The sequence below is a fragment of the Pelodiscus sinensis genome, chromosome 2 (genome assembly GCF_049634645.1).
Source record: "Pelodiscus sinensis isolate JC-2024 chromosome 2, ASM4963464v1, whole genome shotgun sequence".
Lineage (NCBI taxonomy): Eukaryota > Metazoa > Chordata > Testudines > Trionychidae > Pelodiscus > Pelodiscus sinensis.
The window spans coordinates 109,574,025-109,841,082 of NC_134712.1; the positions used below are offsets into that span (position 1 = coordinate 109,574,025).

Here is a 267,058-nt window from a genome sequence, read left to right on the forward strand (position 1 = left end):
GAAGCTGTATTTAAGGCAAAATTAGTCTTCTACTGCTGAAATACTGATTTCCTGACATGAAATACTTTTTAGAAGCTAAGGAAGTGTCCTGACAATGAGTACTGCAAAACCCTCATCACTGCAGCAGCATATCTTTTGTCACTTGCTCTAGTGATTTTACAAGCAAGAGGAGACAAACTATTTCTTTGTTGCTTACCTAGACTTTAGTTCCATTTAAAAAGTGCCTTTAATAGTTCAAAGTTACAAAAAACAATATTATCCTCAAACCTCATCATTTTCGGCAAGTGAAAACAGGCTCTTTGACATTCAGACTTTGCTAATAAATAGTATGAAAAAAATCGGAAGCAAATACACTCCCCTCCAGGAATTTTAAAAAGGAAAGCTTCTCTTCCAGAGAGCATGTAACACCTCTTCATTCACTCTTTAAGGACGAAACCATGGCTTTGGGCAATTTCAAAAGAGAAAACAAGTTATGGAGGCGGTAATAAAATAAGGGATTTAGGCATTTTACCACTGATTAGAATCAAGACGGCACAACATAAGCAATGGTAAAGTCAGTAAACAAAATTTTACTGTAATATTTCATAACACAGATACTGTATTCTGTTTTTAAGTGTAAAGCTACTGTCTTACACAAGAAAGATGGACAGACCCTTGTTCCAAGACTAATATGGATACAATAAATATGGAGTTTTACATACTAGATCTGTACACAGAAACTGCCCCACAGCCATAAAAATTTACATTTAACAGTGCAACATATAATTTAATCATTTTAGTTTTTCTGACATAGGATGTTTTTACTTACTAAACACAAGCAACTATCTGTTTCAATATACATATTTTTATATATATATATATATATATATATTCAACAATCTGTACAGGTTTCTAAACATAAAACTCCAAAAAGGCACAATTGTCTATACAACATGTACAAAAATGGCTGGAGCTGACGAGAAACAACAACAATTATTGGTCAAGAGTTCATGATTGCACAAAGATTAGTAATGAGTTTGTGTCAGAAAAATGTGCTTTAAAGAAAGGGAGGTTTGCAAACAAACCTGTAAGTGTTACAATAAAAAAAAAACCTAGGTTGCTATTACAAGTCTGTCCTCATCATCACTGCTGCCATCACTAAACTGCACAGTATTTTGCCTTCGTGACAATCCTGCTGGCCTCGGTACTTGTCTATTTGGAGAGACAGTTTGATGGATGAGGGACTTGGTGACAACTTCAGAATTCACCTTTAAGAGGGGTTCTGATGGGGAAGCCCTTTTGACCTGAATGGAAGTGACATCACACTTTGGTTTGCCATGATTTGCTGCATGAGCCTTTTCAGTACCTGTTTTTCCAGGACCATCCAGCCTTTCATATTCCTTTGAAAGAAAAGGCTCTGCAATGTTTTTTACATTGTACCACTGGACCGTAGGTGCCACTTGAGGAGATACAGCACTAGGGATCTGATTGACGTCTGCTGCAGGACAACTCATAGGAGTCCGCTCTGGATGAATTTCACTGGCTTTATTACTGGAAGCTGGTATTTCTGGAACTCCTTGCCCATCTGTAGTTACAGGGCTGACTGACGGGATCAACGCAGGCAGTGCTATATTCAATATTTGCAGTCCTGGAATGTGCGTCTGAGGGCTGGGGTTGCTCTGAGGAGAAGGGTTTGCAGTCAAAACTTGCAGTCCCACAGCATTTAGTGTGAGTCCTGAAGGATGTATTTGTGGGGCTATGTTTGTATTGGCCAGGCCTAATATGTTCACTGTCTCCATGCCTAATGGTGGAAGAGGTTGTAAGCTTGGTGCACTCAGACTCTGGATGCCTGGCACATTAATCTGACCTAAGGGAAAACATGGCACAACACTGTTTACTTCAGCAACTCCTCTTGGATTTGCAGAGCCCGCACATGCAGGGTCACCAAGTGCACTTGTAGTTCTGTGAATCACGCTGACTGCAGGAATGGTGAGCTGCATGGGCCCAGCCTGAATTGGTACAAACGTGGAGTATGTGGCTAGGCCAGCTGGAACCACCTGAATTCCCCCCACTGGAATCATACCATAAGGTGTCTTGGCTTGCTGCTGGGAGTGCAAAGGAAGGTGGCTAAATAAATGAGTCAGAGGAGCTGGCAGTTCTGCAATATGCTGCTGGCGTTCTTGCCGCTTCTCGTCCTGGATGTCAGGATAGGGCGAGGCTGCTGAAGGAACCACCGCTGTTGTCTGTGTGCTTTGGTCCACTGGTGGTGAGGGAAGCCCTATAGACGGTGTGCTCTAAAGAAAAACAACAGCAAAACATTTCAGTATATTAAGATTGCCAGTGCAGCTAAATTAAATCAAATAGTCTAGAGAAGGTCGTTTGAAATATAGCCTTCTTCCCTATAGGAATTTGTAAAAAACCAGTTCAAGACTTGAACAATTCATAACTTTCCTTTCTACATCTCCCCTTCCTCTTTAATTAGGAATTTTCCTAAGTCTAGTACATCAGCTTTCTCTCCGGTGTTATTCCTTACCAGCGTTTTGGCATTTCCCTTATAGTAAATTAATTGTGAAAATCAGATCTCTGCTGAGGATGAACGACAGTGGTATCTCATCACTGAACAGCCAGATCTACAAGTGTCTTTCTCTCTTGGAGGCATTTATTTAGCCACGCATCAACAGCATTAGTGTCTCTGGACTGAAAGGCTAATGCCACAATGCATTGCTGATAGAAGACTACTCTGGAAGATTAGAATTAATTAAGAGGGATGATGATAAAGGGTTCTCAAACTGACATGGTCACATGGAGAAGGCACTGAACTGGGACAGCTGGGTTCTGTTCACAGTTCTGCCACTGACCTCTCACAAGGTTATGGACAAGTAATTTCATCTCTCTCTGTCTGTTTCTTCGCACACCTCTGGTCTATCTTGTCTAGTTTGAAAACAAGCCACTCTCCTTCACTGTGTCTATACATTGCCTGCCACAATAAGGCTCCCATTGCAACTGGAACTTTTAGCTGCAACTGTGATACTGCTACTTATAACAACAGGGCTTACTCTCCTTTTACCCTATCTTACCCATCAGATAACTACAGAGATCGAGGTAGGTGCCTTATGCCATCACCATATGGCTGAGTTATAATATGCTGAGAAGCCGCCAACTGCCGTGCCCAGCCACTGGCTGGCCCCAAGTCAGTGCCGTGCTGCGCGGCCACCAATGGGCCCAGCCCCTGGCCAGCTGCATCTAAGCGCTGAGACCCCAATGGGAAGATCCACGAATTGCGCACCACTGGCTTAGGTGAAGGTGCACTGGGCTGGAAACTGAATACAAGTCTTAATTCTTTTCAGCCTGAGATTACCGTAAAATCTCGAGTATAATGTGCACCCATGTATAATGCACACCTTTCCAATGTCAGAGTCCTGGGAAAAAAGTGAACTCCTATATATAATGCACACCCCCATTATACTCACAATTTTACGGTATATATAGGAAGGAAGGGGCTGCTCACACCTGCAGGCTCGCCCGGGAAACGTGCTCGTAGCACCAGGGAGCCGGTGGCGGAGTCTGAAACCTGCTCCCTGCCCCCCTGCCCACGCACGGCGCTGAGCTCGCGCCTGCCGTGGGGAACCCAGCTGTCTGCGTGGAGACAGGGCAGACAGCGAGCCAGGGTGCTTCTCGCCTTGTCCGGGAACCTAGCTGAGCTGGTGCCAGCTGCGGGGGACCCACTGGCCAGCTGAGCTCATGCCTGCCGCGGGGGCCCCCTGTCCAGCTGCCCGTGCGCTGTGCCGAGACTGGGCAGGCAGCGAGCCAGGGCGCTGCAGTTTGGCTGCACCGCTGGCTCCTCGCCTTGTCTGGGAGCCTGGCGGGGCGCCGCACTGCAGCTGGAAAGTTTCTGTGCAGTGAGGTGGGTGAGTTAAAAACTTTACCAGAAAATCTCTTATGTATAATGCTCGCCCTGGCTTTGACCCTAAAAAAACGGGAAAAAAAGTGCACATTATACTCAAGATTTTACAGTAGTAATTCTGTGCTCTTCCCACTCCTTGGTACTGAGCAAGGGCATCTATTGTGCAGGTTTTCTGGATCATGGAACATAGACTTAGTGCTAGAGTAGTATGCTATTTGGTATATACCACTGTTTAGTCTTAATAGTACTGTCAATTTATTCCAAATTTTAGCAAAAAGCTAAAGAACCAGACTACAGGCAGTCCCCGACTTACGCAGACCCGACTTATGTCAGATCCGCACTTACGAACAGGGCTTTTCTTGCCCCGGAGTTCACGGGAGTCGGGTCGCCACCCGTGTACTCCGGGGCGAGAAAAGCTTCTCCCGGTCTCCCTGGTCTGCTGGGGGGGGGTCCAGCAAAGCCGCTGGACCCCCCCAGCAGACCAGGGACACCCGAGCAAAGCCGCCCAGGCGGCAGGAGTCCCGCTGCCTGGGCGGCTTTGCTCTTGTCCTCCTGGTCTGCTGGGGGGGGGGGGGGGGGTGCAGCTAGTGCCCCCCCCCAGCAGACCAGGCTTTTCTTGCCTACCCCGGGGTAGAGCAGCTGGGGGCTGCCGGGTTGGTCCCGCAGCGCTGCTCCGGACCAACCCGGCAGCACCCCAGCTGCTCTGCCCCAGGCGTCCTGATTCAGCCGCTGCTGGTCAGTTTCAGCAGCGGCTGAATCAGGACGCCTGGGGCAGAGCAGCTGGGGTGCTGCTGGGTTGCTCCCCAGGCTCTCCAGCCGCGCCCCAGGCTTCCTGGAATCAGCCGCTGATCAGTTTCAGCAGCAGCTGACTTGGGGACGCCTGGGTTTCTTAAGTTGAATCTGTATGTAAGTCAGAACTGGCATCCACATTCAGCCGCAGTTGAAACTGATCAGTTTCAGCAGCAGCTGACGCCAGTTCCGACTTAGGGACTGTAGGTTTGTTCTTAAGTTGAATCTGTATGTAAGTCAGAACTGGCGTCCAGATTCAGCCACAGTTGAAACTGATCAGTTTCAGCAGCAGCTGACGCCAGTTCCGACTTACATACAGATTCAACTTAAGAACAAACCTACAGTCCCTATCTTGTACGTAACCCGGGGACTGCCTGTATAACTAATTATTTTAGGCCTGGAGATAACAAAAAAAGTGGGTAGATTATATTGTAAAACCTTTTTGTTTCTACATTATTATTAGTATGCTCCTACAATCTGATTTTTTTTATATCTGTATCATTTTGCAAGAACAGTATGAAGAATATAAAAGGAGGAAGCAATTTGGGTTTTAGAAAAATCACCAAAATAAGCATCAATAATGTTTAGTTCCCCAGCTCTTGAAGGGTTTGAAATACAAGTCTCTCTTCTCCCCCTACATTTAATATTCTAACCTTTGTAACAATAGCTGGTGTGGCAGAACTTTCCAATGCTTCTGCTGCATCTGGATAATCTACAGACATCTGATGACATGGAGATCTAGGAGACAGGCCAGGGGAAATGGTAGGCTCTATACTTGTTTCCCCGTCTTGTATTTTCTCCTCCTCTGCTTCTTGATGTGCAACTGCTATTGGCCACCTGGCATTCCTGCAATCTGACTGTACTGTACTGAGTACAGTCATCTTTGTAAGTAGTGCTTTAGGCAGACCATCCATAGAGTCTGTGTGGATCCCAGCAAAGCAGTCTGTAATTCTGATATCTTCATCAGCGCTTGTGGCTTCCTGTAGGATGTTTCTAGATGGATGATGCTGAGGACTGGCTGTAACTGAGGGGGTTGTAGATAAGACAGATTCAGCTTGACTGTCTTCATCATCATCTTCATTGTCATTGTCATCGTCATCTGGACCATCAGAATCCTCCACATCATAGCCTGACCGATCACCGAGTCTTTGCTTCTCCCCTGTAAAACAGAACCAAAGCAGAAATTAGACAAGTAGTTTATTCCTCTCAAGGCCTAGAAACACTTTGCTAACAGCATGATCAGCTATGTGGAAATACTTGAAGGCAACTTGATAGTATCTGAATTGCAATGTTAATACAAAAACAGTCACAAAAATATAGCACCCAACACAAGTGCATCAGCTACTTTTCATAACTATGTAGTAAAACAACAACAAAAGGGTCCATACTTCCATTTTCTGAAGTATATCTTTAAGCAAACTTGCACCAATCCTGTATTTTTTATTTATGCATTGTTCTCATGCCTGTGAAACTGCAATTTTCCCCTTAAATCTTCTTTCTTTATAGAGAAATACTTATTTTGCAGAGAGAGGAGGGAACTGATTTTCTGGTTCATTAAGTTTCTAATGACAGATCAGTATGCCAAGCTTACCAGTGTGATATTTCTCAAGTTTGTTACTGACTCAGTTTTGCATCCTTGGACTTAGTATGAATCACTATTATACTGTCTTTTGAAAAAGACAAACAGAAATAATGGAAAGTGCTAGTCAGAAATTTGTCTAGTAAATGGGCAGAAAAGACTAAAATTAGATTTTACCAACATTCTTCACTTGAAGAAAAAAGTGGCCAAAGTATTAATAGCAACCAAATATACTAGGAGTTAACTGATAACAAGTGCACAAAACAACTCTGATTCTACAAACACTTAAGTAGGCAGGTAACTTTACTCAAGAGAAATCTCATTGATTTTTAAATCTAAAAGTTGAACTGACACCATTGTCTCTGCCCATCACCCAGGCACCAAATTTTAATCAGTTTTATTGGTAAACAAAACTAGAGATATTCACCTTCCTTTGCATCATATCTTCAGTAAAAAGAGAGATATTCCATCTGTCATATCTGATTCCAAGCCAAACTATCTGGACCATATTTGACAAAAGACAAAATGTTTGGACACACTAGTATTTTATTTTATGTTGGATTAAATGTCAGTCTGTTGAAGTCTCCAAAGAAAATATCAGCAAAAACCAGCATTTGGCTCAGAAAAAAACCAATTCAGTTATGCTTGGTTTGTTTCAGTGTTAAAATTTAAAAGAGAGCCTCTGCTTAAGGGAATTTACACAGACAACTTGTCAGGATGAATGATTTATGAAAAAAAAAATCAAGCCTTAAGAATTAAGAGCTATCACCACTGCTCTATCTAGCCATGAAACCACAAAAACAATGTGCGCACACACAAAACCACACAGAGTTTTAGATAATATAATTGTATAATTAAGAGCTCTCTCTCTCAGCATTTCAAGCCTTACTGCTTTAAATTAGAAGTAGGATTACGATATGGAAGAGGTTCAGCCCTTGAATTCTGTTTCATGATCTGTGCATTAACTAAGAGTATCAGAGGGGTAGCCGTGTTAGTCTGAATCTGCAAAAGCGAAGTAGGGATACTAAGTAGGGATACTAGGGATTTTCTTTCTACGCTTGTAGCAACAATTAACTGAAATATAATATGTTAAAGCCACTTTAAATCTATCATGTTATTAAAATCATGCTAGTGGAAAAAGTTTGGTTATGCTTTAGCCAGGCTTCATTTACAATGTTTACCTCAAGTCAAAACTTATCAAGAGGAAAAAATATCTTTTTTGGAAAAATTAATTTTAACAAGCTCATTCCTTAAATATGCACAGTAGCAGAATAGTTATATAAATTATTCGTCAGTCATCGCACATTTTATGTTTTTTTTTAATTTTCATCTCTACTTCCTGAAAAGATAACAGAAAACTTAGCATAATTAAGTAAAGGCACAAAATACACACACACACACACACACACACACACACACACACACACACACACACACACACACACACACACACACTCAAACCAACCCCCCATATATTTAGGTTAATTGGATTATTCAGCTTTAATGTCACTAAATATATGAGACTTCTCTGCACATAGATTTCTTCACAGTGACCTATGAATGTCTTCATTTTGTACTTTAATCCTAATGCGCCAGTCAGTGATTTTCAAAGTTTTGGGCCTTAGGACTCAGTCTGGATTCTCTTTTAAGTAGTGTTCCCTAGTGAGAGAGAGAAAAAAATCACCCCCATCCAGGTATGTAGCTACTATGATATAGCCATAGCTGTCATGCAAAACTGTGTGCTGTGAGTGTTTACTGATGGTTGAGACCTGAATGTAGCACCAGGCTTGACACACTGCATGGCTGTCACTGAATAGTAACATCAATCATTGTCATTCAGATTTTCAGCAATTTACAAAATTGCAAATTTTCTCTGTAGTCAATGTCAGCATCTCTGCATTTGGATTGTCTTAGCTCCCATCGTAAGCATTATTTAAAAATCTGGATTCCGACTAACCCTTTTACTTTTCTCAACATTAGTATACATGCAGTGTGCTAATATTCATGCTTCATTTCTTTTCTTTTCTATTGTTCCCATAATTAAATTTCCAATACAAAGAATATTTTAAATTAAAGTATGTTCAATGGTACAAATAGCAAAGCAAAGAAGGGTATTCAAAACATTGGCTGTGCTTCCCAAATGGAGAACACCTGCATTATTAGATTAAAATTCATCTAGTCTGGGCTTTTTAGGTCCAGGTCCACAATTAAGATAAAGGAGTTAAGATTTAGCTGAGAGGTATCCAGCACGCAGTTAAACTGGATGCACTAACCACATATTTTAAAGAATCAGATTTTTTTTAAGATCAACTTGCAGCTTAGCTTTAAGAATAGATGCATGTTTTGTTCTTTAAGTACATTTTTATTAGCTACATTATATATTGCAGAGGCATTGATGTGCACAGAATAAATCATTATATAAGGACTAAAAGAGATGCGAAGTGATTAAGCCAAAATGCCCTACTTCATAGTGAGAAATAACCTTCTCTAAACACACATTTACTATTATGGATCTTGCAGGGAAATACTGTTAATGTAGGACCTAAGTCAATATATTTTGAATTTATGTGTATGCCTCAATCACTATGATTAAAAAGTGGAAAAAAGGGGGTAACCATGTATGGAGACTTGTTCCTTAAATGCAAGGCTTAATGTGGGGTTATCGTTTCCCTACTTTCCTCCATCACCTGAGTTTGCTAGCTTCTACATAAGTGTAGTTACCGAGAGCCAGACGCTTGCATTATAAGCAACCTGACAGGAATGACTATGGTTCCATTACTTCTATATTGCTACCAAAACATCTAATCAAGTTCTTTTGCCAATGCAAAAAGAAATACTCTGCTTTGTATTCATGAGTGCGTGATCACTGCACTGATAGGTGCACACATTTTTGCAATTAATGAATGCTAAGAGTATTATCTGACACTAGCAACTTTACATACAATAATGTCTGGATATGTCTAGACTGCATTGTTTTTCCGGGATACTGGAGGTATCCTGGAAAAGCAATGGTGTGTCCAAGAAATACATCCGCTTTTCCAATTTGTTTTTCAAAAATGCGGATGGGCTCATTTGCCATCCCTGAAAACCTCGTTCTATGAGGCATAAGGGTTGTATTGAAAGAGCACTTTTCCGAAATTTGGAGCCATGTAGACACGTCAAATTTCAGAAAAGCCTCTTTCGAAAGTAAATCGGAAAAAGATACGCAATTTGCGTATCTTTTTCTGATTTAACACTGCAGTCTAGACGTAGCCTGAGTCTGACTCTACAACTTCTGCTTTCTTTTTAAGTGGAGGGGAAGAACCATGAAGGTTACAGGTTTTTAGTAAGATGGTGCTTTCTTTGGAAGGTTAGTCAAACAGGGGCAGTGACCACTTATTGTAACTGAAAGAGCCTATAGCACTTTTTCCCCCCCCAATCTTGTTAACCAAGAAATCTTGATCCAACTCCAATGTTGGTAATTGCTTTCTGCCTACTTAAGGCCTCCTTACAATTTTAGCAGGAAAAAATGTACTCATTGCTCGCTGAGCTAACTTGTGTATGCTTTTGTTATTAAATAGTTGACATCACAAGAGCTGTGTGCTTTCTGCTGTGGACAATCTGAAAAGCAGTACTGGGAATTTTTAATATCATTAGCACTGCTAAAATGATTGGGTTTAAATATTTAATTTGCTTAGAAAGTTTTGACACTCTCTCTTGATCACAAAATAACCAATACAAGAATCCAGCGTAGGAAAAATACTGTCATCTTCAGCAAAAAGAAAGGAAAAAAGTGTATTTGGAAATCGTTAAGGATGTTTGTATAAAGCATTCAGGATAAGTGAAAATTAAGGTTTCTGGCACACTTCATAATTCTACCCTCTTATATGTATGATGTTTGATTCTCTGCAATTATGCGATTTAATACTTTCTAAAAGAAAAAAAAATCACACATCCCTCTAACATCTTAGATACACAGGGATAACATTCCATTATTTTGTAGTGTTGTATATGTATGGGTCCAAGCAACATTTGTAAGGGAGACAGGTACTGAACGAAGCATGGGCTCTTATGGAAGCACAATTGAATTGCTTAACTTAACTGTTTAACATCACTTAACTGCACAAATCTCATGTTAAGATTTTTTTTTTAAGGCTGAAGTTCCCATATATTTTAAAGAAAAAGGCTCTATCCGGAATTAATAATGTAACTCTTTATTCAGTGGGTTCCTGATCCAAAGCCCAGTGAAAAAAATACTCATGCATTCTTCAGGCTGGCAAAGGAGCCCTATGTTTTTTCCAATGTGTACCTGAGCAGATACAGTAATTCCTCATTTAACACATTTCAGAAAATGATCGTGTTAAGTGAAAACGTGTTATGCGGGGTCAATTTTCCCATTGAAAATAATGGAAAAGGTGGGGGTTGCGTTTTAAGCGGTGGTGTCTGTTGGGACCGGGACATAAGATTGGGGGAGTAAAGGGACTGGCTTACAGCAGAGAGGGGAGGTGTTTGGCTCTGGGGAAGGGAAGGGGAGGAGGACTGGGTTAGGAATATGTCCCTGTGATGGGTCGGCCGGGACCCGCACTGTGTCCGGTGGGGGGGGGGGGTCGCCGAGGAACAGTGCGGTGAGTGGCAAACCCTTCGCTGCTTTGCAGGGAGGTGGGGGGAAGCCCCGCGCAGCCACCGGCGATGGGCTGGCTGGGGAAACCCAGCCGTCGGCCTGCAAGTGGGGACGGAGGAGAGGGGGCAAGGCGTCCGGCAAGGAGGAGTCAGTGGGGAACGATACGGAGAGCGGCAAACCCTCTGCTGTTTGGCAGGGAGGCAGGGGAAGCCCCGCGCAGCTGCCAGCAACGGGCCGGCTGGGGAAATCGTGTTATTCCAGGGACAGTCATGTAATTTAAAAAACATTCCCTAAAAAAAAAAAATATCGTGCTATTGCGAAAACATGTTAAGTAGGCACGTGTTAAATGAGGAATTACTGTATATATGTTCACTAAGCATCTGAATTAGCCTCTCCAGATTTGCTTCCTTTCCTTACAAAATTGGTGAATATGCCTAAAAACTAGTATCCAAAGTTCTACAAATGCTTATCCTGAGATTTTCAAGCACTAGTAACTTTCCAAGAACAAAACTAATTTATAGTCTAAATTTTTCAAGGCTCCTCTGTTCTAGAAAAGTTATTTCCCAGTCAAAATTCTAACCCCACCATTTTGGCACAAAAACTGTTTAAATAAAATCAACCTCAATATTTTAACTACAAAACCATTTGGAGTAGGAGGTAGGTGGGTGAGGGTGTTTTATTCTCCCTCTAAAATGTCTGAGCCACTATTTTTCTGCTCAAACTTTTCCAGAGAATAATCTCCTTAGGCCACAACTGAGACCTGAGCCTTTCACAAAGATAAATGAAATTTTCAGGAAGTTAACTGCAAACAGTGATTTAATAGAAACACTGACATAACTTTTCACCATAGATTTTGCTAGCACGTCAGCTATAATCATATTTAGTAAAATTGAGGTTTTAATCCTACCCACTGAAGTAATTATACTAGCTTTTGGGGTAAACCCTCTTGACTCATTTTATCTTTATCACCTTGGGCTGTCTATCAGATCATGGTGTTGATTAGTTAGTAGCTGTAATGACATTTTACTTCCAAGATGGAAAGAAAAAATGTTCTTCAGCACAGAAACATTAGTTGGAATTATTAGCATCTTAATATGTCCATTACTGAGTGCCTAAGGCTTATTTTTTCCAGCACTGCTCTTATCAGTTGAGGATGCTACAAACTAGAGGAAAGAAGCAGATAATACTAAGCATCTCTTAATATACTTTTGGAAACTCTTTATTCATTTAAAACATTTTTTTCTGCATGAATCCTTATTGTATATGGTTTTGTTAAATGCTGGTCTGTTAGTAATAATATTTACATGAAGCATCCCAGCAAATTTTTCATAGTCTAAATTTTGAATTTTTCAGTATTAATTCTGATAGTGTCAGAAATAAGTGTCGTGTCTATAGGACTTTTTCAGAGCCTAATCCTTCAGCCACTCAGGCCTGCAAGTAATGTCACATTGATATCAACTAGCATAGTTAAAGGACTTATAACTTGACCAAATCTGGGTAAATTTTCAAGGGAAAAGGTGGTCCAAGGACTACTCCCCTGCTCCTTTACTTTGTAGCAAATTCCAAGCTTTGGCTACAAAATAGGAGAACACTAGAATTCTTCAAAAAACAAAACAAAACAAAACAAAACAAAACAAAAAACGGTTGGGAGAGAGTTTAGCACTAGCATAACTACTATTTTTGCTTAGTTTCATTTTTTTAAAGAGTGGAATTGGTATTGCTGAAAGTTTCCAAAATAATTCCGTGTGTGGCAGAGGGGAAGCATGGAAAATTTCAGCCAAAATGGGCTAAGTTTGGCAAAGTTTATAAGCTACTGAAAACATGGAATGATAATGGAACACATTAGACAATCTTAACCACGGATGTTACTAACAGCTCTGCTAATGAGAGACTGAGGTACCCCTTGCTCACTGAATATCATCTTGGGCTACATCTATTGACTTATGGCTGTATCTGCCTCTGAGTTTATTTTGTCCATAACATGTTTACACTTCAAACTGGGAATATCAAAGTTGACAACTAATTAAGACATTTATTCAATACTATCAAGTTATAGACTTTACCCAAGTTTAAGATATAGTATACTATGACAACAAAGGTGGAGATGTTTTCAAATATGACACTGTATCGTCATTGATATATAGCAGTGTCTCCTTTGTAAACCATTAACAACTAATCTGCTTTTCTAATACAGGTTGAACATCTCCCTACTCCAGCACTCTTGGGACCAGACCGGTGCCAAACCAGATAATTTGCCAAATCACTGGAGGTCAATATTGTCTAGGAGCATTACCAACACTGCCACTGCTTACTGGGGTCTTAGAAGACATTTAGGGTTAAATCAGAGCTGAGTAACAGCACAGAACACTGACACACAAGCCTGGTGGCTGTAAACAAACTTTATGGGATTGTGGGAACCTTGGCGACACCCACGATAAGTGGACAGCTGGCTGATTAATATCATGCTGGATCACAAATGTTGCCAGACCACGAAGTGCCAGACTAAAGATGTTCAACCTTTAGAATTGTAGATATACACTAGGGTTGTGTATACCCTTTTTTGTGGTCTTTTTTCGAAAAAACCTCCTTGCGTCTAGACTGTTGCCCCGTTCTTTCGAAAGTAAATTGAAAAAATGCGGCAGTTTTTTCGACTGCTGAAAACCTCGTTTTATGAAGAAGAACGTCTTTTTTTGAAAGTGCTCTTTCGAAAAAAGGTGCTATGTAATGCAAACTGTGCTTTTTCGAAAGAGAGCATCCAGACTGCCTGGGTGCACTCTTTCAAAAAAGTAGCTTGCTTTTTCAAAAGTACTGGTTGTAGTCTAGACGCTTTTTTTCCCCCGAAAGAGGCTTTTTTGAAAGAGACTTGCAGTCTAGACGTAGCCTAGATGTTAAGAGTCTTGCAATGGACATCTCCAATGCCACACACAGACCATTCAAAAGTACATGGTAGAGACTTTTTACAGACTTATAGGTAAGTGTTAACAAGAAAGTTTCAGAGGGATAGCTAAGGTTGCCAGATGGTTTCAACAAAAATACCGGACACACTTGACATTACATCACAATCTACATCACATCTTATTTAGAAAATACTGGACATTTATATTTTCTCATTTATATTTTCTCAATTTGTCTCCTGAACAGAAAGCGAATACCTGGCAACCTTAGGGATAGCTGTGTTAGCCTGCATTTGTAACAACAGCGAGGAGTCCTGTGACACCTTAAAGACTAACAGATTTATTTGGGCATAAGCTTTCATAGGTTAAAACCACTGTGTCAGATGGCATCTTCAGACATAGTTTAAGGTGCCACAAGACTCCTCATGATTTTTTAAAATTCAACTCACAAGTTTACTTTAAAGATTAATTTAAATCCTGATTCAGCTATTGGTCTTTGCTCATTACTGTCAGACTCATAGTGACATCTGCTGGAAGCAATGTAAGATCCTCACGGATGAGCAGCTGTAAATATTTGAACCTGAAACTACATTTAAAAAAAAGTGTTTATGGCTTCTCACATTCTCTGCTTCAAACAAGGAGTATTACTCACATATAATCTCACTTGTAAATCTCATTATAAATTATCAGTAGTCACAAGCATTCTATTCCTGGGTCAGAGGAGTGTAGAGTTACAATGCATGTTACATATATTTAAGCTTAGCAAATGATTGTTACTTATTATTTTAAAAAAATCTTTCAGAGAAAAGATAAAGTAAATTTTAGATTCTTCTAGATTCTTAGAAGTAGATTTTTACTGGGAGATTTTCATTTATTTTAATCTTTGCTATGCAGGTATGATAAGAACACAGAATGAAAGAGCATTATACTAATTGAGAGTCTTGAAAATCAGCTTATGAACTATTGTGATAACATTCTGCTTATTAACTTAGAAAAAATCTGATTTTTAGAAAGGCTCATATAATTTTGTTTCAAAACTACAATTCGGTGTATATCATCACATATAAAATAGCAAACAATTACAGCGTGGAAAGCAAGAAATATTTTTTAGGATGAAAACTTTCTGCACAGAGATTGCCCACAAATTCTCATTACTGGAGTTTGTTAAATAACTGCTATAATGTAGCTAGTGATTGACTTAAATCTGCAAACTGTTACACTTGTGAGTAGTTTGATTAGGGCAAGCAGCCTTACTCATATGCACTTGGCAGGATCAGGCCTAGAAAGTTTATAGTGGAAAAGATATACACATTCATCTTATTAAAATGACTGAAAAGTAAAAACAAACATGATCAAAAGGAATATCCCCAGTTGGATTTTGTCTCACTAAATGGTTCACTTCTGCTGACAGCTGAATTCAGATATTAACATTCCTTACATTGTAACCCTTGGGGACAAGAACATTCCATGGATCAGAAGATGAAAGGTAAAATGACATCGGGATGGTTTAGAACACAAAAGGCGAAACCAGAAAGTATTTACTAATACCCCAATGATGACAAATCCAAATACAAAGAACTCTGTTAAAAGCTCTGATCCCACAGATTCTTACTTAGGAAGGGGGAAATCTTACTCTTGCTCTCTTTTAATAAACACTAAACCTGTAAATTCTTAAATGGAATGACTGCAGTGTCACTAGTTTGAAAAATGGATAGCTTTAAGTTAGTGCACACGCTACGGAGATTTCTAAACAGCTTTCCATTCCTTTTTCTATATGCTGTTATTAAAATACTGCCTGGTAAGAGTCAAGCTCTTTCTGACATCAGAACAGGGCTACTTATATTGCTAAGATAACACAAGTAGTTCACTTGAACCTCTTTAATCCAGCAACCTTGGGATATGGCCTATGATGGATTATGGAATTTTCCGGACCATGGGTGTTCGCCATTATGAAGGTGAAACAAAGAGTACTGTCCATGTACAGTATACATGTCATAAGATAAATCTTAAATGCACTGTATTTAAATTGTTATTGGAGATGAGGGTGAGTGAGGGAGATGGGGATGTGGGATCTGGGCAAGAGAAGAAGGGGGGATGCTTACTTGGTGCCTTGCACCTGCAGACACACGTGGCCAATGGAAATGGCGGGGGAAAAGCCTCCAGGTAAGTGCTTCTCCGTGCTACCTTTCCCCCAGCGGGGGAAGGGGAAAAGTGCAGCAGCAGCAGGTAACTGGCAGACTCGTAAAAAAACTACTAACTTTTTGCCTGAATGCAAACATTGATTTCAACTGATTAATCTGAGGAAACACCTACAGAGTTTTATTGGAGACAATGGTTTAGTTAAGTAGGCATCACCAAAAACGGAGAAATGTATATAGCCAATAAGAATACATATTATTACATATGTTAGGATAACAAATAACAACACAAGACCTACTGACAACCTGATGCTTCAAGACATAAGTAAACAATTAATTGTCTGAGGGAAAGATTAATTTTCCTCAGTGATAAAGGCATTTCTAAGAGGCTTGTCCTCCTAGATTTCTTGCACCTTCCTCTAAAACAGCTGCCATTGGCTGCTATCTGAGGAAGACTATTGGGCTAGCTGGACCATTGGTTCCTATGATATAAACACGCCATTTCTAACAAGCAGTCAGCTCTATGATTAAAGAATACAAGCATGCAAAGCTGCTATTTATTAAGAGTAGAAAAAGCATAATTTGACACAAATAAAACATTAACCACCGAAAAACAAAGGTTGTGGAAGGCGTAAGAATCAAATACCACTGATGTTATTTTGTGAAGTCAGATCATTTACACATCTCCAAAGACGATAAACGTGATTGTCACTATAAAAGTGCAAATCTAATGCCATACTTTAGTTGCATTGAAGTAATGTATTTTACTGTGCAGCATAATAATTTAGTTCTATTAAAAATAATCCCGATTTTAAATTGTACATGCAAGGTGAGGTCATCTTTCCAATTTATAACAAAAGAACAGTCATACTGGATCAGACCTAAGGTCCATCTAGCCTGTCTTCCAACAGTGGCCAATGCCAGTTGCCCCAGAGGGAATGAACAGAACTGGTAATCATCAAGTGGTCCATCCCACTGTTCATTCCCAGTTTCTGAAAGACAGAGGCTAGGGCTACCATTCTTGCCCGTCCTGGCTAATAGCCATTGATACCTGTCATCTGTGAATTTATCTAGTTCTTTTTTGAACCTTGTTATAGTCTTAGCCTTTACAACATCCTCTAGCAAAGAGTTCCTCAGGTTGACTGTGCGTTGTGTGAAGAAATATTGCTTTTAGAAAACAGTACAGTTAGTAAATTCTAGCTTATCAAGCCAACAATGCTAAATTATTTAGGGTATCATTTTCACAAGTGTCTCAGAGACTTTGGAGACTAAGTCCCATTGACTTACACAGTGAGTTACTTGTGTTAATTCAGAGGTTAAATGTTGCTATTTTGTAACAGAGATGAAGCTTAATAATGTGGTTCTTCTAAAAATGTGTCTAATTTCTCCAACAGAACAAACACCTTAAATAAAACAGAGCAAATGGATTTTTAACAGGACACAGGCTCCTCAGTGGCTCAGACACTTTAGAAAATGTTACCTTTAGTAATATTTCCCAATTTTCCATCTCTATTGGAGATTTTCATGTTAATTTTAAAATGTTTCTTGCACATGTAATTTTGCTCTGGAACAACAAGAACACAATAAATGGCTGAAGAAAGCAGCTTTTGGAAAAGGAACAAACGAGGGGAGTGGCACATACCAACCATTTACTACTCTGACATGCCCCAAAGGGAGAGTTCCTATGTATTCTTCATGAAACCAGGTTGGGGTGACATGGGGGTAGGCGGTACATGCCTCCCAATGCCGTAGTCAGGACAGAAAAGGGGCCAACAAGCTGGCTCAAGCAATTGGGGGGTGGGGAAGGTGGGGTTCTGGCAACAGGGTTCTCTCACCCTACACTCACCAGTGGGAAGCGGAATGATGCGGCCAGAAGCTTGGAAGCTCTACATCTCCCTGGTGCTGCTGGTGAGTGCAGGGAGGGGCCCCAATTTCTGCCTGCCAGCGCCAGACCAGAACCTGGGTCCCACTAGTCTTGCAAGTTTCATTAGGATGGGGAAGGGGGAGGGAGGAAGGCGGCAAAGAAGAGGTGGGAAGGGGCCTGGGCTGGAGTAGGGTTGTCCCAGCCCTCTCATGGACAAGGAGTGGCACAGGGAAGACTCATGTGGAAGGGTAGTCAAGTGGCCAACGTAGCCAATGCCTCCCCTCCTATGTCCCTCATCAGCCATCACCCCATATCCAGGTGGAATGGTTAATTCTCTCTTTGTTTGGAAAAAAGAGACTAGAGAATATTAATGAGAAAACTTTATACAACTTTTAAAACATAACACTAATACAGGTTGGACCTCTCTGGTCTGGTGTCCTCAGGTCCTGAGTGGTTCCGGATGAAAGAATTTGCCAGGCTAGGGAAGGTTTCCTGCTACCGACCCCTCCCCACTGCTAGCTCCTTCGGCCATGCTGCCAGACAGACGATACGGCTGTCATAGCCTCGCTACCAGACCAGCTGTCCCAACCCCCGCACCAGCACGGTTGCTGTGGCCGCTTGCCCCACTGGTAGCTGAGTGGCACAAGCCCCATTGCTGGATGGCATGTGGCTCTGGCTGAGCTGCCAGAGCCCCAGCCAGGTTGTTGCAGAACCAGCACCCTCTGCTAGGGTGGCATGCAGCCCCGATCTGGCTTCTGGGTTGCCCCGGCTCCAGTTGGCTTGCTGCAACCCTGGTTCAACTGCTGCGGCCCTGTCCAGGATTCCACTCCTGGGCTGCTGTGGCCCCAGTCCCACTGTCACTGTCACTGTCACGATAAGGTTGCTCTGCCGAGCTACCACCAGGCTCGCAATGCAAACTCTCAGCTGATGGCCTGCCTCTCCTGGGGCTCTCTTATCCAGCCACATCTCAGTAAATTTACTAAAGTAGTAAATTACTACATAGTCTAAAAATTATAATTAAAATAGTAATTTAAAAAAAATCAATTGTCCAGAGCACTAATGATGATGACTTTAAAACCAAAAATATAACACTAACTTTATTACTATAAAAGGCTATTTAACAATGCAATCATTAACCTTTCATTCACATTTTTCCAAACTCTAGTGAATAGAATTCTCTCCTGATCACATATGTTACAAAAGGCCAAATAAGACTGATAGCTGCAGAAGAGTATTTTGAGAAAACAGTTTAGGGTTTTTTTTTTTAAATTTTGTGTGGAAACTGAATAACTGAAATATACTTTTTTCCTGCCAAGCATGCAGTGCAACATCACAAAATGTCACATTTTTCACTGAAAATAATTTTGCTTGAAACCATCAAATTTTGTATTAAAGATGCACAAAAATTGAACCAAATATCATATCTGCAATAGGGATGTTAGCGTGTAATCATGTACACAATTAACTGATAAGCTTGGGATTATCAGTTAATTCTATCTACATGCACCTCCCCACTTGCTACTTCTGTTTCAGAGGCAGTAAGTTGGGGGGGGGGGGGGGAGAGGAGGTGGGAGCTGGTGCCTGTGGGGAGCCAGCTTTTAAGTTCCCCATCCTTGCTGCTCCCCACAAGTGCCAGCTCCCATGGAGCCACCTCCTTCCTCCCCTTGTGCTGCTGCCTCTGAGCAGCACAGAGCATGAGGAGGGCAGGTGGGAGCTGGTACATGCAAGAAGCTGGCTTTCAGGCTCCTGCCTCCCATCCCTGTGTGTAACCATGTAACCACTGAAAAATTCAGCTGTTACACATTTACAAAAAAACATGTTTCATAACATCCCTAATCTGCAATAAAATGCTTAATTAATGAACATTTTGCTGTAAATATTTTGTGCAGCTCATCCGAGAAAGCAAACAAGCAGTCATTGTGCTATATGCAGAAGACTCTGCTCTTGCAGCAGTGGTTGAGTGTATATCACTAGGTGGGGATCAGTAAACAATTCTGCAGCTTTCCCACCTTCACTCTTATTTTCTCCATTAACAACGTGAACGTCAGTAAAATGCAAATATTACAATTGATACAAAAAAATAAAACTAAATGCTGTTGAATTCTAAGCTGCCCATAGAAGAAGGGAGAAGGTTGAGGATGTTCTAGAAATGCAGAATTAGGGACAATACAAGTTTTCATTAGTGGAATAAGATGGATCGCTAGCACTAGTCAACTCAGAGAAGTAAAACAGGATATAATTTTAGAATTTGGTTTTGGATCTAGAAATTCTTCAGTGTAACGGTGGAATTCATCCGCCTCAGCCACCCATCCAACTGTTCCACAGTAGAATGAGGCCTTTTTAACATTGGTACATTTTTCTTCTTTATGTTCAATAGTTTATTAGACTGTGGAGGAAGCTTTAAAGAGAGAAGTGGTTAAGAGTTTATTGAAAGAAGAAAGGGTAATAGATTAGTGCACTTGCTCCACTTGACAACCAATAGCAGACTAAGTGAATCAGTCTGAATTTAATTGTTAATAATGTTGAGAATGTGACTCAATGTTCTTCTGTTGGTATGACTCAGTAATGTTCTAAGTACAAAGGAAGCTGCATTTGCCCTTAGCACAAATTGATTTATTCCTTCTGAAGAGAAAGAAAACACAAAAGTAATCGTTCTTATTTGACAACAAAATTCACAAATTAGTCCTCTTACTAATTGATGTACAGGCCAAGTATCTCAGAAAATATGCAGCAATTACATATTCACATCTATTTCTCACTTAGAAGTTTGTGTTTCTGAGATATGAAGTCTTGTAAAACTGGTGGCATTAAACTGGGTAGTATTTTGTAAACACTCCCAAGCAATGGACTTTTAGCAAATGTCATCCCTCTTTTGGCTGATGTGTCTTTCTAATATCTTTTACTTTCTGTCATATTTCTAAGGTGTCTGTCTATCTTACCAGCATTTCCTTCTTACAGAAATAAAAGCCTTTGGGGTGAGAAAGGCTTAGGACATGAAATGAGAGAAAAATAAATCAACAAAAGAGCAGAGTAAAGAAATGAAGATTTCAAATCCCTACCATATTCTTCTCCATCCTGGTCATCTATTAAGCCTATTGAAACACCTAAATCCATACATTTCTTGCTGTGTGCCTTGGACTTCATGTGTTTTGTCAAGTTTCCTTAAGAGAAAAACAAAACCAGATTACTCTTTCAATATGTACCCAAGATTGTCACATTCTGCACATAGCTCTTCACTGATGCAAATACAGCTATAGGTGTACTTTTGTTTTTGTACACGATATATAACTTGCTTACTCTTTCCCGCACACTTGGATAAGCTGTGCATAGTTATCAAACATCATACACCCTGAACAGAGTGTCACAACACCCAAGTTTTAGGGACAAGTTTGTGTCCTAAGCCCCACCCCTCTCAGGGAGGCACTTACCTCAGCTTGCCTACCACAGCCAGGAACCCCTCTCCTAGAGTCACACTGCTTAGGTGGCGAAGGCGTTCTTTTCAAGAATGAGATAGGGACTTGCCACCACCACAGTGGAAGTGCTTGCTGCATAAATTGTGATGAAACAGATGGGCCTAAAGAGTTAAAGGAGTTTACATAACCCTGTCACTGTCCACCATTAAACAGTTTGGTTTCCAGAGACATTACCCTGATTGGTGCCATGGTAAATGTACCATTAAAAGCCTTTTAATTCTTTTATTAAAGTTACAGAAATGAAGGAAAAACAAAACATTTGAAGTGCGACGTATTAAGAAATAATTCAATTTTAACAACATTCCTTTGTTCTCTGTGCTTGAAGAGAATTTTTAGAAGGAACTGACACCTGCCTGACAGTCTCTTAGACAGTATAAAAGCCAGTAATAACTGTCCTCTTTAGGGAAAAGAGAAGTTAGAAGAGAGTGGATGGAACTGTTGAAGTTTGAAACAGTTTCCTAGAAGACAAAACATGACAAACACAAGCAAATGGGGAACGAATAGAACAATGATTGAAAAATGCTGCATCTCTCTCTAGGGTTGACTCTCAGCAGCCATCTCCATGCTGGAGAATCATGTGGGGTTTTCAGCCACTTTGAGACCTGGCTGAAGAGTTGGGCTGTGTAAGGCATTGCATTTAGCTGTCCCAAACTTACAGCAGTGTTGCAAAATATGCAGCCTTGGCAAGCTAAGGACAGAAAGGAAAGGGAAGAAATACAGCAGGGAAGGAAAGAACTCGCTGAGGGTGGGGAGGGATTCAACAAAGTCTCACATCCCATAGATTGCGATTTTGCCACTATGATATCTGGATCCTTCTTTCAGGCCTTGCTTGACCAGGACAACTCTTAGGATTAGATTGACAGCGTCACAGAGGATTCTGGATTCCAGAAGGCAGTGAGGGTGGCAGCCATGATGGTGATGCTCACTCCCCCCCCCCCCCTTTTTTTGGTCAGCAAGTGCTGCTCATGCTCCATTTTCATTCCCAAGATCTTTCCTTTGAAGAGCACCAAAAGGGAGCGATGGGTGGAATAGTTCATCCCCTCATTATGTTGTTCAGCAACTAGCTCTAATTTCCAATCCCACACTTCTCTAGTTTACCAGGCATGATCTTAACATAGTCCTAGAGTTATGAGAGTAGTTCTTTCTGGTTAAACTAATTCAGTCTTTTGGTTTCCATTCTGTAAGTTATCCTATGTGAGATTTTATGAACTTTTATGGACTTTCCCCCAGAGAGGCTCAAAAGTGGGGTAAATTAGTAGGCCCAATTATTACTACATGCTCCTCCCTTTAATTTTTAGCTCTGAGATGTGGAAAAACTGAGTTCAATCCCCCCCTCTGCCTGATGGTGAGAAAGGGTTTGAACAGGGGGTAAGAAACGGTGCATCTACACTGCACCATAGGTGGAAATAGGATATGCAATTTGACCTACGCAAATTGTGTATCTTATTTCAATCTTATTTTGAAATAGCTTATTTTGAAATTTGGCACTGTTTACACAGCACTTATTTCAAAATAAATTGCTATTCTGAAACGTCCCTCATGGAATGAGGTTTACAGGGATACCGGAAGTATCCCGAAATAGCACTGCAGTGTAGACGGAGCCAAAGTGGCCTAAAACAACTGGGCTATGAAATCTCTCTGATTGGCATCTCTCATGTTGAAGCTTTTCTACTCTGGAAATATACTTTCATCTCCTTGCACTGGGTGATGGGGAGGGCAGGGCGAGGCACCGTGATACTTATAGTGAGGCAGTATCATGCCTTCGCAGAAGCAGAAACTGAGGTTCCTAGGAAACTTCTACTCTAAAAATGTAAGCACTTAAGAAGAGATGAATTTCACCCAATATGAACACATTAAAAAAATCATCCTGAAGCTCATGAAGGCAAATGCTTAGTTAGTACAATGCATCGCAAAATCGTTAAAAAGTCATGTGCAACACTATAATCACCAATCCTCTCCCATTTACCTCATGGAAAAAAGTAAGCCTTTCTTGCAGAAATATATAAATTAGCTCTTCCTTGTATAGGATCATCAATGTAGATTTACAAGTACTAGCAGAAGCACTAGCATCCATACCTCTAAAATATACCACATTACAAATAACTGCTCCTTTTACTCTGAAATTTATCTTTGTCCCACACAAATTTATCTTATTTTTTCTGTCTTTGAACTGAGCTACCAAAGTCAATGGGAGATTAGCTACTGAGTTAAACGGTGCTGGATTTGCCCCAATATCTTGCAGGAGAGGGATTTACTTTGTACTGTAACTGGAGTTCTTTGAGAAGTGTGTACTCATGTACATGTTAGGGATGTTAAATTTAGATTAAATCGAATAGTTGATGGGATTTCCATTGACTATTTGATTAGTCTATAAGGGCGCCTCCAACTTTGAAGGGCTCTTGCTACAGTTCAAAAGCGGAATCTCCTAAGGGAGTGTCGGGCTTCCTTTTGAAATGTACTAGAGCCCCCATAAGGATTCTTGTACATTTCAAAGGCTGAGGTTCGGCAGGGAGCACAGTGCAGGTGGGGGAGTCCCCGCTGGTCTCCTGCTCCCTGTGGTACCTCAGCCTTTGAAATATACAAGAGCCAGAGTGGGAATCTTTACATTTCAAAAGGAAGCCACCCTCTGGCCCCGCACTCCCTGTGGCATCTCAGCCTTTGAAATGCTCAACAGCCTCAGTGGGGCTTCTTGTACATCCTTCTTTGGAGGATAGGGACATAATTCAAAATGACCTTAGCAAGTTAGAGAAATGGTCAGAGGTAAACAGGATGAAGTTTAATAAAGAGAAATGCAAAGTGCTCCACTTAGGAAGGAACAATCAGTTCCATACATACAAGATGGGAAGCGACTGTCTAGGAAGGAGCATGGTGGAAAGGGATCTAGGAGTCATAGTGGACCACAAGTTGAATATGAGTCAACAGTGTGATGCTGTTGCAAAAAAAGCAAATATGATTCTAGATTGTATCAACAGGTGTGTTGTAAGCAAAACTCGTGAAGTCATTCTGCCGCTCTACTCTGCACTAGTTAGGCCTCAGCTGGAGTACTGTGTCCAGTTCTGGGCGCCACATTTCAAGAAAGATGTGGAGAAATTAGAAAGGGTACAGAGAAGAGCGACAAGAATGATTAATGGTCTAAGAGAACATGACTTATGAAGCCAGGCTTCATGAACTGGCTTGTTTAGTTTGGAAAAAAGAAGATTAAGGGGGGACATGATAGCGGTTTTCAAATATCTAAAAGGGTGTCACAAGGAGAAAATTTGTTCCTCTTGGTTTCTGAGGACAGGACAAGGAGTAATGGGCTTAAAGTGCAGCAGGGGAGGTTTAGATTGGACATTAGGAAAAAATTCCTAACTGTCAGGGTGGTCAAATATTGGAATAAATTGCCAAGGGAGGTGGTGGAATCTCCCTCTCTGGAGATATTTAAGAACAGGTTAGATAGACATCTGTCAGGGATGGTGTGGACGGAGCTTGGTCCTGCCTTGAGGGCGGGGGGCTGGACTCGATGACCTCTCGAGGGCCCTTCCAGTCCTATAATTCTATGATTCTATGAAAGCAGCAGTGAGTGCAGCACTCCCCTGCTGGCCCTACGCTCCTTGCAGTGCCTCAGCCTTTGAAATGTATAAGAGCCAGAGAGGGGATCTTGTACATTTCGAAAGGAAGCCCCGCAGGGAGTGTGGGGCCCAGCTGGCCATGCCCTCTCTGCAGGGCTTCTGCTTTTGAAATAAGCCGCTGGGGCTCTTGTACTCTTCAAAAGCAGAATCGCAGCAGAAGCGGTGCAAGCAGAGACTGCTTCAATCCCTGCTCACTCTGTTTCCATTGAGCCAGCTCCCCCCAGCACCGGCTCCTGCTCCCCCTCCTCCCTTCCCTCCCTTCCCCACCACCTCTCTCAGAGGCAGCAAGTGGTGGAGGAGTGACTAGTCATATCACTAGTTGACTAGTCTCTTACATTCGTAGCACACGTCTGTGTGCTTTTGACTGGAGATTTTTGTCAGCTTGCCCGACGGTTTATGACTGTGCCCAAACACCCGTGGAAGCCTGATACAGTGGTCTATAGGGAGGGGTGGATCCACTGCCACTTCAGCTCCTTCTCAACCACATAAGCCCAATAAGGGACTCCAACACTGTTCTGATTTAACACAGAGGAGAACAAAGGTGGACAGTGGAAATCCCAGAGAGATACACGACTTGAAGAACTCCAGTTACTGTATCACGCAAGTAGCGGCTCCTCTTTGGAGCAGTGTCCCTAGAGAGGACTCCTGAGCAGTACATCCATGGAAGAAGGTAATGAGAAGATGGATTTCGTACAGATCTTATAACAAGTCATGTCAGCTCTGAACACAGTCACAGGAGTATAATGCTGGAAAATATTTTTACACTGAAGACCAGGTAGCTGTCTTGGCAATGTCTTAAGACACCTCAGCAGCAGGGCAACTGAGGTACATTCAACACTGGTGGAATGAGCTATGACTCTTGGAGAGGGGCTGTGTGAATTCCAGAGGCTTCATAACCAGTTAAGATGCATCCTGCAACCCATATGGATAATCTCTGGGTTGAAAATGCTTGTCCTTTCATGCATTCTGCAATTGACATGTAAAGCCTGGGTGAATCCTTCTAGGGCCTAGCTCTGTCTAGGTACAAAGCAAGAAGGAAGGAAATGAGAGTGCAGATGTAGAGTCATTGTATTGTCTCAGACCAAGTCTTTTGAAAAGGAACTGAAAAAGATTTGTCTGCAGAGTTTTACATGCCCTCAAAAAGAAGCATGAAAATGTGTATGACTCGTGTGACCTGAACAGGATCTACCACCATAAATCTTCAATCATAGGCACATGAGATGGAAGCATACCCAAAGTGAAGCATCCACAGGGATACTACTTGAGGAACACAATATTTTATAGTTGTTACTGTACACCATTTGTAATCCATTTAAATCACCTCTATACTTTATAGCTATTCTTGCTGTTTAGAATGCTCAAAGAAGCAGTTTCAAATAGGTGGAAAGGAGAAAAGGAACAAATATATCTAGCTGTGGCAAGTGCCTCTACCTTTAGTTTTGAAGGAGAAGTTGCAGTAATTGCAGTGGTAAGGACGGACATCTGTATGTGTACGAATATGCTTCTTCAACATACTTGGTTTCTTACAGCGTATCCCACATTCTTCACAGATATACTTTCCCCTTCCTCTTCCCCGAATATACACATATTCTTCATTTGATTTGTACCTAACAATGATATGGTTCAGTCAGGAAGTTAGTTATGAAGAGTGTTATTTTCTAGCTCAAGTCCGATGTCAGCTAAAAATCAGAAAAATCAGAATTGCACTAGAACAAACAGAATTCCAGACACAATGCAATAGGTGAACGACAAATGACATCCAAATCAAAGCCTGTCTCTGATCGACCTAGGGCAGTTTAGCCTTCACCTATTTTACTAGGTAGCCAACCAAAGGTTTAGAGATGAATCCTAGTGTCTTTAAGAATGGGCTTCTTTCATCCGACTAACATCCAGATTCCAAACTTAAATCCATTTAACCCATGCACACACCTCTAAAAACTGTCAATATTTTTTGTGGAGAGGAGGATGATGCTAAAGGAAGACCATGTTGGAGACTGAGGTATATGTAATAGGAATAGCATGGGTTATGGCATTGAAAACTTCCTCACACCTCCCTGCCAATGTACTTTAATCTTAACCTAATGGGATTGCCTCCAGATATAAGTGTACTTCAGATTCCACTGTCCTTTACTACTTGGCTCCTCATCTTAGAGCGCCATCCAGGATGCCATGTCAGATGATGATTTTTTGTGAAGTATATTTTACCCATTAGGAAATGGGCAGAGAAAAGCAACATCACTTTGCCTTGGCAAATGGTAACAAATGTATGCTTACCCCTGCCCTGGACTGGATTCATATCAGCAAACTAGAAATAAATGGCTCTGGGATCTCCTGACAGATTACCTAAGTTTATGTAGTCTCTCTTCTCTTTGTCCCCCCCCCCCCATTCCCCAAACCTTTAAAAATGTCAGTGTGACTTTACTAATACAAAGTTCTGTTGTAATAAATTTCAGTGCCACACGAAAATGACTGTTAGTTTGATGAGCCATTTGCTATCAGATGCAAAATGTTACAATACTTGATTATTTTCAGTAAAATTTTCATGGTGCTTTTCCAACTAGAGCTTTCTAACCTTTTCACAGTATACGCTGCATGTAAACAGAGACTGTACTGTGGATCACTGTTCGGACCAGTCCTGATCGCTTAGACCAGCTCCTCTCTCATCCACAATCATGTAACATAACTGTGCAAGCAACAGAAATTATTTACATGGACTGGAAATATTAGGAAAATATCTATACCTATGGCCATATCTAGCTATAAAATAAGCCATTTTTAATATGATGAGTTTTGTGTTCTTTGGAAAAAATGAATCCCATTCTCTACTGTTTCTTCATATAATCTTTCTCCTATCTGTTCACCACAATGGAACATACGATTTGCCATTTCTTTAGGGAAAACCAGCAAGTATTCCACAGACTATCACTGGTCCATACACCACAGTTGGGAGCTGTTAATTGAAATACAATGAAACAGAAAAGAATAGCATACTTTCAACAAAGTCCAGAGCCAAGAAATAATTATCCCCAATAGTGTTCGGTTAAAAACATATATACTTGCCCTCCATCAAATATTTTAACTCTTCTTGGTTCGGTTTTGGTAAAGGAATTTTCTTTATCATGTTCAGTGCTTGTTTCAGAGTTTTCTTTATTGCTGAATTCACTTGGAGCCAATTTTTTTTTAAATAATGCCCGCTGAAAAAAAATAGGAAATTTATAAATTTCTGACTAGATTGGTGCTAGAAATCTTCTTTATGTTATTCAAATCAATACATTAAGAATAACAAAGTAAAAATGCCAATTATATTGACAAATAATTTTTTTAGGAGCCATACCTGTAACACTGATTTTTGTCAAAGATCTTCTTCCTGAACTTACTTTTTATTTTTTTTTTCTGCACATTAAGAGTTTACAGATCCATTGACCCTTACGGAAGTTACTCAATCATGGCAAATGGGAATGCTGTGAGTTTACATTCAAAATTGCCTCCTCATTCTGTTGTCCAGGGCTGAGTTTCAATGGGGTTACGGAACAAGCAAGAAGTTTGGGGTATACACCTAGCTAGTCCTCAGAAATCTGAAGATGCCCTCCTATGCTTCTCCAGGTCTCTGCCACTGCAACCTTGAGACCCTCTCAGGTGACTGCAACCTTGAGACCCTCTTCAGCTGTACCATGATGCTGTTGTCCTTCATAGTTTGACTAGAAGTAAGACACTTTAACCATACAAACCATTTTTTCCCCATTTTCTCCTCTGAAACAAGTGATAATGTATCAGGACTACATTTCCTGAGCATTGTATATTCTAACCACTTCTCATTAGGCATGTCACGGGATTGTGGGGGACAGCTGCAATGCTCAGATTCTAACAGGGGCACATGAACCACTAGTAATCTCATTGTCTCTACTGGTGGCTGATAGCTGGCAAAAGAGATGAAGAGGAGAGAAAGACTGAAATATACAAAGAGATTGATGAGTAATATTATTTAAAAATAAGTTTATGTTTTCACCGTAAGAATTGTTCACTTACAGTTTAGAAACTTTTGAGGCAAAGATTCCAAAACCGCTTGAGAACAGCATTCCATATTTGTTTCTTAATGTCAGAGAAAATTTAGAGAGTGTACCAGCCTTCTGACAGTGCAAAATATTTTTTAAATTTTCCTTTGAAGAAGGAAATTACGTTCTATCTTTTTTTCTAGGGAGGCTGAATTCTACTAACATTTACCAGTTGAAATCTAATCCTTCCAAGTTTAGTGTATTTATAAAATGAGGGAATGATCTAATTAGCTGACCGTTATTACAGCCATATTTATAAATGGTTCTACCCACGTAGCTGGTACACATAATACAGTTTCTAATACTAATAAGCCAATAAAATGGTAAGAGAAAAATATTAGAATCATTATTTTAAATGCTTTTTACTGGATATAAAATTGAATGCTCAAAGATTTAGGATTCACATGAAAGGCAATGTCTCAGTTATTTATTTACACTGATTGCATAATAAAACACTGAACACTAAATTTCTTTAAGGATGACAGTCATCCTGGTATGGAGAGATTGCACAAGTTCCTCTGTGCTACCTGTGACATGCTTTTGCTTATTGCATGTGTCAGAGCATGGTACAGAGAGGTGCAGTACTGGGGATAGGTCAAAGGAGAAACTGGTAGATTCATAATCTGGCAGATTCTGATACTAAAAGTCTGCACAAGTGTAGGAGACTGCAGCTGCTACTCCAGCATATAAAAGTGATACAACTCAGTGCCCTGTCTGGTACTGGTCTTTCATTCCCCATAGTCTATATACTTCTTCTACATCAAGCTCGATAATTATGTCCCACTGCATAGAGCCACAAATGTCACCTTCATGCAAAATATTATTAATGCAACACAAAGGATAAGATATGTAATACACTGGAGAGGAGATACTAGAAATTCAAGTGACTGTGCAAACTCAACTCAACCACAATGAACTACTATATTTCATATCATGTTATAACTTGCATTATGAAAAGGAATAGGCTAACATTTATGTTTAACAAGGTAAAGGGGAATAGAAAATGCAATTTATGTGCAATGTGGCCGACAGTGTGTGACCATTTTCAGCACTTAGAATTTGCTGACTTTTAAGTGCTTGATCTTTCAATCTTAATGAATTATTTTCTGTACATTTTTTAACTGTATAAAAAAAGGAAAAGAGGAAGAGAATCCAGATGAAATAGGTCTATGTAGCTTGCGATCTTGGGCCATCTGCACCAAGGTGAATTTCACCTTTAATGAATATATAAAGTATACATAATGATGATGAGATGGGATATTCTAATCCATTTGTTCAAAACTACCATCCTGCTTCCTACAGTAACATATTTTAACTGATTTTATGCTAATTTAGCACTGGCTTTAGTGTTCATAACATACAAGGTAACCCCAGTTTCTTCTACTGTTAAAGAAATGTTGTTTGAATTTCTCTCATAGAGAATTGCAAGAATCACTAGGGCTATGTCTAGACTGCTGAGTTTTTCTGGGATACCAGACGTATCCCGGAAAAGTTCTGCCATGTCCATGGAACACGTCTGCTTTTTTGGAAGTTTCAGAAAAAGCGGGCGCGTTCTTTCGACATCCCTCTATTCCTCTTGGTAGAGGAATAAGGGATGTTCCGAAAGAGGAGGTTTTTTCAAAATTTGGCCCCGTGTAGACAGACCAAATTTCGGAAAAGCCTCTTCCAAAAAACAAACAAACAAAAAAAAAAAGGCGGAAAAAGATACACAAATTGCACTTCGCAATTTGCATATCATTTTCCAATAAAACTCTGCAGTCTAGACGTAGCTTAGGTAATCAGGAAAATATGCATTTTTTAAAACAGTGTTTATGAAAAATACCAAAATGACACTCATGAAGACTCAGGACCTCGCTTTATCTGTACAAGAGGTACAGTGCAGGTAGAGGCAGTACAATCCACTCATGTGCCTCACTCCTACCCAAAAGGAGGACAGCTAGTGGTCAATGGATAATAAAAATTATACTGGGCAGTAAGAATTTCCTTGCTTCAATTAACAATGCCTGACAATCCTCTCAGTGGATTTCCCCCTTCTTTTAGGGCTGGAGACAAAAGGCCTAATTCATCTCTGTATGATTCCAGTTTTGTGCCATACTAAATCCTCCAACTTCAGTTAGTGGTATAAAACTGGAGTGAGAGTGATGAATGTACCACAGAGACCAGCATTTAACAGCTACTGCTGCATGCACACTATCCCATGGGAAAAACATCAAACTCAGAACCAAAGTCTTCCAGAGCTGTAACTTTCATGTTCTAATACTTAATCATTTCCTCTCCCCACCCCAGCATAGAACCATTTAAGGATTTTTTAAAAAAATATCTTGAGAGATATTTTATTAGTTTAATATAACACTGTTCTGATTTAACTTCTTTTGGATGGTAAACTGGATTACTGTCCCACATAATCCAAGAAAGGAAATGACCTGATTGCACATATTTTCCATTCTTCAGCCTACTGATGGCAAAAAATAATTACAGTAGAGCGTACAAGCAACACCTCAGGGAGGGAATCAAATGTTAAAAAGTGGTGCACAAAATCAGTTAATATCTAGGTGTAAGAGAGAATTACTGAGACACCACAGATAATATCAGGTGATTGAGCTTGTAATGTCTAGGGAAAAAAAATGGAGATTGGACAGAAGAGTTGCCTACTTGGTCCAAGATACTGTATTAGCTCACTGGGCCTTTAATTTATTTGAACATACTGTATTCATGTATTTTAGGAACAACAGCCCCTCATCCATTACACACATACTTGGTACATACTTTGAATCAATGGCCTATGCCCATGCTATTTCCTCTGGTCCAGTCAATGGTAAAGAACAGACAAGGGCCCTGGATTACCATATTGCCTGCATTTACTTCAATATATCTTCGTTTTCTCCTGACATCTAATGTCAAAAGAAATGCCTTTTTTAGGATTATGATATGCACAGAAAATTGGCGATATAGTAATAGCATTTTAAATATCCAGAAAAACAGCTTGAACTGGACTAGATGAAACAGCTGAGAATATACTGTAGAAAAAATCCTCTATTGGTAAGGTACATGCTAGATACATTAGGTTTCTTCAATCCTTAATTTCTATTTTCTCATCCCAAACTTTGTACAATCTGTATACATTCATCTTCACTTGATGATTTCTTGCAGCACTTCCTCCTTTTATAATTCCTGTAAATACAAGTGCTAGTCACTCAATCTGATGCCAGTCTGTAGCTGGAGAAATGGAGATTAATTTCTTTCCAGCTTCACCATAATAATAAAATCAGCATGGAGACTTGAAGAAAAGTCAGCCAGTGTTTAAATTAAGAACACAAAATATTATTCAGAATCTTGTTACTCCTTTTTTTATATTTTAATTTGAAATTATTTTCAGACAGACTTTTCTTTTCTTCTTCACACATGCAGATGGGGTTGTTTTTGTACAGGCTGCTCACAAATGTTAAACTGTTCTTTATAAAAACAAACAAACAAACTGAAATATAGTGAAAAGCCCAGGCACTACTTGGCTTTCCAAAGAAAATAGAACTGTTAAAAAAAAGAAGCAGCAAATGTAATGCCTACCTGTCATGACAGAATCCCTTTTTTGTTGTTGTTTTAATTTAGAAACATTTAAATACATCTCTACTATATGAAGGAGACATTTTGAAACAGATAAGAGTGGCAATATGAATACAAACCCAGCAGTCTGTATTGATATTCACATTTTTTGTTGTTAGCACGAAAGGTTAAATCTTCACCTTGAAATTGATGGTAAAACTTCCAGTTACTTTCTTGCCTGTAGGAGCTTAATAGAATCCTTACACAACAGCCCTTCTTGCAATTCTGAAGGTTCCCCCCCCCCCTTAGCCTAATAGTATCTCCCTCCTCTCCTCTGAATATTCTGTGCTGAAGAGAAGGTTCAGTTACAAAAGCACTAGACAGATCCCTTTGGAACTGTTCAACTACAGTGTCTGTCACTGAACCGCAATACTTCTTCCCCTCAAATGGCGGTATGCTTCCTCCACAGAAATTTCAGGCCCTGTTGACCCAGATTCAAACCCTCACATAGCCACAGCACAATGTTGTGCTGCCAAGTACACTGAAGACTGATCCAAAATAATCATTTTTAATTACTCAAATAATAATTTTGCATATTCTAGATATTCTTTACATAATTCTAGACAAACTGATCTCTTGGGCTAATTCTGAAGCCTTATAGTTACACCCAAAAAGGAAAAAAAACCTGCACACAATACACACCAGGTAAAATGGTACGGAAAACTGTACTGTACAATGCATAGTTTTCTTTATAAGAGGACAACTTAATGTGCACATTTCTACTTTTTTTTTTTTTTTTTTAAGTAATTAACCTGGGCAGGCTAGATAAACAATGACCCTAGTTGCTAATTTATAATATACAGTACTATTGATGTACCATCAATATGGAAAAATTCTTAGGATACAGAGTCTTGTTAATCTATTCTCAGATACATCAGTTACCAAAGAACACTAAATTCAGTGCAAATCAGCACACAGACATGTTGTTAGTTCTACAAACATTGAAATACATGGCCATTGCACATCTTTATAGTATATGAAAGCATTAAAAATGTTATCACCTTGCACCTTAAAGAATAGTTAATTTTTAATGATTACACCTGCTAACTTTTGAGGAAAGAAGGTAGACGAAGGGCGTGGAAATATTCTTAAAGCAAAAACCAACTGAAATTCTTTTGACACACAAAAGTGTAACTTAAATCCCCCCTGACCTCCTTCCTCCCCCACAGAAAAGATAAATTTCTATTTGTTTTCATTTGAAAAAAGTAAAAAAAAAAAGTAATTTTATATTCTGATAATGAGTATTTATCAGTAGCTTGCTGTTCTTGTATCTGAGGCAAGCAGGCAACTATATAGCTGCTTGTAATGCTGATATCCATCGTAGTTGGCCCCCAGCCTTCCAGCCCACTGCCCTGAGCCCTCTGGCCTGACTCCTCCTGCACCACTACCCCCTGGTCCTGAGTCCTCCCACTCCCAATCCCATGCCCTGAAGAACCCTTTCCAGAATTGTATATAACTCTCAGACCTCAATGCTTTTACAGTTTTGTGGTGATCACATAAATAAACACTATAAACATTAGCGCTAAGTAGATAGATAGTATACAAGATTCCTCAAGAGTTCTGACTTTTCAACCTTAAACTTCTTATTTCAGTCAGGGGCTGTTCTTCAGTTGGAAGCTATCAAATGTGCTGAATAGTTTTAGGGTTTTCTATTGAGGACCTATAAGCTACTTAAGGAGGCTAAGGTTCTTTTCCAGCTGATTCCATATCAATGGTATTATTCATAGTTTTGTGGGTCACGTATATTATTTTGAACATGTTCTTACCTCTACAGATTTAATGGGATCTTTGGAAAAACATCAATCAATAGAAAGAGTAGTAAAAATTCTTAAGAAAGCAGTAACAACATTTTAAATGACATCTTTGCAATTATTTCATCTATTCTAAACAATCAAATTGGTGGTGGTTGGGAAATAGTACATCCTCCCTCTCTCCCTCTTTCCCAGCAACCTTGTTTCAGCTAGCAATGATGTCAAAAGAGTTAGTAGCACACTCATAGCTAACGGCTTAATCTGAAAGAACTAGTTTACATCAGACAATAACGTTCACTTTATATGGTCAAATACTACCTGCAAAATTTTCCTTTACAAACAACACTGCTTTTATATGGAAGGTGTTAAAGTATTTAAATGGAAGCGATTTTTGCAATATAAAGCTAGCCAAATGGAGTTCTATCCAGAAGTCTATGTGCCAATTTTAACCTAGGAAGAAATGTTTTATGAAAAGTGAAACACCCCTAGAAAAGGGGGGTTTAAAAACTGAAATAGCATATCTTTATAGTAGTGCATCCTCGCACAACTATGACACAAACATGTCATGCATATAAATAATATTGGAAAAAAATCCACACACAATACATTATTAAAAACATAACTGCAGTATACTTTTTAAAGCAAGTACTCTATAAACAAATTCTATGCTTAGAATCAATATACATTAACTATACTTTAATTACCTTGGTTAAGCTGTTCCTCCATTTGCTTGAGTAGACCAAAACATCGGATCTGGAATTAGTTGATATTGCTTGAGTATATAGTGGTTTTTCATCTTTTTGTTTTGAATTTAGGAGGGAAAGAGCAACCTTTGTTGACAAACCAAGTGGATTGGGATTGTTGAGACTAATAGTCCAAGTAGAATATGCTGAAGTTTTTTGGTCATTCTGTAGCAAATGTAATGGCTTACTTTTTAATAGATAACACCATGAAAAATTTGTTAAAGTCTTTAGGCTTGGAAATGACAACAGTTGTGTATCCCCTGCATTTGTCACAGACAGAGTAGTTGCAGGGTTTGCTTGGCCCTGGTTATTAATTTGCGTTCCTTCCTTATTAACCCCTGGGGACTGTCTTTCCTGACTGTTACCTAAAGCCTTCCGAAGAGAATTCTCATTATTCACTGCAGAAGATTCAGCTAGCTTTCTAACCACAAAACTTGGAGGTGAAGATGCAAGATTTTCAAATTCTGAGGACTCCTTAATGGTTTCAGAAACTCCAATTTTAATACTTTCAGATGAATGGTGGTCAGTCAATAGCACATCTGGTGAACTGCTAATTTCACTGCTTTTTTCATGTTGTGGAATAAGATCAGGCTCTAGTAAGAGACCTTCAAGAGGCTCTGTCGTGCAAATCTGTCGCACCAAAACAGGTTTCTTTTGCCTATTTTGGTCAGTGGCTCGAATGTTCAATGGATACATTGATGTAGTATCTGTTATGCAAGCTGCTCCATTTTCATCTTTAACACGCTTTTGGTGTTTTTCCATGGCAATATCTAAACTATTGGCTGGTGACAGCATGCGTTTACTTGAAGCTGCTGCTTCTTGTTGGGGAAAGAGTCCAGTAACTGGAAATTTCTGAATAATATTCAAGGAACTTGACAAAGGTGAATTACTGCTTCTGATCTCAGAAAATGAATGATCAACTACAGATGCTGATTGTGGATTTGGCAAAACCCTCTGATGATCTCTGTTTAATTTTGGCAGCGGAGTTTTGCCTTCTATCGTTGGCACTGTCACATTTGTTTTACAGACAGACTGATTTACCTGATCCTGGGTCACTAAAATTTGGGGAAGAGGTGTAACAGTAGCAAACCCATAAGATGGAACATTACTATGAATACGAACAGGAACCACAAAAGGTGAAATGTGATGTATTTGACCACTCGAGTTTTCAGATATCTTATGTTTTAAGGGAGGCACTGAATACAGATTAGATATACTGTCAGCTAATTTAGTAGGTATAGCTAATGAAGTTCCACTCTGGTCCACATCAATTTGACTTTGAAGAGTGTGTGTTGGGAAAGCAGTTGTTACTGGTTTTGAAGAGTATGACTTACTTACATTCAGTGCTTTAACTGGAAGCTGATATTTGGGAGCAAAGTAATGCTCCTTTTCAATAGACTGACAAGAAAAGACATTTGTGTCTACTTGTTCGCCTGGTGTCAGTATTTTAAGAGAAGTCTGTGAATGCTGTGTTGAGGGCTGCTGTATCTGATTATGCAAAACAGGACCTAATGGTTGCTGGACAGAAGGCAGGCTAAGAGGGTTACAATTCTGAGTTACTGATTGAAACTCATGCAAAGGCTTAGAGAAAACCTGTGAGTGCTGCGAACTTGAAGGACACTCCACTAAATTTCTACTAGAGGTCTGCCGCCTATGAACTGGCACTGTGGACATGTCCGTTGTATGAGATATTTGAAATGAAGATGAAGATTTAACCTGAGGCAGAAGGTTTTCTGGAGCAATATTTAGAGATATTTGTCTAACAAGTGGCCCCCTCCTCCTTTCTAGTAGAGGCACATGTCCAGTAATTCCACAACCAGAAGACAATTTTGGAGAGGATCTCTCTCCAAGTGAGTTAGGTTTTGATGGAGACATATTTCCACAGTCAAAAGATTTACTTCTGTAATCTACAACCTCCATGGATGGTTGTGTGCAGTTAATTTGTTCTGATGCAGCACGTCTCATTTCTCTGCAAGAAGAAGCAGGCACACCGAGCATATTTGAGCCAGCAGGAATTGTAAGGAATTCTGTTGATTTATTAAGGTCTATTTTGGAAGGATTCTCAGTTTTCGAAATGTCTTCTTTATCAAATGAAGTTGAGAAACTAGAGGCGCGAGATAAACTACTCTCCCGACTTAAACTTCTAGAAAGCGTGGAGTCAAAGCTGGATTCAGCCGAAGAATGCTCAATATCAGCTAATCGGATTCTTTTCTTCTTTGGTGGAAGTTTTTCTGTTGGCAATTTTGACAGAGTTTCACTACGCTGAGGCCAATTAAACTTCTCTGTTTTTTCATGATCACTGATTTGGTTTTCCTGGTCCCTGTCTGGTTCTTCTGTAACCAGTATTTCTGGAACCTGGATGTTATGTTGACGAACTAGCTTTAATGGTTGCATTACTGTATTTCTTTCACTAGAGACTATTTGACTTTCTTGAAGTTCCACTCTGGGCACTTCTGCAGACACTGGTGGACGATGCTGGGAAGTATTCAGATGAGAATGCCTTTCCTCTTGAATTACAACTGTGTTCAAAGAATGGTGCTTCCCAGCCTTATTAACATCTTGAAAAGCAACTGGAGACACTCTTTCAAAAGATTCGGATTTCTCAAACGAACTGGGTCTGCTCAGTGAATTAGTGTGCTGTATTACTGAAATTCCAGTTCCTTGTCTTTTCAACTCTAGCTTTTCTTGTGTAATTGAACTTGCCTGCTTTTCTGTAGGTGGAGAGATCTTTTGCTCAGTGGTTTGTTCTGTGCCTCGAGCCACAAGCTGAATTTGAGATCTGTGAAGTGGAATGCTGCCATGCTGTTGTGAAACTACTATTGTTGCATTAGGTTTAGTAGATACGCTAGGAAAATCTCCTGACTTATTTTGACCCTCTGTACTCTTTGATGGTATGCCAGTATCATTTTGCTGTGGCTCATCATCATCTCCAACACTTTTCATCTTCCTTCTTTTTCTTATCTGCGGTGTCTGCTCCCAGACACCAGTTGAACTGGCAACTCTGTAGTGCAGAATTTGAGGTTGAGTAGTGCCGGGGACTATCTTATGTTCAGGCTCTCGGATAACTGCCTTGGTTTTTGGTCCATGCAACTCTGAACAATAAAATTTTTTGTGGTTTTCAAAATTTTCCAGTTTTCTATATCTATTTCTGCAAGTTTCACACTCAAACATTGTCCCTCGCCCTGCATGAGATTTCTTTACTTTTTCCAAATTTGATACTTGTGCAAGGGACTTGCTCCTTGGCAATGAGAGTTCATTAGATAAATTACATCCATGATAACTTTCTTCTACAGATCGGGCTGACACAAGAGCGCGGCTTTCGCTAGTTGAAGAGTCTTCTATTGCAGTCTGTCTAACAAGGGTGCGAGTATGTCCACCTTGGTGCAGTGGGGCAACAGGTCCTGATATAAAGACATCATCATACAAAGAGCCAATTTTATCATCAAATGACTGACTTCCTCGAATTGGATGAGGAGGTGGTATTACATTTGCAGGTACAGCTGAATAGCTGGTCGTAGGCATAGAATTACTTCTGGTGATAGGTAAACAATCAAGGGATGGTACAGACAGGAGAAAAACTTGCTTTGATTTCTCAGTTGGTGTGAAAGGAGACTTTGGTATGTCAGAGCTTGAACTAGTTCTTCTTCCTATTGGTTTTAAATCAAACTGGAAGGAGTCTTTAAATATGTACGATTTTGGTGAGTCTATACTGCCTCTTCTTGAAAGAGATGTTCTTCTAGGTTTCACGCTATCTAGCTGTTTGTCATCCACTACAGCTTCATTATCTGATATTAACTTTGAGATGCGTTCCTCAAGTGTTTTGGTTGCCATTGGTGGCCGCATTTGACCAGAGAGAAGTAAATGTTTTTCAGCACAAGCTGTTTGTACAACAGATGCCACTGTGGCACTTACTCGTGGCATGGAGGGCAAATTTTTATTTGGGTCTTTTTCAGAGATGGGCAATCCCCTGACAAATGGAGTTGGAGGACTCATTATTTGATCTGCACTCTCAGAACGTGAAAAGTAACCCGAATCGGTGCTACCTAAACTCCTAGGGCTCAAAAGACATTTTCCTTGTTCCTGGGAACAGTCAGTTGCTTGTTGTCTTTGTAGCTGTGCATGCACTGTTCCTACAGCAGACCCAGGCTGTTCTTCTAACGGACCCATTTCTATTTTCTGGTGGTGCTTAACATCTGTCTCCTTCAAAGAGGCCATGGGTGTAACATTTGATTTCGTATTTGTAATTTTAAAATCTCCTTGTCTCTGTGCTGCAGCAAGCTCAACTGTGGAGTCTGTTACTTTGGGACTATCAGCCCTTAAAGGAGACACATTCACAGGATGAACTACTACTTTAGGTAAAGCTGCCTTAATTCGTGGCTCTGTATCCTGCAATGAAGAGTCATCTATTATACAGTTTGGATTGCTTAGTGGAATGGGGCTACCTTTCCGTAACATTTCAGAATTTGAAATGATTTTCACTATTTGTGCAGGCTCCAGTTCTAAGGATCCATGATCATCTTGTCTTTCATCAGCAGTGCCTTCATCTTCACTCTCACAACTTTCCTCCACATCTGAATGAATACTAAGAGCTTTGTCTGATTCATGGGATAGGAACAGACTGCCAGAGTCCGGCTGTAGGACAAGTCCAAGTTTGATTGCATGTGCATGAGATTTTTTGTGCTTGTACAGATTACTTTTGGTTTTAAATGAAAATCCACACGTCACACACGGATACGGTCGCTCTCCTGTATGGGATCGGATATGCTTTTGGAGAACACTAGGCTTGGCACAAGCCCTATTACAATACTCACAAACATATTTTCCTAGCTTTTTAGGTTTCTGGTCTTTCAGAAGACTACATATTTGTTCTACACCATGGTTGACAACTGATGCTATTTGGGCTGAATTATACAAGGGAGCTACAGGTAAGTGTGTTGAATGAGATGGATTAATTGACAAAGATGAAGATGAACTAGTTACTAGCTGGTTTTGAGGAAAAACCTGAGTAACAGTTGAAGAAGGGGAGTGTACTACAGAAGAGGTTACTGCTATACTGTATATCTGAGGGACTTTGGGGTTACCTTGACCTTGCTGATGTACCAGTGATCTAGTAAAACCTGAACACACAACAAACTGTTGATTTTGCTGTCCAGTATTAGCTATAAATTGTTCTTGTGAATGAGAAATTGCCTTGGTCTGTGCTTGTTCACTCTTCCCTGATGTTACTGCATGCACATTATGTGACGTACAAGGGTAGTAGTGTGATCCAGCTACAAACTCTTGCTGTGACAAAGCAAAATGATTTTGGACACTCATTGTATTGGATGTGAGACTTGAAGAGGTGCTTGTAGTTTTACTTGGTCTCACTTTTTCTATTTGCATCCCACAAGGAGCGCACTCTTGTGCTAAGGTGTTCAGTTCAGGTTCCATAGCTTTTAATAAGACGTCAAATGCCGTACTTCTACATGAGGATGAAGTACTACCATCAACAAAAGTAATACATTCATTGTTGTCAGTCTTTGATTTACTTGACAAGGAGTTAGAGAGAGGCTTCCTCTCTGGCAAGTTTAATTGGCTTGTATCACAGTCTTCTGCTGTCCATTTATTCAAATCCAAAGACTTATGTAACAATGAAAGCTTTGTCTGCATCGATGTCTCTGATTTGAATGTTTCATTAGTTACCTTGCTACTAAGCATTTCTCCATTTTGTTTCAAACATTGTTTTCCATTTTGTATAGGTAACTGATTCTTTGCCTGTAGATGTTCTGAAGCATCAGGAAGAATTTTAGATGATAAAGATTCCTCTACATTTTGATGATGCTTGGCCTGAGGGGGGTTTCTCAAAGGCGATTTTGGTATCTTTTTCAGATGGTTTTCAGTTACAATCTTCTTCCGTTTCACGCCTTTAACTGTATCTAAGGTTCCTCTGCTGCCAGCTTCTGTGATATCTGTTAAAACAGAAAAAGAAATGGTAAATTCATCACTATATGAATTATTACAACGCAAATACATAACAATGTAATAACCTACTATCATTTTAACAAATCTAGTAAAACATTTCAATATATTCTAGCATTTTGCTGCAAACTGAAATACTATTGAGTAATTTGTAGTGGAATGAAAAACTAACAAGTCTGTTTTTGAGAGTCACCTCCAATACAGTTCTCATCCTGAACCTAAAATGGACTATCTAGCAGAGTAGGGCTGGAGCGGATTCCCTCCAGAATCTCTCATTTTTAGGGACCTGAACATGCTAAAACCTATGCCTGTTGTCCTGAGAAGCAAGAACTGGATTTTGAATCTCTGACTTGTGTTACTAACATGTCTAAAACCAGCCCCATGTTTCTCACTGTTAACCTTTTGTCTTCTTAGCTGCAAGACCTCTCTCAGCTTCTAATGAGAAGCGTAACTGGACACTGCTGTTTTTGCCACCACATCACTCAACTTTGCTCATTGGAAATTTATGGTTGTGTGTTTAAGACACAGTTATAGGGACTCATAAAATCCAGGTTCAGTTTCTGGTTCTGCCAGACTTCTTGTGTGGCCTCGAGCAAGTCACTATGAGTATATCTACAGTACGTCAGGGACTGAGCCTCCTAGTCCAAGTCCACTTGTGCCAACAGGGCTTATGCTAGTGTGCTGAAAAGTCAAAGAGATGTTGCAGCTCAGACTGGAGCTTGCAGGAGGGGGCTCTAAAGAGTTATTTTTAGCTGCTGAGATCAAGTCCTGCTAGCACAAGTCTGCAAACATGAGCTGAGAGGCTTGCTTGCAGATGAAGAGCAGACATACCCTTCACAAGAAATCTTGGCCCCATCTAAGTCAATGGTAAAATTCCTGTTCAGCTAAATGGAGGTGGATTTCACACCTAATCTGTGCCTTGGTTCCCAGTTGTAAAACGGGTATTTTCCAAATATTTCCTGCTTCATTAGGGATGTTTTAAAGATAAATTAATGTGAAAGATATGCTTAGATTCTACTGTGATATGGCATAGGAGTAGATCTAAATGGCAAGAAGGTGAAAACACTGTTTGATATATAGGGAAATTTCCTGAAATAGCCTGTACTATGTGTATTATGTTTATGTCTTATTTTGGGCCAGGATTGTATGTAATCTCTGTGGGGGAAACGTGACAGATGTAAGAGCTGGGAATTCTAAACAGGGATGTACTAGTGTAGTCCGCTAAACAATTTTGCTACCAACTACATGCATTCCCCCTTCCCCACGGCTCTGCCAATAAATTGTTTAGAGGGCTGCCCAGCAGCCTGGCTCAGTCCCCGCTCACCCTGGGTTCTGGGAGCCACCTCTGCTGTGACTCTCTAGTAAAAATATTTTAGGAGCCAGCAGGCAGGCAACCCAGCTCAGTCCCGGCTTGCACCGGGTCCCAGGGACTACCTCCTTCTGCAGCTCTGCAATAATACTTCCCTGCGCAAGCTGGGACTGAGCTGGGCTGCCTGCTCCCTGGCTTCTAAAATACTTTTATTGCAGAGCTGCAGTGGGGTTAACTCCCAGAACCAGGCACGAGCCGGAACTGAGTGGTTACAGTGCTTGTCCTTATCAATTAGTAGTATAGTCGACAAAATGAGTCGACTATATGATTAACAAATTACATGCTTAATATCCCTAGTTCTAAAGACTACAGATTGAACCTCTCTAGTCTGGCACCTTTGGGACCTGACTAGTGACAAACCAAAGAATTTGCCAAACCACAGAAGGTCAACATTGTCTAGTAGTATTAACAATACTTCCACTGATTACTGGGCTCTTGGAAAACATGTAGGGGTAAATTAGAGCTAAATAACAGCTGAACACTGAAAGCCAGGATTAGTGGCTGCAAACAAACTTTATGGGACCACAGGAAATTTGGTTACACCCATGATAAGTGGACACCGGGCTAACTAAAATCATGCCAGACCATGGATGTTGTCAGTCCAGAGAATGCTGGATGAGAGAGGTTCAACCTATACATTGAAAATGTTCCAGACAAGTATGGACTTTTGGGTAAGTGTTAAGTTGATATTTTGGGGAATTTTTAGGGACTGGAGAACATAAAAGTCCCCAACTCTGGCTATGCAAACCCCCCACCTTCTTTTAAAGCTATACCCTGAGGAGAGAGTTCCTTGTCCGTTGATTACTTGTTACAGAAGGCAAGATAAAAGGCCCAGCCTAGATCTGTCCAGACTTTTTTCTAGAGAGAAAACAACTGTGAACTTGTAACCACAGGGGAAAACCTAATTGTGGGTTTTGAATGACTAAAACCTACCACAGCCCTTAGTTGGCATTGAAAGTGAACTCTGGTAAGATTTTTAGCATGTGTATCGCAACTGTTATTGGTATGTGTTTTCTCTGCAATGGATTTATCTCAAGGATAAAAGTGCTTACTTAGAAGCATTGTGTGATAATTTACAACTATGGGCAATACACTGGTCATGGCCCTTTGGGGAGAAAGCAAAGCACAGATGCTGGCCTTTTTTTGATAGTTTGCATGCTGAGGCTATATCTGAGTGAGTAAGGCAGGGAGTTGTGCAGCCTTAAAATCCCATTGGTAGGGAGTCAGAAGTGAGTCTCTGCACAAGAGAACATAAGAACAGCCATACTGGGTCAGACCTGGTGTGACTGCCCAGTGGTGCTGCGGGCCCAGCCCTGGTGGGGCAAGGGTGTGGGAGAGGGGTGCAGGAGCGCGGGAGCAGCAAAGTCCATCCCGCAGCGGCCACTCTGCCAAGCTACTTGGGCCCCCCACTGGGGAGGAGATGCAGGCAGCAGCAGCTGGGGGCGGGGGCAGAGGCAGGGGAAGGGCCAGAGCCCCTTGTCTATCTCCAGAAATACCAGCTAGGGAGCCAAGACAGCACGAACCCACTCAGCAAGCTTTGGGAATGAGGAGGGGCGGAGCCTTGGTAGCCTTTGGAAATGAGGGAGAGTGGGGCCGCATGCAGGTCAGAGGATATTTGGAACCTGGCTGCACAGAGAAGGTGAAAGTGCGGGGTAGGGTTGTTACAACCCCAGCACAGGCATGCATGCCCCTGCTGTGTTTGGTGGTCTCTGCACCCTGACCCCACTCACTCAAGCCGTGGGGAAGCAGCAAATCTATGCCTGCCTTAGGTGCCCTAGGGGAGTTTTAAACATGTCTTCAGCAGAGCAGGCACAGGGTATGAGAAACAAGCACCCCCAATTTGTGCCCATTTATTCATTGGTATGTGTAGCATTGGCATGTGCAGGGGGATGTCCGCTGGCAGCACGATGCAGTCCCAATCTGTTCAGTCTCTCTCCACACATAACCTTACTGGGTCTCTAATCATTTTCACTGCCTAACTTGCAAATCTCTCTGGGTATGTCTACACTACCCCGCTAGTTTGAACTAGCGGGATAATGTAGGCATACCGCACTTGCAAATGAAGCCCGGGATTTGAATTTCCCGGGCTTCATTTGCATAAGCCGGGTGCCACCATTTTTAAATCCCGGCTGGTTCGAACCCCGTGCCGCGTGTAGCCGCGTGGCATGGGGTTCGAACCAGCCGGGATTTAAAAATGGTGGCGCCCAGCTTATGCAAATGAAGCCGGGAAATTCAAATCCCGGGCTTCATTTGCAAGTGTGGTATGCCTACATTATCCCGCTAGTTCGAACTAGCGGGGTAGTGTAGACATACCCTCTGTGTCTGTTACAACTTTTTGGTGGTAGGCTGACCAAAGTGAACACAGCCAACACTGCAGGTGAGGGCAAACTCCACCATAGTTAACTCAAGTGATTAATGCAAAACAAATCAGCTAGATTTGAAAACGCAGCGGTAGGTGGTGCCTGAGCTATGGTGCAGGGAGCCACGTGAAAACTAGTAAGTGGCCCCTACCGCTCTAAGCCAAGACCCCGCACCTCCAGCCAACTCACCCAGTGCCCTGCCGAGATCCCACACCCCAACCTACTCACAAACCTCCCTGCTGAGACCCCACGCCCCCAGCCTTCTGTCTCATACCCCCCCCCCCCCCAAGCTGAGACCCCACATCACCACCTCAAGCAGCACCATTGCTAGTTATCACAGCAAAAACTAAGAATTGTACACGGATGCTTCCTCGCCCTTGCAAACATTTACAAATAATCTAGTAGGTCACTGACAGAAGATTTTCAAACTGCCTGCTAATGCTCAAAGAGGGAGGCAGATGCCCCCCAAAAGGCCAATAAATGGTAGGTGGACGGGTAATACTGCGGACTTGTGTACACATGGAGTTATTCAGGAACAGCTATTCTTGAACATCATCATCCACAGGCACTTTTCTGAAATAAGTGTCCATCCATACCTTTTCTTTATCTAAACAGGATCATACCACTCTTAGTATTCCTGGGGAATTCTGTGCCAAAAATTTTAACATTCTGCACTAAAAATTTCCGCGCACAACATTTTAAAAGGAGCACTTTATTGTCTTTAAGTCATTGCAGAGAAACTAAATGAATTATTTGCTTCAGTCTTCACAGCTGAGGATGTTAGGGAGATTCCCAAACCTGACCCATCCTTCGTAGGTGACAAATCTGAGGACTTGTCACAGATTAAAGTGTCATTAGAGGAGGTTTTGGAATTAATTGATAAACTTAACAGTAACAAATCACTGAGACCAGATGGCATTCACCCAAGAGTTCTGAAAGAACTCAAATGTGAAATTGCGGAACTATTAACAATGGGTTTCTAACCTATCCTTTAAATCGGCTTCTGTATCCAATGACTGGAAGATAGCTAATGTAACACCAATATTTAAAAAGGGCTCTAGAGGCGAGCCCAGCAATTACAGACTGGTAAGTCTAATGTCAGTACCAGGCAAATTAGTTGAAACAATAGTAAAGAATAAAATGGTCAGAAGCATAGATGAACATAATTTGTTGGGCAAAAGTCAACATGGTTTCTGTAAAGGGAAATCATATCTTACTAATCTATTAGAGTTCTTTGAAGTGGTCAACAAACATTTGGACAAGGGGGATCCAGTACAAGAAAATCTTTGACAAGGTCCCTCACCAAAGGCTCTTACGTAAATTAAGTTGTCATGGGATAAGAGAGAACTGGTTAAAAGACAGGAAACAAAGGGTAGGAATAAATGGTAAATTTTCAGAATGGAGAGGGGTAACTAGTGGTATTCCCCAAGGGTCAGTCCTAGGACCAATCCTATTCAACTTATTCATAATGATCTGGAGAAAGGGGTAAACAGTGAGGTGGCAAAGTTTGCAGACGATACTAAACTGCTCAAGGTAGTTAAGACCAAAGCAGACTGTGAAGAACTTAAAAAAGATCTCGGCAAACTAAGTGACTGGGCAACAAAATGGCAAATGAAATTTAATGTGGATAAATGTAAAGTAATGCACATTGGGAAAAATAACCCTAACTATCCATATAATATGATGGGAACTAATTTAGCTATAACTAATCAGGAAAGAGCTCTTGGAGTCATCGTGGATAGCTCTCTGAAGACGTCTACACAGTGTGCAGCGGCAGTCAAAAAAGCAAACAGGATGTTAGGAATCATTAAAAAAGGGATAGAGAATAAGACGAAGAATATCCTATTGACCTTATATAAATCCATAGTATGCCCACATCTGGAATACTGCGTACAGATGTGGTCTCCTCATCTCAAAAAAATATACTGGCATTAGAAAAGGTTCAGAGAAGGGCAACTAAAATGATTAGGGGTTTGGAATGGGTCCCAAATGATGAGAGATTAAAGAGACTGGGACTTTTCACCTTGGAAAAGAAGAGACTAAGGGGGGAAATGATAGAGGTATATAAAATCATGAGTGGTGTGGAGAAAGCGAATAAGGAAAAGTATTTACCATATCTTCCGGCATATAAGACGACTTTTTATGCTAAAAAACATCCCCCAAAAATCGGGGGTCGTCTTATACGCCGGGTATACAGGCAGTCCCCGACTTACAGGTACGAACAGGGCTTTTCTCGCCCCGGAGGACACAGACTGCGGGACCTCGCGGTCCCGCCGCCCGTGTACTCCGGGGCGAGAAAAGCTGCTCCGCGTCTCCCTGGTCTGCAGACCAGGAAGCCGCGGAGCAAAGCCGCGGAGGGGCTCTGGCAGCGGGGCAGCCCAGGAGCGCCTGGGATGCCCCGCTGCTGGCTTCCCCCGAGGCTTTGCAAAGCCGCGGAGGGGCTCGGGCAGCGGGGCAGCCCAGACGTGCCGCGGCTGTCCCGCTGCCGGCGTCCTCAGAGGCTTTGCTCCCGGTGTCCCTGGTCTGCTGGAGACAGGACACTGGGCTAGATGGACCTTTGGTCTGACCCAGTATAGCCATTCTTATGTTAAAATTCTGTAAACTTCTTCATATCTAGACAATCTTTCTATTAAGCCGTCACCATTCTTGTCTGTCTGTCATGGGATTTTCAACTTGCCCCTCCTGTGGAATCGCCAATGCGGACGCCCCTGTCAGCTCCTGTAGGCATGCTCTGTGAGTGGTCTGCCGCCTGCTTCCCACTGTGGCTGATGCAGCAGGCCGCCCCCGCCAGCTCTGGCTCTCTGCTCCCCCCCGGCAGGCCACCCCTGCTAGCTCCTGCAGGCAGCCCACCCAAGACCAAGGGGGGGCATTAGCCCCAGAACCTGGAGTTTGGGGGAGGGCAGCATCCCCACTGTGTGTGCGAGGGAGGGGAGCCAGCAATCCCAGACTGTGTGTAGAGGGGAGACAGTAGTTCCAGAGCTGGGGAGCAGCAGCCACAGAATGGGGGAGCAGCAGCCCCGGGGGGAGGGTGAGACAGAGCTGCCCCAGAGCTGGGGGGGAGAGGGAGAGGAAGGGATCTGCAGCCTGAAAGCTGGGAGAACAGCACCTCTGGAGCCAGAGGGAAAATAGTCCCTGAACAGGTTGGGCAGCTCCAGAACCATTGTGAGAGCAGCTCCAGAACCGGGGGACACCCCAGAATTGGGAGACAGCAGCTCCAGAGCTCAAGTGGCAGTAGCTCCAGAGCTTGGCAGACAGCAGCCCAGAATCAGGGTAACAGCAACCCAAGAGCCAGAGAGGGGGGAACAGCTGCCCCAGGACTGCCCTGTGAAGACAAGCGCTGTTTTTGGCCAATTTTTTAAAATTCTGTGTCAGATCAAACCCAGCCACTGTTTTTCTCTGATTTTTTTTTTAGTGGAAACACAATACATTTAAGACCAAAAAGACAGACAGACAGACAGACAGACAGACACACACACACACACTTTTTAAAAAAGACAATCTTTCTAAAAGTGTACCAAAAGAGTAAAAATAAAGTTTTCAGCAACCAATTTAGGAGAAAGATTGGATGGCTAACAGTTTGCAACTACCTTGAACTGTATTTAGCCATCCAATCTTTCTCCTAAATTGGTAGCTGAAAACTTTATTTTTACTCTTTTGGTGCGCTTTTAGAAATACTGTCTTTAAAAAATATATATATTATTGCTTAATATAATCATACAGTTTCAGTTATTTTGGTAGTTTTATTAAAGCCTCTCTGCCTAATAATAACACAGCTAATATTGACCCTCTACTTTCAGTTATAAGTCAACAAACATATGCAGCCATATGCTCAATGTTACTCCATTGGCAACTCAAGAGCAAATGAGGGCTGGGGACTCTAACGACAATTCATATTGACTATTGAACATCTCCAGAAAGGTCAGTAGCAAATAGTTAATGGACCACATTTGGACAGGACATATTTTCAGTCCGAAAATTTAGACCAGTTCTAATCACTCAGGGTGCATTTAAACAGCAAGGCATAACTTGAAATAAGCTACACAAACTGAGTTATGTCGATTGTATAGCTTATTTCGAAATTGGGAGTGTCTACACGGCACATATTTCGAAATAGAGCACTCTTCCTCCAACTTCCCTTACTCCTCGTACAATGACGTTTACAGGAGTCGGAGTAAGAAGTCCTCCAGCTTGACAGTATTTCAATATTATTTCAAAATAACCGCCTGCTGTGTAGATGTAGACCAAATTATTTTGAAATAACACTCGTTATTTTGAAATAATGTTGCTGAGTAGACGTACCCTAAATAACCGTATGCATTTCTATAAGGCCACACTGTCCTTTACAATAAGGCTCCTTTGCACCCCTCCGGCAATGTAAAGAAACCTTAAAATGTGTATACTTGTTTTATACTCCTGGGAGAATTCACTAAGGACAATGGGAACAAGTCGCTAAACAGGCAGATGTCTACATTCTGAGGTACACAAATGCCTTTCATGCCATTTGTCTTTTCTTGCTAGATTCTTCACAATTTCAAGACCTTACCAGCTCACAAGGACTACATAAACAGGGACATCGGCAAGGCAGCACAACATGCACAAGCATATCTGCCATCACAGCAAACCAAATATCCTCAGCCTGGGGTTGGTGGGACACAAAATACTGTTGCAGGTTTAACTCTGCAGCACAGCTTTAGTTTTGAAGGAGTTATTTCTTGTTTATGATCAGAAAGTTTTTTTTATTCTGGACATCTGGGGCATGGAAAAAATATAATAGGAGCATCCTAAAATCTCTTTTGTTGAACTGTTACTCAAAAACAGCAAAAAGTCAAAATACTGTTATTCTAACATCATATGAATGTGATAAAGTTTTCGTAAAAGTTTCAGAGGATGAAATGTTAATTTTACAACTGTAAATCTGTTTCTCTCTCAAATTGTCATAATACCAGCCCTTGCTTCGTCTAGCACCAGCAATGAATTTGTTTACACAGTGCATTTACTAAATAAACAATAAAATAAAATAGATTTTCCTCCAAAATAGAAGCAGCAGATATAGACACAGCCTTATGGTCAAAGCAGATTTGGGAGCTAGCAACTCTTGAGTTTGAATCCCAATGTGGCAAACAAATTCACCAGCTGCTGCGCAACATTTTGGCTAGGTACAAAGTTACACATTTTTTTCACCTCTGGTCCTGCTGGTTGCCCCATTGCCTTGTGACGTGGCCCTCCAGCGGGGTCACCTTTACTCTCAGCCTGTTTGGGATAAACCAGAGTTTTCATCCAATAGTCCCTGCATTTTACACCAAATCAACAGCCCTAGCCCAGCCCCAGGCCTAGTCAGTCCATCTCTTATATTGGGGAGCTTCCCTCCTTCTATTCTAGGTCCCCGCCCATGGACTCTTGTAGCAACTAGCTAAAGTCTGTATGGTCAGATCTCTTGCATATTCCCCAGGATCAGACTCCTAATCCCAGTTTTCATGGCATCAAAGAGAAGGATACTAAATTAATAGAAATAAAGAGCAGCACCAGCTTCTCTGTTCTCTCTTGATCCACCAGCCACCTGTCCTATCACTTGGCTTACCACAGTATCTTGGCTCTCTGCTCTGCTCCTTTCTGGAAGCGGAAGATGAGAGGCCTATCCACTTCCCCAGGCTATGGCTTTCTGCACTGAGTGTCTCCCTTTAACGTGCCTGCTCCAATAGCGGCATACCTTGGAAATGCTGCAGGGTGGGGTGGGGCTGCCTGATCCCAATGATGCTGTTTAACCTGTTTTTATCTGGAATAGGGCTTGTACCTCCTCACACCCAGCTCTAGTAATGCTTCTTATCTGTGTCCTTGGGAAATTCACCACCTTCTTGTTTCTCCCCTGCCCCATTTGTAAAATGGGAATATTGAGCAAGGAGCAAGGCCTAATCCTACTCTCACTGAAGTCAATAGTGATTTTCTCCTTTATTTCAATGGGAGCAGGAATAAGCTTATAAAGAGCTTTGAAAATGAAAAGGATGCCCGTAAGTCTCACTAATTAGCAGCAGCAGCTGGTCATCTAACAAGTCTGCTGCTCACTCCATTTTCAATTACGCAGAATCATAGGCCTTGTCTACACTTGCAGCCACACATAGGGTACATGTAGCTACTTGGCAGGATGAAAGGCAGGCTGTATCTAAGCTCACTATGGTGCAAAGGTGAGCAGGGAAGAGGTAGTGGGTAAAAACTCCAGCAATGGGTTATTACCAATGTGCCCTCTAATCTTTTCCATTCATGTGCTTAATACATTTGCATGTGCATCGAGGCACGTGTGAATGTGCACTACCAGGAGAAACAAACCTAATCAGCCGGATGGCATTTGAATCTCTTCTGGACGGCCACATATTCGCACAGCTTACAGAGAACACTGGTGTCATGATCATGAGGGATGGCCAGCAGCCTGGGGACTAAGGGGTTAACTATATCCTTATACCTGACCAGGTAACAGGCAGCCAGTAGAAATGTACGTAGGAATTTCAAACTGGGACAAAGGAATTTTTGGTTTTTCCCTCCTTTGTCTCTGGGCAGTTTCTCTCTAGATACTGAGGGGGAGAGACATCATGTGTCTCTCCAAGAAAACTTTTCACTATCTGTAAGTAGGGCAAAGTTTAGATAAATCCATTAGGTTTTAATGTTTTATGGTTTGGGAATGGGAATCTGATGTCTGTGCATTTAGAAATGGGTTTTTCTCTCCTTTGTAACTAAGCTTTTGGCCCATGAGAGTCCCCCATGAGTATACTAATTGGTGACTTTTCCATCTAGTCATTATGCTTGTAACAGGAGTATTGTGGTGATAATAAAAGTTCTCTCTCTCTCTCTTTTTTATTATTAACCTGGTATTGGTTAATTGTTTTGTGTCCTGGTTTTACTTTAGGGCTGAGATTTCCCAAGTGATCTCTTCCCTGGTTTTCTTACCATTACTTGGGTGGTGGCAGTAGATTTTTATCCCCAAAACCTAGGTGTTTAAGATTTTGGGGTGAAGCTTTATACCAAAGCCTGGAAAGATAAGATTTGGAGATACTTTTGCAAGCCCCCACTTCTGCATTCAGCGTGCCAGAGTCAGGATTTAGCCTAGACATGGTGGCAGAGCGGTGGGATGATTTTGAGAACCCAGCATTTTAAAATCTTTTGAGTTGCAAGCTTTGCAGGTTTTTTCCCCTCTTGTTTTCTGTGCTGCCTTGGGGAGCGGCAGACAGAAGGTTACCCTTAAGCCACACACAGACTATCCTACCCAAACAATTAATTTTGTTCTAGCTTTTGGGACGAATGGATAGCTAGGGTAGTTTGAGACATGATGTCTGTCCCCTTCAGTATCTGGAGAGAAACTGCCCAGAAACAAAGGCAGAGAAACAAAAAATTGCTTTGTCCCAGTTTGAAATTCCTGCCTACATTTCTATTGTGTGTCTGCTACCTGGTTAGGTATAGGGACATAGTTAACCCCTTAGTCCCCAACCTGCTGGCCATCCCTCATGATCATGTCAACTGGTCACTACACTGCTAAATACAGCACTGTATATAGGAGCCATGGCTTGGGTGTACACAAAGTCAGAAGAGGCATATATACCTGATGATGCTCTAATCAATGCTGCACCATCAATGCTGCTATTTACGCTCATGCTAGATGGGCATACAATATCTGTACTTGACCTGCTGCTGTAAGCGTAGACCTACCCAAACATTTTCATGCCAGAAGAGACCGTTATAATCTTATAGTCTGGCAGCAACCTACATAATACGATAATGCCTGCATCAAGCCTATGACTCCTATTTGTGGTACAGCTTATATCTTAGAAAAATATACCATACAGATGTAGTCTGATGTACCAAGAATCCCTTAACAGCCACTTGTGACTATTAATTACACACAAGAACAAAGCCTTTATGAAATCACACAAAGAAAACATATTACACAATTACACAAATCATTAGGTTGCCTGTTAAAAGCATTTCGAAATTTAAAAGAAGGCAGTTCTGTTGTAAGCATACAAAATAAACAGGTTAATTTAAGGCTTAAAAAAAATCCCCATTGCCAAATGAGAGCTTTTCATGGTGAAAGTGGGAAATAAAACTTCAATTAAGCTTTCATTTACAATAAATAAGTTTTTACTCTTTATAGTTTTGAAGCTCCTTACAAATAGGAAATGAACGCAATGAAGGCATAGATCCAGTGAGTAGGCCATCTTCCAGAGGCAATGGCATAGTCTCCAGCAAGTATAAGATAGAAAGAAGGCACTTTTGTTTAAAACTACCATCAAACTATCCAAAACAACTGAGGAGTCCAAAAAAACTACAAAAACTCAGGGCAAACAGCCTCTGTGTAGAGTCAGGTCATATAATGGTAGATCATGAAAATGATTTCAACTGCCTATCATCATCATATTCATTTTCCCAAATTTTTATCTTAAGCCTTCTTTGTGTCATCCTAGGTCTCTGTTTTTCCTCAGGCACTGGGCATATACAGGCCTGCTGACGAGGGTGGGGAGAAGATGACAGTTGCTCTGGGGCCCAGCAATTCAAAAGAGCTACCGCAGAGGCAAGGTGGCGGGAGCCCTGGGCCCTTTAAAATCACCACCAAAGCTCTGCACAGAACGCTCTGGGCAGCTTTCAGGGCTGGCTGGGGAGGCCCCACGCCATGCTCCGTGCAGCGCTCTGATGTCGATTCAAAGAACTCTGGACATTGCTTCTCCTGCAGCAGTGACTGGAAGCCCCAGGCCCTTTTGAATTGCTGAGCCCTGGGGCTATTGCCCTCTTTGCTCCCTTGGTAGCCTCTCAGCCCTACCCTTTCACCCATGGTCCTGCCCCTTCTAGGGCCATGGAGTTGCCTCTCCCCCACTATACCCAGGGGCCTGAGATGTCTGTCAGCCCCTCCCCCCCCCCCCCCCCCGGCATATCACACTATGAATGAGGAGGAAACAATGCTATTAATGGCACTCTGAGCACCTTTCTGTAATTTCACCAGTGATCTTACACATGAACTGTACAAGAGAGTTGATGAGATTGGGGACTGTAGGATTTACCAGATTAAAGTCCTTATTGAACACCATACTAGCTATTTAAATATGGCAAGTTCTTCTTCTCATGTCCCCATTATGACAGGATTTGTTTTTCTTTTAAACATGCTTTCTCTGGGGAAAGCAAAATCAAACTACACACATTTCAAAGGATACTTGGCCAGAATGAGGCAAACTCTATAGTATACTGTACATTAATTTCTCAAGTTTTGTTAGACCTGACTGAACACTCTATGCAAATATTCCTAATGCAGACATTTCTAATGTACCTTAATTCACAATTTTGCTGTTAGAGCCAATTCATCTCTTAATGCATACAGGGAAATGAAATAAAATTGGAGCATTAAGAATTTTAGCCACTAACTTTTCAGGGCCTATTTCTCAATGTTCAAAATTCATTCACTGCAGAGCTAGCTAAGCTTAATACGTATGGGTGGATATGCTGACAGTATCTGTATTTATTATATGCTTTCTTGCTAGTGATTAGCAACAATACTTTGTACTATTTTAGCACTTTTGTTTTAAGGATTTGAAAGCACTTACTGAAGTTAATGAATTAAGGCTCTCAGTATCCTGTGAGACAGGTATTACTATTTCTATTGTACAGGTGGAGATAAAGCAGTAAAGTGACTTGTCCTAAGAGAGACAGCCTGACTGTGATGAACCTGTATTATTAGACCCTGACAAAGTCCTAGTTACAACAGCAAGCTTCCTTTCCTAAGTTAAACTGAAGTTCAATGTATTGCATAAATGAATATTTATTTCATTTGAATTAGAAATGGTCTAATGGTCTTTCTTCTGTCACATGTATTCAATGTAATCAAGTCCAAGATATTTTTAAATGTGAAAGTCTTGGTTTTCTAGTTGGAGATTTGTTCTAAATATTATTAAAATTATCTTAATATTTAGGAGATCAGGACCCCACTGCACTAGACACAGTACAAACAGAACAAAAACATAGCCTCTGATCTGAAGAGCTTACAATCTAAGTATATAACACAAGAGACAAGTTCATGCAGATAGGCCACAGTGGAGTAAAAGGAAAAAATGAGACAATATTGGTCAGCTTGATAGGCAGTGGTCTCAGCACAACAGCAGCCTAATTATTGACATGGATTTTGTACAATTCAATAGCAAAGGAAGATTTAAAGAAGAGATTTGAAGGAAGATAATGAGTTAGCTTTGCTGATTCTATGGAGAGCCACACATGGAAAGTCACATGGGAGGAAACAAATGTTCTTGTATGAAATTCAACAAGATGGCAACGGGAACCTGTATTATTGGTCAAACAGAGACAGAGTCTGAGCTTTCTATAGTGAATTAGAGATGCTAGGAAGAGTGGGGACATGCTGTAAACATGGAATGTCCACAGGTAGAGAAATCTGCCTATAAATATTGCTATTCTGCATCTTTATTTTTCTCACAGTGTGTAATCAAAAGATCTATTACAATTCTCTTTTTTGAACTACGTTACATAGTGAAAACAAAGCATATATAATACAAACTCTTTTTGTGGATTGTTACACACACACGCACACACACACACACACACACACTTATAAATCTGATCAATGGCAAATTACTGTCAGCTGAAAAAACAGCATGAATAACAACCTCATAAAACATTTTTCTCTACAAGCAGGGTACATAAATTATATTACTACTAAACTGTAACTCATTCGTAAATATGTGGAGTTTATTACCCTATTTTAAATAAGAAAGACACTTATCTAAAGAATCTCTATACTGAAAAGACTATTTAGTAAATTGGAAAGGAAAGGAAAGGAAACTTTAGGTGAATTTGTGTATATTTTACTTCATTTCTTCATCATTATATGGAGGCATCCATATTTTTTTTTGTCTTGTTTTAGACAAATATTCTTAAGAATTTGATTGCTTCATCAAATGAAATCCAGTAGAATCTAGCTCATACTAGTCACTGTAAGACATATAAACAAAAACGAAATAAATAAATGTTTTACAAGAGGAAGAGTTCATCTCTACTTAGGAAAGATATTTTGTTTAAAAGTGTCTCAATTATTTCCTTATCAAATTATCCAACTGCCAGTCCAGGCTAACAGCTGGAAGTCAAGTCAGTAGTAGTAGTAGTAGTAGTAGTAGTAGTAATAGTACAGTAAACTTTCGATAATCCGGCACCTTTAGGACCCAGGGGGTGCTGGATTATCAGATATGCCTGACTATCGGAACAGGGGGCTATGAGGGGTCTGGGGTGGGGTGGGGGATGCACCCCAGGCCCCTCATAGCCCCCCCTTCCGATAGTCTGGCTCTGCCCCAGGCGTCCCCGATTCAGCCGCTGCTGGTCAGTTTCAGCAGCGGCTGAATCAGGGACGCCTGTAACAGAGCAGCTGGGGTGCTGCCGGGTTGGTCCGGTAGCGCTGCCCCTCAGTGCTGCGAGACCAACCCGGTAGCAACCCAGCTGTTCTTGGGGATGCCTGGGACAGAGCAGCTGGGGTGCTGCCAGGTTGGTCCTGAAGCACCCAGGGGCAGCGCTACGGGACCAACCTGGCAGCACCCCAGCTGCTCTGCCCCAGGCGTCCCTGATTCAGCAGCTGCTGAAACTGACCAGCAGCTGATTCCAAGAAGCTTGGGACAGAGCAGCTGGGGTGCTGCCGGGTTGGTCAGCCGCTGGTCAGTTTCAGCAGCGGCTGAATCAGGGACGCCTGGGGCAGAGCAGCTGGGGTGCTGCCGGGTTGGTCCCATAGCGCCACCCATTGGCGCTGCGGGACCAACCCAGCAGCACTTCAGCTGCTCTGCCCCAGGCATCCCCAAGAGCAGCTGGGGTGCTGCCGCCGGGTTGGTCCTTCATCCCCAAGGGGCAATGCTACAGGACCAACCCAGAAGCACTCCAGCTGCTCTGCCCTTGGCTTCCCCGATTCAGCTGCTGGTCAGTTTCAGCAGCGGCTGAATCAGGGAAGCCGGGCACAGAGCAGCGCCAATTGTCCGGCTGCCCGGAGCACTTCCGGGTTCCCGATGATGCCAGACCATCAGGAGTGCCGGAGCATTGGATGCCGGACCAATGGAGTTTTACTGTAGTAGTAAGTAGAGATCCTGAAGGCCAACTGTTGTCATCATATGACCTCCGTAACCATGTTGTCTTCACATTGTATCCTTAGTTATACCTTGGCAACTCTACTGCCTTCAGTGGGGCTGCACAGGTTTAACCAGGCACGTACTTTCAACTATGCCAGCTCCATGGATGGCTCTGAATATAAAACATAGTTAACAAGTCTGATCTGTGGAAATGGAAATCTCTAAATTTGCAAAGGATACTCAAATATAGTACTATAACATTAAGCTCCTGATTTCATCATTTAATCTTTTATTTTTGTTTACTTCACCCTTTACAAACATTTGGTGAAATGTCAATGCTCTAATACAGAGGTGGGGAACCTAAAGCTTGCCTGGATCCAGCCCCCGGGGTTCAGGGCTTCTTCTGCCCCCAGCATAGGTGAGCCTATGGAGGCACTCCAACCCTCACTGTCCCTTGCCCAACTGATTTTTCTGTGGGTCAGCAGCCCCTGACCGCAAAAAGATTCCCCATCCCCTGCTCTAATACATAAAAACAAAAGTTTGCATCCAACTTCCTCCCCAAAAGTCCCTCAAGTTGTTTTTCTTCATACCAAAAGTTTTCACTGCTTCCATTGATTGACCCTGTACTTTGCAAACAGTAATTAGGGCACACACCACCTCTGTGACGTAGACAAATGCAATCTCTATTTTGTAGAAGGGCTATTGGTAAAGTCTGAAACTGTGACCTGTAAAAAATTATGACATGTATAAAATTAAGCAACTCTATTACCAGGCAACAACATCAAAGATTCACCAAACTGTTCACCAATTGCAACAGGTCAGATAAGACTTCAACACACTATCAATGAGTAAACAAATGCCATTAACATTTATGATAGAGAGCATCAATCTCCTATGCTATTGCTGTCAGTCAACCTTATATGACCATTACCACCAGCCACCACTAGTCTCTGCCAAGAAGTTTTCATCTGTATATTAAAATAACTGGTAAGTGTCTTCTCATAATCCATACTAACCAAGCACAAGTTTATCACCATGGACGAAATACAGTTATTAATCAATTAACCCCTATTATGAGCTGAAACATCAGTACAGGCTTAGCTTTATTTACTTCTGCAAAATCAATGGAATGACTCAAGTGGGTAAATTTAAGCAAGTGTTTGTTAGCAAAACTGGGGTGTTGACAGCATTTAATCTACAGTCATGCATTCTATTGGCTTGACCCTAAACCCAGCTAAATCAACGGTAGACTTTCCACAGATTTCAAAAGGCTTTGATCAGCTTTCCAAAAATTGCTTTTGCTGTTTACCTTTCTGTTGGTCTTCTGTCTCATTAAGTTCTTTTTGTGCTTCTTCAATTTTGTCTGTTTAAGAAAAAAATACATCATGTAAAGTCACTTCTTTAAAGTGTCTGCTTAGATTATCTCATTTATATTTATGAGCAATATATCACTCACAAGTAAATAAATATTATGTAAGTCATACACTATATTTCAGTAGTACTTCCAAGAAAAAAATCTTATTGTGTTGTACTAGCACCTAAATTTTCTAAATTGCTACTGATATGATAACACCAAGAACAAGAACTAAAGGAATAAAAGCATTGCTATGGGATATGCAACTGATAAATAAACCACATGCTCATGCCACCTTGCAATAACTCATGAAGCCTCATGGACTATACAAGATAAATATTATTGTGAATTACTGACATAAAAGCATTTTAAACACATCTTAAAAAACATCAAGTGTATATCAAAATGTCACATTGTTATTACAGCATTAAGCATTAGGGCAACATAAATCACAAACAAGATTTGTTTTTCCATAAATATGGAATCTGGGGTGAACAGAAACAAAAAGCTCAACTGTCCTTCCCCATAGTAAAGTCCAAAGACAAGGTAAATAGATAGAAATTGTTTCCTCAGTTGGGTGTGGTTCATCCAATTGTGGAACTGTCCTACATAACTCATACACTTTGACATTTCTATGCAAATATTTTTAAAGAAAAGGTGACTGAAGATATGAACTGACGCAGGTTTTACTCATCTATCAAGACATGAGTTTGGATTAAATTTAGATACAAGGTTCATTTTTCAAATCACCTTACTGTCCTTGCTAATATCTGAAAGACAAAGCAGTAACACATTTTAAAGGTTTGTTAGGGCTTGTCACTATTTGAAAATAGTAACTGCAGAAGTGCTAAACAAGTTATTCCAGCTATTACTTTTAACCGTCAAAATTAACAGGATAGAGGATTTATACACACAGAGGCTCAATCCTACAAATATTTACACTTGTGAGTAACATCAGTTCTGTAAGCAGTTCCATACAATGCAGTGGGACAGCTCGTGCATATTTAAAGGACTGACTCCCAAATTTACATTGAATTACAAACAGCAAAAAAAAGTCTACAACTGTAATTTTGAGGGCAAATGCCAATGCCCATTTAGGTCAACTGCTTTTTGTCACTGACTTCAGTGGGGAGCAGGATATGAGCCACGGCCTCCCTGTTCAACAGAAAGTTTTATTTATAATTTGTTATTGGTTTATTTGTGATTTGTTGCTTGCCATAAACATTAGCCAACCAAAAAACTGCAACTGGGAAGCTTAGATCACACACTATACACTTGCAGATGCGCAAAAATTAAATACTTTCAGGGGGCCTGACAGACTAGTTGAGCCAGTAGGCAGGTTGGGGGGAGCCTGCTCTGTGCTCCCGGAAGGGCAGGTCCTTGGGAGGAAGGGGCATGGGTGGAGCAGCCAGCCACTAGCGCTGCCCAGATAGCCCTCAGCACTGCCTGGACATGCTTTTGAAAGCATTACATCACGGAGATTCACAGGCAAACTGTAAATGAGCACTGTCAACATCAAGAGTGGGCAAGAGAGCCTCTGCAGGCTGAATCCGGCCCACGGATACCTTGTCGCTCCCCTTCCTCCAGGCTAATCAACACCTGGGGACAGGGGAGCCTGTAAAGTCTCTTCCTCCCTGCCAGGGGTGCACGGCATCTAGAGTGAATTGCCAGCTGTTCAGAACAGGTTCACCCTAGGCGCCGCACACCCCTTGCATGGTGGGGGCAGGAGACGAGAGACTTTGTGTGCTCCCACGCTGCCAGGCCCTGATTGGCCTGGGAGCAGGGGGAGTGCGCAAATTCTCCTCCCACCGCCAGGGGCATGCGGTGCCTACAGGGAACCACCGGCTGTTCAGAACAGCTGGTGGTTCTCTCTAAGTGCTGGGGGGCTCCCCCTGCCCTGATGCCAATCAGGGTCTGTGAGCAGGGGATCATAGAAGTGTCCTGGCCCCACCCCTTCTCTGAGGCCCTGCCCCTTCTGGAGTGGCCTAGGGCCACTTCAAAAATTTGTGACTTGCCCCCCTCTGTAAAAATTATTGCTTAGTTCTGGTCTAGATTATACCACACCTGACTAGTATTTGTGAACCAGATACTCTTTAAGAGTGCTAAGATGCTATTTAACAATGCAAAACTGTAAGTGGAACATCCATCTCATTTCCCCATACGTTTTGAAACGTACACAGCCTATAAAACATCATGTTTGCCTTTCTTCAGGTAATTCAACAGGTTTGCCATCTAACTGTGCATTGGAATACACTAACAAAGACAATTTTATCTCAAAGAATTTACAGCATCAGAATATTACACTTACAAGTCACAGTAAATTCTTACATTTAATTTAGATTCATCATCTGTAGATCTAGAAAATCCATTATAAAAAAGTTATGGATGCTGGGACGATGCGTAGGGGACCCCCGACCCTGCACCTCCGTCCGCAGCAAGATGCGACTCCGCCAAGTCAGTAGAATAGAGAAGGTTTATTGCTTCTCAGCACAGCCCAGGTTCGATGTGGGCATCGGAGTAAGGGGCAGGCAGGGTAGGGGTACACAGGCCTCTGGTCCCCCAATACTTGATTTAGTCCCTTCTCTTCATGTTTGCCAAGCCAACACTGCCTCTTCTCAATATCACAGATCACTGCCCCTAGCCCCCTCGGCTATTCACACCCCTTCCTTTGTTTAAACCTCTTCCCCTGGCCAGGTGAGAAGCCGCTGGCCATTGCCTACCTGCTTGTTGTCAGGGGAGACCCCCTCTGGGCAGTGCTTACAGACAAAGGCCAGTAGGGGTCACCCACAGCACACTCAGCAACCAGTGAATGCACAACCAGAGTGGACCCAGGGCCACAAGAGTAGACAGAACACCCCAGAGTGTACCGCACCCCCCACTACGTCACAGAGGCATTAAAGTTAGAAAGCATCTTGCGCTCCTTAAGTGCATTGTTTTCCTTATTTCAAATAAACTGTAACAAGTTCCCATCAAAAATTCCTCGTCTTTTATAGTATAGTCTGTTACCCTAAGCACTGAGAAGCGGATAATGGAAATAACCAAGCAACTACACATTCTTTTATGCCACCAGGAAATCTCTTTCACTTCCTTCAAATCCAACTATGTTCTTCAATAAATTACTACAGGCTGAACCTCCCAAATCTGGGACTCTCTGGACCGGCAAGGCCACGGATGTTGTTGGACCAAAGCGCCCCAGAGGCAGAGAGCAGGAGCCATCCAGGAGAATGCAGGTGTGGGGAGCCCAGTGGCTGGGCATGGTGGCGGCTGGGGAAACCTTGGCATCAGCGGGGTCAGGTGGGGCTGAGGAGCCTGGTCCTGGCCAGAGGACCAGGTGGCGAATGGGAAGCCCCTGCCCCAGCTGTGGAATCCCCTGCAGCCGCGGGGCCAGGAGACGGACAAGCAGTTCTGGGCCGGGGAACACCGGCAGGAGAAGGACTGGCCCCAGCAGTGGGATTGGTGACGGCAAGATGGTCCCAACAGAGTAACCTCAGGAAACCCCAGCAACAGTGGCCCAGGCAGCCCCAGACGGGGAACTCCCTGGCATTATCAGGGCCAAGTGGGGCTGGTAGACTCCTAGTGTCAACAGGGCCAGGCAGCCGTGGAATCCCCATAGCAGTGGGGGTGAGGTGGCCATGTGGCCCCAGCCATGGAGCTCCCAGTGGCAGTGGGACCTGGAGGCAGCAGGAGAACCTTGACCAGGGAGCCCCAGAGAATCCCTAAAGGCAGCGGGACCTGCAGCATTCAAGCAGGTCTGGTGGTGGCTGGGTGGCCCTGGCCGGGGAATCCCCAGCAGCATCCAGGTGGGTCCTGGCTGGAACTCCAGAGAGTTCTGGCAGCGGCGAGTTGGAGCCCCAGCCTTGGCAGCTCAGGAGTGGGGCAGCCAGTAGGGGAGCACTGATCTCCCTTGATCCAGCAAACTCCCTGATTTGGGACCGCTTAGGTCCCGAGGGTGCCAGATCAGGGAGGTCCAACCTGCATAACTATTGCATGCACGTGTTTCTTTGCAACATATGCATCAACAAATAGTTTCAAGCATTCTGAACTTAGAAAATGTCAATATTGCACTAATGACAGAGAGCTATTCTGAATTACTGAGCACCCTGGGCAACCAAGCAAGAATAAGACATCATCAAATTTCATCACATATTTGACAAGTGCCGTTTAATTTTTAATTATAATTACAATTTTAATTATTTAAGATTTCCTTTTAATACTTCATAGGACTTCATTACAGTACTCTTACTAATCTTTGCTGACAAGTAAGAACAAGCTTCCAAATTTGTTTGTACCTGAAGAGTATGAATTAGCATGAGTCTAATTTACTAAAAATGTCATTGAATTTGTGTTGTAGTGATTCCTATCAGACAGTTTTCTTTACTCGTTACATACAGAACACCACAAATGTTCATAGCACTGTATAAAACTTAGCAAGATATGTACCCCACCTCGAGGATTTTACACTGTAAGGCGGGGTGAGCAATAATTTTTAAAGGGGGGGGTGGCACTTCACAAATTTTTGAAGTGGCCTCAGGCTGCCCCAGAAGGAGCGGGGCCTCAGGCAGAAAGGGTAGCGCCAGGACACTTCTGCGTTCCCCGGCCCACAGACCTTGATTGGCTTGGGGGCAGGGAAAGCCTTGGAAGTCTTTGCCCCCCAAGCCTAAGAAAAACCACCAGCTGTTCAGAACAACTGGCAATTCCTTCTAGGTGCCACACACCCCTGGCAGCAGTAGGAAAGTTTGCGTTCCCCCTGCTCCCAGGCCAATCATTGCCTGGGGGTGTGGGAACACGTGAAGTCTCTCGCCTCCTGCCCCCACCCACAAGGGGCATGGGACACTTGGAATGAACTGCCAGCTATTTGGAATGAACTGCAGCTATTCTGGCTCCCTGCCCCCCCCCCCCCCCTGCAAGGGTTGCATGGCACTTAGTGTTGCCAGATGGTTAGGGTTGCCAGATGGTTTAACAAAAAATATCAACCCCCCCCCCCACCCCGGCCAAAAAAAAAAAAAAAAAAAAAAAGCAAGCAGCAGCAGCACCAGGAAAAAATTCTGTCAAGGAAAAAAAGGGGGAGAGGAGCCAAAGTTGTTAAGCAAAAGTTGCACCACTCCCCCCAGTTTGGGACTAAACACTAACCACCAATGCACCCACCCCTCCCCCTCAGCCAGGCTCCCCCAGTCTCCCCATCCGAATGCATTCACTCCTGCCTCAAACCCAGGTCCCCCTAGCGTCCCCCCATCCCTCCCCCTGAGGCAGACATCCCCAGCGTCGGGAGCCCCCACACCAATCAAATCTCCCGCCTCCCCCCCGCAGAGCCAGGCATGAAGGAAAAATCTGACTTTTAAAGCGGCTGCTCCTGCTGCCTGGCCCAGTTGCCTCAGCTCACATTGGAGAGAGAGAGGGAGGCATCACAGGGCCAGCTCCCGGTCTCTGCTGGTCACACAGGCCAGAGAAGCATGCACTCCACTTCCAGCCCAGCCCAGCACCCCCCTAGCGCGGCGCCTGGCAACTGCCCTCTCTTGCCCCCCCCTTTGCTAAATGCTGCCGCACTCCTCACTCCCTGCCAGATGCTGCGGAGGAAAACTGACCCTGCTGGGCTTCCCTCCCAGGGAACCAGGAAATACCAGACATTGCACATGTCCGGTATTTCCTGGGTTTTTTACCGGACGGAGCCCGGAAATACCCGACTGTCCAGGTGAAAACCGGACACCTGGCAACTGGACACTTAGACTGAACCGCCAGCTGCTGTTCAAAATAGGGTTACCAGGTGGCTTCAAAAAAAATACCAGACACACTTGATCTCAGATGGCGGGAGGAGGAGGACACTGGCCAGGAGGGGAGTGGGGCTGGCCGGGAGGATGTGTGTGTGGGGGGGAAACTGGCTGGCAGGAAGCAGGGCTGGCGGGGGAAGAGGAGGGGTTGGGGGCAGTGGTGCTGGCCAGGGGCGATCGGGGGGGGAGAGCTGGGGGCAGCGGGGCTGGCTGAGAGAGATGGAGGGTGGGGACTGGCTGGTGGGAAGCAGGTCTGGCCGGGAGGGGTCGGGGGGAGTGGAGCTGGCTGGGGGAGTTTGGGAAGAGGAGGGGCAGCAGGGCTGGCTGGGGGAGATCGGGTGTGTGTGGGGGGAAACGGCCGACAGGTAGCGGGGCTGGCCAGGAGGCGGTCAGGGGGATGGGTGGGGGGAGCGGGAAGAGAGAATCGGTTGGCAGGGAGTGGGACTGACCTGGGTGCACATAGATCCTGGGTTGCTGCCTGTCCCGCGCACAGTCCCGGCGAAGCACGAGCAAGTCCGGCCCCAAGGATTCCTTCCCCCTGGCCCCGCCTTCCCTCGCATAGTTGCATACTGCCTGGCTGGTAGACACGCTCACTCAGTGTGAGTGCATCTACCAGCCAGACAGCACACAACTACATACTGATACTCCTAATAATAATAAAACTTACTTAATTAGAAAATACCAGACATTTTATGTGTCCGGTACTTTCTTAATTTTTTTTCCCCAGACAGAACCCTCAAATACTGGACAGTCCGGTTCAAAACCGGACACCTGGCAACCCTAGTTCAGAACAGCTCGTGGTTCACTCTTGTTACTGTGCACCCCTGGTGGGGGAAGAGACTTCACAGGCTCCCCCATCCCCAGGTCTTGATTGGCTTGGGGGGTGGGTGGGGCAGCAGGGCATCTGTGGGCCCGATCAACCCACTTGGTGGGCCAGATCTAGCCTGCTGAAGCTCTTTTGCCCACCCCTGGTCTAAGGCCTTGTCAACACATAAAACCTGTCTGCTTAGACACATTGCTCAAGGTTGTACAAAATTCCATCTCCAGAGTACCATGCTTAGGTGGACCCTCCCGTGTAGATGCAGCTAAGTCACTGTAGGATTCTTCTGTTAAGATAGCTACTGCCTCTCAAAGCAGCAGATTACATTCACTTATGGAAAATCCTCTTACATCAATGTAGGAAGAGTTTACACTACAGCAGCACAATTACATCATTATAACTGTGCTGCAGCACCAGCAGCAGCGTAAAAATGGCCTAAGGCAGCAATTCTAAAATAGATCTGAAAGTGTGAGAGAAATCACGTCCCTTTACAGAATTGTGCACCATATGGTATCCTTTACACACTTACAACACTTAGCTTTTATCTATACTGAGAAACTGTAACATGTTTAATACATTTTAACTAGCATGATGTTGGGACTCCCACTGTTAACCACTAATGGGTAACGTGTTGCTTCTATCAATCCCACAAATTCAGATGTATTTAACATCATATTAATTAAAATATGCTAGCTATACATTTTCCAACTGCAGACATGGCCTTAGAGGTTACATCTGACAAAAAAATATCTTCTGCCTTTTCAATTACAGGAATAATTGATTTACTGTGAAAGTTTCTGGAGTGAAATTATATATATGGAATTTTTTCAAAAAAATGTTTAGTGAAATACTTCCCCATTTTTCTTTAGAAAAGCAACAGGTATGCTAAAAATAACTTTGTAAATAATATTGTCATTTTCATAGATTCTAGTATGACCTGCTGTAACACACCTCCAAAGCAACCTCTCCAAAGCAATTCCTAGCACACATCTCTGGTGGGGAAGGGGCAGAACCAATCTTGAACTAAATCCAGTATGAATCTTGGTAAATTGATTCTAATGGTTAATTAATTTTACTGTTAAACATATTCCTTACTTTCAGTATGAATTTTTCTAGTTTCAACTTAGTCATTGGATCACCTTACACCTTTCTCTACTAGACTGAAGAACCAATTATCAAATATTTGCTCCCTGTTTACATACTTCATAAATTGTGATCTAGTCACACCTCAACTTTCTTTCAGTTAAGATAAATGGATTGAACTCCTACCCACTTAATCACTCTTGTGGCTCCTCTACAAACTCTTTCTAGTTTATCAATATTCCTGAATTGTGGACACCAGAATTGTACATGGTAGTCCACCAGTGGCCCTATCAGTGCCAACCATAGAGGTAAAATAATCTCTTTACTTCTACTTGAGACTTCCTTGTTTCAGCATCCAAGGATTGCAATAACCCTTTGTTCAGCAGATTATCCAAAATGACCCATAAATTAATTTGAGAGTCACAGCTTTCCAGGATAGTTTCTCCCCTCATCTAAGGATGGCATAAATTGTGTGTTCCTACAAATATACATTTAATGTGGCATGACTAAGTATAAACAAATAGGGTAAATCGACATTGAACCTCCCCGTCCCCATCCCCCAATAATGGAGAGAGGCAGGAGTAAACTGGGGGGAAAAAAAGGCAGAGAGAAAAAAAATATCCAGAGTAAAATAGGACAATGCAGTCTGATAACACACAAGTATTCTAAAGTTATCGAGGACAGAGAGACCCCACATAAGTCTCCAAGCTGGCACCAGATTTGTTATTAAAGTAATCTGGTTTTCTAGTATCCTACAACTAAGTCATTTTAATTTGACAAGCATCCAACGTGAGGATATTTCTGTGCCAGATTCTTCCTTCAGCAGCACAAGCTACAGCTAAAACTTCACACCACCTTATCACATAGAGAACTATCATTTTTATAATGTATTGTATTTTCCTTGAAACTCACTTGTATTCTATTCTATGTATGGACATTTTGCTATGTCAGAGAAGGCAAGATTTAAAGAAGCACTTGAATGTGGTGAGGTGTGTGATGGAGCAAATTAATCTAGGAGTGAGTTGGTGTAGTACTTAGAGCTGTAAATCACTTATAGTGAAAACCATTTAGATAGTCCAAACCTCCCACTACTACCTTCCTGTCATGGAATTCAACCCTGTGAAATAAACAATAAAAAGTCCCAAAACTATATTACCAAATATCTTTCAGTTTTCATTACACTGAATGATAGCAACTATCTCAATTGCTCTACAGAGCAAGGCATTACTATTTTTACCTAAGACATTTTGTTCTGCAATGAACTTGCTCCATCACAAATCTTATCACAACCAAAAGCAAGACACACTTCTTCAACCTTGTCTTCTCTAACATAGCAATATGCCAATTAAAAAGAAATATACATTGCCCAAAACACAGACCCCCCCCCACCAAACAAACAAAGCCCAATCAAGACACTTCTGCAAAACTTCTTCGAGCCCTGTGGAGAACATAAGAGAACAATTAGCACATGCCAGATGTTAGATGAATGTGTGACTGGAAGGTGCTCGTGCTAGATAGATCACTACGGTATAAGAACATATATTAAATCATTTAAAGCTATAGTTCTGTCTGAAAATGCTTTATCTACTAGTGCTACAACTAACATACATGATTATTATAAAAAAACAAAAGTAGTCCTGTAGCACCTTAGAGACTAACAAGTATATATATATTATCGTGAGCTTTTGTGGGCAAAGCCTGCTTCCTCAAATGAACAGCGTGGAGAAAAAAAATGAGGAATCTCCCTTCTTTTTCTGTTCTATGTTGTGAGGTTCCCCGTTATATATTTGTTAGTTTCTAGAGTGCTACAGGATTACTCTTTTTTTTTAAAGTTACAGGCAAACACAGCTATCCCTCTGAGACTTTTAGACATGATTATTGTAATTAATTGACAACATGGTGGGGGAGGGGAATGCCGCCCCTATTTTTCCAGTTTGTATAGTTGACATCACTTTGCATATTGCCAGTTTCACCATTTGTCCTGCATAATCATTTGTCTCTCACTGTGCAGATCTTTTACACAGTGAGGAATAAAAAAAAAAATTCTTTTAAAAATTAGACAACATATTTTGGTCTTAAAATTGGCAGGCAAATTCAGAGAAGATTTAATTGCTGCAACTACCTATTATAAAATGTTTTAAGTATTAACATTTTGAGTTTAAAATGTTACTTTAGTATAAAGTATTGTACCAGCCATTATCTACTTGACCAATGACTGATCAGACGAAATGTCTCAGAATCTCAAAGGGGTAGCTGTGTTAGGGTACATCTAGACTACATGCCTCTAGCGACAGAGGCATGTAGATTAGGCTACCGGACATAGTAAAATGAAGCGACGATTTAAATAATCGCCGCTTCATTTAAATTTACATTGCTGCCGCGCTGAGCCGACAAACAGCTGATCAGCTGTTTGTCGGCTCAACGCGATAGTCTGGACACTCCCCTGCCGACATCAAAGGTATTTGTCGACCACCCAGGTAAACCTCATCCCAGGAGGCATACCTGGGTGGTTGACAAATACCTTTGATGTCGGCAGGGGAGCGTCCAGACTATTGCGCTGAGCCGACAAACAGCTGATCAGCTGTTTGTCGGCTCAGCGCGGCAGCCATGTAAATTTAAATGAAGCGGCGATTATTTAAATCGTCGCTTCATTTTACTATGTCCGGTAGCCTAATCTACATGCCTCTGTCGCCAGAGGCATGTAGTCTAGACGTACCCTTAGTCTGTAACTTAAAAAAACAACAAACAGTCCTGGAGCACCTAGCCCTGGTCTACACTAGGGAGTTTTTTTTAAATAATCACACCTTATTTTGAAATAAGCGGAGCGTCTACACTACTAAACCCGTTATTTCAAAATAACAGGCTGGTTATTTCAAAATCTGTACTCTTGCTCTCCTCAAGGAATAAGCTTATTTCAAAATACTTATTTTGGGAGTTATTATTTCTAATTTAGTTATTTCAAAATAATTTCCTAGGGTAGATATGTCCTTACAGACAAATAAAAAATATTTAATATCATGCGCTTTTGTGGGCACAACCACTTCTTCAGATGAGGATTTCACCTTTTTACTTTTTATTGACTTTGAACATCCTGAACATACTTCGTGTCCTAAATTGTCATTTAAAAATTAAAATTAAAAAAGATTCAACATAAAAACACAAGAAAGGTAGAAAATGAAATAATATTCTCATTTTTATTTTGAGAAATGATTTGCATTTTAAAAAGATGTTTATGTTAAATAACATGCTTCATAATTTTTGGACTAATGTACATAAGCAGTGAACATAATGTACCACAAACAGTGAAAAATTCAGTGTCATCACTGTATAGATAGATAGATAGATTGATATATAGATAGATATAGATAAATTAAATGTACTACACAAAAATACCAATTTTACCCATTACTTGAAGCATAAGACACAAAGTGAGAGAGATATTCTCATATCGGACCAACAGGCAGTTCAATAGGACTTGCATATAAATTGTAGGTGTTCAAAAAAATCAGGTCCAGATGCAATCCACACCACTTTGAATTTATACCTCCAGAATGCTGCCATATAATGATACCATTTGAATTTTTATGGCCTGATTATTAAATTTTGCTCAAGAACAGGCATAAAGAAAGATAGATCTTTGTATAATGACTATGTATATCCTTAGGTTAGAAAAATAATAAAAAAAACAACCCTTAAAGAATTAAGTATCCTTTAATCTGTGGGAAAAGACAAAAAACCCACAATTACTATTCAAGCAAACCACTCAGAAGTAAAGAAGGTGAAAAATCACCAGCTGCATCATTGGACAAAGGCAACCTTTTACATTGTACAAGTAAGTGCATTATATAATAGCTTAGTGTTCATTACACTGAAGTATAGCAACAATCCCAGTTGCTTCACAAAGCATGGCATTACTATGTTTACCTCAGATATTAGCATGACACAAGTCACAATTATTTTTTATTTATAGCTTTTTCAATTATATAACTAAACACAAATAAAGAAAGTGGCAGTGTCTGCACTTGCAGGGTTTCTAATGAACCAACTACTGAAACAATTATTATATTGCTATGCTGATATTCCATGCAAGTGAGGGGCAATCTATGCTAGAAAGTGGGCTGCATGAGCAGCTCTCCTTCATATCAGTGAGCCACAAGATTTTTGCAACCACGATGATCTCCAGGATAGGGCAGTTTTGTTAATTATGCTTGTGTACCTAGAATTTGCGGGGTGTGCTGATTGAACCGTAGCAGCACTTTGATTGGATGCAGAGGGAGCCCATGGCTCTCTCAGTGTCATGTGCAATCAGCATGCATGTCATTTTACATGCCTTTTCTTTAAGTGCATGTCACTTTGGTAATACCAGTAGGAACAAAAACTATGCAGATGGGAACCAGTAGAATCTGGCAACCTTGCGCATGGGCAATAGTAAACAAAATGTCTCATGGGCCACAATAGAACCCCAATGGACTGCATACAATCCTGGGGCTGCAAATTTCCCACCACTGCTCTACACAGAAAGCCAAATACTAACTATATATATATAGCTGAGTAATCATTATAGCTAAAATATTTTATGTATGTTGGTAGTAGAGCCACTATTCAACATTTAATTCATGTTTTATATGCACTCTCTATATAACTCTGCAGTTATTCAGGAGGGCAGTCGGGATTTACTGCCAACTATAAATTCAATAAAAGATTTTTTTAAGGAATAATTCAGAAACAGGATGAAAGAGATAAATAAAAAATAAACACAACTCTAAGGGGCAAGTTGTTCAAGATAACATTTAACATCTTTACTTTGAAGAAATCAAAGAGAAAAACAGAGCCATCCATTCCAGATTCTGACAGGGAACTAACGAAGCAAGCAAAGGCTGGTGATTTCTTAGCTCATTCATGGAACGACAAGGTATCTTTAGCACAGGACTATAGGAAATGGGACATACCTCCATATCTTGTCTGCAGTATCAGTATTTTTAAAATGATTATATGTAACTCAGTTTATTAGATTAATATTATTCTAATTAGATGGATTTGATTTAAAATGGGGCTCTTAGAAATAAGTAATTGTTTAGTTTCCTTTTAAAGATAAAATATGGAGGGAAGAAATATTTCAAGGGTCATTTAAAGGCCAATTGGCTTCTAGATGGGGATGCACCTAACTGCCTGGCTGTAGGCAGGTTAACAAGGTTACATTTCCCAAGGCTGGGACCAGAGATCAAAGGACACTAAACCGTTAAAAAATCCAGCCCAGAGAGGAAAGGAGGAGTGAATGAGCAGTTGATGAGGGGGAAACACTGTAGGAGAGACATAGCCTATACTACAAAGCTTTTGCCAGGGAAATCCATTAGTGGAGATACAGAGCTATTTTGTATAAACAACTGCAAATGAACCACATTAGCAATATTTGCAAAGGGACTTTTTTTTTTGCTAGTATAAGCTTTGTCTACAAGTTGCCAGCATGTTTATGTCCATACTGCTTTTTTTAAAAAACACTTTTGACACTCCTAAACCCATCAAAACTTTGTATGGTAGAATGTGCCCCAAAGACAAACTGTGGCAAAGAAGCCAGTCTCTCCCCAGTCCTTACTTCAAGACTAAATGGAATTTACCAAAACTTGCAAAGAAAATATGAGGTTTAGGTAAGACCAACTGCATCGCTCTTTCATTATTTCAACCCATTCCTTCTCCCTTTCATGTACCTTCACTAAACCATCCACTGGTTTGGCAAGAGCTGTTTGAATCACTTTTATCAGCCACTGGTCACTTCTCTTGAATGCAAGTCTCTTTCTGGGATCAAGTCCAACCGGACCTGCAAGAGGAGCCTTAACTGGTGAAACAGAAGAGCTGTAATCCAGAGATCCAGCATCATAGTAGTTGAACTGTGGTGGTTCTTACTCTTCAAGGAGGTGAAGGAAGCAAACATTTGCTTCCGGGGTACACTCTAGAGCTGTTGTCTCCAACCAGTTCTCAACTAGCCACCCTCACCCATCCAAATAGCCATAAATGGCTAATGGCTAGTTAGTGTGTTAGACACCACAACTCTAGAGGGAGTGCAATGTTGTCTAAAGCCTAGCTAATGTACAACTTGTCCTGTAATACTGAGACAAATTAATCCTAAAGACCAACATGTGGTGAAGCAGAGGACAATTCTATTTCAGGCAGGAGGCATGAAGGCCTACAGTAGCAAACACTGCTCTAAATACATTTTTGTACTGCTTTAAATGTACTGGTTTAGAAACCAATATGGTTAAATCAGTGCGCCCCTATAGCCTGGATGCAGTTACACCAGTATAAAAGCTCTTATGTGGGAACAGCTTATTGAACTAAAGCTATACTGGGACTCAGTTATTCAGATACAAGTGCCTTTATATGCAGAATGCTTCTGTCCACATTAGGAAGCTGCACCAATTTAATTATAACAATTGCTAAAGAAGCGCACATCAACAGTGTTCAGACTTCATCCTTTGCCCCTGCTCACAGACACACCACCTTGTTCTTCTCTTCACTCTCTTCCTGTTCTCTAGCTCTATTCCTTCACTAGACATACACACTCTGGGTTTCCTCCATCTCCTACAACTGTCGCTCCACTCCAACTACTACTCAATCTCTCTCGTCATCTTCACCACTAAACCCACTGAATTTGCCCTAAAGTCCATCTTCTGCAGCCCTACTGGGGATATTCTTCAACCTGGCTTCCTCTGATTTTTGTATTCCAACTGCATGAATCCAGTATTCTAATAAACCTTTTTGGCCAATTCTGAGGACTTCTATTCTTCCTTTTACCTTCTAGACCTCCGTACATTGCTTTTGACATTGATATGCCATTATCTGGTTCTTCAATATACATCTCTAATACTTCCTCCATTCCAGCCTGTATGTCTTTTTTGAACCAGTCCATAAAGCCATTGCTTTCTGTAAATTTAAATCCCTCATGAAAACCCACCTCTACTGTGATATATACAAATTAAGTGCAATATCATAGCTGTGAGGTAATTTGAAATTGTCCTACAGTAAGAAAGGCTCTTTTCTTACTGAACTCAGTGAGGAGAGCCCAGCACCTTTGCCAAATCCCACTAATTCACTGGGACTCAACTCAGGCCTCCAGGTTCCTGCCTGATTGAGACCTTTATCATTAAAGCTCTCTATTATTAAGAGTTGCCTTCTTGGTGTTGAAATAGCACCTTGTGGGCAGTAGCAGAAACAAACAACATGCTACTGTATACTTATATGATTCAAGAGTGCATTAAAATGTTGCCTTTCCAAGTTGATTTTTTCCATATAAATCCTTTATTTTGTCCTACATTCATTTCATATTGTATGAAATATAAGTATCCCTTGTGACAAAGATCAATTTCTACTTTCTTGTAATTTACAAAATTGAGAAGAGTGTGAAAAGCTGACAGCCACCCATCTATGACCAAAAACCTAACCTAATTAAAAATGAACATTTATGGGAATGGTGAAAGCGATGCGAGTTGACCAGTAGAACCAGATTTAGGAAACTGCACAAAATAAAAGCACAAGAATACATTACGGCTCTGTTACAATTCCAGATGCAAACATGGGATTAGCGTTTCAAACAGATTTAGCCAACAACATTATCACAACAAGGTTTTGCTCTATTCCTAGAGCTGCAACATGAGTAGCATAGACATGGGCAAAGTAGGCTCAAAGCCTGATTTTACATCTCATTTAATTTTATAAAAAAAAGTTTTTAAACTACCAAAAATCTGGTGTAAAATTGTCCTGCAACTTGCTGAGTACCCTCAGCCCCTGTTCAGCTCAAGTCAAAGAGCCCTGAAAAGCGATCACTTCTCTCCCAGGCATTGCTCAGCTGCTCACAGAATCAGGGTCACAGGGAAAACACCTGACATATCCGAGCCTATTAAACCTGAAATTAGATTTGAGATGTCAATTTTTAAGATAAAATTTCAATGCTCAGTAAAAGAATGCTGTGTGAGAAGGGTAGGAACTCAGGCAATAAAGAGATCTTAATAAGGGTCTGTCAGATGTTTACTGAAGATGGAAAGGGCAACAGCACAGGCTTAATTACTCTCAAGTATTCTTTGGCAACACAGCTTGAGTAGCATTCCAGCTCCAAATGGAAAACGATGCTCATAAGTGAAAGAGGAGGAGAATTAAGTCAGGGAAAATGGAAATCAGCAGGAAAGTTGTGGGTTGATTACCCTAAATCATCTGACTAAGCCCTGTCTTAGCCAGACACTTCCCAAATTATTGCCTCAGGAATGGAAGGGAAACACTTTGGCATGCTTAGATGAGATTAGAGGCATAAGGGAGGAGTCCTGTACTACTGCTGGCTCAAAAAAAATGTATTAAGAAAATTCATTACTATATTCAAAGCACTTCAGCAGTCTTGTAAACAGCAAACAACCAAAAAGTAATTAACATTTTCCAAAGAAATACTAGAAACTGAACTCTACTAGATATTACCGTGTTAACCATCAATTCAGGTAGATATTAAAGCTGAACTTGCAAGGTACTCAGCACCTAGTGGGACCAGGTCTCAAACAAGTACTGATTTCCTCCAAGAAACAAAGATTTTAAAGATTCATATGGAGGGGGAGGGGAAGAAGCAGTCACATCCACTGTTTAAAACAGATTACTTTCCTACCCTGCCCTTGCAAACATTTAAGCACATTCTTAATTTTAAGCCAATTAGTAGTATTTCTCATATTATTTTCTCCCTGAAATTGTTCCCGTTACTTAACAGTCAGGTTCGAGAATGTAATTGCACTCTCTTTATTTGCATGGGATAGGTCATCCTGTAGGAACCTTAAAAGGAACGTTACTTGTAATAAACAGTGTACGTAAACCAAATGTAAGAGTTTGATAATAAATGCCTTCCAACCTGGAATATTTGGAGAAAAACCTAAAGGAAGACTCTCCCCTAAAAGACTTTCAACCTTAGGAACAGTTTTTGACATAACCCATTATAAATATTTTATAGTCAATTGTACTTTTATTCTACATAACAAGTTGTCTATGCATTTGCTTTACATTTTGATGTTTTAAAATATATTAGAAAGAACAGAACCCATTAATACCCTACCCGCTACCCTGGTGCTGCAACATAAGTAATATTTTATTATTTGTAGTGTGCCAAATTGTGTCTATGTAAACAGCAGAAAAGACAATTTACATAATGATTTACAAATGTGAAATCCTCTGATGGTTGTGAGACATGGTACCTCAAAATAACACACTGTACACCAGTGTTCCTTCTAATTTTTTCCACGTACAGAATAAATTCTCTTAGATATACTGAGGCATGGATGGATGCGCACCACCAATCGAAAGACGTGTTGCTTGCTTTAGGAGCTCTGTTTATCAGCTGAGTGGCATTTGAATCTCTCCTGGGTGTCTACCCAAGTGTTCAGCTTACAGGGATCACTGCTGTAATCCCATATTCACCACCATGATTATGATTTTAGACCAAGTGCACTTTGGGCAAGGCACCAGCAGACTTGTCAGGACCTTGGGCAAGGTATGAGGAGCCCCGGCTCCATGTTCTCTAAAGGGGTGGGGCCTCAGGGGAAGAGGCAGGGCTGAGGGCAACTAGCCTTTAGTGCCACCAGGAGCATAGCATGCCAGTCCCTCCCACCAGCCTGTGAGGTGCCCACAGCTTGCCGCATGATTTAAAGAGTCCAGGGCTCTGCTCCTGCAGAACCACTGGGCCCTGGGGCCATTACCCTCTTTGAAGAGCCATGATTAGCTGAAAATCACTGCCCTATTTGAATGTGTGTATCACCATATATCAAGTGATGACAATTTGCCATATGTCTTGTTACTGAAATATATTGAGAGTCTGGGAAATGCCCCCGAGAAAACCAACAATAGAACACCACTTATCACCTACAGCTCCCAACTTAAACCTGTCCAACACATTATCAATAAACTACAGCCTATACTGGAACAGGACACTAAACTCCAAGAGGCTCTGGGAGACAGACCCATAGTCTCCTATAGACAACCACCTAACCTCAAGATGATTCTTACCAACAACCACAGGACATACCACACTAATACCAACCCTGGTACTTTCCCTTGCAACAAACCCCGTTGCCAGCTTTGTCCACATATTCACTCTGCTGACACCATTATTGGGCCTAACCAAGTGAGTTATAAGATCAAGAATACATATTCCTGCGCATCCAGAAATATAATTTATGCTATCATGTGCCGAAAGTGTCTGTCTGCTATGTACATTGGACAAACGTCTCAGACACTTCGCCAAAGAATCAATGCCCACAAAACAGACATTAGACAGGATCACAAAGAAAAAACAGTTTCTTGCCATTTCAACCAGAAAGGACACTGACTCAATGACCTAATCACATGCATCCTACTCCAGAAGACTTTCAAATCTGCACTTGAAAGGGAATCCTCTGAACTGGCATTCATGCTAAAATTCGACACTCTCTGCGGGGGGCTGACCAAAGACCCCAACTACCTTACCCATTACAAAGATAGCTTCCCCAATAATCACCTCTAATACCATTAGCTCACAGACATCTACCTTTCCCCACCTCTAATATCATTAACTCACAGACATTTACCTTCCTTTCTCCTCCCCCTCCCCCGCATCCCTCTTCTGTTCTGAAATGTGATTTGTCCTTTTCATATGTATTCATTTTTTTTAATTGTATCCTTTGGTATATATGGTTGTGACTATTTTCTTCCACTATTTGCTCTGAGGAAGTGGGTCTGGCCCACGAAAGCTCATCCTCTAATAAACCATCTTGTTAGTCTTTAAAGTGCTACATAGTCCTGTATTTTGTTTCAGCTACACCAGACTAACACGGCTACATTTCTATCACTATTCTACATATTTCATAGCACTCCAGCAGGGCAGAGACTTATACCTGAAAGCAAGAAAAAGGAAATAAACAGAGGACAATGACATCACCACTTCAACTATTTTTCCTCCTCTATCTTTAGGCAAGGAATAGCAGAAGACCAAGGAACTCCATCGAAGCTATAAAAAGGGGCTTGTCCCAACTAGAAGGCATTGTAGTGCATAGTGATGTGAGAGGTAAACTGGTTAACCAGGAAGCATCACTCTTTACGGTGATGCTTACCAGTCCTGGTTAGCTGTTAACTGCTGCAGGAAGGGGACTTCTCTAGCCTCGAAGGGGGGTCCAGCCCATTCTTGGCGTCCCCTATAATTGGTTAACTGGTTAAACATCAAGTTTAACTATTTAACCAATTAAATGGTATTTTACATCACTAGTTAGCTGGTGAAGTTCTGGGACAGAAAAATCCTTTTGCTCTTAGAGTTATTAGCACGGTAAAGTTTAGAAATTAGCATGCAATTTTATATTTTATTTCCTTTTCTTAACCAGTTCTGATCTTGTACGCCAACTGCATTTACTCAAAAATCTGTCTTTCCTTGGCTAATAAATCTGTTATGTTCAATCTAAACCAGTGTAGTTTTAGCTGAAATATCTGGGGAATCTACTTAGGTGAAAAAAGGGCGATGCTTAAAACAATTTCTTTGTCAAACTGACAGACCTTATGAGCTTGTACTGTTCAGTAAGTAATTGACATCTGCAAGACAGTACACTTTTGGGTACAAGCTGGATATGTGGGTGTTACTCTATGATTAATTGAAGAATGGCTGAGCATAGCACTCTGGTCTATGTTTGGGGTAGCTTGCATGCTAAAGGATGTGTGAGTGGCAGGAAGTCAACACACAAAGTTAAAGCAGGCTATAGTGCACACAAAGCGGGATGTCACAATATAAATGAATTGGGTCTTTGTAACATTTTGTTAACGATTCCACTGTTTACAAACACATTCCCTGTCTAATAAGTAATTGCTCTATGTGACTTTGCTACTTATAATAATGAATAAATTCACAGGTTACACTTTCTCTCTCCCTAATCCTATCCTATACAATAGAGCTAAGATATATTAAGTGCTAGTAAATGTTAATCTTTATAATTAAGAGTGGATAATAACAATCTCGTGTATTAAATTGTAAACACAATTCATAAACTGACTAAACCCATAAATCAAGCAGTGCAAATGACAACTGTTAAAGGTAGGGTAAAAATTTAGTGTGTTTAAATACAGTCATTTATTGGTTGGAAAACTGATGAATTTGCTGTGATTGAAGCAAGTATTTTAAAGCAGCTACACGAAACAGAAAAAAAAGGGTTTAATAGATATTTTAGAAAGTATCTTAAAGAAAACCCTTGGCAGTAACTGGTTACCTTCCAGGCTATGTAGATGAATATCGTTTATGACCAACACATTTTCAAATCCATATTCTTACAAGCCAAGGAGATGAAGAATTCAGCTCTTTGACTATTAAAAATAGTATAGCCTCAAAGTGATGGAAGCCATGAATGTTGGGTAACAGGAATAAGGGAAAGCAAACAGAATGTAATATTTTATGTCACCAAAACATATGGGGCAGAAATTCATGGAGAAGACAGGTAAAGAAATAAAACAAGAACAGTTTATAACACACTCCAAACAGATTTTGAGCCTGATTTCCAAGTCAGACAATATTTTAAATGTTATTTTTCAGCAAAAAACTGTTTCTATATTCTGGATTTTAATCAGTTGTAAGTATACAGCAGGGGCATATCCAGAATACTCTTCAGACCATGATGTTTGTTATAAAGAGAAATACTTAGATGCCTTGTTGGCAATCTCTTTCCGTTACTTTTAAGCTACAATAAAACAAGCTTTTATAAAAGAGGCTTTGGAAAGATAGAATAGAGACACTGAAATGTCTGTTAATGGTAACTGTAGTGTTTCTCATGTAAACTTAGACCCAGATTTTTAAAAATACTTAGGCATTGCTGTACTCAGCTTTGCTACATCTACTTGACTCAGGGAGAATCAATCCCATTAATCTACAGTGAGATTTAGGCCATGGGATCCCAAACTAGGGGGCGTGCCCCCCTGGGGTGTGTGTGAAGAAATTCCGGGGGGGGGGGGGGGCGCAAGGTGACCCATCCCTTCCATCAATCCCCCTCCCCCTAAGTTTTGCTCAACAAGTTTTGCTGCTATTGGGGGTGCGGTGAGGCGCGGGATTGCTCAAAAATCAAAAAGGGGCATGATGCCGAAAAGTTTGGGAACCACTGATTTAGGCACTCACATACCTATTTCACTTCTGAAAATGAGACTCAGGGTTATGTTAACACTGTAATTAAAAACCCACAGCTTGTCCAAATTAGCTGAGTCCAGCTCACCAGTGTTGGGCTAAGGGGCAGTTTAAACACAGGTTATACCATAATTAAACTGATGCTTAGCCTGAGTCAGCTGCCAGAGGTTAGCTATAGGTTTTTATTTGGAGTGTAGACATACCCTCTTAGCCCCTAAATCAGTGAGCTATTGCAATGCTTATATACATTTAAGAATCTGGGCTCAAGTCGAAAAGCAAATATGAAAATGATTATTAGAAAAACAAACAAATATTTAGTAGACTTTTCATCAAATCAAACACGACAAATAAACAAAAAGATTACATATCTGTTTTACCAATTTTAAACTTTACTTTATACATAACTTTGTAAAACATACAGAATCCACCCTGTGGAAACCATTTATAATTTTGTTTCTTAAAAAACACTACCTTTTGAAAAAACATTTATTACAAATGTACTTTATTAACTTACAAGTTAGGAGGATAATTATCAACTTACACACCTAAAAAATACTGACACCCTGCAACCCAAACTTCAAAACATTGCTTTTCCTTTTTTAACTTTTAAATTCATGGTCAGTTTCATACAGTCTTATTGAAGATAATGGGTTGGCAAGAACTGCATGGGAGAAAGCCACAGTAAGCTGCCATATAAACATAAATACTATTACATACTGCGTTTGTAAATGTACAATTAACTCTGGAGAGAGCTCACTTGAATAGTTATATGTCCCGAAGATGTCAAGGGAGACATATTTCTGTCCATTAAGAGATTTACATAATTCAACCAGTGAACCGAACAGCAGAAAGACTTGCATCCAACGTATTAAACTCATTCGCTGTTAGATACTTAATTTTTGGAATCGAGACTCTAGAAAATATGGTAAGTGGGGAAAAAAAAGTAATATGCTACTACACTAAACCAACTAGAAACATGATGATGTAGTGCCCTGGAGCTAGCATTTTAAAATATGATTGTTTGGTTTATACTAAGGCTAGGCTTCATGTTTTAGTAAACATTCCTCTAGAGCTTCTAAAAATATTTAAATTAAAAATTGTGCATCTGAACACATGTACCCTACTGCTTACTAGCTTGGATGGTAAATTTAGTTTCCCTGATCACCAACAGAAGCATTTTCTCTCTTTCATAAAATAATGGGTCTGTTCAAATATATAGTTTTGCTTAAAGTTTCCAGAATAAAAACTGGACTTGAAATGTTATGGCTGATTACAAAAATATGAACAATGAAAACAAGGGGAAAAAATAAACAGCTTCTTACTAGTCAAATTCTGCTCTAAAAGAAGGGGCACATCTGTCACCCAGCTATCAGTAGGTTGAGATTCCTTGACTGACACAGCTAAAGCTCTGAATAACAGTGAGATAACTCATTCGTCTACTTTCTCCAGATGCTTATGACAGCATTAACAAACTTCAAGAATATCTCAGCTAATCCTAGTACATAACAGACATAACCCATGTATGTAACAGAGATATAACCATAAACTGTTATGAAAAGGGAGAAGATAAATAGAACTCTGCATATCCACAGATATCTGCAGATCACTTTGGGGATATGGATGTGAATATGCATACAAATTTTGTATATCATTTTTGCTGATGTGGATACCAATTTTGTATCCATGCAGGGCTCTAGAAATAAATTTGAGAACAGCAACATTTTTCTTTCAGGGGTTCATGTCTACTGAGTCTCTGCTTGCATAAATTATTTAGAAGTAACGAGTAATGAAAGGAAGGAAAATAGAAGATGCATATGCAAGTTACATATTTTTTTTTAAGATAGATACCAACCAAACTAAGACACTTTTGCCAACATCTGCATCAGCAAACACCCAGTGGTTGGACTTACAGCTTTTGTTAAAAAACAAAATAAAGGGAAATACTGGTCCAGGTAGATGCCTTGTATATCCTGCCTATCAGGTTTTCCTGCCAGCTATATGGACACATCTCAAGTTCTTTCAGACAGAACAAGTCTTTCACATTGCATGCTTTTTTGACACAATAATAGCTACATTCACAGATTATATCCTTTTGGACCCTGCACTTCACAGGCCAATTGACAAGCAAAGCCTTGGATTTTTCTAAATTGCTCAGTTCTGCTGAGGTAAATCTTCAGCTTTCTTACACTGAACATGTGCCAATTTGTCTTTCAGATGCTTTGGATTTGGGCAGAACCAAAACATAGATATGTTTTGGGACCTAATGAAACAGATGGTCTCTTGGGTATGAAATTCTGAAAATGTTATTATATGAATACAAAATGAAGTTGTTATAGCTTCTAAGAAGATGACCTGGAGGATTAAGAAGTAGATAGCTACAGATCTCAAAAAAGTTTCCTACAGTGACAGAGAGAAGCCTATAAAATCAGACTGATAGAATATGAATTATTGATCTATTTTTTGTGCACTATTTCCAAAGTTTATTCACAACATACTTGACTGATTGGAAGAAAGATAACTTCTGAGAGTTCATAAGGGTATTAATGACATTACTGACCTAACAGGCTTTTCTTCATTTGGTTTTGTTCAGCAGACACGTTAACAGGCTCAAGTTTCTGAAGATCCATGTGTCACTGGGCAATAGATTAAAACATATTTTTCAAGGGGAACACAATGTAGTTCACATACGGTGAGGAAGAAAACTAAAAAAAAAAAACCCAAAACAAAACCCAGACCCATTCTTGAATTGGAAATGCTATCAGCATTACTCTTGGCCAAGTCCCTCCTGATTGTCTGTATCACTTTGGCCAACAACACAATGAAGGTAAGTCAACCTGTCTTGAAAGAGATTGCCCACAGCTATCAGAGGGCCATTTCCCTTACAAAATATATTCTCATCTTGCGAGTAAGAGCCAGGTATCATTTTACTGTGATTCACTGGCTGGCCTAGCACTGGTGATTCATGACAGTGCTGAGGGAAGGCAGTGGAGCAGCAGCTTCTCTCCGTTTGGACACTTTGCTCTTACTTTCAGGATGTCCTTAACTGAACTCACCAGATGAATCATAGATAATGTTCTTGCCAATGAAAAAGTGTCACTTCCATATGGAGTCTACTTTCCATGAGTTTTTCTGCTTTCCTTTTACATACCAGTGTGGTACAAATATTGGATTTCACCAGACCATTCTCCAGTTGTAGTTAAAAGTTGCATTAAGATTGGTTTGACTGCTTTTAATTCAAAGAAAGATGAAGTTTGAGTTCTCCTCTCTTAAAACCTTTTGCCAAAAGTTCTATTGTATGGCCCTCCTCCCCCCATTCCTTCTATTCCTTTAAGAGGTCATCTCTCTGAGTCATCATGGGGGTATGTCCACTGCTATTGGGAAACTCTTTTGCTGTCCAACATTATAAATAATTTAAATATTTTGGAAATCTGGATCTGTGTATAGTCATGCAGGAATGTGTCTTGGGCCACTGAGAGAGTAGAAAATACTGTAGATCGCTCTTTTTCCATCATGGGCAACGCTTTAGTGTGGCAAACAGATGGGAGCCTTAATTTTCTATGGCAGAATCCTGTGAATGGTGGAGCGCAGTTACTGCAATCTGCTGGGGGCCATTTATTATATTCCTCCTATGTTACAGTTTACTTAAATATCAGACTGTTCTTTTGACAGATGACAATGAAGTCTTAAGGAGCACTGTGGCAGCCTTGCTCTCTATTAAATGACATCTTCTGTTTGGAAGATGGCAATTGCCTCAACTAGAATTTGGTAAAGATCCTAGGCACTACTACAGAGCTAAAGGAGATTGTTGCACTGATAATATAAATAATATATTAGTCTAAGTTACTTCCAGGACATTTGTGTGCAATTTGAATATGTAGGTATGCTTCATGGAGGTCTACTGTCTTTAGCAAAAACCTCTGGTTGGACACTTACTAACCTAGTTTTTCATCCTGATTTTCTCATATCTCATCAAGGGCCTTGAGAGCCAAGGACAATTCTGACTCATTCCAACTTCTTCAAAACAGAAAAGAAAACGGAGCACAAAATCTCTACCAAGCGGGAATTACTTTGATCATCCCTGTAGATGTAGCATTTGCTACTATCTTAAAAACCACAATTTGTGTCTTTGGACAGAGTAAGACCAGAACTGGACAGTCAGGTAAGAAGCTTCCTTCTTGATCTTGCGTTCTTGCATGCATCTCAGATACAAACAGGGACTTTCTTTTCAGCATTGAGATATGGGAGGAAGAGCAAAAGTAACTAAAAAAGAAAATCGCAGGCCTAGAGAAACAGGTGAGAAAGTAATGAAAAAGATGGTCCCAGAGTAGAATCACATTTTTTTAACAATGATGGGCTGAAATTCACTTTCAGTTTAAAACTCATTCACAAACATACACACACAGACCAGTTTATAATTTGAGAATATTACAGTTCAGAAAATCATAGGAAGTAAAAAAACAACAAAAACATATATCCTATGTATTTACAGATACAAAAATAAAGTGTCTTTAGAATGTTGGACAAAAAACGTTGTTCATGGTTGTAGTCCTGCATGCAGCTGATTCGCACTGCTGGAAATCTTTTGGTCTATTTTTTCCTTTTTCTGTTATTGTATTACATAACAGCAAACCTTTATGTTTCTAAAGATTATCACATTTCTTAAGGGGTCAGAACAACCTGGCATTTAGCTTCATGCTTCAGAGCGCATCTCTTTTCCATCAAATACTCCTATGTCCAACTGTTATGATTATTTCACTCACTAATAGACTTGGTGCCTGTTCAGCTCGTCGTAATTTCAAATGTGTTGATTGCGTGCTTGTTTAAACATTACATTTCCCATGTGTTTTATCCTGTTTAGTTATCACTTTATCTAGGTCAATTAAAATAAACATGTTAATAATGTCTGAGGAGTATCTACCATATTTACTCACAATTAATACTCCATGAGTATTCTCATTAAACTCAGAGTTACATATTATTCAATAAGAGTAATGATAGTAGAACTTGGCTTTCCTAACAACAAACTGCATAAACTCGAGTCATTAAAAACTAAAATCTCCTAGGTCATTTTTAAAGTGTTTAATAATTGTAGTTTAATTGCTTTATATGTTAATGATGAACAAAGGATCAGAAATTAGTATTGTTATATACAAAATTTACAGACTTGGTGTCAATTGTCAGAAACAGACAAAAAAGGAAAAAAGACAGACACCACTCTGAGTTACCACTAGGAGTCAGCTCTGTACAGAACTGGACTCCAATACTTGGATTTATTTAGAATACTGTATATAAAAAACTAATAGGAATTTTTAGTAATCTCTTATTTTCATGCAGACAGGACAGTCAGCATAATGCAGTCTAATACATTATGAACCTAAATGATTTTCATGAAAAATGCTTCTTCTCAGATAGTTAAGTTATTGCCTGATCTGATAAGGGAGCAGTCATCATCAAAACATTATAAAATACAAAGTTAAACAGAAAGCAAATCACGGTGCTTATTTGAACAACTCATACTCATGAATGTATTGTAGATTAACTGTGACCACTCAAGAACAGACCTAGATGTCACTGCACACAACTCACTATACTGTATAGCCAAGAACTATATAATGCACAACAGCAGTCAAAATGTCAGGCAGTATGAAGAAAAAAGACAATACTACTTCAAATATTATAGTGCCTTGAGTACTATGGTCAGTGTAGGGTGCAGCAACAGAACACAGCAAAAATATGCAAAGCCGAAAGAAGGGCAAGAAATATTGGTAAAAGTAGGGAAAGGCTTCAATATGAGGGGGAGACTAAAAATTTCTCTAGTCTTAATTTATTGTGAAAATTTAAAAGAATTGATATACTATAGGCATGGAAAATAATAGAAGACATAGAAGTTCAAAGCAAGCACTCTTATTTATCCTCTCTTACGAGAGCAACGACAATCCAGTAAAGCTAATAAATATGGTCTCTAAGGGTGTGTCTAGACTACAGGGTTTTTTCAAAAAAAGTGGCCTTTTTTCGAAAAAACTTCATCTGTGTCTAGACTGATGCTGCATTCAAAATTAAATCGAAAGAACGCGGCATTTTTTTCAACCACAGAAAACCTCATTTTACGAGGAAGAATTACTTTTTTTGAAAACACTCTTTTGAAAAAAGACGTTATTGAATGCAAACAGGGCTTTTTCAAAAGAGAGCATCCAGACTGTCTGGGTGCTCTCTTTTGAAAAAGTGGCTCGTTTTTTTGAAAGAAGTGGTTGCAGTCTAGACGCTCTCTTTCGAAAAAGCCTCTTTCGAAAGAGGCTTGTAGTCTAGACATACCCTAAATGTTTAAGATCATGAATTTCATCTTAGTACCTGAGCATCTTGTAGGCTTTATTTGACAAGTGTATCTTAAGTTTCTCTTCCTTCTTGCTTCTACTTTCAAAAATATGTAATCGTTGGACTAGTTTTCACACCGCGGTATCTTATTTAGAATGGAGTAAAAATAAAACCTTTTATTTTATAATACAATACTTGTGTAATTCACTACCACATGACATTATTGAGGCAGAGAACGTATCAGGATACAAAAAGGAACTGGACATACACAAAAGCTTCAGAGGAGTAACTGAGTTAATCTGTACTGACGAAAGCTCATACCACCATCCACATGTTTTGTTAGTCTTTAAGGTGCTGCTAGACTGGACAGACACAGTTACCCTAGCTAGAAAATAAATGTTCAAGGGACAGACTGCTGAATGCCTGTAGTTAGGAAGAAATATTCCAGCCTAGAGAATTTTACTACAGAATTGTCCAATATGGATGTCTTATAGCCTTCCACTAAAGCATTTGATACTAGCTACTGTTGGAGAAAAGATTTTAGATTAAATGAACCACCAGATTTTGTTTTTAAAGAAAAGAAGGACAGAGTATAAATAGTTTTTGGTTGCTTCAGAAACTGAAACCCTTGCTTTTGCTTTATATGAGGTATCACTAGATACAGAGGGGCATGGGAGGGTGTGAAAAACTATTGCCATTACATGGCATCCCTCCTTGAGTAGCATTAACCAAAATGAAAGCAAACAACCTCCCTCCCCAAACCCTATGCAATACAGTCTCGTGTTTTAAATGACAATCAGACTGAGTGAGTGGCCCTCTAATGGGATCTCTTTCAGGGCAAGCACAAGTAACCTTAGACCTGGGACCAGTTTCTCAAGATATAGCTTTTTAATACCGAGCAGATATCAGCAGAGAGAACAGCCATCTCCTCCTTCACCTAGTTACAAACAATGAAATATATATTGTCTTGCTTCAGGATACATGCAGCTTCCAGTTCGTCATCATAAGCAGTATGGCCCTGAGCAGAGACAGAATTTATAGTTGAGGATGCTGATATCTATGGATATAAAAAGAACATCTGCGAAGCTGCAGGACTCCAACAGGAACTGCAGCGACAAAAGCAGCAGCGTGTCAGGCTGCCGCTCACAGGAGCCAGCGTCCAAGCCCAGGCAGTTCCTCTGGTGTGGCTGTTCCAGCCCAGCCCTGCCCACTGCAGCAGGCACTAGGTTAACCTGTCCCTCATTATACTAGTGTGTGTAAACACACTGAATGCTCTTGAGCAGGAGTCTCTTCCATGCAGTGGTTTGCGTCACCCACAGAGCTCTAGACATCTGATCCAAATTACTTTGCAGAATGGTAGGCAACGAAAGTGAAGAAACCTATGCTGGTTAACATCGACAACCCTCACTCAGTTAACTGGCCATTCGTGGCTCTGCCCACCTTTCTAGGACCTTCCATCTACAGTGGTGACTTCAATTCCCATCATATCAATCATACAAACAATGCCAATGGACAGAGATTAATGGAGTGGACTTCATTCGCTGACCTCCAACTCCTTTACAAATGCCAAGTTTTAACAGTAGCAGATGGGTAACAGGCTCATCATCCAACAGTGCCTTTTCATCTTCCAGGCAATGGTTCTAGTGGTCAAATGTGGAAGGTGCTAGAAGCTTTCCCAAAAGTCTCAGCATGGGCTCTCTTTGATCATCAAGGGCCTGTGGATATCCACAAGACATCTTAGGGCTCAACTAGACTACGAGGAACGGTTGAAAGAAGATATGCAAATTCCTATGGAATTTGCATATCTTCTTCCGATCGCACTTTTGAATGTAGAGCTTTTGAAAGTTAAAGTAATTAAGACGCAGCTTTTTTTCCTTCGTCGAAAAGCTGCTCTGCCTCAAAAAAGGAGGTTTATGCTGCTTTTCGACAAGGGGGGACGGATTAGCCGAAAAAGCTGCGTCTTAATTACTTTCACTTTCGAAAGCTCCGTTTTTGAAAGTGCGATCAAAAGTGCTGAATTTGCATATCTTCTTTTGACCATTTCCTGTAGTCTAGATGAGCCCTTATAGAAGTTCCAGCGGGAGAGCTTTCAAGTGGAACTAGAGATGTCTGACAGTGAACTGGCCAAGCTGCACTTCACATGTCCAAGAGATATTAAACAACTCCTACCAAATTTTCTGCAGATTAGTTCAGGCAGCTGCAAAGAAACGAATACCTAGAGCCCTGGTTTTAAGTTGACGACTTGAGATTTTTTTTCTAGTTTCTTCAAAATACTGTTGATACAATAAGAATTCCTCTCACTTGTTGAGTGTCCTGCTTCCAGCTATGAGACTAGAAGAATAAGAAAGAGAGAGACAAGGCGTGAGGAGCATGGCATCTCCCTATGTATGAAGAGCGTGGTGGAGGAAGGGAGCAGGCTCTTTCTAGCCTGCTGGTCTCTTAGGGTACGTCTAGACTACATGTCTCTGGCGACAGAGGCATGTAGATTAGACTACCCGGCATAGGAAAATGAAGCGGCGATTTAAATAATCGCCGCTTCATTTAAATTTACATGGCTGCCATGCTGAGCCGATCAGCTGTTTGTCGGCTCAGCGCGGTAGTCTGGACGCACGGGGGTCGACATCAAAGGCATTTGTCGACCTCCCAGGTATGCCTCATCCCAGGAGGCATACCTGGGAGGTCGACAAATACCTTTGATGTCAAACGTGGAACGTCCAGACTACCACGCTGAGCTGACAAACAGCTGATCGGCTCAGCGCGGCAGCCATGTAAGTTTAAATGAAGTGGCGATTATTTAAATCGCCGCTTCATTTTCCTATGCCGGGTAGTCTAGACGTACCCTTATAGGCTGAGGCACAGGCTCAAGAGTATGGATGTCAAGGATCACACCAGGACCAGAGGAGCCTGCAGCTTGTGAGTGATTCTGAGGTTAGAATCATAGGCTTAGAAGAGACCTCAGGAGGTCATCGAGTCCAGCCCCCTGCCCAAAGCAAGACCATCCCCAAGTAAATCATCCGAGCCAGGGCTTTGTCAGGGTTCTTAGATTGCATTCTGATGGAGCTACTGACTTGTAGAATGTCCTTGGCAAGGTCTCCTCACAAGGCAGGGAGCACTCAGACATCCTGGCCAGGACCCTACAAATCCATGGACATACTGTCTTTTAGGAAAAAAAGGCTGGGGGGGAGGGGGAGCGGGAGGGAGAAAACAGCATATGGGATACAACTCTCTCAAAAGGCATTGGGAGCGGGGGGAGGGGGGGAGGACTTTGAGAACCTCTGCTCTGGAAGCTAATCGTTGCTCCTGTGCAGTCAAAATCAATTAAGCTCTACCAGAAATTCAAATCTGCTGTTAAGAGCAAGGAACTCATGCAGGCTCAAACTAGGCATGATTGATGGAGAGAGATAGTCACAAAGACAGACTTTACTCATTCTACACACACAAAAAAAAGTTGCAGACCATCAAAAGACTTTCTGGGAATTCCAGCCTCAGCAAAACAAGAGTTTCCAGTCACCATGAACATTACACCCAACTAGTGCCTAATAGTCATATGCAGAACTTGGGTAAAGTCTTTCAGCTGTGTGAACAAAACTGAGATTAGAGAGAAGTGGGTGGTTCCAAATGTGGATTCAAAATCAATGGTTCCTTTTTCAAACAAAGATCTGAACTAGGCCATAAACCTTATGAAAACAGGAAAGGCTCCAGGCTTAGGTTATAAATAATTCCTGGCCTCTGAGGATAGAACAGGAAGCAATGGGCTTAAACTGCAACAAGGGAGGTTTAGGTTGGACATTAGGAAAAAAATCCTGTCAGGGTGATTAAACACTGGAATAAATTGCCTATGGTGGTTGTGGAATCTCCATCCTCTGGAGATATTTAAGAGAAGGTTAGATAAATGTTTATCAGGGATGGTCTAGACAGTACTGGGTCCTGCCATGAGGGTAGGGGACTGGACTTCACCTTTCGAGGTCCCTTCCAATCCTAGCATTCTATGATAAGGCGTTTCTACTTCACGTAGGACCAGAAAGTTGGTTGCTTTGGTTCTTCAACCAATGTCTCCAAGATAACCACATCCCATAAATTAGATGCAGGACAAAGTTCATAGACATTCTGAAACAAATAAAATCACTAGAAGATCACAAGAGCTACTGACCCACCTATCTCCTTTGCATCACACACAAGCTCTGGAGAGGCTGATTCTGATGCATATCAATAAGGCTAATGAATCACAACTGCCCTTGGTTCAGGCTATTTCAACCAAGATCAAGTCATTTGCCTAACACAAGACATTGAAGATGCAGTCAACAAGGTCAAGAACGTTGGCACCATTCTGGTTGATAAGTCACCCCCTTAGGATACTGTTGACACACAAGTTGAAGACTATTTCTTGCAGTCTCATGGTGTCATTTCCTTAATGAACTACAACATCAAAATGGTGTGTCACACCCTTCTGTCTGAACAGCCATCTGACCATCCAACACATTCAGGCTGTGTTGAGAATGTTCACTCCCTTTCCAGCCAGATGACACTTACTCAGGAGCAAAACAATAACATATTGGTCCTATTTAGAATACTTCCACACTTCCCTGATCCTGAAGCTAGCTGGAACATCCTGGGGCAAGTGTTTTACTAACCTCAATGCTAGTACTGGTATTTGCTCCAATGGAGTATTGTGGAACAGTAGTTGGCATATGTGTCTTGATCTGGAATTGAATATAGCCACCCATGTCTTCGCCACATATTTTTTTTAAATATCGAATTTATGCAGGCTGACGCATACTTCCTCAGACTTTTGATGAGATACTGTTACCTTCAAAGCTGCATGACGGGCTATAACAAAATAGCTTGCTGTACACAAGGCTAACAATGGGGTAAATAAAATACACACTTCCTAAAAGATTTGCCTGCCTACAAAAGGAAACAGCTACATTTGCACTTCCCACTGACTTGCCATGACTGAATTTGAAACATCCTGCGACAGACATTCATATCCAGTGCTACAGGCCTAGTACAGATCATGGATGAACAACAGAACATCAGGGCCAACAGCTATGCCTTTGCAGAGTGGCAGCAACTTTGGGATAGAGAGACAAGTATGCTGATGAATTTGAGAATGCCTAACTCACATCACCTGTTTGCAATCTGGAAAGCAGATCCTGGACCAGACTGTTGATGGGAACGGCAGGAGTGACAGCCCCAACACAGAAGTCTGGGTTGGCCCCATTTTGCCCAACATGACTGTGGAACAGTGCTGCAGACAGCCAAACAATTAGAAGTATACAGTCAGAAGACTGCAACATGTTCTGACCCTGGATGATCAGCAGCTAAATGGCTGAACATTCTAGATATCAACTTGTGCCACATGAAAAGAGGTTATATGCATACTGCTACAGTGCACCTATGCCACTGTTTAGGAACAATTTTAACCCTTTTGTGAGAAAACATAATAAAAAACTTATGAGAAGGTACAGAAATTGGACTTTCACTAAAAGTTTTTTTTCTTAACAGAACTTGCATAATTTACAATATTGCTACCACAAATATTAAGTGAAATAGTTTAATTATATCTAGTGGTGGGTTGGAGAAGTGTGACTGGAACCCCAAATAACCTACTGTCTAATGCTTCATTCAAAAAAGCTTATTCAACAAAAGAAATGTTTTCTGAATCAAAAGCAACATGGAACCCACCCATAATATTTTCAAATCAGAGTACTCATTTGCTTCCAAATATAAGATTATACATTCTGTCCTACGGATTTCTGACTTTGTTTCCCATCTATATTTCTGAGTGCATTTGTGCTGCCAATGATGATCCAGGTTTTCATTAAAAAAAGATTTATATATTGTTAGCTTAAGGTTGTGTTATATGTAAAACATGGACAGCTATTACACTCCATCCAAATGATATCTTCATTATATGAGTGCAAACAACAGAAGGACTGATTACAATTTACAATATTTATTTTGGGTTACATGTGTTCCTGTGATGACAGCCAGTTTTAATGCTACGCCATCCCTTGCATTCTACCTATTATTCCCTTGGTTCTGAGTAGCAGATTACTGAAATATAGAAAAAAGTGTGGTTTGAGTGCTTAGGAGAGCACAAGTCTCCTAGTTCAATACCTGTTCCTGCTCACAAAAGATGGGCAAATATGCAAAATTGAGGAATGGCTGGTTAATCATCAAGCAATCTTTAAAAATTTTTTAAAAAAGCAATACACTATAATGCCTAGGCACCAGGGTTCTATTTCAGTGACTCAACTCCAAGTGATAGAAATGTAGCCGTGTTAGTCTGGGGTAGCTGAAGCAAAATGCAGGACAATGTAGCACTTTAAAGACTAACAAGATGGTTTATTAGATGATGAGCTTTCGTGGGCCCATGAAAGCTCATCATCTAATAAACCATCTTGTTAGTCTTTAAAGTGCTACATTGTCCTGCATTTTGCTTCAACTCCAAGTGTTCTTAATTTTACTGTTTTGTCTTATTCTGACCCAGCACTAAAACTTACTTACTTTCATGTCATCAATCAGCCTCCCATATTATATACATATAGCAGGTGGGGTGTGGGAGTGAGGGGTATTTACAAAACCAGTTTTTCAAGAATGTACTGTTAACTATAATCATGAGACTACCACAGTTCATGATGCTTACACATAAAAAATTAAACCAAGGTACAATTTATCACCTTTTACAATCCACTTGCAGGATTTTATAAATAGAATTCCATGACTGTAGTGATTTGGGAACAAGTTTTGCATTTTTATTATCTATAATTATTATCTATAATACTTACTTCATTTTTATTACTATTGTTTAAAATGAGAATAAAAATATAATTGAGGTTTTAAGACTTCTCAAATTAGGAACAATCAAAAGATTGTTTTGACCTTACAACCATAATGATATTTTAATTTCACATTTAATACAAATGACATTTAGTGAGAGATTTTACTGTAGATGTCAGTATATTGGATGTATTTTGACTTATTTTTACATATAGTTTTCCTTTTAATTATATGTTTTCAAATCAGTTAAAGAAAAGCATGTAAAATTAATTCCTGAGTTAAACAGACAAAAGGTAGTATCTTTTATTGGACCAACTTCCACTAGTCAGAGAGAAGCACAAGACTTGAGATACTCAATATTTAAAACTAAAAACTAAAGCCACATATAGTTTTATAATAGAAAAATTCTGCATGACAGTGGATCCATAAGTCAAATTATTCATCTCCTTTTGACAAGCTTAGCATTTTTCTCTGGGATGCCATTTTGCTAAATTAAGCAATATATTAATCTTCTTTATTGTTCTGCAACATTTTTCACATTTGATACACTGAACAATAAGTTACTCACTTTGTGCAGTAACGACGGCTTAAGAAGTGCATCTTTGTGGGTGCTCTTCTGTTGGTGTAGGGCTTGTCCCCGCGTCAGACATTGGAGGCTTTTTCAAGCAGTATCTAGGTCGGGCTGTGCATGCGCAGCAGGGGCACTTGCCGTTCACGCCTTTGGAGTTCGCGCTCGCAGCCCCACTCCCCTCAGTTTCTTCGTGCATGCCCTCTTGCATTGAATAGATCTGAAGGAGAGGGGAGGAAGAGTGGATCGTGGAGCACCCATGGCAACACGCATCTCGGAGAAATACCGTTACTGCACAAGGTAACTTCCCTTTCTTCTTCGAGTGATGTCCCCATGGGTGCTCTACTGTTGGTGACTATGCAGCAGTACCCAAAGACTGGAAGGTGGGCTTCGGATTAAGTGTTATGCACAGATGAAAGAACTGCATGAGCTACTGTGGAGCTTGAGTCTACTTGTAAGGGAATCATATAATGCTTCATGAAGGTGTAGTTGGATTACCATGTGGCTGCCACACATATGTCCTTGAGAGAGAGAGCCTTCAAAAAGGCTATTGAGTGGCTACTGCCTGTATAGAGTGCGCCCTGGGGAACGAAGAAAGCATTCTGCGTTGGAGCGAGTAACATTGGATGATACATAATGTTATTTGTTTGGATATATGCTGTGATGATAGTGGCATTTCCCAGAAATGTTCTGCAAGTGATAAAAACTGAGTCTGTGACTTGCGGAAAGGCCATGTAAAGTCAATATAAAACAATAGCTCTCTCCGGACTTCCAAGGTGTGTAACACCGCCTCCTCTTGGGAAGCGTGGGGCTTTGAGTAGAACATAGGTAGAACGATGGGCTCATTAATGTGAAATTCTGAGAAGACTTTAGGCAGAAAACTGGGGTGAGGCCGGAGGAACACTTTGTCCTTATGGAGTATTGTGTGAGAAGGAGCTGCTGTGAGGGCTGCGATCTCACTAACTCATCTCGCAGACATGACTGCCACTAAAAAACACTGTCCTCACTGTTAATAGTGAGAATGAGCCTCTGGCCACATGCTCTAATGGTGGTCTAATTAATGAATTGAGCACCAACTCTAGGTTCTAAGAGGGAGTCACGGGTTTACATGGAGTTATTAGGTTGTGTAGCCCTTAAATACATCACTTAGAAATAGGATGTGTGAATAACGAAAAGCCATCAATTGAAGGGTGAAAGGCTGTCAGTGAGGCAAGATGTACTCTAAGGGAGGCGAGTGATTGATCCTGTTGTTTGAGGTGGATTATGTAATCAAGATCTGTATGTAGTGAGGTGGTAGTTGGTTGACTTCCCATGTTGTGGGCCCTGATCTTTCTGATGACCCTCGGAATGAAAGGTATTGGAGGAAATGCATAGGAGAGGGGAGCTTCCCATGTAACTAATAAAACATCTCCTAGTGAGCCCAGACCTGCTCCCATTCTAGAGCAGTACTGGGAGCACTATGTATTCCAGTAAGTTGTGAAGAGATCTACTGTCAGGAACCCCCAGCGATGGAATATGGTTTGTATGACACTTTTGTGGATTTCCCACTTGTGGTCTGTTCTGAAATGGTGGCTTAGAGCATCCGTAGTTGTACCATAGTTTCCCAGAAGATACAATGCAACTAGGTTGATGATGTTGTTGATACACCAGCTCCATAGGCATATAGCCTCTGCATAGAGGGAAGGAAAGCAGACACCACCCTAATGATTGATATAGGACTCGATATTGAAAGCGATCAGAAGCCATGGTAAAATGGAGAAATCATATGTTCGCTGGGTGAATGGTGATCTGGAAAAAATCATCTTGCAGGTCAAGGACTACAAATCAGTCTCTTTCCTCTAGCGAAAGGATAATGGACACGAGCGTGATCATTCTGAATAGTTGTTTGTGGAGGTACTTGTTTAGATGTCAAAAAATCGAGGATAGGTCTCCAACAACCTGTTCTTTTTTCTGTGAGAAAATAATTTGAGTAGAATCCCCTGCCCTGATGTTGATCTGGCACCCTTTCTATGGCTCCTTTGTGGAGAAGATGTTTTACCTCCTGTCGTAGGAGTGTTTCTTGAGAAGGGACCCTGAAGAGGGACAGCGTGCATGGGGAGATTGGGGGAATTGAAGTAAGGGTGATACAGTATCCACATTTGATTATCTCTAGGACTCAATGATCTGTGGTGATTCCTGCCCATTGATTGTGAAAGGGGTACAGGCAGTGGTGAAAAGTCACGTGATTTTGAGGCACTAATGGAATGGAGAGGTCCTGCAGGCCCTCCACCAGAACTTCAAACCTGTTGTCTAGAGGCTTGCTGATTGGAGGTGCAGTTATTGGTGCTCCATTGATGTTGGGTTCTTGCCCTTGATTGGATTTGTTCAAAGGCTCTTTGCTGATGCTTGGTGTAGGAGAAACCACAGTGCCTCTTACGATACAACAGTGTGTACATTCCGAGAGTGCGTAATGTAATGCAGGAATCTTTACTAGAATGGAGGACTTCAGTGTTTGCCATGAAAAGTTTCTCCTTGTCAAACGACAATTCTTCGATCTTGGTTTGTAGCTCCTTTGGCATCCCTGCTCCTTGTAGCCAAGAAGTACATCTCATGGACTATGGAGGCAGCTTTTGCCCTTGCAGCCATATCATCAGCATCTAGTGCCATCTGGAGTGCTGTACATGAAGTGGTGTAACTCTCCTGCACTACAGATTTTAACATACGTCATTTGTCAGGTAAATGTTGCATTAGCTCAGTCAATTTAGTGTAATTGTCAAAATCATGGTTTGCAAGCAGCACAGTAGAATTGCTATCTGGAGCTGTGGAGTGGAGGAAGAGTACAACTTCCCGCCAAAAAGATCTAGTTTCTTGTGTTCATTATTGTGGATGGAAGACCTGTATTGAGGATTTTTGGATCACTGGTTTGCTGCATCTCCTACCAAAGAATTTGGTTGTGGATGCAAGAATAGAAAACCATGCCCTTCGAGGGTATGAAATACTTTCTATCAGCCTGCTTGTTGGTAAGCAGGGTTGAGGCCGGTGTCTGCCACACCTCATCTGCTGCCTCCATCCATAAAAGTTTTGTCAAATGGAAGTGCAATCTTTGATTTTGGCTGATGATTATAGGTTCTTGAGGAGCCTATGTTATTTCTCTTAACCGCAGACAGGGTAACCTCCTGACTGACAGCGACCCTTTTAAAAAGCTCTTGAAATTATTTGAGGTCATCAGTAGGAGAGGTATCATCTGGAATGACCGCCTCATCGGGAGAGGATGAGGACTTGTCTGTTGGTGAGACACCCCGAGGGTCCTGGTCAGGCTTCTCACTAATCTGTCCCTCCTCAGTGTCTAGGTCTTCTGTGAGTGGAGAAGGACTATGAAAACGGGATAGGCATGCTGATCTGTGAGCATAAGTTGACGGTGCCATGGATCAGATGAAGCACAATGACGGCATAGGGACCACCTTGATGGCTGGTGAGGGTGATAAGACCATTCAGAGTACTATGGAGGATGATGCTGGTATCACGGTTGGTGTCTATCATAGGGTGTATTTGTTCTGATTGGAGAGGGGTGTCAAGAGGAGAACATGCTCCTGCAGTCATCATCATAATCAGAGTAGTGTGAGAGCACCAATGATCTCGGGAAGTGTGGGCAATCAGTCTCTAGCTGGTGATGGTGACTCCAACCATTGTGTATGGGTTTCATCCCTTGGTGACCTAGAATGTGGTGCCACAGTCAGCACCGTTTCTTCGGCATGGCGCCTGTGTGTCAAGCAGCATGAGGAAATCGGCAGGCTTTTTCGGTGCCAATGAGCAGGGTGCCGACGGAGGAGGCATCAGTGACATTGGTGACAGTTCTGGGCTTGGTGATCGAGGCAAGAGTCTGGTGGATTTCGCCCTTTCTTTTGTCAGTGCTGGGGTCTTGCTCGGTTCCCGCGGTGCTGGTGGTGCTGGAGTCTTAACTGGTTTATGGGCCTCCAGTGGCTTCGGTGCCATCAGTGCCAGAGTTTGTGAGGTTCATGGTTTCGGTTCCGTGACCATGTGATGTACTTGCCAGGATTATCTCCTGTGCTAGCTCTAGGAGGTAGGGAACGGGCTGGAGAGATCTTCCTTTTTGCATACAGTTTAGGCAAAGGGGAGCCTACCCATTTCCTTTGCTTGCTAGGGGCCTTTTGCTGAGTATTTCCTTCTTTGGGTGCTTAAGGCTTAAGAGCCTTATCGAAAAGGAGCATTCTCAATCTCAGCTCCCAATCCTTTCACGCCCTGGCTGAGAGGCTGCTGCAGTGCATGCATTTCCGAGGGCGGTGTGCCTCACCAAGCACTTAATGCAAGACCCGTGGCCATCCAAAGCAGGCATTGGGTTGTGAAACTTGTCGCATTTCTTTGACCAGGCTTTTTTTTTTTTTAAGCTTTTTTTTTGGTCTTGGAGTTACCTTGCTGGTATGAGGTCTCTCTTTGTCATACAGTTTTAGGAAATTTGTACTTAATTTGAAGTCTTCTTTTTTTTCTGTGCGGGATCGTTGTTAGGCCCCGTTAGACATGAAGTGCATCAGCGGTTTGAGGGAAAAACTATTTACATGATGAAATTAGTCCTTTCTCTCTCTCTTTTTTTTAAACCAACTAAGCGTATGAACAACTATAACAGGAATTATTACTGCCTAACTAAATAAACTCTCTTGTCATTCACAGGAATGCAAAGTGGAGGAGAGGTGTCAATCTCCATCTGCGACCGAGGGTGGTACAAAGGAACTGAGGGGAATCAGGCTGTGCATGCAAACTCCAAAGATGCATATGGCATGCGTATGCATGCACCAGATAGTGCTTGAAAAAGTATCCGATCTGTGGCACTGGGTTGAGCCTAACACCAGCAATGGAGTGCTCATGGGGACATCACTCGAGGAAGAATAAATGTTACTTTCAAATACGATACTGGGTATGATGCTTAAAATAAAATTTCATGGAAATTTCCTTAGTTATAGTAGAAGTGATTGGTATTCTTCACATACACAGCTATAGCATAAGCAAACGGTAATGTCTATGCTAGTTGTGCACATTGTGCCATAAAATACATTATTTCAAAAAGTTACAAATGACAATCTCTCTCTTTTCTATAAATTTCATAACTCAGGACAATGTATACAATATAACCAGATGTTTGCCTTTATGAGAATCATGATGATTTTTAAATGCCTTAGGGATGTATACAGAGAAGATGCAAGTGAAACATGACCACCATTTCCATTGTCTAAGTACTACACAACTATTTTGTATGTGCTCACTGCACTGCTGTTTTGAAAATGAAGTTTGATGTACCATATTGCTCTACTTATTGCTGCTTTTACAGCTCTACACTTCTCCTTCCTTCTTCCTGAGATTGCACTTTGAGCGCAGCCTCCCAAGTGATGACCAATGCTTTAATGTTCAGCTCCAACCAGCTTTGAGATGGAGCTTACCTAGAAGCTCTTTTCCTTCCTGCAGGAAAGCAGCCATTTGAAAAAAAATGTGAAAACAAGAATAGGGACTATCCTGGCCAGCCTACCTCTCTTTCCCCTTCAGAAATAAAGGAAAGAAATTCTGAACTCCAAAGCTACGAAAGAAGAAAGGAGTTTCATATGGTAAAAATGAAGAGAGTCTGATGCAAGGGATTGGATAGACTAAAGCCTCTCTCTCTTGAATATGAGAAAGTATAAAAGATTAACGCCTCCCCTCTTAGGCCAGTTGTTACTATCTTATTAGCATTCTTTTTGAGGATATGGTGAATTTTCTGTATTGTCTCCTCCTGATATGAAGAATGCTATGGAATTCAGAAGGGACAAACTGAGAGTAAGAGAAATTTCTGCATCTATGCAACTTCACTGGCTACTACAGAGTACCCAGATGCCCAAGACAACCAGGTTCATTCACAGATTTCAAAGCCAAGAGTGGGGGTAGAGGAAGCCTCCCTTGCAGGAAGGGTTTGCTGGAAAGGAAGAAGAATGCTTTTAGTCGATTATGGTAGGAACCTTAGAATCCCACTGAAAGAACAAGTTGGCTTCCTGGCCATAGCATTTCACTTCACCTATATACACACACAGAGAAGATAAGCTGCGTTATAGAAATGCAAAGAAACAAAGGATGACCTTGGCTTTCATGAGAACCTTCTCCATTTCCACCCAAAGAAAATCTCTTAATCCCATGGTAAACCCTCAGGCTTCTGCTGAACATCCTAATGGAGGCCTGAAAAATGTGGCCATACCTTCTAGCAAGCTTCAGTGCCAGAGACTGCCCTTGCTGCAATATCACTGATAAAAGGTAACAGCACCTCTAACAGATGGTTGACTCTACTCCCTCACATGCCAGCTTCTTGAACAGTTTATATTTCCATTTGGAGAGAGCACACACTTTTTACTACAGCTCAAAATGGTATCTGGCCACGAAGAACAGATATAAATGTTAAGATGAAGTCTGCATCCATACTCTCATTTTAGAATTTTAGATCAGAGATTAAACTGAATTTTGTATTTAGAACAATCAGAGCACCAGGGTGATATTTTCACCATGACAGTGCAATTAAGCAAATGGAGTGCTGCATTTTGTACTAGTTAGTTGTTTCAAGGTATGTGAATTCATCCCTAGACACAAGGCCTGATGCAAAGCCCATTTAAAAACACTGGGACTCTCTCTACTTATTTCAGTGGGCTTTGGTTATAGATCTATTAGTGAGTTATTTGTACACGCAGCTGAGGGGGAAAGGGTATCCCAAACATATGGGATTACCATAGACATATCTACGTCTGATAGAATGCAGCGGTATTCTGCCCAGCTCTAAGTGAGCCTTTTTCAGTTTATATGTGAGTATCCAAACGTATCAAGGAGTCCAAAAGGGGCTAAAGACTTCAAACTGATGCTACAATCAGCAGGTCTTGTAGCTATGTAGGCAAATTATCGTCTATACTAGAGTAACATCTAAAAGTCACGAAGCAAGGATGAGGGTCCCCTTATGATAAGTACTCGCCCACATATAATAAAAAGATGGCCCCTGACACAACAACATTACAATTTAAGCATGCCAATGGAACTTCCACTCCACCAGAAGCCACTAATGAATTCTTACTTAGGCCATGTCTAAACTTACCAGAAGATGGATGCTTCAGAGGCCAATCTTCTAGAGTACGATTTAGCGGGTCTAGTATAGACTTGTAAATCAAACACTGAAGACAGCTCTCACTGGCATCTAGTACTCCTCCTTTTGCAAGCTGTAAGGGAAGCCAATAGGAGCGTTTACTCCTGTTGGCCTCCCACAGTATGGACACCACCAAGTCTCAGCTGAAGGTAAGATAACTCCCGTTATGTAAAATGCACAGCTGGAGTCGCAACCTTCCTGGGCTAGTGTAGACCAGGCCTTAGTGACTTACAGTAGAGGAGAGCTCCCAGGAACTATCTACTCTCACAAAGATCTGGGAGTTGCAATCAAAATGCTCTACTTCTTCTTTCATATTGCTGGTGTAGAGCATCTACAATTTCACCTAACTCTGATCAAGTCATTGCAGCAGTCATACTTTGCAAGTTCAACTTCCATTACATTTCTCTTGTCCTATCTATGTAACCAAAAATATATATACAAAAGCATTCTAAGCTTCTGTTAAGTGACTGGTGAACATGATCAAGCTAAGTGAAAGAGAGAATAAGTAGTATACCGAGTAACTGTCAAAATGTTGCTGTATGCAGAAGATCAGAAGTAATGTTGCCATATCAAACAATTCACTGTGACATAGTGAATGTTATTTATAAATAACATTTGGACTTGCTTTGCAGATTTCTAGTTTTGTTTAGCCAAGTTTGGCTACAATACAACATTTACAGGCTTTTGCTTTAATACTCTGTCAATATTTTAAATTGTATTTTTAAAATAAATAAAAGAGGATCTTGCAAAATCTGATGATACCGCAATAAAGGTTGGTTGTAGGGGTTAGTATGCTGATTGGTGTTGGTGGCTCAGATATACAGCAGGTCAGATCGATCTTAGGATTCCTTTTGAACTTGAACTCCAGGATTCCTTTAAATTCTTCTAAATTCGTGTATCAGAAAAGAGACTCCGCTACAGTAAATCTTATTGTTCAATGTATTTTGTTAATGCTCTCCAACAGACAGTTAAATTATACTGTTAATACATATTGGATGTGATGCAACAAGATATAGTGCTCCTTAAAATTCACAGAAAAGAACTAGGATAAGACAGAGTCAACAATGAGAATAAGCACACCCAGGAAATTCAGGTAAGGTTAAATTTAAAAGAAATCCCACACAGATATGCAAATATACAGTCAAAGTACCTAAAGAACCTTAATTCAGCTCTGTAGTGACACCATGCAACAAATGTCTGATTATGATTAAGGCACTTTAGTGGTTTTGATTCCGATGGAATGTACCCTTATATACATGCCCTATCACTACTGTAATAATTTTTGTATAGGGCATGCCTTGTGTCCAAAGTATTTGAAAAAAAATCAAATCACTTGATCAGTAATGTCATGGTAAAATGCACGTAGCGACATCTGTGTGTAAAGATAGGACCATAAACTGAAGCCGTGACTGAAGTGTGGTTCCCAAATAAGTCTAGGCAGTAGGTAAGCCAGTTTCTTAAACTCAAAAGCTGATACCACACCAATGAATCAACATAGATATCGCCAATGAAGTGACCATTCTTTGGTAAGGAAGAAGGGCAGGGACAAAGACTTCTAGAAACAGCATGTGGTCTTTTTCCTCTGGACCCTCTGCATCTTGGTTCGCAGCTAGAAATGCTTTTCAAAGAAGGGTTGTAACTATAAAAAGGAGGGGCAAACACCTCCCAATGCACACCTCTTTTTCTCCACCCTTCTCAGTCTCTTCACTTGAGACTATAAAGGTAACAGCTTATGGATTCTGGAGGAGGATCCCAACTCACAAATTTGTTCAGTAGAGCGATTGTAAGCATGTGGCGAGAAACTTTGCTTTGACTCTAATACAGTTTAAGATAGGCACTAGAAACAAATTTTAATATTTATTTTCTTATAACTATTTCCAACATTTACGCCTCAATGCTTGTATTGATTTAAAAAAAAAATCTCTTTATATAGTTACTAACGATTTTATTGTTTGGTCTAATAAAATGTTTTCAACTTAAAGAGTCTGCATAACTCCATATAATTCAGTAATCTGGTATAAATTATTTCCTTAAAGGAATAATGGATTTAATATATTTGAACTGTCCATTAGAGGGCTGGGCAATACAGACATACATTTCTGAGGGAAGTCCAGTATTCGGAGTGTGTTGGGGGTCACTCTGCTGTATTATCCAGACTGGTAAGAACCAGAATGTAAACCAAGCATGGCTGGCAGGCTGTAATAGCGCACAGACACTCAGTGTATAAACTGAATACTGGAAGGCTGTGAGTGGCCCAGGTGGAAGCTAGTACCAGCCAGGTATTGTAAGGCACCTAAGGTTGCAGGGTAGGGGTGATACAGTCCCTCATTATAATCCCAGATTAAATTAAACTGATTTTTAAAGACACAGACTTTTCTCACTCCTGGTAGGACTACAGGGGAAAACTATGGTTCTGAGAGTCCCTAGCCATGCATTTCCATACCTTGATAAGTTCCAAATGATACTGAACCCAAGCTGCACTCAGGGAAGAGAGGAGCCTCCTGCATTGTGAGGAAGTGGAGTGTAGAGCTAGTTGGGAATTTTATGACCAAACAATTTTTACTGAAGAATGTTGATTACTCTACATTGAAACTGTTCAGAGAAAAGGGTTGGTTTTGATAGTTTCAAAAAATGTTGAACTGTCCTGTTTCAACATTTTCTAAACAAGAAGTTTAGAAGGTTTTTTTTATTTGAAATTACTTATCTTCTGAAACTTCAGTTAATTTATATATATACTAATAAAAATTACCTTTTAAAGTTGAAATTGAAATGAAATGTTTCAAAAATTATCAAATATATTTTGACCAACATGAACAATTTTTTTTTCATCGTCAGTTAACAAAAATCATGATTTCAATGTTTTGTCTTGTTTTGGGAAGGAGAGAAGTGAAATTTGTTTTCTTCACAAAACAAAACCTTTATGGGACAGGCAAGCCACTTCCTGCATAGCTCTAGGGGAGAACACTCTGCGCAGCAGGTGAAGGAGGCAGATACCGTTATTGAAAAGGACAGACTGTGGCTTAAGTTTCATTGTGAATAATGGGAGGTGGCAGCCATTTTGAACGGAAAGTAATACTTTTTGGAATTCTTTGGAAATTAATGAGGACTGCTAAAAGAGAAACTGTCAGTTAGGAAGAAAAATGGCATAAGAAAAGAATGACATTCATACAAAATCAAAAACTCTTCAAATGTAACCCATGCAGGAGATTTTAATGAGTTAACAATAAGGGAAACACAAAAAGATGTTACTGTGTTACCAAGATAATAAGGCATATGCACACACAACACACATATTTGACATCTAGTCCTAAATTTTTAAAGACCAATTTTGAAATTAATTTTAACTTCAACTCATGAACAGATTTACTTGAAAGGTTTCAGAAAAATGATTCCACCAAGAGTTAGGTGTTACAATTTTGGGAAAGCAATTTTATTTTTACACACATAATGAAGATGATGACTAATATGCAAAGTTCAAATAAATGTAAGTGTAGAGCTGCAAAACAATATTCACCCTGTTTCTCTCTCAGCCAACTATACAGACACCCCTCTCTCTCTCTAGGCACATTTGTATATAATTAAATATCCAATATGCATATTTATGATGTATGTTTTCTATTTTTCAGGAATAAACACTCTCTCATACTACCTTCTATTGACTAGAAAAAGTTAGATCAAATAGAAATGCCTTTTTGGCCCCATACTGCAAACCCGCCACTCCTACAAAATAAAAAACACTATACAGTAGACTTCTGATAATCTGGCACTTTTGGGACCTAGGTGGTGCCGGATTATCGGATATGCCAGAGTATCAGGAAGTACTGCATACTCCCAACCCAATCCCCCTGCCTGCTCCCCCCAACCTTATGCTCGGGTCCCGGAGCCGCTGGTACAGCCATGTGTCTCCCCTCTAGGCACTGGGGCATCTGTGCTAAGCAGCTGACTTTTTAATGAGCTGTCTGGGTTACGCACAGAGTCCCGATCTCCCTCCCCTCCTCTTCCCCAGAGCCAAACACCTTCTCTCCTCCCCCCCCCCCCTCAACCCACATGAGAGCGGCTGACCTGAGCAGTTCCGGGTTCCATCCCGGTTCCGGCAGGAGCGCTTGCCATTTTGATGCCGGACTATCGGGAGTGCCGGACTATTGGACTTTTACTATATAAAGAGAATAGCTGATGAAGAGTTCATTCGCTGGGACCTTAAAATCTCCAGAACATAATGACTGGAGGGGTGGAAGGAGTAGAAATTTGTAATCCAGAAAAGCTATCTGTGCCCTGGGTGAAAACCTGACCTCACTGAGGTCAAAAGCAAAGTTCCTGCGGACTCATGGAGCCATGACAAAACCTCCTGACATTCCACAAAGTCTGCCCGTACCACAAACATCCACTTATCTATGGAAACTCTTGTTGTTACTTTCACTCCCCAATGGCAAATGAGTCTGTAGACCAGCCAAATTCCACACAAAGGTATTATTCCAGATTTTTTCTGGGATGACACAGAAAAAAGCAGGAATGGACTCCATTGGAAAATAATCACCTTATTGTAGTAATGCATACAGGTGACAGAATGCACACCAGGAGCACAAAGCTCTCTCTAAACACAGAGCATGGTGAGGAAGTGACTGCAGCCCAATTGGTGAAATGGGAGGAAAAGACACAGAAGGAAAAGAAAGACTCTAGGAAACCAAATTAGAGGAGGAAGAATGGTTTTATGGCTAAGGCATTGGACTAGATCTTAAGATACCCAGCTTCAGTATCTGTGTCTGCCACAAATTCCCAATATTACCACAGGCAAGTGGCACTCTTTCTGTGCCTTAGCTGCCCATCTGTAAACCAGAGATAATATTTCCAAACCTCATAGGACTGTTGTAAGGATAAAGTCATTAATGTTTCCGAGGAGTTCAGTTAATATACTGATATTGCCACATAAATTCACACACACACCAGCAATTTACTGCCATCATTCTACAGGGAAAACACTTTTGAATTAACTCAATTGCTCTTCTTAATATTTGTATAGTGCACACCTCAGAATGTATCTTTGTTTTCTGTAATAACAACGTATAAACAATTTTAGTAAACAATTTATAATTAGGCTGCTTGGAAATTAACCCTCTGCTAACTGTGCAGACTGTTATTCCACAATTAAGTATCTTAAAAAATACAAGCCAGGATTTTCAAATGCTCTCAGCTTTTGCCTAACTCTGCACCCAGTAAAACCAATGGTAAAACTCCCATTAACTTGTAATGGGTTTGGAATCAGACCAATACTAAATTCTTTTTTAAAATCCCACTTAAATTCTTGATGAATTTTCTACGAAAGCCTTTTAAAAAAACGTTTTAAGATAAAAAACCTTAATATTTGGTAGAAAGCTCTCATGCATGTTCTTTGTGATGACATTTATTATTGTTACATGCTTATTTTTATAACAACGCCCAGAAGAGACAATCAGGATTAAGGCCCACTGTTATGTGCACCATATAGACATATAAAATTATGTGGTCCCTCTGTCCTGAAGACCTCAGAATGTAAAAAAATCTGCTGGGATATATTTTAATTAAAAATTATTTGACATCAATATTATTTCTTTATGCAGAAAGGCAATCCTTATATGATAATGTGTCTCCACTTCTCTTTCTAGATCAGAAACACTACATAGTGCCTGATTTAGTAGGCCCCAAAAAGAGCCCCAAGATTACCTTAAGTTTGGCATGATTTCCCACCTGGCTATTGGTGGTTTTTTTTTCTTGGCTAGTAGAACAGTTCATTAGAAGAGCAGATTACCCTACAGCCACCAGCTTCCCTCGGTTTCTCATTTATTAAAAGCTCTCCAGAAAAGCAGGAATTTAAGCAAATTTGACCAAGTATATAAAAACGGTGGGATCCTTTTGGATAAAAAATGCCATAAGAATATATGCTATGATGATGATTATTAAGGGGGAGATTTTAAACTGCATAATTAGGCACCCAATGGCCTTTTGAAAAATCTGCTAAACAAACTGTCCCTGTCCTTGCATATCCTCCTCAGCCACTATTTAGGGGACAAGCCAGGAATGAATGAACCAACACAGATACTTCTTTTCCATTGTTCTAAAGAATACTAGGTTTAGTGAGGCCAAATTCCATCATGCAGCTTCTCCAAGGCCATCAAGCAGCATTGGGATTTATATTCAAGTCACAGTATGTAGATTACGAATGAGCCAACAATCCCCATTTGATTAAGGGTGTCATTTACTCTGGTATAATTACAGAGATGGTTGCAAAGGTCTCCTATTTTTAAACTATTTCACAAACATTTAATTCACTTCTCATGATGACAAGTGTACAGTACACATGCCAACATAATGATACAGAAAGAAGTAAATACTGTTTATATTTAAAGAATGTAAACATCTAAAAAAAACAAATCTACAAAGAAACATAGAAACGTAGGGCTGGAAGGGTCCTCATGAGGTCATTTAGTCCAGCCCTCTGAACTAATGCAGGACCAAGTATACCTAAAAAAAACACAATTAGTTTAGTAGCACTTTAAAGACTAACAAAACATATTCAAGTGCTACTAAACTATTTGTTGTTGTTTAAGTTTTTCCTGTTATAGTCTAACTTGGCTACCTCTCTGAAACAAGTACACCTAGGCAGAGGTTTGGCAAATCTGCCCAATGTTGGGGATTCCACAATCTCTTTTGGAAGCCTATTCCAGTGCTAACTGTGTCTTGAATTAGGAACTTTCCCACTAATATCTATCCTAAATCTGCCTTGCTGCAGATGAAGCTGATGACCTCTTGTTCTACCTTCAGCAGAAATGGAGAACAAGTCTTCTTTATAACAACCTTTAAAATACTTGATGACTTTGAAGGTCTATCCTCAGGCTTCTTCTTTTTTTTTTTTTTTTTAAAGAATGCTCAGGAGATTTTTTAAAACCTTTTCTCACATGGCAAGTTTTTGAATCCTTGTATCATTATTGCTTTCCTAAACATCCTCTTCAATTTGTCCACATCTTTATTGAAGCATGTCCAGAACTCGACAGAATATTCCAGCAGAAGCCTCACCAGTGCTGAGTCAACAGAAAAATGTCCACCATGTCATATATGTCACTCCTCTTAATACACCCAGAATTATCTTAGTTTTTTTCTCAATTGTGTCACATGATCAGCTCACTTGTAAGCCACTATATCCTCCACATCCCTCTCCCTCCTAGCAGTTATTCCCCATTTTGTAACTGTGCATAATCCTTTGCAACTACCTTTACTAAATTCCATCTGGTAGATTTCAGACCAATTCTCCAATTTATCAAAGTAGTTTTTAATTCTTTCCTTTACAGTGCTTGTAACCAATCATACACAGATGTTTGCCAAATTTCATAAACACCCTCTCCACGTCATTTTCCAAGTCATTAATGAAAATACTGAATTGTACCTGATGCAGAATGGACTTCTCCAGGACCCTACCAAACATGTTCTCCCTGTTTGACAGTGAGCCATTGATATCTACTTTTTGAGTATGGTCTTTCAACCACTTATGAACTCAAGTCATAATAATTTCACCTTAACCACATTTCCTCCCCTTTCCCCCGTGTATATTCTATACCAATGTGGCAGTCACGAGCTTAATCTCACTAATTTTCAGTGATGCTAATAAGGATGTTTTCCAACTTGTTGATCCTATGACCTTATTGTACTTTTCCATTTCTTCCCCATCATCCAACCCTCTGTTAAGGTTACTTTTTTATGCCTATCTGTGGATTTTTGTCACTAGCCTCTTTGAACCTAATTAAAAGCCCTCTTACTACTTTGATGAGTCAGTACACAAAGCTGCTTTTCTGCTTCTTGGTTAGGAGGACCCAGCGAGCCTCACTTCTGGAACAGAAACCAAAATCGATGAAGCCAGAGCCTTTCTGTCAATACCGTCATCTGCAGGATGAGAGCCCCTGGCTCCTTACCTTAAAGGGGAAAGGTGGATAAGAATACTAACTGTGCCCCCAAGTTCTTCACTTTCACTGCCAAGGTCCTGTAATCACTGCTGCTGTGGGTCATACTGACAGGATCTTAGAGCCCATGCGTACGAGCTGCATGGGATAGTGCTTAAAAGGATGGACGAGCCTTGGCAACCTGTGATATCATGGATGTGAGCTGCAGTCAGGCAGCATACCTTCTGGGTGCGCCAGATCAGGCTAGATGCATGCCTCCATCATGCTCAGAAGGAAGACCCTGCCCACCTCCTCCTCCCCTTTTTCTCCTCCTCTAAGTGTGGCAGCTGGGACCCTCCAAGCCTTGAAGGCTGTATAGTGTATCAGTCCTTGACTAATGGATGAGGGGCCTGTGAGAAGGGAGGGAACACATGCTGTAATGTCTAAGGAGGTGGCAATTGGCCTGACCGCAGAATGGCTAGTTTTCCTTCCTCCCCTGGCGTTGCTGTAGTCTTTTCTAGTTAGCTGGTATCCTTCATCCCAGACATCTCTATGTGCATCATGTTGATGAAGTCCTCATGTTATTGGACATTATGCAGATAAACCACTCTCTTTTACTGGCTTCCTGAGAGACGTCACCAAGACTCAACTCAGAGTGGGCAGTTCTGTCTGGTTGGCTTTCTTTGGCAGATACATGCAGACCACATGCCCAGCAGGTCAAGACCAGGATCTGGGTAGAAATCTCCAGAGTCAGAATGCCTGTCTGCCAGGGCCCCCACATGCATAGGCAGTGAAAGAGCAAGCAGTGATGTTGGTGACATGCTATTTTCTTCTCATTTTCTTTCTTCCTTGTACAGTAAAACTCCAATAGTCCGGCATCCAATAGTCCAGCACTCCTGATAGTCCGGCATCAAAATGGCAAGAGCCTAGTGAGTGAGCTTTGGCAAAAAATGAGTCACAAGGTAACAGCGGCAGCAGCTGAACTGAGCAAAAAGGGTAAAAAAGCTTAAAAAAACTAAAACATTACAATATACTGTATACAGTAAGTACAATAAAAAGGGTTAAGAACACTTTATATACAGTATATAATGTATACAGTATATATATAACCATCTTATAGTACCTCCTGATAGTAGTCCGGCATATCTGATAATCCGGCACCACCTAGGTCCCATAGGTTCCGGATTATCGGAAGTCTACTGTACCTACAAGTTAAGGGGGAGGGAGGAGAAATAAAAACAACAAGCCAACCTTCCTGCTTTGCTCTACTGGGGAACCTAGCTCCAAGTTCCCTTCATCTCCAAAGCCATATAATAATCACATTGTACTGATCTAAACCAAACACCAACCCAATAAGCTTTAGAAAGACTTCAGACTCAAATCAGAAGATGGGGTACGTATCACTTTCTTCACAGAGGAAGTATTTACTGAAATATTACACTGTCAAAGATTGCTGCCAACAGAACAGCAGTTAATTCTCCACTTTCAACTGCATATGCCCAGTCTAGCCAAAAATAATTTTAAGGTCAAGGATCATCCATCTTCATCTGTTTTATAGTTTGCTAAGATAACTTATCTCTCAGGATGAAATATTTAAAAAGAAGCTTTCGAAGAAAAGAACATATGTCATTGTGCATCATAAATAGACAAATGTTATTGTTGCTGAATAACACAGCATCTTAAAAACACAGTCTACAAATCTAATATCAAGAGAATCAAAAACTTAAAATATCTCCATCTTGTTAAAAGACTATTGCCTATTTTCACAACAACCACAAAAATCAGACACATATGTACAGAAATAGCCACTTACCAAAAAAAAAATAATTATATTTTGTATGGGAACTACATCAATGTTTGGAGCAACATTTTCTAGTTAGTTTTGCAAATTAATATTCATTCAACAGAGAAGGTACACAAGCTACCAAAGTGATAATCTTTAAATGGCATTAAATTCCTTAAGTAAACATGTCCTTTTATTTTCATAAAGATAAAATCATATAAAGCAAATGCCAGTTCAGAAAGTATCTTCAACAAAAAGCATGTCTGATATACCAAATAAACATTTGAACAACTTAACAATATAATTTCATCAGACACGATTGCAAGCTTTTAAAATAAAATGTATTAAAAGTAAGCATACTTTCAGTTACTAATATTATCGTTGTCTATAAATAAACCCCATTACCTTACCATGGCATTCCATCATTATAAAAACTGTTTCATCTCTTTACTGCACTGCCCAGATGATGAACTATTGCATAACATTGCTGCAATAAATCTGATATTATGTTCCACTGTGCTGCTCGTATGCCTATAGTTTGGTCAGGCTATACTTCATTTTTCAAATGCTACTCATTCAAACCTCACTAGCACTTTTAGACAATACACACACACAGTAGAAATGTGAACATAGTTTAAGCAAAATGAGAGAGAGATTTTTGTAAAATAAATAGCCAGCTTGCACAAAAATGATCTAATAGGTAGCTCCAGTGTAACTTGGAAATAAAGATTTTACTTTGACCTTAAAACTGAATGTTAAAATCCATGCAACTTTTTAAAAGTTAGGGTTTCCCTATTTATACTACATTTAATTAGTCTACATTTATTTTCTTCACCCTATATGTTTTATAAAGACACTTTTTTCATGTATGCGGAACATACACTTTTTTATAAGTAATTGCTTGTCAACTTACAACAATTTTAAGAGCAAATCTAATATAATGAAATGCTATTATTGGCTGTTTATATAACAGTGAATTAACCCCCACTGGTATATGTCAAGAATTCATACCCATGGTATATAAAATGTGACTCACAAGAGTTTGCTATTATAATAAGAGAAAAAGCTATCTAGATTCAAGAGACTGCCTCTCAAACCAAATATGCTTAGTCTGCAATTTCTGTCATGGAAGAAATTACTCAATTAACTGCAGACAACAAAAACAACAGGGATATAACTAATGTACAGTAAATGCTCTGTGGGTGTAATGCAAGCTCATTTCCCAGTAATGTACTTCTTTATATTCTAACCCATTTCTCGCCTAACTTTTGCAAAACAACTAAGTATGTTACATTTACTTAGATTTTTTTTCTCTGAACATATAATTGTCAAAAAAATAAGTTGAAAAATATTAGTAACCCATTTAAGGCACACTGTCTCTCTGAAGTATACTCCCAAAGAAAACACCCTCAGAATGAAATATTTCTCCCACCTACTTCTAGATAGTAAATCACCTTTTTTTCAAAGTCCCATTATTTATGAAGTTTCTGCCCACAGTGATGTTTTTCCTTGGCAGTCGCAAAAGGAAGAGACTACAGTGACAGTAATCAATCAATTAACACCGATTTCTAGGAATTAAAAGCATGAAATATAAAGACTCGAAAGCTTTAGAAGACCTGATTAATAACAATCTCTCTCACCCTCATGCCCAGTGAGTACAGAAGTATAATGTTAATTATTACAAATAACTAAAAGAAAACTTACCTAAGCAGACATATATACACCTCTTCCTGTCATTCTTTCCAATAATATTAAAATATCCATCAATTTCTTGTTTTTTCCCTCTAGACTGCTAGATAATTTGCCTCTAGCACTGAGCTTATGTTTGCTAACATCAGCCAATTACAGATTTATTGAGGGTTACATGTTATTATTCTACAGCACATTTTTAGGATATATATTTGTCAGCACCACAACACACCTTTTGTTGTATGATTAAATAAGAAAATAAAGAAAATTAACCCACTATAGTAATCAAATCTGCAGATTAAAGTTAGAACAAATCCAATTCTGCTATATAACAGCCAAACCCTTAACAGATGTTATCACCATGTATAAATCCCTTTTTATTAAAGCCTGCCAAATAGTGCAAACCAACCTTGCACAAAATGTTGTAACATCTTAAAATACAGCCAGCATTCAAAGAAACCTAATCCTCTTTACTCTCAAAGCTAACTCACATGCATTGCTTTATTTTTATTTTAAAATTATGCCTATAAGAAGGAAGGAGTATTTTAATAGTCATATTACCAGACAGCTGACAGGTCATCCCCCATGATCTGTGCCACAGCACACCTGAATTACCCTGCTACATCACGTTACATTCAGAAAGCAAGTCTAAAACATAATCTCTCTCAGGCTTAGGGATCCTAGGAATCCTCCCCCGCTATCTCTCCATGGCAACAGTAGCTACAGTAAAGACAGTCCACCTCTTACGCAAGCTAAAAGAGTATGAAATACTGCCAAAAGGCCACAAATGTCAGCAGTCAAAACATCACTCTTCCTCCCACCCCGTTTAATTTCTGCCTTAAAGAAATAGTAGTCTATATTTCTTTTCCCTTACATTTCAAGTATCTCAAGTCACCTTTCGTTGGATGAGAAACAGCTTAAAGGAGATATAGAAATTAGAGCTGCAATCCAAGTACATATGGCTAATGCACCAATGTTTTCAACAATAGAATTTCCCCCTGTATTTTCAGGTAACTAGTACTTCAGCAGAATATTATTTATCCTTACACAGAGATATTCTTGTAGACCACAGAATTTTACAATGTCTATTTTAGGATTGTGGGTACTGACCACCTTAGAATACCCCCACCCATCACCTTCAGATTGTTAAATTTTAACTCACAAAAATATATAATCTAAACTGTGAAATAAAAGCTTTAATACCAATGCAGTTCACTAATTTTTAGTTTTACATTTTTTCTAATAAGTCAGTGCTGCATCTGAATTGACTAACTTTCTGAACCTAATAAAAGATGAAAAGCATGATATGCACCTTGACTCTGGAATGTGATCCAGGTAGGTGGCCCATATGGAGAACCACTGAAGGTCAGGCTCTGCTGGTCAGATTGCAGTAAGAGGGCCAGAGAGGCTGCATCTACACTTACTTTTGCTTGACAAAAATTCTGATGTTCACAAATGCTTAAAACTGTGCCTCTCTCCTACATACACCACCCCATCAATGTTAAGGGTTTGCAGCAACAAACAAGGTGTGAATGCTCCTGCCGACAAAGTAAAACCCACTCGTTTGGGTGGAAGTGTTTTATCAACAAAAGTGCTGACAAAAAGCATTCATACACACCAATTTCTAATGACAGCTGTGTCAACACAGCCTCGTTAGGTAGTGTAGACACACCCATAAGGTTAAAAAATAAATAGAAAAAAAATCTTTAAACCTTGTATCTTTCAACAAAAGATTGTCTGCATTATAAGAAGTTTTAACAAGAGACTATGACCCATATACAAACAGCAGTCAAACTTCTTAAGCCCCCACTCAGGAAAATACTGAAGCACGTGCTTAAACCGGGATGTAAATATATACTTATGTGTGGCTCTGAATATGGATGCTTCCCCCCCCCCCCCAGATCCTTATAGCACAGAGATGCTGGCCTAACTTTTCCATATTTGCTACGAACCAACAAAATAATACATCTTTTATTTTATATTACATAACTCTGCCTTCAAATGAAATCACCAGAAGCAAAATAGACCAAAGAAAAAGTGTTTTAGACCTACAAGATTTTTTCCTTAAAAAATAACATTTATTTTCTTTATATTTTTATATAAACAGACTATAGACTGCACTGTGTTCCCATGAAAGCGCCTGTTTTATGAGAAAAATAAAGTTAGAGCTCTCCTGTTTCCACGTGTTAACACTCTAGAAATGTCTGGAATTCCCCCTGACCTCTTGTTCACAAGCCAAGACAGGGTTGCATATAGCAACTAATATGCTTCATCCACTTCAATGTTCTAGTTTATGAATATATTTCAGCTATTATGTGCTGTGGGTGTTTGCTAGATCAAGTAAGGGTGCAGGACTCTCTTTATAGCTTAAGTGACAGCCACCGAAAAAAACAAAAACACACAAACCAACCATACACCCACTTTGTGACAGATAGGTAAAGATGACATCAAGCATTGATATAACAAGCTATGAACTTTAAAAAAAGACTACAAGTCAGTAGTATTTAGGCCTTAAAGTTAAGCACCATGGTATTATGGTTATGGGTACAATATAAATACCTGAACAGTCTGGTATTTCAGTTTCTCTTTCACAGTGCATGGGTGTTCCTTGGAACTCACAGTGGTTTGTACTCTTAAAATTATAAGGCTCTTCCACCCTCAGGAAGAGAATTTCTTAAACAGCATCGCCAACTACAATTTTGGCTCTTTCCAAAGACTCTTTACCTTAACAACATCTAGGCTTCCTTATCTTCCAATTGAAAATCTGATGAAGTATGTTAAAAAAAACCCTCTTTTTGTATGCTAATCAGAGTTTTGGTTGAATGCTATAATGGATTCTATATTAGTGGGATGCTTTAACTTAATTTTTCAGTTCCTTTTACTATGTTATGAAGCAGGAAACACCAATGTTTCTGAAATAGGAGACACGAGAAAAAAGCAAAGCACCTACTGTAGGACTTGACAGATAGCATCTTGGCAGAAGCCGCCACCAAAACTTGGTTGCTCCAAGCGGTTTTGGCCAACCTTTCATTAATAGGTGAGAACATTTTTATGTTTTGCCCGAGACATCAAAGAATTTTGATGCCTTTTCCTGGCCTGCAACAATTCATGCAAACAAAACCAGAACTTAATGCACCATCATCTCCGGGACATCATAAAGAGGAACGAACAAAGAAATGATCAACAAGTAACCTAGTGATAGGAACATCCATAATCTGTTCCTCCACTTCCTCCTGCCCTGATTCTGAGACAATGTCTTCTAAATGGACAATGGAAATAATGGCCTCTCAACTATTTCCTTAGGCTGCTTTCATGCTGGACAATGTGGTTGCTCAGTGATATTATTCTCGGGAAGATTCCTGAAGATGTGGAGACAGACTACAAGTCCCAGTGTTCCTAACGGTTGAACAGGCCATAAAGGCTCTGACTTCGCACACTTCATTCCCCAAAAGGGAATGGAAATCCAAGAGGAGGGGAACTGATCCTCCCTCCATGGAAAGTGTTAGGCCCTGGGGAACCATGAGCAGGGACCAGTCTCAGCTACTTCTACCCCCCCCCCCCCCCCCCCCCCCCCCCCCCAGGGAAAAAGTGCTCCAGGAATTTCCTCCATGGGATTCTAAAAGGCCCCTGGCTAAAAGCAGGAGTAATTAAGCAGAATGAGGGGTACCAGACACATCAGCCCTTCTGTAAATTCCAGCAAGAAGCAGCTCCAGACACCCACCCAAACACAATTCATGACATTATATCAGAGCCTCAGTTTTTATGTAAAATAAAAATAAAAGTTTCATTCCATTGTGTTTATGGAGAAAAGTTTGGAAATGTGATCCAAAAGTAACCAATGCAGAGATGTCTGCCTGAGTCTGCACACAACTGGAAACAATAACTCTAAGAAGGGATGGGGGAGACAAAATGTACCATTCGTCTCTACTGGATATTAACTCCAAGACTTAGTACTCTGGGGGGCGCTGCTACCTAGCAGAAAACATTGTGAAAAGGTGTGTGGGGTTGTCAACAGAACTTTATTCCTCACATTGGTTTGTGTTCATCATTATTAAACCTAAGCAAGTGGTGGAAAAGAGAGGGGCGAACATGAAGGAGTCTGGCATTTGGAGACAGAGTGGAAAAAGCGTATTGTTATGCTTCACTCAAAGAGCAGATTTCCACGATTACAAAAAGATTTATTTCATCAAGAGAAGGACTAAATACAAATAAATCAGAACCTATTTGCTGGTGTGTTTGAGCTGCTTCTTCTACCCCTCATACATTTGCATTGATAGCCCACCTTAACTCAGCACCTCTGCTTATCTCAACTGCGGAGATGGCATATAGCAAGAGCAGTTGGTATACAGCTGGTATATAGTGAGAGGTATATAGCAATCTCTCAGACAACTGGGATCCAAAGATTTTTGTAAGACAAAACCAACAACTTGAATTGCACTTGTAAGCAAATGGGAAGCATATGAAGTTTCAGGATAACTGGTGTTTCCAGGTAGCAAGCTATGTTCTGAATCAAGCAGAGGTTCCCAACATTTTCCAGATGGGGACCCATTTTGACAATTCAGGAATACTTGGTGACCCAAAGCAATTCAAAACAGGGGGAGGAGGGGAGAAGAGCCACCTGAGGAGACACTTGGCAACCCTTTTGAAATGTAATGGCGACCCATATTTGGGTCACTACCCATAGGTTGGGATACCCTGAACTATAGCTTTCCAAGGATCTTCAAAGTCCCAGGAAAGCAAATACACTATGCCAGTTAGAAGCTTCAGAGGGGTAGCCTTCTCAGTCTGAAACTGGAAAAACAACAAATAGTCTCTAAGGTGCTGCCAGACTAACAAAACACATAAATGGTGGTATGAGCTTTCCTGGGCACAACCCATTTCCTCAGATGAATGGCCATTGATGATACCATCTATATGCTTTCTTAGTCTCTAAGGTGCTGCTAGACTATTTGTTGTTTAAGTGTTTCCACGTCATTTAGGGTATGTCTACACTGCCAAATGCTGATACTGCTGCAGCCTGAACAGTTTCGCTAATAATCCCATTGACCTTCAATACATAGGCAGTAGTAGAGGCATGGAGTACAGCCACATATCAGAATTTTTTGGGAGATGAGATGTTTATCCCAGAACTTTCTCTGAGATATAAGTAGTAATAATGGCCATCTAATATTTAATCAGGGCTAGCTGTGTCAAAGACAGCTGACTCCAGCATCTTGGATAAATTCCAAATTCTCCCTTCAGCTTCATTTGGATAGGACTTACTTTACTAGGTAAATGCAGTTCAACTGTGGAAAAGATATAAAGGAGATGAAATATGGTTTAATTTACTTCCAGATAAAAGGTACTATATAAAAAACCTGCAAGTATCTATATTTACGTTACCTGTGTTTAAATAGAGTTCACACTAAACCAGGTTCTTTCACAGTTTGAAGAGCTACTGTGGATGGATCAAAGTTGTTTTGCAACTGTTAATACATCGTTGAGAAGAATTTAGTTTATAAATTAGTCCTACCATGGTTCTGTCCCTTTAAAAGAATGCTGTAACCACATTTAACAAAAGCTATGTTTGAATCATACTTAAACGAAGTGCCCCAGCAAATTTAAACCATATGTAAATTCAAGATAGCTTTATTAAAAGACCTAATGAAGAAGGAACATGCTTTTAACATCTGTTGCACAGATAGAGAAGTCAGCAACATGAATAGCAAACATTATTTTCTTTTTTGAGATGTCAACCCACTGAAGCAAAATATCAGTAAAAGTAGAACATCTTTAAGAGGAAGGAGCCTTACACTGGTATCTTCCAGAATGAAGATGACTAAAGTTCCCAGGTGGTGACTATTTCAGAACCTCGTCTGCTTGCTTATCGCCATCTGCTAGCTCTGTCTTGGGAAGAATTGTAATCTCTTCCTCAAACCTATCATGCATCTTAAAGAAAAATGAGCATTTTTACAAGATCCCAGATTTGATTAAAAATCTCACATTTCCCTAAAAACAAATCAAATTCCAAAGAATATTTAAAGTGCATTGTTACATGGTGGCTGGACATAGAAAATAAAGTAGGTCCAGCTCCCTGGACAGGTGTTCTTCTTTGGCTCATTAAGAGGACAAAGCAGTAGCTGAAGGGCTATCAAGGCTCAGGGAGAGACTCAGTGAGTCAGAACACACTGGTTCAGTCAGCAAGGGCTGGTGACCAGGGTGACTGTAGGAGTCCCACACACAAAAAAGCAGAAAGTAGTTTCTGGAAGAAGGCAGAAGATCAGCAAGAGGGAAATGGTCAAGGCCACATAGACAAGGCCAGAGGGCTGGAGAAGAGTGAGGCCAAAAGGGGCAGCTGGTTCTAAGCAAAAAAGAGACAGAACCAAGCACCGAAAGCCTGAAGGCAGAGGAGCGCCAGAGGGTCTTAACTGCTGATTTCTCCAACACAAAAGAACTAGACACAAAAGAATAGCGAAGAGGGCCAGGGGAGCGACAGATATGTTCCTGAGAGAAGGCTTCCCAGCTAAGAGGCTGAGGAGATTCCTACTGGGAAGACTTGGGATGTGCTCCAGTTAGAAGGGCTAGGATGCTGTACTGGTACCAACAAAACAGAGTCCAGTGGAGGACAACAAAAAAGATTAAGGGGTTGGAGCACATAACCTAGGAGGAGAGGCTGAGGGATCTGGGCTTGTTTAGTCTGAAGAAGAGAAGAGTGAAGGGAGATTTGATAGCAGCCTTTAACTACCAGAAGGGAGGTTCCAGAGAGGCTGGAGAAAGGCTGTTCTCTGAAGTGACATGTGGCAGAACAAGGAGCAATGGTTTCAAGTTGCAGTGAGGGAGGTCTAGGTTGCATATTAGGAAAAACTATTTTATTATGAGGGTGGGAGAAGCACTGGAATGGGTTACCTAGAGAGGTGATAGAATTTCCATCCCCAGAGGTTTTTAATTCCCAGCTTGACAAAACTCTAGCTGGGATGATTTAGTTATGGTGGGTCCTGCTTTGCGCAGGTGGTAGTACTTGGGTGACCTCCTGAGGTCACTTCCAACCCAACAATTCTAAGGTGCCAATTTGTAGCAAATGGGGCATCAAAGAATGAGGTACCTTGAGTTTTGATAACTGCCTGCATTGAGGTGAAAGACTATATGTGTAGGGCCTTTATTATGGGCTATTTTGAACTATGTGCTAGTAATAGACCATCTTGATGGACAAGATGATACACCTTGCATGGAGTTATTGTCTTACCTGAGAGGGGAAACTGAGGCAGGCACATGCTCTTTCTTACACAGTTGAACTCTGACATTTATAACTAGAGAATTTACTGTTGAGTTGAACACTATGTAACCAGGTACAAAGACCCTTCTGATACTCTACCAAAATGCATCAAAATGGTGTGCCATTATAATGGTAAGTAATATGTAAGTAAATTCACGTTAGGTGTATCATCTGATAAACAAGTAAACAGACATACTCAATGCCCTTCCGGGAGGTTTTTTAACAATATATATATAAAATTGTTATAAACAATATACAATGAATAGCATAATTTAAAAGAACGATCCTACAAATAGACTTACTGGAAAAAAATCCATTCAAAAGGATTTTGGAGAGGGCTGAGAGTATGATTCCCAGGATGATGAAAAGGGAGAAAGTCATTTTTATAATAAGTGGCAAACTAACAGAGTTCCTTCTTGAACAATTATTTTAATGCTCCTGTGGTTTGGGGGTAGTATTAATTCTATGGTAGGGCTCCTACACTGTTGTACTGGAATTTTTTTAAATTATTTAAATTATAAAACACAGAAAAGATGTAGGTACTCAGCACTTCTGAAATAATGCCATTATTAATATATTATTTGATGAGCATTAAAGCTAACAGCAAATAATGCATTCAACATTCTACACCTCTTTAGAGACAAAGCAGCTAGTAAATAAACATCAGTCATGCCTTCACAAAGAAGGATAATATCTTCCCAGATGCTCAGAACTGAACATGTGTGTATGAGAAGTACCTCTTAGCACATAGGAACCGGGAGCCACACTGTCAATGAAATTGTCTCTATTTCTAGAAACATTAACAAAAATTACATAGTGGAAAATGTTAATTTAGAACCAGACTAATAGAACTGGAAGGGACCTCGAGAGGTCATCAAGTTCAGTCCCCTGCCCTCATGGCAGGACCAAGCACCATCCGGATAGGTTTATCTAACCTGCTTTTAAATATCTCCAGTGATGGAGATTCCACAACCTCCTTAGGCAATTTACTCCAGTGTTTAACCATCCTGACAGTTAGGAAGTCTTTCCTAACATCCATCCTAAACCTCTCTTACTGTAATTGAAGCCCACTGCTTCTTGTCCTATCATCAGAGGCCAAGGAGAGCAATTTTTCTCCCTCCTCCTTGTAACACCCTTTTAGATACTAGAATTTTAAAGTGTTTCTATTTTAAGTTTTGGAGGTATGGATTTTCAGAGTAGAACACCAAATTAGAAGGATAGTCCAGATAGTCTAATATAATTCTCTTTAGTATTTGCCCTCTCACCCAGAAGCTGATTTAAACTCTGCAAACTAATAAAATGTGTACTTGATTAATGCTGTGGCCTACAGAAAAGCTACTTTGCCCATCTCTGTGACAGTAGTCAACTGAGGAGTAAGCGAGTGGTCCCCTACAACTTTCCCCACAATAGCTGCTCAACTCAGGCAGGAGACCAGCCAAAGGGAGTCTCTTTCCCCCTGTCATCCCCAGCAAGGATTCTCTCTGAAAACAGCACATAAAACACATTCAGAAACTATATCAGGCCTGTTAGAAAGGGCTTAATGCCCAGAACCAATATGAAATAAGTCTGCAAAAGAGAAGGGTGGGGGGGAATCTGATAGAAGCCTTTAACTTCCTGAAGGGAGGTTCCAAAGAGGATGGAGAGAGGCTGTTCTCAGTAGTGATGGATGGCAGAACAAGGAGCAATGGTCTCAAGTTGCAGTGGGAGAGATCTGGGTTGGATATTAGGAAAAACTGTTTCACTAGGAGGGTGGAGAAGCACTGGAATTGGTTACCTAGGGAGGTGGTAGAATCTCCATCCTTAGAGGTTTTTAAGTGCTGGCTTGACAAAGCCCTGGCTGGGATGATTTAGTTAGCGTTGGTCCTGCTTTGGGCAGGGGGCTGGACTCGATGACCTCCTGAGGTCTCTTCCAGTCCTACCGTTCTGTGAAATAATAGGTGAATTTCTACAGCAGTCTCTACAGTCGTTATTCTTTTTCTCTCCATTTTCCAACAAAGTGCACTGACTCAACTGTACAAAGTTGTGAATATTCCTCCATGAGATATTCACCCACCATACAATTTATTTCCTTCCCTCCCAACCTTCCCCTCCCAAATTAACACCATGAATGAGAAAAATTGTTTGAACATCACCCCGGCTTTATAAAACTTATATTTTATCCACCTACCTTTACAAAAGAGCTGTAATAAATGTTACTGTGAATCAAACCAGCTGAACAAATAAGTCTTTGGAATTACTGGAAAAAATTATAGTGGTGAAATTTTACAGGCATTTAGCTCACAGTGAGGACCAACAGTTTTTTGTCCAATCTGGAAAATAAGTTATTTTCAGTGAGTAGGGATTTCCGCCCCTCCTCCCTTTAAAGGAAACATTTACTGTGTGCGTGTGGCAAGTTTTAAATAGCATAAATGTCATAAGACTCCTCTAGTACTCAGTCTATGTACTCAAAGAGCCTTGGTTAAGCATAGTGTAAAAAGACTAAATGTTAGTACATGTGGTTGCACATTCTCGGGAGAACAATATGGGCTTCCTTGAGGAGTGGCTGAAGTGCATCAAAACAGGCAGAGAAGCTCCCAAATGGTGGCCATCAAGACAGACTTTGGCAGCATATGTGATAAAGCACTAAGTGGATAATGAGGACATGATGTACGTAATCTGAAAGAAGGCTCCTCTACATAGCTCTCCCTATAGGTTCTCCACTGTGATTTGCTTGTATCCCAACTGCTGATTGGAGAACTTCACTGGCAGCGTCCATTTGGCTCGAACATGCACCGTCTTTCCTCGTGGCTTGCCACAAGGCTAAGTGGCATGTGCAGGCTAACCCCGCTCAGTGCTTTCTCTACCACAGACCGTGAAGTCCGAAGTACAGGAGCAGAAGATGGGTCATGGAGCACCCACAGAAACACACATCTCAAAGAACCATCATTACTGCACAAGATGAGTAACTTTGAGAGTTTTTTTAAATAAAAAAAAATCTAGATTAATTTTATTTGATTTCTAGTTTTGAAGTTTTAGGGTTCATTTTGTATTTTCAAATGTTTCTCTGGAAATAAGAGGGCTAGAAACTTAAAAAAAAAGAAGTTAAGAATGAGATTTTCATTCAATCTTGATTCCAGCATCTGCGGCTTTAAAAACAAACAAACCACACAACCTCAAACATTATGAGACTTCTGTAGAAATCAGGAGACTTTGGAACCGTCTACACACAATCTAACTAGCTACACTAGGATATTTTTTTAATCAGGAAAGATTACATCTGCAAAAACATGTGTACATCAGTCATCGCCCAAGATTTTTAAAAACAGGAGCCTAAAGTGAAATTTCTAAATTAATATTTAGGCACCCACAAAAATGACCTGATATTTAAAAAGTCCCAAGCACTATTAAGGTCAGTGGGAATTGTTGGGTGCTCAGAATTTCCCCAAATCCAAACTTTATGTTCTGTTTTTGAAAATCTGGGCCATTAGCTTTTTGCATGTTGCACCCTGTACTTAGACAATGTAAGTGAGGTGGTTGCTCTGTGGCATGAGCTACCATGCTCTGATGAACCAACTGCTGTCAAGCAGCTGTCCCCATGTCAATATTCAGGTTAAGACTTCATACTGCCCACATTATATAATATCCTTTGTTTGTGTATATACATATATTTGCTTTGTTTCCTCTGAACATATTTGTTAGTTACTGCTTTGGGAGATTTCTGTGTATGTGGTTTTCTGACAAAGTTTTCATACAAACCAGGAGGAACTAGCTTCTCTCCTTTCAAAATGAGTTCAGACATAGTGCTTAGGTACTTTCCAAATGAGTAAAGCATGACATCTTATGTGGTTAGCCAGTGCAAACCCTGTACCAGGTCGAGTGTGTCTGTAATATTTTAAAACCCTGGTTTGTATAAGGCTTGGCATATTTTGAAATATGAGGATAACTAACCATATAATGATATGACCACAGATCAAAAATTCATTTAGTTTTCCTCCTGCTCAATATTATGTGTTTACAAAGACCATCATTATTATAGTGCTATTGGATGAATGAGATAATGAAGAAGTAAATTCAGTTAAGGCATAAGTAAACCCTGTATATGCTATAAAAACATTATGTCCTATGCAGTTTTGAAGATCAGTCTTCAAAGAAACAATGCAGGTAACATAACTATGCAGGTGGATATGGATGGAGCATGACTTTTTGAAAACAAGCCCAGGATCTGCAATATTTTGTACCATAGACTAGGCCCTCGGCACTAATGAGTACACCAATAGTGTAGTTCGTTATGCTCTGTTCTGACTACAAAATCTGCCAGAGGAGTCTTAATTCTAAAGACACTTGCATTTTCCAGATTGCTTGTAAAATGTGTATATGCACGAGGCATGTAGCAAGGGGTGTATATACTGAGGATGATATTTTAGCCTCACTCCGACCACTTTATGCCGGACAATTCAGTGTTCTCCTCTCCCCGGTTTAGGGGAAGGACTGCTCTCTCTTCTTACTGGTTGGTGAAATGAACATTTGCCACAAAAGGGAACCTTAAGTGGGATTACCAAAATGACTATATGAGCATTCCCAACTCTCCTGCCTGTAGGAGCATGGCTCACCTCAGTGCTTGTTTCTATTGCCCATTTTGCTGCTTCTCACCCAAGCACCTTCTATCTTCCTTCCAGATCCCATGCTTGGAACATTCTCCTATTTTTACATTAAAAAGTTGTTACTCCGAGCACCTTCAAATCTTTGTGCAAGGCCCACTTTATTCATAATATCTTTGGGAAAATCCTAACTGATACTGGCAAGATGGGCTGGCCAGTAGGAACTTCTATTAGCAAAATAATGGATTGGACCCTTGTGGATGCATGTTCTTATTCCTGTTTCCATTGCTCTTCCTGCTCTGGACAAGTTCAATATTACAATCACTTGTTGCATCTTGTCTATTAGATTGTGGGATTTCTGGGGACTTTTTGCCAGAAGCTGCAAATGTGGGACAGGGGATGAATCATTTGATGATTATCTGTTCGGTTCATTTCTTCTGAGGCACCTGGCATTGGCCACTGTTGGAACATAGGATACCGGGCTAGATCGACCTGTTTTTATTGTCTTATATTCCAAGAGGCAGTCTACACTACCATGATAAATCAATCTACTTTATGCAAATTCAATTACACGAATAGCATCACTGAAGTAGATATTGTTAGATCCATTTACCATGGGAACTACACTGTGCTATGTTGACTTCCCTTATGGTACATGGGGAGATGGAATACACAAATCAAAGGCAGAGTGCTTTCCTATTGATATAGTGTGTCTTCACTAGACCTGCTAAATTGACAGTATATTGTCTGCAGCAGTGCCAATCTACTGGCAAGTGAAGACATATCCTGAAACTGCATTCATACAGGACCAAGTTCACTAGGGTTTTGATCCCAATTCAGACTTGTAACTATAATATAACTAATTAATAACAATAAAAACTTGATTTTCCCTCTGCTGGATCCCCCTTCTCAGTGAAAGTGGGGTAAATAAGCCTCTTCTTCCCCATCCTCAGTTTCTTTTCCCCACTAGGAGCAGTAGGGAAGAAGACATGACAATACTTATTTTTTACTTCCCCCAGAATCCTCACTGCCAGCTATCCCCTCCTCCTAAGGATATTGGGAGAGGAAAAAGGGAATCTGTCCCACCAGCAAAATCTGCTTCTTAGTGGAGTTAAAAAGAACCACCACCCCATCTCTGGTGAAATAAAACAGCCCTGTTATATTCCTTTCTTCTCTGGCATGCAACTTAAAAGTCCAAATCTAACTCTAAAGTCTTTACTGAGTAACAATGTCACAGCAGGTGTTACCATTCATTTATGGTTATTATGATAGCACTTAAGGACAAATTGAAATCAAAGTCTCATTGTTCTAGGCACTGTACAAAAGAGCAAACAAAGTTTGCCTCAAAGAACTTACAATATAAAAATACACAAGACAGGCTAAAGGGAAAGTGATATAGCATGCAAGTAGAGTAAAGATGATCAACAAACATCATGTTTAAGGAGACAGCTTTGTCATGGAGGTCATAAGTTCCAACCACTCCAGAGCTGGATGGGGCATATATGACGATGAGGATGGTACAGCACATATTAGCAGCTTCTTCTTCATGAAGTGCTGGCTCCTTTCTTTGTTCTCTATTGCTGTTGACTTTGAACCCTTCAGGTCCCTAATGCACCAAAAGCACCCGCCTCTCCAGATCTTCATGAGCCATGGGTTGTCTCAGTGATGATTGTATGTGGATACCAAGCATGCCAGAGATAAATTACAGGTGACCCGGGGACTTCCCCTTCTCTTTTTTGATGATTTGTGAGAGAGGTCTATAGCTGATTTCTTCAACCCACAGTCCCTGTATTTTAAGGGCTGTGGGAAATACTCACGTCTGCCACAGTAGGTACAGGGGAAGATCCACCTCCACAAAGATGAACTTCCACCAGTTCCCTGTCCATGAGAGACCTAGATCTGAGCTGATGGCAGAGAACACACTTTTATGGAATGTGGTCTTTCATGAGGCATTATAGGCACCGGCAGAGCTTCGTTGCTACAGGTTTGGACTCTGCAAGAAAGGCTCTTCTTGAAGCCTGTTAAACCATGCATACCCCATTGGGGAAAAGAGTCTCAGGATGAAAAGAGGGGAACATACAGGGTTTTTATTTCATTTTTTGGTTTAGGAAGAAATCAAAAGAAGAATAAGCAACTACTAAGACCAGGGAGACTAATTATAGAAATTCAAAACAAGCTAATGGTTACAAGTGGACTGCTAATAGCTCTGTCTCTAGCTAGAAGAGGTTGAGAAGGAACGGGGGTGGGGAGCTAGCCAGCAGATGCTGGCACATGAGGCTACAGTGGATACTGCTACCAAATTTCTGTGATCTGCAGCACAAGGACGCAAGCTACAGTGGAGCACCCCTAGAAACACTATTCATAGAATAGTTGGGGGGGGGGAAGAGGATTAAGATGAGATTTTTTTGAACATATGTTGTTGGCAATATTGGTAAGTATTTTGAACTTAAGATCTTGATTCTCTATTATGGCCAAGCTGTCTCTCTGGTTCCCCGATTCAGAGCAACCCAAATTTGGTGCATGTCGGGTTGCATAGAGGAAGAGCCTTATGTCAGTGGAAGATTGGGCATCACTCCTCTTTGTTTCTCTACACCAACTCACCTGCCCATCCTGCCCCCACACGTCCACTTCCTTCCATTTCTCATTGGAAGGAGAGACAGCAGTTGGTATAGAAGGGGGGTTTCTCCAGCTGTACAGCAGCAGAGAATTTCCCTGCACAGAGTGAATTCTCCAGCAGCTTTAAAGCTACTTTGTGCTCCTCATGCAGAGTCAAGTAATAGGCTGAAGAACTCTGCCCTAAGTTTCTTGCTATTGGAACCATACCAAGCTGTATGGTAACCTATCACCTACCTTGTACAAAACAACTACTATTTCTCTGGAACAGCCACAATGCCGTTCTAGGAAGAGACAATCACCTAACTTTACCTTCTGAGCATGAGAGCAGAGGAAAGTCATTATCATCATTAAATACATTAAGGATGTTAAATTGTGGGTATCTGACTAATCGTGCGGTTGATAAAAATTGTATTGACTACACTATTAGTCAATAATGGCAGCTCTGCAGAGCTGCAGTGGGGGGTAGCAGTCCCAGCTCATGCTGGCTCAGGAAGCCACCTGTGCTGTGGTACTACGTTTAAAATTCAGAAAGAGCCACTGGGCTTTTACTATATTTAAAATGCAGAGGTGCAGCGTCCCGGACCAGCACGAGACGGAACTGCTCGGTCCCAGCTGCTACTGAGTCCGATACACCCTGCTTGCAGTGGCCAAGGCTGGCCATGGACAGAAGCTGTTGCCGGAGCAGCCCCTGCTCACAGCCAGCTCAGGCTACCGCGAACAGGGGTTGCTTGGCAGCAACAACCCCTGCTCACTGGCGGACCCGCTTCCCCACTGGGATCCCCATGGACGAGGGCTGATGCCGGAGCAGCCCTGGCCTGTGGCGAGCCTTGGCCTACCACCGGTAGAGGCTGCTTCAGAGCAGCCTCCCCTATCCTCCCCTGCTCCCCCACTGTCTCTAATAGAGGCAGCAGGGAGAGGCAGGTGGCACCTTGTAGACAGTGTTGGGAGGGGAACCGGATTTTAAGCCAGCTCCCCCAAGATCAGCTCCTGCTCTCTCCTCCCCTCTCTTTCCCTCCCCCCCTCCCCGCACTGCCCCTCATACAAAGGCAGGAAGGGGGGGAGGGGGGAAGTGAGTAGTTGGAACTCAACTTGACTACCTGTTAAGCTTATGCTAATATCCCTAAAGTACATGTTTAATGGAAGTGGCCAGTGGCTCTAGTTGCATATCAGGGTCCCATTATAATACACACTATATAAACACATACAACAGATGGTCTTTCACTCAAAACACTAGTAATGAAACTCAATAAAGAGTGTAGTTCAAGAAATATCAGAAGGAAAAGTATACTGGGCCCCTGGACTTTCTCCAGCTTTTCTGATACCTGGATGAATCTAATCTATCTATCTATCTATCTATCTAAAAAACATTTAGTTTTTTTTCCAAGGGCGCCTATATTTGTTTATACAAGAAATGTATTATGAAACTGTGTTGGGAAGTGGGGATTGTAATCTATAGCTTATTAATCAGTATATTCTGTTACAAACCAAATATATGCTTTTTCCCCCCCTAAGAAAGGCATAAGAGGAAGTTAAAGTCATGCCAGGTAATGCTGGTTAGTTTGCAGGAAGGATAGCATTTAAAATTTGGCAGTCTGCAGACATGAAAGGGAGAGTTTGGAATTAAAATTATCAAGCAATTTATGTGCTTGCTTTTTGTTGGGAATTTTGTAGCTAACTTCAGTTACATCTCGCTAAAAAACTGATTTGGTGGGTTTTGTGTTTTAACATATGCAAGTGTTCCAATCTTCCTTCACAATTAATTTCAACATGCAAAATGGATACTTGCAAAACATGCTCAGCTATGCTCGCAGCTTTTCATGTGCTTCCAAAACCCTTTTATGGAACATTTGATGCACCAAAAGCTTTAAAGCTGATCATGATAATTTTACCTCTTTATAAAAATAAGCACTGAAGAGAAGCCAAATGGGGCTGAGGACAGAAAGTAATTACAAAACTAAAATCATGGTGTTAGCAAACTAGAGGAAAAACTGGTATCCAGCAGTATTGGTAGATCATTAGATACTATGGTCATATAGGTCACGTAAACATTATATTCCAATTTATGTTTTGGATCCATATATGCCAAGCCATAAACTCTACCTATCTACCATGCTAATAATGAATCACCGTTACAGAAAGAAAATGCAAATTTGATGAGTTGTTTATTAACTTTGTCTTCACGCCTTTTGAAAAGCATTAATGTAGTTCAGAAGATCTATGCAAAATTTCCTTAAGTACTGTTGTAAGATACCAACCACAAATGGCACACAGGGCAAACTACTATAAAGTCATACTATAATATTCATCTACAGTGACATCAACACAAAATTAAGTTCACTTAAAGTTACTGAAGCATTCACTCCTAGGCAATGCCAGATTTAAGGTTGCCTCTACAATCTTATGTCAACCCATTGTGCACATGCACCAAGTTACAGTCTTTAATTACTGTACTGTACATGACCACTGCTACTTTTCCCCCAAGCCCTTTGAAACTGAAACAAAACAAACTCCATCACGTGGGAGCATAGTGACACCCATGCAGAATTACTGTGGAGTTTCCTTGATCCATTGCTTAGACCTCTGTCACTTGAATCAACAGAGCAACTGAAAGCAGGCTGTCATTTTGTATACACACTAGAACTTAGAGGGATGGGGAAATTTGCCAGCAGGTTTCACATACATTTGCTCACAGAATGAATAGTAAGATTTGGAAACCATGCCAAGGACCCAAGAGAAGCAAGAGACTCTTCTGCTATTTCCCCCGAAAGGTGACTCCCTGTAACCCCATTGCTTCTCCCCTGCCAGACTTCCTCCTTCTCCACTTCCATTCTTCCCCCCTAGAGCCCCAGCACTTTATTCCCAGTCTCCTTGTCCAACCATTCCCAGCTGCCTTGCTCATTCCATCTCAGTTCCCTCATTCATGATCCAGTGTGTGTGTCTCACCCCATGCTCAACCTTCACTTTCCCTGTCTCACCGACTCCCATTCCCAGTCCTCTCTATGGGCTCTTTGTGCAATCACCTATCCCTCTGCTCTGGATTAGTCTCAGTTTCTTTTGTCCAGCAACTCCTAGTTTTTTCTCCTCTGCCCCTCCCCATACCTTCGCCTACCATGGTTCTCTGTCAGATCTGTCTCTTCCCCACCCTTCACCAGCCCCAATGGTTACCAATCTCATTACTCCTCCCATTCCAGTCTTCCAGGAGGGCTCCTCATCCAATCTCAGCCTCTCCATCCCAACACCCCATATCAGAGCCTCCTGTGAGGACAAATTAGACGTTCTAACAGTTCTTTCTGGCCTTAGAGTGTATAAATATATTAACTTTCTGCCTCCTCCCCTTGGAATTTAGGCAGCAGCATGGGAAATGGTTGAATAATTTGGCTCCAGGAAAAGTGGTTTGGGTTTTGGGCATGAAGGAGACTATTAAAGCTCCAGGCACAGGAAAAGATGTGCATCACTCCTTTTCTTCACACTTAGGATTGATCCAGAGCTCATGGAGGCCAACAGAAAGATTCCCATTGTCTTCAACAGCTGCTGAATCATTCCTCCCGAGGAGTAGAATTAAGGGAGACAATTTTGTTCAGAGGCTTGAGCTCTTAATTCCCCAACCTAAAAACCTGCCCTACACTAGTGACCTCTACCCAACATCCTTCACTGCAACCAACAATGATGGATGGATAACCCACTTACCATGCTTTACCATTTATGCTTCTGCTACACTGATCAGCAATTGAATAGAAAATGTCAACATTTAAACGTGCATCATTAGGAGTCAGTGGCAACAGCACATTGGGAAGAATGTGAGCACTCCATTCTCACCAACAACTATTGTTTCAAGCCATCCACAGACTCCGACAGACAACACTACATTAAGATTACACTCTGTTAACTTTCAAATGGCTTCCTTCAAGATAAGAAGCAATTCTGTAATGAAAGCTTAGATTTGGGAATACAGTTTTGTGAGAAAGACTAGGTTCCATGGCAAAAATCCATGCTCACAGGAACCAAAGGGATGTCTATAGCAATGCTGATATACCTCTAAAAACCTGAACCTTGGAAGCATTCCAAGCACTGAACTCTCTCAGTAGAGCTTCAGCATGCAGAGTGGTTGCAAGAGTAGACCCTACATTTCAAAAAAACTCACTATGCTGAAAAGCACAGCATGCATGTTCAGAAAAACTATTTCCTCTGCTCTTTCTAAAAACAAACAGAGTGTAAAGCAATATTACAAAAACACCAAAACAAAACAAGAACTGAAAGAAGTGGGAAAGTGCTAAAAACTATGCATCACTACGTAATCCAGATGCATAAAAAAATACATACACAAATTCAAATTAGTCTCAACTCCTACGAACAAAGACAAACGTAAGGGGGCACATTTATCGTGAAATCAATGAACAGCGGCTCTGCTAAAGTTAAGCTTCATGCAAGCTTCCAGTTTAAAGTTTGACTATTCTTAGTGCTCTAAAATCCATACGATTACCTGGATTGCCTCAAAATTTAGTGTGCCTCAGAGGTGCAAGATCCAAGTCAGTGATCCAACAACAGGTTCCTTAGACATAGCTTTACTTATGCGGAGTCTACACTAGCACTTTCATTTGTAAAACTTGTGTTACTGAATGTCCAACCTAAATCTCCTTTGCTGTAATTTAAGCCCATTGCTTCTTGTCCTATCATCAGAGGGCAAGGAGAACAATTTTTCTCCCTCCTCTTTTTTACACCCTTATAAGATGCTTGAAAACCATTATTATGTCCCTTCCCAATCTTCTCTTTTCTAAACTAAACAAGCCCAATTCTTTCAGTCTTCCTTCATAGGTCATGTTTTCTAAACCTTTAATTATTTTTGTTGCTCTTCCCTGGACCTTCTCCAATTTCTCCACATCTTTCTTGAAATGTGGTGTCCAGAATTGGACACAATACTCCAATTGAGGCCTAATCAGCACAGAGTAGAATGGAACAATGACTTCTCATGTCTTGCTCATAACACTCCTGTTAATGGATACACAAACCTTGGATACTCAAAGCTTGTTTATACAATATTTGGCAAAGAATTCTCTCCAGAGATGTAAGCAGCTGCTATACCTGTGCCTAAGCTAGCTCCCCAAGTCTCTCACAGTTATATATTTCTCTAATCAATACTTCATCCTGATCAAATCCGACAGTTAGAAAGTAAATTTCAGGGAAGCAGGTCTAAGAAACCTTCAGGTAGAAGTGTTTTGTGGTAAAGATACGGTTTCTAAACAATCTACACAATACCTGCCCTCTCCATGAAGCTATGGTCACTTGAAATATCTGTGATTGGTGCTGCTACTGATACTGACTATGACCCATTTTGTGATTTGGTGAATGACTGGTGCTAAAGCCAACACAATATGCCAGCCAGTAGAGAAGATGAACATCAAATAGTAAACCATTTTTCTGATAACTGTGAGCATTCCAGAGAGTGTTACAAGCCTGAAAGTTCGAGCTTCCATCCAGGAACAAAACACAGTATGCTTGAGTCTGATGCAACAAGAAAAGATTCAGCTACCAATGGCTATGTCTACCCTACGGAATTTTAGCAAACAATTCCCACCGGTGTTATCACTGTTTCAGTTGCACTGGTGGGAGTGTTAGTACAGACATGGCTCCAGAGGCTTTCACCATTTTTACCACCACATTAATTAATCATCATCATCAGGTTTAACTGACATAGTAATAAAAAGGCTGGGTAAAAACAGCTCTCCCCTTATCTACATAAGGGCTCACACTGTTGCTACCACCAGGGCAATTAGCCCAGTAGTAGCGATACTGGGAATTTTTTGCAGTAACTCCCCAATGTTCTGGGGAGGGTTAATGGTGAAACATGTTACCCCTCATAAAAATGAGAAGCAAGTATTTAATAAATTAATTAGAGTCTACAAAGAGATTAATAAATTAAGAGTCTACAAAGGCTCAGAAACTTCCTCCAACTTGGAAATTAGTGTATGCATGCCCATAACAAGGAATAATGAATCAGAGCCCTCTGGATGACAGCACAAAGGAACTCAATAAAACAAACAACGCATTGTAAAACTGGAATATACAGACATAATGAGATATAAAAACAAATAGGAATAATAGCTCTCAAACAAACTACATCAGATGACACATAGTAGGTCAATGCTTGTCAGAATCAGGCAGACAATCTAAGAGAAAACTTTTTTCTTCCCATATTTACCAGTAAGGGCAGATAACAGAAATGCAGACATTCTCTCGGCGAGACCAAGTGAAAACATTTTCTGCCAACCTGAGCTGGCCTGCTTGATCCCATAGGATATGTTCAGCCAGTGAGGAAAAAGAACAGTACCATGATTTACTCCATGACCAATCCTAACAAGCCAAGCTAAGACTCAAAATATATAACAAAGAGCTTGCAAAAAAAGAAACAAATAATTCTCAAACACAAACACTGATAGCAAAATGATGCTGGTTCACAGGTGCAGTTTAGACACTAACCAGTGCTGATCTAGTGTACTGACAGATGATCTGTTAGGGATATTCCTATCCTGTCAGCAATTGTCAGATCTACAAGAGAAGTCAATCCAAAGTGATGGACAATTGTGTCATCAAGGCAGAATATGAAATGTGGCAACCCTTAAAGATTAATCCTATCTCTTAAACAGTACCCAAATAAGAATCCCTTTACAACAGCAACACATGCCTCCATCCACCTCCTTGTAATACTGTAGTTTTCATAGAATAGCTCTTAGTAGAAGAGACCAATCTTTTCACCTGGCTTGGAATACATCATCATGACTGGTCATTGATGGTCTCCCTTTTTAATCAAGGCTAAGGGCACATCTAAACTGCATTTAGTCTGTGCTAGCTCACTTGGGCTCAGAGCGCACAAGCTAAGGGGTTGTTTAATTGTAGATGATCTAGTTTGGGCTCACATCTGAGCTGTGCATAGAGCCCTGCGCAGATACAAAATGTATATTCATCTCCGCATCCATATAGGCAAAAATGAGTTACAGATATCTGCACTGACATCCGCAGTTACTGATAACCACAGATATAAAGTGGACACCCACAAATTTCAGGGCTCTAGATACAAAAATTGTATCCATCCAAATCCAAAAAATGAGCCACGGATATTTGCATTCACATTTGCAGATGCGGACTCCTGCAGATTTGCTGGGCTTGAATGGTGGGAACTTCCCACTCGTACAGGGTCCTAGAGCCTGAGCCAGGATATCTTCATCACAATTAAGGTCAAAAGTAAGTTAGCTGGCGTGGGCCAGCCATAGTTTTTTTAATTGCTGTACAGATATCCTATCAAGTGGTAGATGGTCTTTCCTTTGACTACCAATTTTCAGAATTACTGATATTTTCCCTGGCATAGATAGGGGTGAACCCACCCCTGCCACCCAGGGCCTTGTGGGAGCTAAACACCTCCCCCAACTGTAGGGGGAGGCCACCATTCCCCAGGGGGTGGCGCACAACCCCACCTTTCTCTGTCCAGAGCACGAGGAGGAGAGCTGACTGCACAACTGTGTCTCATCAGGGCTGAAGCCCAGACAATACCAGAAGACCAGGGGAGACCTTCAACTGGGACAGGAGGGGGGGGAGAGACCTTCAACTGGGACAGGAGGGGGTGGGAGACCTTCAACTGGGACGGGGGGAGGCAGTTACTGGGATGGGCGGCCCCTGCGAACGCTCCTCCGGGGGCCAGCCTGCCCACGCTGGGCAGACCGCGTCGGGGCAGGCTGCACGCGGAGGTGGCCAGGAGCAGGGGCACGGCCAGGAGCAGGGGCACGGCCAGGAGCAGGGGCAGGAGCAGGAACAGGGTCAGGAGCTGGGATAGGAGGAGGGGCAGGAACAGGGCCAGGAGCTGGGATGGGAGGGGGCATGACCTGTGCTACGGGAGGGATGGCGGGGGCCTGGGCTCCGCCCATGCCATAATGAATAGCATGCACAATATGTGCCGTCAGCGTGTCCATGGTGGTGCGCATCTCTCTGCATTCAGCCAGGAAGGCAGCCCAGGCGTCCTGCCGCCACTGCAGGTCCCCCTGCACCCGCTCCTCGATGGAGGCCTGGATTGCCTCCACAGCGTTGACGTGGCGCCGAAGCAGCTGGTCCCTCTGCCGGAGCCTGTGCCTCCGGGGTTGGCCTGCTGGGGGTGGCGCTGCTGCCGCAGTGGAGGGTCTGGTGCTAGGTCCCGCTGCAGGGAAGAGAAGAAAGGATGGGTCAGTCAGGCAGGCCGTCCACTGTCCCCACACCGCATGCCCTCCACCCCTGAGCCCAGGTGACCCCACAGTTGTGTGGCTTGGGCCCACTCGGTTCCCCTCCTGCCTGCCCCTGGAGTATCCTGGCCCCGTGCAGGGCGGGAGGGTGCTTGTGCAGCGTTCACCTGTGGAACTCCCTGCCGGTGGAGACTGTGAAAAGCTTTTGGGTTAATCACTGCTGTTTGACAGGGAGCGAGATGCATCCCCACGCAGTGCCTGGGAGCACATCTGGCAGAGGTGGTCTGGGCTCTCAGATCCCCTCGCGTGGGATATCTCCTGGACGGAACCAGAAGGGTGACTGGGTGGGGGGGATGTCCCATCCTTGCAGCACAACTCAGGGGCCCTTCTCCCTCCCACGATCCCTCCTGCAAGCCCGGTAGCCCAGGAACATGTGGGGACTTCCCTTGGGGAACCAGTCAAGGCACCGGGAGCAGGCGAGGGGCTCGGTGGGGGCCACGTTCACAGGACCGTGACGCTGCGGTCTACCCAATTAGAAGCTGGCTGTGCCTCACAGCCAGGCATGGGACAGTGTGCCGTTCTGTTCTGCACCCTTGCCGGAGCTGCGGGCTCTGGGCTGAGTCCCTGGGGCCCTGGCCGGTCCCAGCCGGCATCCACCCTTCCTCCTGGTCCCGCCGAATGTGTGAGAGCAGCAGGGTCCCAGGCGTGGCCTGCAGCTGCCTGCCGTGGTCACGTGCCGCTCGGTCACCAGGCTGCACGTGGTTGCACCTGCTGCTTGCTGCCTCATGCTACGCAGCGTGCAGCTCACGTGGCCTGAGTGACATGCTCTCCCCCTCCCCCCTCCGGGCACCTGGCTCCCCACCCCCCGCCCTCCGCCCCCCCACCCTTGGGAGTGCAAACTGCACAGACTCACCAGTGGGTTCCTCCCCGTCCTCGGAGGAGTTGCTGGAGGGGGCCTGCTGGGTGGCAACGCTGGCCTCCTCACCAGATGCATTGCCGCTCTCTTCTCCCTCCTCCGGCTCGGTGGGACGGTTGATGGGTGGCCGCTGGCAGGTGTCCACGGGGACCGCTGGGGCTTGAGGGGCGGGCTCTCCCAGAAAGGAGTGGAGCTCCTCAAAGTATGGGCAGGCGTCGGGTCCTGCCCCCCTGCCCTCAGTGGCCCTGACGTACCCCAGCCGCAGCTCCTTCACTTTTGAGCGGACCTGCTCACAATTGCGGCTGGGGTGTCCCTGCTGGGCCAGGTTCTGCGCAAGCCGGGTGTACAGATCGGCGTTCTGGCGCCGGGAATGGAGGTCGTGGAGACCCTCCTCCTCCTTCCATAACTCCAGGAGGGTCTCCAGCTCCCTGGGGGTCCAGGATGGGGCCTGCCTTTTGCGGCCCCTGGGTGCCTCCTCCGCTGGAGGTCCAGGGGGCTCTCCGGCAGGAGCTGCCATGGCGCGGTGAGCCTGAAGTGTTGGGCAGCACAGCAGTGGCAGAGCTGACCCAGGCAGGCTCCTGGCACGTGCGCCCAGCAGCCTGAGAGCCCTTTAACAGCTCGGGCTTACCAGGAAGTCCGCGGCTCCTACGGGGTCTCCCAGCGTCCAAACCGCTTTTTTCCGTTTTTTCTGCTTTTCCGGAAAAGCTGTCTACACTGGCCCTTTTCCGGAAAAGCTTTTCCGGAAAAAGGACTTATGCCCGAGCGGGAGCAGTGTACGGTTTCCGGAGTAGTGGCTGATTTTGTACAGTACAGCGTCGATGCTTTTCCGGAAATTCAAGGGCCATTGTAGACAGCTCTCAGCTTATTCCGGAAAAGCAGCTGATTTTCCGGAATAAGTGGCCCAGTGTAGACGCACCCCCCCAGTATAATTTTCAGAATGACCACTCTTGGCCCATTTTTAAAATCAGACTCCTTCATTTACTGAGTATGTTTTTTTATAGATTTTTTTGTTTTTCATGACCCGCAAGAACTTTGTGGAGAATCTCTTTAAATTACTGTTCTAGTTCAAGTCAGAAATAAATCACAGGGAAGTGCTTCTTGTCATCATGCATTCATGTGAGAGGAAATCCCATTATTGCTGGTTCCAGGCATAAACATGGCTATACGCTTGCCGCATAACATTTAGGGGCCCCAATTTAAAGAACGTCAAGCTGTTACATGGAAGAAACTTACTCCCCACAAGGTCATCTCTCTTAGTGGCTTTTGCAGGATTCCTGAATATTCCACAATGACTTGGATTTTAAAAAAAACGGAGCCTATCCAGATGAACAGAGATGATGTGACCAAAGACTAACCACAGGAACCAGTCAGACATCTGCGTTAACTGAGACAATTTCATTCTGCTAACCATCGGGAGGAGGTCTCCCTTCATTATAGCTGTGTAAGCCATCATGGAGTACACAAGGACAGTTTCTGGGAATTAAGAACACTTGAGGCTTTAAGCCCCTGGCTCCCCACTTGGAATTCACCACTGAAGATTTCTGATTTTTTTTAAAGTGATGGTTCAATATGAAAAAAAACCTAACAAAACCGAAACGAAATATAAAACACGAATGTTGAGGTAAAGATAATTAAACATCGTTCATTTACATGGTAGGACTTACAAAAGTGCCTTAGCATGTTGGGAGCACAAATCCAAATTACAGTCAACTGGAAGTAACTAAGGCATTTTAAAAAATACATTTGTTAGTGAGTAAAGAAAACATTCTTCACCAAAAGCTTCAGAAGAGAAACAGACAAATACTCTGGACCCATGTCTTTAATAAGCACACTGCTATACACCAGACCTGCTTCCTGATTACATTTATAAATTGTAAGAAATCACTCCACCTTCTATCAAAACTAATTTAGCCACAAATTTTATGAATACTTTTCCAGTTTTCCTACTCAATTCAGTTTATCATTTTTATATTTGACATTATCCAAAAATGGTATTAAATATGACAATCCCTTTGTTCATTAAATAACCCTAAAATGATAGCACTGAATGTGAATTTTAAAACTCATTTTAAATTTACAATACATGCAATATTAAAACAGCACATCATATTCAATTTCTAATAATTTTATCTGAACCAGTTAAACAGTCTTCACAAACTAGGAGTGTTTATATTGTATAGACAATGTCCTATTTATCTCTAAACTATCTAACAGTGAGAAATGTCAAAACGATATTACAACACATGAAGCACACGATTTTTATTAAAATTATGGTGTTATTTCTGCAATTTAAAGTACAGATAGGTTAAAAATTGCACTGCCTATAGATTGTTTTCCTTTCCCATGAAATTTTCCATTTCATACATTACCACCTAAAGACAACAGTTAATTTTCATTTAAACTGATACAGTTCCACAGTTCATTTATTTCGGATATGCAGCAAAATAGAGTTAACAGCAACTGCTGTATTTAAGTTGTGTAACACTTTCCATTATAAAATACTTTTGCAACAATTCTAGCTTTTAGGACTCAACTTGAGGTCTCTTTCAATCTTACGATTCAATGATTTATAAGACACTCTAATTCTGCCATTGTTTTGTCCACACTGACTTTAAAGGACTTGCTGCAAACAATGGCAGTATTTGAGTCTATAAAAGTACATGATTTCTCTATTAAATCCATGTACACAGAATAAGAAATGCTGGAAATTAAAATATGTAGGAGAACTGTAATATTAATTTTCATTTAATGGTGATAGTTAGTGGCAGGATAATTATGTTTTATGTGTTTTACTCTGCTGGCCACCCTTCCTGATTAACAGGAAGAAATCGCCTGGAGCTGTTGGAAAATATGCATCAGGTAAGCTTTCAGTGCCAACCCCAACGCTGAGGAAGGAACGGGCCAGAAAAATCTTTGATTTATTAAGGTCACTCTTATCCTAGATTAATGCTTTATTTTGTAATAACTGCTTGATTCTTATGAAGAAATATATTTCTACTCTTTCATGTGTTTATTGATTTGTGTGAGTGAGGAATGTATGCTAATAGGTACGAACTAGAAGTTCAGGTGGTCCAAACAGTCAAGAATGAGGAAGAGATCAAGATACCCAGTCAGACTATAGGACAGGAGGATGGCTGGGGAATGGCAGATTGCTAACCCTAAAACATATGAATAAACCCCCTGAAGGCAAGATAACAGATCATGGTGAAACAAGATGTGTAAAACCCTCCTTGACCACTGTCAAAATGCTGAAGAAGGATGATAGGAAGTATCTTAGGATGAACACCTCTTAAGGATTAATAATCACCACATGACATTGCAAAAATCTGTAAACTTGAATGGGGACTTAGAACTGTAAAGGTAGGGTGTATTGCCATTGTTCTTCGGGTTCACCCTGAACCACTCTGGATCATAGGATCGTGATCAACAAAGCCTGGCTCCTGCATTCATGCTCAATCTAACTAGACATTTGATTGACTAGAGCTACAGACTGGTAGCTCTGACACTATCTGCAGGACTTGTGAGTGTGTGAATGGATGAATATACTGATTTTTAAAGCTGTATTTTCAATAAACTCGGTTATGGCCTTTTCCCCTGAAAAAGGTCCTGTGTGTTTCCTTATAAGCATAGCACTTTAAGTCTGAGGAGAGACTTAGACCTAGTTCTTAAGTCTGACCCGTGAACTTTTATTCAGGCTGGCAGAGTTATAAATGGTTAAAACCGGCTATTTTAAAATTACAAACTAGCAGTTAAAGTTATCTTTACATTAATGTATACAAAATCTGTAATACACGGCATCTCAGGTGTACTGCCTTGCTCCTATCCCATTCTCTCACTTAGGTTCTTCAAAACACTGACTGTACGGGCAACAATAACTGAACACAAACCTTCTATTGAGTAATGTTGACCCCAATCTCAAAGCAGCACAAATACCAGAAAACTAACAATGCATGGGAACTGTCAGAATAGCAGAAAAGGTAGGTGGGGAGTGAGGCCAGCCTTCCCCTCCAACTCCAACCATGACTCCAGAGTACTCTCCCTATTACAGAGCCTCTACATGTGGTAGAAGCCCTCAAACTCCTGGTGACTGAACAGGAACTCCCCACAACTACTCACCTGGATGCAGAAACCTCTGTTCCATCCCTTTTCTTGATGGCAGTTAAGGTAGCAAATCCTCAAGGTCAACTGACAGAAATCATGTTCTAGTACTGATCTCTAGATTCAAACCCTGTTGATGATATATGACTGAGAGCATAGTTGTGGTAGTCATACATAGTGGAATTTTTTTAACTTTTTCCATTTTAAAAAAAGCCTAGGAAATTACATCAGAAAGCTATATACAATTATTTAGATTGCAAAGTCAAGCACTCTAAAATTAATGTCAGATTTATAGTTCGCCCATTAAACCCACTTGTATATATTCATTATAATCCAGTCTTTAAATTACTGGATCACACACTATTTTTTCATTAAATACCTGTCTCATTTAGAGGACAAAATAGATGTACATGGAAACAGAACACAATTTGCATAGGTATTCATAAATCTGGAATTTCCTGTCAAGTGTTTGACTTTGTGACCTAAATAACCTTCACTTCCCACAGATTTTATGTAAATAACATATTCTGTAGTTTGAATTTCTTGTTAAAAAGGAAGGGAGATGTTTAGGTTAGCCTTAAGAAAAAGCATGCACAATTATTTCCCTGGATCTTATGTAAGATGAGAGGAAATAATAATAAAAAAAGCAAAGAAAACATGTCATTTGACTCAACCAGCGTGTTTACTCATCTTTTCCTTTCCATGTGTATGACCTAGCATGTATATCAATCAGAGTTAGATATCTGCATATGCAGAAAGAGACCTCACAAGAAAATTTAAAAATTACAAACTAGCAATTAAATTGATAAAGTTATCTCTACATCAATGTATACTAAATCTGTAATACCTGTACCTCAGGTGTACTGCCTTGCTCCTATTCCTATTCATAAGAACTAGCATTAGTAGTTTCTCTTTCTCTTACATTTTCTAACTATTTTATACAAATTTTTATATCAATCCTTAAATTCTAGAGGCAGCATGGACTGAGGCAGGAGAACGGAAATAACTGATGCATTGCAGTTGCTGCAAACACTTCCTTGCAGAAATGGCATACAGATTGGGGGGCCTGATCAACATTAAGTGAGGAGTTACTGTATGTCATGCCACATCACACACCTAGAATAAAGAGATTTCTGTTTCTAACAAGATTGCTAACCTTTCAGGACTAAACTCACAACCTTAAGCTCACATCCTTAAAAATTACTTTTCATCACAGAGGTCAAGAAAATCAGGTTCTGTGATTTTCAGGGACCTCCATGAAATTCTCAAGCTGCAGCAACCAGTGTGGATGACCCCAGGGCCACCTGACCATCTGGCCCTGAGGGGCAGATGCACCAGCAGCAGTTGGTGCAGCTGACTCCAGGGACCACCTGACAAGCAGCAGCTAAGATTTAGTCAGAGGTGCTTACAGTAAAAGTCATAGACAAATCAAGGGCCGTGAATTTTTGTTTATTGCCCATGGCCCATCCATGACTTTTACTAAAAGTACCCATGACTAAATCTTATCCTTTATTTAAAGATTAATAAGACTATGTCATGTGATGAAACATCCAGGAATCTGTCCAACCAAAATTGGCAATCCTAATATCTGCATTGTACATTCATTGTCAGATGTCAAGGACTAAATTGTCATTGAAAATAGATGTTGACTTGCACAATGATTTGTGAAAATTATTCACAGAAGTGGAAAACTTTCATTTGCAAACTAGGAGCTAGAGATTGTACAAAAGGTTCAGGGAAGAAGAGAAAGGAAAAAAAAAAAAAGAATGACACTCAATTTGCACATCCAACTTGGATTTGCCCTGGCAGTACACAGGAGTTCAGGATTTTTAAGTCTTTTTCCTATTACTTGGCAATGTATATTTTCTAATGCTTATCTCTAGTACTCTCAATGCTCTTGAAATAATTATCTATCTATCCTCTACTGAATTTGCCTTTGCCTTGTCCTTTCATCTCCAAATGTTCTTGTCATATGCATCATCCAAGCTTCACGACCTCCTTCAGCAACTCCAACCACATTTTTCTGTCTTCTTCGTGGTATTTGTCCCACCACCACTTACTGGCCAACACATCACATCTCTCTCAAAACATGACCCAGCCATCTCACATGATATTCCCTCAGCTTTGCTATAACAAGGGCTACTTAAATCCTGGCTTGTAACTTTTCATTACTTAGTCTATCAGCTGTCATCTAACCCAGCATCCACTTTAGCATGCTCATCTTAGTAGCATGAAGTAATTTATTCTTCTTTCTCCCTCAGTAGTCTGCATTCTGACCCATACATTATGGCTAGTGTAATCATCATCTTATACCTTTAGTTCTTCAGTTTACTTGGCTCACTCTTATTGCAAAGAATTCCTGTCAACTCTTTCCATTTACATTAAGCACACTTCATGTGGCTCCTAACATCCATATCACATTTCCCATCATGGTTTAGTACTTAACATTGAAATTATTGCACACGCTACCTAATCGTTCTAGGGTCCTTTTCAGTTCAAAAGCAGCCACAACTGTTTTTCACTTCTGTTGTGCTACTCTCAGACGTGCCCGTAATAGTCTGAACGTGTCTTCGAATAAGGATTCTCTAGTAACTCTGTCATATGCCCTCTTTAAATTCACAAACACTAAGCACAGTTCCTCGTATTTCTCCCCATTCTCCTCATGGAATAGTCAGGCTCCAAACACTACATCCGTTGTTGACAAACTCAAATTAGTTGTTGATTACTTGATGCTCCAGCTCCTGTGTCAGTAATTGCTACATTCTTGCATATCTACTTTATGCTTGAAGATAAGGACCAATATGCTCTTCCTCCACTCATTGGGAATTTTTCCAGTACAAAGAATTACACTGAAAAAGTCTGTCACCATCAACACTCCCTCAAGGCCTAGTGCTTCAAGTAAGCCATCTTCTCCCTACACACCAAAACAGCATTAAATATATCCAGAACACTTCACTCCTAGGGTTGCCAGATGGTTTCAACAAAAATACCGGACACATTTGACATTACATCACAATCTACATTACATATTATTTAGAAAATACCAGACATTTATATTTTCTCAATTTGTTTTCCAAACAGAAAGCTTAAACACTAGTCTAGTTCAAAACCGGACACCTGTCAATCCTATTTGCTTCACTCAAAGCCTTCCGGGATCTCAGGCCCAGGGCAACAAGAACAGGTATGTCTGAGAATACTGGAACTATAAATAGATTCTGGAATCAAGGGGGACAGGGAAGGAGAACAGCTGTTTTAGGAGAGTAGAGTAGGATAATGAAGGTGTTGTGCAGATTAAGGACTGAATTTGGGGGGCAGGGGGAGGGAATACTACAGGTTGAACCTCCAAAATCCAGGACTACGGATGTTGCTGAACCAAAGAGCCCTGGAGGCGGAAGCCAGCCGGGAAAACACAGAAACAGGTATCCTAGCATCAGCGAAGCCAGGTGGTATTCTGGGAGCCACAGCTCCAGCTGGGTATCCCCTAGCATCAGCTGGACCAGGCAGTGGCTGGGGAGTCCTGGCTGGGGAACCACAGCACCAGCTAGGGAACCCCCCTGGCTGTAGCCGGGCTGGTGGCAGACAGCAGCCGGAGCCTGGCAACCTCAGGAAATCCCCAACAGCAGCTGAGCTGGCCATGGCAGCAGGGCCAACAGTAGCTAGGCGGCCCCAGCTGGGAACTCCAGAAAGCCCCAGCAATAGCAGGGCTGCAGGGGCCAAGTTGCCTTGCCTAGGAAACCCCTGGCTTCAGCTGGGATGGTGGCGGTGGGCAGCCCTGGCCAAGAACCCCAAGAAACACCTAGTGGCAGCAAAGCTGGAGTGGCCAGGCGGCCCCGGCAGAGGAACCCCAGGGCAATGGGGCTGGTAGCAGCCAGGTAGTTCTGTCAATTCCGCTACTTTTAGCCATACAACTGTCAGATTCTTCACTTATTACACGCTTATGTGGCAGGCTAACCCCAGGAGACTATGGCATCAGCTAGCAGGCAGCAGGGTGGAGATCCTCTGCTGAGCCAGCATTAGCAATGTCAGTGGCAGGGCAGGAAGCCCCAGGGAGAGGATCCCAGGAGCTGGGCAGCCAGCAGAGGAGCACTGACCTCCCTTGATCCGTCAAACTCCCTGATTCAGAATAGCTCAGGTCCCGAGGGTGCCGGACTAGGGAGGTCCAACCTGTAGTTATTTCATGCTTAGGCTCCCCCTCAAATGAGCACTTTTTCTCCTTCTGTGGGTACCATATTTAACACTGCTAAAAAAGGGGGTTATGGCTATTTTTCAAACTGTTTATCCTCCTGATGCTATCTCCACTTTAATAGTATAAATCTTGCTTCAAAATTTCATCATTTTGCCTAAAAGCCTTTTGGAGAACTGTGTAATACCTTTGGAACTTATTCACTTCAGGAAAGCAATTGCCTAACATATAGATAAAGAAAAAAGAACAATTAAGAAACAAAAAGACATGAGACAAATGGGATTCCCTGTGCCTCCCTCCTCAATTTGTTTTGATACGATATTCTTGTCACATGACTTTTCCATGAGCTTGTTACATGAATTTCCAACGCACTTGTGTCAATTCCACTACTTTTAGCCATACAGCTGTCAGATTCTTCACTTATTACATGCTTATGTGGCAGGCCAACCCTCTGTAGAAGGTCAACATCTCACAAAGCTAGGAGAGAAAACCAGAAGGATGAACTTATTTTCTTTGTCTCAGACCACTTAAATAAGCAGTGTAAAGAAACTAATAGGTGAATTAAAATATTCTGGGATTTACAATATTTTCAGATAAACAAAGACTCCTTTAACATTCTCAAGAGGAAGAAATCCAAATTATTGTGACATCAAAAATGGTAGTAGTAACATTTGGGAAATCCACTGGTAGGTAAGTAAGGAAGTGAATACAGCACAAGAAAAAGGCAACTTTCGATGAGGATCCAAATATATCAAAGTTCTAGAAATTTCGACATGTTTAATCCCTCCTCTACTTCAACAAAAGTAAGGCCTGTGGTGCATTCAGCACATTATCAAAGTCTAAACTAGACTATGACTGGCCCTTCTATAAGCAAAAAATGTTCAAGGAGTTTCACAGACACCGTGGATTAAGCTCTGAAAGTGGCAGTGAAAACACTCACACACAATTTTCGTTTTAAAGATTTGGAGAAAGAATCCCAAAATATTTCTTGCCTTCAATACTTGACGTTTATCTTCACCTTTAAAACAAATTCTATGGCATCCTCATAGTTTTAAAAATATATAAGCAGATATTCAATACATAAACATCTAAAAACAAAATACGGATGTAACTGGACAAATATGCCTACAGTGATTCTCCTTTAAAAATGTTGTTAGTTACTGTTGCCAAAACTGTTTTTAAAGCCTAATGGAGAAAAAGCTGATTAGTTCTAGTACTGGCTCAAGAGACATTGACATCAGTGTTTGAGAGACATGGGACTCATATTAACATGCAGATACAAATTCATGACTCTGCATTCAGCTTAACCTTTCTGTTAAATCAGGTAGTAAGAGACAACTTTTTCTTCTGCATTCATTTTCATTAAGCCAGGAAGTTTTAAGTGTTTTTGTTTTTAAACAGTACAGCAAATAATAAGTGGTTATCCAGAACTTAACTTTAGAGAACATTTATCACTTCATCTCCTTTAAGTTCCAGCTTTCTGCCACACACCCTGTGTATCCAGGGATCTTAAACATATTCTAGTTAATAAGAGCTGACATTTAAACATTACAAGATTGCAGAAGGCAAGAGTGTTGCTAAATTATTACCCTTTATAGATCATACCGCCCAAAGTTTATTTCTCTATTCACATAAAAAGAAAATCAAACATTCTCAAGTTCATATGCTTTTTAATATCTAGCCACAATTTGAGAGTGCCTGATTTCATTCCATAACAGATCTGAACATTTGTAATAATTAACTCATAAATATGTGGAAATTATGGAGGCTCTAAGGCAGGGCTACTCAACACATGGCCTGCAAGCCACATGAGGCCCGTGGCCCATTGGGTTTACACAGGGCTCAACACGCAGCCTGAGAGTTGGAGCAAAATAAAAAAGTAGTCAATATAATGGTCTTCTGTTGATATTCATTTTAGTAGTTAAATTCCTGGACTGTCGTTGCTCATTAAAAGTGCTGTCGTATGGGTGGAAATCGGGTAAATATTGCATTTTATTAATGTCAACAGAACTGACTTAAACGGGGCCTGGGTGTTGTGTAGTCTTGACTCAATTTTTGTATTCATGCCCATCAGTGTGAAAAACTATTTGCATGTATATGCAACCACACTTAAGTTGCAGCCCTCGGCATGTGCTCTGAGTATCATTGTGGCTCCCAGAGCTTCCAAAGTTGAATAGCCCTGCTCTAAGGAATGCAAGAAATCCAAAGTTAATGGACATGTGCTCTCTTATAAAAGGTCCATTTCTATAAGAATCACAGAAGAAATTTCCAATAGAGGGCTACTCCTAAAGATTCAGGTAAAGCTAGCCAGTATTAAAGCACAGACACTGAACATGCAAACTGAAAACTATTAGATTTTAAATATGTTACCATAAAAGGAGAACGTACCACTGTTTTTGCACAACTTTAAAAAACACTTTATTTGTACACATTTTAAACCTACAGTTCCACTCAAATCTTAAGAATGTTCGTATATGTACCTGTATGGACATTTTAAATGCTGCCATATATACATTCACTCTCCTTCCTCTAAGTATACTAAGTTTGTAGAGACAAGAAATAATAATTACTTGTTTCCACTTTGAGTATATTATAGATTTCACTTTTTTTCAGATCTCTGAATAATAATTCATTAGCCATTGTGGTGGTTATTGACTGGTTGATTTTTTTCCCCTATGTTCTATAAATATTTTAAAGCGGTATTATTTATGGGTTACTCCTTTGACAGATTCTTTTAATATACGTACTTACCAGGAGAGCTAAATCTTACTTTCTGTGGTGAAATAAACAAATATAACAATTAATAAAAATGTGGATTGTGGAACTAAAGAGGATACATCAGAGATTTAGTCTACTAAATTTTCTATGCACTAAGTTAAACAGGAAAATCCATATTCTCTCTATTAAATACCAACTGGACCATCAACGTTAGACACTCATCTCACAAGTCAGATGTGGCCATATTTACATGCAGATTCTGTACAATATAAGCTTTCATAAAAAAAATTAGTTATCTACCCCCACCGTATGGCCTCTGTTTGCCAGAAGCTAGGAATGGATAACAGAGGATGGGTCAGTTAGAGATTGCCTGCTCTGTTCAAATTCCCTCTGAAGCATTAGCAAAGACCAGATAGCATACTGGTCTACGGATCATTGGTCTGACCCAACGTGGTTGTTCTTACTGAGAAATTTCCAAATGTGAACTGACTGTAAATTGATGCCAAGCTTTCTTCACAAGTCTGCAAAACAGCCACTGTACCTACTATATTACTCTCCCTGATTATCAATTAACTGAAGCCTAATGTTGACACAAATGTCATCACTCACCATTTTAAGAGACGGAAAGGGACAAAAGTGAGGCCTATAGGAAAGTGGGAACTGGAAACTTGGTGCAGAAAAAAAATCCAAGGAAAATGTACAGACACAGATAGGGAAGAAATAATTAGAAGAGATAGGAAAGAAAAAAGAAAGAAAAGGCAAAATAGCAGTAGTCCTAAATGTAAACATGCTTTCCTCAAAAATAGACACAAAAAGAAAAAGATAACACAATTATAAAACAATGCTGGAAAAAACATCAAATTTAGAAGCACAGTTACTAGATAAATGTCTTCATCTCTGTGCAAACCTCCTATTGATATCCAAGGGAGTTCTGGGACCACATTTAGGAGGGTACAAGATTCTTAAACAAACACTTCAGATATGGTTATGGAAACATCACCTTATTGCTATGAATCTCTTTAGTTTAATGAATGTGTAACTAGGGAAAAAAGTCATATTGAACCAATTAAAAGAATCATAGACCCAACACAAAAAGAATAAATTGCACAGATTTCCAAACAGATCTTGGAGTTTCTGAGCACACTCAGGCACTAGAAGCAATTACTGGCCCTCAAAGAGAGAGAATTATATTATTCAACTTTTAATAGGAAGGCAGATCTGGATTTAAAAGTTAATAGCAAATCATTTAGACAGTCATTGTGGGGGCAGGCATTGGCTTTTTGTTCTGTGTTTCAACAGCAGCTAGCACAATAGTATACAGACAGCATCACGACTAGGACTCTTGGTGTTAATGTAATACAAATAATGAATACAATAATAAAAATCATACTCAAATGCAACCATGATACTAATCTGAAGTATCAGATTAGGAACTTGAATATTGATACGCCCATAGAGTGAGCAATAAATTATAATTCAGAAGTCAGAGGAAAATGAAATTTAGGATGCACTCAGAAAATGGTAATAAATCCTATTACATATCTCCAAGTTATATCACTGCTTCAGGTCATATTAGCAACCTTAATTTTCTTAGATGAAAGAGGCAAGAAAAATATATGTGTAGTAGCATTTGAAATGCGTAGCTAGACAGACAGGTGATAGATACAATTATATAAAGGCACAATATATGCATACTTTTCTAAAGTAAATTTTAGATTTGATTGACAAAGGCATTACATCAGAGATATCATCCAGTTACAGAAACGGAAAAAACAAGATGATTTCCAAGTAAACTAAGTAACAGAGGAGAATCATAGAGGGAGAAAAAAAAGATACCCATTCAAAGAGATTATTTCTCCCAGAAGCAACATCTAAGCAATGATTCTATTTAATACTTACGGATACCTCATACACCCTATTATACAGAAATGACAGAGTCTTATTAGAACATTATAAAAACACTCTGGTAAGGTATTATTAGAGATATCTGCTATTCCTGGTTCTTGTTCTACCTCTTGTAGTCTTTTATTTAGGAGGCTGAATATTTTTTTCAGAGCAAACAAAATCCAACTAAGTGTTACAATACATGTATTTCTAACTGGGCTTGTAAACAAAATACCTCAGGAATTACAGTAGCATTTTTGGCACATCATGTATTGCAATAGTTTCATTAGATTAACAAAACAAAATGATTGAGCATTTTTTTAAAAAGATATAAGCATGATTGTATTTGATAGTTATGGGCCAGAAGTTCTCCTTCTGTAGAAAATCCTGAAGACAGGAGAAAAAAAAATCTTTGCATTTTACTTCCTTATACCCAGCAAGGCCATCAGTGATGTTGAATAAGTAGGAGTACAGGCAGTCCCCGGGTTACGTACAAGATAGGGACTGTAGGTTTGTTCTTAAGTTGAATCTGTATGTAAGTCGGAACTGGCGTCCAGATTCAGACACTGCTGAAACTGACCGCCAGTTCTGACTTACATACAGAATCAACTTAAGAACCCCAGGGTCCCCAAGTCAGCTGCTGCTGAAACTGATCAGCAGCTGATTCCAGGAAGCCTGGGGCAGAGCAACTCTGCCTGTAGTCAGCGCTGGTCAGTTTCAGCAGAAACTGACTTGGGGACACCTGGGGCAGAGCAGCTGGGGTGCTGCTGGTTGCTCCAGTAGCGCCGCTCCTCGGTGCTACTGGACCAACCCAGCAGCACCCCATCTGCTCTGCCCCAGGCGTCCTGATTCAGCCACTGCTGAAACTGACCAGCAGCGGCTGAATCAGGACCTGGGGCAGAGCAGCTGGGGTGCTGCCGGGTTAGTCCAGTAGTGCCCACAGCGGCGCTGCAGAACCAATCGGCAGCGCCCCAGCTGCTCTGCCCCAGAGTCCAAAACAAAAGCCTGGTCTGCTGGGGGGGGTGGGAGCACACTAGCTGCGCCCCCCCCAGCAGACCAGGGACACGCGGAGCAGAGCCGCAGCGGCAGCGGGGTGCCGCGCCTCTGAGGCTTTGCTCTGGCAAAGTCTCAGAGGCGCGGGACCCCCCGCGGCTGCGGCTTCAGTCCAGATGCCTGTGGTCTGCTGGGGACGGTCCCCAGCAGACCACAGGCACCCGGACTGAAGCCGCAGCCGCGGGGGGGTCCCGCGCCTCTGAGGCTTTGCCAGAGCAAAGCCTCAGAGGCGCGGGGAGCTGCCGCTTCAGTCTGGGTGCCTGTGGTCTGCTGGGGACGGTCCCCAGCAGACCACAGGCACCCGGACTGAAGCCGCAGCCGTCCCGCGCCTCTGAGGCTTTGCCAGAGCAAAGCCTCAGATGGTCCCCAGCAGACCACAGGCACCCAGACTGAAGCGGCAGCAGCGGCGGTTCCCCGTGCTTCTGAGGCTTTGCTCTGGCAAAGCCTCAGAAGCGCGGGAACCCGTCCGGTGCCCCTGGTCTGCTGGAGATGGTCTCCAGCAGACCAGGGGCACCGGAGCAGCTTACGAACGGGGCTTTCTCGCCCCGACCTCCGGAGCGAGAAAGCCCCATTCGTAAGTGCGGATCCGACGCAAGTCGGATCCGCGTAAGTCGGGGACTGCCTGTATAGTCTAAAAACTACATTTAGGGCAAAAATTCATAGAAAGTGAAACTGTAAATCCCATGTTATTTCTGGGCATACATATCTTTTTTGGCTCTGCACAGTACTTTGTCCCTGTCAAAGGCATCTCTAGAGTTAAAGGCAAGCATATGACCTCCCTTCTGGGTTGACAAGGCTCACTGGTTAAGACAAGCTAATGCTGAGATTTATTATGCTGCTTCCCACACCTTCAAGTTATGCCAGTAATCAAAGGGAACATGCAGTTCGGACTCGACATTCTGTGACTTCTTCCCCTGGCAGGATCTAACACATCTATTTCATAGGTAACTGAATTCAACACCCAATAGTAGCTAGCTACTATTAACTATGCAATTATGATGCCATGAGATCATACCACATCACTGCACTACTTCTCCAAATCTTTTGCCATATGATTTCAGCCTATCATCTCTCCATTGGGTCATGTAAAAGAGAGCAGTATAATACAGTCCTACCCCTTCAAATACATAGTGCTCTATTTAAGGTAAACTAAAATTCAGCAGCTGTTCAAACTATAAATCATGTCTTTAAGATTTCCATTAATTCCCTCTAATGGCAATAAATAGTACGTGGGAGTAGCCTGTTAAATCCAGGGGTTACAAAATCTAGTCATTACTTGGAAATCCAAACTCCAAAGGATTTGGGTCTTGCTGGTTAAACAGGTAAAACAGGCCTTTGGAATCTAACATTTTAAAAAGTAGTTTTCATTACCCAGTGCATCATTATTACCCAGTGCATCATATATATATATATATATATATATATATATATATATATATATATATCTTTCAGTCTGTTACTGACTTACACAAGAGAATTGTTGAGTCTGTCAGTTTGTATGCTGAATAACCTCACTCAAGGAAATTTTATGAAGAATTTTTAAAGTGTACTCACAAGACATAAACAGTATCTCCTGCCCTACTAAACTTCCTCAGCAAATGTATCCCAGCAAATTCCATACCAATTCTTATTTTATGCAATTTAAGCACTCTATATTACTGTACTTAAGGAATGGAAAAAATAGGAAAAATGCTGCCCTCTGCCCAATTTATCTTCAATTCTTTAGACTAGGGATGTAAATGACTAATCGACTAGTTGATTATCTGATAAGCAAAAGTTTATCAGATAGTCGACACACTAGTCAACTAATCTCTCCCCCCCCGCTGCCCTCTATCGGAAAGAGGCAGCAAGTGGGGGGTGGGGAGAGGACGGGGTGCTGGGGGAAGCCAGCTTAAAAGTCAGTTCCCTCCAGGTTCAGCTCCGTGGGAAAAGGCAGGTGCCCAGAGGCAGCGTTCCACCTTAGAAAAGTACAAGAGTCCCCACTGGGGCTCTTCTACATTTCAAAGCAGAAACACCGCATGCAGTCTGCGGCCAGCAGAGGATTTAAGAGTACCCTGCTGGCCTCAAGCTCCATGTGGCATTTCAATCTTTGAAATGCACAAGAGCACCTGCTTGGGCTCTTGTACATTTTAAAGGCGGAATGCTGCGCGGCACTTCCGCCTCTAAAATATAGCAACAGCCAGGCAGGCTCAATACTACATTTCAAAGCAGAAGCACCCTTATTGACTAATCAAACAGTGAGTGAAAATTTCATCGACTATTCTATTAGTTGATTAATCTAATGTTAACATCCCTACTTTGGACTATAGTTTATTGGATATTGTAGTACACTAATTCTTGATTTCCACTATTTACAACTTCAGTACCGAGATGTCATTAAAAACACACCACCTTGCAGAACCATTATTGAATCAGTTCTCCCATTTCTACACCGCTAAGTCAAGTAAAAACAAGCTCTTCTAAATTTACAATGCTAGAAATTCCCTTTAACATTTATAAGCAGAAATACAACATTTTGCACAATAGGAAATCCAGTTATTTGAACATCAAAAGAATTTCAAATGAAGATTTTTAGGATTACTTAGTCAACATAGTAATATAAGGTTGGAAGGGATATCAAGAAGTCAGAAAATGCAGCCCCCTTGTTGAGGCAGGACCAAATAAACCTAGACAACCCTGACAGAGATATGTTCAACCTGTTGATAAATACCTCCATGTGGATGGGGATTCCACAACCTCCTTTAGAACTTTACGTAGAGCTAAACTACCCCTACAATTAGATGGGTTTTTTTTTAGTATCTCAACTAAGTCTTCCTTGCTGCAGATTAAGTTCATAACTTCTTGTCCTATGTAAAGCAATTGATCACAGTCCTCTTTTATAATAGACTAAGTATTTGAAGAATGTATCAAGACCCCACTTTTTTCCTGAAGACTAAACATGAGCATTTTTTTAAATTGTCCTTATACATCAGGTTTATTATTTTTGCTGCTCTCTTTTGGATTCTCAATTTTATCCTATATATTAAATCTGGATAATTAATCCTGTATACTGTAATTAAAAAAAATCCACAGACTCTTGAATATATGCAATTGTGCTGGAAACAGTGGGTATTGGGATGTGTTCACAGGGGGATGACAGTTTGACCAAAGTGGTTTTCATTTCCCCAGCTATTGTGCTGTGTATTGGGTGTCATCCAACAGCTACTCACTAACAGAAAGGTGACTATTTCATTTGTACTGTATGCATCTGTTTCAGCAATTATTGCTTCCTGTTACCTAAAGCAATGATATTACTTCCTGTTACCTAAAGCAGTATTTTGTCTACCATTATTGGAAAAAAGCCAACACTTATGCTGATAGCAGAGTTATTATTTAAATTATGTTTTAAAAGATGTTGCAAGTTAGTACTTATCATTCAGCAAGGTGCACGTTAAGAAAAAATAAATGTTATTGAAGACTGAACTAGATATAGACAAGTCACAATATATTTTTTTACATGGCAACTACATATCTAATATATCTTTTGGGCTTAAAGAACCACAGAAGCCCTTTGCAGTAACAGTGGAATGAACCTATACTAAGTCTATAAAATGTCTGCACTTCATACCTTGGTCTTCAGATTTAAAATGCAAAAACTAATACGTAAGTTAATGAAAAAAATGCCACTAAGGTAGAGCTGAGATAAAAAATCTTAGTCACAATTAATGAGGATGTTCAAAACACAGTCCTGCATAAAATGCTAAAGAAATTTCCGAATAGGTACTTGCCTGATAGCCATTGTAGCTTACTGGATAGCTCATTATATATCCTGAGGGCTACACATTAACACTGACTACTTTTCAAAATATTTTTTCTAAAGAATACCAAAGCAATTAGATCATCTATGGATTAGCTGCAAAAACAGAAGCTATTTTGAGCACTCTGTGTAAAAAAAGCATCTTTAGTAAACCAGAAAAAAGACTATTTTCTTTAAACAGTCACATAAAAGCTTATTGATCGGACATAAAATGCAAGCCAAAGTTTTCTTGGTCTCAAAGGCTTAACAAGTCAAGGGTGTATCTACACCTATAAAATACCTGCATCTGGCCCATGTTCACTGACACAGGCTGTGGGGCTTTAGAAGTGCAGCACAGACATTAAGGCTCAGGCTACAGCCCAGGCTCTAGAAGACTGCAAGCCAGGAAGGTCCCTAAGCCAGGGAGTATATGAAGGAATCACAAGGAACAAGGACAGAGGGTCAGTGAGAGAGATGGAAATAATTTACAGAGCACATGCCTCTCCAGATCCTGGAAATGAACAAGGATTCCCACATTTTAACACTCCTCTGTTAACAAACAGCTGCGAAGTGCAAGGACAAAAATGTATCATCCACCTCTTGTGGTTTGTCCATAGAGGATAACAACCTACTAGTGCTACCTTTTACTCAATTCAGGTGACAGAAGTCTGTGCTGTAGTTCTAGAGGTCTCAAGCCCATTAATGACTCATGTGAGGGTCAACATTATTGAACGGGACTCCCTCTGCCTCCTCTCCCCCCCCCCCCACGCGCACACGCACTTTGCTTTTTTAAAATCTAGGAGATTACATTAAAAACTACATTAAAAGAATACTAAAAAGTTTCAAAGTCTAGCCACTCACAAATTAAGAAGTGTCAGAATTAAGGATGCAGATGCATTCTTCAAATACATCATTGCATTCTATTTTATCTTCAAAATCCCTACCTCATTGAGATCACAGGATGGACTACACTAACTGATTGGATAGTTATTAAATATTTCTTTTACTCTATCATACATGTGACTCCTGGCCTTGTTTACTGCACATCCTGAACAAAGCACAACAATATTAGTGTCCTCATCAACTTTTCCATGGTGATCTCACCATAGTATCCAAGTGCTTCACAAACAAATGATTTTATCTTTACAACACTCCTGTGAGGTGAAGTGATATTGTTATCTTTATTTTACGGATGAGGAACTAAGGTAAATAGCGATTAAAAAAACTGCCTCCCCCCCAACAAAACAGACTACACTTCTGATAATTGATGTTTCAGAACATTTCATACCACTTTATGTTTAAATCATAGGTGTAACCGAAGAGCTGCATCTGCAAGAGCTCAGAACATTGGTCCATGTGTCTCAGCTTAATCTATTTTAATAAATGAGTAACACACACAATCAGCGGCCTATTATGAAAAGTTTGTTTTAAAGAGAATTGCCCAACGTCACATACAAATTCTGTGGCAGCAGTAGTGGTAGAATCCAGTTCCCTGCGGTGGCCTTCAGATGCCTCACCATGAAATCATCCTCTCTCTTCCTGCAACTTCCTGCTGTAAGTTCTGTAATAAATGAGGCAGGGATCCTACAGACAGAATCCCTTTTGCTACAGAACTCTTTTTCATTTCATAAGCACCATCAATCCTGCACACTGATGAAAAAAATATGTGATTGCATATTAAAGACTATCACAATGAATGTGCACTAGAATGAATTAATTCTGGCATTTCCTAACTTCTCAATATATGGTTTAAAGACCATAACATTCTCCTAACTGTGTTTTTGTATTTTGCATAAAATATGTTATTTCTGTTAAAGTAGCAATTATGGGACTGAGTCCAGATTTGGCCTCACTCTGCTATGTGTAGTATTTACAGAGAGTACAAGACAATCTTTGACCCAAGTATCTTATACGTAAATAGGCGAGAGAGAAATGTGGGGAAAATGAACTCTCTTTACTATTATGTTACAGATAAGAAACTAAGACTTAGAGAAATGAAGTGATTTGCCCAGGTCTCTGGTACACAGTAATTCAGAGACTGCCCACCCAAAAAATTAACCAAACACCAATTTTCTAGGTTTCAGGGCAGTACCTTAACCACAAGATAATTTTTCCTCCTTAGTGCTGTTTTTGAATAGTTAGCACCAACAAAACTACACAAAACAAAGTATTTGTTATACAGAAATACTAACTGTTAGATTCAATTGAAGCTTCTATAATAATGCACAATCTTCTAGAAGTTAACAGCTCTATTTCCAGCTTTGCCATAGACATGCTATGTAACCTTGTTCAAGTCATTTATCCTCTTTGTACCTCAGGTTTTTTTCTACTTGAGACAAGTTAATGTTCCCCCACCTCAGATATTCACAGGTACACTGTACAGACTTAAAATCATTGAAGTATGTGAAGTACCAGCACCACCGTAATGACACCTCAGAAATGCCTGTGAACAAAGCACTATTTATGCAATAGTAACAGTAATAAAATCCAAAGTCAACATTATACTTAAACTGAACCACCCCAATTATAGAATCAGAACTTTAAAAAACAAAAAGTGTTAGGCACTGATTCAAACCTGCTCTTAGTCATGCTTTGTAAGCCTGGCACAGCAGCTGATTTACAAGATACATAGAAACGTGTGCCAAAATACTGGCAAGAAAGATCAACCTGTTAATCTTCAATCTACAGTGGCACTTTTCATTACTGAAAAACAGTGTCTAATTTTAACCATACTGAATGAACCCTCTACTTTCATTACTTAACAGAACACTTGTTCAACTCTGTTGAAGTCAGTGGACAAACCACAACAGATCCAGCTTTCCAGTAAGCTTATGTTTACTGTTTTAATTACAATAGAACGTATCTTAGTTTCACATTATACTAAGGGTTCCTTAACAGACACAAAATGTTAAAAGCCAAACAGTGCTGTTGAGCTTTAAAAACAGAATAATCATCTGTTTCAAGTGGAAAATATTTGATGGTGAAGGGAAAGCATAGTTTGCTTAAAATAGTTTGAAAGAAGCTGTCCCATATTTTTAGAACTTTTTGGGTTGCTTCTTAGTTCAATGGGACCCTGACCCATGACTGATATTCTTAGGCACCACCAGAATACAAATAATAAACAATCTGCTTTAATTGCAAATAAACAAAACAAACACCTCACTAGTGTGACATTCAATAAATATCCAAGAGAGCAAAAGCCCAAGAATAAGATTTTTGCTCTATATCCTCACAGCCATTTGACAACAAATACCAAGTGTAATCAACCTTGCTGAAACTAAATCTGTAATGTAATTGCACTTCAGGGAATATATTACAGCTTCTGAGAAATGTGTGTTACATTTGTGGAACAACTGGCTAATCGTGCCTGTCCCATGAAAATAGACAGGGTAGCTGCATAGAGTGGTCTTTTGCCAGTTGATTGTCCAATTGTTCCCTTTACAGTTCTGTTATATAAAATATAAGTACTTGTAAATATCTATTATATTTCATATAGTATACCAAAAAGGAAAAGAAAGGAATAGGTAAGAAAATGTGGTCTATAAGATGCTTAGGAACTGAAATACAACACCTAATCATTTTAATCTTTAATCAATGTGCTCTCTGATTTTTTGAGCATGCTAATATTTTTAGTCAGAGGCATGATATCCATTGAACTACTCAGAAGGCTAGAAAGTACAAAGAACTTCTGTTTATTCCTCTATTTTAACCTAGAGGCAGCATAAATTGTCATAGCTTTAACCTAGGTGTTCCTTTGGACTTTATGTTTAGAACTACTGAATTATTTTGGTAGTATAATTACCCTGTCATTCTGAGACCTGAGAAAATACAACTTGTCTCAGATTTAACCAAACACCACGAATGCTGGAGTTAACATGTGCAGGTTAAACAGCCAAGATCCTAGGTCTGAAAGTATCTTTGAGACCTTTGTCCAAAACAATCACTATACCATTAAATTTTTTCACCACATTAGGATATATTCATCACAGTCATAAAGAAATGAGATAAATACTGTGAAACAAAATGATAAGAAGCAGGCATATAGAATGTGTTCTACTGGGACTGAGCAGATATAATAGATTCATGTTCATTCACCCATTTGGCACAAAAAACACTATGTTTGTATTGTATAATCAAAGCAAATGACCAAGCGATCTTACTCTCACATAATTATTTTGCAAATAATGGTTTTCAATGTACTGTCTTGCTACATTTTCTCCCATTGGTAAAAATCAGATTGGTACAGCAGTGTATAAATAGACAGAGAAAAAGCAAAGAAAAAGAAACCTGTGCTTCACCATAGGATGCTTTAGAGACACATCTAGTCTTCAAGTGGTAGACAAATGTCTTTACTTAAAATACTGAGTAAAGGAAATTCACCTCACCTGAAGAGAAACCCATAAAGTCTTTCACTGAACGTCTTATCTTTGGATTTAATATCAACAGATGCTATTTCATTCTCTCAAACCATACAACAAACTACTTTTTAAACACAAGAACATATTAAAACAATTTAAAATCTTATTCCATGCTATGAAAAGTATAGTATTAACCAAAAAGGAGATTATTCTCTAGTCTTTAAAAAGCAAAAGAAATGTTAAATTCTTGGTCACGGTTGCTCACTCTCCAAGATGGCTTGGGTTATATGTACAATAGATGTAACACATTTGATTCACAGGACAACAGACAATGTCCGGGAATATTTAATAATGACTTCCCCAAGAGGCTCTGAAGGAAATTAAAGCTTTCATTATAGCTTCTGAAGTTCAAGCAGAGTGTATAACATGTGCAATGGGGAAGGGAGAAGTCAGGTAGAGCCATTCATTAGGACTGGGGAGAAATGATAGAACTATTGCTACAGATGCTGACAAGCTACTTACTGAATAAAGTACATGGTACCCTCCCTAAAATATAGTCCAATCTGACACTGTTAATAAATTATACTTGTTGAAACTGAAAACATTCATTGAGTATCACCTTAGGTCCATAAATTTCTTCTCATGGCAATTAGTTCAATTCAACCTGCCAAAACTTATTACACCATACATAGTATTCAATTCACTTAGAAGTTCTACTCGTTGTGGATACATCTATACTGCAATGCTATTTTGGGACACCGGAGTATCCTGAAATAGCAATCCTGTGTCTTCACAGCAAGCTCATTATTTTGGGCTCACTATTCCGACATCCCTGTAAACCTCATTCTATGAAGAGTAAGGGACATTTTGGAATAGCGCTTTATTTAAAAATTTGGCAGAGACACGAAATAAGCTATTTCGAAATAGCATCAAAATAAGATACTCAATTTGCATAGCGCAAATTGTGCATCTTATTTCAAGTAACAGTGTAGATTTACCCAGTGAGACACCGTATACAATCTCTAAAATTAAAATATGTAAATATTTCTACTTGATAAAACTCCAATGGAAGCAATTGTTTTAAGCAAACAGTTATGAAGCAACCTTAAAATGCTGAAATTGAAAAGTGAAACTGACTAAACAAAAGTGAAACTAACTTAATTTGCTTCATTATTTAAGCTGAGAATAGGGGAAACAATAAGAAATTAAAAGTAAACTGATTTTTTAAATTCTTTCATTTCTATAAGCTAAGATAATAACTATATACACACACTATCTATGAAGTTTATAACCTAAGTAATTTTAACTACAATAAGCTCTAAGCTTGTAAAAACAATTTTACAAATTTGAGCTTACTTTATAACCAGATTTACCTTTTAAAGGTTCTTTTCTTAATTTAATGACTCACTTAATTGCTGAAGACTAGCATCTCTGATGATAATGCTAGTGTACACAGGACTTAGCTACAGCTACTGGTTTTGTTACGTGAACAGTCAGCAGAAAACAGAGCACTCTTACAGCAACACAGCAGTACCTCTGTAAGTTTGGAAGTATAGATATGGCCTTTTGACTGTAACCTCTTTGCAGCAAAAAATCACATCTTCCTTTGCAAAGTTCTTAGACTATACTGGGCATATCTGCAATTTGTAGAACAGTCATGTGCTATCAATTCACAAAGAACCCAAACTACAAAAACAGAAGCGCCCCCTCATCCTCTCTCTAAATTCTCTCTGTTACAGTAATCTTAGACATTGCATCTAACAATAGTGTGTAAGACACTTTTCAGGCAGAAACTTTATTTTTCAAGTTACATGTTCCTTTCATTTGCCCTTTGAAATTGTTCCCAAGTTTCCTGGAAATATTAGGTAAGAGCTTCTTACCTCTCAGATTTCTGGGATGTATCTGTTTTGTCCGAGGCATTTTTCTCAATCATATGCCACTCTCTCCTCTCCAAAACAGCAAGTGGAGGAAGCAGAGGAAAGGCAACTCCATAAATCTGCCAAAGGGGTCAATTAATCCAGATGCTAAAAAAGGGGTGGGGAGAAGGAAAAACACATTTATTTTAAGAGTCATATAGCATTAATATGAAAACAAATAATTCCTCTCCACCCTCTTTTTACCCTATATTCCTCTCCACCCGTTTTACCTGCCCTATGTTGCTATACAAATCAATACAACATAGTTAATAATCCTTTGTAACCAATAGTCTGCTCATACCATTTAACAATTTCTTCTCTAACTTCAAGCTACATGCATTTTTCCCACAAAAAACATTCAATTTCAGGCTTTGAGATCTTGACCAGCAATTAAAGAAAATGAACAGAAGAAATATGCTGTACTAGAGAGCCTCTCATAGGCTATGTCTACACAGCAGGCTTTTTGCGCAAGAACCATTCTTGCGCAAAAACTTGCGGCGTGTCTACACTGCCCGTGCATTCTTGCGCAAGTAAATTTACAGTATAGCATTGGAACAGAGAGCTTCTTGCACAAGAGTTATTCCTCTCCCAATGAGTTTTGCGCAAAACAGTTCTTGCGCAAAAAGCCTGCATTGTAGACATAGCCATAGCTATACTGTATATGCTTCCCAGTCCTTCCTCTCCATGACATGAGAAACAAATTAGATCCATTTTGCATGCACAGACTCCTGAACCATTTCAAAAACAATCAGTAGGGCTTTAGATGGGTATATCTGTCCATCTACACAAAAAAAGCTTCAGCATCGGCGTCTAAGGGCACATCTACACTGCAGGGCAAAAGTTAAATTAAGATATACAACTTCAGCATAGCTGAAGTTTGAAATAGGGTTGCCAGTATTTCAACAAAAATACTGGACACACTTGACATTACATCACAATCTACATTACATCTTATTTAGAAACTACCAGACATTTATATTTTCTCAATTTGTCATCCAAACAGAAAGCTCAAATACTGGACTGTCGGGTTCAAAACCATACACCTGGCAACCCTAGTTTGAAATAGCTTAATTAGGCGTTTGGCACTGCCTACACAGCAGGAAGTCTAAGGCAGAACACTCTTTGTGAAATGAGGGTTACAGGAGTGGGAGTCAGAAGTCCACTATCTCGAAAGTATTTCCAAATAACACTGCAGTTTAGATGTACCCTAAGGCTGTGTCTACACTGGCACCCCTTTCCGGAAAAGGGATGCTAATGTAGACTTTGGAATAGGCAAATCCGCGGGGGATTTAAATATCCCCCCGTGGCATTTGCATTAACATGGCTGCCGCTTTTTTCCGGCTTGGAGATAAGCCGGAGAAAAGCGCCAGTCTAGACGTGATTCTCCGGAAAATAAAGCCTTTTCCGGAGGATCTCTTATTCCTACTTGAAAGTAGGCTTTATTTTCCAGAGAATCACGTCTAGACTGGCGCTTTTCTCCGGCTTATCTCCAAGCCGGAAAAAAGCGGCAGCCTTGTTAATGCAAATGCCGCGGGGGATATTTAAATCCCCCGCGGATTTGCCTATTCCAAAGTCTACATTAGCATCCCTTTTCCGGAAAGGGGTGCAAATGTAGACACAGACTAAGTGTATAAGGCCAATACCTGAAATAGACCAAGTTGATCAGACACTTTTCTAATATTTTGCAACTAGGTTTTCCATACAATTGAAAGGACAAAATTAAAGAATTTTAGTCATTAGAGCTAGATTTTTCTCCAATTTCCACAAAGCTTAACAAACACAAGTGCTCTCATGATTTCTGTATTTCTATTTAATCAGTATTTTGCTTGGATTTAAGTCTCCCTGCAGTGTTTACAAACCTAAAACTACAGGTTGAATCTCTCTAGTCCAGCATTCAATGATCTGGCAACATCCGTGGTCCAGCAAGATTTTAATTAACTGGATGTCCACTTATTATGGACGTCGTCAACTTCCCCAGCATCCCATAAAGTTTGTTTACAGCCACAAGTCCCAGCTCACAGTGTTTTGTGCTGTTATTTGGCTTTACTTTACCCCTAAATGTCTTCTAAGAACCCAGTAAGCAGTGGAAGTGTTGGTAATGCTGCTAGACCGTATTGACCTCTCATGGTCTAGCACATTCTCTGGTTCAGCACCAGTTAGGTTCCAAGGGTGCTGGACTAGAGAGGTTCAACCTGTAGAGTTTCCTGCTTCTGTATGAGAACGTTCTTGAAAGTGACCAGTATAGTTCCACTATCCAAGCTAAACAGAATAAAAAAGTAGCCTATATAAATAGAAAGCTAATTTTAAAATCTCAAGTCTATGATACTAATACCACCAAAGGCAAGGATTTTTTTAATAACTTGATATTGAGCCTTTTATTGGATTAGGTAGCAAATGAAACTGATTGATGAGGTAAGGGCAGATAAAGACCATCACCACACACGTTATATCTTCATGATGTAATAGAGATACTGTATTTGGTTTCCAATTCTTTGTTTGTAAAAGGACACCTGAAATAATGTAAGTCCAAAAAAAGGTATAAGTTTCAGTTACTACATCTACTCCTGAAGGGCTACAGATTGTATTGGATTTAAAAGGACACATTGACATCAATTTTAATTGTCTCCTCTTATCTATTGTTACATGAAAGACTTAAAAGGAGGAACTGACTTCAGAAATGAAAACTGGAAAATAGATTTTTTTTCACAAATTTATTTCAGTTACAGTAATAAGGGATAAGTAATAAGGGAGTAATAAGTAATATGTTTTAAAAAATCCCACATAGTAGTTTGATGTTTAAGTTGTCCACCCTCTAAAATTTTTTAGTATAATTATGGACGTGTTCATCCTCATGTTCAAGCTGTGGTGAATGTAATTAAGCACCTACATCACTAGCCAAATTTTAAAAGGCGTTGAGCATCTCTGAACATGGGATGATAATAATTAAGCTCTCACTGGAGTTTAAATGTGTAAAAAAAATACATTTCCCGTAAGTGTTAGAGGTTCAGCATGCAAGTACGTTTCAAAATTGGGACACCTCTTTGAATATATGCTTTTAGATGTCCTAGTGTTTAGTAGCAACACAAATAACGTTACATATTTATTAAAACAGCATACTTCAGTTGCCCACCAGCAATAAGATAATAAGATTTTTATTTTGCTGGGGATGGGAAATCAGATGGAAGTGGTAAAAATCGTTTAAAAACATTTGAAATTTCGTTTTCCCTCCTCAGTTTGAAATATCAGCCCTAAAACAAGCCTATATTGTGATCACCAGCAAAGCAGATTAGAGGCTAGGATTTAAAAACATAGAAGAAAGATTTAAAAACCCACAGACAGAGAGAGGCACTAAATGGTAGAGTGCGAACACAAGTTGCAAAGGGGAAAAACATGAATGAATAAAGAGGGAGGAGCCTGGGAAAACCCCTCTGCAACACGGCCGCACCGAACAAAGCGCTGCACACGTCCATCCACAAGCTGGGGGGGGAGGGACTGCAAACCGGGACTGACCCGGGGAAGAGATGCATGGGGTGGGGGACAAATGGGAAGGGCTGGGGGAGGGGGAAATCACCGGGATGCCTGCCTACTCCTTGCCACAGCCCAGCCTGCCTGGGGGCGCCTCACGCTCCCCGGCTAGGAAACAGACACGCGCGGCTGGAACAGGAGTAAAGGCGGGTTTCACACAAACCGCAGCCCCCCGGCAGTGAAATGGGGGTGGGGGACGACGGCAGCTGGAGCCAGGCCTACTGGTCCCTCCCTCCCGCCCGCCCCCATCTCCCTACCGTGGCGTGCTTGGGCGCCGCCGCGGCTCAGGGGGCGGCTCCCCGGGACCCGCTCTGGGGCTACACCCGGGTCCCCCGCGGCCAGGCTGCTCCGGGCGGGGGGGAGGGTGAGGGGGCTGGAGTCGGCCCTGCTGATGGCGGCGGCAGCCGCTAGGAAACACGGCGCCTGGGAGCCTCCTTCACTTGACAACCCCGGACAAACACAACCCGGGGCTGGCCTCCTCCCCCGCCTCAGCCGCCGTGCAAAACGCCCCCCACCCCCGCCCTACCCCGCTCACATGCACCGCCCCAGCATCCGGGCAGCCCCCCAACACACACCCCTTCCCCCAGACGAGACTCCCGCCCGTCCAGACACCCACCGCTCCAGCAGCCGCGCCCCGCCCGCACGGCGCCCCCCGCAGCCACCCAGCCCCCAGCAGGGCGCCCCCTCCCCCCGGGCAATGTCTGTCGCTCGCTCGGTCTGTCTGACACTAGTCCCGCCCCGGCGCGCAGGCAGCAGCGGGTGATGCTCCATGCACAGGGCGGGCTGGGCAGAGCCGCCCGTGACCCGGGCAAGGGCCGGGCTGCGGGGGGGGAGGCGCCCTTGGGGCGGGCTGCAGGCAGGGGGCAGCGGGCGGGCCCGGCTGGGCATGGGGTGGGGGGGGCGGTTCAGGCCAACTGGGCCGGGCCGCGGGCGGCGCAGCCATTGGGGGCTCCCTGCCCGGCCGGTCACTCACGGGGCGCAGCAGCTGGGCAGCGCGAGGGGAGGCGCGCGCGGCGGTGGCGGCGGCTCCGGGGCTGGGGCGGGGGAGGGGGAGGGGGGGTGTTTTACCTTCTCTCACTTTCTATTGCAGGAAGCGGCCCGGTCCAGTGACGTCACCGGGTCTCCCGGCCCCGCCTTCTTCCCTGCCTGCATGGGAGGGGGGAGGGGTCACTGAGGGGGTTTCCTCACAGGCTGGTGGGAAGGGACAGAAGTGAAACTAGACACGCGCCCTGGCTCACGTTGAAAAAAACTTAATCACATAAAATCCCCCAGCCAGTAAGAATTCCCTCTCCCCAGTGCCCTCCCCCATGCCCACTCAGCAAAAGTGACTTCGTGCCAGATGGCACAATGCCACGCTGGGCCTGGCCATGCCCTGTCACACCAGGGCAGATGTCGCGTTAGCCTGTGCCCCAGGGTAGTCTGCACAGTACTGGGTCCGGCTGTAAAGTGCCATGTCAGCTAAAGTCATATTAACATCACAAGCAGACTGACCAGCACGACAGCGGCGCCATGCAGCTTTGTGTCCCACACATCAATTTATTTGTGCCAGACTTCACAACAGTGTTGTCAGACTTTGGGGAGAGCCTGAGCTGATGTTGCACCATGCCACACTATGTTAGAACACGTGAGATGGTGCGGCACCAGGCTAACCTGTATCGGTGTGTGGGACCGGACATCTTATTTGGTCAGTGGGCAGAACTGGAGACATTTTCAGTCATGAAGCAGTTAATCCCAACGATTAATCCCAGCAGCAGCCACAAACTGTTAAAGTCTTATTAAAGAAAACTCTGTTTTTCCTCGGAGGAGACATGCCCAGACAGGAGTTGATTAAGAGCCTAAAGAAAAATTATTACAAATCCATTTGCATTCTCTCTCCCACCCCAACAATGCAATGCCGTGGGCACGCAGGTGCGTGTCGCACTCCCCCCTATAGCGGCCCATCCCGCCAGCACAGAGAAGACACACAAAACATACGCGCACACACTCCCATGTATGCACATAACTGGGGCTGCTGCTGACGCGGAGATCCCGGAGGTTCCTCCTTGCTGCCACTGGCAGGTCACACATGCTGCGTCCTCTTTCTCCTCTCTCTCTCTCTCTGGGGTTTCCCGTTCCCTAGCAGCTACGCCTAATCCCCTCCTCCTTCCTATTGCAACATACCGATAAAACCTCCCCATACCGAGGACACCCCACCATCCAACCCTTCCCATACAATTTCCCCCCAACGAGATTAAAAGAAGAAACTCACCCAATGCCCGCACTCTTTGCACATTCTTTCCCAGTTAACTTTTAAAATAAAGAGACAAAAGCCGAAAGTAAAAAACCTCCACTGCTGGATGTGGGCGTGAGAGGAAATACAAGGAGGAGGTGCCTAGTGCTCTCTACTGCTGCTCCCCTTTTTTGGCCCTTGCCTAGGGTTTTGCTGTTCTAGCTGTACTGCGCTGATTGGTTTACTCCATCAGCTGTTTATATAGATTTTGCCTGTGGGTCATTTTGAATGGGGAAGATCCGCGGTGAGGGATTCCTCCTTCTCTTGTTACAGGGAAGCAAAAGGAGGGGGGTTGCCATCGCCGGTTAAAAACAAACCGAAACAAAACCCTTCCCTTTTGTTTAAAACCAGAGAGCTTTTTAAAATTTAAAATACATTATGCTAAGCACTGGACCTTTTAAGTTTCTGTTGCCAGGGGAATTTTACATGAGATTTTACTTTATATCACATCAGGATCCAGCACATTTTTAACAGAACAAATCTAATTAAATGACCTCCCATTAAGTCTTACATTGTTTACTTGTGTTTCTTCAGCTATTTATATCCATCTGTTGTGTCTTGTCCTAGACTGTAAACCTTCCAGTGCAAGAGCTGACTTTTTGTTATAAATCTATACAGTGTCATCAACACAAGATCTTGGTCTAGGACTGGGCTCTCCCTCTGTGGTACTTACATAGCCTCTATTAGCATAGTTTATGAGCACCTCGCCATTTTTAGAGTATTTGTCCTCACAGCATCCGTGTAAAGCTGGAAAGTATTATTATCCTCATTTTACAAATGGAGAACTGAGGTAGAGTGACTTATCCAACAACACCCTGGGAGTTAAATCCAGGTCTCATGAGTCTCAGACTAGCACCCCAACCATCAGACCAGGCATCCTCTCTAGGACTCTCAAGTGCTAATGGAATACAAATAATAATATCACATCCCTGGCAGTAATATGTGACATACAATGCCCATTTTTCCCAAAGGCATTGGATGTTTTGGGGTTATAGTATATTTGCAAGATCATCACATAGGTTATGCTATCACTTAGGTATAGTTATTCTTATACTTAAAGAGCTGTGCAGCTACATGCTGTCGCGCTTCACTGTAGACATTACCTGCACTGACAGGCAAACCCCTTCCTCATCTCAAGGGTGTAAAAAAATCCATCTTCCTGAGGCATAATTCTTCTGCAACTTAATTCTGGCTGCACTAGGCTAGGCTGGTATAGTTACATTTCCCAGGGTTGAGAAATCCTGAAATATATTGCGATGCCAATATAAGTTCCCAGAGTAGACCAGTCCTATGCCTGTGGGTGAAACAGTGCTGTCAACCTATGTCGTCTGAATGAGATGCTCTTGGAAAGCCCATTCACCCACAGTGAATACAGAGATTTCCTGGTAACAGCCGGCACTAACTCATCAGTATCTGAAATTTTAACGTTTATGAAAAAACTGTTTTAACCCTTTGGGCACAAGTGTAATTTTTCAAATGTGAACCAATGAAGTGCTACATTCCAGAATCTGTAGACAGACAGCTCCTAGTGTCTCTACTATGCTCACAGGTTTCCCAAGCAGCATAATGAAATTGGAGACTATTACTTTAAATCCAGGAAATAGACATAAGCCTTACAAGAGCAGCATCAATTTCAGATTGCTGATTGTTGAATCACTAGCAGCAGAAGCAATGGAGCTATTCACAAAACAGGAGAAGATGAAAATAGCATACATCCCACCTTCTAGCCCATCACTGCTTCTGGAACTCAGAAGCTGCAGTGGGACTAGGTACCTACATCCTAATTTTAAAATGAATTCTTCAAGCAGTGTTCAGGGAGAGCACCATGACAGGAATCCTAGTACACTTCCAGGAGATAGGGAGTTAAATGAGCTTCTTAGCAAGGATTTGCCTCTAGACCCTTGCTGTTGAGATCCTTTCACATCTGTCTCTGGCTACTAGATTTAGTCATCTAGCTAACAGGGAATAGTAACATGGCTGGAAAAAAATTAGGAAATCTGGGTTCTGATTGTTGATATGCTGTGTGACCTTGAGCAAGTCACTTCCTCTCTTTCTGCTCTGATTTTTCCACAGTAAAGTAGAAAAATATGCATATCCACTTATGTGAAACACTTGGAAATATAAGGATGAAAAGTGATATGGAATATTCTTAGTAACAAGTATCTGGGAACTTATTCTGGCCCTGTGAATGAGGGAGATATCAAAAAAATAATCAGTGAAATGTTAAATCTCTCACTGAAACACACTGCAAACTTCTTCTCACAAAACTAAAATACTTTAAAAACTGCATCTAAAATTAGTCCCATACATAAGAGTCACCCTTCAAATGGGTGAGTTGAGAGAAGGGCTACTAAAGCATATTTTACTTTTGACTCTCTATTGCATTTTCAAAAGGGACTAATTTTTAAAATTTTGATAACTTCCCGCTAGATTTATGCATAAAACATTCATATTTGACAATAGGTGATTCTGTATAAAGGTACTTTTATAATTGCTAATTGTTATTATTAATATTGCATTAGAACCTACAAGTCCTAGTCCTAAAACAGACGCACCTTGATTCTACCACAGAAAAGTATGTGGAAAGTTTAGAAACGGGAGAGGCCAGGATATAACATAAAACTTTAAATAAATCAGCATTTACCATGCCCACAGTATTTTACTTTACTGCAGTTCTTATTAAATATGGTGAGTGTTGTGGCAAATTTAACTACCTTAGGCAGCAAATATTAATATTGCTTATATCGTTCACTGCAACATGGCATATGCATTAATCAAGCTTAGATTTGTATTTCTCTCACAGTCTTTAGTCACTCAAAACATATAAAAGCACAGACTCCTTGGATAGTGGGGGGCTTAGGCCTGATCTAGACTACACAATTAAGTCGATTTAAGGCAGATTCCATTAATCTAACTCAGTCAGCCTTGTCCTGCCCGATGTAAGTGCCCTACCATGCCTATGTAATAACTCCAACTCTACAAGAAGTGTACTGCTTATGACAGTGGAGTGAGGTTGACACAGTGTCGCTGTAGACACTGCTTTACTTACATCAGATATTAAGTGCCTTGTTAATTTCATGTTAGGAATGTGAAATTGATAAGGAAGGCAGGCAGCTAGAACCTGGCTATCCCTGGCTCTCAGTTGGCTGCACCCACCCAGCTCCCCATTCACGGAGGCAAGAAGCCCAGAAGCTTGTGTGACTGCCCCCTTACTCCCAGCAGAAATCAGGGGGGTTAGGAATCCAGGGAGGCAGCTGGGCTCCTTGTGCAGAGCTGCATGGAGCTGAGAGTCTCTTCAGTTGGTGGAAGTGCTGCTGGTCAGGACGTGCACCACTGACAGAAGGAGGTCAGTGTGGACATCAGCCACCACAGTAATTACTGCATTGGCTGTAAATTGACCTAACATAGTTTGATTTAAGTCTGTAGTAAAGACATGCACTAGGCAGGCATAGAATAAACCAGAATATAATTAACTGATATGCCATTATATCTTAAATCAGTAAGGCCATGTCTAGACTACATCCCTCTGTTGGCAGAGGGATGTAAATGAAGCACTTTGAAAGTGTAAATGAAGCAGGGATTTAAATATCCCATGCTTCATTTGTATAATTATGTAATGGCGCTCTTTTGGAAAAAAGTGCTATTTCGAAATTGAAACCGCAGTCTAGACACGGTTCTTTCGAAAGCAGAGCACTTTTTCGAAAGATCCTGTAAACCTCATTTTGGCTACGTCTAGACTACAGCCCTCTGTCGGCAGAGGGATGTAAATGAAGCACTTCGAAAGTGCAAATGAAGCAGAGATTTAAATATCCCATGCTTCATTTGCATAATCACGTAATGGCGCTCTTTTGAAAAAGCGCTATTTCGAAATTGAAACCTCAGTCAAGACGCGGTTCTTTCAAAAACGGGGCGCTGTAAATCTGAGGTTTACAGGATCTTTCGAAACAGCGCCCCATTTTTGAAAATCATATCTAGACTGTGGTTTCAATTTCGAAAGAGCCCTTTTTCGAAAGAGCGCCATTATGTAATTATGCAAATGAAGCACGGGATATTTAAATCCCCGCTTCATTTTCACTTTCAAAGTGCTTCATTTACATCCCTCTGCTGACATAGGGATGTAGTCTAGACACACCCTGGCTGTGTCTACACTGGGCCACTTATTCTGGAAAATCAGCTGCTTTTCCGGAATAAGCTGCGAGCTGTCTACACTGGCCCTTGAATTTCCGGAAAAGCAACAATGCTCTACCGTACAAAATCAGCCGCTATTCTGGAAAAGCTATGCTGCTCCCGCTCGGGCATAAGTCCTTATTCTGGAACACTGTTCCGGAAAAGAGCCAGTGTAGACAGCCCAGTAGTCTTTTCCGGAAAAAAGCCCCGATCGCGAAAATGACGATTGGGGCTCTTTTCTGGAAAAGCGCGTCTACATTGGCCACAGATGCTTTTCCGGAAAAAGGGCTTTTCCGGAAAAGCAGCCTGCCAATGTAGTCGCTCTTTTTCCGGAAATACTTATAACGAAAACTATTCTGTTTTAAGCATTTCCAGAAATTCATGCCAGTGTAGACACAGCCCAGAACTGTTAACCAGACACTACCCCAGAGAGTCAATTAACCTTTCAAACACTGAGGAGCTGCTAAGTCACTGATATCACACTAATCACCATATGCTATCCAAGTGTCTAAGATGAGTACACTTGTTCTTCTCATTTTGCACTGAACAACTACTATGGAAAGTGTATTGTTTTCAGTATCCCTGCCCCTCTCCCCATCCCTACGTTCTCTCATTCCTAACCAAATGAAAGCCACTGGCCATAATATTTACAAATGGAGGTCTGGCAAACTAACTGGGCCGGGGGACAGTGAGAGGAGGGGCTTTGCATTCCCAAAATGGGCAAGCCTGTGGCTAGCATTTTCCATCAGCGCTGTGCAGGGTCCTGACAGTGATTTAAAGGGCCCAAGGCTCTGGCTACCATTGCTGCTGCAGCGGGGGGCAATGAAGGCAGCCAGAAGTGCTGAGTCCTTTTGAATTACCAGTCCCTCAAGCAGTTGTCCTCTTTCTCACCCCTACGCATTGACAAGCCTGCAGAATGGGTTCCGGGAGACTGGAGAAAGGCTAACATAATGCCCATCTTTTAAAGGGGGAAAAAAGAAGGAATCGGGAAACTACAGACCAGTCAGCCTGATTTTGTTACCTGGAAGCTACTAGAGCAATGTATAAAACATTCAATTTGTGAATACCTTGAGGACAAACAGATGATAACTAGCAAGAAGCACAGCTTTACAAAAAAACAATCCTTCCAAGCCAGCTTGATTTCCTTCATTGACTAGGTAACCGATTTGGAGGATAGCGGGAATGCTGACTTCCGCAAGGCTTTTGACACAGAATGTTTGAAACATTCTGATAAGTAAGCAGGAGAAATGCCAGCTCAACAAAATTATCATTAAACTCATGGGTCTCAAATTCCCGGCCTGCAGGTCATCTCCAGCCAGTACAATTGCTCAATCTGGCCCAGGACTCCCGATGGGCTGGGGCAGCAAATCCCACCCCCTCCTGCCATCACTCCATCCTCTCCACCTCCGTGGCACCCCATAGCCTGAAGACACAGCTTTGTGAACTCTCCAATGCCAGGCCCCACTGGTGATCCACAAAGCTGCATCATTGGAGGTCAGGGTATCACGGGGGGAGAGGACAGGGTGATGGCAGGAAGGGGTAGGGCTTGGGACTAGGAATGGACAGGCCCTTCCTGGCCCAACAGGAGTCCCGGGCTGGATTGCACAATCACTCTGGCTGAAGATGACCTGCAAGCCAGGAGTCTGAGACCCCTATTAAGTGGATACATTATTGGTTAAACAACTACCAACATAGAGTAACTATCAATGGAATGATGTCAGAATGGAGAGAGATCTCCATAGGGATCTGTTCTGTGTCTGATGTAGATTAACATTTTTATTGTTGACCTGGATCTAGTAATAGAGAGCAAATTGATCAAATTTGAAGATGACACAAATCTTTGAAATGCCACAAACACTTTGGAAGCTAGAACGAACATGCACAGGGCCTCATCTGGATTACATGGTTCAATTTTAGTCACTAATATACAGAAAGGATACAGAAAGGATACAGAAGCAAGTGACAAAGATGAACAAAGGGCTGGAAAGCAAGCCATACACAAAAAGGCTGAAAGAACTAAATATGTTTAGTTGGGAAAAGAGGAGATTGAAGAAGAGATATTATAACAGTCTCCAAATAATTGAAAGGTAGTCATAAAAAAGGAAGTCTCAGGGAGTAGCCATGTTAGTCTGTAACTTTAAAAACAACGAGTAGTTCGGTGGAACCTTAGAGACTAACACGTAGATAGTATGAGCTTTCATGGGCAAATCCCACTTCTTCAGATGAGATGATCTTGAGTGGAGAGAAAAAGGAGGACCCTCAGAATAAGGAGGGAGAGGGAGTGAAAGGGAGGAAAGGAAGAAAAGTTATTCTCAATGCCACAGAGGGAAGGAAGAGAAGTAGTGAGTTCAAACTCATCACCATCAGCAATCCCTCTTTGTGAAGATGATCTCTACCTAAGATTTACATGTGGGTCCTGAGATGACTCAGGGGTCTGATCATGGAATTACAGATCTGCCTACACTAGGTGCATTTTTTGGCAGGTCAACTATCTGATGGAAGCAAGTTTTTTCTTTTTCCTTCCTTCACATGTCTCAGCTTTGAGGGTAAGATGTTTCTCCTCGAAGTAGGTCACTGCCTCATGGAGGATGGGGCACCAATGGGTTCAGTTGTTGGCTTGCTCCTTCCCATTTTTGATGTCCACATCAGTTTTCTTGAAATATGTTTTCAATGGACTTTGTAGCATTTCCTCTGACACCAGGGGATCTCTGACCATGGAAGAGCTGAGAGCCGAGAGCTTGTTTAGGGGGGTTAGAGTCTGCCATCTTCACAAAATGAGCTGCCCATCAGAGCTGGTCCATGAGGACCATTGCTTTGATGCTATTAACATTGGCTTAGGTAAGAATATTGCCATTAGTGCTGTGATTTTCTCACTTCACGTGAAGGATCTTCCAGTGCCGTTGGTGGTAGTACCTCTCCAAATCACTGAGATGCATGATAGGTCACTCAGGTTTCACATCCATAAAGTAGTGTAGGAACAACGTCTTACAGAACTGAATTTGGGTGTCCTTCCATAGGTTATCGTTCATGAAAATGCACCCAAGCACTTTCCCAAAAATCTCATATGCCTTGGAACCTGTGCTGGACCGCACTGTCAATTTTTGCATGTTGAGAGGGCTGGCTACAAGATAGCAGAAGTGCATGAGTGTCTCCAAATCTGTCTCTTGACGGTGATTTGTCATGGGTCACGTGCAAGGACTGAAGCAGACTGATGGAGCACTTCAGTCTTTTCAATATTAAATGAGAGGCCTAGGCTTTGGTAAGCTTGTGCGGAAAAATATCAATGTGGATTGAAGGTCATTCTCAGTGTGTACAAGAAGAGCCCTGTCATCAGCATACTGATGATCAGTAATGGATACCCTGGAGATGGACCCTTTCATCATCAATACTGGGATTAAACCAAGGATGCTTTATTGCCCCAGCTCTGTTCTCCATCTATATACCAGTCATTTTGGTCCTGATTTAAGACTGCCTCTCCACTGTAGTTGGCATTCAATACAGAATGGATGGGACACTTTTTAACGTTCAGCATCTCCACTCTAAGTCGAAAGTCCTCAAGGTATCCCTTACTGATCTTCGGTATGCTGATGACTGGGCCCTCCTTGTACACACCTCTCTCTGTTTGTCAGGCCTGTTAAGGGTTATTGCTTACAGAACAGGAACCCTTTTCCAATTGGCATTGAGAGATTCTCGGGGCCTGGCTACACTAGAGTTACTTTTGGCTGTCCTCCAAAGGTCATTCTCAGTGTGTACAAGGAGTCAAAGCTCTTTATCATATAAATGAAAGCCGCATCCAGGTCCTGATCTTGGAGAGCTTTTCCCACCAATACAGCCAGTGCCATGCACAGGAGCTGTAATAGTTAAGCCAAAAGGAGAGCACTCTCCTGTTGGCTTAGAGCAGCTATATTAGGCTACATCTACACTGCAGAGTTTTTGCGCAAGAAGCCTTATGCAGAAGAGTTCTTGCACAAAAACTTCTTGTGCAAAAGTGCTTCCACACCTCAAAGCACATCACTTTTGCAATGCACTTTTACGCAAGAGCATGTTCACACTGCATGGATGCTCTTGCACAAGAAAGCTCTGATGGCCATTCACGGAATGGCCATCAGAGCACCAGTGCTTTTTCAGATAGGCTCTTTTTGCACAAGAAGCCCCTGTGGAACATCCACACATGGCTTTTTTGCACAAGAGCTGTAGCGCAAAAAGGAGTTATGCTTCGTAGAAGGAGGTATACCTATACCGCAAAAAGCCCACTGTTCTGTCGATTGTAGATTTTCTTGCATAAAAACGCGCTCGAGGTGTGGATGCTCTGTGGGTTTTTTCACAAAAACCTTGTAGTGTAGACGTAGCCTTAGAGAGCTTACAGCCATGCAGCTGCAGTGTTGTAAACTCTCTAGTGTAGCCATGCCTGACGGACCTGACAAATAGAGGTGCTTAATGACATTTTTGTTTCAATTTTCACCAGTAAGGTTATTAGTGATTAGATACCTGGTAAAAATGAGATAGGTTCAGAAGTTAAAATAGGAAAATAACAAGTTAAAAATTACTTAGGCAATGTAAAAGGAAAGTAAATCTACACTGGTGCAATTGGGATTGGAACCTGGCCCAAAATGCTTTTCTCTTCAATACATTACTAGGGGAACTAGATCAGAATTTAGATAATGTGGCTACTATGGATTTTAAATCTACCAGCCATCCCCTTTGAGCTGTTCATAGGTAAACAACTGAAGCGAGTAATGGCACACCTCTGCATTTTCTCCCTTATGTGCCTAGTTCTCTCTAGCCACCCAGGATCATGCTAGCAGTGCTTCTTCAGTTCTAATTACTTTATGTTTTCATTCAGAAAGAGGGTGGAGTTTTCGAACATTATTTGATTGCTAGGCCCTTTTTCTTGGAAAAGGGAAAGATGATTATGTTTAAATAGAATAATAACTTTAAAACAACATCAAAACATTGCAGTAAATGACACTGACATTCAACTAAGACTGCTAAATGGTTGCTCATTTATCTGTCATGACAGAAAAACGTGTGTGCTTGAAAACCATGTTTTGCTTCCTTGACAGGCACTGAATCACACCAGTGTAGGGTTGGAAGGGAACTCAAGAGGTCATTCAATCATCCCCTGTCCCCCATGCTGAGGCAGGACTAAGTATACCTAGCCTAGACCATCCCTACCAGGCATTTGTCTAGTCTTAAAAACCTCCAATAACAAGGATTTCACAACTTCCCTTGGAACACTGTTCCCACCGGTTGCTCTCTTTAGTGTTAGAAAGCTTTTTATGATTTCTTAAATATCTCATGCTTCAGATTAAGCAGATTACTCCTTGTCCTATTTTCAGTGGATATAACATATGTAAAGACTGCTATCAGGTGTCCAGCCCCTTTCTCAGTCTTCTTTTTTTTTTTAGGACTAAACACACCCATCTCTTAAACTTTCCTCATAGGTCATGTTTTCTAAGCCCATCATCATTTCTGTTGCTCTTCCCTGCCCTCTAATCAATTTGTCCATAGCTTTCTTAAAGTGTAGCTTCCAGAATTAAATACAGTACTTCAGATGAGGCCTCACCAGTTCTAAGCAGAGCACAGTTACTTTCTACATCTTAACATACCACACTCCAATTAATGCTCGCCACAAATATTGTAGTCTTTTTCCCAGCTGCATCACATTGCTAACTCATATTTAATCTGAGATCCACTGTAGCCCCCAGATCCTTTCTAGCAGTACTACACCTAGTCCAGAGGTGGGCAATAAAATGGCAGCAGTTCACCAGGGATAGCCCCTAGAGGGCCGCTGCTGCTCTATTTAGTTGCATCGCCACAGGTACCGAGTGTCTGCAACTCCCTTGGCCATGGATCGCTGTTTCCAGACAATGGAAGCGGCAGGAAGTGAGGCGGACTGGGACAACACTCCCTGCAGCTCCCATAGGCCAGGACCGGCAATCCACGGGCAATGGGAATTGCAATCACCTGTACCTGCAGGCACAGGTAAATACAGCAGTGGCAGTCCACTAAGGGCTAAGCCTGGTGAATCAGATCAGGCCTGCAGGCTGGTATTTGCCCACCCCTGACCTAGTCAATTGCTCCCCCATTTTGTAGTTGTGCATTTGGTTTTTCCTTCCTAAGTATAGTACTTTGCACTTGAATTTCACCTTGTTGATTTCAGTCCAAGTCTCCAATTTGTCTCAGTCATTTTGAATTCTAATTCTGTCCTCCAAAATGCCCGCAACTCCTCCCAGCTTAGGGTTATTGTGAATTTTATAAGCATACTCTTCTCTCCATTTTCTCTGTCATTACATTAATGAAAAATATTGACTAGTACTACACCCAGGACAGACTCCTCTGGGACCCCACTAATTACATTTCTCCAGTTTGACACCAAACCATTAACAATTATTCTTCAGTTATGATCTTTCAAGCAGTTTTGCACCTACCTCAAAAGTAATTTAACCTAAACTATTCCTCAGTTTGCCTTTGAGAAAGTCATGTGGGACTGTGTCAAAAGCCTTATAAAAATCCTGTTATCTGTCCAAAAATGCTGTCATCTCCTTTCTACTGCAAGTGCTGAGGTTACCTTTATGGCACAAAGATACAGTGTATTTTATACTTGGTTATAACAGTGACATATTTGCTCTCACATATTAAAAATAAAACATTCTATGCTGACGCACTATTAAGGTTACAAATGTGAGCATTTCAGTGTAAGGAAATGCAAAAGTTAAGGGGTTAGATCCTCAGCTGGTGCAAAAAGGCATAGTTCTATTCAAGTCAATGGAACTACATTGCTTTATAGAAGCTGAGAAACTGACCCAAGGTTTCAATGATAACAATTAACTTGGCCACACGGCATATAATGCCACAGCTAAGCAGAGATCTAAAATACTATAAATGCAAAATGGCTGAAATATTATTATTGGGATCTTATTGGACAGGGGAGGAGCAACTGGCCAGCCTATAAAATGTGAGGGGGCCAACTAATCATTCCCTATAAATAATGGAGTTGAAAAAATGCCAGAGATACAAAAGCAAGAGTAGCTGTCACATGAGAAGTTGTCCAAATGGAGGGCTGGCATGGATGCCAGGCATGATCACAAAAACATGGCTGGGGATGAAGTCCTGAGTTGAGGACAAAAAGAATAAACTACAAGATGTTAGTCCTTACTGAGGTACTCAGATATTATACTAGTTAGGGCAGTCTCAGAACATATAAATAATAGAACAGAAGAGAATGCGCAGAGAAATTAGCACACCTTGGCAAGGTCTGCTTCCAGCCTAAGTTATCATCACTCTTTCAGCGAATCAAGAAACGTAAGTACGTATTTAATTCCCACTGAAGTCAATAAGTACTTTCTTGTATAAGGTTACTCACATGCTCAAGTGTTTGCAAACTCATAGCCTCAGGAAACAGAGAAAAACAAAACAAAAATGAAATGTACAAAAAGTAATCAAAGAATAATGTAACAGGACTATTAAAATGGTTAATTAGGCAAATAAGGTATAAAGGTTCAGCTCCTGATTCTGCAACTCTTAATCACATTGAGTATTATTTATAAGACTTAGGTGGGGTTATATTTTGCCACATGATAGTTCCTTCTTTGGTTAAAATTGTTTGTATGTTTCTTTACTTTTTTAAAAATATAAACTACTTTTTCTTTTTATGTCCTCAATACTTAGTCACACACAAAAAATAAGTTAATATATAAGATTTGAATCAGACAAGTCAGAAAATGTAGACATATTTCTCAGCACTGTTAAGAGTTGCAGAAAGGATCTTAAATTGAAATAAGCTGAGGGGAAATGCATACTTCATCGTTGTTGCAGGCCAAGATCACAGGGTCCTTTCATCCCTCCATTCCTCCATCACCCTTCCCACACACAAGCTCCCTGTGTGCTGCTCTTCCATTCCCCCTCTGTTGCAGGACGTCTCCTCCATGTTGTTCCCTTCCTCATGCCCGAGGCTCTATGTAGATCCTATTCCTCCCAGCCCAGGACTCTTGTGTGCTCTCTATTGCCCTCATTCACAGTCCCTGTTCAACCAGCTCCCAATAATTCTGTGTATCTCTCTGCCCCCGACACCCTCCAAAGTAGTAGTAAGTACCTTCCCCAGACAGCTATTGGACTCTGTCTCTCTCTTCCCCATCATGCATCAGGCTCTAGGAAAGCAGCATGCTAGAAGGGAGGGCGAAAGGAGCCCTCCTTCCCTCTGGCTCCCCCTGCTGATTGAGCATCTGCCCCACAGCTGTTAGATGGATCTCAGCTGAAAGCGTAAAGACCAATTTTTTATAGCACGTACACTTTTTCCATTCTTCCAGTTTTCAACAGAATCAACCATCAGTGCCTAGAGCCTTCCCTGGGATTTTGGAATTTTTAGGATGCAGTACAGGTAGAACTTTTCTAGTCTGGCATTCTCTGGTCCAGCAACATCCATGGTCTAACAAGATTTTAGTTAGCCGGATGTCCACTTATCATGGGTGTGGCCAAATTTCCTGTGATCCCATAAAGTTTGTTTATAGCCACCAGTCCTGGCTCTCAGTGTTCTGTGCTGTTATTTAGTTCTAATTGACTCCTAAATGTCTTGTTAGAGTCCAGTAAGCAGTGAAAGTGTTGGTAATCCTGCTAGACAATACTGACCTCCCTTGGTCGGGCAAATTCTCTGGAGTGGCATCACTCAGGTCCCCAGGGTGCCAGACTAGAAAGGTTTAACCTGTACTCACACTTATCACATTACATCCAGAGAGACAGAGAAATGCCAAGAAGTTGAGTATAGGACCTTGCCTGAACTCACATAACCATGGAAACACACACCAGGGTCAATGCAGAAAATCAGAAGTACTGTAACCCAGGTCCCAATTCTGAAAACACTCAGCTGCATAATTCTTAAGTGGGCATTCTCATTGCTGTCAACAAGACTACTCACCTGTGTAACTCATTCTCAGACAAGCTGAGTTTTGCAGGCTCAAGCCAGTGAAGTGAAACATCAAGTGAAGGATTATCCTTGTTTGTGAAGAAACCAGGTCAGCATAAATTGAGCTGGGAACCTTCACACCTGAAAGTCGAAGAGCCATTGATTGAGTTAAAGGAGAATATAGGACTGGAGGAGGTTTGCGTTTGTAGTAGCAACAGTACCATTGTACATACCCAGGATTTATTAACATATTTCTAGCAAACATATAAGCGTGTTTTACTAATACCATTAATACTGTTGCCATGTCTCATGTTTCCACCCTGAGCACTGTCTCTGGATGTTGGCCCCTGCTGGCAGTAGTCTCTCAGCAATGCCAGAAGCTCTAGCTTGCTTGTGATTTTCAGCCCAGTCTAAAGGAAAACTGTGATGAAGTGAGGATTTTATTTGCTCTGTTCGCTTGTTATCTTGCATGTGATTTCTACTGTCCTGCAGTAACTCTGTGTGTGTGCGCCTCAGTTTCCCTGGGCACTGCACTGGTGCCCAGATGGGGATGGAAATTTTGGGTGTGACTCTCACTGAGGTGAGGCTGCCCCAGCCCAGCACATACACAATGGCCAAGGCTCTTTAACCTGAGCCTGGGAGTCGGGGTGCAACCAGGTGACACCTTTTGCCCAGGAAGCTGGACAAAGGAGGAGGTGAGGCCGCCTTCAGGGCTGGGACAAGTTTCTGAGTGTGTGTTAGTTAGTCTTGGCTGGCTTAGGATACATGGAGGGGGCTCAGGGCCCTGGCTCTGGGCTTGTTCTCCCAAAAAGGATTGTACTGATTATTCTGGTTCCCCATCCCAAGTCTGTTCTAACTAATAAACCTTCTATTCTCCCTGCTGGCTAAGTGTCCCATCTGGCTATGGATAGGGGTGCAGGGCCTGGTGGCTCCCCACACCTTGGTGCCAAAACCCACCTGTGATTAGCTGCCTTCCCCCCGCCCCTCCATTCTTGGGAAGAATGGACAGTTGGGGTAGTTGCTAGAGGCAGAAGGCAGCAGCCAGAGCTCTTTCCCTTCCTCAGGACCCAAGTCACGTTTTGGGGTAGAGGAGGGAAAGCCAAAAGAGTCTCGTAGCACAGGGCAGTTTTTCTCCCTCCTGTCTGGAAAAAAATGGTTCAGTCTGCTCTCTGTTCTGTCTTATCTTTTTAACAGCAGGCCTAGGAAAGAAGCAAAGGTGAGAGACTGAAGACTTCAAACAGGTGCTCTTCCTGCCTTCCCTTTGGCTCCCCCTGCTCTTCCTCCTGCCCCCTCAGAACTACAAAGAGAAATTGATTCTGCTGCATTTGTCTCCTCCCTCCCAGGGCTGGAAAAGGAGAATGAAGAACTAGAGCTGGAGGAGGAGCTGAAGTACAGGGAGGGGCCAAGGACAGATACGGAGGCTGGGAGGGGGAAAAGTTGATGAGGAATTAAGGGGCACACAGTTGATTGCTAGGGGATGAGTAGGCCCTTTGCATTTTCCCATCCCCAGTTATGAATTGCACAAAGTTGTTTAAAGAAAAAAAATAAGTTTATTGACAACAAAGAATGGATTATTAGGGATAGCAAACAAATCAAAGTAGGTTACTAAGCAAATAAAGCAAATACACAAGCTAAGTTTAATACACTAAAGGAAGTGGCTACACACACTATTTTCTCATACTAATTGTTTTAAGCAGAGAGTAGAGATTTTTGAAGACAAATGTCTTTTGCATGCATTTTAGAATCCAAGATATTCCTTTCACCTTCTAGCCTGAGTCCAGTTCTTTCCCCAGTTCAGTTTTAGGTGTTTCCAGCAGTCACTTTGAGAAAAAATTCAAAGATTTTATTTCAATCCCCATCCTTAAATAGGATTTACATGAGGTGGGAGTCCTTTGTTTCCTGGTTTTATCCCCACTCCCTCCTAGTGAAAAATACCAGCATTTCAATATGGTGTCCAGTACCAGATGTCATTGTCACCTGACTAAGCAGTGTCAAAGCAGCATCCCAGGTAACTTCTCAAGAAGATGAGAGATTAGAATCTTCAAAGTCCTATTGTTCTTCCTAATGGCCCATCAAAGATGGTTGCATTGTGTCTGCTGGGTTGTTCCCCAGGTGCAATTATTATAGCTATAATTATTATATAATCAATACTATTAATTTCAGATACAGAAATGATATAGGCATACAAACAGGATAATCACATTCAGTAAATCATAACCTTTCCAAAGTTACCTTGCATGACCCACTTTGCATAAAACACATCTTAGTGATGCCAAAATCATATGAAGACAATATTGCTATAAAGAATATGGTGTGTAACATCACAGACGCATTTTTACACACATTTTACATTCAATTTGAACAGTTGTAAATTACACTACAGAAGGTGAAAGGCAGTGGAGAATCAGGCCCACAAGCTAGATTCTTAGCTCACTGCAGTCTTATTTAATACCTTGGTCAGATAGTGAAGAACAGCCCTTAAGCCAGAAGAATTGACTATGGAAGGATCACTTCAGGGTAAAGGAGATTCTTGAGTATCATACAGTTAGGCTGTGTCTAGACTGCACCCCTTTTGTGGAAAAGGGATGCAGATTAGACACAGTGCAATTGCAAATGAAGCGGGGATTTAAATCTCCCCCGCTTCATTTGCATGAACATGGCTGCCGCTTTTTTCCGGCTCGGGGCTTTGCCGGCAAAAAGCGCCAGTCTAGACGGGGATCTTTTGGAAAATAAAGCCTTTTCCGAAAGATCCCTTATTCCTCTTAAAATCAGGAATAAAGGATCTTTCAGAAAAGGCTTTATTTTCCAAAAGATCCCCGTCTAGACTGGCGCTTTTGCCAGCAAAGCCCCGAGCCGGAAAAAAGCGGCAGCCATGTTCATGCAAATGAAGTGGGGGAGATTTAAATCCCCATTTCATTTGCAATTGTGCTGTGTCTAATCTGCATCCCTTTTCCACAAAAGGGGGGTGCAGTCTAGACACAGCCTTAGTGTAGCACTGCCTTCACCATCCCTGTGACTGGGATATAGGAAATGGTCATGATGACATCATCATACCCAGTTGACACTTGCTGTTTTGGGACTGTCTGCAGCTGGTAACATTGGAACAACTATTGGGACCACGGGTAGGTAGCACAAGTCTTCAGGCTGCTCCAGTTTAAGTCAAGACACTGGCACAGTATACAGTTCACCTAGGACTGGAGAAGTATAAATATGTCTTAAAGCCATTTTTCCCTTCTTCCCTGGACCCATGAATTGCTCCATGCACTACTCTGTTGCAGCCAAAGACCTGGGACACAGTTTTTAGCAACTCCATGGTCAGAAACATTCTCTCCCCCCCCCCATACACACACACAAAACACCTTCCAAAATCTACAATTTAACCCAACATTGATTTCTCTTATTTTTAATATTAGCGCTTCATAAATGGAGGGTCAACCTGCAAATTAGCATCTTTATTTTGCTCATCATAACATAGGTTTGTGATATTGCTGAACAGTCTGAAAGCTGTATGGTAGGATGACAAGCAGTCAAAAATATTTTTTGAAATATGGAATAATTGTGCCGTAAATAGGCATGAGTAGTGCTAAGCACATCCATTATTTTATATGTTATGCTCCTTTCCAATAGGAGGAGTATCAAGAACATTAGATAATGCTTACAAATGTTTGGACCTATTTTCTTCATGTGCATCAGGATATGACCAAAGGCACAAGAATCTAATTACAGCCCAATCAAAATAATAAATTAGTATATTTCAAGGCTTCAAGGGACCAATGTGATCATCTACTCTGACTTCCCTTAAAACATGATCACAGAATGGTCCCAAAATAATTCCTAGAGAAGATCTTTTAGAAAAACATCCAGCCTGGAAGAAAAACCTGCAACAAGCAATACCTGATTAAAGTGTCCACAGGCTTGGCCTTCACCCCTAGCCTGGCTGCTTTAAGATGCTTTGGCAGTGCAAAGCAGTTGAAAAGCTGGCTTAAAACTGTCCAGATAAGCAATCTCCTGTCATGAGGTTGTGAGAGGAGTATCAATGTGTTCCAACAGTCCCAGGCTGGTGTTGCCTTGGGTCTGTAGTCAGCCCTGAGGCTGCTTTAAATTACACCAGAGACAGCACCAGTTTAGATCTGAGCCTCAGGGTCAGGGAGGTGCAAAAAACATCTATTGTGAACTTTACCTTTTCTTCTTCACAGTGCACGGTACTGAGAATCTGGGCCCATGTATTTAAGAGACAGTAAGCAACAGTGAGTGCAGTCAGAGGGTATGTCTAGACTACATGGCTCCATTGACAGAGCCATGTAGATGAGTTTACTAGACATAGGGAAAGAAAGCAGCGATTTAAATAATCGCTGCTTCATTTACATCAAAATGGCCACCGCACTGTGCCGATCAGCTGTTTGGTGGCACAGCACGGTAGTCTGGACGCACCACAGTCGACAAGAGAAGCCTTTGTTGACCGTCCCGGTAAACCTCATTTCATGAGGCATACCAGGGCAGTCGACAAAGGCTTCCCTTGTCAACCGCGGCGTGTCCAGACTACCGCGCTGTGCCGCCAAACAGCGCATCGGCACAACACGGCGGCCATTTTGATGTAAATGAAGCAGCGATTATTTAAATCGATGCTTCATTTCCCTATGTCTAGTAAACTCATTTACATGGCTCCGTCGATGGAGCCATGTAGTCTAAACATACCCTAAGTGATACAGAATGGATATATGTATGAGTGTCTTCCCACGTACACTAATATTAAGATAAATAAAGCATTAAAGAAAAGTAAAACACTGGAATCAATGATGTTGCACTAGTGTAAAACAGGAGCCCAACAGCAGTGAATTAATCTGAACTAAGCCATGTTAAGCAATGATTTGATTAAAAGGAGCTTCATTTGAGACAGCAAACATAGATCAGCACAAACAGTTTTTCAGCCAACAGTTCACAGCAGCTGTTAGCATTTAAATTGTCAAACCAGAAGTTTCTTAGTGTCTCTTACATGCCCAAGGAAATATTCAATCAGAGTCCTGTTTGATAAACTCATCACAAGTTTGGCCTTCATATAGATTGGGTGTTTTACTTTTGAGAATGTCCGGAATATGAAATAAAACATCATGAAAAGGATACAGAAGTAAACTAGAGCCAAACTAGCACACCAGCCACCTCAGCTCTACCTGCATTAAAAGAATATTATTAAAACTGGGAAACCAAGCACTCAAAACTTTGGAAATGCCAGAATTAAAGTTTTGTTGAGTACAGGGCTGGTGGCAGACTTTGCTAGGACCTGGCCAAAGTGGGGGAGAAGAGGCTCAACTCTGGGCCACCCCAGAAGGGATGGGATCGTGGGTGGAAGCACAGGCTGGTAGCTAGCCTCCCCCACCCAGCCCTCAGCGCTGCCCAGACCACGCCATGCAGGGCTCCGGTAGTGATTTAAAGGGTAGCAGAAATGATGGCCCTTTTAAATCACCCAGTTCTGGGGCAGCTGCCTGCTTTGCCCTCACTGTTAGCAGCACTGCTTGAATAACTTAATCTGGCTCCCTTCTGCAGATTCTTTTTGAGCCAGTCATTAATTATATTATCGCATACTATTTTTTCCTGACAAGATCCCCTAACTTAGTCAGTGCACAAGATGGATAGCTCTCACTGAATGAGCAACTATTCAATATTTTGTTTTCTCCTTATTGGCCTTATTTATTGTATGCTATTCAAACCCTGCTATGAAGAAAGGATTATTTATCTCCTAAAGGGATTCTCTGTGGCACTCACGACTATACTATCAAAAATATTACTGAATTTATTTGAACAATACTCCCACAAGATAAGAACACTTGCCTTATTTTACAGATGGGTAACTCAGGCACAGAGAGATTAAAGCCATACATTTCCACTAATTTTGATGCCCTAGTTGAGACATCTAGGACTTATTTTTTCAGAGTATTTAGCACTAAAACAGCATTTTATGTTTTCAAAGCAAAGCTCCACTGGATTTAAGTTGTAACTGTGAGTACTTAGTACCCTAATAGGGAGATATACAGAATTAGTGACCATCTATGAACAGTCTGGTTTCAGTGACTTATTCAGAATTGCACAGGCGCTCTGGGGCAGAGACCGGAATAGAAGTTAATTTTCTAGGGAAGCAGTAAATTATGTTAACCCTGACACCCTCCTTTCTCTTTCTTTTCCTATTCACTCTACTACCCTCATTCCCCCCATGCTGGTTCTTAGTCCCAGTTTCCTCCCCTTCTCCCGACAAACTCAGCGTACAAGCCAACAAGCTCCCAGTCCCATCCACCCTTTCTTTCATCAGCTCCTTGCCCAGCCTTTTCCCCCAACCAATCTTGGACCAGATGCATTCAAATTAGACATTGTATTCCATGTAGCCTGGGTGCCACAGGCAAAGAGGGAGGGCAAGTCATTGAGAGCACCAGAGAAAAAAGCTCTCTGCTCTCAGTTCAGGTGCCTGGCCCTGTCCTCACCCAGAGGATCTGGAAGCAACAATTACAGTGGAAGCCCAGATCCACTGTAGCCCTGGGCACATGTATTCCAGTCACACATAGAAGCTGTAAGAGCATGAAGCATGCCAGTCACTTTGTGGGGATGGGTTCATGCAGCACCTGATCAGCAGTAGGGATTGTGAGGGGCTTGAGCATGCAACTTGGTCAAATTTGAGCACATTGTCATGGGGATAGCAAAAGGCAGAACCCTGACAAAAAGGGGTCTCCCTACTCTTGAGTGACCCTTGGCCTTTTTTCAAGAAAAGATCACCAGAATTTTGTAATATGAGCAAAACCCTATATTACCCTATCCTTGATTTTAGAAATGGTGACTTTCCCCACCCACCCTCCAATTCCCTCTAAGAAAGACCTAGAAAAATTGTCTGCGGCAGACACCTAACACAGATACCCAACCTAAATGGTTGAAGTTTGGTAGTTATAAGTAAAAACAGTGTCTTCTAAAGGAAAATGTCAAACAACCCTAAATGAAGGTGTTGCCTGTAATAATAATATTATCTATTTGTTAAGCACCAGCAATAAGCTCAGTCCGACACAAGGTACAGAAGAAAACTGGATTTCTGCCCTAAGGGATATATAATATAATTAGACTTTAAACAACTATTGACGCCACTACTGCTTCAGCTTGTAGCAAGTGCTTAAGTTTATAGGTTAGTATATGTAAGCAAATGCTTTATGAAGTAACACTCAGATGTTACTCTGAAAACTAATAATTTAGCCCTGTGAAAAATGTTCATGGCCTACTTTTCCCTTAGAAATAATTGTACTTGTCATGCTCCAGAAATGAACATGCTATGCAATGAATAACAGAATTGAGTAAACACCAAAATGGACAGGACTTTCTGTCCAAGCAGGGTGCCAGTCCTTATGGAAGGGATGGGATAATTGATACCTCCTAGGGCCCAAGGCTTGAGTTGGGGTGACCTCTGATAAGGCTTTTTGGGTTTTTTTGCATGAATGCACATACATTCTTTTATCATTTTAATTGTATTTTCTTTGTAATGCTTTCCACCTTAAGAATGAATGGGCTTGCTTACAAAGAGCTGTGTGGTTAACTGTGGGCCATTATGCAATGTATAGCCTCCTCTGGAGAGAAAGCAAAGTGAAGATGCCAGCCCACATCGGCAGCCTGGATCACTGTGGAGAACACAGTGTAGACAGGGAACCGTGCACCTGGTCAGAAGGGAAAAAGAAACAAGTCTATGCCCAAGAGGGGTGAGGACTGAGGAGCTGAGGGACTCAAGTGGTTGCCTTCAAAGGACCTCACAGGGAGAATACTGAGGTAGTTGCCATGAACTGTGACACCTTCCATCCATTAAATACCTCTTCCCCATGTTATTCGTTCCAAATCATTACACTGCTTATTATTCCCTCTGCCCTCTTAAACACTTCTCCTAACCTTCCTACAATAGCTCATGGTGATACCCCTCTTCTTTCCCCATTCTTGTCTCCCTTACTGATAATTACTGCACCCATCCACCCTCTCAGCATTGCCCCTTGGGGCACCCCAGTAACTCAAGCTCTTTGGATTTTTGCACGTTATTTGTGCAGCATTGCTGCTATAATGGTTAAAATGCTTTAGTTCACGTTGACAAATACTCACCAAGTGGCAAATACCATATGTCGAGCAGGTCAAAGAAAACAGCAACAGAATGAATGAAACACGTTGCAAATTGGAAAGTCATTTACTTTTTCACTTATTTGAAAAGGGTTGATTAAAATCAGCCTTTCTTTGCTTTATAAATATTTTACTTTTTTAAATTAATTATTTTGTTTCTTCAGTGTTCCTGTCCCCTTTTTTTCCTCTCTCTCTTTCCTGGCCATTTTTTCCATTTGGCACTTGAAAAGAAGAATGGGGGGTGAGGAGAAAAAAAGAAAAACTGATTAATGGAAATGCCAACTATGTTATTGCTAGTTTTGTAAAACAAACAAACAAACAAACCAAATCCAGAAAATTACAAAAATACCTCCTCCTACACTTACCACAAAAAGGTTGGATTTAAACAAAAGGCCATTTTTCATTTGAGATATCCAGACCAACTGTAATCATACATAGGAAACCTGGACTCCATTTTATTCCTGTTTTCCACCACCCAATGAGAGAATCATGCTCTCCATGGTAAAACCTGTGGGAGAGGGCTTGTGGGTAGGAAAAAAACCAGAAGAGAGGAGCTCGTGGATTTTTTTCTGCCTGATCACTCATTCAGTAATGGCACTGGGTTTGCTCCATCCTGTGCAACGAGCTATGGGCACATCCCATAAAACTGATCAACTACAGGAAAACCTCAAGAGGCCAAAGCCATCCACAAATAACCAGGTGTCCTCCTTCCCCTCCCTACTTTCTGTCAACATGGGTCCAATGAAGATATGTGTCAGAGAACTTATCCTGTCTACAGCAGTCCCTGGAACCCACCTTGCTGCAGGACTCCACGATGCTGCAAGTTCCATGATGAAGGTATTGTGCAACCCTTGTTTATCTCATCTTTCCTAGGTGAGCTCTACCGGCCTGGTGCATCCAAACCTCAAGCCCAGCCAACTAGGGGTCACCTATTACCTGCTCCTAACCTCCCCAATCCTTCCATCAGGGCAGACCCAAATCTTCATGGAGCCCTTCACAGGGTGTGATAAAAGCAGGGGAGACTGTTTTGCAGAGGAAATGACGCCCCCCTCCCTTTGCTTCCTGTGTGGATTTTGATTGCACCATCTGGTCCTGAGTTTCTATGCTATAGTCTTATTAAACATAAATATCTGCAATAATATTGATGGGAAACAAAGCAATTACTGGCAAAGCAAGTTGCTTGTGACAGAAATATTCTTCCTTTCATTCATGTGTGACCCAGTGTGAAAGCTCTTCTTTAAATTCAGAGGGGGATATTTTTTTCTCCGCATGTTCACATAGCTTCCATTAGCACTAATGGGACTCCCAAGCATTGAATGAGAGAAGAATGTACCCCAGAGTATTTATAAAATCAGAGTAGTGATATGAATTCTACAGAGTATTTCACTTTACTTGTCTGCTCTTTTTTTTGATCCATTTCATATTTGAAACAAGCAATTAAGCGCTCGTGTGATATTTGAAACAATGGGCTGAGTTTGCACACACTTGTCAGCTATCACGGCTGGTGCTGGGTAGCACTCTCACTGGGTTTTGGCCACACAAGGCTAAAAAGAGATCATGATCACAGCTGGAGATGGGCAAATGTTGAAAATCACAACCATGAATATTCACTTTAATTTTCCAGTGAATTCTCTTGGGCTGCCCATTTAGTGTTTCCTTTCTGGGAGCATTCTATTACCCAGGTTGATTAGCATGAACAGTTGTAGGAAGGATACATTTATGTTACCCATTATTTTGGTTTTGGTTTTGGTTTTCTTTCAGCTTCCAGACTCACCTTTCCAGCAATGGGCTTCCATTCTTTTAGGCTTCAGAGGAGAAGCCTCTGACAGTCCCTGCAGGCTTGGTCTCTGAAGGCTTGGTTCCTCCTTTTGAAATTGCTTCCAAAGCTGAAAAATATTGCAAAAGTGTTTGCAGGTAAGGGTTTAAGGAAAGGATTAATTAGCCATCCATTTGCAATGTAATTCTCCACAGAGCAAAGAATGCCTACCAGGAATGGATACGCTGAAGAAAATTCCCAACACAAGGAAAGAGAAGTGTTCAGCTTGGAAGCCCAAAGTAAAAAAAAAAAATGTCCCAGGTTACTATCCCGCATCTCCTCTACTTCCAAGTACCACTCCCAAAATACATTGCTTTTCCCAGTGCTTCCTCCTTGTGCACCCAATGAAACAAATTGCCCTCATGGGGTGGGGAAGTGGTGGGTCATATGCTGTTCCTCCGCTTCTGCTCTGCCTGAAGAATTGGCTGGGTGTGAACAGGGGAGAAGAATTCATTGTTCTATAAAACTGGTCCAAGCTTTCACAACTTGTCTGTACACTGGGCAACGAGGAAAGCGGCCTATGATTCCTGAGGCCCACTCTTTCCTCTCAGCTTTCGTGAGGTGGCTGATTTTCACATCAGCCCTATCTCAGCCTGTGTTCAGGGACCTGATTTACAGAACTGCAGATCATGTACAGCTCTTGCTGGCTTTAACTGGAATTGTGGGCTCTGAAAACTAGGCCCTTCATGGCACAATGTGGTTGCAAGAGTAAACACTTCCTAACTGCGGCACTAAAATATGTGGATTTCCAAATGAGCATACAGCCAACATTTTGAGTTCGTAAAATTAAAATGGCCCTCTTCCCCTTGATTCAAACACTTTGATGTAGCAGATCCATGTCAGGGGCTATTTACTACTCCTTTAGTAAATCAGAGGTAAATGATAGTTCTATAGCTTTTCACCCCCTAAATCCAGGTGGACAACCGATTTATGAGTCAGGACTGCTACAGACCTTGACCAGAGTTTCCTTTGGCTTCACCCCACCCAGACATAGTTCAGACACCATTTCTAGAGCTGTACATGTGATGGAACATGTTTCCATTACAGAACACTGATTGAAACATTCTACAGAGGTGATTCAATTTTCAGGCTGGTCCAATGAAAACCTATCTGATTTCCTGCCAGCTTATCTACTGAGCTCCCAGCAGTCTCTGGACTGCTGAGATGCACAGGCTCTCCGGATGATGGGTCTTCAGCAGCTTGCCTGGTGGGAAAAGTGAGACCCCCTGCTCCCATCCTCTGCAGCTTCCCTGGTAAGATACTAAGGGTGGAGGAGGGGGAAGGCTCCCAGTTCCTCCACAGCTCACCAGGTGGGTTAACAGAGAACATGGGAACACCAGCTCCCAAGCTTGTGACTCCTCGTTAGCCTGGACTTACAGGGCCTATGTCACCTAGGGCACGTCTACACTGCATACTAGTTTCAGAATAAGCTATTTTGGAGGAAATACTCTGAAATAGTGGATTTTGAAATAGCGCATTTACACAGCAAATGACCATTGAAATAGCACTGAGCTATTTCAAAATGGAGCATCACACTGATTGGATGCTGATTCATATTTAAAGCCCCTGGAAGCACTTCAGGCAGGACATCAGGACATCTGACACTTCCTGGAGCTGCTGCCTGAGGCTGAGGCCCAGGTTTAAAGGGACCCCCCTGCACAGTTGTGTCTCCATTGCCTACCTCCTTGAGGGACAGCAAAGTCTTTCCTTTGTCTGCTGTGGTTGCCCTTGCAGACACCTCAGCTCTCTAGACATGGACTGGACCTGCCTCCCAGCAGTCGACGGCTCTTACATCTCATGCTGCACCTCCTGCTGCAGTTTCTGCAGGTTACCTTCCAGACCCTGCAGGAACAGGACCCCCAGCTCACTGTGGGGCAATTCCTCTCTGCTCTCCGGGCGCTGCTTATGCAGCTCGACTTCACCTGCCCTCCCCTGCGCCCTCCACTTCTGGCAACTGGACATCAGCTCTGACCAGATTGTCCTGGAGTGGTGGGGCTCCAGAATTTCTGCACGTGGAAGGACACTTTCCTGGAGTTGTGCATCATGGCCGGCTTTACTGCCATGGGATTCCCCAACTGGGCCCCCGACCACTGGGCATCTGAGTACATTAACCAGAAGGGGTATTTCTCGATGGTCCTGAAGGCCCTCATTGACCATTGCGGCCAGTTCATGGACATCTACGTCAGGTGGTCAGGGAAGACGCACGATGCATGTGTCTTCTGAAACTTCAGCCTGTTCCAGAAGCTGTATGCTGGCACCTTTCTCCCCCGCAACCGCACTATCAGAGTCATGGACATGGACATGTTGATCTGTGTTGTAGAGGACACAGTCTACCCTCTGCTCCTCTGGCTCATGAAGCTCTACACCAGACACCTTGACCCAACCAGGCTGAGCAGAGCCCGCAATGTTGTGGAGGGCACCTTCAGGTGTCTCAAGGGGAGGTTCCATTGTCTCCTCACCCAGCTGGACCTTGGAGAGTAGAACATCCCCCCTGTCGTGTCGGCGAGCTGTGTCCTCCACAACCGTTAGGAAAGCCGGGGGGAGATGTTCCTGCCAGGGTTGGGAGCAGAGGCTGACTGGATTGGCAGGGCCTTTGAGCAGCTGTGCATGGCTGCTATCTGGCAAGCCCATCAGGGGGCTGCACACATCCGGGACGCTCTGAGGGAAGAGTTTCTCACAAGCATCCCAGTGACATGCTCCCCTGGGCCTCCCCACAAGGGGCCTGTGCAACGCCCCTCTTTGCCTTTCCTCCCACACTCCTCCCTTCCTTTGCCCTCCCTGCTTCCCTTCCCCCTCTACTCCCCCGAGGAGGCAATCAACTATAGATTTTGTTTGGTAACAATCAGCTGTTTTTTTAAATTGGTGACTGGGGGAAGAACCTGGGAGGTGGAAGAAGGGAGGTCGGGGGAGGTGGAGTGGGGAGGTGAAGCTCAGGGCTGGGGCTGGGAGAGGCACCTATGTCGGGTGATGCCATCGCCTCGTGTGTGGGAGCCCTCAGCAGCTCTAGGGGCGGAGAAGCTGGTGGGGCAGAACAAGCACAGGAATAGCCACTGGGGGGTACGGAAGGCCATGCAGATGGATCAGCCCTGCTGCAGCAGCTCCTGCCAGGTGTCATCGCACAGCTGGAAGTTCTCCTCCAGTCTCCGGTCCTGCTGGTCCATGGAGTGCTGCAGGGCTCGCAGGGCAGCAATATGCTCCCTCCAGAGGTCCTCATGGGCTCTCCGGTGCTGACAGATCATGCGGAGGTGGGAGGATGGCACAGAAGGTGGCGACCGCTCCCCTCTTGCAGCTGGTCCAGTGGTGAAGAACAAAAGAGAAGGGCAGTCATCCTGGGAGACCCCATGCATGAAGCTTAGCCCTCATCTCTGAGCCGAGACCAAAAAGCCTCAGGACAAATGAAGATGATGTGCTTCAAGCAAGGCCACCTGAGGTACATAGTTGGTCCTTTCTGGCAGGGGCACAGATGTCCCCCATGTCTCTGGGACAAGCAGGCACGGGAGAGTGCCAGCCAGACCAGGAGCCTGAGGAAGGAGGGAAGCTATGGGGCAGCTGGGCTCCTCTCTGTGCCACTCACACGCCAGGTCCAGCAGTGGCAGCATGTCACAGGGTGAGGACTTGTATCCCTGGCCACTGGAGGAGAGGGGGGCAGGGTGTTGAGGGAGGTGTGTACGAGCAGCACACGCTCCTTCACCTCACTGCGCTGGCCCCAGGAGCAGATGCTGCCCCAAGAGGGCGGGCATGCCTGTATGCCTTGTGTGGCGCATGCGTGCACGTGTGTGTGTGTGTCCCCAGCCTCCTTCTAGTGGTGGCTTGTGGGGGGAGGGTGTCCCACCCAGTGTCAGGAGTGAGGCAGGCCTCTCTGGACCCTGAGAGCCAGAGCACAAGGGTCCTCTATTGCTGCCTTGTGGAGCTGTGTGCCCCAGACTGGTGCTCCATGTCCAATATGGGAAGGCCGGCAGTGCTACTCTGGAGCGGGAGCTGTGCACTCTAGCCTTAGCATAGGCCTGCATGAGTTTTTACTTTCATGCGCACCTGCTCCTGGGTATGCATGTGGCCCTTGGTGCCCAGGCTCTCGGCCATCTGGCCATAGACATCTGCATTCCTGCATCTGGTGTTGAGATCCTAAGGTTTGCCTCTTCTCCCCCGATCTCAATGAGGTCCAGGATCTCTGCACCAGACCAGGAGGCACATGCCTCTTACATCCCTGGGCAGGGTCCTGGGAGCACCCGGAGGCAGTGCTTGAAGCTATGGTGGGCTCAGTCATGGCAGCAGGGAAGACTATGCAGAGTCCTGCTATGTGGCAAGATGCGAGCAGGGCCTGCTTTGTGCCATAAGCCCTTTTCCTTCTGCCTGCAGCTTTAAGGACTGCAGGGGAAGAGGAACTATAGAGTTCTGATGAGTGTGGACCTGTGGGATTTCCTAGAGGCCCCGTATTTCGAAATAACTCTGGCTGTCCTGTCTTAAGTATCTATTTTGGAATAGATACTATTTGGAATAGATAGTATCTATTTTGGAATAGGCGTTATTCCTCATAAAATGAAGGTTACAGAATTCGAAATAAGACACCCCTTATTTCAAAATAACGGGCTTGTTGTGCAGATGCTCGTTGTGTTATTTTGACATAACACTGATGTGTAGACGTGCCACAAGTCAGTCAACCATAGAGATGGGTACCCCTGTGTTTCTAGGGCTCTGTACCACACAGCCAGGCCAACTACTCCAGAGCGGAGAATTTCAGAACTTTCCCTTTCATAGAGAATTTCTAAATTTTGGGGTTTGTTCCAAACTGGAACAAAACCAAATTTAAAAATATTGAAATTGAAATGTAGGTACCTATCTCCATATAGCTCTTCTTATCTGTGGACTGCATGTATTTCAGAGGAACTTCCTAATAGGCTATTTCAGCTAGAACATGCTGACCTATCACTCCAAGAATAAAGTTAACTGCAAAATTATTTTTTCCAGTTGGACAGGAAACCTGAGAGGCAGAGTGGAAGAGGCACTGCCCTGGGACTCTGAAGTTATGGGGTCTGTTCCAAGATCTGCCATTAACACCAGCATGAGTGTGGGAAAGTCAATTCACCTCTGGGTGCCTTTCTCTCTTTCTATACTCTGTCTTCCTTGTCTAATTATGTTGTAAACGCTTCAGGATAGGAATGTCTTTTATTATGTGTTTGTACAGGCCCTAGCATAATGGGCTCCAATCTTAATTGAGGTCCTTAAATACTAATGTAATACAAATAAATAGCAATAATAAATAGCAGTAACATTGGTTTTACACCCAATCTCAGAATACATCATTGCTTTGCACATTCCTTGAAGGAAGTGTCAGCATATGTGCTTGTGCTAATCATCAAACTAGTGGCAGGGATGACCGAGTGGTTTACCCTCCCATATTTTTGCCAATGACATTTAAGTATCCTATGTAAGAAGAGGATGGGGAGGTACAAGCTGAGGACAGAGGAAATATTCAACATGAAGGAATTTTACAAAAAATTGCTTTTTACAATAATTATGTATCTTTATCTCCTTTAAACACATGCACATGGCTTCAGTTTCTACTGCAATTGCCATACTTTTCTACTCTGTATGAATGATAAGAAACTTGACAGTAAGAACAGATCCATTAATTCTATTCTTCACTTAATTTGGTAATCCATTTGATGCTCTGATTTGAACAAGTCAATTTTAGTAATATCTGCTAGTACACACAAATGCATCAGAGTAATATTTCTGAAACAGAAAAGCTTTAAGGCACAATTGAGCCATTACAATTTTACTTTAGTTGTAAAAGATTACTATTTTAAACTATGTTCCCATAAAGTACTGCAAATTGGAGGCAGTAGGCAAATTACTAGTATAATCTAAGATTATTTTATATCTGAAATAGTTTTCCTTTTTCATTAGTTTTTCTCCTTTTATTTTATTGGAAGTTATCTAGAGATAAGTAGAATGAACATGTTCAGAAACAGCACAGAAAGGCTATGTCCACTGTGCTGGTGGAATATCGCTGAGCCTCATTTGCATAATTAATGAGCAGCTGCTTTTTGTGCAAGAGGCTTTTGTGCAAAAAGGAGCCGTCTACACTGCTCTTTCTTGTGCAAAAACCCCCTCCGGTTATACAAAACCCCAGCCTTTTGAATCTATGCCCTGGGCAGAGTGTTATTGTTTGCTAATCACTTATTATAGAAGTTCAGCTCAGAGGCCCAATTTGTACAAAGAAATAGCTGACCTACCCAGCCTTTGTTCTGGATCTAAAATGTATATGAACTTGTAATCATGGGGAAAACCCAGATATGGGCTTTGAAAGACTAAGACCTATCAGAGCTCCAGGCTGGGGGGGAAAAGACCTCTGGAACTCTTTTTAGCATGGATGGAGGAACTTTTAGGTTAATGTTTTTTCTGCAATGCCTTTACCTTAAGAATAAATGTGCTTGCTTAGAAGGAGCTGCGTGGTAACTTGTAACTGCAGATATAATCCTTGGAGAGAAAGCAAAGCTCAAACTCTTGTTGGTTTAAGCAGTCTAGAGATGTCAGTGTGGGTATGTCTACACTACCACCCTAGTTCGAACTAGGGTGGTAATGTAGGCAACCGGAGTTGCAAATGAAGCCCGGGATTTCCCGGGCTTCATTTGCATAAAGCCGGGCACCGCCATTTTTAAATGTCCACTAGTGCAGACTCCGTGCCATGTGTAGCCACGCGGCACGGAGTCCGCACTAGTGGACATTTAAAAATGGCGGCGCCCGGCTTTATGCAAATGAAGCCCGGGAAATTCAAATCCCAGGCTTCATTTGCAACTCCGGTTGCCTACATTACCACCCTAGTTCGAACTAGGGTGGTAGTGTAGACATACCCTGTAAGTCAGAGAGGTGTGCAGCCTTAAAATCATCCTGGAGGAGGGAGTGAGATACAGGTTTCTGCTCAGGAGAGATGATATCTGGGAGCCAGAAATCTTCAAGTGAGGTTTCCACCTCTTGAGGGACCACAGAGGGGGACCATAGGTGAACCATGACAGGGAGTACCTAGTTCTCTATGTGCTCATCAGCAAAAAAAACTTAAGTCCCAACCCTGCAAGCTACTTAATATGGGCAGATTCCTGCACCTGTGCAGGATCCCACTGTAGGCAATAGGGCTGTACATGGGAATAGATGTCCACGGTCAGGAGAAAGTTACAGGACTGAGGCCTAATTCTACCACTTCCAATGAAGAATAGTTCTTACTATGGTAAATCGTCTCACTGACTTCATTAGAACTGCACTTGCTAATACATATTATCATAATCATACTCTTTGGAATAAAGACTGAAGCGATTAAATAAAAAGAAAAATCCATGTTGTACAATGTAACCAAGAAAAAAAGAACAAATTATCTGGGAATTTTACCATGTGTTATTCAAATCCGTATTTTTTAAAAAATGTGTTTTGTTTCCACATTCTAAACTTCCACTCATGATTCTGAGAGAGAGGAAAGATTGTTACAACAGTTCATTCTACTTTAGTCTCAATAAATATATTTCTTAAAACTCTGCGTTTGTTCCATGCAGACTCTTTCCTCTTACCAACTACAGTTTGGCAATATCAATATGTATAAAATCTGTTAGCATCTTTCCACACAATTTAAACTCAAAACAAGTAATTTCTGGAGCAATATTTAATTTCCAGTAAGTGGCTTGATTAAATTTAGCTCACAAATGCTTTGCAGGCTCTTCAGGACAGGATCTCTCCCTTTTATTTTATTTTATTTTATTTTATTTTGCAATCTCGAATACTTTGTTGAGAACTAGAAGCCCTAGCTGTAGAATTTAGCCACTTCTTTGTCTTAAAGGCAAGAATATTCATAAAGACAGAAGTCCTAATTAAGATACCATGCTAATTTAAAATTAACAAACTAGGCTCAATTCAATTCAGTGTAACTTGTTCTTTCAAACCTGATACCTTTCGTTCTTTTCGTCTTTGATGGGAAGATCATGAAAATTTACAAGAGAACAGTAGCTTACTATAGAAGCAGCAAAGTGACATTTCTTTGGGGAGTGGTGTGTGGCTGAACCCAAAGCAGTGGCCTATGATCTACTCAGAGAGTTGGCTGATGAGGTGCTTCACAGGCTTAGTTTAGGAGTGCTGCGTGGGAACTGGGAAAACAGCTCAAATTTTTCAGTGATGCAGACCAAAGGGCAGGACAGATTTTGTGGCAGCAGCAACAACAAACAGGAGGCAACAAACTGGAAATTCCTGTTGGAATTCAAGAAGAGAGAAAGAATATCAAGTCAGGACCCTGAAAAAATAAAGACCCAGCTTCTGTCAGCTATTGCAAGTGTAGCTAAAGTAAAATCAATGTTGTTACTCCAGAATTGCACCAGCGGAAGTGTGCAATTCCACAGGATTTACAACGATGGAGAGAAATGTGTAGGCAGGAGTAAGAAGCATGTTCTACTTATCTCACTTGCGTAGGAGCATAGGAATAAAAAAACCAAACAAAATCTATTTTAAAATAATAAAGATCAGTTACCTTTTTACACATCTGAGGCTGAGGGGCACTCTGGGCTGCTTATAGCTCCCGCAAACCCAGAAAATAGGTCAGATTGCTAGTCACAGGCAGAGTTCAGCAATGCTTTAAGTTGTCTGTATGCTGCCAAAGTTCAAATATTTTATTGTGGGCGATTTTTGGCATTGGGGTGAATTCTTGGTGCCCCTTATATTCAATTTGCCTCAAGCACAGATCAGTAACATGCTTGATGTTCTTAAGTCCCCCAGTAATTACTGCCTGGAAATGACTGCCTGGAATTAGACAGCAGTCTTTTAATAGTGTAAATTAGCCTAAGGAATTTCACTAGATTAAATCAAAATGTGCTGCAATAGGAGTCCCTCTGTACCTCTGGCCTTAAGAGGCAGTTGTGAAGGGGAGCAATCTTCTTGTACTTTGAGCAGCAGGTCCTTAATGCTGTGGTAATGCATTAGTGTGTGTGGCTACCAAAATCCTGGAGAAGTGATCTGCTCTATATTTTAATGATGATTGCCAAGAGGAGAAGTTATGTATGCCAGAGCTTCTCACTTCATCATTGCCATATGTACTGTAGCAATGTCAAGCAATGACACACACATCATACACAGACTCTCTCTGCCCTGACAGGCTCACAGACAAGACAGAAAAAAACATGGGAGAGGGAAAAAGAGGGGAAGTGATTTGCTCTTGGTCATAAAGCAAGTCAGAGGGATAAAACCCAGGTCTCTTAAATTCCATGAAAGGCTTTGTGTGGTGGCTACTTTAACTTGCATCCTTTTACACCTTCTGTTGGCTCCTTGCCACATGAATTACCACTTCTCCAACTTCCTTCGATATCAATAAAGTGTATCTAAGGAAAGGCACAGGCATCTTGAGTGTCAAACTTGTACTGCCTTAGGGTATGTCTACACTACAGCGCTAATTCGAACTAACTTAGTTAATTCGAACTAAGCTAATTCGAACTAACGTGTCTGGAACTAAAAACTAGTTCGAATTAGCGTTTTGCTAATTCGAACTAGCAAGTCCACATTGAGTGGACCCTGAACAGGGCTTAAGGATGGCCGGAAGCAGTGCCGGCAGGGCATCAGAGGAGGACTTAGAGTGTGGAGATGCTGTCTCAGGCTAGCCGAGGGCTGTGCTTAAAGGGACCCGACCCCCATCCCGGACAGACAGTTCTCAGGGGTGCCCCGCTTGAAAACCAGTCCTGGCTTGGAGTGCCCGGAGTACCCACACTGGGCACATCACAGCACTCGGCCATCAGAATGGCTGCACTTGCCACAGGCTGCCATCTGGGGAGAGGGGGCAATTGGGGGGCTGCAGGAGAGCTTCCATCCCCAGAAGCCCACAGAGCCTGCCCAGTTCTCCCCATCGGGGGCTCGTACCCCATTCCTCCCTCACCTCCTTCCACTTACCCTTCCCTAGCCCCTTTTCTTGATGTACAAAATAAAGGACAATTGTGTTAAAAAATGGAATCTGTCTTTATTGAACAAAACTGGGGGAGACTGGGAAAAGGAGGTGGGAGAGGGGAAGAGAGAGGCTGGGAGAGGGGAGGGCAACTAAAATGATCAGGGGTTGGGAACAGGTCCCATATGAAGAGAGGCTAAAAGAGACTGGGACTTTTCAGCTTAGAAAAGAGGAGACGGAGGGGGGACAGGATAGAGGTCTCTAAAAGCAGGGGTTGGGTGGAGAGGGTGCATACAGAAAAGTTCTTCATTAGTTCCCATAAAGAAGGACTAGAGGACACCAAAGGAAAGGAATTGGTAGCAGGCTTCAAACTAGTAACAGAAAGTTGTTCTTCACAAAGCAAAGAGACAACCTGTGGAACTCCTTGCTGCAGGAGGCTGTGAAGGCTAGAACTAGAACAGAGTTTAAAGGGACGTGAGATCAAGTTATGGAGGTTGGGTCCATGGAGTGCTATTAGCCAGGGGGTAGGAGTGGTGTCCCTGCCCAAGGTTTGTGGAAGGCTGGAGAGGGATGGCACGAGACAAATGGCTTGGTCACTGTCTTTGGTCCATCCCCTCCAAGGTCCCTAGGGTTGGCCGCTGTCAGCAGACAGGCTACTGGGCTAGATGGACCTTTGGTCTGACCCAGGACGGCCATTCTAAGCTCAGGGCTCAGGGTCGGGGGTCTCAGTGGACCCCCTTGATTTTCATGCACACCTGCTCCTGGGTGGCCAGGCTGGCAGCTCTCCTGCCCTAGATGGCCACTTTCCTGTGCCTAGGAAAATCAGCTGCTTTTCCGGAAAAAACTCGCCAGCTGTCTACACTGGCTGATTGAATTTCCGCAAAAGCACTGACTTCCTACTGTAAGAAATCAGTGCTTCTTGTGCAAAAGGGCCAGTGTAGACAGCTGAGATTTGTTTTCCGCAAAAAAGCCCCGATCGCGAAAATGGCGATCAGGGCTTTTTTGCGCAAAAGTGCGTCTAGATTGGCCACGGACGCTTTTCCGCAAAAAGTTCTTTTGTGGAAAAGCGTCCGTGCCAATCTAGACGCGCTTTTCCAAAAATGCTTTTAACAGAAAACTTTTCCGTTAAAAGCATTTCCGGAAAATCATGCCAGTCTAGACGTAGCCCTGGGAATATACGGCAACCCCAGAGCACACTGATATACTGGGGACATATTTGTCACCTCTTACCTACATACATACAGCTGGTAGCAGGGCAAACAGAATGTCTTAACTGGGTGTAACCAGGGGGGGGGGGGGGGGGGAAGAGGAGAACAGCCTTTGCATTGCTAGAAGTACTAGGATGCTGATTCTCTTGCACTGTTCGCTCTGAGCTGTGCTCATGATGCACACAGGAAGAAATAATTATTGTGATTGGATGAATAAACTTTAAAAAGTAGTAAATTTTTCATTTACATGTATTGGATGGTGCTTTTGTTTTTGTCCCTTTTGTTTCCTAACCAGCTTTCAGGGGTGTACTGCCTAGCATTTTTATATAACAATGTGTATTGTATTAAATAACTAATCAGATTTCTTTAAAGGGTAGTCCCAAAGAGCTTTGTAATGCCAAGAAAAAAAGAAATAAGAAAAGCAGAACCAATATTTTTCCAATTGGAGAGGCCAGTGTAAAACACCTGGGAAATTAAATAATTTCAAGCTCATAGGAGATTATTATAAACATTGGCAAGGAGGAGAAAAATTATTTTAAAAATGCAGCTGACAGCATCACTTTAACCTTCTGAATATTTCAATCTTTTCTTATACCTGACTGGTGTTAAAATTTTCATATTCTAGTGGCAGATTTTAAATGGTCAGCTTCATCAATGGATTTCACAGACTGTGTCTGCTGGGGAAAGAGAGGCACAATGAGGTGTTTGCATTGCTGCGAGATAAAATCTGGTGAGATGGATTCACCATTGTCCTGCATCTTGCAACACCATCTCTGAATGGTAGATTTTTATACTTGCTTTGTCGTGGAATCAAAGGTGCGGAGCAATGGCAAATTAGTGGGACTCCCTCTGGAGGTTAACTCTGGCCCAGCACTGGTCTCATTATCTAGGGCTTACTAAACAGTTATACAATCGTTGTTGTGGGTTTAAAAAAAAAATCAATTGCCCTTCTATTTGTCCCACAAACATGTAGTCCTACACAGGACTTTAACAGGAATTTTTACAGTAGTCCAGCTGGATTCAAGAGACTCACAAGGTGGCAGAGTTTATAGGATCTACTATATTCAAAAGATCTGCCTGAAGGAATTTATAGTCTGTTCCGGTGAAACTTTCCAAGTCAATGAGGTCTCTATTTTTATTTTTTCTTCTAATCCTCAGGGACGGGGGCAGGAGGGGCTTGAAAAACCAAAACCAAAACCCGGCCTTCCTCTCCCACACAAATTAAGAAAGCTGCTCTTTTCAGCAAGTATATAGAAATAGGACAGTATCTCTTTAAATAGCTTTTTCCAAACTCTGCCAGCACTCACCACGTTCTGTGTTGTTAAAATGACCAGACTCCGTGAAAAGTTAAGGTTCCTTCAGCAGCTGGGCTGCACCCATGTCCATTTGTATCCCTGGTTTTTCAATACACAGTATCTCGGTTGTTGTTTTTTTTTTCTTTTCATTTAGAGACAGATTTTCAAAGGAGCTCAACATGCAACAGTTCTTATTTAGGAACTTAACTACATGCCTAGGCTTTCAAAAGCTCTCCACAGCCAGCAATTTTGCTTCCTAGGAGTTATAGGGTACTGAACATTTTAAAAAATTGGTCACTATGTTTAAGAGTCCAAAGGAAAGCTGAGCTCTTTGATCTGCTGAAAAGCACTGTTGATATCTGCCCTTTTTCTGCTTTAGTTATCAAAATTAGTGAGAGACTGAATTAGAAGTATAGTAAAACTTGGTTCACCCAAATCAGACAGCAATTTTTTTTACATCTGAATGAGTCCCCACATTTCACATTATAAACCAATGGCACACAGTGCAAATAATAATCATGCATTTGGATAATATTGGCACATAAATGAGATCTTCACTGTATTTGAGAAAGTTAGGAACATAGTCAGCTTTCAAAGCCAGGGTTAATTTCAGATTTTCTTATAAATAGTCTAACCACCAAAAAGTTTTAGCAGAGTTAGAGTAACATGTATTTACTACCAGATTTTACTTTTTAAAAATTATATAATGTACTTCGTCATGTGTATCAGCGCAGGCACAATCATGTAACTTTCAAACACAGTACAGTGAAGCATTTGCAGAATACTAGTTGCAGTTCATTGCATGATAGTAAGCAGCAAGAGTGATGCTGTTGCATAAACATTAATTAAATCTAGAAATACACACAGTAGTGGTAATGTTGACTAAACTCCCAGGGAAACTATCATTTATATTCAAAACCTATCTTTGTAATAAAAACCCAGCTTTAAATCTTTGGGGATATTAACTCTCAATAGATATTTTAAAATGTACACTTAAGGAGTAAACAGAATTGCTAATGGATTCCAGCAGGATATCTGGTTTGTTACAATTATGGGAGTTTTGTAATCAAATATTCATGGTTATAGTTTTTATGCGATATTGTACATTTTCTAATTTATGAAAAAAAACTCAAGTTCACTGAGAATTTATGTGAAAAGTAGACTGTTCGATTTGACAGGGATGACTAAGTTATCTGCAATTTATTTGTCATGGAATAAGAAAAGATGCATCCCCAGAGCAAAAGGAAAATATAAATACATATTCTTCTCATATAAATACAGATGCATCTCTTGATTTGGGTGCATATTTTACATTATTTCACTCTTATAAATGGCCCTAATTATTTCAGTGAGACTGTTTTGCAGGTGTTAGGGTTGAGTATTGCAGAACTCTGACTCACATATTTCCACTCCAGTAAGAGGAGGTTGACTGAGCAACTCAATTACTCTGGGGATGTTGGTAACACATATGAGGCCCTGCCCTGCACTTCGTATTCAAAAGAAATTCCAGTTAAAAGTAAATTTGCCTCGGAAAGGGAGCGCAGGATTAGGTCCCTGGATTGTTTTCTTTGTGCCTAGCTTTTCAATTATAGAACATCAATAATATTTAGTTCAAGATCCTAACATACAATATGAATCTGTATAAAATATTTCAACAAAAATAGCTTGGAAAAAAGTAGCAGCGCAAGCATATTTGAACTTCTTCCAAAAAAAAGGTTATAGAAATTATTCAAAAGAGGAGCTTTTTTAAACCTTTTTTGATGGTGGTGATCAGATGTGTTTACCAGCCATTTACAGTAGTTACACAGCTATATCATTGCCTGATCCCAGTGGGTGCGTCTACACAGCAGCAGTAGCTTGAAATAAGTTATGCAGTTTGAGCTACGCGACTATTTTGAGGCAGTCTATTTTGAAATTTGGTGCTGCCTACATAGCGCCAAATTTCAAAATATACCACTATTCTGGCAAGTCCCTTAATCCTCATGAAACAAGGTTTACTGGAATAGCAAGCCCATTATTTCAATCTATTTTTAAATAACGTGCGTGCTGTTAAGAAGCAGAAAATGCTATTTCAGGATACCGGACATATCCCAAAATAACGCCACTGTCTAGATGTACCCAGTATATGGTCCCTGACTTCCAATTCCTTTAATATTTCCATGCAAGTCAGGATATGGAAAAGTACCAAACCACTGGAGCTGGTTGAATACTGTGAAGGGAATATATTATGTGTGTGGCAGACCAAAGGCATACTAAATGGAGGGCATACTAAAAATCTTCCAGGAAGTGCAGGACCCAGGGGCCACAACCAGAGCTCCACCACAACTGGTGTCAGAAGTGGGATCCATTCACAGCACAGCAGTTAAAAAAACCACACACCCCCCCCACACTCCCCCCCAAAAAACCTCAAACAAAAAAGTGCACTAGGGTGTTGGTTCTGGGGGTCAACTTTTCTCTTTCCTTTGGGTGTTTCCACTCAGTGGTTGGGATTTGGGGTAGATCACAATGGAGGACTTGGTGAAGGCTTTAGTAGAGGACACGGCTGCCCAGCAGGAGGCCACTTGGATACAGGGGCTGGCTATGCAGGAGGCCACCCGACTGCAACAGGAGACCAACCAGCTACTCATGGATCAGACAGCCTTGACTCAAGCCCTCCTCCAAGAGGTGATAACCAGCTGAGGGCACTCACTGTTCAACCACTTGTGGTCAAGGGAACGAAAGCCCCGAGGGCCATGTGTTGCCTCCTTAGGCGTCTACATCATCTCCTAGCATCATCTTATCTCCTGGTCTTCAGGTGAACTGCTCAGCACAAGACCTGGCTGGAGGAACTGTGGGCCAGCATACTTGCCCTGTTTCTGTGTGAGGAAGCCCAGTGGACCTACTACCCCTAACTGAAGGAAGAGATCCTGGCCCGTTCGGGGGTGACTACAGGAGCCCAGGCCCAGAGGTATCACACTTAGAAGTACCAAGACAGCAAATCTCCGAGGGCCCAACTGTTTGAACTGATCCACCTTGCGCAGAAGTGGCTACACCCTGAAGTATGTGGCCCAAAGGAAATCCTTGAGACCATGATCCTGGATTGGTTTATGCAGAAGTTGCTGCTGGACCTTCAGGCATGGTTAGGCGAAAACGACCGACGTCATGCAATGAGGCAATTGTGTTGGTAGAGCAGCGACCCTAAGCAAGGGAGCTCACCCATTCCCTTAGAGAGGGCCCTCCATGAGGTAAGCCATTAATTCCACCTCCAGAGTCTAAGGCACCCGGGCACCTGAGGAGCCCTAGGTGGGGGAAAAGAGGAGCCGAAGGCCAACAGCAGTCCCAGGGAGAGGAGAAGGATTTCAGGAAGGCTAACTCCATGGCTAAGCCCTTGTCCCCTTGGGGCCACAGGGGTAACGACCAGTGCTAGAGGTGCAGAGAACTGGGCCACCTAGCAGACCCATGCTTCCACCCCTCTGGGATCCACAACCTGCTGGTCCTGCCAGCCCAAATGTACAGGCCTCCAGCCCTGGAGTCTTTGCTACTGCCCTGGATTCTGCTCCTGGCCTCAGCCTAGGTCTTAGCTCCTGGCCTCCACAATTCTCTCCAGCTGTGGCTCCTCTGTGGGCAGTGAGGGGCTAGGGTTCCCAACTCTCCTGGCCTGAATGGACTGGACACCTTTTGCTATGAGTGGTATCCGGTCAGTCCAGCCTGGGAGAGTTGTTAACTGTCTGAAACAGGTGTAAGGAGAGGTGTAACTCAGCACCCCATGCTAAAAACTGTTCCATTGCCACATTTTTTCATAATATAGATAACAGCATTTTATAACAAGATCTAAAACCTAGCAATGGGAGCTACAAGTCAAATCTCTCTAGTCCAGCACTCTCTGGTCTGGCAACATCCATGGTCCGGCATGATTTTAGTTACCGGATATCCACTTACATGGGTGTGGGCAAGCTTCCTGCAGTCCCATAAAGTTTGTTTACAGTGAACAGTCTTGGCTCTGTGTTGTGTTATTTTGCTCTAATTTACCTCTAAATGTCTTCTAAGAACCCAGGAAGCAGTGGCAGTGTTGGTAATGCTCTTAGACAATATTGACCTCTGATGGGCCAGAAAATTCTCTAGTTCAGCACTGGTCAGGTCCTGAGGTTACCGGACTAGAGAGGCTGTTCTGTAAACGAATTCAGACAGGAAATAAAGGTACAGATGTTTAAACAGTGAGGTAATTAACCATGGGAACAACTTACCAGGAGGTGGGGTGGATTCTCTCTCTCTGGCACTTTAAGTCAAGATTAAATGTTTGTTCTAAAAGGCGTGCTGTAATTCAAACAGGAATTTATTAAGGGAAAACTTGTGTTATACTTGAGGTCAGACTAGACAATCAGAGTGGTTGCTTCTGACCTTTGAATCTATGAATTTATTTTCCTCTAGACCTCTAGGACAGGCATTTTAATGAGAGATGCCATATTTTTGCAAGCAGTTCAGCCACGCACTTCATTCTTAAGTTCCTTCCAAACTCTTGGGCATGGTGACCTGCTGCTTTCTAGTTTATCATCAGTTTGTTCCTCTTTTTAGGTGCCTCAGACAAGAGTCAAGTCTAGGACAGATATAATAGGAAGGTTATTTTCCTTAATTGCTGCTTTTAACCCTGGTGATGCAGAAGACTCACCAATTCTTTTGTAAGCGTTTTGCTTCTGAAATACTGAAATAATTTCCTGCTAGTGTTTTTAATACCTTAATTCATTTGTTCTTCAAATTCCATTTGAGCTCTCTAAATATCCTCATTTCATTTTGCCAGAAGTTTATGCTTCTTTTTCTAGGCTTCACCACAGTGCATTTTCTGCAAGATCTCTCTTTGGTTAGAATAACCTCTTGACCCTTGCCAGGTAGCCATTTTGCCTTCCTGCTTCCTTTCTCTTCAGCAGTACACATGGCTTCTGAGGCTTTGCATTGTTTCATTAAATAGCATCCAGGTCACATCTAAGGAACGTATCTTTCATTTTCATTTGACTTCATTACCATTTTGATTAACTTCCTCACCCACCTTTCTGTCGCATAGCAGCTCCATAGTTATCACTGTGACCATCTTCCCACGAGGCATTCCAGTTTCAACCCCTTTCTTTAGCTTGTCCAAGAAAATACACACCTTCTGGAAAAAGTACATGCTTGTCTCATCGTGCAGGTTTTTTTCCCCTGTTCCTGGAAAGTCTGTGCAAATTTGGCAAAGATATAGGGCAGTCAAAACAACTTTAACAGCCCTGGCCCTAATTCTTCTCTCACTAATATAAAAATCAAGTGTTTGTCAGCTGGAGTCAGTGGAATTACATTTCTCTAAAATTAGTCTTAGTGAGATAAGAAACAGATCCAGACTGTCTGTAAATTAATCAAGGCCTGATTCTCCTTTCAAACTGAGGCATATCAGGAGTAGTTCCATTTAAATCAACGGAATAGCACCAGGCTAAGCAAATGGAGAATTGAGTCCAACATTCATAGGTAGTCGTTCAAGCATTTGTATTTTTTAAAATCAGTGAAATGTCAGTAAATGTCAATGTCACTACATATGCACAGGCTGACACCACAATATTTCCATTGATAATAATCAGAAGTAACAGGGAGGAAAAATTTAAAAAAATGCTGCTTCAGAACTAGTTGGAGTTTGCTGTATTGATATTTACTTTGTATAGTTTGACAGGATCTTGAGCTCCTCAATTTTGTAAAAATGTAAGTTTTCTGTGAAAATGTAGATCAATACAAAAAGCTCAAAAATAAGATGGCATAATCCATCGACATTATAAAGAAATTAAAATCAGATTGTACCAAGCCTGATCATTGTGTAAATATTTGCAGTTGCTCAAAGTGAGTGCAACATGTTACAAAATCCAAATGACTTCATAAGGTGAAAGGCTGTAGAGCATTAAGCACAAGGAAGGACTCTGGGAAGCCAAAATAAGGGTAATGGAAGTACATGGGACTATTTTGTAAGATTTTTCTGGTTTGCCTTGTTCTTTTTGATCAAAAAGTGTTGCTATTAAACTCAATAGGTAGACCACATGCCACATCTCTAGTAATCATTTTTTTTCAAGCAAGAGTACTTGTGCATTTGAAGTTTTTTTAATGACTATGCTCTCTACAACTTTAAATCTTCACTTTCAAGTTCTATATTCCTAGTTTTATAGGATGAGTACTAAAATCTCGTCTTTCCAAGTAGGTATGCTCTCCTAGCTGCTAAATATTTTTAACAATATTAAAGTTCTCGATGCTGCAGTAACAATTTTTCTTCATACTGAAACAAATTATGGAATTTTTCATTAGTTTGCAGGTTCGGGTAACATTAACTTTTATATTTGCTTCTAGAAAAAGAAGAGGCTTTGTGGAGGGTCACAGTGAGCTTCTGAGGCTGAACACTCTGCCAGAAGCACAGGATCCACAGGCACAGCCAGGGCTCTGCCACGCTATCTGTGTTTTAGGATAATATAAAGTAATTTAAGGACAATACACTTTTAGGCTTTCAGGTCAAGCATTTCTTTTTTTGGGGGGGATGGGTTAGCATATGTTGATAAATGATTAATGTACACAAAGAAAGCAAGAACGATCACAGAAGTTGAGAACACTTGTTTTTTCTGTACGGCTTGAATTTGCATGGTACTGAGTGGCAGGGTTCTAATCCAACAAATCATTAAAACGTGCTTAACTTTAAGCTTGTCAACAGTCTCACAGAAGTCAGAATAAGAGTGTCCACCCTGAGTTATGCCATTATAACTACAGCAGTAGAACTGTACTCATTTAGTTCTTCTGGGAAACGTTTTCATGTAGATAAGACCTAGGGTATGTTTAGACTACCCACTTCTTTCGGAAGAGATTGTCTAGACAGGCACAACTTTTTCAAAAAAGCGATCTGCTTTTTTGAAAGACAGCATTCAGCCAGTCTGGGTGCTCTCTTTCGAAAAAGCCCTGTTTGCGGTCAAGAATGCCTTTTTTCAAAAGAGCTCTTTCAAAAAAAGGCGTTCTTCCTCATAAAAAGAGGTTTACCGCTGCCGAAAAAATGTCACATTCTTTCTATTTAATTTTGAAAGAACACAGCGGCAGATGTAGGTGACTTTTTTTTTTTTAAAGGCGACTTTTTTCAAAACCGACCCTGTTGTCAAAACATAGCCCTAAGGACCTGATTAGCATTCATGAAAAGCAGTGGAAAGACTCCATTTGACTTACATGGGCATTGGATAAAGGGTGCCAAATATGTGAATATTTTTGTGTGACATGAATACCCATCCAGTAAGAACTAGACTGAGTCCATTATAGGCATTGCATATAGACCAATCTGATGATCTGTAGTTAGATGGGAATTACTTAACAATAACGACTTGAATGAGATTTAAACTGGCAACCAACCGTTATTAGAGCTAACATAGTCCATTGCATAAAAAGATCTTTATTTTAAAAGTTCCATACAAATGGGCTATCAACTTTAACCCAGGATCAAACCTTTGAAGGGCTCAGACTCTGAATCCAAAGTTGAACACCACACCTGATTCCTATTGCTATAATGGGTTGAACCGTATATCTCAAACATTCCTAAAGCTTTGGGATAGTCTAGATCTGAAATCTGGGCCCCAGATGGATCTCCAATTATGATCATTGTTTTATTATGTACACATTTTATTACAATTTATTGTATTACAGTGCACCCAGGGAAGATCACCACAGCATTATGAAGTCACTGTACATTATACATTAAAAGGCTGTCCCCTGTCCCTATGAAATGTAGAAGGGGGTGGAATTTCTTACCAACGAAGAAATCCTAATTCAGCAGAGAATCTGCTTTAATGTTATTAGCATTATTATACTCGAGAGATATAAATAAGAAAGAATTTTGGGATGCAATTTTTGTAACTAACTGATTTAGTACAAAATAAATGCCTGACTCTGCAAGAAGCCTGAATTCCCAATCTGTATGTAGAGATTGCGAGGAATTGGTACCTTGCAAGATCAGGCACAGAGTATCTTTTGAGAGTGTCAGTTTTAGTGAGAACCAAACCTTTAAGAAATGTGCATGTATGTGCCTATGCCTATTTGCACAAAACACATGCCAGCTCCTAAACACTTTGCACTTGACATTAAGATTTAATTATGCTGCAACTTGCAATTCTCTCTTTTTCTGGCTTCTCTAAATCCCTGTTCTGCCTTACAGTTCTCCTTGGCTTCAGTGCTCTATTATTAGGGATGGACTTAACAGTGCTGTAAATCAGCTCAGACAGGATGGACTGTGGTATTATTGTTATGCGTGCCCTTTGCCTGACCAGGCACCAGGAGAAGTTATGTACATATGGTACCTACCAAAGCTGGTTACAAAAGATAGAAGGTAAGATATCACCTGTAGTGCACTATTAATGGTCCATACACCATGATAAAATGGATTCCAATAGAAACAAAAGCAATCACATTCTGAACTAGTGTATACTGGTTACTTTTATTTTCTTGTCCTCACTGCTAAGTTTATTTGATATTTGACAGCAGGGTAGTTATAATTGCTTTCCTTTTTCTCCTTTTAACTTAGCACCATATAGAGCGTTGCTCGTTAATTTCCCCGTACATCCAGACAGAGCAATTGTGGGAGCCCCTTTTCCCTGAAAAGGTTATGCAACCATCCATGTATATAAATACCTGGATTTAGTTATGTGTCTGCAGACTGCTGTGATTTTACCACCATGGGGGATGGGGACCAGTGAAATTTCATTAACGTTCTGTTGGAGATAAAGGAAGTTACATTCTGTGATTTATTTAATCAGGTTTTATGAAACAGAAAGCATTCTGTTACATTGGCAGTCAGTAGCACAGAAATTGAAGGGGAAAGCAGCATGCATTTAATTTCCATTATGTCAGCATTGGAGCTGGTTGAACCCTTAAAAAAATTGTGGAATAAATTATTCAACAAAAACAGGAATATTTGCTGAATAATGTATGATTCAGACAGCACATTTTACCTCCCCCCTGACAATATTCATAGACATTTAGCAGACCAGAAACATTCTAGTGAAAGGAACGAATTTCAAAAGGAGACGACTTAGAGTGGTGACAGCTAAACTGAGCACACATGTTACCAAGTGGTGATTGCTCTTGAGAATTTATTCAGCAGTCACTGCTGTAAATTAAGGGGGGGTTGGGGGTGGAGCATGTTTATACATATACAAATATAACGTGTATATCTTCAATTTAAAGACAAAGTAGCGGGATTTCAAATATTAGTAAAAAATAAATTGGCTATTGATTTCAGTGAGTGCTAGCTCAAACCCCATCTCTTGCATAACTGTTCTACCTAGGCACATATTACCCAATCGGTCAGTCATTCCAACTATGCACAGCTGGTGGCATTCCCTGAATAGCCTCAGTTGCACTGTGCATGCGCCTCTAGACAAGCCCATCCCAGGGATTCTCATTAACATTTAATGTTCTTTTTACTTGGAAAACATATTCCTGGAGAGGGCGTGTATGAGTTTAGGGATGGTGCTTCTGACAAAATTGGTGTCTGTTATTTTTTAACTAAATCTCATCCTTTCTTGGCTGGAATTCTGGTGCTTCTGCAGTTGTGAATAATATTCATAACTTACTATATTATTTGTACGTACAGGATAACTTACTGCTGGTAGAAGCCAAATGTGTCTCTTGTTTTCTTGGTCCTGCAATTGTCACACAGGAAAAATCCAACAGTACGTCTAACTTCAGTCCCAGGCACATTTGTTACGCTAGGTTTCAACCATCAGACACTTAGACTAATGCAATATGTTGGAGAAGAATCAACATGACTTTTGTAAAAGGAAAACTTGTTTCACAAATTACTAGAATTCTTTGAGTGATATCACCAAATGTGTGCAAAAGGGTAATCCAGTTGAGACCGTGTACTTGGACAGTCGGAAAGCTTTTGATGAGGTCCTTCCCCACAGGCTCTTAAGCATAATACTCAGTTATAGGCTACGAGGGAAGACTCTCTCATAGATCAGAAACTGGTAAAAGATAGGAAACAAAGGGTAGGAATAAATGGTCAGTTTTCAGAAAGAAGAGCGGGAACTAGTGGTGTCCCTAAGGGATCTGTAATGGCTCGAGTGCTTTGTTTAACACATTCATAAATAATTTGAATAAAAGCGGTAAACACTGAGGTGACAAAATTTGAAGCAAATACAGACTTACTCAAGATAGTAAAGTCCTTATCAGACTGTGAAGAGTTGCAAGGGAATCTCACAAAACTGGGAAATGGAACAATATGGTAGACAAATTCACTGCTTATAATGCATATAAGAAAACATAATCCCTACTATAGCTATATCATCTATATCTAACTGATTTAAATCAGTTGTTACCACTGAATGGATATGACAGAGGTCTATAAAATCATTAACAGTATGGAGAAAGTGTTTATTTCTTTACATAGCACAAGAATGAGGGTGGAGGTCACATAATTAAATCAATAAGCAGTATGTTTAAAACAAACAAAAGGAAATATTTCTTTACACAATGCACTGGCAACCTATGGAGCTCATTGTCAGTGGATGTTGTAAAGGCCAAACTATAACAGGGTTGAAAAAAGAATCAGATAAGTTAATAGAGGATGGGTACATCACCACCAGCTATTAGCCAAGATGGTCAGGGATGCACCCCATGCTCAAGATAGTTAAGACCAAAGCAGACTGGGAAAAGCTTCAAAAAGATCTTATAGCACTAAGTGATTGGGCAACAAAATGGCAAATGAAACGTAATGTTGGTAAATGTAAAGTAATGCACATTGGAAAAATAATCCCAACTATACCTACAATATGATGTGGACAAATTTAGCTATAACTACTCAGGAGAGAGATCTTGGAGTCATTGTGGATAGTTCTCTGAAAACATCCACTCAGTGTGCAGCAACAATCAAAAAAACAAACAGAATGTTAGGAATAATTTAAAAAGAGACAGAGCAGGGGGTGGCCAAACCATTAAACGAAGAGAGTCAAAACAGCGGCGGAAAAAATACGAAGAGCTCTCCTCCAGCCAGAGTTGTTGGGGGAGGTGCTGCCCCTTTTAAAACCATGGGTTAGGCTTTTTGGCCACATCAGGCTCCCATCAGCCATCGTCATCTTGCCGCTGCCATTTTGCCAAGCCAGATGGCTCCCCTGCACCTGGTGAACACAGGGATCCAGGGGCCGTTTGAAGGGGCGCATGAGGCGGCTTTGCGAGCCGGGGGGGAGGAGAAGGCTTTGCAAGCCGCACTTTCGGGGATGAAGAGCCACATGCAGCTCGCAAGCCACAGGTTGGCCACCCCGGGAGAGAAAATAAGACCGAGAACATCAGGGTTGAGACCCAGGAACAGGGATTTAGCCAGTGTCCTCTTCTGCCAGCTCCTCTTTAAAAATGCAAAGCAGCAGCGGAAGGTTGTGCTGAGACCCAGTGCGAGCCGGGATTGAGTGCTAACATTGTCCTTCCTTATTGACTAATCGAGTAGTGGATGGAATTTCCATCGACTACTCGATGAGACAATTAACCGGTGCTTAATATCCCTGATGGACATATGCAGTTTATCAGGGTTAGCCACTGGCAGGTAACAAGATGCTTTGTTTACCTGAGTGTCCACAGGCAGAGAGCCATGCAGCTTCCAGTGAACATAGTTCACCGTTCCTAGCCAATAAGAGCTGTGTCAAGTGTACCAAAGGTTGGGCCACCACTTCCTGCAGCTGGGAATGGTGAACTGTGGCCACTGGAAACTGCAGGACTTTGTGGTTATAGATAGTCAGATAAACAAACCATCTGGGGGCCCACCCTGCTAACCCTGATGAACCCCCTCACCTCTGCCACACTTCCTTGCCTCCTTTTCTCACTGTCCATAAGGAAGATTTCTGTAACCTCCGAAACAAGTGCTCTCCTTTTCATTTGTGGTTGTCTCTCCCCCCCCCCCCCTTATCAAAAATGTGGGCACAGCAACTGGCATTCTCCTGAATTCCCAGGAGAAGACAATGAAATATTATCATGTATTAGTGATGTCAACTCCACCATGAAGCCTGTAGGGGTTTCATGCCAATCCCACGCCTGGATAAAGGAGGAGGATTGGTCAGATGAGTGTCGATACTCTAATTGTAAAACAACAATACGAATGAAATCTGATGCCAATACGACTAACTGATAAAAGATGCCAACTTGGACATCGCCCAGATAAACGAGGACCATGATACCAATCGAGCAATTGGGGTTTGGTCGATAAGTTGGCTAATGAAAGGAAACAACAGCTAACACATATGCTATCAATTGGAACGTGGAAGTCCGAACACTGTGGGTAATGGGAAAGTTAGAGCTGCTTTGAAAGAAGATGGAGAGATACTGATGCAATATACAGGCAGTCCCCGGGTTATGTACAAGATAGGGACTGTAGGTTTGTTCTTAAGTGGAATCTGTATGTAAGTCGGAACTGGCGTCCAGATTCAGCCGCTGCTGAAACTGATCAGTTTCAACAGCGGCTGAATCTGGATGCCAGTTCTGACTTACATACAGATTCAACTTAAGAACCCCAGGCATCCCCAAGTCAGCTGCTGCTGAAACTGATCAGCGGCTGATTCCAGGAAGCCCGGGGCAGGGGCTTCCTGTAGTCAGCCACTGGTCAGTTTCAGCAGCAGCTGACTTGGGGACACCTGGGGCAGAGCAGCTGGGGTGCTGCCGGGTTGGTCCAGTAGCGCCAAGGAGCGGTGCTGCGGGACCAACCGGCAGCGCCCCACCTGCTCTACCACAGACCCGGGGCTTTGCTCCACGTCTCCCTGGTCTGCTGGGGGGGGGGGGGCACTAGCTGCGCCCCCCCCCCCAGCAGACCAGGGACACGGGGAGCAAAGCCGCAGCAGCGGCAGGACTCCTCGCCTCCCCGGCTTTGCTCCAGGTGTCCCTGGTCTGCTGGAGACAGTCCCCAGCAGACCAGAGGCACCGGGAGCAAAGCGGCAGCAGAGTCCTGCGCCTTCCCGGCTTTGCCAGAGCAAAGCCTCAGAGGCGCGGGACCCCTCGCCTCCCCAGCTTTGCTCCCGGTGTCCCTGGTCTGCTGGAGACCAGGGGCACCCGGAGCAGCTTTTCTCGCCCTGGAGGTCGAGGTGGCGGGACCGCTGCGCTCTGGGCGGTCCTGCTGCCTGTGAGCTCCGGGGCGGGAAAGCCCCGTTCGTAAGTGCGGATCCGACATAAGTCGGATCCGCGTAACTCGGGGACTGCCTGTACTTGGACTGGCAGAGATGCATTGGACAGCATTGGGAGAGATGTGTGGCTGCGAAGTCATTTTTGGTCAGGGAACGAAGGGAAACATGAGGTAAGAGTTGGATTCCTTCTTAGCAAAAGAGCTAGAGGAGCAACATGACGTATGATCTAGACTGTGAAGGTTTATCTAGACTACCAGGAACAGTTGAAAGGATATGCAAATTCAGTGGAAATTTGCATATCTTCTTCCGATCGCACTTTCAAAAGCAAAGCTTTCAAAAGTGAAAGTAGTTTAGATGCGGCTTATTTTGGCGAATCCCCCCCTTTGTCAAAAAGCTGCGTAAATCTCAAAAAATGAGCAAAAGCAAGAGTGAGTTTGAAGGCGATCTGGAAAAGTAAAGCGATTAGCTTAGGAATGAAGCTGAGCGTCTTGAAAACTTGTATTTAGCAGCATTTTGTATGGATGTGAGACATGGATGATGATAAAAGATTTGAAGAGAAGGATAGTGGCATTCGAGAGGAGTTGTTTTAGAAAGATCCTGAGAATAGGTTGGATGCAAAAGGTCACCAACGAGGAATTATATAGGAAGATACAGCTGAAAGAGAACCTACTGGAAAGGTTATACAATGGAAGTTACAGCTATTCGGGCATATCTTCAGAATGGATGACAAGCAAAAAGTTAAGACCCTGGTATTCGGCATAATGGATGGTCGGAATAGGAGAGGCAGACCCCACAGAGAATGGGTAGATGATATAGTAGATTCTACAGAAATTAAGCCACTCTGCACTAAACAGGGAAAGATGGAAGGAAATAGTGAGGGAGGCATCAGACACCAACAGGCGCTGAGCCCATGGTTGTTGATGATGATGAGTGATGTCATACTACTAAGATATCTTCTTTCCCTGTTTAGTGCAGAGCTAGGCAAAAAAGGCAACTCGCAGACATGTTAACCTGCTAACTCACTTCAAACAGGTTTATGAGACATTTCCAGCACTCTGTCCTCATGTCTGTCAATCTAAGGTGCCTGAAATCCAGCATGACCTCAGCACTTTTCCTGGCATTTCCTTGGCACTCACTCCAATCTTCAGAAGATTACCAAATGGTGCTTTCCCACCACTTCAAAATTAATTTAACATTCTGCACAATTGTGTGATAGGACATAATACAATCCCATTCGATTGTGTCAGAGCTCAATGATAGCATGTGCGGCAGGCTGCTGGCTAAGCCAGAGCTCTGCCACTACAGCCTGGCTGAAAAGGGCAACTGAAGCCAGCTGAGCAAGCCCATGCCTGAGGTGCTAATGGGAAACAGCTCTGGGCCTCATTAGCCAGAGGGTTTGCCTCCTATCCAGAAGGAGAGACTGGGTGAGTTTGCTGCAGGAATGATAAACACTACCCTGTAAACAGAAGGCAGTGGGAAATTGGCACTGTCAGGGTTGATCCTCACTCTGGGCACAGTGCAGAAGGTGGGGGACCACAAGAGATCTTAAAAATACCTTGCCTCTATGGGCTCTGTTTACAAAAACTCCCCAGGGTCACAGATTTACTACCTTTGGGGGGTAGCTGCCACCATCAAGTGATTTACCTTAAAAAACAGGGGAATACTTGAATCCCAGCAGGGGTACCCCAAACTCTTTTACCACAAGAGAGCTTGAAAAACAAGAGAAGAGAAAGACAAACTGCAGTCTCTGGTAGTTGACCACTCAGTCTAGGCAGGCAGACATGCACACACAGAGCCCTGTTCCTTCTCAGGACACAAAAATTAAATCACCTTTTTAAGGCGATTTTTATTAACAAAAGCTATACTTGATAAAGCATACTTGATTGCTAGATGTTACAGAGTAACTAAGTAAAACAAATTAAAACACAGAGAAAATCTCTGGGAATAACTCTTAGGGTATGTCTACACTTGCTCCTTAGTTCGAGCTAGGGATGCAAATGTAGCTAACCGAAATTGCTAATGAAGCGGAGATTTAAATATCCCGCATAATCTCGCCTGCGTGTTATTCCACTCACCAGCTGATTTGAACCAGGAAGTGAGCTCCAGGACACGTTAGTTCGAATCAAACCCCTTGGTTCGAACCAACAATACTCCTCAAAAAAGGAGGAGTAATGTTAATTTGAACCAAGGGGTTTGAGTCAAATTAACACATCCCGAACCGCACTTCCTGGTTTGAAACAGCTGGCGAGCGGAATAACGCGCGGGCGAGATTATGCTAATGAAGTGCGGGATATTTAAATCCCCACTTCATTAGCAATTTCGGTCGGCTACATTTGCATCCCTGGTTCAAACTAGGGAGCAAGTGTGGACGTACCCTTAGATAGTGAATGGGGAAGGAGAGGCATAGATTCACACAGAGCAGTTCAAACCAAACCATAAAAATAAAGAAAAATACCCTGATCGCAACTAGATACATTTTTCCTTTATTTACTCATGATCCTTCCAGGTTCAGTACACTTCAATGCCCTGAATTCTCTGGAAACATGATAGTCCTGCCTGGGTTTAAATCATTCTGTATCTCTCAACTCCTGGCTTAACTCCCCTCCCCCCCCAAAGAAAGCAGGCAAAGTAACTTATACAATTCAAATTTCAGCACTGTATTCCCATTGGTTGTTCTGGCTCCCTGCCAACATCCTTGCTACATAGCTGAGTTTAACCCCTTAGTCACTGGGTGCTGGCCAGCACTCCTCCTATCCATCACAGGCACGGACAATAAAAGGTACAGGTGATTGCACCAGAAAGGGTCTCCAGTTGATTTATGGATGAAGTAGGGGTCCGAGAGCGAGGGGCTAGGGCGAGGACCTTGCCACGCATGGAATAGATTACTCAGAGGGCTGCGTATCATTCACCTGCATAACTGTTCTACGTGAATCAGTCAATTTATATCATAATGTATCACACAACACCACAGAGTATTAAACATTGGGACAGGAATGGGAAAGCATTTCAGTATGAACATTTAGGACAGTCCCACTGTTATATGTGTAGGGAAGTAACCAAGAAATACACTCCCTTCAATTCACATTAATGGGAGTGGAGAGGACTCAGCAACTGTTAAGAACAGGCCAAAGAGTGAATCAAAGCAGTTAATAGGAGATGATATTGTTCACTCAGGGCCACTTTCTCTGCTGCACCTCAAGAGAGAAATAGCATAAAAGAGGCAGCCCAGGGCAAAACTGGTCATAAGCCCCTCTGGTGCTGACCAAACTGTGGGCCACACTGGAGCCAGTGGAGGCCACAGCATAAGTTAGAGCAGAATCTTCCCCACTGCTGGAATTGCTTAAGTGCAGAATGGTCCGTCCCTTCTTCTGCTATCTCTGACACACACCTGTGCTAGGATAACTACCCTGAGGCATGCTCCATCTATATGCTGCTGGACATCTAGCCCTCAATCTCCACACACTAGTTTATCACTGAAGTTCATTAACCTACTTGCAGGCTTCTCTGTATGGTTGAGATGCCAGGGTTTGTGCTATCAACAGCATTTGTAGACCTCTGAGGAAATTAAGGCTTTGAAATGATCACAAAATAGAAAGCCTTTTGCCTTTTAATTAGTAATCCTATCAAACTTTTAATTTGAAGCAAACTAATCACAGAGAAGCAAAGGCAAGGTATGTAAAGTGGATTTCTGCATGACTGGACAAGCCTTCTTAGGGTACAATTGGCAAAGTCTGTGTGCATTAATAAAACAGCAAATATTTGAAACATTTGGGGAAAGCTAATCAGGCAAAAATGCAGGATTATTTTTTTTAAATCTAGCTCTCTAATTTGCTTATAGTTGCTCATTTAAGGCCAAGTCTGGTCCCTCTTAGTCCATAGGGATTTTGCCATTAACTTTAGGAAGATTAGAATTTGGTCCTATATGCATATTTCTGCTCCTTACACTGACTATTAAAGTTTGATTCCTATGCCTTGAGAAGCCTTGAGGGGCAGTTAGCTGTACTCTCAGTGGATTCCATCTGTGATTTTTCTTCTGAACTACACACCGGCAAAAAACAATAAAAGTGAAAAATGAATATTTCAAGAGATCATTTCTGCAAAGTAATTTTGCTATGGATACATCTCTCTGAGTAAATGCATCTCACCTTATATCAGGTTATATAGACTTCCTGATAGCCCTTTCTTAACTTTAAAAGATGGTGCCTGTCAAACTCACATGTTGTGCACATGTGTCTGCAGAAATTGTCACTCTTCCCCAATTCAGCACTTTCATTGTCTTCGCAAATCAGGAGCAATCTCTCAGAACACTTTGCCTTATGTTGGAACCTCATGTGTTTGTTTTTACATACTGACAATTCTTTTTTGTTTATTCTTTTCAGGCCTGTTTGTTGTTACTCAGAAAAGTCTTAAGCATAAAAAAGTGTTTGTGTTTGGAGGAAGGTGTAGACAGCTGTTGTTTTTAGTTCCTGAATGTCAACACTGGACTTGTTCTACTGACTTCATTGCTCCAGGGTATAATTCTACTCTCCATGTGCATGTTTATCTGTCTGAAAAGAGGATAGGCCAGCATTAATACATATATGTTGAAGGCTGAGTATACACCCTTCTGAGGCCTACATCCTACACTATGGCTGAGGAGCACACAGCACAGCTCAGAGAGGGGAGGGGTAAAAGAAATCTCTGCTTTGCTCCAATCCTGAGCTGGAGCAATCCTGAGCTGTATTGGAAGAGTCCCCCTAAATAATGCTGAACAGCAAAAAGGTTAAAATTCAGAAAGCCCCTGAAGACTTCAGCAGGTTTTCTTTAGTGAACACACCCAAACGTACAATGGGTACAAGAGAAGGCCTATAACAAGGGGGCCAGGCAGAAAGTGTTCAGATCAGGTGACCAGGTGCTATTACCAAGCTCAGACTTCAAATTATAAGTCTGACAACAGGGGTCCTTTGTGGTAGTCAGGCAGATGGGCCCCATTGGTTATGAGGTCTGACACCAGGAGAAGAAAAAAAAAGAGACTCTGCAAGTCTATCATGCGAAACTCTTAAAAGTTTTGAAACACCAGGAAGAGCTCCTCTTAGCTCCTCTCCACATCCTTTTTTATACTTAGGATTTTTCCTTTGGAGTCAGAATAAGGACCCTAAGTTCCATAACTCAAATAGCTGAACCCATGTATGACGGGTCCAGCTTTAAACAGACTTAACAAAAGAACATGTTTAATTTCCCACCATATTTTCACTACTACCGGGGCAGACCTACTTAACACACCACCACATTGAAACAGCCATGGGACAATAGGTCAGGAAAACCCCGTGGCTGCTCTTTTATCAAATGTGGGATACTGTGTGAGAGGTACTCCAAGCCATGTGGGTCCCGGGGTGGTTAAAGAAATCACACTGTGAAAAGAGAAGTCCCATTGTACCTGTGCCAAAGCAGGACAACGTGACCCCTGTCTGCACTGATTTGCAGCAAATCAATGCAACATCAAAAGTCAATTCCTACCTGATGCTGAGAGTGAACTATTAGAATGGTCGGGAGCTTCCAGATACATATCCACTTAAGATCCTGCAAAAGGTTATTGGCAGATACTGTTGATGCCAGATCCCTAGGCAAGGATCTTTTCCATGCCCTTAGGTTTGAATCCATTCAGGAGCATGCCTTCTGCTTTCCTAGGGGCAGTGGAGACTTCTCAAAGGCTAATGGACCAGATACATCAACTGCACTAATGCCTAACCTGGGGAAATATAAACAGGGAACTGCAAAGCCATGTATTTGGGCTACACCTATACAAAGCCATCTGAGATCACTAGTCAATAAATATTGACACCCATGACAAAGAAACATTACCAGTGCTTTGTGCCAAGATTTGCCACCATCGCAGCCCGTTCCCCACTCCACCAGAGACCTCATGAAGTGTGGTTGACCAATGAAGGGTCAGAGGTCAGAGACCTCAGATAAAATCTTCAATGTCTTGCAGGGGTGTTTATGTTGAGAGAGAGAGAGAGAGTCCTTTTTAATTTGGATTTTGCAAAAAAGATGCCTAAGATATGGGAGTAAAGGTGGTCCTTTCACAGGAGACTGACAAAGAGGAACAACCACTACACTTTGTATAAGCTGGAAGCCATTTCCTCAAGAAAGAAATATACCCCATCATAGACAAGGAAGCACCGGTGGTAAAATGGGTGCCCTACAGTATACTATTTGTTGGGAAATTCCTTTTCTTTAGTCATAGACCGCATTCCACTCAAGTGCTGCAATGCCAGAAAATGCTAATGGAAAATGCACTGGTGCCTATCACTGTAGCCAGGGGTCTCCAACCTTTTTAACCACAAGATCACTTTTTCAATTTAAGTGCAATTAAGATCTACCTCAAATCCAAATTTCCTTGCCCCCTTCCTTTCCTTCTTTGAGGCTCTGGCCCTGCTCCACCCCTTCTCTGAGGTTTCACCCTGCTCACTCCATCTCTCTTCTTTCCTTCCCCATCCTCACTCACTTTCACCAGGCTGGGATAGGAGGTTGGGGTGCAGGCTCTGGTCTTAGGCCAAGGAAATCGGCATGTGAGAGGGGCTCCAGGCTTAGCCCAAGGTGGGGGATTGGGGTCCAGGAGGGGTTTCAGGGTGCAAGCTCTGGGAAGGAGTTTGGGTGCAGGAAGAGGTTCAGAGCTTGGGCAGGGGTTCAGGAAGCAGGCTCTGGCTGGGCACCATTTAACTGAGATGGCTTCTGGGTGGTGAAGCAGTGGAGTTAAGGCAGGCTTTCTCCTGCCCTGGCCCTGCACCACTCCTGAAAGCAGCTGGCATATACAGCAATGGCTCCATGTGCTGCCCCTCATCTACAGGCACTGAGCCCACAGCTTCTACTGGCCACAGTTCCCTGTTATTGATCAATGGGAGCTGCAGGAGTGGTGCCTGCACGCGAAGACAGCATGTAGAGCCCCCGCTGCTCTGCCATTTTCAGGGGCTACAGGGACATGCCAGCCACTTCCAGGAGCAGCAATTACCAGAGAGAAATGACTCCAGCCATGACAGGTTAGGCATTTTAGAACTCACTGCTCAGAGAATTAAATTTAAGCAGAAGAGAGAAATAAAAATTATGAAATGCACAGACCAGTCACAAACCAAAACTAACATACTTGGCAAGCAGTAAAAAGTAAAAACAACCACCCACGTGTGTCGGGTTGGGAGAGGAGTGTGAAGGACAGTGTGTGTCTCACACACACACACACACACACACACACACACACACACACACACACACACACCAGCGCCCCCCTCTTCTCCCTCACACACTCTGCACAACAAGCAGAAGGCTCCCAGGGGGGCAGCTCCAAGGCAAAACGCAGGAGCAGCATGAGAGTGGGAGAAGGGGCAACTGAAGTGCCAGCCCTGGAGAGCTTCCTGGCCAAACTAGTCAGGATCACCTGTCAGAGGCTCCAAGGTCTACCAGCAGATCCCAATCTACTGGTTGGTGGCCGCTGCTGTAGCCTTATAGTTGCCAGGTGCTTCCCTGGGCCTTCTGGAAACACCAGAACATGAATTCCTTTTCATGAGAAATCAGGGCTCCCAATCCCAATGAATATCGTAAAATCTCGAGTATAATGTGCACCTATGTATAGTGCGCACCCTGAGTTTAGACTCTTAAAATCATGAAAAAACTAAACTCCGATGTATAATATGCACCCATTATACAGGAGAATGGGAGGGAAGGAACAGGAAGGAAACCTGCCCGCCACCCACCTGCCCACACACCGAACTCGCGCCTGCCGGGGCGGGAGGTAGTCACCCCTGCCCAACTGCCGGCGCACCGTGCTTGAGCTTGCTGGGGGCCCCCCTCCCTCCCCAGCTCGTGCCTGCCGAGGGTGAGTTTAAAACTTTAAAAAAAGCCTCCTATAGATAAGGCACACCCTGACTTTGATGCTAAAAAAAACAGGAAAAAAAGTGCGCATTATACTTGCGATTTTATGGTACACCACTGGGCCAATCCTGAGTAAACCTCACAGTAGCATGGAAGGGGATAAGGAGCTACTTTGCGCTTGAATGACTCCACTCCTCTGCATTTACCAATCATGCCAGTACTGAAGAGGAATCCAGAGGAGAGAACTCCAATCAGGTGGGGGCAACCCTGGGGAAGGAGCAGGCGGCTGAACTGTCAGCGGGTCCTCCGGCCTCACAGAAGGAAGCTGTGGATCCCCTGAGCTAAAAAGGGGAAAGAGACAGACATGCACTTGGAGACTCAATGCACTCAGAAGAGGACTGGGATACTCCCAGAACTCTTGAGTAAGAGAGGCCCATATCCTGACAGGAACGGTGTGCAGCATCCTTCACTCTTTCTTTTTTCCCTCCATACTTTTATATAACCTCATTTGCGGATTGTGAGTTTTGATATTTCACCTGGGATCTCAAGAGGGGGAAAAAAACAGCCACGAGGTCTTGGTTGTATGGGGTCATTAGACTCCAATATATGCCCCTAAAGGTGGAAGGGGTGGTCCTATCATAGACAGATTTGTGACAGTTCCAGAGAATGGCAGATAATAAATGCAGGACATATTTGAAATAATGAATGTAAATTTGTTGCAATAAGCATGCTACTCAAATAGAGTATTAATCTTAGCTTCATGTTCTTTAATAGAGCCACCCACATCTCTGACTATCACTGTTAAGTACTACAGAAGGTCCAAGTGTTATTGAGGTAAGTATCTTTTCTATTCTTGATAGCAGAGAACCTGTTTGCCCAGAGGTGAGTCAGCCAACCACTCTAGCTGACATTGCAGAAGTGCTCACTACAGGCAGTCCCAGGGTTACGTACAAGATAGGGACTGTAGGTTTGTTCTTAAGTTGAATCTGTATGTAAGTCGGAACTGGCGTCCAGATTCAGCCGCTGCTGAAACTGATCAGTTTCAACAGCGGCTGAATCTGGATGCCAGTTCTGACTTACATACAGATTCAACTTAAGAACCCCAGGCATCCCCAAGTCAGCTGCTGCTGAAACTGATCAGCGGCTGATTCCAGGAAGCCCGGGGCAGGGGCTTCCTGTAGTCAGCCACTGGTCAGTTTCAGCAGCGGCTGACTTGGGGACGCCTGGGGCAGAGCAGCTGGGGTGCTGCTGGGTTGGTCCAGTAGCGCTGCCGCTCCTCGGCGCTACTGGACCAACCCAGCAGCACCCAAGCTGCTCTGCCCCAGGCATCCTGATTCAGCCGCTGCTGAAACTGACCAGCAGTGGCTGAATCAGGACGCCTGGGGCAGAACAGCTGGGGTGCTGCCCGGTTGGTCCAGTAGCGCCCAGAGCGGCGCTACGGGACCAACTGGCAGCGCCCCAGCTGCTGTACCACAGGTGTCCGGAGCAAAGCCGTGGAGCACGGGGGCAGCGGGACAGCCTAGACGTGCCGTGGCTGTCCTGCTGCCCTCAGGCTCCGTGGCTTTGCTCTGCTTTGCCCCTCCCCCCCCCCCCCCCCCGGTCTGCAGACCGGGGGGGGGGGGAGAGGGGAGGGTAAAGCAGAGCAAAGCAGAGCCAAGCCGCGGAGCACGTGTCCACTGCCCACGTGTTCCGCCGCTTTGCTTCCTCTCCCTGGTCTGCTGGAGACCAGGGAGAGGAAGGACCCCGTTTGTAACTGCGGATCCGACGTAAGTCGGATCTGCGTAACTCGGGGACTGCCTGTACTCTTACAATTGCTGAGCACTCTCCTAGAAAAATACAATCTTCAAATGTGTTAAACTATTAACTTTAGAAGGGCTCGTGTATCACACCTACATCCATGGAATGGCTTTAGGTTAAACAGAAGAAAATAGCCAAGGATGATTTGGGAGCTTTTCAAAAGGGAGTAACAGTCTGGAAGAATCTGAAAATACAAACACTTCCAGAAAACCATTTGGATCTGCTTTGCTTTGTTTTATTCCAGCTCACATTTGTTGTATTTTGATGGAGTTTAAAAAGTGTACTGGGTTTCCTGTAAGAGGAATCCTTCATTCTTCTCTCACACTGTTCATTTATCGTTACATTTTCAAACAAAATGTTAACCTCTGGCTTTGGCAAGAGACATGTTTGGATGTTTCAAGTACATACTTTAATCTTCCAGAGTCAAAGCATTTATAACCAAGGGTATGTGTACACTACAGCACTAATTCGAACTAAGCTAATTCGAACTAGTGCATCTAGACCTAAAAACTAGTTCGAATTAGCGTTCTGCTAATTCGAACTAGTATGTCCACATTGAGTGGACCCTGAACCAAAGTTAAGGCTGGCCAGAAGCAGTGCCGGCAGGACATCAGGTTAGGACTTAGAGCGTGGAGCTGCTGTCTCAGGCTAGCCGAGGGCTGTGCTTAAAAGGGACCTGACCCCCACTCCAAACTGACAGTTCTCAGGGTTCCCCACTTGCTTGTCTAGCTCGATAAGAGACAGCAAAGCAGTCCTGACTTGCAGTGCCCTGAGTGCCCACACTCGGCACATCACTCAGCCATCAGCCCGGCTGCACTTGCTTCAGGCTGCCATCTGGGGGGGAGAATCAATCAGGGGGCTGCAGGAGAGCTTCCACCCCAAGGAGCCCGCAGAGCCACCCCAGTCCTCCCCGTCGAGGGCTTATACCCCATTCCTCCCTCACCTCCTTCCACTTACCCCTCCATAGCCCCCCTGCCTGATGTAAAAAATAAAGGACACGTGTGTTCAAAAATAGAAACCCTCTTTATTTAACAAAACTGGGGGGAGGGGGGGGGAGAGGGAGATTAACCTCAAGGGAGACTGGGAAAGGAGAGGGGAGGGGGAAACCTGGGAGGAGGGAGCTGGAAGTGGGAAGCCAGGGGAAGGAGGAGGAGGGGAAGTATCAAACTATGGTACGCCATATCTTCAGTAACGTGTACAGATGTGATCTCCTCACCCCAGAAAAGATATTTTGGCCTTGGAAAGGGTTCCGAAAACGGCAACTAAAATGATCAGGGGTTTGGAACAGGTCCCATATGAAGAGAGGCTAAAGAGACTGGGACTTTTCAGCTTAGAAAAGAGGAGACGGAGGGGGGATATGATAGAGGTCTATAAAATCATGAGTGGTGTGGAGAGGGTGCATAAAGCAAAGTTCTTCTTTAGTTCCCATAATAGAAGGACTAGAGGACACCAAATGAAATGAATGCGTAGCAGGCTTCAAACTAATAAAAAAAAGTTCTTCTTCACAAAGCAAATAGTCAACCTGTGGAACTCCTTGCCACATGAGGCTGTGAAGACTAGAACTATAACAGAGTTTAAAGAGAAGTTAGATAAACTCATGGAGGTTGGGTCCATGGAGTGGCATTAGCCAGGGGGTAGAAAAGGTGTCCCTGGCCTCTGTTCGTGGAAGGCTGGAGATGGATGGCACGAGTCAAATGGCTTGGTCACTGTCTTCAGTCCATCCTCTCTGGGGTACCTAGTATTGGCTGCTGTCGGCAGACAGGCTACTGGGCTAGATGGACCTTTGGTCTGACCCAGTACGGCCATTCTTATCTTCTTATGTTCTAAGCTCAGGGCTCAGGGTCGGGGGTCTCACTGGACCACCTTGATTTTCATGCAAACCTGCTCCTGGGTTCGCATGTGGCCTTTGGTGGCCAGGCTGGCAGCTATCCTGCCCTAGACGGCCACTTTCCTGTGCCTAGTGCGGAGGTCATGGACATTGGAGGCCTCCCCCGAAACCTGGATGAGGTCCATGATCTCCGCACTAGACCAGGCGGGCACCCGCCTCTTTCGGCCCTGGGCAGGCTCCTGGGAGCTGCCAGCCTGGTCCTGGGAAGAGGCAGAGAGCTGGGTGGCAGCGGGTGGTTGGCTCGTGCCGTGCCAAGTGCAGGGTCTGCTGGCTGGGTGCTGGCAGGCTTGCACCTGGCACGGGCACCGTAGCCAGACCGTGCCCCTTTAAGGGCTCCGGGGCCAGGATGGGGGTAGAAGAGTTTCCCTAGTTGTGCCCAAAGTGGCCACCAGGGTAAGCTGGAAAGGGCTAGCCTCCCAGTAGTTCGAATTAAGTGGCTACACAGCCCTTAATTCAAATTACTTAATTCGAACTAGGTGTTAGTCCTCGTAGAATGAGGTTTACCTAGTTCGAATTAAGCGCTCCGCTAGTTCGAATTAAGTTCGAACTAGCGGTTTGTATGTGTAGCGCTCGTGAAAGTTAATTCGAACTAACTGCTGTTAGTTCAAATTAACTTTGTAGTGTAGACATACCCCAACAGGTTACACAAGTTTTGGCATTTTGGAAGCAACATCAATGACCTCTGTCAGGGCTGTTCCCCACTCTGGTACTCCAAGTGCAGAAGGTGGGGGCCTAGAAGAGACCTTAAAAATACCTTGTCTCTATAGGCTTCTGCTTACAAAAACTTCCCAGAGTCACAGATTCACTGGCACTGGGAAATGGACACTTGATGATGGCTGCATAACTCCTCCTTTTAAAACCCAGGAAGAATCACTTCTCCCAGAGGAGTGCCCCAAGCTCTTTTACCACAAGAGAGCTTGAAACAGAAAACAGAAAACAAACTGCAATCTCTAGTAGCTGACCTCTCAGCCTAGGCAGGCACACACACACGGACCTCTTACCTTCCAGGACACAAGAAACAAACCATTGCCTTTAAAAAGGTGATTTTATTAACAAAACAAAAAGATATACTCGGTAAAGCATACTTGGTTGCTAGGTGCTATAGCACAGCTAAGAAAAGAGCAGATTAAAAACACAGAGAAGAATGGTATCTCTGGCACAGTTTTGGTATAGGGAAGGCGTGGGAGGGAGGCTCATGGATTTCACACAGAAAAGTTTAACCAAAGAGCAAAATAAAGAAAAATACCCTGATCGCAACTAAACATACATTTCTTTACTCACGATCCGTACTGATCCATACTTCAAGACCAAGTCCATTCTCATGCCCAATATTTCTTGTAGGCATGGTAATTCTGTTTGATTACTTCATCTTGCTTACTCCAGCCCCTAATTTAGAACTCACACAGAAAGAGCAGGCAGCAGGTGTATATTTACAATTTAAATTTCAGCACTGTTTCTTCTGTCTCCTGTCAGCACCTTTAGCTACTGAGTTTAACCTTTCAGTCACCGAGTGCTGGCCAGCACTTCTATCTATTACACCCTCATATCTTTGATGCCATGTTATATACAGTGAATTGGTCTTCTGTAGACACAGCAAAGTGAATAGCAGAGCAAGACCTCTAAGCCTTTTGCAGGAAAGGCCTTTCAACTTCCTTTCTCTGACAGTAGTAAAGTCACCAGTATGGAAGGTGGGGGAAGGTTCTGCCTTCCCAAACTTCCAGGCATAGCCCCACCCACATTTTGCTCTGAGAGGGTGTGTCTAGACTACAGGGTTTTGTCAACAAAAGTGGACTTTTGTCGACAAAACTAAACCTGCGTCTACACTACACATAACGTCGACAGAACTCAGCAGTTTTGTCGACGCTGATAAACCTCATTTTACGAGGAATAAAGCCTTTTGTTGACAGAGTTCTGTTGACAGAAGGCGTTATTGCATCTAAACTGTCCTTTGCGTCTACACTGCCATGTCGACAAAGCAGCTTGCTTTGTCGACAGAACTGAATGTAGTCTAGATGCTCTGTCGACAGAAGCTTTGTCGACAGTATCTGTCGACAAAACTTTTGTCGACAAAAGCCTGTAGTCTAGACGTACCCAGAATACCTAGGTATTCTGGGATGGAGTGTTGCTGCCCCCAGCATATGCCCTCCCCATTCTCTGGGGCTGGAGAGGCAGGCCCGGGCCAGGCCTGTGGCAGGCCCTCATCTGGGGCTGGGGACATGCTGCGGTCATGCCGTGTGCCATCCAAATCTCTTCTGGGGCTGGGGAGCTTGGGGCCATGCCACATGCCCTCCAACCTCCTCCAGGGCTGGGGATGCTGGAGCCATGCTGCGCACCCTCTGCCCTCTTCCCTCCCCGGGGCTGGAGAGGCCTCACTGTGTGGAGCATCCTCCTTCCTCCCCCAGTGCTCCATGGCTAAAGAGGTTAGTCTGTGCCAGGTCTCCGGGGCCAAGGCCATGCCACATGCCCTCTGCTCTCCCTGGGGCTGGGGTGAGTGCACGCTCACCTGTTCCTCTCCCCTCCCCATGGTTGGGAGAGGGAGCATGTGCATGGCACACTGCCACACCTCCCCATTGGGGCAGAGCCTCAGAAGAAGGGGTGGGGCTGGCGGCTTGCCTCCCCCAGCCATGCCTTCGCCAACCGCCCACCGCCCATGAGTAAAGCTATTGACTATCATATCTCAAAGATCTCTCGTCTTATGTCCATCGAAGAAGTTCACAAAAGGATTTAGCCTCCTTAGTCCCTTTTGTAGGCACCTAAGTCCCAATATCAGGACCACTACAATTCACAATCTGCTGCTGAGCCCCATGGGCACCTAAAATCCCTTGGTGCCTACATATTTGCAGTACAAGTTCTCTAGATGTTCCTACCTCTGACCATGCATGCTCCTGCTCCCTCTAGGTGTGCAAGAACCTACTTCCTATCTAAGCTAAGGATGTTAAATTGTGGTTAGACTAGTCGAGTAGTCGATGGAATTTCCATCAACTACAGGACTAGTTGATACGCATTTCAGCCCGGGATCAGCTGGGGACTCCCCAGATGACCTCAGGCTCCCTTCAGCATTTCCACAGAACCTGGGATCAGCTGGGGTCTCCCCAGATAACCTCAAGTTCCGTGCAGCATTTCCCCAGAACCCAGGGTCAGCTGGGGGGTGCTGACCCCGGGTTCTGAGGAAATACCATGTGGAAACCGGGGTTAGCTGGGCAGTTCGCAGCTGACCCTGGGCTCCACAGCTCTTCAGCATTTTAAAGGGGCAGCACCGCACAGACCCTCCCTTCTCATAGGCCTGAACAAACATCTATTCTACTATTTAATAATAGCTCCTTAGCCCAACACTCATGAGCCCAAGTGAGCTGGCATGGGCCAACCAGGGGTTTTTAAATCACAGTTTAGACATACTTTCAAAGTGCCATTCACCATATAGGGAGCATAGGCACTTAACTCGGGGTTTGCGAATTGCACCGATTTTCTAGGCACCTAATTCCATTTGTGCATTCAGGCTTCACTGTCTAAACCATAGGTTCCCAAACTGGGGGGCGTGAAATAATTCGGGGGGGGGGGGGGGAGAGAGGGTATGTGTGCGAGGCATCCTGGGCAGATTTCAAAATGGATGCCTTAAAAGGGCAATGCCTGCTCCGCTCTGAAAAGGGCAACCTTTTTTTTTTGCGCTCAACAAGTTTTGCTACTATTTTTGGGGGGAGGGAAGCATAAGGGTTTCTCAAAAAGGAGGCATAACACCAAAAAGTTTGGGAACCACTGGTCTAAACAGATGCTGGGTGGAAGAGGAACCAATAGGTCAGATAGGTGATATGAGACAGCTTCTAGCAGCATTAATGCTGGCATAATCCTGTAACAACTCTCAATAAATGAGGCCTTCTCTGTTGTGTACACAATTCTCAAAATGTTGCCAAGATTAATTATAATACTAATGATACCACGTAGCATATGACATTTTGTCAGTAGAGCTCAAGGCACTTTCCAAAGTGGTTAAGCATCATTATCCTCTTTTTATAGAAAGGGAAACACACACAGAGCTACAAAATGATTTGCCTAAGGTTAACACAGCAGCTCAATGGCCGAGGCAGGAAGAGAATTGTGTTCTTGCGCCCCAGGGCAGTGCTCTTGCCATTAGGGATCCTTTATTTCTTGCTTGTTCCATCTATGCATAAAGTTACACCCATTTCAATCCCATTACAAAAAGGAGGAGGGGAAAGGAACAAGAGTGGAGGCAAAGAAAAATTAACTTCAAACTTTAAAGCAGATAGTAATAATAAAAATCCAGAGAATTCAACCACACCAGCTTTAAACATTAACTAAATAAACCCCACAACACCCATGTGATTCTCATGGTCCCCATTATAGAGGAGGAAACAGATTTTACCTGCTTCCATGGATGCACCAAGGCATTTTTGTCTTAGTTCGCCACTGCCTGTATGATAGTTTTAGGTCAAGCAGTCAGAGCAACAGTGGGAGGACTAGAGCGCACAAAGTTTGGGTGCATGGGAAAGCTGTAAATATCCCACTGAAAGGAGGTATTTAGTTGGGAGGTGTCAGCCCAGGCTGACTAATGGTCTCAGTCTCAAGGCAGAGAAGGGCTAATAAGAATGGAAACAAGATAAGAGAAAACCCCAGGAATGAGTGTAATGGGTTGTGTCTATGGAGCCAGCTCAGAAACCTAACAAGTCAGGCGTGCATTTGTGGGGACTTAAGGAAACTAAAATGCAGGCATGGAATGTGAGAGAGCTAGAGAGAAATCCTGCTCACTCTGCCTGACATCATCTCCAAGATGACACAGGTTTCTGACAGAGTCCCCCACACAGCAAGCATGCATATCCATCAATGCCCATTGCTTCATTTAAGAGATACGGTTTCAAATGTCTCAGGGGGTGGCCGTGTTAGTCTCTGTCCATGGGCGGTTGGTGAAAATAGGGCTGGGGGAGGCAAGCCCCTAACCCCACCGCCAGCCCTGCTTTTTCTGCTGAGGCCCTGCCCCTTCATGAGGAGTTGGGGCAGTGTGCTCCCCCTGGAGCACTGGGGAGGGGACAGGGTGCACGGCACGGCCCCAGTCACAGGGGAGAGAGGAGGACACTCAGCAAGGCCCCGGCCTCAGAGCAGCAGGGGAGAGAAGAGGCTGTATGGTGCAGCCCCAGCCCTGGAGCACCGCGGGAGGGAGGAGGTTGCGCAGCGCAGCCCCAACCCCAGAGCACTGGGGGAGAGATGAGGGTGGATGGCTCCAGCCGCCCCACCCCAGAGCATGGGAGGGCGGGAGCTGGGGGTAGCAACACTCCATCCCCAGAAGGCCTACAGGAGATGTTGTGAGGGTGGGTGGGGCCTCACCTGGCAGTTTGGCAAGGCAAAGCCTTCTCCCATCTAGGTTACTGGATGCCCACGTCTGAACTTTAAAGAAGCAACAAGTAGTCCTGTAGTACCTTAGAGCAGTGGTCCCCAACCTTTTGGGGCTGCTGGGCGCCTGGGGGCGGGACCACTCATGTGTTGCGTGTTTGGGGCAGGGCCACGCATGCACCAGGTGCCCAAGGGCAGGGCCACGCATGCACCGCGTGTAGGGCCAGATTAAGGGGGGGGCCTAGCCAGGCAGCTGCCCGGGGCACCAACCTATGGGGGGCGCCTGATGGCAGCTGTAAGGGACGCCACGCGCCCAGCCACGTGGCACCCCTTAGAGCTGCCATCAGGTGCTGTGCACCCAGGACTGGGGGCCGCATGGTGCCCCTTAGAGCAGCCATCAGGCACCGCCCACCCGATTGCAGCTGTAAGGTGCGCAGCGCGCCAGTGGTGGGGCCACGCATGCACCGTGCACCCGGGGCAGAGCTGCACATGCGTCGCACGCCCACTGCCCAGGGCACAGGAATGGCTCGAGCTGGCCCTGGCTGTGCGCCTGGGGTGCAAGAATGGCTTGGGCTGGTCCGTGTCACTCGGCGGGCGCATGTAAATGCCCCAGCGGGCACCATGACGCCCGCGGGCACAGTGTTGGGGACCACTGCCTTAGAGAGACTTTTATATCTATGTCTCTAAGGTGCTACAGGGCTACTCATTGTTTCAAATGTTTGCTCCATGGTAGTGTCATAGGACCGGTAGCTTCCTACATGCTTCTGCCTCAGTTTCCCCGTAAGTAAAACACAAATCCTCTTGCTTATTGACTTCCTTCTGTAGTTCTGATTGATTAAATTATTTAGACATTCAAAATAAAGGTCTCAGATCCCTCCTCAACTTCACCACATTATCCTTCACTCCCTGGCTTTCGCTGCCTATAGTACCACTTGCCCCTGGGTTCTGCTCACTCCCAGCAGCTTGTTCGCCACTCTCCTCTCACCCTGATCTTTTTCCTCCCTCCTGCAGCTTCCTACTGCTCTTTCTAGGGGAATTAACTAGGCCCTGCTCAAGTGTGCCTCCCTATAACTAGGGCTGGCGGGCCCCAGCTCACTAGCCTTTAAGGCTGTGTCAACACTATCCACTGGCTGGCAGGCTTGCTTTTAAATCGAAAGACTTGGGCTAACAGGGCTCATGCTAGCACACTCCAAATAGCTTTACTGACAGTGCTTTAAAGTTGCAGTTTTGGCAGGAGCTCAGACTCTGAAGCCAGGGGATGAGGTGGACTTCAGAGCCCAAGCTCTAGCCACAGCCTCAAATTCAATACAGGGTTGCTGTTGTTTTAAGAGCACTAGCTCAAAGTCCTGCCAGTTAGAGTCTGTAGCCCCAGGTGAGGCTCATTGCCAGAGGCTGGGTAGACATACCCTAAGGGAAGCCACTGTGTCACAGACAGGGTTCAATACCCTGAGGGGATGTTTCAGTGTCAGAGCGCCAAGTGTGACAAAGGAACGGAATGATATATGGATGACATCCGTGCATGTGACACATCCAAGACAAAGCGGAGTGCTAGGCTACAGGAAGAAAAAAATTCCAAAAGAGCTTCCTATTTTTAAACAAGTTTGCTCCAATGTTTATTCTAGAAAATGAATTTACTAGAAGAATTGGGAAGGGCTCTGTCCAGACAACCTGTGGAGTTTTCTATCACCAATGTCTTGGCTCTAGACCCTGACTTGGTAATAAATAGATTCAGGCCTATGGGCTTGGTTCATTGTTGTCCTGATTTACAATGCTAGTGGAGAAATGGGTCCAAACTTCTGCAACAGTTTCTTTTTCTGTATACATTTTGATGAAAAAAATCCATTACAATTTGAATTCTGAAATGTTTTGACCAGTTCTACAGTGGGTCAAAAATGGGATAGAATTTGTCAAATATTTGGTTCACTCCCTGTCCCTCTTCAGTCCCATCAAAACTTGAAATTTGGACCCTAATAAAACAAGTCACTGAATTTCAAAAATGTATTGAGCAGCTCAACCATGCACCTTATGCAACCATTTACACCAGTGCAATAAGACTGCAAAAGGGGTGATAAAAGGATACAAACAGTCCTATTCCTCACATATCCCATGGTACTGAAAAAGACTAGTGGGCTTCATCAAAGAAATCAGAGCTTTACAGCAAGGGCTGGGAAGCAAATACAAATCCATCGTGCCATTGATTAGTGGCAGGTAGCTAAACCATCTGTGTCATGTTCCAGCCCACAAGCAACATACTGAATAATTCAGAGAAATGGCCTTAAGTGGCCTGATTGAAAAATCAAGTCAAAACAAAGAAAGATTCCTCAAAGGCTGTGAACTGATAACCTTTTGGATCAGGGGTGAGCAATAATTTTTGATGGGGCCCACTCCAAGAATTTGGCAAGTGGTCGAGGACCACAGTCTTCCATTATATTAATGGAGGAGGTGTGGGGGTCTGGGATGGAGGTCGGATGCAGAAGATAGTTTGTAGTAGGGGACTGGGGTGTGGGATCAGAAAGAGTTTAGGTGAAGGAGGAGATTGTGTCCTAGGGCAGTGGACTGAGGTGCAGGAGGGTGTGGGAGGGGAGTGTGACCTGGGGTAGGGGTGCAGGGTTGTGACTTAGGACAGGGATCTGGGAGGGATATGGGTGCAGAAGAGGATTCTAGCCTGGAGGAGAGAGAACAACGTCTGGCAGTGGTTTGTAACCTGGGGCAGGCGTGCAGGAAGAGGTGCAGGGATTTGGGGTGTGACAAAGGACAGCAGAAAAGGTCTGAGAGGGGTGTGACCTGTGGAGGCGTGTAGGAGGGGATGTAGTGTCTGAGAAGATTTATTGGGGCTGGAGCAGGGGTGCAGAATGTTTGGATTACATGGGGTAGGGGTACAGGAAGGGGGCAGAGGATTGAGGGAGGGAGGAGCTGGGGTGCCAGAGGCAGGCTTTCACTGGGAGACCTTTCCTGGGTGGCTCCCAGCCAGCAGCCCAGCAGGTTCCTTAACCAGAATCTCTGCCTTACACCTCCCCCATACTGCTCACAGCAGCAACCGGGGCCATGTTTGCTCCTGCGAACACTGTGAGCCTGAGAGGGGAAGGGCACTTCACATGCTGCCTGTCCTGCAAACAATTAGCTACTATTGGCTGGAAAAATATTGGTGAGAATAGCTCTGCCCCCTCCCCTGGGGCTCAGCATTCATAGAAGCATATGGCCCTGCAGCTGGTTTTCCTGAGTGCTGAGCAGGGGGCCGAGGCAGGCAGGGAGCCAGCTGAGTCTCTCATGGGCTGGATCTCATGGCTTGGTGAGCCAAATCTGGCCTGCAGAACATATTTTACCCAGCTCTGCTTTGGATACTCATAGTCCAACGTATAGTACAGTGGTGCAAGAGAGTCCAATTCTCAGTAACGTGGCCTGGAATGGGTGCACAGGCCCAGCCTTAGGGCAAGGCAGTTGCCTGGGAACCTGTGCTGCCAAGCACCCGCCCATCTGGCTGCCACTTGCTGCCCTGGCGGGGAGCCGCACGGTGCAACCAATCACAGCATGCCGCCTTGGACCCTGCAAATCCTTTGGCCAGGCCCGTGGGTGCAGACATAAAAGAGGAGCTAGAAGAATGAGTCCTATGAAGAGTAAGTAATGTTTTGTAAGTCATTTACTGCTAATTCATTTCGGACCAACACCTTTGGCCCAAATAAAGATAAGACAGAGGAAGGCCCTAAACACAGTGGATCGAGTAATATTTTGCAGTGCAGAATGAGCAAAGATACTGAGACACCTTGAAAGGTGTCTATTTCAAAGGCTCTAGCTATGTGCCAGAGGGTGTCAGGAACAGCCTGGTAGCACCAGATAATTGCCATTGGATACTTGGCTAGATAGACCCACCAGCTAATCTCCCGCCCCCTGCACAGCAGCCATACTGCTGCAGAACCATACCCTCCCTGGGTGGCTTGGATTTTGCATGGGAGGGTGTCACATTTTTGAGGGGAGCAGCCAGATCACTGCTGCACCCATGGGGGGGATGTTGGCCCCGAAAGTGGTACAAAAGGGGCCATGTGAGGTGTCAAACAAAAGCTTACTTTCTTCTGATTCTATATATGCTATTCATGTAATTGTATAATGTCTATGTGTGAAGTTATAAGCATGTATTCTGTGTGGATACTGAATATTTCTCTGTTTGTGTCTGAGAATAGACGAAGAATGCTCAGCCTATGGACATGCTAATGAGCAAGTCTCCAGGGAACAATTGATCTCTAGAGGCCAAAAAGACACCTGGCCACGTGACTCTAGCCAGCTTGGAAGAAACCAGGAAGGAGGTATAAATGCGCCATGTGGCCGACTCCATCTTGGTCTCCAGATCTGCTCCTGACCCCAGATGCGGCCTCGCAGGGATTCACGCCCAGGGAAGAACTGTAGACCCATCCTGGCAGAGGATGTGCATCAAGGACTTTTAAGCCAGCAGCTATAACATCTCTGTTGCAAGCCTGCATCAAGAACTGGGAGATTCGATGCATGTAATGTATGATACTTTAGCAACCTTACTCTCATGCTTTTCTTTCTTGTCGTAACAAACCTTTAGATGTTAGATTCTAAAGGATTGGCTCAGCGTGATTTGTGGGTAAGATTCAGAGGATACATTGACCTGGGAACTGTGGCTGGTTTCTTGGAACCAGACAGAACTTGTTTGGGGTTGGGTTCTAAGACCTCTCACCTGTGTATGAAGCCCAGAGCCATCTGGGGCACGATATTGCTGCGGTGTCAGAGGGGGTTTTGCTCATGAGGCTTCAGGCAGGCACCTGAAGTGCTCCGTGGGACTGGTTTGTGGCCTGTTTGGGAAGGTCTCCAGTCTGGGGGCTGTGAGGAGCCCTGAATTTGAGCAATTCACCCTGAACGGACGCCCTCAGCTGTGCCCAGACTCGGCCCAGTCCGTCACAGACGATTCTCATTCTCCAGCCCACCAAGGAGCCTCTCTGCAAAAGCCTCTTTACTTGGGCTGTGAGTAGAGAAGAGGATTTGGCCCCGAATGAGGGCTTTGAATTCACCAAACCAGGCAGCTGCCTCCTGCCCCACTCACTACTAGTTGAGCCTGCTACACACCATCAGCAGTTGGAGCAATGAAGAAAACATCGGAGAGTGAAGGGAGGGGAGGAATAGGAGCCACTTACACATGTAGCAGCAACAACGGGAAAGGCTCTGGAGCAGAGATGCGGGACTGCTGCTGACTACTACAGGCTACTCCTACACATTGTGGGGCCCCCAAGCACCATATGGCTGGGATTTTTGCCCTCGAGGATGCCTTCTTAGTTTGCCTAGATGAGGGCCAAACCCTGCCCTCCACCATCATTTTAGAAAGCACCCATATATGCTCAATAGGCCATCTAGCCCTACAGACTCTATTATCATTTACCACATACATAATACATGCAGTGTAGGCCATCTTCTATTTCACCAAAAGACAATTATGGTTCTAAAAGGATTTATTACTGTCTGCTGTACGCACCAACACAAATACATTTATAAATGCTTAAAAGTAGTGCATGTTTTGTGAGTACAATTAGGTTATAAACCGATAGACTGCATCTTCTGTGACATGCTGATACTCTGTATTTCATACTAGCTAATCTAATGTTGCCATGAAAAGCTCTCTTTCCCATTATCATGACATAAAACAACAATTACATTTCAGAACATGGCTGAAAAGGTAACCTGCCTTGCAAAAAGGCAAGACACTCATGACTACTGCTTAGTGTGCAACATGGCCAAGATTTTCAAAAGGATAAGTGATTTCAGATGTGTCAAGTCTTTAGATGTTTAACTTGAGACACCTTAAATGGTCCAGGAATTCCTTAAAAATCAATACCCCTTCAAGGTTTCTCAAACCTTCTCAGGGCACCCAAAAACTGAGGTACACAAAAATTACTCTTATGAGGCACCTCCCCTCCTGGAGGTTTGCCACTCTGGTAGACCATTCAGTACAATCTTCTGTTCATTTCTTTGTAGATGTATAGTCCTTTTTGATCCATTCAGAATACTACTGCATTATCCATTCAAGATCTTGTTCAGTCTCATTCTGCTATCAACATAGTTGATAAAAACCTGCATTGCCAGATAAGCCTTTTAAAATGTGCCCTGCAAATTTAACTTCTCTTTTCGTAAATTCTCTGACTAGCATTTGCTGAGTTCCAGTCATCTCCAAGACTTTTTCATTGGTTGAGTCAAAGGATAATAGTTTCTCATTAAAGACTGTTGAAATGTCCACATTTCTCTGCCATTAACTTGTATTTGGTCTGTGTTAAATAAAGAGTTGGAATTCAGTCTGCAGATTTATGTCCATTTCCATCCGATGTCCATGCATCCAGAGTGTCTCGTTTGTGCTTACTAGTCTGGTGCTGGAATTCTGTATCCAATCTTCATCTTCAGTAACAATGCTTTGCTTCTCAAGTAGCAATTTCTCATTTAATGTATGGCTGTGTCATTCACTAGAAATTTGCATGTTTTCCCAGGATCCCTTAATTTCACCAAAGTTTCTATCTTGGCCACATTCAAGTCTAGACTATAATCTTTGGCATATTTCTATAAAAATTCCATTAACTTCATCAGACCTTCTTCTGAATCAGTCAGCACTACTATGGCATCTACATAGTGAATATTATTCACTCATTTTCCCATTCAACTTAACACTTCCTTCAGTTTTTCAATTAATTTAATCAAACACTTGCTATGAATGTTGAATAAAGTCAGCGACATAATACAATCGTGTCACATTCTTCTCTTGATCTCAATTAGCTTTTCATTTACATCTGCCATTACAAGTTCATTCTGATTCCAGGATAATTGTTTTATTACTTAGATTTCATATTCGTCAATCCCTACAATTCTTAGTATGTTGAGTAATTTGTACAAGTAGATTCTTTTAAATGCTTTTTGGAAATCAGTAAAACACAAATATATTGTTTTCCCCAAATCAGACATCAGAAATGATAAACATAAACGTATAGGGGAACATTTTAATCCACCTGGTCACTCAATCATGGATTTAAAAGTAGCCATTCTTTTACACAGAAGTTTCACTACCAATGTGAGAGAGAGAGAGAGAGAGAGAGTGTGAAGAGCTGGAAGTAAAATTTGACTGTTACCCTGAGCTTGAATAAAGACATTAACTGGTTAACACTCTACAAAACCAATTTCCTCTGCCTTTAGCATCTGCATTTTCACATCAAAAGCTATGAATGGGACATATCCAGCCCACTTAATTAGCTTCATTAACATGGTTCCTACAATTGACAGGTACTTTTTTGTTCTTTATATACATATAAATTTAAAAAAAGAATCTTATAATACACACATACACCCAGTGCTTTTTTGTGATGGTACTGCCCAGAATGACGTACCGTCACCTATTTTCCCAGCCCAGAGAAAAGGAATGACATTTCCCCCAGGTGTAACGACACGTTTTCCTGGGGCAGCTAGACTCCTGACAGAAGCCTGCTCAGGACTCTCAGCATTCGCGCTGTGGTTCTTAGAGGGGCCTAAACTGCGTTTCAGCCCCCAGCACTCTTTTTGCTCAACAAGTTTGCCCCAAGGTATCGCCCCCCCCTTTTTTTAAACAAAAAATGCACTGTGTGTGTGCGCGCGCGCGCACACACACAGCTTGACAAACATCAGCGAAAGCCACTCGCCAGCCCTGCATTGCGCATGCGCGTGCCACCGATTAACGGGGTGTGCAGCTGAAATCTACTTGCCACGGGTGAGTAGATTCTATAGTTTGTTGAGCCCTGTGTGTATATATGTACACACACACACACACACACACACAGATTCTGTTATTGTCACTCCAACTCATCTAATGAAGTGGGTCTGTCTCAAAAGCTCATGAAACTATACATTTTGGTTTGTCTCTACGGTGACACAGGATTACTCATTTTTAAAGTTACAGACTAACACAGCTACTCTGAGATTGAAATGAGGAAGACAATTTAAGGGAGAACTTTAAGTTCATAATTAAAGTTCTCATACCCTTTCCATGACTGAAGCTCTATTGTTTATTTCCTCATCAAACTTTCCTCGTATTCAGTCTCGAACAACATGAAAAAGTATCCCAGAGGCATGCAATTTTATGCTGACTGTTCTGAAGTCTTTATGGATGATAGATTAGTTTGATATTCAGTTTCATCACTACCAAAGAAGTTACAGAATCTCAAATGCTATCTAGGATGGAAATATGAAGCTCTAAGGAATCATGTTGTGGATCATTAATGAAAAGGAACATCTGAAAGCAGCTATCAAAGAAGCTGCAGATACACAGGTAGGGAATATGTTAACTGGTTTGAAACCATTCTCACAGATGAAAGAAGAAAAGTAAAAGCACAAAGACTGAGAACAGAAAAAGAGGAATACAGCAGACTAAAAGTCTGTATTTCTTATTCAGGTATTCAAAAAAAATTGAACTGGATACAGAGAAAAAAAGATGTATCAAAAGATAAGACCCTTTCATTACAGTATAAGATGACCAATACAACCCTTACAGGCAAGCTACGTCTAGACTGGTCCCTAATTCCGGAAGAGGCATGCAAAGCAGGTAAAGTCAGAATAGGGAAATCCGCGGGGGATTTAAATATCCCCCACGGGATTTAAATAAATATGTCCGCCGCTTTTTTTCCGGCTTGGGGAAAAGCCGGAAAAAAACGTCTAGACTGGCATGATCCTCCGGAATAAAGCCCTTTTCCGGAGGATCTCTTATTCCTACTTTGTCTAGACGCTTTTTTCCGGCTTTTCTTCAAGCCGGAAAAAAAGCGGTGGACATGTTTATTTAAATCCCGCGGGGGATATTTAAATCCCCTGTGGATTTCCCTATTCTGACTTACCTGCTTTGCATGCCTCCTCCGGAATTAGGGGCCAGTCTAGATGTAGCCACAATGTTTGACACTCCCTAAAGACAAGAATGAAAAATGGAGGGTTGATATCAGGGAACTATATGGTGATAACAGGCCTGAAAAAATTCAGCTAGAGATTATTCAAGTAAACCTGCTTGTGATGGGGTGGATGAGACCCTCCTGGAGCAGTTGGGAAGCAAACAGAGAGACAGCTGGAACAGCCAATCAGGAGCCAGGAGGGTCACATAAAATGAGCTGAAGAACAGAGCAGCAGTTAGCTGCTACTTGGAGCTGGAGTAGAATGGGCCATGTGCCTGGCTAGAGATCAGCAGGACCAAAGACAGTCCGCTGGCAGGGACCAGAGGAGCAAGAGGCTTCTGGCTGGCTGCTAGGATTGAGCTGAAGACAGTCTGCTGGCAGGAACAAAGCGAGCAATAAAGGAGCTGTTGGATACTGACCCTAGGTAGGGATTCAAGAAGATATGGTCTCCAGGGAGGATTTAGCCTCATTCCAGGGCTAGAACTACTTAGGCATGTAAATAAAGACACCACTAGATGATAATAAACATGGTCCTGTGAAATAGGAGGGAAGGGACATTTGTTGTTCTCTCTTTACAGATGGTCATAGGCATTTTCTGTATTGTTCCCTTCACAGTGGAGGTCTAGCTGCAGTCTAAGTCCAATAGTAATCAAGAGATTGTGACACCAACAGGAAAAAGGCATGGGGGGGGGGGAGGAACAACAACTAACGAGGCATTCTTAGACGCTGGGATTGGTGTGTGTGGGTGTGGGGGGTATTAAGACACACAGGAGCTTCTCCACTGAAAAAGCAAACTGACAGCATCTCATCTCAGGAGCAGTTGATCATAGACAAGCCTGGTTGTAAAACGCTGGGAGGGCTTTAGGTGAGCATTCCTCTGTAAGATCTGAAAGTCTCTCTCTCAATAAGGCCAACTTCCACAGCGTGAAAGAAGATTTTATTTTACATGCCACTTCATGTTCCCAATATTTCTACTTGCTATCATTTGAAACTCTACTCTTTGTGTAATCAACTTTGGCTTGTTTTTTGCTATAGCCAGATCTACGTACTGTGTGTTAAGCAGAGTCATGAGTTAAAGTGAAACTGGTTTTCTGGGGGGCAGGGTTCCTTAGGGAGCAGCAAATCTGTCAGTTCTATAAAAGTACAGTGGATCAGGGCTGGACACTCAAGGGCCACACTCAGGTTGGAGCGTGCCTGTTACTAACCTGCCCGAGGACAGCGGAGCCTGTGTAGGCTGAGGGGAACTCTAGGGTATGTACCCTACACAGCTCTCTATGGGTGCGTCTAGACTGGCAAGTTTTTCCACAAAAGCAACTGCTTTTGCGCAAAAACTTGCCAGCTGTCTACACTGGCCGCTTAATTTTGCGCAAAAACACTGACGTTCTACTGTCCGAAATCAGTGCTTCTTGCACAAATGCTTTGATGTTCCCATTTGGGCAAGAGCCCTCTTCTGGAAATGTTTTCGCGCAAGAGGGCCAGTGTTTTGCGCAAAAAAGCCCCCATCACCATTGGGGCTTTCTTGCGCAAAACCACGTCTAGATTGGCACGGATGCTTTTCCGTTAAAAGCATTTGCGGAAAATCATGCCCGTCTAGACGTAGCCTGTGTGCGTAAGCAATGTCTCCAATTCTAGTTTTAGGAGTATAGTGCCTGCTGAGCCCCACCACAGGTAAAACTCTAGCAGCATGGAGGCTGCAAGGAAAGACTGTGATGGGGGGAGCTCCCTCCCCCGGGCTAGTGCCTTTCACTGCCACTTGTAGCAAGACACTGCAGTAAGTGTGCATGCAGCCTGCCTTTCCCTGTGGCATATAGCTATACATACCCTACACACTCCCACAAGCATCTAAATCACTCTTCAACTCTCAGTTAAATCATTGCACAGAATCCCATTGACATTTATGGCAGTTGGATAGGTCCCACTGTATGGAAAGAATGAATCACTCCTGCAATCCTTACTCAGGTGAAACTTCCATTGATTTCTGGCTAAGAAAGGACTGCAGGACCCACCAAACACATGAGGGAAGGACAATGTTAGCAGGATCACAGAAATTAGAGATGGAAAAGTCCGGGTGGATCCCTGGACTCATCTCAGAATTTTTCCAGGATATAGCAAAGGAGAGATCAGATGTACAGGATCACGCTCTCATGATCAGCAGTATTAAAAACAGCAACAAATATTTTATCACTGTCAGTATTGACAGTTACCACTCGGACAGGATCTTCTATCACACATGCACCAGAGGCACTTGCCTGCTTCGTTGGGAATTGAAACTGCATTTGTAAATTATTGGTTGGGATATTTTTGTGTGTGTGTGTGTGTGTGTGCGCGTGAGAGAGAGAGAGAGAGAGGCCTCATTCTCAGATAAGAAGTCCAAGTAATAGTTAGAGAAATCATCAGTGTCATTCCCAAAGCAGTGGAGGCTGAAGGTTGTTTTAGCCAGGCTAGGACTCTGTCCTTCACCAAGAGGCGAAACGACAATGCACCACTATAACAATAGTGCTTCTTCATTCTTGTCATAAACAGTGGGGTAAGGTCCTTCCTGGATGCTGTGGGCCTTTTCAAACCACTTTAGGCACCCTCTTGTTCTTATCTTGTGTCCCTGCTAGGATGACAGGCTCTAATTCCACAGAGGAACACAGAAATTGTCCAACTGGATCAGATCCAACATCCATTTAGTCCAGGGACATTGCTGAGGGGGCTTGTGTGGGCTATGGAAACAACCTGAATTGAGGCAGTTAAGTCCTTGATCCATCACCCACTCACTGAAGAAAATGGAAAAAATCCCCTCATTGACTTCAAGGGCTTGGGGAGTAGCACCCTGTTTTGCTGCCTCTGTACTGTGCATACATGTTTTTTTTAAAGCATATGGTAAAGGGCCTCCTCTCCCCTTGTGCCCCGATGGAAGGGCACAAGTGGTAAAATGGGCTGGGAGAATGAGAAATTGAAAGCACATGTCCTTGTTTTGGGCTGGAGCTACCTTTCATCACCTCTATTGGCACTGCTGTGTAAGGGCTCCAACAGCATTAAAGTGTGTTGCATTTTTTTAAGTAACATGGTCTTCCCTTATTCCTGTGGATGACCCAGTGTTACCAAATGTATCTTCTTAAGTAATATGCTTAAACAAGTGCATACTCAAAGATCTGCAGTTCTGTTAGTACAAGTGAAAATTTTTTAAATACATTTGGCTTGTTTCACTTATGTTCTTTGTTTACTTTGTACTTCTCTTACAGTTTAGACTATGAAGCAAATTTCACTTTTGTTTATAGTCTATTTCAAAGTAGAGGTCTACTCCCAAAACCACAAGGGATGTATTTTGAAACAACTGTTTATATCTTAATTTAAAAAAAAAATGTGAAAACAGGTTGGTTTCAGTTTTCCTTCCCTAAATTGTTATGACAATTCATAAAAAAATTACAAACGTAAGGAACAAGATTAGAAAAACTGGTATCACCAGTCATGAGTCTGTCAGTAAGAGACTCTGGTAGAAAACATGGTATAGAAACATTTGTATGGAGTTGAGGGGTTATGAAGGATGGCTTTTAAACACAAATTTAGGGTCAAATTAATTTGTTAGAGTCCCCTGAAATGCATGTTTTGGCAGATGCAGTAACAGTATATAGTGCACACTACTACTCTATTAGATTATTGCATAGACCTATTTGTAAAATGTGACACTCAGGAATTTTCACAGATGTTAAGTGTTCAAAATATGCATTTCTCACTGAATAGACTGCATGGTTAAGTAAATAATATAAGTCCTCAATATTACAAGTCATACACTAACATTTGTTTTTACATAACTCTAATTAACATGCTTTCAAGAAGTTTTACTACAGTTAGTATTATTGACATCCCAGATGGAGCTGGGCTGGTATGTGTTGAGACCATGCAGTGGAAGTTCCTCAGCAAATTATGGTGGTCTATGATACCAAAAGAAAATGCACAATAAAATTGGAATCACAGCAATATAAGATTTCAGCATCAAATTCCTCCAAGACACCAAGATTCACCTGAGGTTCATTTAGGAACAGCAATAGGTTCCAACGATGAAGCCATATTTATTCACAAATACATTTTCTACATGGAAGATGGCTACACTAAAAAGGTTAGGTTACTGGCCACTGCCTTTGGTGGTGTGATATAAAACCCTCCCCCTCATCTACCAGACACCCCTCCATCCAGCAGAGGCCTGCATTGCACAGCTATACACTGGGGTAAGTAACCTTCGAGCCTATAGTCATATTATGGGCTTTTCTAGACTTTAGGTTCCTCTGCCATGAGTGACCTTGATCATCTAGCACACATTAAAATACAACTTGTCCTATCTGTACTAGGGGATTTAAATCATGTTGGCTAATGCTTTTGATCCTAAAGCTTGTCTAAACAAACATTTACTACCTGACAGGGTGGAAATTTACCCTATGCCATTGTGCTGTACACCAATTGTCTGTAAGGACCCTGCTGCAGTACACTAAAAAGTTCCCTGATGTGTGCTGACCTATTAATTAAAGGCTGAAAACTACATCTCTTATCAAAACTAGAACTAGGTGAATAATTAATAATGAATATTTTATTCAGTCAGATGCATCCCTTTCACTGTTTGCAAAGTGCTCATCAATTGATCACAACATTCCCCACTGTATTGTTCCAAATAATTCTTGGCCTTTAAATTGTTCATGAACAGTTTACTGCAAGTACTTAATATTCAGAAGTCTTGGTGGTTATTTTTGATTGAACATGATCACCACAGTATATCTTCCTGATCCATGATTGTATGAATAACTCAGGGTTCTGGTGAAAAATCCATATTTGTTATGTAGTCAAAATTGGTTGTTTGGGATTATTCGATCATTTTCTCAGTGTGCTTTCATTCCATGACTCGTCTGCCAGTAAACCCATTTGCAGAAAGCAAACACAAGAAGTATATGAAACAGTTCAACAAATTCATGTAAAAATTGGAACAAACATTTTGTAGTAACATTTGCTTAACTCAGATTTCTCTTCTGGCACCACTGATTAAGGCTAATCAGTGGTGGACAAGCTGCTACAATTGGTGATGGAAATGTTTTAGAATTATTTTTTTGCCCTTGGCTAGGTCTTTGTTGTCTGGAAATCAGATGACACAGGGCATGTGGATCTATAGTGTATGAGTTTAAAAGGATGTCTTGTTTTTTTCTGGGTAATGTAATGTACCTTTGGGCTACATTATCACACAAATGCAGCCAATGTGGTACACTTAGCAGAAGGATTCAACAAGATTCTCTAGTGCCGGACAGCAAAGATACTGCTGCCTGGATGACTGTTTATTTCCTTTTAATGCTATATGAGCCTTGGGGCATCAGTGTCTAAATCCCTCCCTCTGCCTGGATACATTGTAATGGAAGATTTAGAGCGTGGCTTGCAAGCACCACATTTGCAATATGCTTTACTATACTGTTATGTCAAAAAGAGGAAATGACTTGCTCATGAAGATAGACAGATGCACATTTCCAAAATACATAGTAAGATCTAGTCTCCATGAGCAGTCGTAGATGAAAGATTTCCAAGGTGTAAAACTTGGAGGCCTGGGGATAAGAGGAACACTGAGAAACAGTGAGAGTCAGAGGCACAAGACAGCTACTTCTGGGGACAGGACAGAGGTTCCTTATCTAAGGGTTTCTGTACATTTTGTAAACGAATGACACTGAAGAAATACATAACACTATCACCAATTTCTACTCCACATGGGGAAACTAACCTGGAAGGACCCAGGTTGAGCTACTGCTCAGCAAAGTGGCAAGAGACGTATACACCTACATGAGTAGTAAGGGAGTAGGGTGAGAGATAAAGACTATGTGCGCTCCAAGATGACAAGGAGCTAAACTTAGTCCAGATATCAGCTGGCACAGTTGTGGGCTCTTGTAGCAGAAATGAATTTGGCCAAGGTGTGTCACTTGGAGGTGGAATCACAACTTTGACAATAGCCCTCTAAACAGGAATAAAGTATCCAAATGTAAGGAACACAGTGTACAAATGCACACTCAGAAAAAGGAGCACCTGCTAGTTGGTGGGAATCAACTCCATGCTCAGACTTGCCACGGGGTCCCATACACAAAGCTGCAGCAACATGGGTCTGCAAGCACATACAATAGGAAGTATTGTTTAAATACCACTTTGGGCAGCCCTGACAGTCCCATAGGTATGCTATGATGAATAAATATATGGTGCACTTTAGCAAGATGAGTCACCAAATCAGTGGATTTTTTTTTAATATAAATAAAAGGCTGCGCTGATTGGGTTGGATTTGTCTACCACACTGATGTAACTCCATGATTTTTGGAGTTACCCACTACTGTAAGTACAGTAGAGTGGGCAGGTCTATATAATCTCCTGCAATGTATTCTCTAAGGGCACATCTTCACTTGTCGCAGTGGAGATCAATCTTTTGGCTTTTGATTTACCCATCAATCAAATGCTGAGAGCCTGTACTCCTCGCAGTTGTGAGTAAGGGAAGCCGATGGGAGCAAACGCTACCATTGGCCTCCCTCTGTGGGGACACTGCCAAGCTCTGCTTAAGGTAAGCCAACTCCAGCTACAGATTCTATATAGCTGGACTTGTGTTCCCTAAAGCCAGCCTTCCAGGTCTGGCATAGACCTGGCCTAAGTTACTATGTGTGCTCAGAGAAGCCTTTTGTATTTAAGTAAAAAGCAGGGTCCAGTCCCTCTGTTTTTGCATACATTAATGAGTTGTGTGGCAAGTCACCTTTGTGCAGAAATCCTTTGTCTCTTTCTAACTTGTGGAGCTTGCATCCTGAGGGTCCCCAGCCAACAGGGGATTCTCCTTCTCGCCCTCCCTGCTCACATTTATTTTAACCATTTGGTTGCAGCAAGCTCTCTTCTGGAGCTGCAATCCCAGGAACAGAGGAGACAATTAGAACCACAATTATACCTTGCTTGTATTGCTAAAGAATCCTGCTTAATATTGTGTAAGCACAAAGCAGAATAGGCCCAAATCTGCTCCGTGATGCCAGTAGGAACCTGGAATATCTCTGCTTGTACAGCCGCACAAATCTAACAGAGCAGGCTTTGGACCACCCAGCTCAAATCCCTTTTGAAATGTGGGTGCAGTTATTGGATTGTAGCAGATGGGCTCCTTCACTGGACAGATCCAAACAGTTACCCTTTGTTTTCCAGCACACCTTCATACTGTCCCCCTCATTTCTGAATAAACCTGCTTGTCCCCCGTGACAGGGTTCACTCACCACTGGCACCTCCTTCTGGTTACCACAGGAATTAGGTCTGCTCTCAGGTGCCCTCATCTGTTCTAGGACCTGTGCTACTCCCTGGAATGTAGCATCCTCTTCAGTGACACTGCCCTGCGGCTGTGCTGCACTCCGAGTTCTCCCCCTGGGGGACCTGCAAACGGTCCAGCTACACCCTACGTAGCCACTGCAGCTCATTGTCCCAAGGGTGCTTCCCACGTGCTCCCATCCATTACCTCAGGGCCTCCAGTCTCAGCAAGGAGCTCTCTAGCTCCCCTAGTCCTTGTTTGCAACAATGAATTGTCCTAGGTGCTGGTGCCCCTTCCTCCAGCTAGGAGCCTGATCCTCTCCCCTAGAGCTCCAGGCTGGACTCTGCTCTGCCCTGCAGCCCTTCTTAAATGAGCCTGCAGGGACAGACTCAGGCTTTGAAGTCAGAAGGGACCATTTTGATCATCTAGTCTGACCCCCTGCACAGTGCAGGCCACAGCATCTCACCCACCCACTCCTGGAATAATCCTCTCACCTATATCTCAGATACTGAAGCCTTCAAATACTTTGAAGACCCCAAGATGCAGAGAATCCTCCATCTGTGATCTGTGCCCCATGCTACAGAGGAAGGCGAAAAACCCCCAGGGCCTCTGCCAATCTACCCTGGAGGAAAATTCCTTCCCGACCCCAAATATGGTGATCAGCTAAACCCTGAGCATGTGGGCAAGACTCATCAGCCAGACACCCAGGAAAAGTTCTCTATAGTAACTCCTATCATCCCACCATTGGCCTATTTACTACTGATAGTGAAAGGTCAGTTACCAAAATCATGTTCTTATCAAACCATCCCCTTCATAAACCCATCTGGCCACATGACTGGCTGCTCTTCTCAGCCCCTTTCTAATTGACTGCTTCCAGTGCAGCCTCTCAGGGCTACTGTTAACCCCTTCTCTGCCAGCGATGCGTAACCGTGCCATCATATCCCCACAAAGGGAGCTGACAGTCTTCATCGAAATCACCTATCCAGGTGACCCATAAAAACAGGGACAAACCCGAAGTAGGAAGTTTCTGGCTCAAGAAGGCTTCACAGCACTATGGACAAGGTGCTGGATTGGGACACATGAATTTCTTTACCAGCTCTGCCACCAATCTGCTCAGCGGCTAGGAGTTTGGGAGCCTGATGCTTGCTCCCACTTGGGCTCTGCTTCATTCTGGAAACCAGGCAGGATATTTAAAAAAAGAAATGGCAAGACAGCCGAGTCCTTGAATAGTCCTTGAACTAGTCACAAGGCACAAAGCAGAAAAAAGTAGAGAGGCCACAACCCGTGACCATGCACACCCGCTCACCAAAACACAGCTGTAGGGTTAATTTTAATCCAGCTTTGACTTGGTCTTTACATTTCACTGCCTTTTCTCAGTTTGCATCAGAGCTGACATTGTGTAAGTGCAGGATATTAGTTTTGGCCTGTGAATCAAACTCACTGAAAATCTGTGTCATGTAACCCACTATAAGGGCTGCAGTATGTTACTGCATCAATTTTCATGGCAGGGGATGTTATTCAAGAACTACTCAATTTGCTTCACAGACTTGCAAATTGGGAATAAGCTATCCCATAGTTTCTCAGGGCTATGGTCCCCCGCATCTTCCATTGGCTAATCCACCTTGTGCTGCTAAGTAATAGCTTACACGCCTTTCATCAGAATGATCACCCCACTCTTAACTGACAGATGCAGCATACAAAACAAAAGCTTCACCTCATCAACAATAGGCTGCAGCAGAGGTGAACATGCAAACAATGAGGTCCCACTTGAGAACTTCCCCTTCCCCTTTTATCTGGGGCAATCCTTTGGGAGCAAAGGCACGTGGAGCTGTAGCAAGCATTTATTTATTTGGATAGACGTTGTTAGGGATGAGAGCAGTGGGAATGCTCTCAGGGAGAGTTGAGCAGCAAAAGGCTCGCAAGTGCCATGGGAGACAGGGAGAAGGAACTGAAATCAAACTGGGGCCCTCTAAATTTCTGTACATCCTTTGAAAGTATAGAAGACTAGTACTTAAATACTGTCTTCTTTAGGGTTGTATGCAAACAGCTTTTTTTAATACCATGTACAGTAACTCCTCTCAATATGGATTAGGAGAATTAGGGAGAAGGAATACCAAATCCACCTGTATTTACTGTAGCTATGCAGAATGCAGTTATCTGGAATTTAGTCAGAACATGAGGGTTAACACCCTTACTCTTGCAAGCTATATCATGGATAGATTTAACCACCAAAATTGGTCAAGACCTTGATTCTGCTTGTCAGCCAAAAGACTGCAGGCAGCAAGAGTAATGCTTTGAAAATGTATCTTAGTTTTATTTCTAGGAGAACTGCTAGTCAATCATATCATGTCCGACAGATTTGCAGCTGTAATACCACACCTCTGGTCTTCTGCAGACATCACCCACTTTAGATAGCCGGGGGGGGGGGGGGGGGGGGGGGAGGGGGGGGGAGAGGAGGAGGAAGGGGCAGCAGGGAGAGGAAAAGAAACTGAGAAGGATATAATTGAGTGAAACTGAGTTCCAATATTTTTAACAGCCACATTATTCCAGTTGTTTACTTTCTACAAATTATACACATTCAAAAATGTCTTTTTGCCCCAGGAAACTAATGAAATGTGTTAAAATGCAAAGAAGGTTATTTGATCTGTGGATTCTGCTCCACTCTAAATAACAAAAGTTGTGTAGTACTTGTATTTCCCAGGCTGAAATAAAATACCACATTTGGTATTTTATACTAGGGAATGCCAACCTATTCCCCCCCTCCCCAAGGGAGACCCAGAGTGTGATTTGATAGTGCTTTAAGACTCAGCTGGGGCTTTGCAAAAAATCCTGAGCAAAGTACTGCATAGCACTGAGCTGTCCCAGAAGCAGGACAGGAACCAACTATGCGCACACACGGCCAAATCTGAGACACCCGCTAAGAAAGTGTGGATACCCATATCTCCCATGCGGAAAGTGCAGATTTAATACTCACCCATTCTTCTACTTCAGTATTTCTCTACACAGGTGGGTTGCAATGCTATTTCCATGCAGGGGACCAGAAAAGGAGGAAAATGAGACTCTCATTATGTTTATATGCGGAACTAGTGGCATAACTTCCCACTGAAGGAGAGATACCGATGCTAGCTTGGCTGGAGACAGCATGCTAAAAAAAGAACGTTGCTATGAGTAGTGCCAGCAGTAGGAAGGGCTAACTGCCCCAAGTACCTGTCTGAGATTCTAAAATGGGCATTTAGGGCAGTTATCACCTCCTACCATTTGCACAGCCTTGGTTACTTTTACCTCACAAGCTCATTAAATGCTAATGTGAGCGTGTGCCCCCAAGCTGGAAAACACACCCCTCAACTCCTAATACAGACATACCCAAAAAGGAACAGGAGAAGACAAGTAGCTGTATTAATGTCATTCAAGAAATGATAGACTGTATAAAAAAAATCAGTTCCAGGTGACAGAAAATTGGTCCAAACTGACTTTTAGAATCCAAGATTATTCCCCTCCTCCCCCCAAGAAAAATGAAAAGCAGGGGTGTTAAATTGTGGTTCTCTGACTAATCGTGTAATCAATATAATTTGTATCGACTACACCAGCATTTCTCAAAGTGTGGGTTGGGGGTCATGAGCAACTTAGAGAGCGGTTGCAGCTGGATTCAATTCTTCACTTGCAACCCCTCTCTCCTGGGCCACCAAGAGTGGCTAACAGCTCTGCAAGCCACACAGCATGGCCAGGGCCAAGGGGCTCCAGGAGCCCGGCTCAGCTGCAGCAGGAGGCAAGGCAGCAGGAGAGGGAAGCGGGCACAGGTGCAGGAGCAGACACATGAGGGGCCGGCTGGGACATGGCTCCTGGGTGACCGAACACTTCCCCAGCTGGGAGAGGGCGGGGTCCCTCAGGCAGTGGGCTGGGGGATTGAGTCAGGGCAGAGGACCTGGAAGTAAATAAGGGCATGTGGGGGGTCAGAGGAGGTGGTAGAGGAGACACGGGAGAGAGCGAAAGAAGGAACCAAAGGGATGTGGAGCAGAAGAGAGGCACAGGGGAGAAAGAAATGGGGGAGGAAAGAGCCTGCACAGGGGGAAGGGAGCTGAGGACTGCAAACGCCTTGAAGGAACCCCAGGAGGGCAAGGAGTCTGGTGAGAAGGGGGGAGGAAGCAACCCAGGGCAGCGGGGGGAGGGGGGGGAAGGGAAGGATCACAAATTTGTCTAGCATTCTAGGGGGTCATGGTATCACAAAGTTTGAGAACCCCTGGACTACACGATTAGTCGATAAGGACCACTCTGCAGAGCCACAGCAGGGGTAGCCGGCTCAAGCTGGCTCTGGGAGCCACCCATGCTGCAATTCTGCATTTTAAACGTAGCAAGAGCCCTCTGGCTCTTACTACATTTAAAATGCAGAGAGACAGCTTCCTGGACTGGCACAAGCTGGGAGTGCCTTATCCTGGGCTCATGCTGAGTCCAGCAGCCCCTGTTCGAGGCAAACAGCCCTGTTAACTAACTGCTAACATCCTTAGTTTGTACCCTGTTCTGGTTGCAAACGTCATTTTCCAAATGCAACAGCTGCAGTAATTTCATTTACTGAATGTATAGCATTGTGGAATGCACAATTCATGAGATATTACAAACAAAATGTAGCAATCATACGTGCTTTGAGTATCTCTTTAAATGTGAAATAATCATTTGAAGGTACTGAATGTAAAGGCTATCTTCGGCCACATAGGGTATAATAGGCTTTCTAAGAAATTAACAAAGTATACATTGCAGGCTTCCTTTTGGTTCAAATGCCAGAAAAATGCTGGAATTTGAGGGTTGCAAAAAACCCAGCCGTTTGGGGGTTCAGGGTGAAAAAGTTTGAGCAATTTAACAGAGAGAAGGAGGATGGTTTAGGTCCTAATGTGAGCATCAGTATTTCTGGGTTCAGATCCTGCCGCAAGCCACCTGGGGCACCTTTGGAAAATTACTTAATTTCGCTGTTGCTGAGCTCCCCATATAACATGAAAAGTACACTTCTGTTTTATATCAGTGTTGAGGATAAAAACCATGGGAGGTGCTCGTGTACTACACTAGCAGGAGGCCTCCGAAAATACAGGTTGAACTTCTCTAGTCCAGCACATTCTGGTCTGGCAATATCCGTGGTCCAGCATGATTTTAGTTAGCTGACGGTTTACTTACCATGGGTGTGGCCAAACCCTTTCCTCCAAAACAGATTCACCCCCTGCTCCCAGCACTTAGCTGCTGCTCTGGAGAGTGTGTGGGGGGGGGGGGGGGGGGGAAGGGAGGACAAGAAAAGGCCCCTGGTAGTTAGGAGGGGCTGAAGAGAGAGAAAATGCCCCAGGAAAGGGGCCTGGGGAAGAGGAAAGGCCTATTCTGCCCTGAGCCCCTCCTCACCCCCTGCACTGTCTCTCCCCCCCCCCCAATGCCAAGGCTCTGCCCTGACACCTACACCTCCCACACCGCCAGCTCCCTGCCCTGAAGGACCCAGAAATGCTGGATAAGTCTTGTAGTGATATATAAAGAAAATCTACAAAAAATGGAGGGAAAAATATTTTCTGCTTGTCCCCCACCCCAAGAAATTCAGGTCTTGCCTATCTTGGAAGAGTCAAGTGGAGAACAGCTAGGTTATGTATTGAGGAAGTGAAACCAGATTTACAGAGGGGGAAGTGATTTGTATGCACTGTTAACAATACAGTGTTTCAAACGCTTACTTAACTTAAAATAACTGGAGGGAAAAAACAAATAGGGAAAAGATGTCTTTGTTTAGGATTCACTAACCCCCTACCCCTTCAGTTAAAGTCTAAGAAAGCTCACACTTGACATTTCTTAGCTACCCATAAGTCTTTTAGCTTAAAACTAGGGAAAACACACACTTAAGATACTTGATTTCAGAGAGCAAGCAGAAATCATCCTTTTTGAGGCAGGGGAAATGGCAACCTTTTAGGCCATTTTTCTACCAAATAAAGTACCAGTAAAGGTACAAAATCCATTTCCCCCCCCATTGAAGCTACATCTGAATTAGATATAACTATACTAGGCACATTTATTTCCTCCTGGAAACCACTGTCAGATTCAGAGGCCGATGCTTCTTTTTTGCTCTTCCATAACAGTTAGACAAAAGCTCTGCATCAGAGATGATCAGAAAGAAAACAGCCAAATGTCTCTGTTACGGGGCAGACTCACCACCATGGCGCCTCCAGCTGGTTGCTCTGGGTTTGGCTGCCTCCCTCTAGTTGGGGTTTCCCCTTGACCACGGCATCCTCTTCAGGACACTGCCTTTAGGCAGTGCCCACTCCAGTGTCTGAGGCCCCGTTCTGAGGGTTGGTGTTTACACTGCTTGCACTCCACGGTCCTCCCTTCCCCAGGGCACCCTGTTCTCCCCCCAGGGAACACCCAGTTCCCTTGCACCCACCTTGCCTCAGTGACCTACTGCCAGTCTTCATCTAGCCCCTGCCTCAGGGACAAACTACCCTCTGTAATGGCCCCTCATCACTGGCAAAGGGGTGTGGACCTGCTGCCCCCACCTACCATGGCTGTCTATAACCCTAGTAGCCTCAAGCCTTGCTTCAGGCCCTGCAGCCTGGGAACTTGCTTGGCCAGAGCCTCCCCAGTCCTGCCTGCCTTCCCCAGCACTGCTCTACCTCCAGGAAACTTCCTGCTTCCCTGGCAGGCAGGTCCCTACTGCTCTCTGTCTAAATTACTCCTCCTCTCCTTCCAGGAGTCCTTCTTTATATAGCCCCCAGCTGTGCCCTCATTAGCAAGAACTGCCTTAGCTGTGGTTTCACTCTCAGCCCTCACTCAGGGCTGGGGTTTTGTCCTTAAAGTTAAAGGGTTAGTGTAGGGCAAACGCCAGGTCCCAGTCCCATTACAAAGAATGAGTTATGCACTTATGGAAACTGAGCTTGTGAAGTTAGGATAGTTCCTTAGAGCACTTCGTTCCTGTACAAAAATGCAGAACTACAAAAGGCAAATCTACAAAAGTAGCAACTAAGCTTCAAATAAATGGCAGATATCAGGTTCCTGTTTATAGGATGTAAAATTTTAAAAAATGGACATGTTTCCTAAGCATATTTTTGAATAAGATATTTTTTTAAAAGGAGGGGAAAAGTGGAGTCTTTTTTGTTGAAAGAAAGAAAAAACTGTGATCTGGGCTCCACTATAGCTGCTTTATGGCAGCTTAGCTGCAGTCATGTGGCTGCACAAAGCTGGCTTAACCAGACCTAGGAAATATCTACAGCATGCTGCAATTGCAATTGTGACATACAGCTGGCTTGCTGACCATACCCCTCTCCCATCCAGTCACTAAAACAAGGGTGTGAGAGGAGAGGAATGAGATACAACAGAGGATGGAACATGTAGCTAGAGCCCTCTGCATTCTGGGTCTATTGGCCAGTCCACAGAGAATTGGTCTGCACTACTACACATAAAAGCCAAGCTCAGGACTGCTCTCACACATTCCAAGAACAAGGCACAGAAATCCAGATGTTCAACAGAGGCTTAAGGCCACAGATGCTTGCTCAACATTACCCCGAGCCCACCATGCTTGCGTTTCCTGAATGGCACAGTTCTAAATTAGAACTGAAGTCTTCACAGAAAACTGGTAGCACACATACTTACTCCATACCTTCTACACCCGGAGTTGTACTCATTAGGTGAATGAATGTAAAGGAACAGAGCAACAAACTCTATCTGCTGAGAAGGACCACCTAGAAGAGAGCAATTTGCAGGGAGCCCAGTGTTTTCCACCTGCAATAAGAAATCTGGATTGTTAACTGTCACATCTAATTAAAATCACCACATCTAGAGGAGAAGAAATGCCTGGCTTACCAGGGAGATTTTCAGCTGGTTTTGTTTGAATCAAATAGAAACAAAAACAAAATAAAACATCAAGTTAAGTTGTGATCCAGTTCTCTCAGAGTCTTTGTTTTTCCTCACTGAGCAAACGGTCTTCACTCCCAATAGCTGATCAGAGCAAGTTTTATTTTGTTTTTCGCCAGGGTTGGAAGCTGGGAAGTGCATATGGGCACCGTCTGTTCATACAGTGATTACCATCTACAGCTAAACAGTTAACCATCCAGTGTGCTGGAAACATACTGCAGTTAATTAAGCAGTGTTCCTCCCACACCCGTCCTACCCCTTCAGATAGATGCTTAGTTACAGAAGAAGCATCCTATGAGTCAAATGTGACCTACACAGTTCTATTAAGTAGAGCGTGGTTGCCCTCATTTTCCACACTGAGACACAGTCCAGGGAGACCACAATTCTCAACATAAAAGTTGCTCCAATCAAAATGAAGCATTACATGCCAGCACATTTAGCCATATTAAAGAAATGGAAAGAACAAATCAGGAGAAAGAAAATTAAGAGTGATCTGGTTTTCTCAAGTACGGACACAGAGACCCCTTGGGAAAGATCTCCAGCCCTTTGCAAAGAACTCACACCTCAGACCTGACAAACTCATTACACCAGACAAGTCTTACATGTTATTTATCCATAAAGAGTAACGTGTAAGATATCTGCAGAGAGCTTGTAACTTGTGGTACAGTGGCATAGCGAGGAGGAGTGGAGGGGAGGGGCATATGCTCCCGGGTGCCACGCTAGGGGGGCACCAATTTAGCCCCCCTCCACTCCTCCTGTCAGCCCTTGGCTCGCCTGCTCCTCCTCCGCCCGCTGCCTCTGGCTGGAGCCTCCTCCCCACCTCTATGCCCTCAGCCCCAGCTCCCTCCTCTTCCATCTCCGCCAGCGGGTTAGTGCATGCAGGGGCCCAGCCCCAAAGTGGAGGGAGAGGGGAAGACATGATACAAGCTCCCCCTTCTCCTCCCATCGTCGGGCTCAGATGTGCGCCAGATTTGGGGCCCTGCTGCGTGGTGGGGGTGGGGCGTAAATTTTGCCTTTTCCTCTGGGCACATAACACCCTCACCACATCTCTGTATCTTTATACATAAATTAAGGAATAATTTATTTATATTAATCGTATGCTTTACTTGGAGTAAAACTTGGTTATCAAAGGATAATGTGTCTCAGTTATGTTTATTTAGGCAAGTGGGAGTCATCAACACATCCTGTTTAGCCAGTAAATCAATAAAAAGCTGAATTGTTTAGCCTCTCTCAATCTCGAGATTTTCAATGGAAAACTCTCAGAGGCAACTGCAAACAACTGGAACCACTTGAAAGGGTGGGGGAAAGGAACAGTACCACAAGACAGGGACCTATGAATAGAAACCATTCCAGTAAAGACCATTCCAGTAAAACTCGGAGGAGGGAGAGATCCTCTGGATCCTTTCACTGAAATGTCATCTGGAGGAGCCAGGTTTTCTCTTGAAAAACTGGATCCTGTTTCCCATGAAGCCAGCCAGCTCTGCAAAAGACTGAGATTTTGGGGTGGCCTATAAGAACATACTTGATTAGCTAGCAAAGGTACCCATTAATAGCCAAGTTTGCATTTTATGATTTTGTTTTGTATTGTAAGCATTTGTTCCCACCACTCTCTGATTTCTACTTAACTCTCCATTCTTCTTGTAATAGAACTGCTTTTTAAAAAAATTAAAAGTGTAGTGCGGTTTAAGGCAAAACTAGTAAACTGGGGGACACTGCTCCTTTTGGAGAGTAGATAAGCTGGCATTTCTGTGAGTAGCCAATGTCAAGGTTTGTGTTTCATGGGGGAATGATTCAAGGGATTCAGGGCCTAGGGTACATCTCTTGTTAATTTAGAAGGTAAAAGACAGGACTGGTGTAACCCTGAGATTTGTATGAGTGGATGACAGACTGTTGGAGTTAGGGAGTTGACACCCAGCCAGGCACCGGCAAAACACCCTCATGTTGAAGGCAAGGGATAACAAAATGACTAATAGTTTCTGGATGCCCCATGAACCATAACAGAATGACTGATGAGTGGTAAGTTGCACTCTATTTTTTTTTTAAAAAAAGGCCTCTAACTATAAGGCCCCAAACATAGTCACATATTCCTCAACAGACATGTATGAAAACAGATACATAAAAATAGCAACCACAAACAAAATGATAACCCCCCACAAAATCTATGTCCTATCAAAAGCACACACAACACATTGCATTCTCATTCAAACCTCCACAGACTCATCTTTAAAGTCATTTCTCTGCATAGCATCATACCTTCAGAAAACTGTGCAGACTTATTTTTGAACTTCAATAACTGGAAAATAGCTTTAAAAATACGAACTGGGGTGTATGGTGTCTTTGGAGAGGAATGCGTATTTGTTAGGGTGTAAAAACATGGATCCAAAGTAAAGAGATTCCATTTAAAAAGTCATGTTAAAATATTATACAGGTCCACAGGAGCCCCTCCTCATTCACAGCAGACTGTCATTCTGCCATTAACGTGCAATGGGACCTTTCCTAGATGGACACGTCACAAGCTGAGCAAAAATACATTCTGCGCAAGATGGACTGAGCATGTGCAGAGTTACATTTTCAACAGATCTTAACTTAGCCCATTCAAAATCAACGTTCATAGGAACATCAAAGGCAGTTGACATCGGTGAGGACTATTTCCAGCCACAATTTACTCTCTTTATCCCTAGCTGGTTTGATGTTGTAAGGCCACAAAATATTGTTATAATGTGTCCCCCTGGCTATGTCTAGACTGCAGGCTTCTTTCGAAAGAGGCTCTTTCGAAAGATCGCGTCTAGACTGCAGGCGGATCTTTCGAAAGAGAAATCCGCTTTTTCGAAAGAGAGCACCCAGCGAGTCTGGATGCTCTCTTTCGAAGACGGCCTATTTACATTGAAGAACGCCTTCTTTCGAAAGAGGAACTTTCGAAAGAAGGCGTTCTTCCTCGTAAATTGAGGTTTACCGCCATCGAAAGAAAAGCCGCGTTCTTTCGAAATAATTTCGAAAGAACGCGGCTTGAGTCTGGACGCAGGGGAAGTTTTTCGGGAAAAGGCTACTTTTCCCGAAAAAACCCCTGAGTCTGGACACGGCCCCTATGAGTATTCATAAACAATCAGAACTCTTTTTTCCTTAAAGTTTTTTTTGAGCCAGGAAATTTTCAGGCTTAAAAAAGAGAAAATTGGGAGCAATTATTAGTGAGAATAGAAATATTAATGCAACATTAACTACAGCAGGTGATGACATTTTTATTATAATAAGTAGGGCAAATGAAAATAGTATTGTACATTAAATACATAGTTTTCCCTTACCCAGTTGCATGTGAGATATAGTTACCATCATCACTCCCATTAAAAATAAAAATAGATGGGCCAAATTCTCCACTGTTTTGCACCTTGTGAAATCATGGGTCCCTATCTGAGATGGGGATAGAATGCTACTCTGGTCTGTAATGTTTTACACGCACGTTGTAGAGGTGTCAATGACTCCATAAGAGTGGAGGCAATGGAGGCTCAAGCTCATCTGCATTTATTTCCACGATCATACAATTCACTGGATGCAGGTAGGGTTTTTAATTATGTTTAGCATGGGAAATTTAACAGTGCATTATTCCATGTTTATGTACACCCGTGTAAGCTAAGCACAATTCCACTAAAGTCAGTGGAGTTATATCAAGAAAAAAACCAGCACAAGTGGGTGCAGAGTCGGGGCTAAAGTGTAATTCCAATGTAGGATCATTGGATCAGCTACTCTTTATCTTCTCTTCTTTCATGTGTGCTAGGTTGAACTCACAGGATTAAATCACCCCCCAGTGTGCTGCTTTGCAGAGAGAAGGGATCAAAGACTAACTCACCAAAATAAACTTGTCCCTATCTACCCAGAGCCTAACTTCCCTTCTTGAAAACCCAGGGTGCTGCAAGCATCAGTGTTGGTAATTCATTTGGTGGCACTGGAACGCAGCCCTTAAAATCAGAGCTGTGCTATCAGAGGTGCCCTCATTACTGAGTCCAGGGGACATTTTGCTAAAGTGGGAGCCTCAGCACTAACGTCCCCGCAACCTTTTAGTGTGAGTTGGTAATTTCTCTTCACTCTACCAACCTGGGAGCACTTTGCCTTTTCTACTGACCAGGCCTATTTGCCAATGTATTTCTCTGCCAGATTCCAGTGTCAACAGTAGTTACATGAGTGGCTGTCTACTCCCTTGCTGTTAAGGTGTCATTTGCTATGGGTAAGAAGGCAGTTGTTTGCCCTAGACATACCTTGGATTGCCCTGACACCAAGATTTTTCATAGGTCAGTATGCTCCCTTTTGGGTTTCACTTTTTGCCCCTCTACCAGAGTTTTCAGGATATAATATACTCACAATGCTCTATATGCTGGCATGACTTTGCCCTCCCTTTGCCTCCAATTTTTTCTGAAATTATGCTCTGCTTTGCAGAGTATCATAGCAAAGAGACCAATAGCCAATGTGTATGTCAGCGTGTGCTAAAGACACTGCTGTGAACCACAAATAGAAACCTAAAGGATTTGGGCTTTTTTACAAACTGGGTGAAGGCTGTTCCTTCCCACAGCCGGATGAACTCAGTGCGAAGACTTCCACTGACTTCAGTGGAATGGAGCAGACCCTAAGCCTCACATAACAACCTGTATGAATCTTTGTTTCCCCACTGTAAAATAGAGATAACAATTTGTAAAGCAGTTAGAGATCTTTGATGAAAAGCCTTACTATATATAAGCACCATATATTACTGTTAAATTTAAAAAAGTTCTAAGTGAAAACAAGTAAGGAAAGCTGTCCCAAAAGTTTATGGATAATTTCAAGCTTGATGCCAAGTACAAGCAGTCATTTATTTACAAGAGCAGTAAACAGTGGGATAAGCTGATAGCAAGAAGCTTAAGAGGAATTTTTACTAAGGCTGTTTTCATCAGAAATCAGGAGTGAAAAAGAGAATTCAGCATGTTTGAAACAGAAGAATATTGATTGGATGGCAATGAACATGCTTCCTTCTTTGATGATTAATTCAGGGAATAAAAATCTATATGAACAGTCTACATTTTCTGCTAAGAAGCTAAAGCATGTGACCAAGAAAGCTCAGAATCCTTGAATGCTGTTCAGTATTTAGAGTGTGTGAAACATCACGTTTGTTTAAAAAACATGAACAGAAACTCTTTGTAGTAATAGCCTAATTCCAACATGAAATATTTCAAAAATATAGCTGAGTATATGGCCAGCAATTATACAAAGTGTTGCAAATACCTGAATGTGTGGGTTTTTTTAGATAGTAAATTGGGATGTAAAGAAGCAATCTCTTCCTGAATGGAATCATGCAACACTTTTTTTTTATTCAGTAACATTGATTACATTAACCCACATAGCCAGTGTTGTTAATAAACCAATGTAAAAATTATTACCTTTATGTTTTTCCTCTCCAAACTTGTAGCATATTAGGATGACTACTTGTTAAAATGTAAGTTTCATTTCATAGTGAGAATAACAGAAGCTAAAAGGAGTAAAATATGGAGCTTTGTATCAAAGTATGACTCATACCAGTTTAATTAGAAGAATTCACACTTGAAAAGGGAAGTGAATAGACAGGTAAAGTTATATGAATGGTACGTGTGGTGGGTGATCTTAAATTGTTGCCTTTAAAACGTTTTTTCTTGTTATGTCAAACACCTGAGTAGGTGCCCTTCTTGTACTTTTACCCATTTAAATAAATAAAAATTGGGAGGAAAACATAAAGAGAGAGAACTTACTTTTTACTACTTCTTTTCTTTTGTTTAAAGCCCATAGTTATATATTTACAAAACTGAATTGATCCCAGCCTGGGTTAACTAAGCAAAGTTGGGCACGGTCAGTATTTTAATGGTCAGTATTTAAAGGGTAATCCCCTAGTCCACTCCAGAACCCATCCCACCTCCCTTCCTTCAGGGTGTCCCTTATCCTGCCTTCCTAATGCGGGAGCCAGCTCCATCCCTGGAACAACCTCTGTTGGCAGTCCCACTTCTCGCAGGGTGGGCAGGGAAGAGGGAAGTCAAACCTGCAACACAGGGTGTGTCTAGACTACAGGGTTTTGTCGACAAAAGTGAACAAAAACAGAACTCGGCAGTTTTGTCGACAGCAGTAAACCTCATTCTATGAGGAATAACGCCTTTTGTTGACAGAGTTCTGTTGACAAAAGGCGCTATTGCATCCACACTGTGCTTTTTCAAAAGAGAGTGTCTAGACTCTCTGTCGAAAAAGCGGCTTGCTTTGTCGACAGAACTGGCTATAGTCTAGATGCTCTTTGTCGACAGAGGCTTTATTGACAGTATCTATCGACAAAGCCTCTGTCAATAAAAGCCTGTAGTCTAGACGTACCCACAGGCTCCTGCCTGCTCCCCCTCACTGCCTCTGTAGGCTGCCTTCCCACAAGTATTGGCTCCAGCCTGCCTCCCTCAACCTCCGTCCTGATGCCTCTCTATCAGAGGCAGTAATGCAGAGGTGGGGAGGGCAGGTGGATCCGGTGCTTATGAGAGCCTGCTTAAAACCAGCTCCTTAACCTGATATGGACTTATCTTTCATGAGCAATTTTGAATCATCTGCAAATTTTACCACCTCACTGATTTACCCCTTTTTCCAGATTATTTCTGAATATGTTGAATAGGATTGGTGCACTACAGACCCCTGGGGGACACCATTAATTATTTCTCCTTTCTCAAAACTTACCATTTATTCCTACCTTTTGTTTTCTATTTATTAACCAGTTACCAATACATGAGAGGATTTTCCCTCTTTAGAGCCTTTGGTTAGGGACTTTGTCAAAGGCTTTCTGGAAATCTAAGCACGCTATATCCACTGGATCCCTTTGTCCACATGCTTGTCGACCCCCTCAAAGAATTCTAGTAAATTGTTGAGGCATGATTTTCCTTTACAAAGAACCATGTTGAATATTCCCCAATAAATTATGTTCATCCATACATCTGACAATTCTGTTCTATGCCTGGAATTGACTATAATTGCCAAGGTCACCTCTGGAGCCCTTTTTAAAAATTGATTTCACATTAGCAGGGAGGAAATGGAGGCAGGCACAGAGTACTCTCTGAGCGCAAGGAGATTGATATGGAAGATAATTTCAGAAGTGGATCATAGTCCCTGTGGTGGGACTTATCCCATGTGTGCTCCCCATCTCCCAAACATCTGTTGTGATAGTGTTTGTGTGAGTTGGGGGAGGGGAGGAAGGTGTAGGTTCTTGTTAGCATGGAATCCTTTGTGTATGTGTAAGGCAGAAGTCCACCACAATAGTGAATCCTTGACTATAGAAGACATGGTATGGGATTTGTGGCATTTGTGCCATTTGTTTTCTGAAGCTAGTCAGCTTGGAAGGTATCTTATGCGGAGGCAGGCTGTGGGAATAACAAAAAGGGGAGGCCGCTATGTATCCCAGTAACTGGAGGCAATTGCGAGCCCGTGACTTGTGGACTGATGCAAATGGTGTGGGTGAGATTGCAGATTGCTCTGAATCTGTCCCTTGGCAGTGAGGTTTGAGCAGTTGTGAAATCGAGGAAGGTACTTATGAATTGGATTTGTTTAGTAGATGTTAATGTCAGCTTGTCTCTGTTTATTTGTAGGCCCAAGTTGTGGAAGCACTGTATCGTCATGGAGGATATTAGAGTAGGTTGAGGACTTCAGACAATCGTCCAGGTATGGGAAGATTATAAGGTCTTATTTCTTTAAATATGTCATTACCACTGCCAGTAGCTTTGAAAACACTTGCGGTGCTGTGGAGGGACCAGAGGGAAGGACAATGTATTGATAATGTTTTTTTCTGAAGAGTGAATCTGAAGAAGCGCCTGTCTGCTGGGTGGATAGTAACATTACCAATCATGGAGGTTGAGAGCAGAGAATCAATCTCCCTGTGGGATTATTGTGGAAAGACGACTATTCTGAAATTTTTGCTTTTCTACGTATTTGTTCAGACCTCAGAGGTCTAGAATAGGTCACCATCCCCTGGTTTTCTTTTCTGTCAAGAAATAATGAGAGTAAACCCCTCTCCCTCTATGCTGAGTAAGTACTGGTTCTACCGCTCTGAGGTGGATGAGGCATTGTACTTCCATATGAAGTAATTGCATGTGAGAGGGGTCCCTGACAAAAAATGGGGAAAAGGGGGGATGTGAATGGGATGGTAAACCCTGATCAAATGATCTCCAGGACCCAACTGTCTGAAATAATAAATTCCCAATTGTGAAGAAATGGTTGTAAAGAGAAAGTGAAGGATCAGGTGGTCACTGTAAGCACTGGGGTGTGATGGAGGTGAATATCTGCCATATTTTTTGTGCAGATTTCAGGATAGAGCAGTGCTATTTTTGGAGACAGGTGTGGCTTGCACAGGGGGCCCGTGGTCCTAGGCAAACTAAGCAGTTGCCTAGTGCGCTGCGGTCCCAGGCGCGCAATGATGACGTCACGGGGCTCTGGGGCACCCCGTGATTACGTCATGGCCATGGACGACCGTGCAGGCGGGGGCGCCAATCGTGCCTTCTGCCTAGGGTGCCAGCTGCCACAGCCAGCCTCGGGCCACTCCTGGGCTTGCAATATGTGTGAGCGAGTGTTGGTTGTCCAAGACCACCTCCAAAATGATGTTACCTCCTCCTGCCACTCTCTTAAAGAGTTCCTGGATAAGTTCATCTGTCGACGCAGATGTGGTGGGCAGTTTTGTGTCCTGGGATAAGGGAGGCGCCCCAGTGGCTGGGCGTGAGGTGTGCCCTGCAACCTCTGTTTGTATGTCCTGTGTAGGGCTAGAATTTAAATCCGCCTCTGGTTAAGGGATTGTCGGGGGAGATTTGTGAACTTTCCTCCATGGGGCGGGATAGTTAGCATGTCCTGCGCTGTAGTGATCCTATGTGCCTCAGAATGGCCAGTGACCAAGGAATAGCATGGGCAGTGCCATCCAGAAGGGGAACATACCATGGGTACTCTTTAGTAGGTTTATTTTGCTTGAATGGGTCTCCACACTCTGGTGGAGTGTGGAAAAAATCTTTGTTCTTGAAGACCTCTTCCTCCCTGCTGGAAAGGTGGGAAGGAGTTATGGGGGACTGGCAAAAATGAGGTTGTTGCTCTGGTGATAAATTTACCTCCAAGAAAGGAGATTCTGGAGAGGGAGGAATTGTTTCTGAACAGAGCCAAATCACATTGTGTGTACTGGCGCGGAGTGGGATTGCGGTGCCGTGCTGAGATGAGGTGGTTCTGGCACCATGGCAGCTGAGGAGACTATTGATGCAGTGTGAGTGAGCACTGTGTGTTGTTGCAGCACTGAGCGAGCGGGTGGCATCGCTGGCATGCAAGACTGAAGCGGGGCAGCAGGATCAAAGGTACGCGCGGCTCCTACTGCTTGAAGGCTATCTGTAACAGAAACTAATTAACTAAATCTCTCTCTACATATAAAAAAACCTTTTCCTGTGGGACGACAGAGTGACATCACAAGCCCGGACCATATGACTGGTCTGTGAATGGGGGGGGGGGGGGGGGAAGAGTGCAAGGATGGAGTCACCTCCCTTGAACAGCGTCCGCCTCTGTTTGGGCCCTACCCACAGCCTGCCTAGCCCATGCGCCTACCGTGCAGCTTTGCTCAGTGCTTGGGGGCCATGCTGCACATCTCCCCCCGAGCGAGCAGCTCCAGCATGTGCCGGTGACCTGGGCCAGGCCTTTGGCTCAGGCGCTCTCTCTTGGGAGTTCTGTCTCCACGTGCCGCCTAAAGCGACATCTGCCTCTGGGCCCTGCCCACGTGCCTGCTGGCCTATTAGGAAAGGCTGGGCTGGGGGGCATGGTTCCCTCTGAGGCGTGCACCTGTGCAGGCGCACACCAAAAATGTGCCCCCCACCCATCCCCTCAGAAGAGCTGTGCAGTGGGTGGCTGCTCAGCCCCAGGAACAGCAGGGCAACTACCACGCGACCCTGGCCCTAGCTTTAGTCCTTCCCCAGGGCCAAAGCCAGATCTGCATGGTGGGTGGCAACTGCCAGAGCCTGAGTTGTCTCATGCGGGCTGCTGCTCCGGATGGGGCCAGAGCTGGAAGCCACATGGTGGGCAGCACAGCCTCAGCTAGGGCTAGAGCTGGAGGCTGTGTGGCAGGTGGCGGTTGCTCCAGCGGCCCCGGCTGGGGTAGGAGCAGATGGCTGGGGTGGTGGGAGAGCCGGGCCTGGCCCAGGATCAGCCCTGTCAACATCTGGGAGGTGGGGGGGAGCAAAGCTTGTGCTGGCCTGGCCTTGGCTGGGCAGCCAGCAGTGATGGAGGGTGCAGTTGGGGCTGCTGTGCTTTGGCCTGGCCCTCCCTGGCGGCCGGGGGGAATGTCGGCGCTGCCTATCCCTGGAAAGAGGGGGGTTGGTGAGCTTAGCAAGCCTGGGGACAGCCCCCGAGTAAGTATGTCTCTACAAGAAACTATGTTGCAGAGGTGAACAGCATGACCGCTGTACTCTGTCTCTGGTCAGGGGCGGTAGGGAAGGAACTGAGCAGCTCAGACCATGTGCATACTATTTACACACTGAAACCTCATGAGGCAGGCAGAGTGCGCTTATGCTCTGTGGGGAAGGGGTACTGCTGTAGGAATCTCCAATCAAGGATGTACCTTGACCCGAGTGGAGCACCCACAGGAATGTCTCCCGGAGAGTTATTGTATTTACTTTTTTTATCTGTGTCTTTTAATGAACAGCTGAACTTTGGTCATGTATCATTCAACACTCTTCTCTCCTCCTGAAGGACAGATAAAGGCAGGGTCCTATAATGCGTATCTTAGTTCACCTAACAGGATCAGTGAGCAGAGACCAATCTATTTCCTTAGGTTCTATTTCCCTAGACTTAGTTCTTTAGCAAAGGGGCTGTCTTTTCGTTCTGTGTTTGTACAGAGCCTAACATAATGGAGTCCTAGTCCATGTCTAGAGTTACTAGACACTATGGTAATATAAATAAATATATATCGAGTGGTCCACAGAATGCTTGTGCTGAACACTGGCTCTCACCTCTCTCTTCATAGAGATCTGTAGAACTCCTCATATGTCCACGTTTATTTTCTATCTTCAGTAGAAAGAAGGATCAAACTGACAGTAATAGACAATTTGGGCCTGATCCTGTTAGATGCTAAGAACTCCCTGGGAGATGCTAAGCACCCTCAAGTTCCATGCGTTTCAATTGGATTTAAGGGCTCTCAGTACCATATAGAAATACACTATTTATGAGTATTCCTGAGGTCTTTCCCCAGTGAAGATATCCAATTCCCTGGTCCTGTCCCAAGTGGGTGGAAATGCCACTATTCTCATTTATTAGTAGCCATTTTTATTTGCACTTTCTTTACATTTGTGTAAAAGACTCCACAAGTGCAGAGCACTGAATAGGAGGCCCTATACCATTTTTCTCTCTTCTTCTCTCTCCCTCCCCCCACTTCCACCTCTTCCATCTGAACTAAAAGCCAGCTAGACTGAAGGATACATATTTTGCTCTTTGTATGTGGGAAAACAAAACAGATGGTCTCAGTCTATAGGACAGGTGTCCACATCACAAAACTGTCACTACAAACAACACCGTTGCTGGAAGTCTCGGCCATACCAGCCAAAAATCTTCTGAAGGGAAAAATAAAAATACCTTGTAAATTTGCATAGCTTTACCTTCTTTTGCACAAATTCAGGTGCAAATCATCACAAGCACATGCCATCCTACTTTAAAGTTATGCTGGAAAGAACTATTACTTGGAAAGATGCATTTTACAGAACCTGGAATGCTTGTTAAATGTTATACATAATAACCGTCCACTGTGTAAATAAATTTAAAAAGCCCTGTCATGCCATATTTCCATTCTTCTTCCGACTGTCATACGTAGTGACAAGTTCTAGGAAGACAGAGAAAGAGGAAGTGTACCTTCAAGCTTCATTATTAATAAGTCACCAAATCTTCATAGGCAAATCCAAAAAGTCAGGTGATTTAAAACACATTTTCCACTGGGATTCTTTGAACACAAAATGTAAGTCTTTAGGATCCAGAACAATTGATTATCTTTTTTTTTCCTTGCAAAAGATTTTTGTTCTCTGACCTCACCCATCCTCAGGAAGGTCTCCTAATACATTTCAAACTGGAGTAAAAGGCAATGAGAAATCTGAGAAGTGTAAACATTAAAAAGAGAGAGATTCATTTTGAATTGTGTCTGTGGAATCTGGATGTGGATAATCTAAATTAAGAGTGAAGTCAGTGTTGGGGCTATTTTCTGACACACATGTACATTTCTTTTTGATTTCATATGAAATCATTCCATTCTGAGTCTTGAGCCCCGGACCAGGAGAAAGAGCAGATTGGTCAAGTGTCCCTATAGAACAATAACCTTAACATTGAGTATAGTAGCCTTACTATAGTCTGCTCAGCAAAGAATCAACCCTGGCCTGGAGTGACTGTCTCTACAGGAGGAGACAGTTGTTCAGTCTCTGTCATCTCTGTTATGACGGTCATTTGTGATGAGTGACGATGCAGATCAACAGAGAGACAATCAACTCAATGCCTAAAGAATCGTAAAATACCCATATGGTTATTGTTGCAGACACAGAGCATGATCCAAAACCTTTGTCTACAGGCTTACATTAGCCTGTACCTTTGACTTTCAAGGAATGCTTTATCAAGACCTTAAAGCAAATAAAGATAAGAAACCATCTGATCAGTGAATTAACTGTGTCTGAGGAGCCAATGCCCAGACACTAAAACTCTGGGCTTGCCTTTGTTATTCTGTAGCATTGCTCAGTTCTCTACCCACAACATGAGAAGACAGCCAGGCAAATTATTGAACGAATAGTTTCACAGGAACCATGGCACCAACAAACTGGGCTTGGATGCTGATCCTGTCCTATCATGTCCCTTCCCTGACACCAAGTGTCAAATCATCTTGCAGAATCTGCCAATGCCTATTTTGTAACAGACCCAACCATCCAGCCCCCTCGTTCTGACCTGCCACATCGCTCTGAGTAAAGCTCAACTGCTTCAACTGTGTAGTGATCAGAGGTGCTGCTGCTAATGACTATAAGTGGGGCTTCTGTGACTTCTTTGTTGCTGTGGCCATTTAGAAGATGCAGGCTGTACACTTGCAGGTTGCACTTACTGGCAAAGTCTGCCTGGTTCCCTCATGGACTTGTGTAACCTTCTTTAAACTCCAGTATGGTTAAGACACTTAGGCTAACACGCTTGACTTGATCAGCTGCACAGCTGCAATTGCTGTA

At 42.5% G+C, this 267,058-nt stretch overlaps 1 protein-coding gene across 10 annotated transcripts; it reads right to left on the bottom strand.

The window, feature by feature from the left end:
• Window positions 1–550: 550 nt before the first annotated feature.
• On the bottom strand, window positions 551–164,563 carry HIVEP1 (HIVEP zinc finger 1). 10 transcript variants are annotated; one of them, XM_075921248.1, is made up of 10 exons: window positions 164,411–164,555; window positions 163,231–163,353; window positions 158,602–158,745; window positions 58,057–58,110; window positions 34,939–40,925; window positions 27,892–28,025; window positions 26,263–26,438; window positions 20,807–20,908; window positions 5,326–5,831; window positions 551–2,273 (listed from the first exon to the last, which is right to left on the bottom strand). In XM_075921248.1, exons 3-10 carry the CDS (start codon window positions 158,639–158,641, stop codon window positions 1,092–1,094), a joined length of 8,181 nt encoding a protein of 2,726 aa, XP_075777363.1. In that variant the 5' UTR covers window positions 158,642–158,745; window positions 163,231–163,353; window positions 164,411–164,555; the 3' UTR covers window positions 551–1,091. The 10 variants fall into 10 exon arrangements, with proteins under 10 accessions (XP_075777363.1, XP_075777368.1, XP_075777364.1 ...); XM_075921253.1 differs by lacking the exon at window positions 164,411–164,555 and adding an exon at window positions 138,769–138,880 and having other exon boundaries at window positions 163,231–164,109; XM_075921249.1 differs by lacking the exon at window positions 163,231–163,353 and having other exon boundaries at window positions 164,411–164,563.
• Between the last annotated feature and the right edge of the window lie 102,495 nt (window positions 164,564–267,058).

Coding starts and splice junctions, on each gene's coding strand:
- HIVEP1 (XM_075921249.1), bottom strand. CDS start 158,641: ATGCCTCGGACAAAACAGATACATCCCAGAAATCTGAGAG. Junction 28,026..34,938: donor GGAGGAACAGCTTAACCAAG/GTAATTAAAGTA, acceptor ATTTTTTTTCAG/CGGGCATTATTTAAAAAAAA. Junction 5,832..20,806: donor CCAGGATGGAGAAGAATATG/GTAGGGATTTGA, acceptor TCTGTTTTACAG/GGGAGAAGCAAAGACTCGGT.